The 288,358-nt window shown below is 33.8% G+C and overlaps 3 protein-coding genes across 3 annotated transcripts; all 3 read left to right on the forward strand.

Moving 5' to 3' along the window:
• Positions 1–90,128: 90,128 nt before the first annotated feature.
• On the forward strand, positions 90,129–90,650 carry LOC145278172 (uncharacterized). The gene has a single exon (XM_080130453.1). The coding sequence runs from the start codon at positions 90,129–90,131 to the stop codon at positions 90,648–90,650; it is 522 nt and encodes a 173-aa protein (XP_079986579.1).
• Positions 90,651–90,777: 127 nt separating this feature from the next.
• LOC145278173 (uncharacterized) lies at positions 90,778–91,239 on the forward strand. The gene has a single exon (XM_080130454.1). The coding sequence runs from the start codon at positions 90,778–90,780 to the stop codon at positions 91,237–91,239; it is 462 nt and encodes a 153-aa protein (XP_079986580.1).
• A 945-nt stretch (positions 91,240–92,184) lies between these two features.
• LOC145278174 (uncharacterized) lies at positions 92,185–92,652 on the forward strand. Its single transcript, XM_080130455.1, has one exon. The coding sequence runs from the start codon at positions 92,185–92,187 to the stop codon at positions 92,650–92,652; it is 468 nt and encodes a 155-aa protein (XP_079986581.1).
• Positions 92,653–288,358: the final 195,706 nt, after the last annotated feature.

Here is a 288,358-nt window from a genome sequence, read left to right on the forward strand (position 1 = left end):
ATTAACACAATAAATCTAACGATTAACCATTTACTTTATCATAAACATATCCTGCATTTTTAGATACTAGAATGCAGGAGAAATTACATTAAAATAAAGAAAATATCAAGATATAAAATACAAAGTAAGTGGATGATTGAAATAAAAACACACACAGTAGTCTCTATTATAATTGGGACGCTTGAAACACACACACACACACACTCACAAACCTCTCTCTCTCTCGCTCTCTCTCTCTCTGTATATATATATATATATATATATATATATATATACATATATATATATATATGTATACACATACACTAGCAAAAGTACCCGTCGTTGACTGGGTTCAAAAACAGCCAACAGAAAATGTACTCTGATATATGAAAGTATGATAGGTTATGAAAAAGAAAAGGTTGTAAAGAGATAGCTTCGAATTTGGGGGTATCAAAACGAAAGCAAAATATGATGAAAGTAAACATAAAATAGATAACCCCATAATTTTTTATACTATACCTGTTCACACTGAAACACTTATCAACATATTCTGTCGATCTATATTAAAAAAACCTTGTTAAACTTTGTGGCATATTTCCATTCTATGGAGGTCAGGCGCGAACGAACACCCCATAATTTTATTGTATCATATTTCTTCAAACTGAAACATAATTATCAAGTATACTTACGCAAATAGATATGAATAGTCTTTATTAAAGTGTGTGCCTATTTCCATGCTATTCAGGCCAGGCGCGAACGCAGCCGCCATAAATTTATCATACCATTTCTATTTAAGTTATAACACGCTTAGCAAAGTATTCTTATTTACACCTATATCAAAAACACGTGCAAACGTCTTTTTTTATTTTTACATTTTTTATTTCCATATTTTGTAGACCAGGCGCGAACGCAGACCCTACTATTTTACATAACCAACGTTCTTCAGGATCAAACATACCCATTCGTGTGTCTCGATACATCTTCTATCATTATAATATGCTCAGTTTTCTATAATACCCAACTATATAGGAGCCTATTCGTGGCCAGACACACACACACACAGACATTCAACTTTATATTATAGATACATATAAACATATATATACAAAAGTCAATTTCAAGAATCATGCATCATGTGACTATATCTACATGTTTAAATATATGGAATTATTGTACGCATACACTAAAACAACACCAATGGCTAAAGAAAGTTGGCAGACCTATATTTATTTTAAATTTTGCAAACACTTTCCTGTAACGGCTTATAGTTTAGATGTATAAAATTAAGAAATATATGGATGTTAAATTCCATATAAAAACATTATAAAGTCCAGAGACATCAATATGATACTACTACTACTACTACTACAACTACTACTACTACTACTACTACTACTACTAATAATAATAATAATAATAATAGTATCAATGATAATAATGTATACTATATGCTTCAGCTATTTCGAAGGTTTAATTTTTTTCAATATACGCACACATTCAATTGAATTCTGTATATATATATATATATATATATATATATATATATATATATATATATATATATATATACACATTCCCGACTCAATTATGACACCATCCATGGAGATGCTATATATTCATGCACGATGGCAAAGCTCCCGTAACTCTCCAATAATTAACATTAATATTATGCAATTAAGTTCTTCTTTTTCCCACCAAACACCGGTGGTATGACTGATTCAATAAATGAATTAAACAGCCCCTCTATTAACAACCCTACAACTAGCAATAATAATAATAATGATTATGATGATGATGATGATAATGATAATGATAATGATGATGATAATAATAATAATTATAGTAGTAATAATAATAATAATAATAAAAATAATAATAATAAAAATAAAAATAATAATAATAATGATAATGATAATGATGATAATAATAATAATAATAATAATAATAATAATAATAATAATACACAGAGCAAGCCAGAAAGTTAAAAAGGATTTGGATGATGGAGAAAATCAAAATAGTACCGATAATAGTAGGAGCTCTAGGAACAATTCCAAAAAGCTTCGAAAAAAGAATGTCAGAAATGTGAATCAGAGGAATAACTGCAACAGTACAACGACTGACGTTAATGAAAACGACTGAAATATTAAGGAAAACACTTGAATGCGGAGAATAATACAAGAAAATACAACGAATAAGCGTTACAGGGAATGAAGAACACCAAAGCTGCATATCTTCAAGTTCTACACCCCCATCATGCATCCCCCCATAGTTTCACAACAGTTCCTCCCAATAAAAAAGTGACACCAAAGAGCTGAGATGGTCAAGGAGGACTGAAAAACCGAGGAGAGAGCGCCGACCATACCTCGGTTGGACAAGCGCAAAGAGACCTGCGACTTATGGGAGGATTAGTGCCACTCAAATCCCAGTATAAACATATGACCACTGTTGGCGAGAAATGAATGGTAAGAGGTTGTTGCGACGATGCAAATTCATTTGCAAATGCTATCGAAGGAGGTGGAGAGAACTGGGCGTCTGTGGAGACTTGTTGTCACTCAGCCTCCAGAGAACACGACAGATCTCTTTTTGACTTGTGTAAAATGTCAATGTGACCCAATAATAATAATAATAATAATAATAATAATAATAATAATAATAATAATAATAATAATAATAATACAATACAATATAACGAATAAGCGTTACAGGGAATGGAGAACACCGAAACTGCATATTTACATGCATTCCCCCATTGTTTTATCACCGACCCCCCCCCAAAAAAAAAAGACTAAATGGCCGAGAAGGGTCAATAAGGACTGAAAGACCGAGGAGCGAGCGCCAATCAGACCTCGGCTGGACAAGCGCAAAGAGATCTGGGACCTTGGGGAGGATGAGTGCCACTCAAATTCCAATATAAACCAATGCCCACTACCAGCGAGAAATCAATGGTAAGCGGATGTTGCGATGATGCAAATTCATTTGCAAATGCTATCGAAGGAGGTGGAGAGGTATGGACGTCTGGGGAGACTTGTTGTCACTCAGCTTCCGGAGAACATCACATGTTTCCAATCAGTTGACTTGCGTGTAAGCTCCATGTAAGCCAATAATAATAATAATAATAATAATAATAATAATAATAATAATAATAATAATAATAATAATAATACAAGATCCGTAAAATAATAAGTTAAGTACAAAAACGTAATGTTTTCGTCATCGACGAGCGCTACACCAAATAGTCCTGAAGGATTTTGTAAGATGGAAAAAGGAAGGGAGAACGCGTTTGCCTGAACCTCACTGCTTAAAATAGTAGAGAACTGATACATTAGAGAGAGATTTTACCATCAGAATTCCAGTGAACTTCAATAGTCATTGAAAACGAGATCTCAATCGCAGACGGCTATTACTATAAAGCACATATATTTGCAAATTTATTTAAATCGATAGAAATCTAGTCAGAGTTATTGCTATCTAAAGTTTAGAAAATAAAAAATGGTTGGCTGCAAAGAGTAATCTCTTATGAATGATTGTGTGAACACTAGTGATGAGTTCAGGTAACGTGTGTCACATTCAAAAGAGACGTAAGGCTCAGCTGACATCATAAAAATACTAATGGAATTTCAAGAAGAATGAAAAGACCGAAAAAGAAAGGTCACAAAACAGATGTTCATTAGGTCAGTGGCTGGTGTACTAGTACATTGATTGTCTGTTGTCACCCAAATACTAGTTAAGAACAATGGTTACTGCCAGCGACTAATTAATGAAAATAGGTTATTAAAACAAAGAAAATTCTTTCGTTACGGTTATCGAAATACATACATATTACTGAAAGTCTGGTGAAAACTATGTTTATCCATATTCCAGGGAACACCGCAACTTATTATTAATAAGGACTTACTTATGAGGTCGTGTGTGAAAACCGTACAAAGAAAACAGCAACAATAATTTAAAACGGGTATCAGAAAATCCTATGGGACATGGACATACAAACGGATCAATCCATTCAAGTAAGACGACCTAATGTAATAATATGCAAGAAAGAAAAGTCCTGCCAAATAGTAGGCTTTGGTGTTCCAGTTGACAAGAAGATAAACATAAAAGAAAAGGAGAAACGAAGCAAATACACAGAGGAAGCCTGAGAACTGAAATTGATGTAAGTGATAAAAAAATCAAAATACTATCTATACCAGTAGCAGTACTAGGAACAATTCCGAAATACTTTGAAAAAAAAGTAGGAGAAATTCGAAACAGAGGAATGGCTAAAATGATACAACGAATAACAATAATGAAAACGGCTGAAATATATTAAGGAAAACTTTTGAATGCGGAGACTAATACACATAAACCACATGCATGGACCCGACGAGCTTCTGCAGAGACAAAACATGAAGAAGTGTTACATGAATATGGAAGATGTATACCTAATTGTTCTCTATCCTGTCCCCTATCCACTCCTATGTTGCAATCACCACCTCAACCAAAAAAAGGAGAATGATGCCAAATAGCAAAGAAGGGTTAAGAAGTATGAAAAGACCGAAGAGAGAGAACTGATCAGAACTCCGATGGACAAGTGTGAAGAGAACTGGTATCTTTGGGAAGCTTATTGCCACTCAAATTCCAGTGCTGAGTAATTGTTGCTGCTAGTTAGAAACCAATAGTAAGTGGTTGTTGCCATAATGAAATTCATTTGTAAAAATGCTATCAGAATTGGGGAAGAGAACTAGAAAACTGAGGATACTTGTTGTCACCCAGTTTCCGGGGAACACCATAGTTTTTTTTTTTATGAGAGGTCCCTTATGCCCTGTGTAAAAGCTCCTTCTGAGCTAATAATAATAATAATAATAATAATAATAATAATAATAATAATAATAATAATAATAATAATAATAATAATAATAATGAGAAGAAAAAGAAGAAGAAGGAGGAGAATAATAGGAAAAAAAGAATAGCATTACATACAACTAAAATAATACATTTGCAATATCAATTACGGTCTAAGAGTGCGATGAATATCTTCATGTTTACAAAATATGAGTGTCACTAAGAATTTTACTTTTAAGCTGGTGGTGTAAAAATCGATTTATAATGCTCATTATTATGTATTCCATGATCTGTTTTTAAGCGGAAAGTATCTGAACGTAGTTTGAACAGTATCTGGTGATATCTGTTATCGTTATTTCACCATAAACAAGGCGCAAATAACCTTTTACGTAAGAGGCTACTATTTATAACGAATGTGTTATGTAGGGGATTGAGATGTCTGTAAACACTACATTTAGACTTTTCATATCAGTAGAGACGGAGAAGCAAGGGGTCGAAACGGATTTTAAAAGTCTAGAAATTGGGATGAAGAAACTATTATAGTCGAAGAATTACCGGCATTTTGGAGTCTTGTAATGTAGTGGTGAAGGTTCTCTGCTTTTCAAATAAATTCGGCGGTATTTTCATCATGTGACACAGTTGCATTTAGGTCGTCAGAGCACACTCCAATAAAATACGCCTTTTCAAACAGACACGGGTATGCAATATTTCACGGATATGAAGATGGTGGAGTTTAAGTTATAATACGGGACCCTTTAGGTTTGAAACTTTTTTTTGCACTTTGTTCAACAGCGAGAAACTGGTGGCTGATGCGCGAACACATATTTGGCAGAAATATTCAACGTATGGCGAATCGTGACGTTTTAGGGGTATAAAATATTCACAAGTAGGGCAACGTTTTAGCACGTTATACAGAGTTCAATTTCTTTGCAGCAATAATAGCAATGTCTTCAATGTATTAGTACCAAATTATATTGCCTGTGAATCAAGCCGATAAGTTTGGACAAATAGTTTTATAGTAGCGTACAATTAGTCATGACAATTGGTGGCTGAGGAAGGTTTTTTTAATTGTCAAGTGGCAGCATTAAATGTGTCCATTCATTTATAACTCACTTTCTTCTGTAGATTGGAGGTTGGTTAACATAGTAGTCACCAATTATTAAGGTCAGGAGGCCACTTGGGGATAAGGGGTAGTGCGTGCACAGTAATCTAAAGATAATATCGCAGTAATCGTTAGTAATGGAGATTTGAAAAATGTCTTACTTAAGGGAGGGGTTTATCAGAAAGTTGTTTATGTTGGACTTGGGATAGCTTTATATTTGATCTTGTTTAAAAAGGATGTGTGCTCTATAGTATTAGACCTGACCGAATGGATAACTGTGGGTATAGACAGATTCATACCATCCAAAAAATTCCAACAACCTAACAGTCAGCCATGGTTCTACCCACAATGTAGTGCTGCCATTGCGAGCAGAAATCACTTGTTCCATAGCTACGAACGCACTAGATGTAGTGAGACTAAATCTGCTTTCATGACTGCCAACAACCACTGTAAAAGCGTAATAAAAAATGCAAGAGAGCTACATGCTCAGTGCGTTAAATCCAAAGTAGCTGAGCAGCAACTTGCTTCCCACCAGTTTTAGCAAATAGCAAACAGGACCCTGAAGAAAAACATGCGTTCTATCCCAATCATCATCAATGGACCTGATTTCATCTGGGCAGCATCAGACAAAGCCACACTATTTGCCAAGAACTTTGCAGCTAATTTTACCCTATGCGACGAAGGTCATCAACTCCCCGTATTTCCTCTTAGTATAGACCATACGCTATGCCACATACAAATATGTGCATGAGATCGCCAAACCAATCTAGAACCTTGCTTACAGTAAAGCAACTAGCCTTGGTGGCATTCCAATTATAGTGTCGAAAAAGCTTCAATCAGAACTTGCTCCCATACTTGTAAAACTGTTTAAGCGTGGCCTTAAAGAGAAGTGCTTTCCAACATCTTGCAAAACCTCATCAGTATGCACTGTATTTAGGAATTAATGTGATAGGTCCTCTCCTTCTCAGTACAGACCAATAAGTTTCCTGTCCGTCATGAGTAAGCTGCTGGAATCCATATTAAATAGAGATGTAGTCATCCATCTCAGCAGAAATAACCTTCTCAGTGACATGCAATATGGTTTCCCTTCTGCTAGATCTACGGCCGATGTGCTAACGGTAATATCTCATAACATTAGTGAATCTTTTAAAGGATTCCTTTCTAGAGCAATTGCTCTTGACGTATCAAAGGCTTTCGATAAGGTATTGTATAAGGGCCTGCTTAACAAGATTTCCAGCTACGGTAAAACTGGAAATATTTTCTCAATTATTAATCATTTCTCTATGATAGTATCATAGGAGCAATGGCTGATGGACAGAAATAAGAGGCCTACAGTATTAATGCTGGAGTTCCTCGGGGGACAATCCTGAGACCAAATCTCTTCCTGATTGACATCAATGATCTCCAAAAACATATACTTAAATCATTCTTTGACATCTATGCTGATGACACGACCATCTATGGCAGCACATCCAAGGCCGTAAATGACAAATATCTTTCTGATTCTCTCTCTTCTGATGTTAAGCGTGGAAGAAGTTGCTGACCACTTTTAATGCATCTAAAGCCAAGCGCCTATCTTTCATCATCAACGATCTAATTCCCATCTGGAATCAACTGAAATGGATGGCTCTCATCTAGGGGGACACTATATCTTGACAATCTTCTCGGGTTGACCTTTACTCCTGATCTGAAATGAAATACATAAATCAAGTATGTTGCCAAGGTCACTGGGAAAATGGTGAGGTGCTTTACCGCCCCAGAAGATATCTCACTACTTATGCAATTGACTATCTCTTTAAAAGCAAAGGAGTCTAAGGAGTGAGTACTGCTGCCACATCTGGGCAGGAGCAGCTAAAAACAGCCTACCCTGCCTTGACAGAGTACAAAATAGACTTTGTGGCTTAGTGACCTTTTCTCTTCCCTGCCATCTCTTCCATAGAAGAGAAGTTGCGAGTCTGTCTTGTTTAATCGTTATTTCCATGGCTACTATTCGTCTGAGATCCAAGCTCTGGTTACCCCTCACCAATCTTTCACGAGAAACACCCATCTCGCTGAAACCACGGTCATTAATTTTCCCCACTCTTTAACTTTGCCTAAATCAAAACGGAGATTCAACGAATAAAGCTTCTTTCTTAGAAGCACATACCTGTGGAACTCCATTTCCGTTTGCCTGTTTCCTACCTGACTAAAAGTTGGATGTCTTCAAATTTAACATAAACAAATTCCTGATTGACCACCCCTTTAAGTAGGGCACTTTATCAAATCTCCAATACTAACGGTTACTACGATACTATCCCATTGATTACTGTACACGCAATAACCCTTACCCCCGAATGCCTTAAGAATATATCCAAGTTGTAGTCAGGTCGGAAACTGGCGAACGAAAAGAGTTCCACATGCGTACATTTCTAAGAAAGAATCTTGGTTAATGGAATCTACGTTTGGATTTCGGCACCGATAAAGAGTGGGGGAAATTACTGACAGTGGTTTTAAGCTAGACGAGTGTATTTCGTGAAAGATTGGCACAAGGGGACCAGAGATATGAGCTCAGACATGCACTTGCCATGGAAATAATGATAAAACAAAAAAAAGACTCGCAACGTCACTTCTGTGGGAGAGAGGTTGCAGGGAAGAGAAAAGGGAGTCCCGCACAATGCTACGAAGTCTATGTTGTACTCTGTTAAGGCAGGATAGGCTGTTTTAGCAGCTCCTGGCAGATGTGGCAGCAGCACTCCCACCTTGGACCTATTTTGCTTGTAGATATATAGACAATTGCATCAGCAGTGAGATAACTACTGGAGCGGTAGAAAGATCCCATCATATTTCCAGCAACCTTGGAAACAGATTTAATGTACGTGCTTCATTTCGCCAACTAATCTTTCAGCATTTGCCTTATATATATATATATATATATATATATATATATATATATATATATATATATATATATATATATCTTACTCTCGTTTTCTTTCATGCCTGTTATAAACTGTTTTCAATAACAAATATATATATATGGGAGAAATGTTTATCAATATCATTTATGCATATCTAGAAAAAAACGATTTCCGAATAGACACTTCTAGAATGTCACTATATATATCGTTGTGTGTTGACGTGATATCGATTAAAACCTGGATTTTTCCTTTTTTTTAAATTTTATTATATACAGTATTTTCACAGAAATAACATATCATTTTATTTTCATGAGCACACCTTTGTGCTAGCACCTATCAAAGGCTTTAGATCCATGATCCGATAATTCCATAGTACATTATCTAGTATGTCGTATATACGCCTAGAGTTAGAGCTAAAATATCTGCAGAGAAACGAGCATTCCTAGTGGCATAGTGTGAGTAGAAAAAGTTTAGTGTCTGTGAGATAGTGAACTAGTGTTTGGTGAATTGAACATTCAAACATTTGATTGAAAGGAAAGAAGAGGAGAATGGGGCTATAGTGAAATTTGTCAGTGCTTTCGCCAAATATTTTACTGCCACAGAAGCAAATTGCCAGCAGTAAATAAAGCGATTGGAAAAAATAAGGGCATGTTAGAGGAACAAGTTTTTATAGTCGCTTTTATATTATAGTAGTTATAATATCAGCCCCACATGCTGTCGATATGTGTAGTTTTTTGTGAAGTTACGGACACCTGAAGATGTGCTTTTAAACACAGCAAGTGTGGTTTTACTGGCAAGTAAACATTTGTGATCGAGTGGTTTGTTAAGTCTAAAGTGAAGTTGGATGCAAACCACAGTCAAGCAAGTAAGCTTTCTCCTATTGACGTGAAAACTAGCTAAGGGGCGTTGTATATAGTCAGAATTTAAGATTGACACTTATTTAATAGACATAAAAATATTCCAGAAATCATGAGTTCTAATTTTCTGCAAGTCAATGCGTTTTCTGGTGACGTCGCTCGTATCCTTATATTTTTTAGATGTATATACTTTAGTCTATTGGTACTGAACCTATCCTGGGCAAGTTTACGGGACATATGATCCCTTTGTGCAATGATAACTACAATAGTAAAAGTAAAACGTTAGGAAAAGTTGGGTATGATATAAAATTTCCCTATTTAAACATGTGCGTACATTACTGTTTTGGATGATTCAATAACATCCTTTGCCAACTGTTTCCCATGAGAAGAAATGGTACTGCTTAATAGGACATCTCTGATGTGATCTCTGATGTCTTCCAGGTCAGTATTCCCATAGTAGATTATGGTTTTGAGGAACATAACTCCTTACCTAATGGAAGATAGTTTAGGCTTACGTGTCCCAATAAGACAGCGTGATAAGCATTCCCGGGTAAGCTATCAGCATTTGTTACATTGATTAATAATTTATCTATAAAAAAGCGCTTAATTAATCTGCACGTACAATTCTATGCATTTATTTAAGAACACGATTTATTGTAATTGATTGCTTATCCCCTCCGTACGATATCGGATCACGCTTTGTAAAACTTTAGTCTGTTTCAGCTGCCGTTTTTCCCATCAGAATATAGAGTTTCAGATTAGTAGAGTATTATTTTCGCACTTGACACGAGAGGTTTAACAAAGAAAAATAAGTAAAATTAAAAAAAAGAAATAAAGTTCTCGAGCTTCGTGTGAACTTTTCCTTAAAAGTATGGATATGGGTGTATGTGTGTTTGCCACCGCATGTGTATGTGTATTTGTGTATGCATGTATGTATGTATTTATGTGTAATCGTTATGCGTATGTTTGTCGTTGTAACTTCATCGACCAATCCGTCTTTAATATTTGCATGGAATCAAATTCGTTCAAGACGAAGAAGCTATTTCCGATAAGACGGTGATATTAATGATGTGTTTATTATTTGTCATCACGTAACCCATCAACATCGGTATTTTCCAAAAGATCCCAGACCGTATCCCCGGAACTGGCACTGGTGCATGGAGAGCGAACAATTCCCAGTTGCTATGTAGCTAGACAGCTCAGAGAATTAATGTATAACTTTATTTTGGTTTAATTTGTTGCATTTCTTCTTTTCTTCTCCAACCACTGGACTTAAATAACCTGGGACAAATAAAGAACAGTAAAAGAGACTTTCTTCACTCGGGTTGCTTCTACTTTTAGATGCGACTAAAACCGTAGATGCTGGCATGAAAAATGGACTTGGTAAGAAGTGTTCAAGTCTAGTCGAATCTATCAAAGACACATGAATTATTTAATGCAAAGCTTTAAATAGAAGATGAATTTATTCCAAGATTATTGGTGTCCGCGTTAATTGCGGGTATAATATATTAAATCCTCAAAATACAAAAGGAACACACACTCACACACACTTATATATATATATATATATATATATATATATATATATATATATATATATATATATACTAGCTGTACCCGGCCACGCGTTGATGTGGGTCAGTTTGTTAAAATGGAACACATTGCTCAAGAAAAGTTGCATTTAGTAATGTTTATTTACTTTTATTATTTTTGGCAAATGCCTTTTGTTTTTATTTTTTCAGCACTGTTCTAAAAGAAAGTTAGAAGTAAAGGTTTCTTTTAGAAAACGGAATTTTTATTATAAAAAGAACAGATGAATGCTTTATATGAACACTGTAATTAGTTATGTGAAATTAGAGAAAAGTTTGATTTTTATTGAAGAGCATGTACACATTATTTTTTTGTCCACAGATATTAAGAAAATACACAGAAAAATACTCCCGTCATTAATTAAGTAATTATGCAAAAAGAATAACAAATAAAATGTTGATTTAGTGTTTCAACATTTGAACAACGATCGGTAGAATCCGGTGATTGCCGATCGAACCCTAACCATAATTTTAATCCGGGGGGGGGGCAAATTCTGCATGAGTATCATTCTTTTTAATTTCGTCTTTTGTTCAATTTTTTGAGTGGGCTATCAGCGATTGCAGACTAACAAATATAATCAAAATGCAAATACAACAATCTAATAATTTTAAAAAGTGCTCAGCTTCTAATACAAATCCTAGTAAATTAATCCCTGTATTAGAAGCACTCAGGGGAATGATGAAACCAAATTATTGCCAGTATATTTGGGAGAGGTTCTAGTTTTACCTTTTTTTGTTTCAATATTTTAAGCAGATTTGACACGCAGCTGCCAGATTTTTATGCGTCGCTCGGTTTTTCATATAATGTAAGTAGATCCAGGTGTTTATAAATTACGATAAAACTTCCTGAGTATGAGCTGTTTTACGGTTGTTGTAAAAATGTAATGGAATATTAATTGCGCTCCGTTTTAATCATTTTTTATTGTTCCCCCCAAACGAATATAATCAAAAGAATAACATTCAGCAATTATATATATAAAACACTTCATATATATAAAACACAAAATATTTTTTTAAAAACAGTTATTAACGAAAGGGAAATAATTCCATTTTTAAACGAAAAAAGTCAGTTTGGTATATCCTTTTGTTAGTTTTTTTACATAAGTTCAACTTACCGTTCACATTGGAAATGTCGACATTTATTGGTTGTCGGGTATGTTATCAACGAATAAACATTTCAATCTACTCATGTTAAGAACGGCTCTCGTATTAGACGCCCCTAACTCTCACATGTAAAGAACGGCTTTTGGAATAGACACCCCTAACTTTGTCAGCATACCCGAACACATATAAAAGTTTACATGTCGAATGTGAACGATGAGTTGGACGTACTGTAAAAATGTACCGAATTTAAAAGGGAATGAAATTTAAATTTCCGTTCCATTTTTACAACAACCGTAAAGCAGAACACTCTATTCAAATTTTTCCTAACTTAGTGTATTCCCGTGTGGGAAATGTTTTTTTATGCAAAAATAATATTTAGGTTTCGATATAAATTGCTAAATTCATTTCACACTAAATAATATAGGTGACTGAAATAGGAATCAAATTACCTCTGTAATTTCCTGACTAGTAAAAAGATGGTCCACAATGGGCGATTTGCTGCTAATATCCATTTTTTATGTACGGACAAAAATAAACGAAGAATAGGGGAACCTAGTTTTGAAAGCCGATTTATCATAATTTTTTGTAGGTTTCCGACAAGTTTTTGATTGTATTTGAAAGATTAAGGAGTAAACTTAATTTTCCAAAGGAAAAAAATATTTGTAGACGTGAAAAAGGGAATATGAAAAATGTTTGAACAACAAGCTTACCAATCAGCTAAATTTGGAAGTTTTATAAATTCATTGTAAAAATCCTTTTTAGAAATAAATATTAGATTTGTGGGCTTGTTTCCAAGCCTATTAGTAATGCAAAGTCCTAAGATATTGAATTAAATAAAAATAGCTGACTTAGCCCGACAACCAAGTGTTTTTGCCGTTCGCATAAGCTCAACAAACCGTACTTTTGGAAATACGGAATATACGGAGGCCTAAAATCTGAGAGACTCGAAAGGCTGTCTTAAAATGTTGTCCTAAAAGGAAGGGGTATGCTGTATGTGTGTTTTTTTTGTTGTTTTTTTTTTACCTAGACGGGCGTCCCCATCCTTAAAATTATATTGTAATTTTTTGTATAAAAGTTACCATTTTAAATTTAATTATCTTTCTATGTTCCTGTTTATATATATATTTTTTAATTACTGGCCAACATTATATAAATATTATGTTACGCCGAAAGTTTCACATTCTTGCGAGCAAGGAAATTATTAAACTCTTGCATATAAGATATCTGCGAAATTTGTCCTTTAAAAAAAAGTAGAAAATGTTTTTTTTTTTTAGAAATATTAAATAAAAAATGCTATATTCAATGGTAATGTCGGTAGTTCAAGAAATTCATTTTAGCTCGAGTTATATCGAATTTATTAATACGTACTTTAGAGACTTTTTTCATAATGTTCCTGTAAAATATTTTTTATTGTTACGATGCTTTAGTTATGCAAAAAAAAGCAAAAATAAATTCTTGCGTTTTTTATTTACTACTGAAAACCGTAAATTTAGTAAAGTTCTTATTTGTTTAAAGAAAATAATATATTTTCACTACGATTTAAATAAAAAATAACATCGGGATCCTTATTTGATAAATACTTAAATTTTCATAAAAATTGGTTAATTTCCTGATGTATGGTGAAATTTAAGTATAGGGATAGGTCAAAATGTTCATAGATTTTGAGCGTCGGCATTTATTTTGCCCGTAGTAAAGCGATCACATGTGGTTAATTTAAATAATATTTCAATCACATGGTTACATTATAAATAATCACGTGATTAAATCCAATTAAAATTTACCGATTAGAATTTGATATTTAAAAAAATTATTTCATACAACATGGTACCAAAATTCCTTTAAGTGATGCCACGTGACGGCAGGCGGTGATAAATAAAGATGTCCTCAAATTAAAAAAATGGCAACACCGGAACAAAGAAAACCCCCTATTTATTTAAGAAAAAAATAGGTATAATATTATAATTAATAAGAGATATATAAAAGCACGCATGAGGGCAGTAAACATATTATATATATATATATATATATATATATATATATATACATATGTATATAAATATATATATATATATATATACATATGTATATAAATATATATATATATATATACATATGTATATAAATATATATGATGAGGATGTATATATATATATATATCAACATCGTCAGCATATATATATATATATATATATATATATATATATATATATATATATATATATATATATATGAGGGCGTGCGTGCCGTCGAGTATATATATATATATATATATATATATATATATGCATATATAAAGTTGGAAGTATCTCTTATTCTATCAACTGTCTCTCTGTATATCAAATAAGCATATTTAAATGAGCTTTGTATATGTCTTACTCGCTGTGTTTACATATTTGTATGAACACGCAAATAATCTGGAATAGTTCGAAGCAGTAAACGATCCTACAGAAGAAGTAAAAATACGTGCAAGCTTATACCAACTACTCCCAATAGGTGCGGAATACTATCACATCTGAAAGGGTGTGTTTTCGCGAATAAAAAATAATAGAGGGGTTTATTAAACATTTGGAGATAAGAATTTGTCAACATGTCCCCCTTCCAATACTTAGTCAAAAAATATAACACATCCGCGCGCGTATAAGCTCATAAGTTAAACATCGATGAACATTTATTGCAGTGCCGGATCTTTACTGGAGGATACACGGACAAAACTTTATGTTACACATAGCACGCTCGAAAATTCACTTAAACATTTTCGATGCAGTAACTATTAATTTACGTCAACCGTCTCTGTGTAAACAGAAATAAAATACCCATAATTTGGAACACGTAGATGTTCGATGAGATTGTTTCTATTACTCTTTTCCCCCTATAATTATTTTTCTTGCCTTCGCTAATAATTTAGGGTCTTTTAACGATGTTGGTAAACGATGTATCCTTCTTTTGCCAACGTTTATTTTGAAAAGTGTCGACGGAGAAATATGTTCATTGATTTTTTTGTTCTATCCTACACATTATTTACGCCGTTTTGTATAATTTATATTTTTAAAAATTAAATTAAAGCAAAGAAGAAAATAATAAGGTAATAAAACTATGTTAGAAGTGGGATGAGTTTGTTAATTTTTTGTGAGTACTGGAGAAGACGGGATCTGTCAATTTTATTTGGTTTTTATGGCTTGTTTAATATACTTAATTGGATATTGGTTATTGATTAATTTTTACGTAAGCTTTGTGATATGGTCTATGTAAACTAGAGGGTCAGATCAGATGCGTTTTATTCGTATGCATGAACTGTAAATGATAGATTTTTTTTATGTTTACTGGATTGTTGCTAAAGAAATTGAGGAATGTCTGATTGTCAGTGGGTTTTATATAGAGGGACGTAGATAGTCTATTGTTATGGGATATGATAGTGACGTCTAAGAATGGGATAGAATTGTATGAGTGTTCCATGGTAAATTTTATATTGTTATTTGAATTATTGATGTATTCGTGGAAATTCTTTAGGTTGGTTGGTCCATGTGACCATATGAAAAAAATAGCATCAATGTATCGGAAATAATGGGGCGGTTTGAGGGGGAAGTTTTCAAGGAGTTTGGTTGTTAGCATATGCATAAAAATGTTTGGCATAGCTACGTGCCATTTAAGTACCCATGGCGGTTCTTTTTATTTGAAGATAATTTTGATTGTTAAATTTAAAATTGTTATGTGTGAGGATGAAGTATATAAGCTTACAAAAATCTTTTGTCTTGTCGTTGGAGAAATTATTGTGAAGGAGGAATGTTCTACAGGTTTCTACTCCCTCGTCGTGAGGGTTGTTCGTGTATAGAGCTGATACGTCCAATGTGACTAAAATAATTACTTGTGAAAGATTGTCGATTTGTCCAATTGTATTGAGGAAATATGTTGTGTCCTTAATATTGCTAGGGATGCTGAGTAGTAAGGGGGTTATAATTTTATCTATATATCCAGAGATATAATCTGTTAGGGTGCCAACACCTGATATTATGGGCCTACCAGGGGGGGCGGGAGTTAAGGGATCTCGCTAGTTCATAAATGGTGCCAGAGTTGAGGACCAAAGTTTGAGGTGTACCGATGGTAGATCTGTTTTTCTTACGAATTTCTGAAGTTTATGTACTGTATGAGTAATGTAAAAGTTAGCTGCTTTAGGATTTGTGGGAATGAGGGAAGTAATTATCTTGGAGATACAAGGAGTACGATTTTTTATAAGATTCGTGACTTCTATTTTATAGATGAATGTTGGGTCTTCCGGGAGTGTTTTGAAAAATTCGTGTCTTTGGGTTGTGTTTACGCTTCATCAATATATTTAACAATGTCCTTTGTCTGCTGATTTGATTGTGATATCATAGTTATGTTTTAGGGTGTAAATAGGTCGTCGTTCTTGAAGAGACATTTTTTGGTTTTTGTTGAGATATTCTTTATTGTGAAGAAATTCATCTAGATATATTTTAGCTGGTTTAGCATATCGATCGATGTCCAGGTTTCGTCCACTGGGTGGAGTCTACATAATAAAGTCGTTAGGTTTTTCGAATTGCTTAGTATCTGGAAGCGGGTTGTTGGTGTATGTGTCGTTTGTGTGGTCTTTGAATTATTCTTTTAATCTGATCCTGCGTAGGTAATTTTCTATGTCGAAACATATGTTAGCTGTGTTAACGTGATGTGTGGGGCAGAAAGAGAGTCTTTTTGCCAGTAGGGATTTTCATCATTGAACATATATATAAATATAATATATATATATATATATATATATATATATATATATTATATATATATATATATATATATACCCGCATATGAGTGTTGTGGGTGTGACGCGTGCACACACACACACACTCACACGCACACGCACGCATATATATATATATATATATATATATATATATATATATATATATATATAATAAAAGGGTAAGCGATGCCTGCCAAGCAATACTTAATTATAATAAGAAATTATATTTAACAGTTTGAAACAAGTCATAAGATAAATTATGTAAATAATCTCAAGAGAGTTCAGTAGACTACTAAATAATAAGGAAATCCCACCATACGACCCCTTAGTGTTGTCCATCTAAGCTTTGAACCTCAAAGCTTTTAACATTCAACTACTATTAAAAACCAAAGAACTCGTCGCAAAACTCTGCAGAGAGCAGCAGGGTTATATTATCTTCATATAAAAACCCCAACTTGGATCTAAACCTCGTGGATATCACGGTTATGGAATAACTACTATCATAGTAAGTCCACAGAAAAACATGCGAGAATCATGCTATCAAAACATGTAACAATCGAAGAAGTAACATAAAAGATCGATGAACATAAACTTGAGGCCTAGCATCGAACTACGAGGAATCAACTTAATCCTATAAAAAATTGTACTGTCATATAATGTCAAAGGCAAAAGAATAAAAACAATACAATTCTGGTGTCGAGTTTGCCGATAACACCTCATTCGGGTTACAAAAAGCCCGGTGATAGAAGCACTAGTTTAAACGCTACTGTATATATTGTACTTATATCTGATCTACCCAAGCGTTCTATATTTAAATAGATTGCGTCCTTTTTAGTATCAGAGCTGACGGAATAGTTATTCGTATATGAAAACCGCTTCATACTTCTCAAAAAAAATCATCAAAAACGAACAACCAGCCGTGTTTCTCTCCAAAATTTGCGGTCGCCATTGTACACAGAAATCACATTATCCATTGCCTCCAACGGAAAAGAAGTACTAAAACTAAAGCCGCTTTCAGTAATGCCATCAACCACTGTAAAAGAATAATAAAGAACGCGATAGCGCTGTATGATCAGCCGGTTGTCGAAACGACAGGGGCAGCGTCATGGTTTTCTCCATTTTCGGAAAATCACAAACAGGGTTCTGAACAGAAGCGTGTGCTTTATCCCAACCTTTATTACGGGGTTATCTTATCACCATCAGATAAAATTGAAAAGCTAAACGCACTCTTATCTAAACACAGATTCCATGAAGAAAACTTCTTTATAACAAGAGCACGCTCGTGAAATCCTCTGCCGTTTTGCTGCTTTACTGTTGAATACAATTTAGTCGTCTTTTTGTCCAACGTAAATAAATAATTCGTGCTTAACCATCTCCTTAAGTAATCCAATCTTACAAATTTTCACTACTAACGATGACTAGGATTTTATCCTATTGACTAATGTGCACTCATATAACCGTTATCCTCGAGTGGGCTCTGGCATTTAAAAGTAATGACTCTTATGTAAAAAAACACTCTTCTATTTTAAAGTTTTATCTATTGCTGCCCTCTGGATCTTCACATTCTTAATCTGCCTTTTGTTTCTATTTCCTGCCTTAGTATACCGCATAAATATTTGTCTTCTTTCATTTTCTGAGTAAATTTATTATTTTTTAAGGATGCACATAAACCAATATTATTCAACACGCCCCATCTGCGTAATGCTAAAAAATACAAAACAACTAAAATATACAAAAATAGTGTTAAATATATACAGTCGTTCACGTAAAAATAATAAATGTTTTCAAAGAAACGTTCACTAAAGTCCAATTCCACAAAAATAACTGTTCAAAACAAAAACACATATTTGTTTAGCACAAAATTTTCACATCAGCAAAAAAACAATCAATAACCTCTTTTAGTAATAGTAGTAACTTTGCTGAGGCACCAGGCCATCTACTCTTCATTGACAGTAAAACCATTTGAAGCATCCCCCGCCCAAATCTCGAGGATCTTGCTCGTATACACACGTAAACGATTCGCTTGCCGCCAATGACTATTTTTTCTGTGTTTTTCATCCCACCCCTCTCTCTTTTCTCTCTATCTTTTGTCTTTTCTTTTCTTCCGATTTTTCAATCATGTTGTTTATAAAGTTATCATAAGCAATTTCCTTTTTTTCCATAAAAAAAGCATACAACAACTTCTCTCTCTTTATTTTAGGAAACCAAACACTATTTTGTCAAGGTTAAATGATGTTTTCTTTTGTCTCTTTTTATTGGCGAGACGAGTCCATTTTTCACCCATATTCTCTCTATCCTTACATTATATCATTGTGCACATGCGCACTTTTTCATTGGTATGCAGACCTCTATTTTTTCTTTTACGACATGTAAGTGTGTTTATTTTATTTGTTTTATTTTCGTCTAAAATACTGTTCTACGCGTGCGTGTCTTTCTTAAATTTTCGTTTTGCATGTGCGTGCGTCTTGTAACGTTATATGTTTTCTTTGCCTTTTCTTTTTTTACCTATCACATTCAAATATGTAACGCGTGCACAAATGGGTTCGAACTTTAATATGTATTGTTTTATTTCGCGCTAGTTTACATACATGTTTCTTTTTCTACGATTGTCTCTTTTATTCATCGCCAGATATCGCTCTTTTCTTAATTGTGTTTAAAATTATTTTCGTGTGCACTTGTTTTCTTTTATTTCTTCTTTGCACATCGTGTAAATTTGTATATATATATATATATATATATATATATATATATATATATATATATATATATATATATAGGTAGATATTATATATAGATATACATATATATATATATATTGCTATCCTTTTAGGGACCCTTCTAAAACGTTGTGTCTCTTTTTTTTTCTTCGTTTGTTCTCTATTTCTCTTGGTAACGCAGTTCATATTTAATCTGCGACTTAAGGTCACAGAAGCTCGAGGCAGCAAAATTATATGTGTTATGGTGTATTGATTGTATATACCACCGTGTATATAGTTTATCACTATAATGTATGTGTAATATATTGAATGCGTACGTAGCAGTAATAAATGCGACCGTGTTCTTATCATAAACGTACAATATGTATTCATGTGCATTGTATTTGTTTGAGAAACATACTATTGTGTGTCCTAATGGTCTATTTTACGGCCAATGATTCATCTTAAATAGAGATATTAGTGTGTGCGTGTAAGAACATAATACACGTACTAAATTCACGACTACATAGCTGTTTCTGCTGTTTTGTTTTTCTTCTGGGAATCCCTTTACAATCCATTGAAGAATTTCAATATTTTTAAAATAACTATACAAGACAGACGATGGTAGATTAAATGTATTCCCTTTACTCCCAGATATTTGTCTTAGCAAAAGTGCATGATCGAGGATCTTGGCTTTAGGGTGTTCTTTTGTGCCTTCATTGTTCTTTCTCCATCATGCAGAGGCATTTTTAGCGTTTCTGTCCCTCTTGATAACCCAGAGCTAACTCTAATTTTGCTTGCGCAAACCGAAACCCATGACATGTGACACAAGACTTTCAAACTTTGTTCATGTTTCGGTACTTGACCGTGTAAAAGAGTTTGGGATATTTAACAATCTGTAAAACCGTGACTTCAGACATCTGTTGCCCACTCATCACGAGATCGATAGATAATAAATGCAGATAGTTAGATAGATTAAAAGATAGATAGATAGTAAATAAGATCGATAGGTAAATTAGTAGTAAGGGTTACAAATAAATGAATATATACCTACATTAGATATACAGAAAATGGCAATGCTCTGCATTTGTAAAATATAGGTTATGTCTTCAATTTCTAGATGTCGATATTTGCTGATTGAACTGATTATATACATATACACACGTATATATATATATATATATATATATACATACATATATATATGTATGTGTGTTTGTGTGTGTGTGTATATATGTGTATATATGTGTGTGTGTAAATTCTTCTAATATAGAAAGAACAGAACGCAGAGAACAAAAAGAACAGAATCCGATAGAGAATTGGCTCTATAATAAAAAAAAATCGAAACTGCATGAATAAATACATTGTATTTCGCTTACTTTACGACTTTTGTTCTCCTCATCTGGTCACCACCACATGCTTAAAGCTATCAGAACCCAAAAAAATAAATTTCGTCTCATCCAAACATCATGTATGGCTCGAGTAATCCATGGGTTTTGTTAACATGTGTCCAGCAAACAGTTTGTGGGTTTTCTTGTGTATTGGCTTAAGAACAGGCTTCCTCCTATGGTTACAACTATGCAAACCCATTTGAGGAGTACAAAGATAAGTGTGTCATGCCTACAGTCAATCATGGTGACGGGAATGTCATGGTATAAAACTGCATGGGTGCTGCATGTATAGGAGAGTTACATTTCATTGAGGGAACAGGAATTCGAACATGTGCTCTCAAATACTGCAGCAGGGCATTGCCCCCTTCCTCCAGAAACTCGGTTGAGGAGAAGTTCCATCCATGACTATGAGCCAAAACACACATTCAAGACAGCCACTGCGTTACTAAAGAGGCTGGGGGTAAAGGTGATGACTGGCCAAGCATGTCTCCAGACTTGAACACAATAGAACATCTGAACACATATATATATATATATATATATATATATATATATATATATATGTGTGTGTGTGTGTGTGTCTGTGTCTGTGTCTGTGTCTATGGGTGTGTATGTGTGTGTGTATGTGTGTTGAATTTGTTAGATACTTAATTTCACCCAAACATTTGACTAACTGCCGTGACGTGCATACAATTTATTAAAACCAAAATCATGTAATATATTCAGGGAGTATGCCTTTTAAATGAGAAATAAGGTTCTTCTCCACTATAGCACTCTGATGTAAAAACAAAACTCTTACCTGTGACACACATAAAGGTTTTCACAACAGAAAATTATGTAAATTATTTGAAATCCGTTGTACATTACCCGCCCTAAGCAAGAGAATGTTTCCATATATATGCTGTAAATTTCCTGTTCTAGGGAACGTACAATTATCTCATGCATACAATACCCGTCCTAGGATAGGAAATATATTATTTTGTTCAAGATGGAAAATGATACGTAGACATAAAAATTCCTCTATCCCAAAATAACATGTATGTTCAAAATTTTTCTCATGCTTGTTGTTTATATTTTTAAAATGTTGGCCTCAGTTCAATTTGGAGAATTAACAAAATGTGGTCAACTTAAGAGAAAAACAACATATCCTTACTTCAGTGACTCAGACGTTTTACTATTTATGTCTACTAAAATGGTATGCTTATTTACTAAATTCTAATCTATTTTTATAATTTCATGGTTGGTTACCTGCAGGTTATTTTCTAACCTTCGTAATCAAGTTTAACATCGTGATTAACTCCGAATCTCTTCATTCAAAAAAATTTACACTTTCTACATGGCACACCAGTGTTCGCATATATATATATATATATATATATATATATATATATATATATATATATATATATATGCCCACTCCGGAGTAAAAAAAAAATATGCCAAACAAATTTTATACATTTTATTTCACTAAAGTTATATTGAACAAATAACAATTGAACAAGGAAATTTAAACGAGACTAATAACACATAACAAAACATTTACTGCTGCAGAAAACGTTTATCATACCATTATCCCTGTATTCCCATGTTTAACTGTCAGTCTTTATGCCACTTCTCGAAACTCTTTCTCCAGTTCTTCGATTGCACCGTTCAGGAGCATCAGGAGCATCACTAACAAGACAAAATCTTGATATATCTAACCAGAAATAATTCCTGAACCTGTCTGTATCTTTCTTGCCATAACAAATCTCTTTCTATCATTGATGTTCTTCTTAGATAAAAAAATGTTTTTTTGACACACCTTTTAGAAGAAAATCCTATTTATTTAATTCGTCTAGATATTGCATATCTAAAAAGAGAATTCTCAGCCCTCATTTTGAATTCCTTGCTACCCTCTCCATAATTTTCTTCTGTTCCTTCAAAACAGTTAATTTAAGTATGTGGTTGTCTTTTAAAGTGGATGCTCTAGGGTGATTTGATCCAGATTTCTTTTTTACCAAGCGTTCGACTTCGAACATTTAACCAATTCGCTTCACTGCAGAAAGAGATGTTTTGAAATTTCCTTTTCTTAAAATAGCAAAAATCTGTTGTACGTCATTTTGGACTGCAATTCGGTTTTTTATATCCTCGCCAAAATGCAGTCTTACCATTTTTCGGATTCATTTTTTCACTTATCAATATATGCTATAATAATAATGATCTGCAAAATAGAACTTTTCAGTTAAAATTAACAACGACGCATGGAAATATATTGAAAAATCGATTTCTTTCTACTTTCACTCTTAGCTCATTTATTTTTGCTCATGGGTCTCTCTCTCCCGCTCTCTGTCTCCGTCTCTGTCTCTCTCTTTCTCTCTCTCTCTCTATATATATGTATATATAATGCTAATGTGTATTTACAATTATATTATCGTGATATATATATATATATATATATGTGTGTGTGTGTGTGTGTGTATGTGAGTGTGTATGTATTAAAACGTTTATAGGTTATGACTTATTCTATCGTTTGATAATTTCAGACCAATATTATAGTACTAAACACTAAGAGACAACGTGCATATACACGTAGCCTATAAAATAATTTTCAGAACACTACTTGGAGAGGCTTAACATATGCAAAATAGTACTTGCTAATATATTGAGGTATATTTGTGTATCGATTTTACTGCGGTTTTACTACAATGCACACATAATTTTTTTCTCGCAGAAAAGCCGCAACTTTAAAAAAATATTTGTATATAAATATAATTCGAATTATATGAACGCATTATCATTGAGGTTCAGAAAGTGTGCAATAAAGCATAATCTTTGTGTATCGCTTGTTATATTAGAAAAAAATTATACGAATATTTCCATAGCTGTTCAAGTATTGTAAAAAAAAACATGTTGATTCTCAAGTGTTTTTCTTCAGAAATTAATTTCCTCTAAGTTACCTATGGACAATAGATTCCGAAGTCATAAGGCATAATGCAATGTTGCAGTCATACGTTTTTTCCATTGATTAGCATCCCGGTGGTTTCCTCGCCCACAGATATAAGTGATAAGAAACCCAACTGAGAATAGTAGTTTGAAGCATCTATATGTGTAAAACTGCTTGTTAAAATTAAGCTATAATAGAGTACTAATTATTTTACAATATAATATAATTTGATTTGTCTCTCGCTGTGTACCTTTGTTCCTGATTGAATAACTATAGCTTAAGTTATATTTTATGAGGTATGGATAGTTTATGTTAGTTTGAATGTGTCATATTTATTCATAGACATGTCAATATCAAGATGCAAATTTGTCTCGAAGGAAGTAATGTTCGCCCGAGTAGAATTATTTCACAGTAAATAAAGGACATATGGATATTTTTGGTCTGAAAATATTAATGAATTTCGACAATTTCAAGAACAGTTAAAATTGCGTTAACACCAATCATTACCATATTTCTCAATATAGATTATAGTGCATAAATTTATTTTCAACAACTATGTTCCACTTCAAAAATGTCATAATATATTTTACTTTCTTTCACATATCTAATATGTCCTCAGTCGAATGTGTATCATTTCCCCTCATTTATTTCCATCTCTCTATATATGTCATAATATAATATGTACATATCTCTCCTCTCTTACTACATAAAGGGCAAATTCATCTAATGAGATTATCGGTTTACTTGCAAATACATAATAGTTTTTTTTTAAATAAATTTGTGCGTTCTTTATGAGGACAGTATTTCGCAGAATTCGAGATTATTCGCATAGATTGCGTCGAGATGGACAAAAAGATTATGCAATTTAAAAATCATATTTGATATAGCGTGGTACATTACGGAGATTAGCTGTCGAGAGAGATGGTCTGCTTCTATACCAGACACACCACTATTAACTTTCTGAGCCATAATTTGTAAGGTATTAATATGTGTGTTTCAATATCAGATCGGGAATTTGCATTGGTTGGCGTATATATATATATATATATATATATATATATATATATATATATATATATATATATATATATATATTCCCTTCAATTTCTTCCTCTTCTAGTTGCTTTGGTGGTACTCACGAATTCAATATGTATACCTACAGAAAAGGGCATTTACGAAAGATTATAAATTACACACAATTATTGTTTTCTGTGTTTTGCGTTTAGGTTTTATAGAATAATGTACAAAAATATGCATCTAGAAGAGATTTATTTTCAAGACCAGCTCATTTTGTTACAAAAATAGTTGGCCACTTTTTTAAAGGGAGAATCTAGTTGTTCTTTGAATGACTTTCTGTCATGTATGATGCCGATTAAATAGTAATACATGTAACCATAACATAAAGGGGCCTTCATTTACTCAATCTTTATACTTTATACATCGGTAAATTTATAACCTCAGTTGTATTAGATTGTGAGGAATATATAAGAGATATTTTACATTTTGATTTAAAATGATCTATTTTAAAATAAGTTTTCCTTATATTACTTTTAATTTATATATCATTTTAAAAACGTTTTAATCTAATCGTTAAAACTAATCGTTGAAACTATAATTGCTTTAAACAGCCATATCTTTTTTTTTTAAAACGTGGAATAGAAGATGGGGAAAAATCCATATTTAAATTTAAACTAGGCCAAAAAGCTGATGTAGCAGTTCGAGGGAACAAAGAGGCGTTAGCCCCAGGAGCCCTTACTGAACGCACACACTAATAGTGGTTTAAAATATTTCGTGGTAGCTAGGAGAGACTTCAACCTGAGTAGAACAGTAGTCGGGCATCGGATACTGACAACGACCAATTAAGAGCTTTTATCGTAGCCAATAACTAAACAACTGTTCGAGAAGTTGCTTCTGAATTAGACGTAACGTACACACAGATGTTTTACCACTTGAGAAAGATTAGGAAGATAAAAAAAAAATTGATAAATATGGGCATCATGAATTGAACAATAATCCCAAAAAACGCCGTAATTAAGTGTTATCTTCCGTTTCATAACAAGAACAACGGTTTTCTCGACCGGGTGTTGACTTGTGATAAAAACAAAAAAAAAACTTTGTTCTTCACGACAATCGGCGATGACCACTTCAGTCTGTAGACACTGACGAAGCTCCACAATGCCTGATGCCAGACGAGCACCATAAAATATAATTCTGAGTGTTTGGTGGTCTGCGACCGGTCTTTTTATGACAGTTGTTTTAAACTATTACGGTTGTGAAGTACTGTTAAAAAATGGATGACATGCCTCAGAAACTTCGACAATAACACCCATGATTAGTCAACTAAAAATACCAAATTCTTGCCTACGACAATTCCCGACTGTGCATTGCTAAATCGAATAAGCAGATGTTGAACGAATAAGGCTACGAAATTCTGCTTCACTCACCATGGTCACTAAACGCCTAGCTCACCGACTGTTTCTTTTTCAAGCGTCTCGCACAACTTTCTGCGTTAAAAATCAAAAACACCTTAAACGACTCCATCGTCACTAGTACGCAAGATTTTCAAGGTACTTGTTGAATACACTTGTATTACAGTTGAAATAGTGTTGATTCGGATGGTACTTATTTTATTTAATATTTATTTTTGTTTTAAACTAAGATATGTTCATCTAAATTTTAAATTAAAAATGAATCGCAAGATCTTCCTTTTCAACCTGATATTACATTTGCGGTAAAGAAACATTTCTAAACTTGCTAGAAATGTATAGCTGAGGCTATGCCTTTCACACTTATATTTAAGTATAATGACGGACAGATGAACGACGATGATGTTGTATTAGGAATAAGCTCTAATTACAGAAGGTTCTTATCTCAAATTATACTTGATGAATAATGGACTATAAGTTTTGTCAACTTTTTTCTTTTCAATATAAGCATAGGAAGAATTATATTTACCATATTAACAGTTTATTAAAGAACACGAATTTTTAAATCTTTCCGATTTTACAATTTCCTAAATCAAAATGCCAACGCCCATCAATATATTGATCATGCATAAAGTTGCTTAACTTCGGTGATCTAATGGACATGAGATTTTTAATATGATACTACTGTGTATTATTTTGTTGGTTTTATCTATCATTTTTTCGTCTGATTCATCGATCAGTAAGTTTGTTTGTTTATATTTTATCTTGTCTCATGAGATTTGCCTGTTCTCCTCAACTCCTCAATATATCAACATCATTTGTTAAACCGATTTGCGTATTGTTTTTATTAATCTGTATATAGTTTCTGTAATGTTTTCCTTACAGATGTCGTGCTCGCTGTTGACCTTTAATGCTTAATCGATTTTGAATGAAGTAAGCCAAAAATACATACTTGAAAAGCATTACAAAAGAAAAAAAAATGATCATCTAGCCCGCAACATTATATGACTACAGGGTGTTCTCATAAAAGTTAAAGCAATGTATATATATATATATATATATATATATATATATATATATATATATATATACATATATATATATAGTCATCCACATACAGTTCTGTTTCGCTGTTTCACATCTCATCAGTGCGACGTATATATATATATATATATATATATATTTATGTATATATGTATATATAGATAGATAATTATATATATATACATATATATAGTTATATATATAGTTATATAGTTATATATATATATATATATATATATATATATATATATATATATATAGACATACGTGTGTGCATGTGTGTGTGTAGTATTATCACATAGAAGTGAACACCAAGAACGTAGTGCTAGTAGAGCACATGTCTCCACAATGTGTACCAAAGAATGCCAGAGTTTCGCAGGGCTTAAACGCCTCCTTCGTGCGGCCCATCACTGAAAGTTTTCGTGTTTCTGTAGATATTTGTCTTGTGTTCTGTATCAAGTAATGGCAATGTTTAAAAACGAATTTGCTGCCATCATTATCCCATCGTATCGTTATTATATCAGTAAAGTAATATCCTCATAATACCTATATATATATATATATATATATATATATATACATATAAATATATATATGTGTGCGTGTGTGTGTGTGTCTGTATGTATTGTGTCAGGTCATATCATATGCCACAGGTACCATGTAACCCAGTACTTCCTGCCTTATTGTCGGGCCACCCGCGACTAAACTGGTTCCCCCACCAGACTTGTTTGGTGAGGAGGGCGGCTAGTCTCCCTGAAGTATTAAAAAGGGCGAATGGACCCTTTCCCGGGTTTACAGCCAACCAGCTCCGTGTATATTGTGTGTATGTATATATGTGTTGGGGTGTAGAGGGCTCCCGTAAGCCGTGGTTAAGACAAACTTTCTAGGAGAAGCAAATCTCTGATTTAAAAAAAAAACATGAAGCGAGTGACCAGTACCTGTATTAAGCTTGTCTGGAGTGTAATTTGTTGCTGGCTATTTTGCTCTTGCTTGTTACTGGATCTAAACATTTGGAACCGACAGAGAGAGAGAGAGAGAGAGAGAGAGAGAGTTTAAGCTGTCGTCAAAGCTAAGACTCTGTATCATCCTCTTTGTATAGATACTCACTCAGGCATTTTTGGCTCATGGATTTTAAGTGACTGAAGAAGTTGCACTCGTCTGTCAAGACGTTTCAATCATATATATATATATATATATATATATATATATATATATATATATATATATATATATATATATATATATATATACTAGCCCATATACCTGCGCCTCGTGTATATTTGTACTGTACGCTGGGGGACCTTTGCCGGTTAATTTGCCCTGCTAGTATATATATATATATATATATATATATATATATATATATATATATATATATATACACGCACTTTTTTGGCTAGTTTATATGTTCGAAAACTCAGCGATTATTGATCACATTTTCACAAATAAAGGTTTCTTGGAAAGCTAATGCCCTGAATAATGTATGGGGAATGTGATATTCGCCCTTAGAATCGCAAATTCAGGGGCCATCCATCATTCAGTGCCTTTATTGGTACTTCTTTACTCTGATAAAAATGTTCTAAAACAGGTGCAGTATCTTTCCACTCTAAAAATAACCTTGTAAAATCACCACTATTATATGTTTCGAGGTTGCTGAAAACGAAAATTAAGTTTAAAATTCCAGAAAATGAGTAGTTTACAAGATAGGTTAAATTATTTTAATAAAAAATGGGATCACTTTCCTATAATAATTTCAATTAAAATTAGAACCCAATTCATGGCCTGCATTTTGGTGGGGTTAGTTGTATTTTGAGGGGGGGGGGGTTTATTGTGGTCTGCTAGACCAAATCAAAACCTTCCAAAAAATAATTGATTACTATAGATTTCGGGTGTACTGGAAATTTAATAGCTTATAATTTTTCCACAATTAAGTATTTTTCCTATGTATTAAACAAAAATAGTCGCGCACTTGCGCGTACAACAATGGACTCCACTCATAAGATAAAGATTTGCATTGTTAAATGCCAGGAAAGTACTTATTTGCGGAAAATTTTTATGCAATATTCGTTTTCAGTATGCATGAATATCTATAGACAACAAGTTGCGCCCCCACTATCATCATAAGTGAAGTATCACCTCCTTTCTTTATGTGTATAATAACTGTTTGCTGTAAAAGAGTTCTTACAAGATGATGATAAAAACAGATTTATCTTTGTGTTGTTAGGAATGGCGAGACACAAGACATTTACAAACATAGTTGGTTTCTTTGATCTTCAACCGGCCGATCGGTGACGTCAGTAATTCAAACTTTGATTTACATTGTCTATTTATTCTCGGTTCGCTTCTAAGATGCTCTCCTCTCCAACGTACTCTCTCTCTCATCAACTCTAACTCATCAGCCTTTCACACCAACTAACTAATAACTTCGAATCCTTAGATTCCTATATTGAGAAGTCTCCTTTGTTTATGAAGCCAAAAGTGTGGATACCAATGTGACTAATTTTCACGGGGCTCTACATATGTTTGCACAAACTCACTTTTGGCATACAAAATAATCCTTAATTCTTAATGTAACCCATTTTTAAATAATATATATTAACTCGCATTGTGCATTCATTTAACTGACATATTTAATATTTAGATTTCTAAAACAATTGACAATTGACACTTTTTCCGACATTTCTAACATTTCATTTTTACTATTATCTTTAACACTTGCTTACAGGGTTCGATTCTAGCCTTATCCTTATATCATTTCCACTTATCTAGTATGTCTTCTTACTAACATGAGAAAGAATAAGACTTCCAACACATACTATTCTGCAATTTATGTCGTACACTTTCTCAGAGAATCAATTGTGAGGCGCAAATACATGTTTGTAGTTTAAAAAAAAACAAGTGAAATATTTTTTCACAGGAACTGATGAGAAAAAAAAACATACGCAATAGGAAGCTAAAGTTGCTAAAGACTGACTGCTAACTGTACACTAATGCCTTGGAAAAATGGACTTATCTCTCTCAGATCAGTGAGGACATACAAGTGCTTTCGTTAAGAGTCACAATTGGTTGTTTACAAAACCATTCGGCGTAAATGATGTCGGGTAACTTTTAGCATAGAGTGACAAACATTGTATATGATTTAGCTGTTTTAAAAGCAAATATAAAAATATAAGTTTTGGTAACTTTTTACTTTATTTTCACCTTTATATTTACCTTTAAAATGTTCTCAGGTATGCCTAAAACGAATGTATAAAGTTTTCTCAAATAAGTAGTTTTTCAGATATTAAGCAATAGAATGCTTTATGTTAAAAACGATAATCATTGTTATACACACAAGCGCACATATTTTTGCCATAATTTATATACTCAGTACTCCATAGCTAGTCTTAACACTTACTGATCCAACGTGTCGCGAATATAAAGTTAGAAAAAACAACATCATCTATGAATGTAAATGTACCATTTGAGAGGGTAACTTATATAAAATTCCATTAAACAATAATCCCCTTGCATACACAACCACCAACCAATCCCGCCAATTTACTTAGCATAAGATTGACACTAGCGCACTCTCCCAGCAATTAACAAAACAAATATCACTTTTTTCCACTATGAAGTCATACTAATAGAGAAAATAATACATCACGAAACAAATTTTAGACAACTTGAAAATAATTAAAGCAGTATATATGAAATGCCTAAGTTTAGTTTTACTCAAGTAAAAACAACTTAAAATGTTTATTATAAAACCAACGTTCATACAACCTTAGTTAGTGACGCAGAACTGTCTTGTCAATGCATCTTAGCCGATTAGATATCGCCCACACCTATCTGCTACAATTAGAAACCTCTAACTTCCGACTTTCTTACTAGTGAAAATGTGTATAGTGATACATTAAGAAAGCATTTCTACAATTTCGTCTACAAAAAAAAAAAAAAAAATGAAGGATTTTTTTTTACAAAAAGTGTACAATCAAATAAAAGGTTAACGTTATTTTTAATTATGTTCTTATATATATATATATATATATATATATATATATATACACGAGGGGCGTGCAATAAGTAATTCCCCTGACCCACTTTCAATTGTAAGATCTAGCTGAAATTTTGCATGTGCAATGATTTATATCCCTAGGGATTATGTAGTAAATTACAGCTCTGAACTAATTGGGTTTTCTCTTTTATAGGTGTTTGAAATGAGCTTAATGTGAAATGGAGCCTGTTGAATGTCGAGCAGTGATCCGGTTTTTGTATTTGAAAGGACGCACACCACAGGAGACTTTTGATGAAATGAAAGAAATTTATGGTGATAATGCCCCAACAACTGAACTTGTAAAACGCTGGCATCGTGAATTCAAACATGGCCGGAAATCTGTGAAAACAGCTCCCAGATCTGGGGTCCCCCAATCTGCTATTGATGAGACATCTGTCTGTCAAGTTGAGGCTGCTCTTTTGGAAAATGGGCGCATTATTATTCGACAAATAGCCCAAGATGTCAAGATTAGTACAGGGTCTGTGTAAACTATCATTCATGACTATTTGCATATGCATAAGTTGTCTGCCAAATGGATTCCAAGGTCGCTCACTCCATTTCAAAAGCGATAACGCGTCGAGTGCTCGAGGATGAATTTGGAGATATGCCAAGAAGATGAGTCAAAGTTATTCAAAAGACTGAGTACATAGAATAAAACCTTGGTCCATCACTATGATGCAGAGACCAACGCTCAGGGAATTCACTGGAAGCACTTGGACTCATCACCTCCAAAGAAGGCAAGGGTGCAGCCCTCTGCTGGCAAGGTCATGCTCACAGACTTCTGGGACCAGGACGGAGTAGTGATGACAGACTTACTGGCAAAGGATACAACAATTAGAGGAGCCTATTATGCTTCACTTTTGAGGAAATTAAGGGAAGCTATCAGAATCAAGAGGTGAGGCAAGATCAGCAAAGTTACCCTTTTTCTGCAGGACAATACTTTAGTCAACAACTCGCATGTTTCCAGATAAGAAGCACCCTACTCTCATGACCTTGCACCCGTTGACTTTCACCTCTTCCCAGCCATGAAGTTGTTTTTAAAGGAAAGCGTTTCCCAGATGAGGCAATCTTGATTTCTGAAGTCACGTCGTTGTTGGAGGACCAATCTGCGGTGTTCAACAAAAACTGTCTCCAGAGCTTCATCAAGCGAGGGGAGAAATGCATAACTCTTGATGGTTCCTATATAGAGAAAATCTAATAACTGTGCCAAGTTTCGTTGCTCTATTTCTATAGAAAGTGGGTTAGTGCATTACTTATTGCACGCCCCTCGTGTGTATATATATATGTATATTTATATATATATATATATGTATATATATGTAGGTATATATATGTATATATAAGTATGTAATATATATATATATATAAGTATGTACATTATATATATATATATATATATATATATATATATATATATATATATATATATATATATATATACTAGCATGTGAGCACAGCGTTGCCCCGGGTTTTCGGACGTGTCTTGAGCAAAGATTAAAAAAAAAAGTTGTAGTAGAAGGCAGCCTCGAACCCATACCGCGAAGGAGTAAAAGAACTGGAAAACACGTGACATCTTTGTGGGTACAACTACCGCCAAACCGGAAGGGGCGTAGGTTTAAATTAAGGCTAGACAATCGAAATAATAATTGTGAAAAAAGCGACCCCCTACCTGTAGAAAAGTTCCCAGTTGAGGGTGAAGAAATTAAAGTGTTTAGCCTACTTTTCGGTATTTGCCGCCTGAAGGGCCGAGCTTCAAATCGATACTGATCTTGTGACAGTCCGTCTCATCCGTCGAAAGATTTAGGCAGACATGCAAGCATAAATACATCATTTATATTTTGGTAGCTCAAATGTTTGACTTGCTCTATCTATTAACACCCTTAATGTAAAATTTCAAAAATTAGGAGAGACCGCAAAGGTCATTTTTTTTTTACTTTGCCCCCTATTATGACCCCTTAACATTTATTGTGTTGAGCTCAAATCTATTTATTCATTTAGATCCCTGTCAAAGTAACCTATATCTAAAATTTCAATTATTTATACCGAAAATTGTCGGGGGAGCTGTGTAGAGTTCTCAAAGGTCAAATCGTTAAACTTTGATACTTCAACAGCAAAAGTTCTGTCCGAAAATGGATTACACAGATTTTCCTTAATCTCGCTAAACTGTATATCAAATTTCGAGTCTGTAGACTGAAAATTGACGATGTTATTGTTTTGGGAAATGTACACAGACAGACAAAAATTAGACATACACTTCCCCTTTATAGATATACTAGCGGGGTATCAGGCGTTGCCCGGGTGTGTGGAGGAGTGTATGTAGGAGAGGGTTACCCTGTTTTAATATTATGAAAAATACACGATGTTAAGAAAAATTGGAAAAACAAATACAAAGCAAAACAGCGAACAAACTAAAAAAGGGGGAAAAAGGTGTAAAAGAGGATAAAAAAAGTTTAGGTAGAAAGACAGGCTCGAACCCGAAACATGGAGGCTACGGCGAAAAAAAAAAGCCGTTAAGTTTCCCCTACGCAAAGAGACATACAGCTGAGAACGGAAAAAGTTAATGCATTAAAAACGCTTGCAGGTGGTTTTAAACTAACGTCAACGTTTTCTATGTCAAACATGACGTTATTGTCGTTAGAGCAGGAGCAGAGAAAATGAAGGAACAATGTTTTCGTCAGCCGTTCCTTTAAAAAACAGATGATTTTAGAGTGAATGAATTTAAGTGTTTGACCAATTTTTCCATGTTTGTCGGGCGAGGGTTGGAACGTCAAAAGAATACCTATCTACCGGCAATCCGTGACACGCGTCAAAAGTTTTTGCGAGACATACAAACACACACACATAAATGCATACATTTTCACTTTTATATATATAGAGAGAGATGTATATATCTATAAAAGTGAATGTGTCTGTCTGTTTTTGTGTCTGTCTGTGTGTGTGTCTGTGTGTGTACATTTCCATACGCAATAACTCTGTTAATTTTTTGTCTACAGACTAGCTGTTTGATATACAGGATACTGCGATATGGGAACATTTATGTGATCGGTGCTCTGACCAGGAATTTGTCTGTAAAGGGGTAAAAGTTGAATGATTGGCATTTTAATCTCTACCAATCTCTTCCAACAATTTTAGGTTTAAATACTTGAAGTCTTAGATATAGGTTCCCTGGACATAGATCTGCCTTAATAACTTGATTTTCCTTAAAAACAGTAAATGTTAACGGATTAATAAGGGGTCAAATTTTAAAAAAAAATTGTTTTTTTTTTTTTTTGCTCAGCATACACCTGTAATCACTCAGGACACGCTGCGCACCCATGCTGTATTATATATATATATATATATATATATATATATATATATATATATATATATATATATATATATGCATATATATATACATCTATATATATGCATATATATATATAGAGAGAGAGGGATATATATATACATAAATATATATATATATATATATATATATATATATATATATATAATTGTAAGACATTAAAAATAGTGGAATTTATAATCAATTTTTCCCTGAAGGATCCATAGCAAATCATGTTCATGTGTATGATGGTTTGTTATGTTTCCTTCTACGGGAGTAATAATTTTACAATTATAAATCCCTAACCTTTTTTCTATTCATATATGTCTTGTTAATTACACCTCTAAATGTTACTATAACTTTAATATTTAGAACACCGCAAATTACATTATATTTTCCTGAGTATTTGTTCATTTGGGCCCTACATTTTACATTATATATATATATATATATAAATATATATATATATATATATATATATATATATATATATATATAGTAAAACATAGGGTCCAAATGAACAAATACATATATCACGTATCTCTTGGTACTTAGCAAACGAAGGTTCTATGAAGAGGGATTCCACGTCGACTGCAGGGATGCTTGTGGCCGACGATATTACGCATATATATATATATATATATATATATATATATATATATATATATATATATATATATATAACTATATATATATACATATATATATATATATATATATATATGAGCTACTTTCGTTTTACCCTTTCCAAACTATAATCACTCCACCAGTAGATTTTTCCAGAAGTATACATCTATATTTTGTAAAATGTTTCAAATCTTCGCATATTGTCATTGTATTTGCGGGTTGCGGGTTATATATGTTTTAAGTATATATATATATATATATATATATATATATATATATATATATATATATATATATATATATATATATGTAATTATATATATATATATCTATATATATGTATATATATATATACATACATGTATATAAGAACAAATTGTTACTAAAACATGTTAAAATTCTTTGAAGAAAAGTTTAAAACATATTTTATTTGGAAAGGAAACACTAAATAAGTGGATAGTCCTTAATCCGCGGAGTTTTGAAGAAATACTTTTCCTCTCATCAGAAGGTTGGAATTAGCAAAATTCGTGATCGCATTATGCGTGCAAAAGTATTTGATGAAACTACAAGTAAACCAAAGATCTTACTTCACAACAAAATTGAAGCAGAGGGAATAGGGTGAAGATAAAGGTGATTTCACGTGAATGGATATCTGCTGAAAGGTAAAGTATCCAATGATAGTAACATCCAAAAATGTAAATCCAAGTAAGTTAGTTAAATTTCAATTCGCACACGTAAAATCCAAGGAAATCCCGTGATTTGTAGATGGTCCAAAAAATCCAACACACCGAAATCCGTGGAATAATTTACAAATATGTACAATGGATAGAATTTCAATGACATTATTTAAACAGAAATAAGATTTTCGTGAAACTCCGCGCCCGAGACAAAGTGTAATAAAGAAAAATGAGTGAAGAAGATGTAATAAAAGATTTAATTGTGATTGAATAAAATATAAAATAGAAAAGCAAATTTCAAAATGGCCCAGACAAGATGACGTAAAAAGGTGCCAAAAATATGGGGCAAAAAAGGGCGTCAACTGAAATGTACATATTATTACTTTAGAAAATATCAACAGGAGTTATTAAAATACAATAAAAAAAAGGAAAATTAAGGGGAGAGGATGGCCGGCATATGCAAATTCCGGATAAAGCAATTATATGTAAGTAAATGGATATAGTAAAATATAAGTAAATATTCATACAAAATATGAATGTATAGGTAAATTGATATATTTGATAGATTGGAATATTTTAACATTAAAGGAAAATTGCAGATAAAAAAAAACCCGGCCAAACTAAGAAGAAATAAAGAATTAAAATAAGGGATTATAAAGTTATAAAGTCCTAAGAAAGTATGTAGAAAAAAAGATAATGTTAATGTAAAATTATATATATATATATATATATATATATATATGAAAGGTTAAAGTAATATCTATGTAATTTCAAAATTACCATGATAAAATTTGGACTCATGTTTCCAAAAAGATATCAGTTCATTTTTAGAATGTATTATATTGTTACTTTGAGGGAAAGTAATTATAGTTATTGCTTCAGTTATACAGAGGCGACATGACTTAGAGCCTTTAGTATAAGACTTAATTTTTTTATAATAGTCCATTTGATTTAGAAGGGTGCATTTAAGGGTATACCGTTACATTTGGATGCTACAGATAGACATTTGTTTCAATTAATGAGACTTCCACAGGCGACCCTGAACCTCTCGACACTACAAACAAAAATGGAAAACCCTGATAGAAATTGAAAAACAAGGGAAACAAGATCCCTTAAAAAAAACAACAGATCGTGATGTTTTTTTAAGAGGTCTTCTTTACATATTTTTTTCTCAATTTCTTTTATTTTTTTCCATTCTTCTGTGTAGCGATGAGAGTTTCTGGGTCGCCTGAGGTAGTCTCATTGACTGATACAGATTGCTATTAGTAGCGACCACGAGTAACAGTTTAGCCTTAAATAAAATAAAAATACGCTGCTCATTATATTGAGCACTATTTAACAACGTCGTTCTTTTCATTAGTTCCGAAATTTGAACATCGCAAATCTTTATATATATATATATATATATATATATATATATATATATATATATATATATATATATATATATATATATATATATATATATATATATATATATATATATATATATATACTTTGAAGCTTTCAACTCTTGGGCTGATCATGAAACTCCTGGAAAAATAATTTTGCAAAACACTTATATATAAACTAGCTCATAGCTATATTATATAAAAAATTTCGCAAACTCTTTTTCTAGAGAAACTACGCATTTACTAATACCCAATGGAATTATAACATAATTGTCTTTATTTTTTATTTCTTAATCGAATAATACATATCGTTAAAACTAATTACGTTTTTTACAGCTGCCCTGTTTCGAATATGCCGCATTTTATCAGAAGAGGATAACCACATAAATATAACCAATAATATCTGTATATCCATTTTAACTTTTTATATTTTAAGCTTTGAACATTTGTTTGTATGCGGGGGTGTCTTAATGTATATCCATAAAAGCCTTGGTAAGAAACGTGATTCATTTTTATGAAATTGAAAATTAAAAAAGACCCGAAACCTATATGAATAAATGCTATAAAAAGAATTTATGTCTAGACAAAATATGTCAAACTATTTATCAACTTTTCTTATCATTCGATCGAAAATCTATCAACTCTTTCCGAACTTGAGATCGATACCAATATTCCTAAATAATAGCTCACTTTTTGTCTTGTCATGGTTGCTTACGTCACATAATATCATCAATAAATCTTCTGTTCTGTTTAAATATATATCTAGTTTACTGCTCTGGGAAAGTACGTATCAAAATCTTTTAACGAAAACGATGTCTTCATATTTCAGATATTTTAAGATAATAAAACATTGGTATTTATATACATTTGTCTTCAGGTTATTTCAAGATGGGGCCACTGTTTCATAAGCTGTCCTGCTATAACAAGAATATTTTAGAATCCAAATTTATTGCTTGCAAATTATCGAAAATTTGAATAAACGTAAATGTTTATAAAATATTGATACTACTTTCTCTTTTTTTCTTCTCAGTCAGCAAAAATGCAACTAGGTTAGACTTAGGCAATTTTGTGTCAAAGTCTCTATTCTAGAAACGCTATCCCTTACATAATGTTTAACGTGTCTCTCATTTGCCTAAGTACAAAAATACTTTATATTGACACATTTCTTTTCTATACTTAGTGTAACAGTGTTTTCAAATATTCTCGACTTCTACTTACCAATAGATGAAACAATTCAAGTTGAAAAATATGAGTTTATCTGTGTTCAAACACCTGCATCAATATACGATTCCAGCGCATAGAACCCCTTATAATGATAGTCAGTGTCTCTATAATATAATAAACGCCTTTTACTCACACTAATCCGTAATGGCATTTATATTTTTATCTTTACACAAATGTAGCAATGTGTTGGATATAATTGTAGCTAATTGTTAGTTTTTTTTTTATTCATCCTTTTCAAGCCACGATGTTCGTTATATTTATGACAACAATCGAGATGTATTATAGCTAAGAATAGGTTTAAGGTCACTTTAATCATGTCGTCAATATAATTGCCAATATTCTATCAGAACATGAAGCTGTTTCGCTTAATCAACGATTACTGACACTAATAAAACGTATTAGTGAAAAAGTGCCGAATCTACTGTATTTAGTAATTAGTTTGGAAATGTGTAATAGCATAGCTCCTTTTATAGTTCAACCACACTCTGTCTTCGTGTGTGCATTCATGAGTTCGTTCTCTATAAACTCCGAAACAAATGGTCTGATTTTTGTATAATTTCACACCAATGTTCCCCATGTACTTATATGTCTCCTTATATGGGTTCTGTTTCGAAATATCTAAAATAATTATCGAAAATCGATTATCCATAAAGCATATGCTAATTAAGAAGCAGTCCGATTTGGAACAAAATCTACCCCTTAATACAGCTTAAAATTACGAATGCATTAGACAAGTTTTATCACAAGCAAGGTAAATGTGAATACGTTAAAAAAGTTAGTTATCTGAAAAGAAAATAGGTCATGCTAAATAAGTGTTTCAAATTAGATCGACATTTCTCCATGATATTTTAACTTTGCATTTTAAACTTATATTTAAACAAGTGAATAAGATAATATTATAAAATCAACATTATCTCCTCTACAAGCCAATGTAGATTACAATGTTCTGTGAATTAATTAATTGCGGAGAGTCATCTAAAGTTTTCTAACAGTAGAACTCTGAGTTCTATTAATATGTCCCCAAAAGCTTAACATTATTTTTCTTGCATCAGATCTGGTTTCTGATCGTACTACGTCCTGTTGTGGTATTATTCATATCGTTTTCATATATTTTCGTGTAGGAACTGATCACCTTGTTGTTTTTTTTAATTTTTATTTTTATTGATGTTGCGCTAGTATAAGGCTTTTTAATATAAACTGCGCTAATGCTGCATCCGTTTCATTAAAATATCTGCAGCCACGACACGAAAGAGTTTGTATCTCTTAATATGGCGCACAGCATAGCCGATGGATTTTGAAAACGAGTCCGACACTGAATAAAGAAAGATCATGTTCTGTGTCGAGCACACAGGGATTGAGATATGGCCAGGAACGAATAATGTGTCTTCCTACTAAAATACTTACTATGTAGGATGTTTCTTTAGAAAAGACGAATATACTTTTTTTAATGTCATATATTCAGGTGACAAAACTAGATGACTACTGAAAGATAAATTCCTCTTTTCTGGAGATACAATCTTTCTGGAATAGCTAGTGTAAATTTGTCAGAGAAAATTGATTAGAAGGAGTACGTAAGACGAAACTGGGTTAAGGTGGATTAGAGTAAAAACAAAAGTTAGAGATTCTCCATCAAATATCGCCAGCGCCTCGATCTAGAGGAGAACAAGAAAAAGAGAAAAAACATTAGATACATTAACACGGGAGGTGACGGAAACGCATGCTATTAGAATAGAACTGGCGAGGGCGGACCTTCAACCTGAGGCAAGCGAGTCAAATGAGAGCAACGTTGTCAAGGATTAGCTAATGAAAGTTTTGAACGAAGCTGGCAACTAAAAGGTGGACAATCGTAACGAGGTCTCTAAGTGTAGCATGGATAAATACTTTGCCAGAGTTAAATACACATACTGACGTACCTTACAATTGTCCCGGGATATCTGTGTTGGATTTCTAATAATTTTCGAGGTTCGCTTCACCCAACTGTCTAATCTCCCGGTATGGAAGTTTGTATTTGTCCGACTCTCCCACCTTGAGGCGGCCTAATCGGCTGGTGGCAAAGAAAAGTTACAGAGCGTTAAGTCGGGCCTGAGCTAAAGAAGGTCGACTGCAAGAAATCCCCGAATTTTTGGGATAAACCTTAGGAACTCTATTTGAGATTGTCGCTCATTTTAATACCGATTCTGGGGAATAGGTTCAATCATTAGTTTGGTGTTTGATTTCTGGTCGAGTCACCAAGGCAATGATCATAGTATAGAAGATGCGTGTCAGAAATGAAAGAGATATTTACGATTAACGGGCACAGAGTTAAAGAGTTTGGCCGAGATCTTATCAAATCGGTTGTAAAGAGTTACCAGAGAGTTGATCGCACCAGAGCAAAATCACGCTGTGAATTGGGTGATCGATTTAGAATACCGTTCATCTTATTTCTGCGATCCGAGAGGGGGTGATATATGACAGCACAGAAGTGGCGCCAGTCCATTTTAGTCAGTCCAAAGCTTCCAAGTGGGTCGGCCATCGCTTCCTAGCATCCGTTTTAAAGACCATCAGTTTCAAACTAGACTTCAGCAAATAGATATCTGTTATTTACGGTGCATAAACGACATTAATGCAAACCATTTGCAATTCTTCGCTATCTCTCAATCTGTACTGCTCTTGATCGTTGCGTTGGTGCTGCTCATTTGTAAGCTAAGAAGTGGGGTGGCAAGTCCGGTTTTGCGAGAAATCGCATTGTTTGCTGTATCGTAATCCTGGGGTCTCCGCGTTCGCCGATGACATCACCGTATTAATGACGTGCTTCCGAGACATACAAGCGGTGAGAGAGGCACTTAGAAGTTACGAAACGATCACGAAGAGCTAAATAAATCGCAGCAGGTAAGGTGGTCTGTAGTTGAATACCGTTGAGTAGTGGTAAACCCCTTAGGGCTTTTTTTCTGCTGGACGTATTGCCCGGTTCCAATCCATTGCGTATTGTTCAGACCAAATCTCTAGCTTCACAAAACATAGGTTGGGGATACAGTCAAATAACGACGAAACGGTTCACCATTTGGCTTTGCAAGAAACTCACCTTAAATGGTAGAGCGGTGGCGTGAGCCAATTACATTTCTCTAACTCTCTACCGGTTGGCTGTAGTTCCCTTGCTTGCGAGAAACTTGTAGTTCCCTTGCTTGCGAGACGATTATGTAAAATAAAATAAAAACTTGCATCTACCCGCGGAGAAGAGAAATTCAAGAAAATATTAAGAAACAATTAAATTGTTAGAAGTTTATTCATAAATAATATTCAAACCAGTAATCGTTTATGTTTACTCGTCATATATTATGTTAATACATTGTATTATGTGTCTTAGTTTTGCTGCTCTGTATTCTATCATTGCACATCCGGAATCGTTTGTTCAATTTTTCAATAAAAACTTTGAAACATTTACGTCCATTGAAATAAGTGAATTTGATTTTTCATGCCTCACAACCTATTGAATACTATTTGAAACGATATCTGTCCGTGTTGCAATATTTTTATATATGCGCGTACGATTAAAGAAAATTGGAAGTGTCTACTTATAGATACTAGCGATACAAACTGACCAATCAAATAGATAGACGTTGTCCAAACCACCAATAAGAAATCGGAATTTCTTTATGCAGATATTAGACATATAAAAAATTCCTGCAAATAAACCTTCGTTCCTACACAAGAGAGATCCTTTTCGGTTAAAAGAATGTAATCTTTAAGGATGATACATATTAGCTACCCACTGAAAATTAATTTTGTTCTCTAGGACAATTGCAGATTAGCTAACCACAAAAAATTAAAAAAAAATTCTGCTAATCTGATCTGATGATACACTGTTTAAGTCTATGCGTGGTTTAAGAAAGTGTACTAAACTGTGTTTTTTTAATCTTAATTAAGTAAATTTCGTTTTCACTAATTAGAAACAACACATGATCTAATTTTATGTGAATATTTAAAACTATGTTTCAGTAAAAAATATGATATTAACCATACTTTACCCACGGAACATCCTACATACATGTTTATTGAAATTATAAGGCAAAACAGAGTTTATGTACAGAAAAGAAGTTCATATGAAAACGCTAATGGTATTACTTAAAAAGTAATGCCTAGGTGAGTGGCGACCGTGCTTTTTTCTAATATGGTTCTGAGCTAGCTAGTGTAAGAGATTTCTACTACGATGTTATCCTTGTTTTATTGTAATATAAATGACATTGATAAAAATGTAATTAGTTGTATAATATGCATGTATACTGTATTAGTTAAACTTTTTTTTATTAAATTAGATTCACACTAAGAAAACTGTAATACAATTACATTTTACTGTGTCCTGATCTGAGTATCCGCTGTATGTACCGCGCCGAGTCATCAAGGATTTCCGGGTTCGTGTCTGGAGGCGCATCGATTCACTGGAAGTCATAGTTTAGACATGCATCTAGAAAAAAAGTAACTCTGGGGATGTTGGAAACAAGATGTTGGATAGCACTAGAGGAGGATTAAACTCTAGCAGATCAACGGTTTTATGATATTAAGAGTTACGTTATTTAACTGCAAGTAGGGAGATGATCTCAGGGCAATGGATAGGTGCAAACAGGAGAGCCAGATTCCACTGCGCTGGGAAAGTTAATGTCAACTCATCCCATGTATTCTGCCAAGTTCAAATCATGTGATGTCTTCAGAGGAATCGGCCCATAGGATGTCTATGGAGAATACTAAATATGATTTCATCTACGGCATGGGATATTACACGGCACAATAATATGTTACAGATTGAGTTCAACGTATTTAACCATTATGTCAGCTTTGTTAGTTTTATTAAATACATTTTTAATTTTTTGTAAATTATCTGGTGTTTATAAAGGTCAAGTTTGGCGTAATAGATAGTGCATCGTAATCAATTAGCGAACTTTGATTGTTGTACAAACTAATCGTCTATAAATTGGCTGTCGACATATTTATAAGAAAAGAAATTTGTGATATGATCTTGATTGGTCCTATTCAATATATATTTCACGACATTTTCACAGCTTATATTAATTTATTAAAAATTCCCTTTTTTACATTACTAGAAGGAAACATCTAATACTATTGGTAGGCTATAGAAACAAAATTTTTCAAATAAATGCCAAAAGTGGCTTATTACATTCATTTATATGTAAATAGATGGGAACAAGTGATTTTGTTCAAAACAGGTCAACATTGGAGGGTCGCTGGCCCCAAACGTGATTTGACCGCGTCGACGCGTGAAAATGGCCCAAATTTCGCCCCCGAACACGCTTAATCACTTATTGAAAGCCACAGGGTGCATTTTTTGACTATAAATGCATTTGTATCATTAAATCTAACATTCCCATTGGCTATCCCACAAGTATAGGGTTTTTTAGGGTATCTCAGAGTCCCAAATGGGTCAAAATTACCCCAAAATTAGCCAAAAATGGTCGGAAATCACGGATTTTCAAAAATGCACCTCCCAAGCCACACAGGGTGCAATTTTTTACCATAAATGGCTCTATATCATTAAATCTAACATTCTCACTGGCTATCCCACCTATATAGGGCTTTTCAAGGTATCTTAAGGGTCCAAAATGGGTCAAATTTACCCAAAAATTAGCCAAAAATGAACAAAAATCACGGATAATCCCCAAAATGCAGGTATTATATCTCATCGGGCTCCTATAAACACTCCTGTATGGCTTTTTACAGTCGGAAGACTGAAATAACCACCCTGTTATCTTATCCATTTGTATTTAGGGTATTTAGAGATCTTTGGAGGATGTAAAAAGGGTCAAAACAATCCAAAAATGACAAAATTACGCTTTACGGTACATAAAATATGAATCATTAGTTCATTCATCAATGATACTTTTTAGAAACATCGTAACTTTACTACATAAACTTCTCAGAAACTAATTAATTGTAAATTGAACATTGAATGTCAATAAAATGCTGTCCAAGCAGAGTCTGAATTCATATTGTTCTCATAGTTACCCCAAAATTGATGAAAATGTCCCTCGATTCGCTATTTCTCGATTTGTAACCAATATATGGAATAACTTGATAAAAGGTATGAGTAGTTAGCAAATAAATTATTTTGTTATTTCAAGACACAGCTTCACTTCACATTACTTTAAAATCATTCAACAGTAAAATATCAATATAATGCATTAAAGAGCTCGTCAATCACATAATTATTCTCTAGCACAAATACTGGTTTTCGTCTTGTCAAGTTCCATGCACCAATGAGATTGCACGACAAAAATTGAATTTTCAATGTCTTCTGCTCTTCAATTCGGGAAGGATACTGCCATGTTTTCTTTCTATTGTCGTTGGGAAGTGGTTCCAAATATTCTACAATGTACCCGATCTGTTTAATGAGTAGTTCAAATTGTTTGAGGTATCATGCTCTGGCAATTGGTCACTTATATCCTCCACTTCAAATCGAGCATCGTCCAAATCCAAACGAGTGTGCAGTTCTTGCTCTGCCAGAAACCGTTCATATTTCATATCGACGTGGAAAGTGTCAATGAGCCATTTGCGAGAGAGAGACTTTTGATCGACAAAGAATCTTCGTTCATGTACATCAAATTCATCAGGATTCACATCTTTTGAAAGTATATTGACAAGGACATGGTGCTCCCGTTTCCATTTAATCATATTCACACGTCTGGAACCCTTTGCTTTGTAGACATCTTTGTCGTAAATTTTTAGCGATCGATCAAGTTTATGTTTTATCCCAGGTATTGTACAATAACGAACATCACTTCCAAAGGCTTTCTGCCACAATTGTAGTAATCGCAAGGAGAACTGGTGAATATGATTTTTCTGTGTCGTGGAACCATATTTGGCAGCATGATGTTGCACAGCTTGAACACATTCAGCCTCAGTTGGAAGAGAATCAAGCAGAAAATAAGTCCAATCGTCGTAATTATAATCTTCGTCAATCTGCCCTGCTATACCAGCCATGTTCATTGCATTTTACTAACTGAAAAAGAAAGCAAAGTTCAGTACAATTCACAATTAATGCAATGCAATGTTATCGTGTCTATTTAAAGATACCATTTCATTGTTACAGAAAGAAAACATTTCCTTATTTGGTAATTTTCCATCTATAACTCAAATTAAGCCCCTTTTTGGCAACCTATGTTGATTCTTAGGGACTTTTTGACTCTCTTTGGCTAAATCGGCCATATTTAACCCTTTTTAAAGGTCCGTATACCCCTCATTAACAGTGAAGAAGTTAGGAGAGTGCCTGCCTCAAGCATTTCCCAACAGTTTCTGCCATGTAGAGGTGTCTCTGAGCCCATGGGAGGTGCCTTTTGTGAAAATCCGTGATTTCCGACCATTTTTGGCTAATTTTGGGGGAATTTTGACCCATTTGGGACTCTGAGATACCCTAAAAAACCCTATACTTGTGGGATAGCCAATGGGAATGTTAGATTTAATGATACAAATGCATTTATAGTAAAAAATGCACCCTGTGGCTTTCAATAAGTGATTAAGTGTGTTCGGGGGCGAAATTTGGGCCATTTTCACGCGTCGACGCGGTCAAATCACGTTTGGGGCCAGCGACCCTCCAATGTTTACCCGTTTTGAACAAAATCACTTGTTCCCATCTATTTACATATAAATGAAGGTAATAAGCCAATTTTGGCATTTATTTGAAAAATTTTGTTTCTATAGCCTACCCCTACTTATACATAAGACGAAGTCACTCTCTTTGTCTGTTATTTTTCTAGATAGCTTTCTTCTATAAAATATTCAATTCTGTTCTTTCAATTATTTTGAGAATCAGCACAAGAAAACCTTTCAGGAAAATTAAATCGTATTCGATTCAATCTCTCACATAAAATATTTTAGTCGGATCGTATTTTATCATATGAACGCATGTAATATTTGTTATCAATGAACATTGAATAAAATTAATAAATGTTTGATATCCACGCGCAAATATGTTTGTACGGTGCTAATTTTCCTGTTACATCGATGCTGTGTTTCCTCATCGCCGTGTTTCTAGTAGTTTTCTTTTTCTTGTATTTATTACTGTTTTAAGACGAATAAGACATCGCATGCATGAAATACATAAGATGACGATCGCTGATCATCTGTGACGGATTAAATTAGAAGAAATCGATTTAAATTTAGAGACGGATTTAAAACAAAATAATTATCTCCTTACTACTTAGGTCTTACATTGAAAAATGAGTTAAGTAGACGAAGTAAAATGGAAAATACTCACTAAAATTATTTGTTTTCCACATCATTGGATCATGACTCGCAAACCAATGGTTATCTCGTTTGAGTCTCTCCTACAAAACATATGCAATTGTTTATGCTATTTACTTATTAAACACCGCCTACTCACACATGAAGCTGATACGAACGGTCTTTGGTATTTCATAAATTTGAGGATTCTAATTATTGAGCTACAGAAAGAAAAAATAGATTCAGAAAGATAATGCTCCTCAGTCATTCTAACATCTTGCATGTAAAAAAAACGAGCAGCTATCGAACTGATATTTTCATTCGACATATATACCTGATGAAAGCATATATGCGGATCGGAATACCCAGTTACAATCTAAAAAAAAGACAAGTCATTTTTCAAACTAATAGAGCCAGAATCGTTCAACCTTGTCACAGGGAAATACAGATATGTCATATACGAGTAGACGCAGTAAAAAGATTACCTGAGGAGTTTTACGGACAGAAATTATTTTGGATGATAGGGGACGAGGGCGTGTTAAAAAAAATAGACTTTTATATTGAGAATATGTAGCAAGATTAAATGTTGTAAGTTCAAGCATAAATCATCACACGAACAAACTTGCCTGCAGCAATAATTCATGCAGGTAACATGGTTGCCGGGTAAATGATAGCAGTAGCTGCAATATAGAATTGCAAAAGGAAGTACCCACAGAGTTAGCTTAACTGTGAGAAAGAGTATGTTTTATAGATGAGTGTTATTCTGACATGCACTAGTTAGGACCTATGATCAAATTAACATAAGCTGATTTAATCATTAAATGCTTGCGTAACACATCTCACAAAAATCAAGCAGTTTAACTCGGTTTCCACTAAGTTTTAAGCGGTTTTAAACACGTATAATGTGACGAAAGAAGTAATCGCAAAATAAAATTCTACCAGGCAACGCCAGATTCATTCAGCATTCAATTCATTTTTTTATATTTCTTCGTTAGTCTGGAAGCAACATTAATAGTTTCCTTGAGAATTTGGAATTATTTCGCTCCCGTCTCACTACTTGCTCACAACTCTAATACATAACTGTTAAATATATATATATATATATATATATATATATATATATATATATATATATATATATATATATATATATATATATATACATATATATAATGTGTATGTATAGGGGGTAAAACAAAAAGATAAGAATCAAATATTTGTATTGCAGCTTAAATAAAATCTATAAAATATGGATTGACAATAAAATATATATATATATATATATATATATATATATATATATATATATATAGTGGAGATTGTAATTAATAAAAACTGAAGAAAGTGTAGAGCAAATATGCGTTTTATTTTTTACTATCATATATTTCTGCTAAGTTACATTATTGTTTCGGCTACACGGCCGTTTTTTGGCCGTCTGTGGGCGTCCTCAGACTTTTACAGAAACTTAATAGAAAGATACGGTCATAAAAAATAAAACTCGTATATATATATATATATATATATATATATATATATATATATATATATATATGGAGAGAGAGAAAGAGAGAGATTTATTACTTTACGGCTCGCTGCCATCAACGCATACCCTATTTTCAAAACGGTGTAAGTTTATATTTATGGTAAGGGTTCGTTAATATTACAATTTGACTCTTCATTAAAATTGACGTTATTGATCCTCACGAAAATATTTCATCGAAAATTTTAGAATCCTCTATAATTCTTGATAAGAATACATCGAATAAGATTATTTGAACAAAGCCTGTAATAGCTTTTTTTCTAACGTGGACAAATCAAATATTTAAGAACTGGTTCGCTGTAATTTATCAAATTCCCCCCGAATAGTAAAATTGTCGCATGATAGAATGTTATTGTGTTTCGCTGGCTAACAATTCAGTACTGTTTTGCATCAAAACACATTTTTCATTATGTATCACGATTTATGTTGATGCTTCCTCCCGCAACAAGTTTTTAAAACGCAAAAACTTGCAAATAGTATCTTTTTTTTATTTGTATTGCTCAGTCTAATTTATTTTTGCAGGAGAAAGTTCATCGCCTTTAGAGTTGAGTCTTTCGGTGGATTTACTATATAGAAAAAAAATTAAGTGTTAGTTACTCTTATTTCTGTTTTCTGAATTGTTTTCGTTGAAATTTAAATAGAACATATACTTTTAGAACAACTACTTTATAAAGCATATGTTTAAATGTAGTTAAATAAATAATGCTGACATCAAAAGAAAACTCACTTTACATACGCATAGTGATGCTTTGGTAAGTAAGCTTATTTATTGATCCAAATATAAGGACGATAGTTCATGAAGCTTTTTTTAAATATTGCAAAACTATAATTATATTATAATCAATTTGATGTGCTTTCCTTACATCTATAATAACACTTAGTGTACATTAATATAATGATTTAACTTACATACGATTTTCCTTTACCAAACTTGTACATTTTAAAAGGCTTCGAAAATTCGTGCATTAAATCGGCATTGAATGCTTGTCCTCATAAAGACACGAGGCATCAATTCATTATTTTTAACAGTATATTAAACACCACATGGAATTAAACAATTTCTGAGAATATTTAAAAAGATTTTAAACATACACGCACCCATGTTTGCTCAGCTGGGCAAACTTGAGTCCTTGTACCGAAAAAATATCCAGTAAATAAAACGTTGTTTAGTAAATCGTTATGTTTTTTTTTAGGGGGGGATGGATATTTCCATACACCAAACATGGATATAATATCACTAAAACATCCTCTGAGTCATAAGCTTCATTTAGAACCACCTGCCCGCCTGCCTGCCTGTCTGTCTGTCTGTCTCTTCCTCTCTCTCTCTCTCTCACTCACTCACACACTCACTTACTCACACACAAATACACAGTAAATCGAACTTACTAAGGGAGATAATAACTTCCGGTGAATAACGGAAAAGTATCCTGTAAATAAAACGTTGTTTAGTAATTCGTTATTTTTTTCATTTCGATACACTAAACATGGATATAAATATCACTAAAACATCCGCTGTGTCGTAAACTTCATCACAATACCTAACTTGCCTGGGTGGATTGCTTGTAGGGTAAGAAAAACAGCGTCATACACACACACACACACACATACACCTACGCACGCACACACACACGCGTGTATGCGCATACACACCCAGTAGATCGAATTAACTAAGGGGGATAATAAATTCCGGTGAATACCGGAAAAGGGTCCAGTAAATGAAACGTTCTTTAGTAAATCGTTATTTTTTTTTTGCATTTTAAAAAATTTGTTTGCATTTATATACACTAAACATGGACATAAATATTACTGAAACATCCGCTGCGTCATAAGCTTCATTTCGGTACATAACTTGCCTGAGTAGATTGCCTGTAGGCTGAGACAATCCGCGTTACACACACAGACAAGCAGTACGAACATTTATAATACATGCTTTATACTACACTACATCTGGAAATATTACAAGATGTGTATTTTGTAAACGAGATTAGAACAACAATATGATGTATTATAATGGGTATGCCACTGATTATTATAGACGTCATGTTATTTAAACATGATTTGGTCAACGAGAAGATGATTTTGTGGTAACGTTAAATACAGTAATTATTTCTCAATAAATTTCAGGGAAGACAGTTTGCAAAACTAAATTAAGAGACGCTGCCACTTAGCTTTTGCCGATATATCAAATCCAACGGAGGACTAAAATCGATGAACTTACCTCTGAGAATATAAATTAGACTATAAAATTAAAAAAGATACAATTTAATTGGATATAAAAAAGACTGTGCCTATATGTTCTATAAAAATATTTATGTCATTAACTAGAGAACGTAGAAAAATATTACTTTAATTAAATATATAAAGGTTTTATATTTACTTGTGAAGTATTAGAGGCCTTCAGTATGACATCAGTTGTGCTGACAATCAGCATTCTTGTTTCGATATGTGTAGTATAATTATATGCTCACCCTCAGATTTAAAAGTTCGATAGATTGATTTTATTGACATCAGCTTGTCTAGAACAAATTAGATTAATCATCGTATTCGTTTATTTTCATATCGGCTAATCTTTCTGATGTAGCGAAAGTAATTTAATATGTTACACTTCAGCTTTTACGACAGTAATCGAATTAACGAATATAATCAAATAAGAGAAAAAGCACAATCAACAAGTCTTTTTTTGGTTTAGAAGATTGTTTATATTAACAAAAGAAAATAATTGTATAACACTTTGGCCGTATTACAAAAAATTAAACTAAGAGCTTCGTAAAGATTATAATATGACTAGCAGGGAGAACGGAGGTTGCCTGGGATCAAATGATGATCAACGAATATTTCACATTCCCACATTGTAAAAAAACGTGATATCACCAAGGAGGTAGATTCAAATGTCTTCATGCAGTAACTTAGTCCAACATATAGGTTATTCCACATGCACTCTTAAGAACCTACTGTTTCTTTTATATCTTTCTATATAATTTTTCCAGTTAACGAAAAAAAATTAAGAAATTTACGTGGGGGTTAGAACCTACAGACCACGTCATACAAAAACAAACGAACAAAAAAGCAAGTAAATTTTCAAGTCTTATGAACGATGTTGCAGTTAATGAAAAAATTAAGAAATTTACGTGCGGCGTTTGAACCTATAGATCACGTCATGCAAATAAAAAAAAATACACGCTATCAACGTATCCACAGTAGAACTTTACGGCCCGTTGTTCTGTCATTATTGCAAGGCGACGGCATGGGAAAATGGCTTTACCGATGATAGACGAATTAAAATAACGGTTTCGATTACCGATAATTATCGAGGATATTTTGTGACAAAATTAACTAGATCACCCCAGACTTATAGACGAAAGTTTTGCGAATTTGAAAGAAAATCTGTTCTGCCGTTTCGGAATCTATAAGGAACGAACTCAAACACACATGAAAAGTGCATCTATATAATTGTAGAGATTTTTTAAATTAAGATTGATGTTATTTATCCTCCGAACATGTTTCAGCGAAAAATTCATGAATCATCCAAAGTTCTTGATAGAATGACATGGCACAAATCATTAAAGCAAGACAATTACACTATAAACATTTTCCTGGCGCAAACAGATTAAATCTTTAAGTATTCGTGTTATGTTTGGATGGCTGGAACAATCCGATACATAACTGAAAAGTATAAAAACTTCTTTAAAAAAAAGATAAGTAAAGATATAACAGGTGGGCATCGAATAATCGATTGTCCACCAGTCGAAACAAAAAAGTGATTACGTCATAAACAGAGAAATCGGACGACGATTTTTTGTTTACAAAACAAGGACGCGTGACATGCCTTGTAACTTTGGAATGTATATAAAGTTAGCATGAGAGATTAATTCCCGTGTATCAATAAAGTCAATAGTTGGTCAGCTGAAGAGAAATCGGTCACGATGGCACTAGGTCAAGAGGCGGCGAATAATTGTCAAAACGTGACCAACAGACGCGTGTTATATTATCGAGCAGTGTGATCGATAGATCGCGTGGATAGGAAAAAAAACAAGCAAAAAACATATTCTAATATAAGAGGTGATTTTTGGAGTCCAGCAAGATAGAAGAGGCAGAGAAGAAGAAGAGAGAGAAGCAGAAGAGAGAGGAGAAGAGAGAGCCGCCGATAGGAAACGTGCGTTGTCGAGAGCATAACGTTTCCACACACCCCTCTCCATCACTGAAATGAACAGTAAGCCATACTGTTAAATTTTGAACTATCCAAAATATCTATGTAAAACGAGAAAATAATTTCAAAACAAAATATATTTTCATATAAAAAGCCGGCATGTCTTACGTCTTCATTTGGTATGCTGAGTTACGTCTGACCTTTGTGTGCATGTGAAATTTCTTTTAGTCGGAATCGTTATTATGACAAGCGGTTGACAGGTGAATAAAGCCGAGAGAGAAAAACTGCACAGTCAAGGGGGAAATAACTCTGCCGTCTTAGCCGTTACCATAACACCCAGAAAACTAAACAACATAGTCGATCAATAAAAGACGGCTACTTGCAGCGGAGAACTAACTAACTAACAACGACCGTTTCCCACCTTGGGGTCCTGGCGCTATATAACAAAACCTAGTTGGTGCCGTGAACCAGTTTTGTATCAGCGATACAAAAACTTAACCTGGGGTATATATAATAAAACTAATTGGTGCCCTACGACCGGTTCACTCATACTTTAAAAAAAACTCTTACACGAAAAAAAACTCTTACACGAAAAAACTCTTACACGAAGAAAAAAACTCTTACACGAAAAACCTATAACACGAAAGAACTCTCACACGAAAAAACTATTACACGAAAGAACTCTTACACAAAGACAACGGTTACCACACAAACAACAAAATACTAATCCGACCAAAACAAAGAGAAAAACGCACGCAAGGAAAAGGCAAGGTCAGTGATTTTTTCAATATTTTCGTAACCTCGGCACTAATAGTTGTGTTGAAAAAAAATTGTGTTTCTTTAATTCTTTCTCATAATAATTAGGGTATCGAGTAAATAATTTTTGAAGATGGAACAGCATATTTTTACAGATTTCGTGCAGATCCAAGGGGATGCACTACACAACGTAGGGAAGGGCATTTCGTACTCTCTGAGAGGGGAGGCATTATAAGCGAAAATAAAAACTTTAGACTCTCGACAATCGCACGATTATAGTAGGTGGCTTAGTGGTATAGATAAGTATAGCATAATAATTACACAAACGGAGGAAGAGAAATGTCAGTAAGAATTATTAACTACGGCTGGCCCAGTGGGATAGTTGTTTCAAGTCTGCTAACCAACAATGCGAGTTTGGCAGGGGTAGGCTTGAAACAAGCTTTAGATAATTGTTTTGGAGTTCAGGCAAATCCTACTAAATTTATGAGGGAGTTGGCAAATATTAGACAGGGTAGGAGCGAAACTCTGTAGGACTACATGCAGAGGTTACTGCGCTTGGCTGAAGGTTAGTATGGAAGCCTAGATACGAACAATGTAGTAGTGAAAAGCCAAGTGATAGGTTTCTTCATCGAGGGGCTATATGGCAGAGAAGTCAAAATCGCTGTCATGAGGGAGGGACCATCGGACCTCAAAGTAGCCTATGAAAAGGCCCTAATCTAGGAACGGTTGCAAACCCGTAGAAGAGGCAATGTCCGAGAAGAAGAACCTATGGAAATTAACTATAGTAGACGCCAGAAGAACGTAGAAGCGATAGGGAAAAAGAGATTCCCAGAACCAGATAGGGGACATGGGAATTATAGAGGATGTAATAGGGGACCCGGCTTCAAGGCAAGAGAAACGGAGAGCCCTTGGCCGGGATTAAGTGTTTCAATTGCGACAGAAAAGTCCATATAGCCAGGAACTGCACTTTCCCTAAATCGGGAAACGAGCCACCCCCACTCGCAAGAGGAAGGGGGGTGAACAGACGAAGATAGTAGGACATATGTGCGCCGCTAATTGCATCCCTATTAAAATAGAGAAAAATAAGTTTAGCGCATTAGTAGACACTGGTTCAGAAATGTCGGTAATAAAAATTACCGTATTAGAAGGGTTCAGACAGAAGCCTGAGATAAAGAACATAGAGATAAATTTAAGGACTGCAAACGGGTCACCACTCTTAGTGCAAGAAGTGGCGCGTTTGCAGATTAAAGTAGGAAGCCAGTACATTCGGCATGATTTCGTAGTGACGGAAAACCTAAATAGGAACGTCATATTTGGCCGAGACTGGCTCAAGCAAAATGGTGTTAGAATGTACTTTGATTTAGGAGCAATTCGATTAGGCGGCGAGTACATAGCGCTGCAAGAAGAGGCTCATATTTCTAGTATAGTTAAATTAAGACATGATGTCACCCTAAAACCGAAGCATTTACATGCGTGCACAGCTCGTGCCGGAATGAAAAACGGTCAGGGTTTAGACTACGAAGTGGTGCAGATAGATAAGGGTTTCCTAAGTGATTTAAGTGGTGTATCGGTAGCGAACACAGTAGTCACAATAAAAGGTAGGAAAAGCTTTCCCTTACTAATAATGAATAGTACAAATCAGACAGTAAAATTAAGGAAAGGTTACAAGATAGGTACATGTAGTAGAACAGAAATAGTAATGGCGATATCAAAGCCAAATAAACAAAGGAAGTCGGGAAACAAGAGTAACCTCGACATCATAATGGTGCCGGAGGAATTTAGAAAAGATATAGATAAAGTCCTGCGACGAAACACGGATTTATTCGTCACAGAGGATTAAAACTTAGGCCGGACTGACACAGTAGAGATGAGGATCGATACAGGAAAAAACGATCCCATAAAGAAAACCCCTTATAGAACACCTCTCAATCAGCGGGAGGAAGTTAATATAGCACAAGAGGGAATGCTACAGGCAGGGGTTATAGAGAGGTCAAACAGTCCGTGGAGTTTCCCGATAGTACTAGTAAAAAAGAAGGACGGAACGAAGAGGTTCTGTGTAGATTTTAGGGCCCTGAACAAGATAACAAAGAAGTATGCCTGAGCGCTACCAGTAATTGATGATATACTAGCTTCGCTTGGGTCAGCGAAATACTTCTCAAAGTTGGATTTGAAATCAGGGTATTGGCAGGTAAAGTTGAACGAAAAGGATAAAGAGAAAACCGCGTTCACCTGTCATAGAGGACTGTTCCAATATAATGTAATGCCATTCGGACTTGCTAACGCTCCAGGAGTGTTCCAGGAGCTAATGTCCGTAGTATTACAGGAACAGGAAGAATTCGCCGTGCCTTATTTGGATGATATTTTAATATTCTCCAAAACAAAGAAGGAACATGTTAAGCATATGGAAAAGATGCTACGTAGCTCACGTAAGCATAACTTAAGGTTAAAGGCGGCGAAGTGTGAGTTTTTCGGCAAGGAAGTGCGATATCTGGGATTCCAAGTGAGTGAGAAAAGTATCCAGCCGGATGGGGACAAAGTTAAAGCGATTCAAGCAATTTCGACCCCGACCACTGTGAAGCAGGTTCGATCTTTTATAGGCATGACATCCTATTACAGGCGGTTTATCAAGGATTTTTCCGTAATCGCCGAACCGATAATTCGGTTAACTAGGAAGCATGCACGTTTCTGTGGGGACGATGCATGTGAATCTTCTTTTAATCGATTGAAATCGAAGCTTGCAGAGATGGTGACGCTGGCATACCCGGACACTAACAAAGGATACAGACTATACACAGATGCCTCCGATTATTCGATCGGAGCATCCTTGTCTCAAATGGTCTACGACCCAGAGGAGGGTCGGGAGATAGAGAAACCAATTTATTTTCTATCTCATAAGTTGTCAGATACCCAGACTAGATGGTCAACGATAGAGAAGGAAACATAGGCGATTCACTATGCCTTAAATAAGTTGAATCACTACTTGCACAGTGCTAGGTTCACTATCTACACGGATCACAGACCATTGGAGTACTTGCTGAAATCTCCGATACAGAATAAAAAAATACAAACGTGAGCTTTGAGTATGACTGGCTATAATTACACCATACAGTACCTGAAAGGAAAGGATAACGTCTGTGCGGATCTCTTATCCCGTGCGGTAAATGCGAGTCGGGATGAAGACGATCCTCTAGTAGAAATAGATGATAGGAATTACACGGTGAGTGCGATAAACTCGAATCGTTTTGAACCAAGAGAGTGTGTATCGCATAAGGATGACGAAGACTCACCAGTAGAAAGCGAGCGTCCTACACTATCAGGTTTGGATATGTGTAAAGAACAAGACACCGATAGTCAGATCGTCGAATTAAAGAATCGGATGAGGAGTGGTAAAACGTCCAAGATGGAAGAAAAAAACGTATATCATAATGGACGATATCGTATATTATTTATCTCAACCCGACGACGATCCATTAGTTAGATTATATATCCCGTCACATTTGAGGATGAAGGTATTGAATCAATACTATGATGAGAATGGTCATATGGGTGTGGAGAAAACGTTCCACGCCATTAAACAGAAGTATTTCTGGCCGGGTTTGTTCAAGAAGGTGAACGAACACACAGGGAAATTCGTCCCATGCCAGACCAGAAATTTAAGGAAGCAACAACCTCAAATGCAGGATACCGACATGCCTTCTTTTCCTTTTGCTAAGATTGCATTGGATATTTCCGGACCCTATCCGTGGACTTTGTCAGGCAATCAATACATAGTCACGTTCATCGACATGTATAGTGGTTGGCTTGAGGCTTTCGCTGTGCCTAATAAAAAGGCAGAGACAGTGGTGCATCTCTTAATTGAGGAAATATTTCCCAGATTTGGTGCACCATTGCAGTTACTTACGGATAACGGATTGGAGAACGTCAATTCGATCATGAAAAAGGCGTTAGAAGAGCTGATGTTGATCACGTGACCACCTCATTTTACCACCCGCAAAGTAATGGGAAAATAGAAAGATTCCATAGGACGATGCATGACGTACTAGCAAAGAAAATAGGGGACAATGACCGTTCGTGGGACATGTACTTGAACCAGATGCCGGCTGCTGTAAGGTTTCATGTCAGCGAAACAACGAAGTACTCCCCCTATTACTTGCTCTATAATAGAGACGTTGTCTTGCCGTTAGACAACATACTGAGGCAACGTAGAATTTACTACGGCGAAGAGGATAATGAGATCGCTCTTCAGGACATGCATCGGACCTTTACATTAGTCAGAAACAATGTAAAGAGAGCTAGAAAGAAAATGATAGATAGGGCCAACGAGAAAACGAAAGTAGTCGATTTTCAAGTTGGTGATTTAGTTTATTATAAAAATAATAGGATAAAGGGAAAGCTAGACGTAAAATGGTCTCCATATTATGTAGTCATAGAGAAGACGGAACCAGTCTCGTATAGGATTAGGAGTCAACTGACAGGGGCAGTAACGAAAGCCCATGGGGAACACCTCCGAAAAGCAGAACTGGAGGAATGGGATAACCCCAACGAGCAAGAAGGCTTTAGAAGAACTAACCTGTCAGCACCGGTAGAGGATAGAAGTACCGACAGGGAATCTTCAAGTGGGGAGGAAAAAAATTATCCCCAACAGAGCTATCACCATCAACGGAAATCCGCAAGTCAGGAAAACAGGGTCCCGTTGATGGAACGGAAAATAATAACCCGCAGCATGACTGCTGAAAGTTCTAAGGAAATTAATGCGATATCTGAGGACGATATATTAGACTTAGTGCCCAGGTCGTGCGGTGTTGATTATGATAATAGGGACCAGCCAACCGTAGCTAGGGCTAGCACGAGGGTTGGGAACTCAAATTATAATCAAGCTGCGGATCGGGAGCGCGGAACTGGATGTTTGGACTGGGTAAGAAAATTACTATGTCGATGTTAGGCAAAATACTTATTAAGGGAGTTCGGAGTTGCCACCAACATTTAGGATCCTGGCGTTCTGGTCGCAATTTTGTACGATATGCTGCCCACATTTAAAAAAAGTAATTAAAATGTAAGTCTCACATTTCATTAATTAGTCAATTAATTAAAGGGCCGAGGTGGTGGAAAATATTGGACAAATCGACCAATTAGGTAAAACGATTAAAGTTGCAGCGTAAATTTCGCTGTTAAGTGCGGACGATGCACTTATACCGAAGGGAAACCTTGTGCTTTCTTGTGTTGCTATTTTATTTTTTTTATTATTTAAAAAAAAAAATTATTTTTTTTTGTGTTTGTATGGAATCCATCGAAAAAATTGTGACATTTAGAACATTGTATTGGGAATATCGATGGACCGATAGACGATTAAAGATTAAAAGAAAATGGTTAATGGAGGGGTGTTATGTAATGGATGGCTGGAACAATCCGATACATAACTGAAAAGGAAAAAAACCTTCTTTAAAACAAGATAATAAAATATTTAAAAGGTGGGAATCGAATAATCGATTGTCGACCAATCGAAACGAAAAAGTGATTACGTCATAAACAGAGAAATCGGACGACGATTTTTTTGTTTACAAAACAAGGAAACTTGACATGCCATTTTAACTTTTGAATGTATATAAAGTTAGCATGAGAGATTAATTCACGTGTATCAATAAAGTCAATAGTCGGTCAGCTGAAGAGAAATCAGTCACGATGGCACTAGGTCAAGAGGCGGCGAAAAATTGTCAAAACGTGACCAACAGACGCGTGTTCTATTATCGAGCAGTGTGATCGACAGAACGCGTGGATTGGAAAAAAAACAAGCAAAAAACATATGCTAATATAAGAGGTGATTTTTGAAAACCAGCGAGATAGAAGAGGCAGAGAAGAAGAAGAGAGAGAAGCAGAAGAGAGAGGAGAAGAGAGAGCTGCCGATATGAAGCGTGCGTTGTCGAGAGCATAACGTTTCCACACACCCCTCTCCATCACTGAAATGAACAGTAAGCCACACTGTTTAATTTTGAACTATCCAAAATCTCTATGTAAAACGAGAAAATAATTTCAAAACAAAATATATTTTCATATAAAAAGCCAGCATGTCTTACGTCTTCATTTGGTATGCTGAGTTACGTCTGACATTTGTATGCATGTTAAATTTCTTTTAGTCGGAATCGTTATTATGACAAGCGGTTGACAGGTGAATAAAGCCGAGAGAGAAAAACTACACAGTCAAGGGGGAAATAACTATGCCGTCTTAGCCGTTACCATAACAACCAGAAAACTAAACAACATAGTCGATCAATAAAAGACGGCTACTTGATTTTTGTTGCAGCGGAGAACTAACTAACAACGACCGTTCCCAACCTAGGGGTCCTGGCGCTATATTACATTGGTTCACAGTAATCGATCACATTTTTCAGAAAAATAAAAAACAATTCTTGATACCTAAAAAATACATATGTGACAATATTGACATGGAAATCCGTCATGTGTGCTAGAGTCTATTCGTCTTTATTGTTATGGCCAACAAATAATTCTCAAACATCCTATTCAGAATTGATCCAATTCTGATGATTCTTATTTTGATTTTCAATCCACCATATAAATTTTTATAATAATCATTTACATTTATAAATCACATTATGCTATATTTTCTAGAGGTTAGCAATTTCACTATACTTTTTTTTATATAATTAAGAGTAAAATCTATGAATCTCATATCCAATATGCTTTCGTCTAAATAGTGTATTTAATTAAATTTCAGTTTACAAGAGGCTTGGATGAGTAAAAAGTCCCCTTCATGCACTCATTCCTGCTTTTCTGATGAATGTCGGCCACTTGGTCTTAATTTATTCGGCTCCCAACCATTGTGAAGATCTCGAGTGCCGTCTCTCTTAATTACTTCCGATTCCGTGAATTACCCGACACTCCAGTGAGACGATTTACGCGTTTTCTTAAAGATTCAACAAGTGTAAACTTTATGCTCAATCCATATTCTTATTCCAGCGATAGCAGAATTTTTAATGCCTCATGATGCTCATCTCCCCAATGTACGTTCGTATTCCCACATGACTCTCCAGTCAAAATGTGGTATATCAACCAGTGTACACATACCATCTGTGACCAAATGTATCGCTTTCGACACACACTGAAAGATTGCATTGAATAGTTTAAGTTCCGCATCTAAGTAAGAAAAATACATGTCTAGCATCCTCAATGATACTTTTATTTGCTTCCAATTTCACTTATATTTCAAAACAATACTCGCCCACACAGACTCTTGTCCGCATAACGTCGTAGCATCAGTTTTCAGCAAAAAAGATTTCTCATCTTCTATTATATGTGTTTTTTTTTATTTCATGTGATTCAAAAAATTTTCATGCCATCTTCCACACCCAGTAGGCAAATAATTTGTTCAATATACCGCCGAAATAGTTAGAAGTAATTCGTATCACCACTCTGTGTACTCTGCTTCCAAAGAAACATCACGTTTTAATGTAACGTGTGTACAGCCTGCCTACCTAAGTAACGAACTGTGTTCTTTACCATGCGTACTTACATGCATCTCAATATTGTCTAATGTGCATATGATTGGCGAGAATTCGGCGAAATGTCGGCGTGATCTCGCAGTTCCTTCGATCGTTGCGGTCGTTCTTACGATCGTTCTTGCGATTGTTGAAAATCGCTGAACGTCACCATTTTTTTTGTCTGTCAGCAGCGGAACACTACAAGACGTGTTTCCGAAGCAAGTCATATTCGCACCCATTACAATATTCCCTACACTTTGATAGTTTTAACAGCTATTATTCTTTACACAATCAAGCGCCTCGTTAATGTTTTGAACGTATAATATCCGGGTCGATTAAATTGCGAAATAAAATGTGAGCTTAATGAACTCTGTCCGTATATTTGTCTTATATTGAATCAAAGATGTTAGTCCTGTGTGTTGCTCATTAAACTTCCGCATCAATTTACTGAACACATTTTGGTAGAACAAAACAAAAATGACATAGACGTTGTAGAATGAATATAGGTTTCGGATTGAAACTAACAGAAGTATTATTCTCTTCCGTCAGTGTTTATAGAAATTTCATCATTTTGCTTTTTAGATGGGTATAGAAAGCGAATGTTTCACCTTTTTATTGGAACTATATCTATAGACTAGTATTGTTTATTCTGTCAAGTTGAAATGATATGTCGCCTTTATTCTGCCTTAAACGATTCATTATTATCTTAAATTTTAGATAACATTACGATATTAGCAATATAAGTCCAACGTAAAAAAAGCTCTTGATGACCCCCCCCCCTAAGTAATCCGATTTACAAAATTTCTACTACTTATATTTACTACGCTATAATCACATTGACTAATGTACACCCATTAACCTTTATCCTCGAGTCGGATCTGTGCGTCGATAAGTGGTGATTTGTGTGTGAATTTTTTTTCATAAAACGGCCATATTAGAGTGAAACATACCATATACAGTCATGATTCATAAAAGTATTTAACAAATATATCCACGAGGTTTCATTTTCTTCGAAGGTGAAACATGTTTATTGATTCAAATATGCGAATTATACAGGCGGAAACAAAGTATGGCTTATATTGTTTGTAATTAAGAGTAATACACATACGAACACACACACACACACACACACACACACACACACACACATACACACACACACACACACATATATATATATATGTGTGTGTGTGTGTGTGTGTGTGTGTTTGTGTGTGTGTGTGTGTGAAAATCAAGACTTCAAGACAAGGCATTGATGGCAACGAAAATTCATTTCATTTTATGTTACAGTTTTTTCAATGTCCAGTTCGACAGTTTCAAGCATTATATCGTTTGAAAATTTTCAAAAACCAGCATTTCTTCAGACTTTATGAATAAACACACTTTTGGCAATGTAGTATTTTTGAATAGAAAGAAAAAAGATGGCGGGGATCCCTAACGGGAAAAACATGCGAGAAACATTTACCTTACGGAAAAGCCCATTTAAATATTAATGTATCGCCTAATTTTTTGAACTTGTTAAAGTTTGTGCCATACTTCCATGGAGTACAGGCGCGAACGCAGACCCCACAATTTTATTATATCATCCCTATTGAAGTTGAAAAATACTTATCAAAATATTCTTATGCACGTCTATATCAAAACCCCTTGAAAACGTCTTTTTTTTCATTTTTTTTATTTCCATAGTTTGGGGGGGGGCAAGCGATAACAAAGACCCCACAATTTTCATGTACCACCGTTCTTCCAGATCAAACATACCCGTTCCTTATCCTCGAAACATATTCTATCATTATATGTGATCAGTTTTGTTTTTTTTAATAGTAAACCATATAGGAGTCTATTCGTGACCAGACACACACATACGTTCAGCTTTATATTATAGATAAATATAAATTAGCGAGTCGTGAGCAAATAGCGAGCTGTGAGCGAAATAATTCTAAACTGCCAAGGAAACTAACAATATTTTCCGACATCTATAATCCCTATTCATAAAAGTTTATTAGTTATTAAAATATTTTAGAATTTTCTCTTGAAATAGGTGCTTTTGAAAAACGAAAATGTCGCTATACATTAGTTTATATATCATATCGAACAAAATACTTGTTTATACAGAATTTTTTAAAAAATGAGATGATATTAAATGTAACATTGATTTTAAATAAAGTATTACATCTTTATTTTTTTCATTGTACAACATCATTTAGTTTTTGATTGATTTACACTCTGAATAAAGTGCAATTTAGACGCAATTCGTATGTATGTAACAATGCATACTCTGCAATTATATTAACTTTGTCTCATTAAACAACTATGTTTAGAGGTATTTTAAGTATGCATTTTGATTTTAAAGTTACAGATAAACCTGACTTAATATCCGGCGTTACCAGTTCGTTAATACGCTTTAATATGGCAATTTGATTCATGCAAATTACGTATATAATATTATAGAATCAATTCTCTCTTGGTTATTACATATTATGAAGGGATAAATACACATTGAATTAATTCGCAAAAAATATAATTAAATAAATGAGAATAATGATAATGTTATACATCAGATTCCATCTGCTCAGCACCTAGAAGGAATGAACACACACATACGCAAGCACGGAGTGACTTTTATATAGTAGTAAAGATTCATCCAGGTTGATATTATGGAACAACAATGGCGTTTTATTTTGTTAATATCATTAACATTTATGCTATTTTCTCCAGAAAAAGTGCTGTTTTTGTTGATATCGTTTTCATTATCCATAACCTTTATCGAATATTTTCATATTAAACATTATAGAATAGCTTCATATTATCTACACACGCACACACACACACACACACTCTCTATCACACACACACTCACCCGCACAGATATATATATAAGTCCAGAAATAAAAATAGTACTTGACTTAATCTATATAAACAAAACAGTAAATGCAATGTAAATGTGTTATGTTTGTGGGTCTACGTGAAACTATTGAATATATGCACTCTTTAACTACTACTTACAAAACACCGCAATTTAAAAGAAATAGTAATCGTGCACTAAAGAGTGTTAACAGCTATAATATTTGCTTGGATAGATTAATAACGCATTTGAATTGAAATAATTACTATATATTAGGCCAAATACAATATTCAATACAGAAGTAGCTCTGCAATAATAAATACGAACTCCGTATGAATAAAAAAAAATGTATATTTAAATGTGTTTTATAGTTGGGTGAGACCAAGCGCTCCTGCTAGTCTGTAATAAATTACTGCTGCTAAGAGTATGCTACTTTTAACCTACTACTGGGACTGTATCATTTAGGAATTGTGATGAAAGAGTGTCACCATACATGAACATTTGCCATTCTGTGCAATTCCTTCCATATTTTAAAGGTACATACAATTTTGGAATCTACTGGAATCCTTATCAGCCGATGGGAAGGCACTTACAGAAAATATAGCCAGTTGTCCTTAGGTTAAACCCCTCCCTTGTGTGAGCTTTTATAGGGAGAAGCGTGGATATCTAATGATGCGACTTATTTCAAACTTGGATGTAGTGCAATGTGATTTTTGTTTTTAATATTATGTTTGTTTATCTTTATATATATATATATATATATATATATATATATATATATATATATATATATATATATATATATATATACATACTCGGGTTTTTTATTCAAAATAATGGAAGAATGAATTCAACGAGAGTGTTAGATAGTGCTCAATAAAAAGTGCTGATAATACTTGTTTATTGTTAGTTATATAAACATGGCCACATCCTGCTGCTACAAATAGCCACTTGTTTCAATCAAACAACAGATATCATCAGGCAGCGACTTGACTATTCAAAAGTTCAATGAATAACTTTTGAATAGTCAAGTCTCTGCCTGATCATATCTGTTGTATGATTGAATTTGTAGCAGCAGGATGTGACCATGTTTATATAACAATAAACAAGTATATATATATATATATATATATATATATATATATATATATATATATATATATATATTAGCTGTACCCTGCCACGCCTTGCTGTGGCTTAATTTCGTGTAATGGAAGATTCCATTAAAAAGAGAAAATGCATGTTTCTTATATACTTAGTACAGCAATCCACTCCAAAAAGTTTTTTTAAAAAAAGGGGAAAATGAAAAAAAAAAAAATGGTACTCTTGCAGAATTGGATCCGGACCTTCGGGAGTTACCATCAATCATGGCTTGGGTTCGATCAACATTCAGTGGATTAAGCCGAAAGTTTCTAAACGATTGAAACGCTAAATAGTTTTCTTTTTTATCGTATTCAAAAATGTGAGTTTTTAATTAATATTTGGGTAAGGGTGGGTGTTACTATACACATATTCGAAAAGGTTGTTCAAAAAAGAATAAATGAAAGCAAAGGTAAGGTAAATTACGTTTCTATCAAACTGGATAATTTTTTAGTGATTTATTCAATGTAAAATGTTTAATTGGCTCAAAAACGCAGTGTTTATCTATGTATTTGAAAAAGACGAATGGTCGCGGACTCTGTTTAATACGTTAAGTTTGGAAAATCAGTTAAAAACTATACAAAACAATGTAAGACACCTACTGATCATATGTTATTGTGACATAGGCTGACATATTCGGTGGGTTTCTGATAGTATTTTGTATAGTTTTTCGTTTTAAATCATTTTCTCAAACTTAACATCATCAACAGCGTCCATCACCGTTTGTATTTTTCAAATACACTGATAAACACTGTTCTTCGAGCCGACTAAACGTTATAGCGAAAAAAAACAGGGGTGTATTACTAAACACAGAAACGAAAAAGTTGTTGAAAAATAAATATAACAAATAAATCTTATCAAAGACAAGATAAGTTACTTTCTACCTAACTGGATAAGATTTTAGTGTTTTTATTTAGTAGTAAAATGTTTAATCGGTTTGAAAAAAAATGTAGTGTTTTTTCTGTATATTCGAAACATACAAAACATACAGACTGTTGAGCACATTAACTTTAGGAAAATGAGTTACAACTAAAAAAAAGTATACAAAATACTGTCAGGAACTCACTCAATATATGTTACTTTGGCATAGGAAGACATGTAATCATTGGTTTTACCAGTATTTCGTACATTTTTTTTTAGTTTTAACTCATTTCCCAAACCTAATGTGTTAACACAGTCTGCCGCCATTTGTAATTTTCAAATATAACAGTAAACGCTGTGTTTTTGAGCCGAATAAAAATTTGGCATTAAAAATACAAAAAAAAATATCTATTTCGGTTATAAAGTAACATATCTTGCCTTTGATAATATTTGTTATATATTTATTTTTGACAACTTTTTCGAATCTATATGTACAGTAGTACAAACCCAATAAAAACACAAAAATTATCCAATTAGGTAGAAAAGTAACTTATCTTGCCTTTGAAAATATTTACCTGTAATATATTTGTTTTTGTTGACAAATCTTTCAAGTCTTTGTGCAAGTAGAAACCCAAAGGTGTATTTTTCTGTCTAATTTTATTTTTGTTACCGCGCTTAAATTTAAATTTCTCGATATCTTTTTGGGAGGCGGGTATGTTTTTTACATTAGGTCCACCTCCACAATGTTCGACTATGCTGAATAAGAAAATTACATTTAAAATTTGCGGACCCCATTAGTTTTCGAGATATAAAGTCCTGTACTATGCACGTTAATTCACTAATGGCCATGAATAAACACTCCCAACCTCCCCATATTAAGAACGGCTTTCGGAATAAAAAACATGCCTAACCACATGTTTTAACCATTCACCTATCTTTCGTCTTTTAAAAACGGCTTTTGGAATAAATACCACCATTCTCTCCATGTTAACAAAGGCTTTCAGCATAAACACCCCCCAACCTACCCATGTTAAAAATTGTGGAGGTTGACCTAATGTGAAAATGTACCTTTTGTTTTTTAAATAAATTGTTAGTTGAAAGCACAGAATAGTGGCAAAGCATCATCCCCTCCCCTTTGGTAAGAATAGCAAAAAAAAAAAAAAATAATGGTTTTCTTGGGAGAAACTTTTCTGTATTTCACCTTACAATTTCTGGTGCTAATGACCTTACTAATCCGCGCTATTTTTCTTATCGAATTTCCATGTTTAATTAAAGTTTTATGATATGTTTTTTATTCAATTGTAAGGTTAACGTAGAGAATAGATACAAGACACCCTCCCCTCCCCTTGTTAAGAATGGCTTTTTAAATAATAACGTTATTATTTCAGCACGGAGCATTCTCTACATGAGTACCTGATATTTTTTCAGCCATTCTTACCTAAGAGAGGGGATGGTGTTTTGTAACTATTCTGTGATTTTTTAACTAACAATTTGTTATTAAAAATATATTGTGTAATTATAAAAAATAAAAAGATATTGTGAAAGTTGAATTTAACTTGAAAAAAAAACAATGTGTACGGCGCGTTCAACATTGTAGCCGGATCTTATTTGGCAAATAAGGTAACGTGAGTCGATTAATGGGTGCTAATGCACTTACTGATCTGCTCTATTTTTTTCAATCGTATTTCAAAGCTTAATTAAAGTTTTATGTCTTTTTTTGTATTTTTTGTTTAAATTAGGTCCACCTCCACAGTTTTCTTTTAAATGACGACTTTTAAAAGTTTTCGACTATGCTGAATACAGAAATCGTATTGACATTTTACAGAAATAAGTAGTTATCGAGATCTAGATAGTTGTTTTATGCATTGCATTCTTTGCCGGCCATCTTTGTTACGTGCGTAGATTTGTTTATGACGTGCGCAAGCGTGTAAAAAAGATGTCTGCCAGAGATTACAATGCATTATACAAATTTTCAATATCTCGATAACTACATATTTCTGCAAAGTTTCAATGCGATTTCCGTATTCAGAATAGTCGAAACCTACAAAAGTCTTCATTTAAAATAAAATTGTGGAGGTGGACCTAATCTAAAAATTTACCGTTTTTTCATTCAATTATAAGGTTAAAGTACAGAATAGGTACAAAACACAATCTTCTCCCAATGTTAAGAATGCCTTTTTAGATAATAATGTTGTTATTTCAGCACGGAAGTGTTCGAGTACACAATTTCTTTAAAAGCATTCATACGTTCTTATATAAAAACAACTTCTGTAAAAAAAAAGAAAAAACCTGCACTTTCAATCTTTGTTAAAAAAGGTTTTCTTGAAAAAAAAAATACGGTAAAAAAGCAAAGCAAAAAACGTTAATCGGTATTCATGCAGATAGTGATCCGTGCTGAAATAAGTTATTATTTACAAAGTCATTCTTAACATAGGGAGGGGAGGGCGTTGTACTTAATATGTACTTTAACCTTACAATTGAATAAAACATATAATAAAACTTTAATTAAACGTGGAAATACGATTTAAAAATAGCGCGGATAACTCTCTGTATTAGCACTGAAAGTACAGATTAGTTAGAAAACATCCTCATCCCTATGTTAAGAATGACTTTCTAACTAATGTTAATGCTTCAGTACTGTTCGTTGTCTGATTAAGTTTTACTTTGGTTTTTTAAATTATTAAGTGAAAGTCCAGAATAGTTACAAACCCCCTCTTCTCCCCATGTAAAGAATGTTTTTTTTAAATAATAACGTTATTATTTCAGAACGGATCAATAAGTGCACGAGTACCCCATTTCTTTAATAAAGATAAAGCATTCATATTTTCTAATGTAAAAACAACTTCTGTAAAAAAAGAAAAAACGTGTGCTTTCAATTTTTGTTAAAAAGGGGGTCTTGAAAAAAACTAAAAAAATACGGTAAAAAACCAAGAACAAAACATTAATCGGTATTCATGCAGAGATAATAATTATGCTGAAATAATAACGTTATTATTTAAAAAGCGATTCTTAACATGGGGAGTGGGTTTTTACCTATTCTGTACTTTAACCTTACAATTGAATAAAAACATATAATAAAACGTTCATTAAACGTGGAAATGCGATTTATAAACTGGCGCAGATCACTCTCTGTTCGCACCGAAAGTACAGACTAGTTAGAAAACATCCTCCCTCCCCATGTTAATGTTATATATTATTTATCATTGAAGGCACCATTTACGTTTTCTATATAACATAAGACGACTCCGTGTGTGTATGATTGTCCGTAATAGAAATGGTTGTGTGTTTGTTGTATCATAAAGGGAATCGTGTGTGTGACATGTATTTTCAGAACCTACCTCTGCTTCTTCAAAACGGACCATCTGGAAATTTCTCATCCTGGAGGGAGACTTGATACCTGTTTGACGAAGATTTATCACTCCAAGACGATGAAATGGTTTTATAGTTTTTTTTTTCACTTTCACCAGAGGTCCTGCAGGAGGTGGAAGTGAAATCGGCTTGTGTGGGTTCTTCTTAACACATGTCAGCGTTCGTCTCCCCCAACCCCAGTTAAGAGGAGGAGACAACGGAAAAACCGTCCGTCATCTTCAAAGCCCAAATTAAATCTCTCAGATCTAGCCAACCTGCCTGACCACGTCACATATACGTAATCTGGTCAGCTGACCTTCGGTTCTGGTAAACGTGTCTACCTCCACGTTTACTCACCTCTCTCTCTCTCTTTCTCTCTCTTTCTCTCTCTCTCTGTAACATTCCTTGACCACTTTTTTATCAAAATGTATGGCGAAGGCATACATTTTCTACTTCCCACATTTACTAAGAATGGGATATATATGCTCACCCCACTGGCAAAGAAAGCTGTCATAACTTTATTCAATTACTAAGTAAAATAATATCAACAAATAATATCATGTGACGCTAATCCTTGCGCCCTGGAAGGTCAACAACTCCCTGTGACCCCATGGTCTCTTCATAATTTAAATCAGAATTTCAGGAGCACCCTTTACTCCCGTCGACACTACGCGTGAGCGATAAATTCTCGGCAATCAACCGAATAATAAAATCGAGGTCCATCTGCCTCTTCAAAACGGACTATCATCGTCCTTGGCTTTACAGATCAGCTTTTCTTCCCATAGGTAGCATACAAAAAAATTGTCCATCCCAAGCCTTATCCTATTCATCATAAACCTACTCTTATTACTAGTATTTTGTGGGAAACAAAAAAAAACTCTTAACATTCCATATGGTGGGTAGCCTTCTATTTTCCTCAGTACTTGTATACATATTTCATTCATCTTCTCTTGAGCGATTCGTCACATAATGGCCACGTCAGCCATTGCACCCCCTCTGCCCCTTACACCATGTCAGAGGGCATTTCATTTGCTCCCTGAAGTTGATTACAACTAGATCCACTCACGCTGGACAGAATACATTCCGTTTACTGCTATGTTAGAAAAAACTTTTTTTTTCCAAAGTCGGTAAGCGCAACCTGCCTTGAAGACACATAGCTTCACGGACAACATCGGATTTCCACACATGAAGTACTCAAAGTTGCTCCATGTTGATTCTACTCGAACTCAATAGAAATCACGACAAAAAAAAATAAAATTCGAATCATTTCTCGAGAATAATGAAATTAATAACTACCTATGTAATTCAACACCTCTCCAAAATTCTAACATGCTTGCCACAGAAATTAAATTCCATTCACGCCCCACTTTTTTCTTTCATTTCTTCATATAGTTTATTTAACCCTATATGTATCCTTTTTTTCTACCTTACTTATGTGGTCAAAACGTCACGCATGTCGAATAGAAAATTTATTCTACATTTCGAAAATTATAATTAATACCGACTGAACCTTTGACTCTTCCGAAACTTTTTTTATTATTATTTATTACACTGTTTTAATCTTATTTCTTTCTCTTTTTCCCTATTTTATTATTACTATTATGATTATTAATTAATTAATTAACAACATGTTCTTTCTCTTATTAATCATTCTTTCAATAGACCCCACAAGCAAAGATTCCACCTCCCCATGCTGCGAAAAAAAATACATGTCAAAGAACAAGAAAATTCTGCCAATATCGTTTGACAACACATCAATTACATCAAAATAATAAATTAAAAAATACAAAAATATCCTATAAGCAATCACAAAGTCCCATCTTACTAATAACAAAATTCCAATTAACAAAACACAGATTCGTGGAAACCCATTTTACCACGTCATCAACTAGGTCCGCTGCATCATCTTTTACCATTCCACAGAATTAAAAATTAAAGAAAAATCACAGTCGTTTACAAAAAAATACCTAGACATTTACAATTAAAATACATAGTCGTTTCTAAGATCAGACAATCCTAACACTCGATGGAACTAAAATTGTCCATGTCAGAAAAAAAATTCCTAAGAAAAAAAATCATACAATTAGTGAAAAAGGAAAAAAATCACATTTCAGAACCTATCCATTGTTTTTCATCAAAAGTACATATTGTTTTTCATTAAAAGTTACACTTAGTTCACAGTTTAAAAATGCAACGAAATATTCATAACACATATTTGTGATTGACGTGTTTATCTGTTGGTAAGCTGAAAGGCTGACGCACACTTACTAAAGTCATATGTTCTATTTCTTCTTTTTCTTCTTTCTGGTTTACTCACTGGCTGTTGTTTTTCCCTTCTAATTTTTACATTAAGTGATATTTTTCTTCGTTCATAACGAGCTAATTCCCAATACGATAAACATTTTTTTTAAAACTATTTTCTATATATAAAGTTTTACATGTGGGTGTCTGTATGTCTTCCTTTTCTTTCTTCGTGAAAAGGTTGTACGGGTGTATTGCTTTTCTTTTTCTTTCTTTTTTTTCTTATTATTTTTCTAATTCGCCTAGTGTTTTAATGGACCCTACGTTGTGTGTGTGTTTATTTGTATTTTTTTCTACTATTCTTTCTTTTTCTTTTTTTTCCATACATTTTATTGTTTTTCTTGTCCTCTTTTTTTTTCTTTTTTCCCCGTGGCAACCGAAGTTCTTTTTTTTTATTTTTTCCTTTTAACCCACCCTTGCTAGGTGGTCTGGTCAATTACGGCACCAAATTACAGATATGTTATATATTATTTATCATTGAAGGCACCATTTACGTTTGGTGTATAACATAAAAAAGGGTTCCGTGTGCGTATGATTGTCTCTAATATAAATGGTTGTGTGTTTGATTATCATAGAGGGAATCGTGTGTGTGACATGTATTTTCAGAACCTACCTCTGCTTCTTCGATGTTGAACCATCTGGAAATTTCTCATCCTGAAGGGAGACTTGATACCTGTTTGACGAAGATTTATCACTCCAAGACGATGAAATGGTTTTATAGCTTTTATTTCACTTTCCCCAGAGGTCCTGCAGAAGTGGAAGTGAAATCTGCTTGTGTGGGGGTTCTTCTTCACACACGTCTCTCTCTCTTTCTCTCTCTTTCTCCTCTCTCTCTCTCTCTCTATAACATTAAGAATTGCTTTCTAAATAATGTTAGGTATTCAGTACTGTTCCTTGTCTGCTTAAGTTTAACTTTTGTTTATTAAATTGTTAGGTGAAAGTCCAGAATAGTTATAAAACACCCCTATCCCATGTTAAGAATGGATTTCTGAATAATAACCCTATTATTTCAGCGGGGTAGCTTATCTGCATATGTGCCATGTTTTGTTTTTAAATTGTTAGGTGAAAGGACAGAATTGTTACAAAATACCATCCCCGTGTTAATAATGTCTTTCTAAATAACATTATTTCAGCACGGTATTTTCTTTGCATACGTACTATTTATTTTTGGTTATTAGATTGTTAGGTGAAAGTATAGAACAGATGTAAACCCCCCTCCCCATGTTAAGAATAGCTTTCTAAATAAGTGTATTATTTCAGCACTGTACCTTCTCTGCATAAGTACTATCTTTTGTTTATTAAATTGTTAGGTAAAAATATAAAATAGTTACAGAACACTCTCCCTTTCCCACGTAAATAATGGCTTTCTTAATAGCGTTATTTCAGCACGGTGCCTTCTCTGCATAAGTACCATCTTTTGTTTATTAAATTGTTAGGTGAAAGTATGGAATAGTAACAAAACCTCCTCTCCATGTTAAGAATTGCTTTCTAAATAACGTTATTATTCTATTACTCTATTATTATGGTACTTTCTCTGCATAAGTACCATGTTTTTTTTTATTAAATTGTAAGGTGAAAGAACAGTACGCATGCAGAAGGTGATCCGTCTTGAAAAAATAACGTTATTATTTAATAAGCCATTTTTAACATGTAGAGGGGAGGGTGTTTTGTACCTAATCTGTATTTTAACCTTACAATTGAATATAAAAAAAAACATATAATGAAACTTTAATTAAACCTGGATATACGATTTAAAAAATAGCGCGGACCACTCTTTGCATACGTACCAAATATTATTTAAGCTAGTTACCAAGCTGTAAAAAAAGTGTACTTTTACCAACCAATCTTATATAGAAAAACAAAAAAAACAAAAAAAACTTCAAAGGCAAACGACAAACTTTGTTTTAAAAAATGTTTAAATTAAAAAAATTGGAAGATAAACAAATGAATTATGTTTTTTTTTAACTTATCGACTAAACAGAAAATTAAACCTACTTCGTTTCGTCAATTCGTGGCTCTGAAATGAATCGAAACAGAATGTCAGTTTTATCAATAAACCAGGTTCGCACTAACGTTACGAAAATATATTTATTTTATTGAATATTTTAATAATTCGTGAGGTAAATTTATATATATATATATATATATATATATATATATATTTATATATATATATATACATATATATATATATATATATATATATATATATATATATATATATATATATATATATATATATATATATATATATTGTGTCCTTGCAGGCCAGTTTTCGTTTTTCTTATTTGGGATGCATTTAGCTTACGATGTTTATTTTTGTCTTAGTTGTCTCCCGTTTTGCCTTAACAAGCCACTTTTCTGTGTGTGTGTGTGTTTGTGTCCCTCTGTGTGTGTTTAAATGTGGACATTCAACTACGATATATTTTGTCAGATCTGCTAGAATACATGAACCTAGTTTATTTAAATACTTTACTAAATACCTAAAGATAATCTATATAAAACCTCGGCAGTGGTGATGGCGCTTTGTAAAAAAAAGAAGAAAAAACTATTACGTGTATGTATTTTAGTTCTATCCGCATCACTAGAATAAATTCAAACTATTTTAAAGAAATCTTCAAAGAATGAGAGTGCATATAGAAACGTTGTTTTAATTTGAATGAAATAAAATACGCATCAAGCACGCTTGAAAGCCAACTCACAACGTAATGTTAGGAAAATAAACAAATATTTTACTTCTTTGAAATTTAACAAAAATATATTTGGGAGGTATCCATATCTTCTACGTGCTGTTTCTTTTTTTCTTTCCTTCTTCCTTGACATCTTGTAAATTTGGATAACGTATCTGTAAAGAGACGCGCCTTGTTTCTAACGGCTGTGTATTGAAATGTTTGAACTGTGCGTTGGCAACGCGAGAATAAGGTAAAATAATGAGAGTTCATATAGAGACGTTGATTTAATTTCAATAAAATAAAATACGCATCAAGTCCGCTTCAAAGCAAATACAACGTAATATCAGGATATTAAAGACATCTGTTTTTTTAACAAGATTTTATAATGTTGCTTTATCCTTTCAAAATTGTCGGCGAGACTAAGATAATTATGCACGAAATTAATTTATATAATTATAAAATTTACTGATCATCCGATTGATATGCTCTCCATCCTTTATCCAAAAACCCATTTTTGTCATGAACTGTAGCTTGTATTTAATAGTAGTTGCACTTCTTTACCCAGTCCAACCGTATAAAATATAAATAAACTTCCGTTTTTGGCTAACTTAAACATATATTTTCAACCTTGAAACTATGTTTTCTTATGTTTTTATTCTATCTGAATGCATTCGAATAATATTTTCCATATTTAAAATCATGACTATATATTGTTTTATATAATATGAAATTATTTATTTTTTCTAAAAACAGAGGATTAGTGTCAAATAAAATAACTACTCAGCGGATTTTATGGCCAGGTAACGTCTGGTTTTCCTGCAATAGTATTGTTGAGAATGTAATCCGTATAACATCAATCCTGGGTGTAGTTACAGATTGCTTTATCAAATTTATATCTGTCCCTGAAAATATGAAAAAACGCATTCATACAAACTTTTCTCAATATAATTCACTAATATTTTTAACCGTATGTTTTAATACATGACAAACAAAAATAAATTGCAAAAACTGAAAATTAGGAAAGTCGAGCTGAAATTTCTGAAAAATTCAACTTGTGGAAAACTTGTCACATGGATATCGCAATAACTCAGTAACAATGAACAAGAATTATGTCAGAGACATATATATTTTTAATTAAATGAACTTTAACAGAAAAAATTCTCAGCATTTAATTGATAATACCCTTTTCTTCTCGTCTAATACAAATATAAGAAATTTACCTTTAAGCATGGGACGTTTTTGACACAGTAAATACCGTATAGCTTAAAGAGTACATTATTCTGCTATTTTAGGTTAATTAAACCGCAGTGTAATTCAGAAAAAAAATCAAATGAGACACCGCTTTGGGGCTAAAGGTTGAACTTTTTCAGTGTTGCATATATATTCGAATTATGGCTGACAGTACTTATTTATATTCGAAATGCTGAATTTCTGAAGCACTAAGACATATTACTTTTCTTGTCATATACTTACAAGCCAAATACGTTTTTGTATACGTTTCATTTAGCTTTTTAGTCGAAGTGGAATTTTAGTGGCAGAATCCGTCTGGTTAAGAATCCAGTTTAATGTGGTTATTATAGGCAACATCACTTAGAAAAGCAACAATAACTCTCACATAGGCAACGTCTAAATTAACTGCACACATATCAGTTTATCTAAGCTGGGGATGTAATATTATTTTGTATATTTAGTGTATATGTGTACAGCAAAGTATTTATATGCAAGGTTGTCCTGACAAAAAGATAGAGACACAGAGGCAGTTTGTTTACTTTCTTATAAACTCAACGTATACACTTTCTGCTTGTCACAGCGTCTTTGAATATACTCAATTAAACTTACAGGGCCTCTAAATATGCTCTTCTGTCGGTTTGGCGGTCGGTATAGCATATAAATGTTTGAGTTAACTTTTGCATAGTAAAACGCGAATAAAATTACTGCATCGAAAGAATAGTCTTAGTTGTTTCATTTTGAGGCGCAACTGGATGGTGACATATAAAATGTCAAATCCGACACACTACTTTGGAAACTGGTCGTGGCATTCGCAAATTGATTTTGTTTGTAGTAAACTTGTCCGTTGCCATGCACAAATGTCATGTACATTCAAATCATTTTTCATTCAACAATGTAAGCTTATTGACCAACCAATCATGTTTATTCGATTTGAGACTTTAGAAATGTAAACATTTTTTCAGAATACAAGCATATACTAATTGTCGATGTATTTGCCTAAAGCTCAACGCTACAACTAAAGAACATATCGTCGAGTTAAACATATAGCATGTCTTTCAATGCAACATTTCTTTTTCTAAATAATGCATCATCTGTGTATAGTTACATTCATGGAATATCAGTAAGAAATTGTATTGCAATAATTTTAGTAAAACATTTATATCATTCAATAATTTTACAAACGAAAACTGATTTTCGAGTAAGAAATTGTGCTTGATTTTGAAGGACTAGTGTTATACCATGTATATTTTTTTTTACTAAATTTCAGATAAATTTGAGATGAAGTACCTTACACAAATAATAGATCATATTTTATGTATTTAAAGGTTTAATTTATAAACAAAGTATTTTGAAATTTTCAGACGACCCATCTTTAGAGTCGAGACTGTTTTTATGCTATTAAAATAAATTTACCTCGCGAATTATAAAAATATATTAAATAAAATAAAAATATTTTTCGTAAATGCAGAACTATGTTCCATTTTATTTCCGGTTGCAGGCAATTCACGACGATTTGACGATTTCAAATTTCGAATTAGAAATGTAATTCTGGGTTCGTTCGTTATCAATAATACCATATTTGTAAAATACCAATTTATTTGAAAGCTTCAGACAATCTATAAATTAACATCCCAAATTATAAAAATATATAAAATAAAAAAAAAACATATTTTTCTTAAATGCGAACGTGTGGTAAAATTTTATTTCCGGTAGAATGAACGTGGGAATGATTTCACTAGTATTTGACGATTTGGCATGACAACATTTTCAGTGTTACATCGCTAAGTATAATAGGCATCTCTTATTTTTACATTTTTTATTTCATTCGTTTATCAAAAATCTATAAATATAAAAATGTAATGTTTGGTTCGTTAAAAGCGAATAAAGCAATATTTCTACGTTACCAATTTAGTCAAGGAATGTTTGCATGTTATTAAAATAATTTAACATTGCGAATTATAAAAATATTAAATTAAATAAAAAATAATTTCGTAACTGCGGGATTATCGCCATTTTATTTCCGGTAGAAAAGAGCCTTTCACTTATTGGGATAAGTATTATTTGTATAATTTTTTATGATACTCATGCAGAGAGTGATCCGTGCTGAAATAATGTTATTATTTAAAAAGTCATTCTTGACATGGGGGGAGGATGTTTTGTACCTATTCTGTAAATTACAATTGAATAAAAAAAGCATATCGTAAAACTTTAATTAAACGTGGAAATATGATTTTAAAAATAGCGCGGATCGCTCTCTGCATTAGCAACATTTTTATTAATTGCGGACTATTATTCTACACTTTATTAGTTGTCGTTTCACGACTTTTACGCCAACTATTCCTCTGGCCTCCATGAAAAGAAGTCCTTTTATACATGGTCAGTAACTTTGCCATTTTATTATTCTTAAAGAGTAAAACTTTTCTTATTCATGAAAAGAGTTAAGCCTACGTAAATAAATAAATGTTTGTACACGTGACAAATTATCAATAAATGGTTTAGTTACATTTTAATAAAATTATTTATGAATAGATTTAACGTAAATAATGTTTGTAAAAGTGCGAAAGGCGACGTTGTACAGCCATCACTCCCATGCTTAATTTATATACTTACAGGTTTTTGGATTTTTTTTCACTGGATTATTATTGATTGGACACTAAATTAACACATTATTATAAAAAATAATTAAAACGAAATCATTATTTCGACATTGGAAAGTGGTGCTCACTTTTTAGTTACAACGTTCTGATAAATCAGTCACCAATTTTGTAACCAATAAAAACGCGGTATATCAAAACCATAGAAAGTAAAAATAATATGAGCCCCTTCCGCATTTCTAAGTCAGAAATATATTTGTTTCTCAAAGAAAAAAATAGATTGAAAATGACATTTTTATTGTTTTTATGAAAATAAAGTTTCGAGTTTAATATTTTTTTTTTACTGATTCAGTCAAAACTCAGTTTGGGGGTGTTTTTTCTTTAAATTGTTTTTATGAATGGTGAGTTTTTTTTTTACATTTTTTAAAAAGTATTATAAATTTCACTAACATGCTGGAGAAATGTTTAATAATTTGGTATTTTTTTAGATTAGGTCCACCTCCGCAATTTTCCTTTCATTGAGGACATTTATTGGTTTCCGAGTATGCGGAACACAAAAACCGCATTGAAATATTGCGGAAATAAATATTTGTATCATGCATTGTATTCTTCGGCGGCCATCTTTGTACGTGCACCCGCGCCATAAACAAATACAAGCACGGAAAAAAAGATGGCCGCCAAATATTTCCTCCTATAACACAGAACAAGGTAGATGAGATACAAATATCCGTGCATGAGGTCGCCAAGCTAATCAAGAACCTAGATTCCAGTAAAGCAACTGGCCCTGATGGCATCCCAATTATAGTGCTAAAAAAGCTTCAACCAGATCTTGCTCCCATACTTTCGAAACTATTTAAGCGCTGCCTTAAGGAGAAGTGCTTTCCGATTCCCTGGAAGACCTCATCAGTTTGCCCTGTATTTAAGAATTCAGGTGATAAGTCATCTCCCTCTCAATACAGACCTATAAGTCTCCTGTGTGTTATGAGTAAGTTGCTGGAATCCATATTAAATAGAGAAATAGTCAACAACCTCAGCAGGAATCACCTTCTTAGTGACACACAATATGGTTTCCGCTCTGCAAGATCTACCGCAGATGTGCTGACGGTTATATCCCACAGTGAATATCTTGACAAAGGCGTCCTTTCAAGGGGAATTGCTCTTGACATATCAAAGGCGTTCGACAAGGTATGGCATAAGGGTCTACTTCCAAGATTTCCAGCTACGGTATAACTGGAAATGTTTTCTCAATCATTAAATCATTTCTCTCCGATAGGCTCATAAGAGTAGTGGTAGATGGACAAAAATCGGAGGCCTGCAATATAAATGCTGGAGTCCCTCAGGGTTAAATCCTAGGCCCAACTCTCTTCCTGATCTACATAAATGACCTCCCTAAACACATATTAAAATCATTCGTTGACATCTATGCTGATGACACGACCATCTACGGCAACACATCAAAGCCTGTAAATGACAAAGTTCTCTCTGATTCTCTCTCCTCTGATCTTGAGCGCGTTGTTCAGTGGGGGAAGATGTGGGTGGTTACTTTAATGCCTCCAAAACCAAACTCCTATCCTTACATCATCAACGCTCTGATCCCCAGCTGGCATCAATTGTGATGGATGGCTCTCGTCTGAGTGAGGCCCAGTGTTTTGACAAGCTTCTGGGTTTGACCTTTACTCCTGATCTGAAATGGAACACGTACATCAAGTCTGGTAGCAAGGTCGCTGGAAAGATGGTGGGATCCTTCTACCGCTCCAGAAGATATCTCACTACTGATGCAATTCTCTATCTATATAACAGCCAAGTACGTCTTAGGATGGAATACTGTTGCCATATCTAGGCAGGAGCTACTAAAAACAGCCTATCCTGCCTTGACAGAGTACACAATATTCGTGGCTTAGTGGGGGATGCCCTTTTCTCTACCCTGCAACCTCTCTCCCACAGAAGAGACGTTGCGAGCCTTTCCTTGTTTTATCGTTATTTCCATGGCAGGTGCTCGTCTGAAATCAAATCTCTGGTCCCCCTAGCAAATCTTTCAGGAAAAACACCCGTCTAGCTGAATCGACTGTGAAAAAATTCCCCCACGCTATATCTGTGCCTAGATCGAAAAGCGGATTCCATGAACAGAGCTTCTTTCTTAGAACTGCACGCCTGTGGAACTCTGTTCCGTCTGCCTGCTTCCCACCTGACTACAACTTGGATGTGTTCAAGTCCAATGTTAACAGATTCCTAATTAACAGCCCCCTTAAGTAAACACTTCATCAAATCTCCACACTAACGTAATGTACTTGCAATAACCCTTATCCCTGAGTGACTTCCGGACCTTGATAAGTGGTGATCACTGTGTAAAATAAAAGATTACGATGCATAATACAACTTTTTATATCTTGATTACTACTTATTTCTGCAAAATTTCAATGCGATTTTCGTATTCAGCATAGTCGAAAACCGTTTCAAGTCGTCATTTAAAAAAAAATTGAGGAGGTGGACCTAATCTAAAAATTTACCAATAATTTTTCATCCGGTACGCCTCCCGATACATTGCTTCGTCAACATGCGACCATTTTATATCTCCCGAAGTCACTTCCGTATTTAGAAAAAAAAATGAGTGACCGATTTACCAGAACGTGGTAACTAAAAAGTGAGTACCACTTTCAAATGTTGAAATCATGTTTTCAATTTTTTTTCATTTTTTTTTCATAATCTTGTTAGTGTTCAATCAATAATAATCCAGTGAAAAAATTTCAAAAAAACCTATCAGTATAGAAACTCCACCACGTAAGTAAATAAAAAAGCTTACGTGCGCATGCGTTAGCCTTGAGTAGGGGGTTACTAAGGCAACGATCATTAAATAATTCTGCGGGTCGCTATGGAACTCAACGCCCAAGGAGTACCAAAATAGTTTTCATGATCTGAAGAAATTTTTTTTCGAAAAGTGGGTGATCACTTTTCCATGTAAATTTGACTTAAAATTAGCACCCACTTTCTGGCCACCTGAGGAATGCGTATTTATGTTCGTGTTTATTGGCTTAAGGGTTTTTTTGACAAGGCAGTTTGGTACGCGAATGCATATTTAACAGTTTTCGTTTATGCTCACGCATAGCATAAACAAAGCCTACGTCTGTGAAATGGAAAATAGTCCCAGAGTTCAGGGGTTAATACCATGCAAAAGAAATCAAACAAATAACTTATTATCCAAGAAACACACAGAAAAAAGAAAAATAGCATCCATTTTTTTCTATCGAATTCATTTGCTGGTTTTATTGAAAACTATTTTCCACCGGATGTTTGATATAATTTACCATTAAGGGTCGTGCGTCTCACGTTCGTAAATAACGAAATTTTTATTGTAGATTTTGGTATGCTAAAAACGAATCTGCAAACCGTTACCGTCACAAAAAAAAGTTTTATGATATGAAGAAATTACTTCTTCGAAAAAGCGGCGATCACTTTTCCATGTAAATTTAACTTAAAATGAGCACCCACTTTCTAGCCACCTGAGAGAGGGGGGATTTTTCCCATGTTTATTGGCTAACCAGCTTTCGTTTATGCTCACGCATAGCGTAAACGAAGGCTACGGCTGTGAAATGGAAAATAGTCCCAGAGTTCAGGGGTTATTACCAGGCAAAAGAAATCAAACAAAAAACTTTTTAGTCAAGAAACACAGAAAAATGCCCCTATCTCAGGTGGCCAGAAAGAGGGTGCTCATTCTAAGTTACATTTACATTGAAAAGTGATCACCCACTTTTCGAAAAAGTAATTTCATGAATATCATGAAAACTTTCTTTTTGCTACGGAAACGGTTTGCAGATTCGTTTTTAGCACACCGAAATCTACAATAAAATATTTCGTTATATATGAACGTGTAACGGGCCTTAAAGTAAAATAATACCGGATTTTTTGAGCAGATTTGCCGTTTAGTTGTACAAATATCTTCAAACCAGGTAATCACTGAAAGGGACTTTTAAAAGTCGTCACCTGTATCGAGCAAAAGTTTAAAACACCCGATTATATGCCAGCCTACGTCATGGTTACATATATTAAGTGAGTCCCGTACAGTATATGGTATAGTGTTTTAGTTTAAACTCATTTTCCCAAAATTTCCCCAAACGTAACGTGTTCGATACAGGCTGCCGCCATTTGTATTTTTCAGATATACCGATACACATCGAACGTTTTTGAACCGATTATACATTACATAAAAACACTAAAATCTTATGCAGTTAGATAGAACATTTAATTTTCCTGCCTTTGATAACATTTATTTATATATATTTATTTTTTGACAACTTCTTTTAATCTGTCTTTAGTAATACAACCCCTTTTCATTTTATGTAACGTTTAGTCTGCTCGAAAAACAGTGTTTATCGGGGTATTTGAAAGCTACAAATGGTGGTGGACACTGTTGATTACTTTACATTAGAGAAAGTGAGTTAAAACTAAAAAAAAAACTACACAAAATACGATCAGACACCCACCGATTATGCCAGCATATCCCATGGTAACATATATTCGGTGAGTTTCAGACACTGTTTGGAATAGTTTTTAGTTTTCAACTTATTTTCCCAAACTTAACGTATTCAACAGAGTCCGCGACCATTGCTGTTTTTTGAGCCGATTAAACATTTTACATTACATAAAAACACTAAACAATTATCCAATTAGGTAGAAACGTAACTTACCTTACCTTTGCCTTCATTTATTTGTTTTTGGAAAAGTTTTTCGAATCTGTGTATAGTAGCCCCCCTCCCGCCACCATCAACCGAATATTAATTACTAACTCATATTTTCGTAAAACAACCACAAAAAAAAATATTTAGCGTTTCAACATTTTTGCTACGGCTGGCTTCATCCACTGATTGTTGGTCAAGTCCAAACCATGAATGATTGACAGAAACTCCTGAGGATCCAGTTCTGCAAGAGTACAATTTTTTTTTCATTTTCGCCTTCTTTTTCACATTTTGCAGCGGATTTTTGTACTAATTATAAGAAACATGCATTTTCTCTTTTTATTAAATGTTTCCATTGCACCAAATTGAGCCACTGCAACGCGTGGCAGGGTACAGCAGGTTAAATAATATACTTGTTCCGAGCGAATAAGTCTAAAAACTAATAACAAAGTGGGCCTCGACTTTCATCTGAGTAAAATGTACATGGAGTTAAATAATATATAAATTAGAATACTTGTTAATAGGATATCTACTATTATTAGATACATATTTAGGAACTTAATTCCTGAATGGATATTATTGAATCAAAGCTATATTTAACCTCAGAAAATTATGGATGGATGGCAAACGTAGGTTACATCGTTTGGTAATAAAATCATTATCACGATTAAGCTATGCATTATAAACTTATATTTTGAATAGGTTAGCATAGATTTAATTGGTCTGTGTGTAATTAGTAAATAAATCATAAATGCATATAAGGAATTTGCTAAACTTAGTACTCTACCAAAACATTAAAATATCGAACGTATTGCGCTACCTCCTTTTCAACGTTATGAATACATATTAGGATTTTAGTAACTTATATTTCAACAAAATCTTTACAATTTCGAACGTACAGAGATACCTCCGTTCAACGTCTAAAGTATCCTCTAATCGTAAATCTTAAGAGGTAGAAACAGAAGAAAATTAAAAAAAAACTTCGATCTCTGCAAAAACATTAAAATATCGAACGTATTGAGTTACCTCCCTTTTAAAGTTATAAATACCTATTAAGATATTGGTTACTTATAATTAACCAAAACTTTTAAAATTTCAAACGTCCAAAGTTAACTCCCTTTCAACGACTAAAATATTGTCTAATCGTAAATCTTAAGAGGTAGGAACGAAAGAAAAAAAATGTAAATCCTTAATTTTAAATGAAGAATGACACTGCACTGATTATAGAGTAATGTTAATTTATTTCCGTATGGAATACGTTTTATACCGACAAATATATTTGAAATTACACAAATAGGTTAGCCGATATTTTTGTAAATAAAAAAAACAGATTCCAGATGCGAAACATATAATCGAAACAATATAGCTGAAGACTTTGTTAATTAAAATAATTTAAAATAATTGAAATAAGATAAAGAAATAAAGACATTTAATTTAAGAACGTAATGAATAGTTTTAGTAAAACATTTTTAGTGAACATAACTAATAAGTGGCAAGGTTGTATGATAATTCTATTGAATTTTTTATAAATATACAAAAATAGGTTAATATATACATCTTCAAAAAAGTATTTTAAAAACATGTGAAAGATGAGATGCGTGTAAAATATGTTTCCATGTTGTTTTCTCATAAGGAAAATGGACTCCATACTCTTCATAATTTAAGTGTTTTTTTTATTCTATACATCTGATGAAAGGCTGTTCTTGGGAAAATGTTCAAACGATATAAAGTTTTTGTTTGTCCGAATAGTCTTGAAACAAGTGTAAAAAACGATGACATCCACTAGTTGTTGCTATCAATCTATTCATTGATATCTTGATTTTGTTGAAACAATATACATATATATATATATATATATATATATATATATATATATATATATATATATATATATATATATATATATATATACTAGCATCCAAAACTAAGGGGTAAAATTTTAAACCCATTTTATAGAAACAATCTGTGAAAAGCTGAGAAAAAAACTGGTAGTCGATATCGTTCATAATAACATACTAAAATTTGAATCATTTGCAAAGTATAGAAAAAAAATTACAAGTATTTATTTATTTTCAAATAGAAACGCCCAAAAGTAAGAGACAGACTTGAGAAAAACAATGTAAACAACAACAAAAAAAATCCAAGAACACACACACTCAATATTTAGTAAATGAGCCCTTGCTCTCAATGACAGCTGCCCATCTTTGACTACAAGAAAGAATCAGTTCTTGCCAATTCACGGTACTAATTTTATATATCCACCATTCTAGATTTTTATATTCGATTACAGACGGAAAGACATTTTACTCTGGGAAATTATTACGATTGATTGGCACTGTCAGTGATAATCTTCGCTTGTAGTTTACATACAATCTTATGGACGTGTACGGAGCTTACCTTTTTATTGCATTTTCACCCTAAACAAGAGACAGTAAAACTTTGATGTAGGGGGCTAATATCTGAAGCATAATTGCAGGGCTACTACTTCAGAGTATTAGGCAATTTAAAAATAAACAGGCATTTGCAGTTCTCGGCGTTAAAGCTGGAAAAATGTAATCCTTTAAGTAAATGAATAAGCAATGGTAGGCCACACTTTTCCTGATCTTATTGTCGGACACATACTAAACCTACAAAATTGCCAAGAGCGAGATTTAACCATTGCATAAAAGAGCGCAATAATAAGTAAACATATCACCATTTGTGTAAAAGTGAGAGCCGACATGATAACACTGTACTACTTCTAAAAATATATATCCATAGTCGACCTGTCCTTTAACAAAACTGTGATTGATCTAGAAATTCAGAAATCTAAATCGAGTAATACTGGTCGCACCAAATTGGGTAAAATTTCAAAGCAATCTATATTAATTTGCTTCCGATAGTTAACCGGAAGAATCGCATCACAGTCCGATATTTGCAATTCAAGTTATACACTAGTTTCTTGATTATTTCCGTTCTAAAATATTTTTTACAAAACAGCTGATCGCTACAGATTAGAAATCAATCAACTGTACTTGCAGCTGCAAAGGTTAACAACGCGTGTGATATTATCGAATCTATTATATAAAACGTATGCATGGGAACAGAATGACAAATACCGCCAACTGTTAATGCAAGAGGGAATCGTTATCCACTGAGATAATTTGACGCTATTGCGTCAGTACATAAATACATAAAGTGTAGTTTAACGATACATACTACACTCTACTTCTAGTAGGCAGGTCAGTATTATTCATAAAATATATTTTTAAATATATTTTTATGTTATGCCTAAACTACAAAAATCGACACATACTAAACAAACTTACACTTACTTTCGTACGATTCTAAACAAATATAATCTGCAGTACTAATTTTCTATCATCATTAATTAAATTCGTTCATAGAAAGCCGGAAAATCTATTTTTTAAAACTTAATGTTTGTTTTTCGTTTAGCTACATTAATCTTATCTTAAGCTATATGAAAGCAAACCTTTTCTTTATTATTATGCTGAACAAGTTCTAACGCAAGCAGATTAAGCTAATATAGAACAAGAAACGTTTCAAAAAGAATCGACAGACACGTAATAATTTTCTCGTTCTCACAAGTTATCCAGATCAACCCTGTGGCTCATTACACTTAGAAACAATAAGCAGTGTATAAGAATATCTAATAATGAAGACATGGTAACACATGATAAAATTCGGTAACATTATGACCCGTCATAATAAGGTATAAAACAATACTTTATCACTGACATTTATAACATCCGTATCAGATTAAAACAAAAGCCTGCGATTTACATTAAAATAGTTCAATTGTTAGCGAGATTTGTATAAAGTATTATCTATCATATAGTCACCTATATAACTGTAATGTTCGATATTTACTCACTCTGACATTAATAATAAAGGGCAGCCTTCTTTTATGAAAAAATACTACAATAAACTTCTTAATATACTCAGTTATAATATGCAAGCGCCTATGTGAAAATGAACTACTTTTTATATTAGCAAAGGAACGTTAATAAATAACATTCACTTTTATGCATATTGTGCATTATTTCTTTTCACCATTATGCTAACTTCAATTTGTGTGTAATTTCTACATTCTGATATATATATATATGTATACATATAAATATAATTGTGTATGTGTGTGCATGTGTGGGTATTTCTATGCCCATGTTTATAAACCTGATCCTGTCGAAGTGTATGCAGTAATAACCTACCAAACTCCCGTTTTAATGTTTGATCTTAAGAGCTGACATTTTATATTGTTGAGAAAACTTGAAGCACTTACCTGCGACTCTCAGGAAGAGCGGCAGCAAAAACCTTTTGTGTGGGTGATGACTCTTTTTATATTGGTAGTTGTTACGTTTAACTTATTTGATTGGCTAACTGGATTATAAGAGGGATGGAGTGAACTGAATTTTGGTGGTGATTTCAGTTTGGGATTGGAGTTGAAGGAAATTGAATCGTTACCCTTATTACCAGACCGACAAGGTTCTACAATTTTTACCTAGTCACAGGTCGCAACAAACCATTGTTGCAAAAATCCTTGTTAACCTCTACCTTTCAGTGGAGAAAGTTTCCACACGTTGCAACATTGATCTGCAGACCTTGTGCATTTTTCTCCCCTTTTCTTTTTCTGTATTTTTTTATTATGGCCGCGGAACAAATGTCTTCCCTGTAGGATTCCTTAGGAATGCAAGAAAAACCGGATCACCTTCTTGAGGCCCTTTTGGATACGGAGGAAAGATATAAACACATTATCGGATACACATTAGACACATTAAAGAAAAGAGTCGCAGTGGATGCATGTGCCTTGAAGACAATCCACAGACAACATAAACGAGTGGCTTTCTAAAGTGGACCAAGTTCAGGAAAACTTGGTTAAATTCCTTCCTAGAGATAGGGTGGCACCGCATGCTTATGACCTTATCAAATTTTAAGAGGAGGTCAAAAGAGATTTACAAAACTTAACCGCAGAGGTTCACAAGAATTATTCTCCTCCCTTCATGCTCCCAAATGTAATGCAGCCATCTGAAGTTGACACCTCTATGTTTAGGTCAAATGCCCTAGTTTTGATGGTCTGGACTTAGAGAACAAATTTACATTGAGAGATTTTCTCACTAGGTTTGACTATTGCACTTCGGGATTAAAATCAAGGAGAGAAAAAATTAACCTACCTCAAGACTTGTGTTACGGGACGTCCGTTTCGGCTAATAAATCATCTTGAGGAGACATCCAATAATTATGATGCCGCGATAAAAATTCTTAAGGATAATTATTGGGATGAAGAGGGCATTAGAGAGGAGATATTCTCTAGCATATTCAAACTGTCCACCCGAGGCAGGTATGATATTGAATACCTTAAGAACTATTTGTCTCAGGTTAAATACGAGCTGTCGGAGTTGGACTCTATGTTGGGATATGGATTTATGGAAAGAAATTCAGGCGGAGGGGCATTAGCGGCTCATATACTGTTCCAAAGACTGCCCAACCGTCTTAAGGGAGAATTAGTGAGGTCTGTAGGGGCACAGCATCCATCTTTAACTTCTATTTTAGATACAGGCATCAGGATCTTAAAATCCTGGAAGGCTACACTCCCTGAAGCAAACCAGAGAGATTTGGATTATGGTAGCTCTCGTAGATATATTCATCCAGACAGAAAACCGGAGACAACAACACCAACATTGGAGAACTTCCATATCCAGGAGAGGCATACCACCTGCAACCTTTGTTTGAGGGATGGTTATTCCACTGAAGTTTGTGAAGAATACCAGACATTTCCTCAAAGATGGCGTCGTTGTCGAGAACTCGGACTGTGTTATAGGTGCACAAGTAACAGTCATTTCAGTGATTCGTGTCCCTGTAAAATAAGCCCTAAGGGCAATTGTGAGCGATGTTCAGCCCAGGACCATACCACAATCATGTGCGCTATGAATGTATCAATACCGGTTTGGGTGAGCAGCAGTGTATTTTGCCGATTACTACCATCGTACTACAAAGAGGGAACAAAGCTGTGAAGCTGCGATGTTTGATAGACACGGGCAGTCAAAATCCGTACTTTAGTGGAAGAATGTTGCAGGATCTGGCTTGTGACCCAAGATCTGTCTCAGAGGTAATCCTTGAGATTGTGACGATTCTAGGAAGGAAAACCTGCAATTTTCAGCGACTTACCACAACAGTGGAGTTGACGCCAGGGGTAAAGCGACAGCTACTTATCCTTATTGATAAGGAATAAGACATCATTCATACAGTGGAGCATTTGCCGATTGTGGTCGAGAACCTTACGAAATTGGATTGCACCCTGGATACAGATTTAGGAAGAAATGCCAATATAACTTTGGAAGGGTTAATAGGGGGAGACCTGTTACAATTTATGGAACCCCTACAAATGATAAAATGTATGAATGGGAAAGCTTGGCTTTCCCAGCGAGGAGTGATACCTTTTAGGGATCCCAGGAATTTCATGTTTCCTCATCAAATTAAAACGATCCAACACAAGGTTCCAGTTTATGAAGAAGTAATGAGAACTGTTAAGTGTCCGACCTCCATTGTTAATAGTGTTCTTGACGTGTGTTCTTCTTATTCAGACCCCTATAAAGAAACTTTTGAGGACAGTACTGTAGAAAGAGTTCTGGAGTGGATTTACAGTGTGGAGTCTTTGGGGCTATCAGAAAATGACACCTTGTTCGACTATGATGCCCAGAAGGTAGAGGAGTTTATGAGAAATATAGAGTTTAAGGAGGGACGGAACTGGGTGGCACACTGATAAATTAGCTCAGGTGCGCTCTAATCACCAAGTAGCCCTCAAGGTGTTGGATAAGGTGGTACACACTCTGGAAATGAAGGACCTCTATGAGGAATATCTAGAGGTTTTTGCCGAACAAGAGGCAGAGGGCATAATAGAACCCTTTCATTGTTCACCTAAACAGTTCCATAAACATGTTTGGATCCCTCATCGACCAGTCTTTAAATCCGAGAGCATAGCAACTACTAAATTCATTGAAGGTCAAGGGAGGAGTATCCTTAAACGAGGCTGCATACCCAGGGGTAAATTTAACCGGAAACATGTTAAATCTAACTCTACTCTTTCGGACTAATAGATATACATTATTGGGCGACATCAGGAAGGCATTTCTGGTGATTAGATTATCAAAGCAATCTGACAGAAATAAGTTTTGCTTCTTTCTAAAACGGGATGATCGTCTGGTATGTTACCGTTATACGACCATCATCTTCGGCTTTAACGCAAGCCCTTTTATATTGAACTGCATATTGAAGTAGCATGCGTCTAGATTTCCAGTTGATGATTGCACCAAACTGTTGAATTATAATTTTTATGTTGACAATCTGGTCAGTACGAATAATTCGGAAGGTGTGTTGAGAAAACTATATCATGAAATAAAGGAAAGATTGAGGAAAGGAGGATTTGATCTTCGATCATGTAACACCAATTGCCCAAAGCTACAGGAATTGATGAGGAAAGATGAGACTTTGACAACTCACAGTTGTCCATGGGAAAAGGTTCTGGGTTACATATATGATCCAGAGTCGGACTCCATCAGCCTAGTCCAGCGAACTTGTGACCCCAACTTAGCAACAAAACGTCAAATACTATCAGCCGCATCCAGTGTATTTGACCCATTGTCTTTATGTCTTCCAGTCACCATTCAAAGTCGCATATTGGTGGGGGAAATGTGGAAGGCTAATATTGATTGGGATGATCCCATTCCAAAGGAAATGCAGGAAAGGTGGAGATTACTAGCTAGTGATTTGTCGGCGCTTCATTCGTTATCGTTTAGAAGACAGTTACTTGATAGCGATACTGTTGCGGATTTGTACATATTCACAGATGCCTCAAAAAGGGCATATGGGTTTTCTGTATATGCAGTTCAGGGAGGTATATCTTCTCTGATTTTTGCTAGAGCAAAGGTGGCACCATTAAAAGCTAAAACCTTGCCAACGCTGGAACTATTAGCAGTTTTTTTTGGCAATTAAATGTCTTATTAATATCTTGAGAGCCTACCAAGGAACGAAATTTGGAAGTTTGTATTTGGCTGTAGATGCCCAAAATGTACTCACTTGGCTGATGTCCAAGCAGACGAGCCATTAAAACATTTTCAAGATGAATCGCCTCAGGGATGTAACACAGATGAAAGAAGTGATACTTGCAAATTACAACCTTACTATCAGGTATAAATATGTGCCTTCCAATCAGAACCCATCGGACCTAATGACTAGAAGACTGACAGCAGCTAAATTTAAGGAACATTTCTCTTTTTGGAGTGCTGGACCAAACTGGTTGTCTGGTGGAACTGTCTGTTGGCCTGATAGTACTTTAGTTTTTTTTAGTGCAGACAACCAGCAAATAGTTCGTACGAACCTGTTGTACACCTGTAATGAGAACTGGTGTCAGCCTATCGTCGCCTTTGACAGATTCTCGTGTTTTAACAAACTTCTACGTGTGGTCTCCAGAGTATTCGAATTTATATCCAAAGCAAGAGGCAAGGAACTGGACTATAAACAGGCTGCTGCTGACTACTTGTTCAAGACAATACAACAACAGGCATTTCCCCTTGAATTGTAGTTCTTACATACACCTCATGATAAACCCATTCCGAATATTGTGAGTCAGTTACACCTATTACTGGACAAGTCTGGTGTCGTCCGCTCCAGAGGCAGGATCCAAAAAAAATTTACTCTACAATATGAGGTTTTAAACCCTGTATTGCTCGGGAAGAATCATCCCGTGACTAATCTAATTGTGAAGGATCAGCATGAGAGGGCTAAATACTTGGGTGTGCCGGCTACACTTAGTAGAATCAGGATGTCAGGATTTTGGATACCTCAAGGCAGACAGGCTGTGAAGGAAATATCGAAGGACTGCTTTATTTGTCAGAAAATCAACTCGATACATTTTCCGTATCCTAAGATGACAGACCTGCCTAAACATAGAGTAAATCTGGTAAGACCATTCTTACATACAGGGATAGATTATACGGGACACCTGTGGGTTCAAAACCAAAATCTTCAATCTAAGGTTTACATTCTCATATTTACGTGCTTGGAAATCAGAGCGGTGCATTTAGAACTGGTTGAGGACATGACAGTGCACACATTTATACTGGCCTTCATCAGGTTTTCAAACATGTGGGGCTTGCCTTCTCACATATATAGTGACAATGCAAAGTCATTTCTTGCTGGAGTTAGTTTACTAAATCAGGCCCTAACTTCTTCCGAATTTGATGATACATTTGGGCAGTAAAATATAAAGCATGTTAAGATCCCTCTTCATTCGGCTTAGTATGGGGGAGTTTGGGAACGCATGGTTTAAACATTAAGGGAATGTCTCTATAAAACTGTTGGAAGGTCTATTTACAGTCAATCTGAGCTGTGGACAGCCATTTCAGATGTCCAACGGGTAGTGAACAATAGACCGCTAACCTATGTGAGTTCGAACGACTCTGGACTGGAGGTGATTACGCCCAATCACTTCCTGCGCCCAGATCAAAACCCTGGACTTCTTCTTAGAATGGAGATTCAACCAATTAATGAAGGGGGATTGCCGTCCAGACAGATATTGTTGGAATCTTTGAAGAACCGGAATGAGCTGCTCAAGGAGTTTAAACGGATATGGAACGAGGATTACTTACTCTCTCTTCGAGAACGTAAACAAAATCGTTATCCAACTATATCTAATCAGGTACGACCTGGAGATATTGTGACGATAAAACTCCCAAACAAGTCGCGACCCTTCTGGGCATTGGGGAGAGTAGAAGAATTGTTTCCGGGAGACGATGGTATGGTACGATCGGCACAGACACGACGGGGTGATGGGAGTGTGAAAACATATTCTCTTAAACATCTATATCCGCTAGAACTACATGCGGAATATGAACCACAAGAGGATGGTCCGGAACCTTGTTATGATGACTGGGAGTCCATAGAAGGAATTTCTTGGTCAGAAACCAGTTTTGAGGAGCCCACTTTAGTACAGTAGAGTGAGCAGGTTTGGATTTGTCCCGGATGTAATAAACCTGATGACGGATCGGCCATGATCTGCTGTGATCAATGTGATAACTGGTTTCATTTTATATGCGTTGGGATCTGTGCAGCTCCGCCAGATGAAAGGGATTGGGTTTGTCACCACTGCTCTGGGGATCAAGAATGAGGAATATGTATATTGAGAAGGCTTTACAAAATCAATAACAATTGATTTTGTTTTCTGTTGAGTGGGAGGGTGTTGAGAAAACTTGAAGCACGTACCTGCGACTCTCAGGAAGAGCGGCAGCAAAAACCTTTTGTGTGGGTGATGACTCTTTTTATATTGGTAGTTGTTACGTTTAACTTATTTGATTGGCTAACTGGATTATAAGAGGGATGGAGTGAACTGAATTTTGGTGGTGATTTCAGTTTGGGAGTTGAAGGAAATTGAATCGTTACCCTAATTACCAGACCGACAAGGTTCTACAATTTTTACCTAGTCACAGGTCGCAAAAAAACATTGTTGCAAAATCCTTGTTAACCTCTACCTTTCAGTGGAGAAGATACTGTATTTGGACGTGTAGCACACATTCGATTAGTTTTTAACCGGAATAATTGCTGATAAGGGGTAAAAATTGAAAACAAAACAGTTAAACTTCGCAGTGTAAGTCAAATAAACCATTAATCTTGCTTTTACTTCAAAAGTAAACATTTCTAGCTCAATATCGCATTAATTTATACCTTTCGTATCACCCCGACGTTGGCGCAGACGAAAAATACGCTGATATTATAAATAACAACCGAGAATAGACCTCTAAATGTTCAGGTCATAATTATTGTGGATAGTAATCAAGTCATAGTTTATATTTTTTGCAAGAATTACTCAATATTTAGTAATTAAACTGGGCAACAATGTTTACTGTCCTTTAGATTTCTGCATAACCAAAGTACGTTATTTACACACTGATGAATAAGGAAATCGCATATATGCCTCTCAATCAGGCCATAAGTTGATTTCAAAAAACACAGATTTTGTGATAAAAACGATTACATTCGTATAGAATTATCAGATCCTTTTTTGTCAACCCATATCCTAAATATGATTTTTAGACAAAAATGTATTGCAAAATATATATTGATTAACAGATACACATTGATTACTGAAAATTTCATAGTGGTCATTGATAAAGGTATGAGCTCCTAGATGGCATGTTGCTTCACAATTGCTCAAAATTCAGGTCTTTAAATGTTGTTTTTTAGGAACATATGTCGTCAGGTTTCAACAGCAATCCACCATGACTGTGTCACAGTGATCGGAGTACTTGGTCTCCATATTTTTCAAATAGAGAGTTCCTTCTTTTCTAGTGGGATCCTCTTCCTTGTTCATCACCCATTGAACCAACGATCTCAGAAAAGTAAAAGTCGGTCTACATATAAAAATAGGTAGTGCATCTTTCCGGTGATGCTATGGCCCCGCTTCCTTGCAGCTGTCAGCATGTTGATGGCAATACTGCTTGAGACCAAGCCTGATTGTTTTTTTAGAAAGCCCTTCACTATAAGAACAGATTCGAGCCCCGGTTTCTTGTTCAACTATGTTCATTAAGTTTTCGAATCCTTGGTCTCTGATGAGCTGCAAGATCTGAAGACCGTATGAATGCCAAAGGTGAATTTCTCCATTGTGAATTCTGGCAAAGCCTGGGAGAAGCAAATAACACATAAACAATCTTTGTCAGGAGCATTGGTGAACTGCTGGATTAAGCCCAGAGTATTCTGTCCATATCTATCGGAGCATCGTTGATGATATCGTTTTATTTGCAAGGATCAATTCCTCCTGCACAGGTCAATGCATCTTTCTGTATGTTGAGAACGAATTATTGAAACAGTTTGAGGTTGTAACAATACACACTGTTCCATTTTCGATGTAATCACGCAAAATTATCTGATGTGAATATTTTTGTTAAAAATTATATATGTAATAAAAGCATTGCGGTTTATCCCATTCAGCTTCTGTAAAATGTTTCACGCATGCATATATTTTTGCAAAATCTTTAAAAATTAACATGTGTATATTGCTCATTAACTGAACCCGATTGAGCAAACTAATTCACGTCTGTGGTTCAGCGCATCAGATCTGTCCAAAATAGCTGAAAACACGCGGACAACCGTAAGCAATATATAGAACTATCACTATAATATTATATAAGAAATATGTGTAAATTAACATAAACTGTTTATGAATATTGTATGACCAGACCGGCATGTTAGTTGGTATATACAAGACTAAATGTTCTTCGTTTAATCAGTATATGTTATATCTATATATGGAATAGTAAGTATACAGAAGTAATGTATAATCTTGATACGCCTGACATACAGAATATATTTTTAAGAATTACATAAGTATGTCAAAAATATATTTTGTAACATACTACAATCTTTCGTGTTAATGTATTTAAAAAAAAAGAGAGATAAATAGGTTTCTCTGCGTCGTTTCTCCATTGAACTTAAGATATGCGTGTGATTAGTTTACTCGATTTCATATATGTACAGAAAAATTTCACATTGACAAATATGTTATTGTTTTTATGCTGAGCACCGAACAAAGTGTTATGGTATATGTTCGATGCACAGTTAGAAATTAATACAGATTAATCACCAGAATAATACAATACTCTATAAGTATTGTATTATTCGCTAAGAGTCGGACTTCTTTATTTACGAAGACATTCAGCGGAAGTGACGTCTGATGTCCAACTTTGTAGGTTTTAAAGCAAACACCAAAATGAACTTTTATAACAAAATAATAATTTTTATAATAAAAATATCATGTACTGTTTTTTAAATCAAACATTGGTTATACGTTCCACATCAAACATAAATATAAAACGGTTATAAAATTATTTACAAACTGTTTTTAATATATTTCTGAACCGTTTTTTCAATCTGTTTATGATTTTTTTATAATAAAAACACAATTAATAAATATTATTTTTTAAAAAATCTCGTTAGATAAAAAACAGTCATATATATTTTTATAACAGTTATATTTTTATGTTTAGTGTGAGAAAAAAGCAACCTACTCTGATTCATTATTAAAAAAAAAAACAATTAATAAATATATGGTTTACAAAGGTTATAATTTTGGTAAAAAAATTTCAAATAAAGATTGTTTGTACAAAGTTTCAGTAAATCCAGTTTTAACTTTATCGTATACATGAGCGGCCTATAAAACTATAGGGCCACTTCAATCAGTACAGTATCAACATTTCGAATTTATTCATGACGAAACTTCGTTGACCTGATTGTACCATCATGACAACCATAAGACTTATGCTTTAATCGCAACTAACAAAAAGAAAAGTTGGAAACACAATGAACTTTTCGAACGCATATGATGGAAATCATCTGGCGAAGAAAGAAAAGCATTTTTGAACAAGATTTCTTACAAAAGCTCTGTAGAAAAGGAAATAAAAAAAATCATATTGTTTAAAAGTATAAAATGTTATATTTATTATATTGTTATGAATTTAAAAAACAAGTGCTGTACATATATATTGTTTAGATTAAACTAAATGTGTAATTTATTTAAGCAAACATTTGTTTGTATTGTATAATTTTCAAAAAATAAAGTACTACTTATTTGAAACTTAACTTAAAATTATTGTTTACATATTGTTTGCATAGTAACATATTGTGACTAGTGGACTTTTATTTTTTATATGATATAAGGATCGAGACTATATGGTATTCAATTTTCAATCTCGAATCATGACTGATTGTTTACTTAGCTACGCACACCAATTTTAAAAGTCAATTTTATTTATTAATTTATTTATAATGTTAGATGTGTATAAAAATATATGTATAACAATATTTACAAACCTAAAAGAGTTGAAGAGCAATTATCGATTACAAAACATTGTTATTGCTTGAATTGTATTTATTGACGCATGCGCAGAATTTTAGGTACCTGAACTTATAAATTTGTAAATCTAGACAGTTTAAACGGTAGAAGCAATATTACTAAAGTTTTTTTCTTATAATAATGGATCTATGATGTAAGAATAGTTTTATTTTTCGCTATTTCTTATTTTTTTCTAATTCTACTAATATTTATAATTTAATTGTTTTGTTCTGTTTTCTTCTCATACGGTCACATTTATAAAACATTAGTTGTGTCAGAAACTCGAAAATGTTGAACTCTATATGTATACATTTGCAATTTTTTGTTGAATTTAGAAAACAACAATGAATTTAATATTTTAAATAAAAATTAATGTCTAAATAACGTAGAGTTAATTTACCAGCAGGTAAGAAAAAAATTATAATATAATAATAATAAAAATAATAATAATAATTATTATTATTATTATTATTATTATTATCAAAATTATAACCATAATAACAATAAAATAATAATATTTACTAACAGATATGTTTATTTAATAACTGAGATTTTATTCGATACATTCGAGTTACGCACCTTTAAATATAAAACGTTCTTTTTAATTTATCTTCATGATTGTTTCAGCTAGGAGTAAACTCACTTCTATATCGAACTTCCACAGGAAAGTTCTAAAGCAAAAATGTGTATATTACGTGTCTGTTTATTTAGTAATACAACCCAGGGTGATGGAAACAACAAATATGAACACAAAAATACGGTCCTATGTCAGTTAATAAAAGAGTAATATAACATGTAAGAAATATCGTCAACTTTTTTCTGTTTTCATTTCATCGATATGTAAATGTTCAGAGGTTTGTTGTTCTCTATAATAAAAATAAGAATAAAGTTAGAAAAAAACGAACACTAATAGCTTTTTGATTGTTATGCATGCCTCATGTCCATATGTTTCATGTTAAACGCATATGGATAATTCATCAAATATCACTTTCAAGTATCTTCCTACGGATAATATGTCCCGTGTTCTTTACCGATAGCGAGGCATGCTATCGATTTGGCTGATGTCCAAGGATAAACATTTGCTTCCTCGTTTTTCATATTTCTACATTTCAAACTTTATATTTCATATGCTAATGTTTAAATAAATAGCTTTCCGCTCTCTTGAAAACCGAACAGCCATTTATTTGTTTTGGCTCCAGTTTCAATTTCTTTAGACTTGTTTCACAATCAATACTTCTTTAATGCTTTCAGCCAGTAAATTACACTGTTAGTAAACGTTTGTTTAAAGAAATATAAAGTTTTGCGCGTGTGCTTTTTCTTTTGTTATTACGGCATCTCAGAAATAGAATTTTTCCATTGTTCAATATGTTGCATGCTGTCTTCAATAATCTTTCATTTTTTTGTATATGCATTTAAAGTTGACGGAGACTCTTGGAAATTAAGTATGTTATTTATATACATCTTTTGAGATGACTGAAATACTTTTATGATTTTAGGTTTAATTGTACAGTTACATCATGAAGTGGATTACACGTTAATTAAGCCTTATTGCCACAGCTTGTGGATTTCAAAAATTTAATCTGCGCGTGAGGAAATGTTAGAAGAATGATAGACAATAGAAATCAGTTTTAAACTTATGAAAACGGCCACAGAAATGTATGTAATGCTTAGGACTCTTGTATACTATCTTGTATCAATCGAGCATATGTTTTTGGATTGGCATAACATATCCAAGAAAGGTAGGAAGCTCGGGAGGAATGGATTAAAGATGCTGGAATAGTATAAAAGTCAGAACATGTCCGTTTCTTGAACAAATAAGGAATTTTAGTAACAGGAACCGTCGTATGTATGTTATAGAAATAATAGTGAATATTTTGATGTCAGTGTGTAAGCTGTACGCACAATTATTGAAGATGACGAAGATTTACCAGAATGCAGCACGAAACAACACCATTCTTGTCGCAGACTATATGACTAAGATGTGCATCTAGACATATCCTCATCCTTACCATGTCCAGACATTATTTCGTGTTACTTTGGCTCATTCCATAAGCTGAAAGACAACGTTAGAGTCTGTTACTATAAGAGAATTAAGAGCTGGCAGAGGCTGTGATGAGGGGCATTGGCACGGCCACATAAGATAATTCCTACAAGTTGTTAAAACGATACAAGAACATTGCAGTTGGAGGAGATTAATACAAAGGGGGCAAGATTTTCATTTGTGTACTGCCAATAAAAGAGCCCATACGAAAAATATGTGGATATTTATTGAAATCACCTCGTGGTTACTATTCGTTTAAAACAGCATTCTCATAGCTTAAGTAGATTACTAATTGGATGCACATATCTGCATTTTTCGTAGAAGTGTTAGTATACACGCCTTCATGAATGAAACTATATGTAAGCGTATTTTTTTACCTAGCAACCCCTCTCCGATTTTGATGAATATTGTAAACTCCGATTTTAACATTGATTTCTTCCTAAAATTCTCGGATCATTTAATGGTAAATTACTTCACATCACGATGGCAAATATCCATATTTAATAGGCTAAGATTCAGCCGGAAATATTCGACTACAGAATTCCGAGTAGTATAAATGCTAAATAGACTCCACGATTACATTTACAACATCATACTTCTTATGTCTGCAGGATCATGGAATAACACGACATTATTTTGGATCTCGTGAGAGATATATAAATATAAAAGTTTAATATGCTAATTTAATAGACACATTTATTCATATCCGTTCATATATATCTATATCTATCTATCTCTCTCGCTCTCTCTCTCTTTCTCTCTCTCTCTCTCTCTCTCTACATACATATATGTGTGTGTGTGTGTTTGTGTGTTAATAAACTTCTATATGAAAATAGAAACCTAATTTACATTCAAGTCAATATATTACAATTATATGTGAAATAGAGTTACTCTGAATCTGACAAATGTCAGGACTTCTTAATGGTAATGTTATTATTCATTTAAGAATAACACCTATTTTTGAAACAAGAAAACGTCCTGATCAACTTTGTTAGAAAATATGAATCTAACTTCATGAGTTTATATAGCAGTTTAAAATACGTTACGGCTGATATTTAAATTTAAAAATGTCATTGATTTGGGATTATAGAAATATCCTTAATATAAAAGATTATATTCTATATTAAGGAACACACTAAGAACCTGTATATGTGGTGCAGGGAATAAGATACCCTACATTCTTGTGTTCAACCTGGACCTGGTCTTCGTGAATAACTCGCCAATGTAAGTTATAATTCAAACTCTGAGAGATCTCGAATCCATTACCTGTAATAAACGGTTTCGAGAGATATTTTTACATATAAAAATACTAAGCTCTTCAGCATATTTCGAGGGATGAACGTACTTATTTCAAATTACACATAGGTATTCGGCAATAGCTAAACAGAAATTCATATGCAATATATATATATATATATATATACATATACATATATATATAGAGAGAGAGAGGCAGAGAGAGGCAGAGAGAGGTTGTTTGTTAAGATAAGTGCATTTACCCTTATTATTGAACATATATAATTTTTTTTATATTTCAAATATGAAAATACGTCACGCGAACATATGTTGAATGCATTACACATTATATTAAAGATATCTCATGGGTAATTAATATCCTATAAGCATGGGAACTGCTACCTGCCATAATATTGTAGTTTAAAATCTCACATCTATTCCTACATTTAGTAATATGCAATTGATCCTTTGTACTCATCAATTATACTTCAATCTAAGTTTGTTTAAAAAAATATTATCTAAAAAACTGGACATATGCGCAATTATTTTTCCCAGATTAATAGTGTCTTATAATTTGCCTGCTCTCTCCCTCTCGCCCTCAACTGTGTGTCCCCCACTCTCCCTATATATATATATATATATATATATATATATATATATATATATATATATATATATATATATATAACTACTTCCTTTACTTGCAGAAAATTTATATACGAAAGTATAAATTTATGCGTTCAGTGTAGCTGAATCGCCATATATATATTATAGCTTACTATATATATATATATATATATATATATATATATATATATATATATATCACCAATATCCTCCTCCCTCTTAAACCAAACTCTAGTATTTGATCTTACATTTGTTAAACTTCTGTCCGACCAACAATATGGAGTTAGACAACCAATTCCACTGCAGATATCATAACTGCAATCACTGAACATATATACCATTTACTGGAGCTAACAGAGTAGAATATGGCAGTAGCCCTTGATATATCTAAGGCTTATGACAGAGTATAGCACGATCGCCTTCTCAAGAAGATCAGATCATATGGTGTTACTTGACGAATACTTAATATAATTCAATCTTTCTTTAATAAGAGAAAAATCCAGGTAATCGTCATTGGGCGCCTATCTAAACAATATGATATAAATGCGGATGCACCTCAGGCGTCGAACTTGGACCTTTATTATTTCTAAAGTTATTCATGACCTCCCGGATAAGATTGTCTCTGAGATGGGTATATTTGCTGATCACACAACGAACTATAACAGGCATAAAGAGAAAGAACACCCCAAACATAGTGTGCAGTGAGGACCAAAATGTACGATAATATTTACTGCTGCAAAGACTAAGCTTGTTTCCTTAAAGAAAAATAAGAAAGCTTTCCAACCACAAATAGCTATTGCTATTAGAGCATTCCGTAAAAGTCCTTCGGCTTTACATTCACTCTTGATTAAAACATATGTTTTGTTATTACAAACCAAGTACGAATCGATAAATAACAACAGAGTATGAACGATATGCAATGATTTTCTTTGATTTTTTAGATACTTTTACTGTGTTTATAATCGTTGTAAGTCAATTCTCACGTGCACTTGTTAATAAATGAAAACTTTTATCAAAGGCTAGGGGTCAAATTTAGTTGACGCACACCAACCGCGAGTAAATGTCGTTTGAATATTTAGCTCAGATACAGCAACCTCGGAAGATTATAGAAACTTTGATGTCATTGTAAGGTCGAGAACAATTCTCAAGTGTCATTTCTTTTACGATTTAAATGCTTTAGAACGTTGCTCTTTTTATTCTGCAGGTGACACATCAAGATTTAAAGTGACCCAAGAAATGTAGGAATCTGAACTACAAAACAAGACACACGCAGCTGTCGGAATTATGATGTTCTAACACGATATTTGAGTTAATATCGCATTGCATTTCATGAAAATCGAAATAGATACTTTAATCGTGTCATTTGAAGTCATAGGATTACTCTTCTTATCTTGAGTGTCATTTTCACAAGGTTTCTGCCGATGTAACCTCCGACCTTCCTCCGGTGTATCATGTCGAACCCAGAAATGTTTCTATCGGACTCGAAAATTTGGACAGAAATATATACTGTGAGACAATCAATTTACTCTATATACAATAGTATAGAAGTAAACACCGTATGAAAATGATTAAATATGAATAATCTCTCTCTCTCTCTCTCTATATATATATATATATATATATATATATATATATATATATATATATGTATGCATATATATATATATATACACATATATATATATATATATATAAGTGAACGTGCCTGTGTGTCTGTGTACTTTTCCCTACGCAATAACTCTCTTAATTTTTAATCTACAGACTTGAAATCTGATATACCGAGTACTGAGATTTGGGAACATCGATGTGATCAGTTTTCTGCCAGACATTTGACTGTTAAAGAGTCAACGTTCAACGATTTGACCTTTGAGAACACTACAAAACTACTCTTTTGGATCTAAACACTTGAATTTTTAGATATAAGTTCCTTGGGCATGAATCTAAATTAATAACTTGATTTCAGCCTAAAACAATAAATCTTAAGGGGTTATAATAGGGGTCAAAATAAAAAAAAAATGTTTTTTACTTTTTCTTTTTTTTTATTTTGCTCAGCATACATCTCCAAACACTCGGGCAGCGCCGGGCCGAAATGATAGTATATGTATAAAAGTGACCGTGTCTGTTCTGTGTGTGTGCACATTTCCCTACGCAATAATTCTGTCTACAAACTCGAAATTTGATATACAGGGTACCGAGATTTGGGAACGTTTTTGTAATCCGTTTTCGGCCAGAAATTTGGCTATTAAGGGGTCAAAAATAGACGATTTGACCATTAAGAACTTTACCGAACTCCACCGACAATTTTGGGTCTAAACACTTGAAATTTTAGATATAAATAACTTGGATATGTGGTTAACTAAATAGCTTGATTTGTAGCGCCAAACATTAAATCTTAAGGGGTCATAATAGGGGTCAAAGTTTTAAAAAATGACCTCGGCGGTGTCTACAAAATTACTCTGGCAATTTCTTGACAAAACATTTGAAATTTTACATAAAGGGTATTCAGAGACAAGGCAAGATTTTAAATCAGGTTGGGTCGAAAATTTTTAGTTACTAATATATAAATGTATGTATGTATGTTTGCATGTCTTCCTTAAATGTTTGACAGACGCGACGGATTTTTAAAAGATCACTATCGTTTTGAAGTTCGAATTTTTAGACGCAAATATCGAAACGTTTGTTAAAATCATTAATGCCTTCACCTTTAACTGGACACTTTTCTACAGGGTGGGGTCGCTTTTTTCGCAGATATTTTCGAAAGTCATCCTCTCCTTTCGATTGTCTAGCCTTAATTTAAACCTGGGCCACTTCCCGTTTTGCGATGGTCGTAACAGCAAAATCGTCAGTTTTTTTTCCTTTTCTTTTCCTCCTTTGCGGTACGGGTTCGAGCCTGCCTTCTTATTAGCACTTTTTCTTTTGCTAAACATACACGTCCAAACACCATGTAAACGCCGGGCTGAAATACTAGTAGATAATATATGCAGTAATAAGTAAACAATAACATACACTATGGCACACACACACATAAACACACCCACACACACACACACACACACATATATATATATATATATATATATATATATATATATATATATATATATATATATATATATATACAGTCATGGTCAAAATTATAAGACCACTTAAGAAAGTAAACGTTTACGCATATTATCGATTTTTAATCAAACAAATGGTTGAAACCATTGCCAAAATGGAAAATATGATGGAAAAAAATGAAATCTGCTTCATTCGAAACCTTAACCCTGATATAATAATTATTTTTTAAAAAACAAACATTTTCACCTGGTCAAAATGATAAGACCACTGATAATTTATCTAACAAAAGACAATTACAAATTACTAAAAAGGGCCTCAGTATTTAGTATAGCCTCCATTATTACGAATTACTTCAAAGATTATCTTCAGCATGCTTGCGACATAGTTTTTGTATCAGTTGCGAAGGAATTTTATCTCATGTACTGAAAACTGAATCAGAAAGTTCCTTTATCGAATCATAATGGGTTCTCTTTTGCCATCCATCCCCAAAGATTTTTTAATGGGATTGAGGTCCGGAGAACACGTTGGATGATCTAACAATTCTATATTTGAAAGAAAGTATTCTCGTGCTTGTCGAGAAGTGTGTATCGCAGAGTTATCTTGCTGGAAAATCAATTTTTTTCCACACAGACGTGGACCTTCAGTTCTGATAGAAGCATTTTAAAGCATTGAAATATACTTCAATGATGTTTGCCGGCCTTTCACTACTTGCAACTTTAGGGTCCCAACTGACGAGAAAGAACTCCAGGTCATTAAAGACCCACCTCCAATATGCCGAGTTGAAAAAAGTCTCTTTGGGCAAATCTTTATCATACCAATAGTGTTGAAATCCATCTGGACCATCTAGATAAAACCTTTTCTCATCGAAAAACATTGCATTTTCCAACTTCTCTTCATCCCAAGTCTGGTATTTTGCGGCATATTAAAGTCGGTTAGTTTTGTGCTGTTCAAGAAGACGTGGTTTCTGCAGTCGCTTTAAATGATTGAAACCCTTCATTTTCACATGCCTTCTGATGGTTTTAGGACTACATTCTGCTGCTATTTGGCTTTTCAATCGACTTGAGATTATACTGTTTTTTTTAAAACTTCTTATGAACGGCGATCCAGTGATGGGGTCAGTTTTTTCTTTTTTTTTTTTTTTTTTTGGTCGACCTGGACTCTTTTTGTGCTCATATTGATCTGGATTTTTTTTAAAAATGTGATGGCCGTTTTGATACGATTCACTTCGTTTGGCAATGAATCTATGGGAGAGTTCACCCCTATCAAGTTCAAATATCCTTCTTCTCTCAAACTCTGATAATGGTTTCCCGTTTGCCATTCATAATTTAGTAAGATGTTTTTTTATCCACGAACAAGTTGCTTTTCCTAACATAGAAAGCTTTTCGTAGTCGTTTTTTTGAAAACAAGCCGATTTTATTAAAGTGGTCTTATCATTTTGACCAAGTGAAAATGTTTGTTTTTGATAAAAATAAGAATTAGATCAGGGTTAAGGTTTCGAATGAAGCCGGTTTCACCATTTCCCTTCATAGTTTCCCTTTTGGCAATGGTTTCAACCATTTATTTGATTAAAAATTCGATAATATGCGTAAACGCTTACTTTCTTATGTGGTCTCATGATTTTGACCAGGACTGTATATATATATATATATATATATATATATATATATATATATATATATATATACATATACATATATATATACACATACATATATATATATATGTATAGTTTTATCGATCGGATACAAAATATTTCATAGTAAATATTAATTAAAGCGGAATTATTTTTAACAATACAAAAATTACTATTTCGAAAAGAAAAATAAATGTACGTCAGTTAGTATTGCTTTCGTTCGCTTTTTATTTACCATACAAAATTAATCAGGACGATTTTTGTTTCCCTCGTGAATATAATTTGGCCCGACTCTCACGTAGACAAGAAATTATTATCGGCATGAAAAAAAAATATGTATGCATGTTTCTTTTCCTGTGAATGTAGAAGGAATCCCGTACTCAATCTTCTATGCGTGTAATTCTTCATGTAAGAATTACTTCATTAATAATCGTTCTATCCATCATCATCAGTTTACTTTAATGAGGATGTTTATAGGCATTTATGAAGATGAGATTTTTTTTTTACATTTTGTACGCTGACATTTCAAATTCCGTTTCTTCCACTCATGTTTAGAAGTAGTTTATGATAAAAAAAACTTTTATCTCAAACACTTATCCCTGCTAGCGAGCCCTGTGGGCATTGCACAGGAACTAATTCATATGTAATATATTGCTGCTGGCCTTCTGAAGATGGTCGGCGTAAATGCAGACGATTTGATATTGTTATAGCGCTTTTGTTTAAACTGCAACGATGTTTTTCTAAGTAAGCCCCGTCGTAATAGGCTTAACATAATATTTTAATTCTTACAGTGGCTATATATATATTATTATAAAGTAAATCTGTTATCGATTTTATACATTATATGGGTGTAAATAATAATACCGGCTTGGGAATAGACTAGAAATAATATATCGAAATTACAAAGGTTGATTCATAGGGTAAGATTAAAGGAGATTGTAAGGGTAATCGAGGCGTGTTGGTCAAGAAATGTGTAGGGCAATAGGATAAATAAGACAACGGTGATTAAAAAGTTAAAAAGAATAATCATATAAAAGTAAACAAAAACAAAAAAAAACAATTATGTAAGAAAAAATGTAGAAAAGTGTACAACAAGTAAAGATACGCCAACCAAAGTCTTTAGAAACCGAATATCTTTGCGACAAATATTCAAATAGAATTTAATTCAATTTTTATCTCGAAAGCAAATGATTTCTTATAAGGCAATCCTAATAGGAAATATAATAAAACGACACTCGCCTAATAGGAATCGGTTCGGAAAAATACTCTAATGGAAAAAAATCATATAAAATTTAATGCACAAATAAACTTAAAATGTTACTAAATGATCAGTTAGCGCTTTTTTACCTGGGACTTTTACATTGCAATCTATACTCACAGCGATTTCATGAAGATATCTGTAGTATATGTTCCTGATTCTTAATATATATATATATATATATATATATATATATGTATATATACATATATATGTATATATATATATATATATATAAGTTATAAAATATAATATAATGCATACATATATATGGTAGTTATAATATATATATAGGCGATTAATTCAGTGCAGCTTAATCGTCATATATATTTTAAAACTTACTAACTAGATCTACCTACGTATTGAGTACTGTTGAAGTAAATACTTAAAGTTTACGCATAAATTTATATTTCGTATATTAATTTATGTTAGTAAATGAAGTACTTCAATATATATATATATATATATATATATATATATATATATATATATATATATATATATATATATCACCAAATCTTCCAATTTTCGGATATTTTGATCATGACAAAATTCATTTTATTTCCTTTCGGTGAATTGATAGTTGTTTTTTCTTTTGATGCGTTCAGGGCAAATTAGATTCATTAATTGATATAATAATTATGTGAATGATTGTGTCAAGAATTGTAACTGCCAACTGAATAAAGGGAATACATTTTAAAGCGGCCAACATCATGTAATTTGCAATATAGACTTTTTCATTTATTCATTTGCAGCTATGAGAGTACATTGAGATTCTTAAATAAGGATTAATATATATATATATATATATATATATATATATATATATAAAATACAAGTGAATACAGCGTGTTTGTACAAATATATACATACATGCACAAACATATATATATACATATACAGTGATGATCATATTTATTGGCACGGTAAAATACAAGTTAAATTTTGTCTAATAAATTCTAAAAAAGGGATTAAATTAAAGAAAATAACAAAGTATATTATGTATTTTTAATGGGCCTTTCCGATGCAGCAATCGGATTTTAGAAAAAATAAATAACAAAGGAACAACAAACATAATTGCAAAAAACCCTTGTTCAAAATTATTGGCACGATATATTTAATAATCATTTGTATAGCCTTTGGCCTTGATTACCTTCCTCAGTCGCTTTTCTACCCTCTAAACTCATAACGTGGCCTTGCGATTTGAACTTGTTTATTATGGCTCTAACAGTGGATTTGGGAAGGTTTAGCTTCTTTGAAATCTTATCATAGCCCTCCCCATTGGTATGGCATGCGACAACAAGCTTCCTGACGTCTTCGCTGTGTTCCTTAGTTTTAACCATGCCGACTGAAAATTATAATTTAGTCACTTATAATAGTTTAAATAAATCGCAATCTAAAAATTATCTGAAAAAAATTATTCACTGAATTAGCGTTAAACAAGCATAATATGGCTATAAAAAGGTCAGAAAGCACGTAAACCGGAAATTGATTGATATTATACTGATACTAAAAGAAAAACAAAGCCGTGCCAATAATTTTGAACAAGGGTTTTTTGCAATTATGTTTGTTGTTCCTTTGTTATTTATTTTTTCTAAAATCCGATTGCTGCATCGGAAAGGCCAGTTAAAAATACATAATGTACTTTGTTATTTTCTTTAATTTAATCCCTTTTTTAGAATTTATTAGACAAAATTTAACTTTTATTTTACCGTGCCAATACATATGCTCATCACTGTATATATATATATATATATATATATATATATATATATATATATATATATATATATATATATATATATATATTCACATATATATACATATATATATACATATATATATATATATATATATATATATATATATATATATAAATGTAGATTTAATGATTAAAGTTAACTTCTGTAGATTAAAATATATACAAACATATTTAAGTTAAGAATTTATTGTTTGGAACAAGAAATATACTGGAGAACAATTATATTTATTTCTTTAATCCATGGATTTTCAATAATGGCTCATATCATTGAAGGAAGGATCATGAAATTGACAACATATTTATCTGTGAAAAAGCCAATTAGCAAAATCTTCAGCTATGAATAAACAAATATTTTTCTTCTCAGCAGCGTATATTCCTTGTTTCAAACAATACACTTTTTAACTTAAATATGTTTGTATATATTTGAATCTACATAATTAACCTTTAATAATTAAACCTGTATATTGGTCTATGTTTATAAATTGAGCCATTTAAGGAAGTCTGTTTTGAAATTGGATTTTATCATAGGATTTTTATTACATTTCAGGTAAACATCAACATGATTATTGATTTATATGTGCTTTTTGATAATTTCTTACTTTTTTCTTTCAGAAAACGTTTTATGAGCAAATGAGCCCATAATTTGGAATATGAGAAAAGAAAACTTACGATTACTTTTCCTGCATGAGTTTAAGCTTGGTACCAATGCTTCTCAAAAAACTGCAAATATCAATAGGCCATGGGGAGAAGGCATCACAAGGGATAGAACAGTACGCAGGTGGGTTCAAAAATTTCGTAGTGGTGATTAGAGCCTTAAAGATGAAGAAGGTAGAGGACGGCCATCTAATCTTGACAATGAAAATGTGAGAGTCATTGTTGAGCAAAACCCACGGCAAACTGTTAGGGAAATGTTTCGGGAACTTGGTGTCAGCAGTTCAACAGTGTCGGACCATCTGAAGCAAATTGGCAAGATGAAAAAGCTCGACAAATGGGTCCCACATGAGCTCAATGAAAATTAACAAGCTCGACGTTTTGAAGTGTGTTCGATACTCTTTTTGCGAATCATTAATGACCCATTTCTTGACCGAATAGTCACCTGTGACGAAAAGTGGGTCCTTTATGATAATCGAAAACGATCAGGTCAATGGCTCAACTGTGATGAACAGCCAAACATTTTCCAAACCAAAGTTTCACCAACAGAAGATTATGCTGACTGTTTGGTGGTGTGCAATTGGTGTTATTCATTACAGCTTTCTGGATGCTAACTAGAGCATCACAGCAGAGGTTTACTGCAATCAACTCAAAGAAATACATCATCATCTACAAAAATTGAGAGCTGCATTAGTGAATAGGCGTGGTCCAATCCTGCTCCACGATAATGCGTGGCCTCATGTTGCGAGAATGACACTGCAGAAACTCACAGACTTGGGATGCGAAACTTTACAACATCCTCATTATTCCCCAGATCTTTCACTCACGGACTACTATTTTTTCAAGCATTTAGCCGCTTTTTTAAGCAACAAAACTTTCAGATCTAATGCAGAGGTTGAATCTTTTTCAAAGATTTCTTAGCATCTACGCCAAAGAGTTTTTATCAACGAGGCATAAATGATTTAGTTGATAGATGGCAAAAATGCATGTCTGTTCAAGGATCATACTTTGACTAATTTCAATGTCTAGTGTCACCTATTTGATTAATACATCTTTTTTCTCTAAAATTGGCCATTATTTTCCGGACAACCTAATATATATATATATATATATATATATATATATATATATATATATATATATATATATATATATATATATATATATATATATACGCTCAATACTGTTGTAGAGCAAATATGCGTTTTATTTTCTGTTACCCTATCTTTCTGTTAAGTTACATTATTATTTCGGCGGCTACACGTTTGTAAGGGAGCTGTTATATACTGAGGATTCTGACCGGTTATACACTGCTCGGTAGATATGCATTTACTGGCAGATTTCTTCACGAATGCTTTTACCTGCATTGAACTTAAAATGTATGCTCCCACTCTTGGCGATCTCTATGTGGAACCTGATATCTCTGTCTATGTATAGCCGGTAGATATTGTAAATAATTTTGTCTATCTTGGTAGTACTGCATCAAATGACGATACTCTAAATACGGAAAAAAGAAAATCAGCAAGATATCTAAGATATTGGAGAGATACAGTCTGGTCTGATGGTAATTTTACTTTGAAAACTAAAATGTCAGTGTATCAGGCCTGTGTATTCAAATAAAAAAACATGATGACAATACAATAAAAAATAAGCTTAAACCAGGTCTAGGGACGAACAAATCCAATTTGCCCCCTCCCTTGAGGCTTGCATTCACTAACATCCGTGGGCTTAGAACTAATTTAGCTGATGTTGAAGCATTTCTCCTAACAAATACCCCGGATATCTTAGCACTAAGCGAGACTAACCTACACTCATCCATCCCCTGTAACTACTTTAACATGCCTGGCCATCTCCCACTCTGGCGTCAGGACTCTGACAGACATATGCACGGACTTGGAGTCTACATTCGTAACGCTCTCCCCCTGAATAGAGAAACACACCTAGAAACGGACGATCAAGCCTTTATGTGTTTAGACTAAACATGCAACATAACATAAGCTACTTTTATTTTCTTTACCGCTCTCCGTCGACCCAGGACTGCACCACAATACACAAAGTCTCTGACAGCAGAAACAAAACACTCTCCCTCGCCACTAGCGCACAAGTGCATGTATTGGTGACTTTAATGTTCACCATAAAAACTGGCTTGGATTCTCTACTCACACAGATGCAGCGGGCAGCACAACACATACTTTCGCTATATCTCACTCCCTATCACAAATAGTTACGTTTCCAACCCGTTTCACTGAACAGCAAGAACAACACGCATCACTTCTAGATCTGTTTCTGACACCAGTTCCCGAGAAGTGTATAACAAATGCTGAAGGCCCACTCTGGAACGCTGATCATGCAGTGATAATGGTCGAAATTGCTCTAAACTCTAGACCATCACTGAATAGCCAGTGCTCAAAACAACGAGATATTATAAAAAGGCTGACGTGGAAGCTATCAGAGATCTTATCAGAGATGCCCCATGTGACCATATGATTCTCTTTCTGCTGAACAGGGCGCAAATGAGACCACTGAATGGTTCAAAACACCAATTGAAGCACATGTTGTCATGCGGAAATTTTATAGCAAGCCCCACCCTCCCCAATGGTTTACTTCTTCTTGCGCAACTGCCATTGCTCAAAGGCAGCATGCATATCGCAGATTTAACAGACATAAGTCCAGTTCAAACAGACAGAAGTATATAGAAGTTACAAGTAACTTTAATAAAGAAATAGCGACAGCTAGGAGAGGTTTTACTGAAACCACTAAAAAACGCATCGAAACACAAAAACTAGGAACTCGTGAGTTCGTGAAAATCTACAACACTGTAGTAAATAATGGGCAATCAACAATTCCCCCACTAACCAACAATCACGAGGTTGTTTGCTCAGCAACTGACAAGGCTAATATGCTTGCCAGCCGGTTTGCCTCAAACTCCACAGTGGACCCTTCCAACTACCCCCTGGTTGACTTTCCTTTGCGGAGACGAACGCTAGACGATCTAAACATCATTCCTGCTCAGGTGCATGCTACCATAAAAAACCTTGTCACTTCAAAAGAATGTGGACATGATCTGATCCCTGCTGTGCTATTCAAAAGTGCTCAGCCGGACAGGATCTAATTCTTTCCAAACTCTATAACAAATACCTTGATGACCATGCTTTCCCGACTGTTGGAAAACTGCTTCTGTGGTACCAGTATTCAAGAATTCTGGCGAAAGAACTGCCCCATCAAATTATTTGTCTCCTACCAATTTTCGCCAAAATATTTGAGACCATAATTAACCATGCTCTAGCCCGTCACCTTACAGATGCTAACCTTCTGACTGACAAACACTATGGATTTAGACAAGCCTGTTCCATGGCAGACATCCTCAATGTAATCTCTGAACGTATATACCATTCACTGGACAAAGCGGGGAAGGGCAGAGCGGTAGCTCTAGATACATCTAAGGCTTTTGACAGGGTAGGGCATGAGGGCCTCCTCATGAAAATAAGATCATACGTTATCACTGGTAGAATACTTAACATAATTAAATCCTTCTTAGATAAGAGAAAAATCGAGGTTGTCCTCGGCGGTTGTACATCTAAACAATATGATATAAATGCAGGGTTCGATCCTTCGACCTCTGTTGTTCCAAATATTTATTAATGATCTCGGCGACAAAACTGCCTCTGAGATGGGTATATATGCTGATTACACTACACTCTATAACAGGCATGACAGGAAAACAAATGAACACATAACTAAAGAAATGGCAAGAAAACTATAGGATGACCTCCAATCTGTAGTGGAATGGGGACAAAAATGGAGCCTCACATTCAATGCTGCCAAGACTAAACTGGTTTCCTTCAATAATTACAAGAAACCTGCTCTGCCACCAATAGCAATGGCCAGTGACTTCCTATCTGAGAGTACATCTTTCAAACTGCTTGACTTAACATTCGCAGGAAACATGAGTTGGAACAATTACATTTAAAACATTGCCGGGGCTGCTGCGAAGAAGGTAGGCTCTCTCTACCGTGCAAGAAAACTACTGACACCTGAAAGTATCCTGTACCTCTACAAGACCAGCACTTGCATATGTATGGAGTATTGATGTCACATTTGGGCTGGTGCATCTGCTGCTAGTCTCTCGCTCCTAGAAAATGTTCAAAAGAGAGTCGGCACTCTGATAGACCCTGAACGGGCATCTAAGATTCAGCCTCTGTCCCAACGACGAAACGTTGAATCCCTCTGCCTGTTCTACAAGGATTTTAATGGTGAATGCTCTGACAAACTGCAGACACTTGTGCCCTCACGATGTAGACACCCTTGACAAACCCGACAGGCAATTAAATCTCACCCTTACGCAGTAGAGACCCCTAGATGTAAAAGATCTTTCTACTCCAGTAGTTTCTTCCCCAGAACCGCTAGACTATGGAATTCCATTCCAAGTCTCTGCTTCCCCAACTGTACTGGCATGCAGAATTCAAGTGTAACGTGAACCAACATGTTGCTGTTCAAATCCCAACATAGTGCTGCAGTAGTTGCTGCCCCTGATAGTAGCCCCTTACACCAAAGTGGCAATGTGCCTGCTCGGGGTGAAAGTGTAAACAAAGAAAACATCCTTACTCTTCTGAAAAATGTGAAAGAGCTGGAAACGTTTCATTAACCCTACCATAGACACGATTTTGGGTTACAATAAAAAAGAAGTTTCATCCCTGATACATGTATATTGAATAGGGTGAAACTACCAGCATTGCTACCACTGTTATAAAAAACGTGATACGTTGGGCGGGTTGTCCCGTCCGGGCTGATGAATACCAACTCTCGGAATGGTTGTGCTTTTTGTGAGTCCCTTTCTTGGGAAAATACCCCGACACAAGCCTGGAACACCTATCCGGGATGATATCAAGGAGAGTTTGTTCCTGGTGACAGTAGGGAGTACCTTGCGTGTGATCGTAAACAGTAGAGCGCATTGAGATACAGGGGCGCAGAACAATTTGAAACAGCCAAAACAGACAGAGCGAAGCTGCAGAGAGCATGTAGAAAGCATCAGACCTTGTCACTCAATCATGGAGACCTTATGTGTCTGACTGGGCTCAGTTGTTCAGGGCAAGTCGTGTTACTTACGTGAAAGTGTACGACGATAAAAGTCCCGTTGCTGTTTGTTTCATCCAAACCAATGACCGCCGTCGATGGTATGATTTAGGGTGTTCAAATCGCTGGTAGAAATGATAAGTCATTTTCGGGCACATCGACGTACATGGACTGGGAAGTGGCACTCGGCTGACAAATCGCACTAATTATATATAGATATATACATTTATTTATTTTATAATTATATTTTTTTCGTGAATTCATGCAAGATTAAATTTTAAGGAATTTATCACAGGACATCGAAGCTCATATTGAAGACGTGCCCATGAAAACTGTTCAAAGTGAACACTGTTCAAGGTGTCTTGCGTATGTATCGTGCTTCCGTGTTAAGACTGTGCTTAAAATATGGAGATCGTTGGCGTCTCTGACATAATTAAGGAAATGGGTGCACTTTAATTATAATTTTTAAATTAGGGTCTCCTTTCGTAAAACAAAACAAATAAATGCACGGGTTGCTTTCAAAAACTTTCCAGACATTTTGCAAGTGCATTTAATGGCGTCATAGAGTCCAGATAATCCAGTAAGTTATTACTCTATATCTTATAATATAACTTACCAACTTTTATGATTTCAGGAAAAATGAACAGCTACAGTTTGAATTGGAAAAAAAACTACTAAAACCTGATTGCAACAAACCACCAATTTCTAAAATCTAATCTGGATGTAAGAATATTTAGAAAAACGATATAATAATGGTGTGTTTTAAACTTGACAAAAATGCCCAGAAATGTATTAAACAATCTTGCATGTACCGAACATGCAGTTGTGAATGGCATAAACAAATTACAAGAAAGGCAAGGAATATGTGACGGAAGAAACGATGTTTGAGAAGAGTGTGGAAGTCAGAAAATCAACGTTGCTTGCCAATATGAATAATTTCCTGAATAAGGATTGCCATGCGTCTAAATAGACATTAAGGACAATATCGGTGTTGAAATTTTACACACAATTATTCGCGAGGAACTGAAAATTCAGAAGATTTACGCGAAGTTTGGTTCAAGATGCTCACAGAAGACCAGGACATAAGAGAATGTCATTATCTAGATGACCACGAAGACCGTTCCTCACTCTTTCTATAGTCTAGACTTTGCTCAATCTTACGTTTAGTTATTTCGTAAGCTCAACATTAAATCAGGACTGTCGTTATGGGAAAATTGATGGGGATGAAAAGTTTGTGGCGAAAGTCATTGACAGGCTCACCCATAAAGAATTTCCAGGTAGCATTTCATAAAATGTTACAACAATAAAATGTGTGCATTGCAATCGAATTATATTGGTTCGCATGGGGACTAAAGTTTCAAGAGTATACTATGAATAACAGTGTTCATACGAAAAATCAGGAAACGTATTGAAGTCACTTCGTATGTACAACAAAAAATCATGTCTAATCGCTTCATCTGAAGACTATTTTTCTTTGTTCCTATTTTCAGTTCTCTTCTTGGTTATTATTTTTGATTTGCTTTTATCCTGCCTTCATGCTATAATTTATTATTCGGTTTCATTTTAATGAAATGACCGGCCTCTAATGTAACCAGGAGACACTTGTCACATGACGATGTCTATTAGGACGGAGAGAGTAAATTTATTGTATTTTTTAAATTAAATTGAATAACATATGTTGCTATTGTATTTAATTTAGCACGATCCACGACGCCTCGAAAATTCAATAATTTCTATTTTAAGACTTAAGGAAAAATGTACATATACATATATATCGATAGGAGAATGTTCTGGATATATATATATATATATATATATATATATATATATATATATAATATATATATATAAATATATATATATATATATATATTAAATTGTAATTCAATGAATTTCAAAAAACTCTCATTGAAATGAAATGAAGTGGTTGAGTTTCATATCAAATAATTTTTATTATTCTAAGCAAGACAAAGCATGCTTTAGAAAATTAATCTCCTTAACCTATAGGGTTTCGATGTCTACCATCTCATCAGAGGAGAGAAAATATTAGAAAATAGTCATAAAGGTATGCACCCTATTTGCTAAAGTCAATGATACATGGAAATATATATATATATATATATATATATATATATATAATAATTATATACATATATATAATGATTATATATATATGTATGTATATATATATAGTTATTTTACGTATATATATATATGCATAAAATAATTATATGTGTATACATATATATATATATATATATATATATATATAGAATAATTATATTATATATATATAGAGAGAGAGAGAGGGAGAGAGAGATAGAGAGAGAGAGAGCGGGAGATAACGAAGGAAAGAGTGTGAGAAAAGGAAGATATTATAATCTTTCTCGTTCCCTCTCTCTATGTGTATATACATATACACACATACACATATATATATATGCGGTAAAAACAGTAAACAGTCGGAAGTGTTCAAACGAGGAAAAATCGTGAATGTCATGCAGACACGCAAACACATACATATATATATATATGTATACGCATATATATACAGTAATGCATATATATGTATGTTTCTCTTTCCCTCTTTCTCACTCTTTATGTATATATATATATATAGACAGAGGGAGTGTGTGTGTGTGTGTGTGTGTGTGTGTGCAAATTTCGCGATTTTTGCCCGAGTGCACTATGTTCGGTGTTCACCGTTTGCACGGCAGGTATTTCTTAGTGTTATGTCTTTCACTTCTCGTGGCAATTAAGCCGGATGAAACGTCTTATAACCATATGAAAACCTGTACCTCTATTCGAGTCTGTTGACCAGTAAGGATCTTAACTTTCTGCGTGTATTGTTGCAAAATCATGACGTGCCTTCAATAGGAAATTATATATATATATATATATATATATATATATATATATATATATATATATATATATATATACATTAAAAGGGTGTCAGATTTCAAGGGTTACTCTAATCATCTGCTGTTTTCCTTACACTTTATTGATTTTGTCATTAGTCAACCAGACCACCAATTGCTTTATTGAAGCCTCTGGACTTATAGATACCACCAACTCTTTCACAATCTCTTTTGCGCATACTGTTATCTCCGCGTGAATTTTGCTTCTTTTTTATTTGCTTTTCCTCGACATGATCTTTTATTTTACTTTCATGAGATTATGCACTCAGTGACATTTTCGAATACGAGATAACCTCATGTGTTTTCTAATGAAACTGTATCTAACTGATCACGTTTAAATAGTAGTAGAAATTAAGTAAAACTCTAACAACATCGAACATTTTTAAGACTAAAATCAATCTACTCCAAGTCACCAAATCAAAATAAGCATAAATAAAATAAATTATTATGGCAATCAGTATGTACAGAATTTTATCCAAAGCTAAAAAATTTTTTATAATACTTATATTAAAGTCAAAAGAACGTATTAAAACACCAGTAAACGCAAATATTCTTATAGAAAATCTAGTGCCAAAAATTTAAAGAGAATAAATCAGTATCAATTTTATATTTAGAGGACACTAAAATTAATGAAATGCAGAATATATATTTTTTATTCAAATGAAAAGACAATGCCGCTTTTGAACGATATAAAGATGTAATATTCGAACTATACTTAGTTAAGTAATACTTTTTTTTGACGTATTACAATTTGTTTCTCTTATAATGCTATCCTAAACACATACAATAGTCTTGCATATCGACTGGCTTTAAGCATTTGTTTTTTTAGCCACGCTCTGTATGACGTTTTTTTTTACACAGTGATCACCACTTATCAAGGCCCGGAAGCCACTAAGGGATAAGGGTTATTGCAAGTGCATTACGTTAGTGTGGAGATTTGATGAAATGCTTACTTAAGGGGGCGGTTCATTAGGAATTTGTTATCATTGGACGTGAACACATCCAAGTTGTAGTCCGGTGGGAAGCAGGCAGACAGAACAGAGTTCCACAGGCGTGCAGTTCTAAGAAAGAAGCTTTGTTCATGGAATCCGCGTTTTGATTTAGGCACAGATATAGAGTGGGGGAATTTTTTCACAGTGGATTCAGCTAGACGGGTGTTTTTCGTGAAATATTGGCGAGGGGGTACCAGAGATTGGAGTTCAGACGAGCACTTGCCATGGAAATAACGATAAAACAAGGATAGGCTCGCAACGTCTCTTCTGTGGGAGAGAGGTTGCAGGGTAGAGAAAAGGACATCTCCCACTAAGCCACGAAGTCTATTTTGTACTCTGTCAAGGCAGGATAGGCTGTTGTTAGCAGCTCCTTCCCAGATATGGCAGCAGTATTCCATCCTTGGACGTACTTGGCTTTTATATAGATAGAGAATTGCATCAGTATTGAGATATCTTGTGGAGCGGTAGAAGGATCCCACCATCTTTCCGGCGACCTTGGCAACAGACTTGATGTACGTGTTCCATTTCAGATCAGGAGTAAAGGTCAACCCCAGAAGCTTGTAAAAAATCCAAACAAAAACATACAATTATTCAGCCTCATTACTTATCCTTTGGGCTATGCCCTAACACATATATATTTAAAAAGGGTAACACTGTCTTTCCTTAGAGATACGATTCAATCACTCGAGCAGACACACACACACACATACACATATAACCATGATTGAAGCAGCATATTACTATTGGGATACGTTCGGAAATTATTCACTTTGTTGTCAGAATTTCATTTTAAACTATTTTGTATTGAATAATCATTTACTAACTTGAAGGTTACTAAATTAAAACTAAAGTTAGTAAATATCTATTACCCGATGTACGTTGAATATATGAGAAAATAACATCTAAAATAATATAGCTTAGGTAACATATTTTATTAGCTAACAAACGATGCGTAAATTTTACTTAAATAACGTATTTAACAAGCTCGAATATATTTACAATACAAATGTTTGCTCACTTCAAAAATATTTTGAAAGTTGGTGCCATATCGACTGGGAAATATTTATATGATGATGTTATCATTAAAAGAGTGCGTAAACGTACTATGTTTATTGAATTCATACTTTAAAATGCTTCAGTTTTGTAACCTAGCTTAAATTAGGACTATATCTTATTAACATATTATGAGATAGTTGTACCCTTATAATTTAAATCAGTGACAAAATTATAACCATGTGCTCTCAACGTCGTAAAAGTATAACGCTCACCAACTATGTTTATTTACTCTTCGAATGTTGTTTTGATTTTTTACAAATGATTATTTTTTTTTTTTTACTGCTGGATCAAGAAATGGGATTTGCTTCTTAACATCAGATTAGGTGTTTATGCTAAGTTGATATTTATGTTAAGTTTATTTGAAAAAGCAGGATTTGTAACAGAATCAATTAAATTTTTTTGTACATTATCACCTCCTATTTGTAAAACATATTTACTTTAGTATGTTTTGCCAACTACATATATTGGTTACGTGAGGGAAACCTCGATTACCGTAAAGTAAATAGCGAGCATTGAAAAAGGCAAATAAACGTAAAGTGAATGGTGTATCCCCACTGCTCAAACTTTAGTACTTGAACTTCCATCTGTATGTTCACAGGCCATCTCAAGATTCCAACTGGAGTCAGTCATCACGACTGCGTCCTAGCAAATCTGATATTTGTATTCTATCACTTTCAGACCCTGATGGAAACTCCCCCCTGCTTGTCTCTCATTAAGTCCATGTTCTTGGAAACCATGTTCATATGTGACAATAGGACGTGCATCTTAACACTTTTTTCAACTCAGGTTTCTGAAAGCAGCCAGCATGTAATTTGACAAGTTCTGCGTTATTTATATGATTATTGTTGCCAATAAAGTTCTTCACTTGGGGAAAGAAAATCCTTACGCTTTTATTGCATTGATAATCGAAATCTCGATCTCTGATGAGCTTCCGGGTGAGAGGACCTCGTAAGATAGCATTTTTCAACATATCCATGATAAATCCCGGATAAGACAGGCACAAAAATGTGTAATAGTCCCCATGCTTTTCCATAGCTTTGATGAACTTGTTGATGGGCAAGGATGGGAAGAGCATCCTGTCAGTGTCAGTTAGGCGGACATTTAAGTATGTTTCTTTGCAAAGCACCATTCCCGCATAAGTCAGTCTTTTTCCGTGTACGCTGAACACCAATTATTGAAGATTTCCGAAGTTTTATGACTCCAACCGAATCTCTTTTCGACAAAATCACCCAGAAAAAGTAGACGCTAACACTTCTCATTAAAATAATCATTTCTCATCAAGGCATATCATTCTACCCTTTACGAACCCCTCTTTACATGCTCGATACATGTGCACTTTTAATAACAGTAAAAAAATGGCATGTGGTTCTATCTCCAAAACTTGATTTAATTTAGTAAGACCAAGGTTTTTTTTTTAAATTCAGTTCATCAGGAAAGAATACAGGCACTTTAATCGGTTAGAAGCTAAGCCAATATAATTCAAGTGTTACATAAAATGGTTAAAAAAATAGATTTATCAAAGCTATATATATATATATATATATATATATATATATATATATATATATATATAAAGATGAAGCGTCCGGAGTTTCATATAGTCAATACTATGTATAGAAACGAAAATCAACATTATCTTAATCCGGGTAAAACTTGCTAAACTTTGTTAGTTTTTCTAATCAACTCTAAGAGTTCATATCAAGCTTAGGTTGAAATATAATAACTGAGTGGAAAATTTCTTTAAATATTGCATCTATTTATTCCGCCCTCTGTTTGTGTGTAGTGTGATGAATTATCTAACACAATTTGCCTATCTAGAATTGGGTTAATCAAAATTCATGTAAATTTAGAATCAGATTTAATTTTACAGAAACAAGATCTGGTCTTTTTACTGTATAATATTTAGTAAAGAATTTTCTCGGCATTCCTTGTACAGCAATATGATTGGAGATGGGTATGTTTTATTTAAAGGAATATAATGTCAAATACCTACATGTTTTATATCTACACATTTTTTAATAGGAGGTAAAAAAAAAGAATATTACAATGTATAAATGTGTTTTAATTATTGCAATAATCTACAACGTGGGAATCTAAAAAGTAACACCGAAACAAAATCATACTATCTTTAATCCTCAGTTTACATGCATTTTTAATGAGATATTCTCTGTTTCAATTTACTTGTATGATACAAAACATATCTATTTATATAAAATTAATTATATTATAATACAGGGGAGTAATGTATGTAAACGATATACGAGCATAATGGATCCACTAAGATTCAGACGCGTATTTCAACAGTGTATATTTTTTGAAGGAATTAATATTGATTGCAATGTATCTTAAAATCTGTTGAATATAAACATTTCGTATTGCATAGTACACGTATATAACTGGTGGCATCATAAACTGTAATATAGTAAAGTGTTTATTTGATATCTTAATATATTTCTTACTGTAATATATTTATTTTCAATTGCACCAGTGATTTTGTTTTAACTACCATAAAACATATTTAGATATGTATGTAATAAATATGTTCAAGTAAATTTATTTAGGCAAAAACCAAACTAGAATGTTTCACTAACCTTGTGTGGTTAAAATGTTCGCGATTTGAACAGAAAAAATACCGTATAATTGGAATAATTTAATTCACCCTGGATTGCTGTGCTCTTAGGATATTCATTACAAAAGTCTATTCTAAAATATAGTTATTTGATGTAGATTATACCCTCGCCCATTTTAAGAAAAAACGTTGGTTAGATTGTTTTTTGTAGTCTATAATTAGACGTCTGCTTGCTAAAGGATGTATAATCTGCACAAGAGTTTCACGAAATTGCAACATTAGTGTCTGTTAACATTACACAAACGCGTATACGTTGACCATAGAAAAAGGTACATGTTAAAGTTATTGAAACGACTTTCATAAGAAATATTACATAAACATTGCAGAATTCGAGTAGCCACTCTTTTCATGTTCTGAATATCACACCATATGTATGGAGAATAGGCATGAACACTATGACACAACAATGGTCTGATGAAAACGACATAGAGTGGGAGAAATATTTGAGTAGTGAGTTCTTATAAAGAGCATTGCATAAAAATCCAGTGGCTTTTGTCTTGTAATGCAATGTTTTAGTAGCATAAAAATGGAGTTGAACAAATAATAAAAATATCTTGCTTTATTCATGGTATAGTAATCCTGGCGCAATGTACACAGGTTAACTATAGTGTAAGATAAACTCCTATTTCCACATCTGGAGTGGATATAAAAAAAACACTATTTTTCTACTTGACATGCTACACAGCCGTCTTTGAGAGTTAGTTGGTGATAACCATTTTCGCCTCCTTACATAATCTTTCTAACTAGGCAGACGTTACGAGTTGCCTTTGCTGCATCAATACATATATAGTAGTTCTTCGGCTAAGCTTCTCTTTGTTTTCACTCTCCGTAAAACTTTCGCCACAAATACTCGCTTAGGTAAAAAATCAGCCAAGCATTTCCCTTAATTCCTATCTGTGACAGAAGTAAGCGAAAATTCACTGAGCAAATTTCCTACCGATAGCAGTCACTCTGAGGGACGTAATTATGTGTGTCTGCTTCCCAGCTTATTATGACAAATACGTCTCCAAGTTTAATGTGAATTAAATCCTATTCAGTCATCTCTTTAGATTATCTATCCCTGCTCACTTTTTCCGTTTCTGATCTTGTCTCACCATCTACCTAACACATAACTCTTTTTCTTGACTGGCTTCCGGGCCTTGATAAGTGTTTTAAGAGTGAAAACTGTACTGAAATCGTTGAATTGCATAAGCATTGATGTTTCTTAGTAGAAAGACTATGTATGGTTCATAGACTTAACAATTAATCTATACGCATACGTTCCTACATCGTTGAATACACAACTGTATACTCATTTTATAAATGCTTATAAAATAAATATAATAGACAAACTCTTTTAAAGTAGCTCATGTATTATAACATATGACAAGTATTATATATATATATATATATGCTTATATGTATATCTGCGTTTTCATCGCCAATCCTATATTCCTTAACTTCTCATCACTCTCTCTCCCCTTTCAATTCGTTCGTTTATCGTATAGTTTAACGATACTCCTTATTTCTTAGTGATTCCTATTTTCTTCACGCTATTACTTATATATGATGTTGTCATATATATAATATATATATATATATATGTATATATGTATATATATATATCAATATTTTAATATTCTATATTAATATTTTTCAGAAGTAAAGATACTATTAGGGTTTTGACGATGGTAAACGCAAGAGTGATCAATATTAAAGTAATGCAAAATATACTTTTCTGTTTCACACAGGGATTAATATGAGAATATTTCATTCAGCTACTTACAAGTAACTTTACACCTCTTAAGACGATATTGCTTATACAAATGTTCAGTCGGTAATGAAATTCTCTCTGGAATTTATCAGTGTGTCCTATCAGATGGCCTTCAGAATAAAAAAAATATATAACAGTATTTAATACATGTTAAGGAGGCGGAAAACGGGAAAAGAAACGTGTGTATCGAAATAGAGAAAAGACACATAGAAATAATCATAGAAGAAAAACAGAAAGGAAAATTGTTAAGAAAAAGAAAAGAAATAGTACAAAAAATAATATCAGTTAATAATAATAATAATAATAATAATAATAATAATAATAATGATAATAATAATAATAATAATTATATATATATATATATATATATATATATATATATATATATATATATATATATATATATATATATATATATATATAACGGTAGCAGGACCCGCTAGTAATTGTTATCCGGTGAAAGCATGCCTTCCCTCGTAAAAAATTAAACTACGGTCGTTGGTGGTTGACATCCCTTTGTTAAAAACTGCGTCCAGGATAAATACCAACCTCCACATGTTAAGGAGGTAAACACCCTAAACTCGCCATAGTGAGAACTCTTCGGAATTGACACCCCATTTTATGAGGGGGATTTTCCAAGTATTTACCTTAAATTTAACCTTTATATTCGTTTTCAGCATGCCCACTAGCAAATACTCTATACCCTCCAAGACATTTGGGCTGCTAGTGTCGAATGGAAAGTAGTATATTTGTTTAGGTCACTTGAATACTTAACTGGCGGGCACTGAATGACAGCGCATAATGTGTGTCCTTATACCTTGAAAACTACTTTTCTTCACAAGAGTTAAAAGAGTTTGTCTTATTCAGCGTGGTTGAAAACTTCTAAAAGTCGTAATTTTAAAGGAAAGATTGAAGATTCCAGAAAAGAGAAGTCAATGAAAGCAAATAAATAACGAATAAGTGTTCCGTAACTAATTCAATTTAATGTAAATTTGTAGTGTAGCGGCGTAAATTATTTGACAGACACAAAAATAAACAAATGAAATTTTATTTTTATATAAAAAATATGATTAGATTCAAAAGCAGCAATAAAATCAGAAAAAAAAATGTCACTGTTATTGTGTTTTCATCATTTTTATGGGTCTAAATAAACGACATTCGAGGCCGACATATTGCTTTTAAAAATTTGGATTTTCTAACGTTTTATAGCTTGGCCTCTGGAAGGACAAATTTAACAGTTTACGTTTTCTCATGGAACCATGTTTTAATTGATATCGGGAAAAGGTTAAATTTGGTCATAAAAAGGCCAAACTTTAGAAAAGCTAACTTTTAAAAGCAGTATGGCGTCCTAGAATGTCGTGAATAATAGATTTGGCTGCTCTCAGAAGGGGTTTTTAGAAGGAACAAATTATTAGTGTTGGAATTGGGTAATAGAAATGTTGCTATGTGTATGTAACTATAACCGGTTACGATGAGTGCAATGTAAGTATCGTAAATAATATAGAATATATCCGGTGCCAACTGATAGCAGTTGGAGGACCAAATATTTATAGAGAAAATAGGAATTATTTCCTCTATATGTCGTGATAGAGACGGAGTTGCTTCTAGGATGCTGTTGCGAAAATTCTGAGAAACGCAGGCTTACCTCTTAAACGGCCTTGATATGCGCATTGCCACGCAGCGTCATGATGCTAAAAAGGGTACAAGATGACGCATGCGGCCTTATATACAATTCAGTCTCGCAGAATGCAAATTTGGAGGACTCTGTCTTTTATGAAAACAGGCCAATTGAACAGATGGGACAGATGTGAAAAAGAGTCCCTCGAAAGTACTAATGGACGACGCTGCTCCAGTGAGTTTTTGTGTACTTTTTTTTTCTTTGCAACAACAGATAACGACGTAATGTGTCTACAATCGTGTTCGAAAACTACATAGGATAGTGAATAATACCCAGATGTAATGAATGTGTATGTGACACCTGCGATATGTTGGTCCATAGGGGAAATTTTCACTGATAATAAGACAAACTAAAGCTAGAAAACTCCCGAAAACTGTAAGATTTAAAAATAAGCTCGATACGAACTTTTACATTTGTATCCCAATAAAGCATAAGAAATAAAGAATAAAAACTAAAAAAAATATAAGAAATAAGATTAAAAAATAAAAAATAATAAAAATCATAATACAAAGCCAAAAGAAAAAAACTTAAGCCTCTCAACAAAATATGTGCTGGTGCAAGTACCCGACGGGGCGAAAACAAACTTAACATTTACAAATACAAGCTTCAAAGGCTTAAAAGTAAAGTTAGACGATGAAATATACAACTCTCCTCGTAGGTATTCATTTGGGTTGGATTTTCAGATTTTATTTTAATTCCCTCGTCATAAAAACGAATAAAAGAATTAATGGTATTTACGATAGCCATTAAAAATCTACTACTACTACTACTACTACTACTACTACTACTACTACTACTATTGCTATTAAAAATAATAATATTAATAATAATCATGAAGGTAATTAAAACCCACATTTCAGTTCAGAGCAATAATCGCAGCCGACTAGAAATCAATGTAGTGAGCATGCACAGTCATCTGCACAGTGTATCGACGGAATTGGAGAGTATTGTAAATCTGTTATCTTGAGAACACCACAATTTATTATAAAAGCTAAATCTTCGAAAATGGTCTGTGTCGATGCTCCTATTGTGTAAATAGCAATGGTGATAAAAATGATAAAATAGTTATTAGAAGTACCACAGTGTTATTAATAATAAGCAATTAAAAATAAAAACTGTGATAAAAAATATAATGATAATTATGATAATAGAATATATAATAATAATAATTATGATAAATAACAAAACAAAACATATTATAGTAATGAGATGCATCATAATGAATGTTTACAATACTGGTGCATGCAATTTACGATTGAAAATTAAAACATTGTTTAGTATTACAAGTTTCATTTAAAAGTAGCTTAAGATTAAGGTTGAGAAATTAGCGATCATGATTACAAGATTCTGTAATTATCAATAATAATGGAATCATGTGAAATAAAGTGAAGGAAAGAGCATATTCGAAAAAATACTAGTTATTATCATTTTTATTGTTATTAATGTAATTATTATTATTAGTAGTAGTAGTAGTAGTAATAGTAGTAGTAATAGTAGTAGTAGTAGTAGTAGTAGTATTACAATTATTTGTTGCTTTTCTTATATTTACTGTTGCTCTGATTATTTATGCCGTTATTATCATTATTGTCATTTACTCACTAGGAGTATCGACGCAGGCCATAATCAAATATATTTATTTGAGAACAGCTTGCAATGTTCTCTACTATCTGAGGTATACCAAGTCTCCCCACATTTCCAGTACTCTCAATATTCTTCGATAAATTTTGCAGATGAATTTGCGTTTTCGCTACAGGCGTTTACCATTGATTTTTGTCGGCGGCGAGTATTGGTTTTCCCTTGAACTTGAGAGACAGTAAGCCTCATTTTTATCATTCTTAATAGTATTGCTTATATTATTGTTATTATTATTATTATTATTAGTAGTAGTAGTTGTTGTGGTATTTGCAGTATTAGTACAGATATAGTAGCGGTGGTAGCAGTAGTTTATCATGGCTATAATAAATTATATTAATTGTTTTATACGTTTTTCACTTGGGAATAAAACTTAAATTTAAATTTGCTAACCAAATATATAGCCACGCTCTAAGGTTTAAACTTAATCGTTCATCTATAAAGAGGTATGGTTGAAGCTTATATCTGTGAATATCTGTGTGTCGTTCGGTCCATCAGTACTTGCACTCAGACATATTTTACTCATTTATGTTTTTCTGTCTTTTTGTTTTTATTCTTTATTTTTTAAAGTTTTAATTTAAATTCTCTTTTTTTATTTAGTACTTTCAATTCTTTGTATTGGGATACAGATCTACTCCAGAATGGCATAGTCTAAAGAGGTGTTCCTATAATTTTTTCCTCATATATGTATATATGTTTACAAAAATAAAGAATAATAACCAAAAAGACAGAAAAACATAAATGAGTAAAATATGTCTGAGTGCAAGTACCTGATGGACCGAACGACAGCCAGATATTCACAGATATAAGCTTAAACAGATGCTGTGGGGTTATTCATTCTATATATCCTCACAAGCATATTCAATACTACGGATATCGGCCTATATAGAGACGACGGACTAGCTATAATAAAAAAAAACTCCAACAAATTCAAGGGAGAAAACTTTAAGAAAATCATACACAAGGAAATGAAAAAATTAGGCCTAAAAGCAGACGTATAAGCTTACATAAAAATAACAAACTTTCTAGACGTCACGTTAAACCTAGATAAAAACACATATGAACCATACTTAAAAGATAACGCTACTCCATTTACGTAAACTCGAAGTCCAACCGCCGACCATCAATTATAAAACACATTCCCTACTCGATCGTAAGTAGACTCAGTAATAACTCAAGCGATGAAAATGCATTTAACAGGTCAACAAATATCTACGAAAGAGCCCTAAAAAATAGTGGATACAAAAATATCGATATCAAATATAAGCAACAAAACACCAACAACTATAATAAAATCAAAAATAGAAGAAAAAAGAACTATAATTTGGTATACGGCCCCATACAATCAAATGTTAAAAACAAAACTATGTAAGTAATTTCTAGACCTTATTGAAAAACACTTTCCCGCAACCAAACCCTTACACAAAATCTTCAATAAAAATACCTTGTTATTTTGTTATCTTACAGTTGTTGCGAACATTTAGAGATGATAATTAAATCACATAATAACAAAATACTAAATAAAAACAATGTGAACAACAACAAAATAAACAATAAAAAAGTAGACACCATGCCAAAAATAAAACAAACACTAGCAGAAATAATAATAATAATAATAATAATAATAATAATAATAATAATAATAATAATAATAATAATAATAACAAACCAACCCCGGACAAGAACAACCATACCATAAATAAAAATAATAATATCGAACAAGATAAATGCAACTGTAGACACCGCACACTTTGCCCAGTTCAGAATACATGTCTAACAAAAAGCGTAGTTTATCAAGCAACAATATTTGCAAAAGAAAACCCGAATAACAAGAAATATTACGTAGGCATGACTTCCTTAGAGTTCAAAACCCGATACTATGACCACAAAACTACATTAAAAAAAAAACACCGTATAAAAACAACACTAGCGAATAAATACTGGGGACTCAAAGAAAGCGGACATTCACCGGTAGTCGAATGGAAAATAATAAGACAAGCTACCACGTGCAGACATTTAGATGACCTATGTAAATTATGCCTCCATAAAAAAAAAACTTGCTATCCTCTATTTTAAAGAACCCCAAAATCTATTAAACTGTAGACGAGAAATAGCAAACAATTGTGTTCACAAAATAAAACTTACTCTAGGATAGCGATACAAAATAGCTTTTAAAACTAACAAAAACAATAGAAAACAAACAAAAAAATAAATTAAATAAACATGAATATACATAAACGACCACACACACACACACATATATATATGTATGTATGTGTGTATGTATGTGTGTACACATATGTATATTTATATATATAAAAAAATTAGCAGAAATGAGGAAAATCATCTGCCTTAAACCACTAACCTAGATCCTTTGTTCGATAAAATGCATGCACATTGGTTGATAGGAAGGGGCGCGGTGGATACTAAAAAGCTGATTAGCTAACTAAAATCCTCAACATATATAAAAACAAGAAATAACCACAGAATTCGCGCATGAGCTTGACGAATCCTATAGTGGATGAAACGCCGAATATTCAGTGTAGCTTAATCGCCATATATATTTTATAAATTACTAACTAGCTCTACCTACGTATTGAGCACTTTTGAAGTAAATACTTAAAGTTTACGTATAAATCTATACTTTAGTATAGTAATTTTATGTGAGTAAATGAAGTAGTTAAATATATACATATATATATATATATATATATATATATATATATATAGCGAGAGAGAGAGTGTGAGAGAGAGAGCGGGAGAAGAAAACGATCCGTCAAATAGAAAAAGATAGAGAAGTACTCTACATCACACAGTATTATAATAACCTGCAGTTATATGGTGGTCCATCACCCGTTTCTACAGCTTCTGCGACAATAGATAATTAGATATCACGTAATAGCGGCAGTTGCAATGGGATCTCTTGGGGAAATATATTTGCTGAATTAGACGAGCAAAGTTTTAAAAAATACTATCTATCGTCTTCTGTGAAGCTCATTGAAATATTCCTGTTTTCCCGACTTTTATAGCTGCGTAAAAAGGCACAAATAGTGTGCCTGAGTATTGAATGGCATGCTGTTCATAATAATAATATCCCTTATCGAATAGTGCTGTCTTAGTTATGTATATTCTTTTCATTCTTGAAAAAGACATATGATGATTTTACATATTATATTGCAGAAATCATTAAACTGGTGTTGCGTGTATATATTATTTGAATAGATAGACAATGTTAGAATCTGAATAAATCATCAATAATTTATACTAGGTAAAACGCTTGTGACTAGCTTATATGGACCTTCAAATAATCCGATTGTTATTTCGTACTTTGTAAATAAAAGGTTCGTTGATCCTGACATATAAACGCAGAGCAGGGGAATTTTATTGGCACTATTTAATTTGCAATAACAGTTACAATCTTTTAAGATTTCATCAATAACACACACCATTAATTTGTGCATGGTACCATTGAGGTTGACCGTTAAATCTTCAATTTATTTTATAACATATCACTTCTAAAATATTTATGTACAAAACGATGGTTTAGTTTAATGGTTGGTGTTAAGAAATGTTCTTTTAATTCGATGTTTACTTATATGTCTACGGTAAATAAAAGCCACTTCTCTATAATTATATTTCTATTTAGTTTTAAGCAAGTCTAGGTTTCTTGAAATGCTCATTTGCTGCTTTTTATTTCTCTGTGTAAATATTGCCAATATTTATTAGATTAATTGCGCATGTCATTCAATGAAGAAAATGGTTTGCTTATTAAGTTATTTCTTAATGCATTTGCATTCTGTCAACCTTCAGTAGTTTTCATGCTATGAGGACAGTGTAATTCTCACGTAAAAAGACCGCTTTTAAAATAATGCTTTGCTAACTGCAAAATTTAATTTACCGTGCATGGCCGACAAAGGCTAATAGTTGCTTCAAGTATTATTCTGCTATTGGTGCGGGTTTCGTTCTGCAAATGTCCGCTTTAAGTCATGTGCGTAATCATTCTTGCGTTTTATACACCGGACAAACGATGTATCTTCGTTAAATAAACGTTAACCTGTCGACCTTGTAAACATATGACATGTCGCAATTTCAAGCTTATATCGTTTGCATTACTCACAAAATGTTTCACACTTAATCAAGCGAGTAAATGATTATCGGCTGAACTATATAACACAGTTTGTCTAAATAAATAGTGTCCATGCCTGCATTCAATCTATAGATGCTGCCGTATTGAAAGTATACGTAAAGACAATTTTCATGTGCGCCAAAGAATTCCTTCAGATATCCCGTGTATTGCCTGCTGATTTTCTATATTTCAAAGAGTCAGTCTTATGATATGAGTTTTTCCCAAAATAACACCTCCTATTTTTTACTTAAAATATTAAAGACCTACAAAAACGGGAGTAGCATAATGAAACAAGTGGCTATTAGTGCTCCAGTGGTTATTTTTCTACGTAGTCGCCAATATTTGCAATGCAATGACGTAACTCTGCTTCTAATGTACGTCCATGACCGGATGTCGATCCTAGTATACCACCGATATATCTACAGCAGATTTATTAAGTTCTATGATCAAAATAATTTAACAATGATATTTTTCATCTTTTATCATCTCTAAGGCTAAAAATTAAGAAGCATTACGTTTGAACCACACCTCATACGAAGCTCAACTATTTAGAGACACATACCTATAGAATATTTGAGATAGGCGATATAAAACCATGCTTCTTGGCGTAATATTAAACTATGTGTTTATATTGGTACCAGGTAATTAAAAATCTCCAAGTCATGAAAGTGTTTTAAATTCACTAGATTTCATTTCCCGAAGAGTTAAATTTAATAATTGCTGTTGGGTTTAGTTCACTAATTGTTTTAAATAAAATACACATTATAGGCAAAATATATATTATATAAACAAATCAAATATAAATCAAAATTCGTATAGAGTTTAAAATGTTAGATCTAACATCGAAATTAAACTAGTTTTAAGTGTGTTTTTATCATTTAATTAGAACAAACGCAATTCACTTTTATAAATGAATTTTATTTTAATATATGCATATTACTACTTGAAATGTTTTGTCTTTATTTTGTTCTCAATATATTTATTCTAATTATTCGTGCAGTAAAACTAGTGGCTACGCATGTCCAAAATAACTTATTTTGTTTTAATCTATCAACTTAGGGGTGGCCACAATAATATATTAGTAAACCCCTCCAATTCTTTAAATAAACCTGATTTAAAAATAGTATTCCCAAATATGTATTTATAAAAACAAGCATATATTATATATGCGCCCTAATGGTGTATCACATTATTTTAAATTATAATGCGCGAGTAACCCAATCGCAATAGTCTTTAAGCGGAGTAAATTCATAAATATAAAACTAATGAGATTTAAAAATATGCTAACTTTTTAAATCTCATCCTTCAAAATGGCATGTATATATTCTAACCACAATGTTTTTACATAGCTAAAGACTCATTTTATATAAGGTCATATCTTGTAACACGATTATGTATGAACTTATGACTTATATAATTCAATCATTATATTTGTTGTTTTTCTCATAAGTAAATTGTGACTAAACTGACCATCGGTTGTTTAGGTCTAATTGATGTGTGTTTTTTGTATTGCATTGTCTTCTGATCAACGAAAGCTTTAATTGGTGCATTGCAGAAGAACTTATATGCATTATATGGAAAATATGCGTTTATTAGTTATAAGTCTGTATACAGCTATGTTATTCTCTTTATGAAGATACTATAGGGATAATAAATATGTTCGCTTTTAGTGACGTCAATGTCCGGGGTCGGTGTGGAGATTTGAGGAAAACAACCGATCGAATCTCAACCATCTTTAACAATGTAACGTATTAATATAGAGCCATCTCATATGCATGAAAGAAACCGTTCTAGACTTCGACATCACTGAATGGATCAATATTTTAAAATATATAAGCAGAATATTGGTTTCTTTCCTTCTCCTTAAAAAAGAGGAAGCCTCTACTAGACGACCCCAAATGTAAAGTGAGCCCCCCTCCCACTCCAATGGCCTGGGATAGAAAGGGTAGAGCGCCTTAGCGTCATTGACACGGTGGCCGAAGAACCCACACCTCGAAGATGTAATTTTAGCTAAGTACATTTTTTCTTTGCACACTTTATTTTATTTTATTTTATTTATTTTTTAAGCCAAACAAATCCAACCCTCTTTTTTTTCGTTCGTGCTCATATAATTCTATGTAATTTTATCTCATTTTTATTTCTCACACATCTTGACCATTCTTGATTCACGTATTTTAAAATAATTTCCTGACAAATGTTTCTTTCTTTTTACCATGCCACATCGACGTAGTAGTGGGGAGGGGGAATCCCTATTTAGTTTATTTAGATGACAGAAGAATTTTATTTAAGTACGATACTTAATATTAACAGCCATGGTTAGGTGCAAAAAAAAAAGTGCCGCATAATTTAACTTTCACTATTCGTAACTGAAATATGCAGTATCTTAGCTGTGATACTAGGGCTATTTTTCCTGAGTGGATGCTATGCTCTGTGCGTGACCTAATTATCTGCCTACAAATAAAGAATACGAATTCCGAATCGCCATGAACTAGTTCTTGTAAGTGGAAAAACAGCTTACTGCTAGCTACGAAATCCCAATATACATTTTACCTCCAAGAGGATTACCTCTGTCTAACCTGCATGCGCAAAAAACCCCTTACCTGCCACTCTAAATCCTAATGTAGATCTATCTCTTGTAAATTAATAATCCCTGTCTCTTGGAGGCTAACAATCTGCTCTTACCCACCAAACCGCCACTTAACTCCTACATTTCACAGCGTTTGTAGTGGAATCCTTAACTTCCAGCCCCTAACCCTCACATGCTAACTGCTTAGTCATCACTAAACAGCTATACAATTCTACCTATTATACATGCATTGGAGTTCATTCCTATTCCAGTTGGGTATTTAACAGTCAAAGTATGTACTCGGAAGCAAAGCACACCGCACTGCATTACACAACTATGTCTCCTCTTAGATAGCTTTGCAACGCTAATACGAAACTGAACCAATGCGCCTTGCTATGCTAAATTTCCATAACTCTTACTTGAAAGCTGAAATTATATTCTCTCAATAATAGAAACACACTTTGTACCTTCAATTTTATTCGCACCTACTAAAACCTGCCCATATATCTATTTACCAGATTACACATGATTCAAAACTTACTGTCTTATCCGTACTATATTGCACTCGCATCTCAAGCCCTGCTGACATCTAAAATATAGATTGGGCACAACTCGGAGTTCAATTCTTAACACCTACTCACACTTTAATGTTATCCTAGACCCAAGCTAACATGAATAAATAAGAAAAAGATATATATATATATATATATATATATATATATATATATATATATATATATATATATATATACTAGCAATTGGTGCCCGGCGTTGCCCAGGTGTTTTGAAGTGTATGCTGAGGAAAAAAAAGGTCAATTTTTTTAAACTTTGACCCCTATTATGACCTCTTAACATTTATTGTTTAGGGATCAAGTAAAGTTAGTAAGTTAGATCCATGTCCAAGGAATCTATATATAAAATATCACGTGTTCAGACCTTAAATTGTAGGAGAAGTTTGGTAGAGTTCTCAAAGGTCTTATTGTTGAATATTGACCACTTAATCGCCAAATTTCTGTCGAAAACCTATCACATCGATTTTCCCAAATCTCAGTACCCTGTATATCAAATTTCGAATCCGTAGGCTTAAAATTGACAGAGTTTTTGCGTAGGGAAATACACACAGACGCACAGACACACACAGACACTATCACTTATACATATATATAAACATAAACATCATATATATAAGGATAATAGTACGCCATATATATAACAAAAGACCATTATTTACTGAAGTGAAAGGAAAACCCGGGGGAACTTTACCCAAAAATAAATCTATATTTTTTTTTTATGTGTACTGATAGTCTGGTACTTATACAGTTTAGTGACGACATTAAAAAATGGAAATATTGAAAAAAAAATTATTGTACGTAACTGTTATAGACTGAAGTTCTCCGAAAAAAATTTCACTTCATTTGATCAAGTAGTTTTTTTTTTACAGCGAAAAACAATGATTTATCACGGCTACGTCAACATGGCCATTTTGGAAATGTTATTGCAGGCCCAGGAATTCCCCAAGGGCAGGTAACTGCCGTACATAGCAGAATACCTCAATTTTAGGCCAATCTAACCTTTCCCCCCACCAGAATGAGATTTTTTTTTTTTTTTGCGAAGACAGATGCCATTTTTGGGGTGTTTTTTTTTTTTTTAATTTGTAACAGAAGTAAATAAACAAAGTTTCGAAGTTATCCATGCGTGTCCAACTGAGCATGTTTCGAAAATAATCTCGTATAAAAATTCTTCAATTCTTTGCATTCTTCAATTTCTTTGCATATTCAATAGTATTCTTATTTAAAAAAAAAATACGCAAAAAAATTGCAGATTTAAAAAAAACAAAAAAACGTAAAAAAATTGCAGATGTGTTGTGCGTATCTCAATATGGAGAGAAAAAAGGCTAGATTGCGAAATTTGGCCTAAAATGGAGGTATTCTGTTAGGTACATTTCCAAAATGGCCACGTTGTCGTCGTTGTGATTAATAATTGTTTTTCGCTGTAAGAACAAAAGTACTTGATCAAATGAAGTGAATTTTTTTTTCGGAGAACTTCAGTCTATAACAGTTACGTACAATAAATTTTTTTTTCAATATTTCCATTTTTTAATGTCGTCACTAAACTGTATAAGTATCGATAGTCTTATCAACACCCCTTTTTTCTATTTATTTAAAAAGAAAATACAACTTTATACAAATTCCCTATTAGTTTTTTTTTTCGGTTCTCTTATACGATGATCATCTTTATTTAACTATTACGTGTAATTATATTCATACAGATATTCTATATGATTTATATTTGCGTAATATTTGCGTAGAAATGAAGAAAATCAAATTTACTGCGTATTTATCGTGTTGCCATAACAACGTGACGTAGCCAAGGACGGTAGTGGACGTGAGTGTGTGTGCGTGTGTGCGCGTGTTTTCGTGCTGTATTGTTTGTAGTAGTAGTAGTACTAATAATCTGTCCAGCGTTTGCTTTCTGAATGGCGGACGTTGAGTCGGAGGTTGGATTCTGATGTCTGTAAGTTTCGTATTTTTCTAATTTGTAAATGGCAAGTTAGAAAAAAATTAAACCCTTCCAAGATGGACAATAAATAAGACCAAAATCTTTTATTGTAAAGTTAAGAGCGTAAGAACTATACTTTTTTAGGAGATGTGATTATTGGATTAACCAATCAGAAATCGTCTGTGGCACACACATCTCTGTTTATATATATATATATATATATATATATATATAAAGGGAAAGCCTCAAACCACATTATCTCCTTCTAACAAGCCTTCTTACAATCATAGTTGCTTACACTGAATTAGCTCTACTCAACCTCTTTATCCAGTAACAATGAAATAACAATGTCCCTAATTCACTTTGAGGAGTGTAACTATTTAGCAGATATATTACCTCTACAAACTAACTATTCAGCAGATATATACCCTCTACAAACTAACCCAGTAACATTAAAAAACCACGCGGTGTCGCAGAAATACCTGGATTAGAACCCAGGCGCGGAGCAAACACTCTCGGTGGTGACGGACCCAGTAGATCTTTCCAGATCATCCGTCTAGGAGAAGGAAAACGCTGAAACTAAAGTAAAAGGGGGGGAGGCCTCTTCAGTCTTGGATGACAACCTTCCTAGAGCTTGTGACTCAAACAAATTACCGGTTTGCAAACTTAAATTGCTTAAGGAGTAGATAGGTTCTGTCTATCGCCCGGCTTCCATACTCCTTCTTTGCCTATTAGTCAGGCGCAGAGATACTATCACAGTGATTCGACAGAAACACCCAGTGGTAGATCTTGTTTCTTGTCTAGGGCAATGAACGCCGTCTCCCCAATCCCGACACACCCCACCCCTAAGGCTGGGCACTTGAGAGTGCTTGAGTACCATATATGCCTGAGTAATTAGATTGGGTTTACCTTCCTCTGATAGGTTGAGGGTACCGGATTGACAGGTATTTGCTGCTGTTTCCGACTGGTAGTACAGGAGCCCTAATTCTTTGGTAGCGCTTAGAGCGGCTGCTCCATCAACAGTTGTATAATATTGGGATGTTTGCAGTGCCATGTCGCGCATATAAAGGGATCCTGTACTCATCTCCGGTGGGCTTTCCTGAGGCCACATTCCTAGTTGATGGAAGGTCATCTGATGGTCTACTTGTGATGCATGTGTGATATTCTGCATAACCTCCTGTTCGGCTCCCCCTAACCTAACTGAAACTCGTTAAAAAATATGATGGCAGTACAATCTAAAAATAAGCTTAAACCAGGTTTAGGGGCAAACAAATCCAACTTGCCTCCTCCCTTGAGGTTTGCATTCACAAATATCCGTAGGCTTAGAACTAATTAAGCTGATGTTGAAGCATTTCTCCTAACAAATACCCCGGATATCTTAGCACTAAGTGAGACTAACCTACACTCCACCATCCCTTCTAACTACTTTAACATGCCTGGATATCTCCCACTCTGCCGTAAGTATCTGACAGACATATGCACGGACTTGGAGTTTACATTCGTGATATCCTTCCCTTGACTAGAGAAACAAACCTAGAAACGGATGATCAAGCCTTTATGTGATTTAGACTAATTATGCAACATAACATTAGCTACTTTTACTTTCTCTACCGCTCTCCCTTGACCCAAGACTGCACCATAATAAACAAAGTATCTGACAGCATGGACACAGGACTCTCCTTCGACACTAGCGCCCGAGTACATGTATTTGGAGACTTTAATGTCCATCACAAAAACTGGTTTGAATTCTCTACTTAGACAGATGAAGCGGGCAGCGCAACTCATAGCTTCTCTATATCTCACTCCCTATCATTAATTGTTACTTTTCCAACCCGTTTCCCTGATCAGGAAGAACAACACTCATCACTTTTAGATCTGTTTTTGATCACAGTTCCAAATGATTGTATAACGAAAGCCGACAGCGCACTTGGGAACGCTGATCATGCAGTGATAATGGTTGAAATCGCCATAAACTCTAGACCCAAAACTGAAGAGCCAGTGCTCAAAACAACGAGATATTATAAAAAGGTTGGCTGGGAAGTCATCAGAGATCTTATCAAAGACGCCCCATGGGGGAATATTTTTCTCTTCCTGCTGAACAGTGTGCAAACGAGACCACTGAATGGTTCAAAACTGCAATCGAAGCTCATGTTCCCATACGGAAATTCTATAGCAAGCCCCACTATCCCCAATGGTTTACTTCGACTTGCGCAACTGACATTGCTTTTAGACAGCATGCATTCCGCAGGTTTAGACCACATAAGTCCAATTCAAACAGACAGAAGTGCATAGAAGATAGAAGTAACTTTAAGAAAGAAATACCGACAGCTAAGAGGGGATTTACGGAAACCACTGAAAAACGCATCGAAGCACAAAAACTAGGAACTCATGACTTCTGGAAAATATACAACAGTGTAGTAAATAATGTGCAATCAACAATTCCCCCACTAACCAACAATCACGAGGTTCTTTGCTCAGCAACCGAGAAGGCTAACATGTTTGCTAGTCGGTTTGCCTCAAACTCCACACTGAACCCTTCCAACCACCCCCTACCTCAATTTTCTATGCGGACAGACGCCACGCTAGACGATCTGAAAATCACTTCTGCTCAGGTGCATGCTATCATAAAAAATCTTTACATTCAAAAGCATGTGGACCCGATCTCATCCCAGATGTGCTATTAAAAAGTGCTCAGCCGAAGTAGCTCCAGTCCTCTCCAAACTCTACAACAAATGCCTTAATGAATCTTGCTTTCTGTGCTGTTGGAAAACTGCTTCTGTGGTACTAATATTCAAGAATTATGGCGAAAGAACTGACCCATTAAATTATCGCCCTATTAGCCTCCTCCCACTTTATGCCAAAATATTTGAGACCATAATTAACCATGCTCTAGTCCAGCACCTTACAGATGCTAAACTTCTGACCGATTAACAATATGGATGTAGACAAGCCTGTTCCAAAGCAGACATCCTCACAGTAATCTCTGAACGCATACACAATTCACTGTACAAAGCGGGAGAGGGCAGAGCGGTAGCTCTAGACATATCTAAGGCTTTTGACAGGGTATGGCATAAGGGTCTCCTCAGGAAGATCAGATCATACGGTATCACTGGTAGAATACATGACATAATTAACTCTTTCTTAGATAAGTGAAAAATCCAGGTTGTCCCCGACGGTCGTACATCTAATCAATATGATATAAATGCGAGAGTGCCACAGGGATCTATCCTTGGACCTCTACTGTTCCCGATATTCATAAATGACCTCCCCGACAAAATTGCCTCACAGATTGGTATATATGCTCATGACACCACACTCTATAGCAGGTATGACAGGAAAGCAAATGAACATATATCTAAAGTAATGGCAGAAACACGAGAGGATGACCTCCAATCAGTAGTGAAATGGGGACAAAATGGATGGTCACGTTCAATGCCGCCAAGACTAAACTAGTTTCCTTCAATAATTACAAGAAACCTTCTCTACCACCTATAGCAATGACCAACGACTCTTTATCTGAGAGTACGTCTTTCAAGCTCATTGGCCTAACGTTCACAGGAAACATGAGCTGGAACAATTACATCGAGGACATTTCCAGGGCCGCTATAAGGAAGGTGGGCTCTCTCTATCGTGCTAGAAAACTACTAACACCCGAAAGTATCCTGTACCTCTATAAGGCAACCATTCGCCTATGTATGGAGCATTGCTGTCATATTTGGGCTGGCGCATCGGCTACTAGTCTCTCGCTCCTTGACAGGGTTCAAAAGAGAGTCGCAAATCTGATAGGCCCTAAACTGGCATCTAAGCTTCAGCCTCTGTCCCATCGACGAAACGTTACATCCCTCTGCCTGTTCTACAAGTATTTTAATGGTGAATTCTCTGATGAACTGCAAGCACTTGTGCCCCCATGACGTGAACACCCTTGACAGACCCGACAAGCTGCAAAATCCCCCCACTGTACAGATCCCTAGATGTAAAAGATATTTCTACTCCGGTAGTTTCTTCCCCAGAACCGCTAGAATTCGGAATTCCATTCCAGGTAACTGCTTCCCCAACTGTACTGACATGCAGAAGTTCAAGTGAAACGTGAACCAACATCTTGCTGCCCAAGTACCTACATAGTACGCCAGTAGTTGTTTCCCCTGATAGTAGCCCACTACACCAAAGTGGCAATGTGCCTTGTTTGGGGTGAAAATGTAATAAAAAAAAGAAAGAAAAAAAGTCGTTTATAGATTTAAGATTTAAGCAAGGACCATAAACATATCCGAGATGAGATTGTATAGTAAAAATTATAATGCAGTGATTTTATTGAAAATAGTCACACCTATTAAAGAGTTTCGTATACTCAGAGGTCAAACGATTTTTACTTTCAAGTCCATTAAATTTTATAAAGATATATATTTCATACAACTCAGTATTTGAAAATAGTAGTATGAGCCGTTTTAATGACAATGAATTGTCTATGATAAAGTGCCTTCTAAACGTTGTGTCGAATATTTCATTCTAAATTATATAAGATAAAAATATGTTTCGTAGTATTTCGTAAGATAAATATGGGTTAATATTAAAATGTGATACTTAAGTATAGGCTCTATTTTAAAGGGATAATTATTACATAATACGTGTTAATGCAGAGTTAACACCCCTTTCAAACACACAATTAAAAATAATAAGCTTAATACTAAATATATTAATTAAACTGTATTAGAATGCACAACGAGGGGATCTATACCAATTGTAAAAACTAATATTATAAATAATGATCATAATTAACTATATGCCTATCATATTAATAGAAATGGAAAATATCGTATTTACGATACGCCGGATGATAGAAGAAAACATGGTAATGCAATACGACGTTATCTGAATAGAATTGGCAGTTACTATTTTTAACGTGAATTCTTTAATAAAATATCTTAAAACCGTCTGACATCTGCACATCAATTTTTTAAATAATCAAACCTAGAATATTATTAGATGACTGACATTATTAAATATATTCAGAAAATTTGACAAACATAAAGGGCAAATACGGCTGCAGCAACTAAAAATAACTATAAAACGGGCGTTATATTTAATAATAACCTATTAGAAAAATACAAATTATACACATACAAAAAATTATAAATTATATATATATGTATATGTATATATATGTATATATATATATATATATATATATATATATATATATATATATATATATATATATATTCACCTGAAAGTCTTAATAACAACATTATTGATGATAGAAACGACAAGACTGTAAAAACATATTTATAATAATAATAATAATAATAATAATAATAATAATAATAATAATAATAATAATTCAATAAATTAAACTGATATGAATATCCCCCCCTATTATCTAAGGATTATTATGACCGATGTTCAAGTGAGAAACTATAAATAAAAAACGATAAATAATTACAAAAATATATCCAAGTAGGTTGCAAGTTAAACAAGAATAAAATTTGATCCATGATGGGAATAAATAGCGGGAAAGGCGACTGGCAAAACACTTCTCATACTTCCTCGTTAGAACGATAATGTTTGTTTCACTCAGTAAGTATAAGAAAACGTGTCAAAAGCCTTTTGAACTAGATTATGAATACTCTGAGGCTGGGGAATAAAAACATTATGAAAGAATAATAAAACAACTTATTAAGAAGTTTAAGTAATAATTAGTTTACAAGCAATAATATATTATTATTTTATACATTAGTTGGATTTTTCTACGAATAAACACAGACGTATCCGTATCGTTAAGCACTATAACTATATTTTCTATAATACTATTTACTTATAATGCATATTTTGAAACTTGTAACACTCAGTACTTGCTCACTCTTCCTCTCTTGCTCTCGTTTTCTCTTTATATATATATATATATATATATATATATACATAATTTTTTCGACATATATATATATATACATAATTTTTTCGACACACACACACACACACACACATATATATATATATATATATATATATATATATATATATATATATATATATATATATATATATATATAAGTTTCGTGGTTAGATTTTAAATTCTGAAAAAAAAATAGCGACATATATTCGATTTAAGAATTTATTGTTTGACAAAATGAATGTATAGACGGGGTTATTTTAATTTCCTTAATCCATGGATTTTTTAACAATGGCAAATATCATCTTGTGATTGTAATGGCGTGGCGCTTAGGGTGCAATGTGGCATTTCAATATAACTGCTGAAGGTGTATAATATGGTGTTCGAAAGCTACAAGAAATAGAGGATTGGATTTTGTTATGTGGCGTCTGTTGTTGCAGACCTAGGATATTCGGTCCATTCCTCTGATGATTTGAGTCATTGCTGAAAATCCATGGATTAAGGAAATTTAAATAACCCCTTCTATATATTCCCTTTGTCAAACAACAAATTCTTAAAACGAATATACATATCTATATGTTGTTTTTTCAGAATTTAAAATCTAACCACGAAACTTATATATTGCTCTGTGTTTAAATATTGAGCTTGTCGTGTTTGGCTAGGATCACCTTGAAAGTATTACTTCAAGTAATATCTATCAGGATTTTCTATCTGAATTCTGTCAGTGTCATATCTCGCTTATATATATATATATATATATATATATATATATATATATATATATATACAATTATAATAAATATGAAATCTGCAAACCCGCACAAACACAAGCACACCCCCAAACACCCTCCACACACGCATATATATATATATATATATATATATATATATATATATATATATATATATATATATATATATATATATATATAGTAGCACGGCGTCAAGCATCCTCCGCTAGTAAAATACGCTTTAATATGATTAATGCAGATGCCATATTCATTATTATACTAGCAGGACCCGTGTACCGGTGTGCCCGGTAAGAGTGTGTATCATAACCCACATGTTAAGGGAAGAAAAATAAGTAAGCTTCTTTGTTGGATTAACTTCGTGTCCATTATAATAGCAGGTACTGTCACACGTGGCCAAAATCAATGTACTGTGGTTATATACAGACGCATTTCATATATATTAATATATTGAAGTGTATATCTTCAAAATAATAGCATATTTGTTAATATGATTTTTGACCCCCCTACAAAACGGAATTTAAAAAATAAATCTGTTGAGGAGGTCGAAATGTAATTACACGTAATAATTAATTAAAGATGAGCATTCCAAACAAAAACACAATGTAGAGAAAATTCATTAAAATTAATGTTTAAAAGAATATACAAATTAGCTGGAACTTTTTCAGATTGATACAATTCTACGTCATATCTTACAAAGTAGTATTTTATAAAAATAAATAGAAGTAAGGCGTTTTGGTCCCCCGCCAAAGGGAGGGTTACCCTGTAAACTAACACTTACTGTTCGTCCGATCGTCTGTCCGCACTTTTCTTATTAACTACGCTTGAGACTTTTTTGACATTTTGCTGAAACATTGAAAATGATATAAGTAAATACGTAACAGAGCGAATTTTCGGGATAAAACCCTGGTCGCCCGTCTTGGGGTGCTTTTGGAGTTAAGATGACTTAAAATATACACTTTTGGGCGTATTAAAAAAAAATTGATGCGTTGGATTTTTATAAAACTTACTGAAAAGTTATAACTGGCTGATTGCTATATAATTTTGTGTGTCTATACTTCGCGATAACTCTTGGGTATTTTCCAGAGGCTCTTTAAAGGCTAATAAAAGCATCCGATTTTGGGGATCATTTTACCATATTTGTCCAAAATGTTCTCTGGGTGTCTATTTGGCAGTTTTGCATGGTGCTAAACTTTAATTTAAATGTGTTAAGGCCTTGGTGACTTTTGGAGCTAAATGGGATGCGGGCAAATGATATATTTAATCATTTCTTTTTTTCATTTTTTGCATGGCACAGAACTCAAATTTACATATGCTAAGGCAAAACACTGCATCGTTTGGTAATTTTCACGAGGATTTGATGTTCCCTGGAGAATATACGGGCTAATGGCGGGAAGTGAAATGATGAATTTAGTAATTGTTTATGCGTCATTCATTGTGCACTCACGGAGAACCATGCGTGTTTCACCTTTTAATATACATAATAAATTTAAAAAATCCAAATTTATTAGAGGATATATGTATATGTAAATATATATACACACACACACACACATATATATATACATATATATATATATATATATATATATTCATTCGCATACAGCTATGTTTCCCTGTATCACATCTCATCAGTTTGGTTAGAATAGCAACTATCTTAAATCATTACGCTAAGATAGCTATGTAAATCAGTAATCTTCAAATATTGGTCAAACGCCTTAACTCCATTTGTTTACACAAAGAGCATCGCTTAATAGGCTAGCAGCAGTTTGTTTATTACTTCCCAATATTCTTAACGCAGAAAAAGGAGCATTTCTTTAGATCGACACACATTGCTTTTTCATCAGTATAGTAGCTTATCAGTACGGCTTGAATAGCAATTGACTCAAGCCTACTCTGCACTTCTTAACGTTAGGTTGTTTCGTTACTGCTTAAGTTGGAATATGAATTAACAATGTTATAGAATTGTACACACGCCTAAGCTCTATTTCTTACTGAAAGAGCATCGATCTAATGATAGAAACCTTTTTCATAATATTCGAAGATGCTGAACCCAAGATATAAAAAGAACATTGTCTGTGCATATGAGTGAAGAAGAGAGACTTCTCTTTATAAAATAAGGAACGGCTTCGCCGACTTTCCTAAAATTTCTGGAAGTGCTATTGCGTAAATTGTATATCAGAATGCCTATAATAGTTATCCAAAATCGTTAATCGAATAAATCCGATTAAAGGAAGAAATCTCATATATACCAATGTTCAAACTTTTATACTCTCTAACATCATGAATGTGTTTTTTTCCTTGGGAGTCCAGATTTATCAAAGTCTCTAAATCACTCGAGGATAAGCGTTATTGAATGTAAGGTCAAAGTGTAGCAATCGGTAATAGTGTAAATTTGGAAGAATTAAATTATGTATTGGAATAGTTAAACACGAACTTGTTTACATCGAATTTGAAGGCTACTATGTTGCATTTAACAGGGAAGTAAGCCAGCGGAAAAGTATCACTCAGGTGGGCAGTTCTAGGAAATAAGAAATTTTCATAGAATCTAAGTTCAGATTTAAACAGAGATAGAAAGTAGGGGAGATCGTATGTACTGGTTGTAGCTAGTATAGTGTGTATTGTGAAAGTTTTGTATAGGGGAATCATATATTAGAGTTCAATCCAATGATAATAACGATTAAGCAGAGATAGCTTTGTAACGTCTCTTCTGTGGGAAAGAATTTTCAGGGAAGAGAAAATTACATCAAAGTAGTGTTCGAGTACGGTTTTTATCAAAATATCAAGGTTGTATAGTGGGTTTCGGAAGTTTATGATATTTATGATATTTCTTATATCTATTTAATTATTATAATTGTATACAGGGTTTGGGGAGAACTTTATGTCAAGGTTATATCGGGGGTTGGGTTATTACCACGCACATAGACATGCCCAGCTTTTAAATATTGTACACATTTATAAGCGTGGGCGCGTTCGAAATTAATGATGTAGAGCACGATTTAACACTTCAATCTGCCTTTTCCACGTTTAAATTTGATTCAAGTTATTATGTACAAATAATATACAATCTATAGTTTATTCTTGATGACATAGGGACGCGTTCGAAATAATTTTATGCTCAGAACAGAATTGAATCACGATACTTCAGTTTTGCATTTGAAACTTGAAGTGAACCCATTATGTTCAGATAATTATATATAATCAACAGATTATCTACAGTGCAATGTAGACGACAATGTATTTTTGACTAAGTCAGTTCACGGCGGAATGTGAAGCTTCTTCCAGGCAAAGTGTCATAGATCTCTTACAAAAGCTGGCAATAAATCGATTTCATTAAATATGGGTAATTTGTAGATAATCATTCAATCATTGACAACATTGTGTCTCCCTGTTTGTGTAATGTTGTGACCCTTTGCGCTGTGATCATAGCATAGTATATGTGTTAACAGTGGCAAACAGGGGCAATGGTCAAATTTCTTCTATTATTATTATTATTATTATTATTATTATTATTATTATTATTATTATTATTATTATTATTATTATTATTATTATTATTAGTTCGCTGGATCAATATTTTGATTAGACAAATAAACAATTAAATTGGAAAAATGATTGAAGTTTAATATAATATTACCGGAAAATAAATGGGAAACTAGATGTAAATATTATTTCTGGGTTTGCATAAACAAATAACTAGATTGGGGTTGCAACAGCTGTTAGTATGAGACACATGATTAGATGTATGTAGATTTGGGGAGATTCTAACAGACGTGAGCTTTACATCAGAGAGAACAGACATTTCAAAACGGTATCTCCATGGCGCAGGGGCGGCGTCATTTAAGGCAGCCAAGATGTAAAAACATGTAATTTCTGATAATGCCGCCGAATCCTGAAAATAAATGTTCGTAAATAATTCAGGTATGTGCTGTGTAATTTGCAGGTGTTAAAAAGTACTGCTTGTCTATAACTGTTTCTATACGTCCATGGCAATTGTTTCCTGTTAAAACTGTTGCATAAATGTGAAAATATAAACACTAGACAATCAAGTAAATGATACGACGTATATACATACACGCATTTACACGTACATGAGTATACAGAAAAATATAAATGCAACGATTCAACATACACGTCGTTTTATTCGTATGCATACACACAACGTAAAATATATATACATATACACACACATATATATATGTATATATATATATATGCACTTACTCTGTGTGTGTGAGATAGGTAGATGGATATATAAATGGGTAGATAGATAAATAAAAAGATAGATAGAGAGAGAGATGGGGGGGAGAAAGTTCCATAGGATTGATTCAATTTCATAAAAATTTCATAAAAATGCTCTTGTGTTTTGGAATAGTGTCGATTAATATCGAACCCCATAACCGAAAAATTCCAATGAGAAAATGGCATCCGATTTTGACGAAAGTTTACAATCCATATAGCCTAACGTGTAATTTTTTTTTCGAACACTTTCATAACAGAACAAGCAAACGTGTCCAGAGTATAAAAACAGCATCATGCTCTTCGATTACAGAAGCGGGCATTCGAAATATGTGTTTCTGTTTTGAGTACAATTAAACCATGCTATTCGACTTCAATTCAAGTCATTATATTTACATAATTTTATAAAATCAACAGTAAGTTATGTACAGTGTAATGTAGATAAAAATATATTGTGAAGAAATTAACTGCGAGGAGGCATATGAAGCTTCATCCCGGTACAGGGCGATGGCTGCCCGACTTGAGAATGTATTCGGTAAATTTGATTAAAGAATTGTCGATTTCATTGATTTCCCTAATAATGGGATGATAAAGATTTGCTTTATTTAATCTATCTTGTCACACTGGTGAATCTTTCTGTCACATGTTCTAGTGTTTATTTGTGTTGCTTCCACTGACAGTTGGACCTTCAATCCGAAGAAGGGTGTACGTTTTACAAATAAATTTTACAAAGGGACGTGTCTACTGCGACACGGTGTCTGGCGGACACAAATGTTTCTGTTCCCAATTCTAGAGAAATCCCCATATTCGACAACAAATATTTCCCTTATCGGCAGAAAGGTTTTCAGATTCCTCAGGATTCATTAAAGGAAATAAGATCATCGGCAGAAATGTTGTGTCAATTTCACTCAAGAGAAGAATGGTAGTCTTGAAATACCAAATAAACAAATAAATCATCATCGAAAAATGCTAGAATAGTACATCGAAAACGAACACTAATATTACAAATTAAACATTTTTCACTGCATATTATTTTACACATAAACACGTTACCTGTAAAAAAGGGATGTGGTTGATGTGATTTCATACCTGGTTCTATTATTTTAGACTCTTGCAATAAACACTTCAGCTTTCATTATGCGTGCCGCAGCATTTTACTTCGTTTTATTCCCAACAATCTTATATACAGAGTGGAACAATAAACTTGTCACCTTTAACAAAACAACAGTACAATTTAATTTTAAAATTTTTATTGAAAGATAATACAATTCAAGTAACTTTATAATATAGTAAAGCTGACATTTCTTCCATGAAACCGCCTTCAACTTAAATCATTGCCCCCATACGCCAGCGGGAGCTCGAAAGATGGCGGCGGTCATTCTGGCTTTGGTGTTGTTACAAGGTTTTGATGTTCTTGTCCAGCGGGGGAGGAGAAAGGCAGTGAGAGCAGCGTACAAAGTCGTAAAAGATCACCACATTCGTCAGCACATCGCGGTACACTTTGTCGTTCTCTTTCAAGTGAGGTGGCTTGATGTGTCCCTTACTTGAAACAAATCCAAAGACAATAACCGTGACCGGAAACTTCGTTGAGATGTGCATTAAGCCATTAAACCTTCGGGAGTTGCATTTTAAGGGTACTGGCCATGGTCTTGTTGTCATGACATGGATCGATAAGGAACATGAGTTGTACAGCAGAGCATCTCCGATCGTTAATCATTGTGTCACTTTCGGACATAATAGAAGGCGCTGATCGCTCTTTTTATTTTAACATACACTGACCAACTAGTAGATCGTCTGCAACAAAATAAAAAGAAAGAAAGAAACGGAAAGCGGTTTTCACCAAACGTAAATTGAAGCATTTTCAAGGGGGACAATTTAATCGTTCTACCCTATACATCATGGATCTAATCGTCAAATACGCATCATAATAAACTTATAATATGTTTCGCTGACAATGCACCACACGTATCCTATTGACATATATCAGACGTCTATTATGTAAGATCACTCCAAAGATAAAATGTATATATTTTCATACATATGTAAATATACACTTATTGAATTATCCATAGCGTAGTTGCAGTGAATGTTTTCCATGTAATTTAAGTAGTAATGATCTTAACTTCTCTATTTTATTTTTTACATTGCCGTAGTAGGCTTTTTGAATCGTCAACGTGTTACTTTTTCAATCTTTTAATCAATTAGAGACAAAAGTACGTTGCGTAGGGTGTCAGGTGAGAGATGCATTCGTATCTATTTAATCTACTTGAATGTCACACCTTTTTTCTTTGACTTCATACAAAACAACATTACATTTTCTTTTCTTTTTTTTTGCAGTTAACTATTCCTTTTATTGTAAGAATTATTTCAGTAATTTTGTTGTTGTATTATTTCAGAAAAGCGTACTCTGATCAATAGATTAACTACGGTGTATAAAGATTAGGATCGTGTTTTCTAGGCATAGAAACATTAAGCAGTGGGAAATGATACATGTTTTTTCATGCATATCGTAATCTAACTGAAGTTCTTTCAACACAGTTTGCAATTTGGAGACGGAATTGTTTTTGTTGAGATAAGTGATTTCAATCATGCTTTTTATTTTAGATTTAAAATATTAACAACTCCATTTTATTTCAGTATTTAATTTGTGTATTTCTGTTTTATTAAATGCTAGCTTTTTTTCTAGTCCAATACCGGCTTCCATCTTATCTCGAAATTACTTATAACGGCACCAACTTACTTTCGGAAGAACCCCCCCCCCCATCAGCCTTTTCTTTTATATCGTAAGCTTCTTAAAACGTTACTAGCTTAAGTTCAGAATAAAATCACGATTTTCTATTAACGGCTAATTTAAAAAAAAAAAATGTTTTGAACGCTACTAACTGAAGTTCTTTCAACACAGTTTGCAATTTGGAGACGGAATTGTTTTTGTTGAGATAAGTGATTTCAATCATGCTTTTTATTTTAGATTTAAAATATTAACAACTCCATTTTATTTCAGTATTTAATTTGTGTATTTCTGTTTTATTAAATGCTAGCCTTTTTTTTTTTTTTTTTTTTTTTTTCCTCGTACATATGTTTATTTATCCACCGAGTTGATAGCAGAAATTACGAATTATACTCATTTTTAGTTCGTGTGAGGGGAATCTATCACCATACTTTCCCTTAAACACGTCTGTTGCACTTTTATTAAGTACAATACTTAATAGTTTTTTTTTTTTTGTTTTTTTTTAATGGAGAGTAGAAAACGCATTGTGGATGCGTTATCGGCAGCTCCTGTTACTCTCGCTTCTTCTTATTTGTCCCTCAGTCCTCATTTTTTTAAATGAGTGATTTTTCGGACAAAGGGAGAAGAAAAAGCTGTTTTCTAGGTTGGCAGTATTTTTGCGAACAGTTGGCTGAGATGGCGGAAATTTTCTGTTTCTATGTCTATCCTTGTAGCCATGTCACTAGTAAGGGTGCTGGAGGTAAACGTTTTGTCTGGGCTGACGTTATCCGCCTGATAGTCAGGGACCCGAACCTTGGATTAACCACTAAGGAGGCTGTCCTATCAGCAGGTGCAAAGTACTGGGGCTGCTGTATTGCCATTTGGTGAATGGATTCTGGACCATGCAGTAGCTTCTGGTGGGGCCTCTCGATGCCATACTAGTGGGTAATTGTTACGGCTTTACCTTATCATTAACTACAAATAAAAAAAAATAAAAAATTCTTCGTTTCTTTTTCTCTCTTAATTTCCCCTCTCTGTCCTGCTCTAAGTAAATCTGTCGACCTAGTCCACAAATTCCAAAATTTCATCATGACAAGTTTCAAGAAAAAATACACGATTAAACCCGGTTCCCCAACTTCCAACGTAGACCCCTACTACCATGTCTCCTTCTCCAACATCAGGGGTCTTCGTTCTAACCTTCCAGAGGTTGAAACCCAATTACAGGAGACTAAACCAGACCTTTTATTTTTAAGTGAAACTGGCATTGGACAGGCTATTTCCCTAGATGAGTTTGCAATTTCAGGATACTCTAACTTAACTTCTAAATCTGACCCCCAATATCGCCATGGACATGGAATATGTGCCTATATTAAAGATAGCTTTCCATGTGGGAGGGACATCTCCAGGGAAGATCCTAACTTACCCTATATGTGCTTCCGGGTTGCTTTAGCTCACACTACTGCATTTATATTTACTCTCTATCGCCCCCACAACAGTGGAGTTACTATCTTTCAAAGCATATCTGAGAAAATTGACCAAGTCCTTTCTACTTATCCTTCAGCTAACATTCACGTATGTGGAGACTTCAATGTTCACAACGTTGAATGGTTGACCCACTCAAACAAGACCGATGATGAGGGGAGGTTCTGTCATGATTTCTCCATTGCCTATGACCTCACTCAGATTGTTCAGGAACCTACCCGTGTGCCCGATAATGATGGCCAGTATGCGAGCCTACTAGACCTTTTTCTCACAACTTGCCCTGAACTATGTTCAGTTTCTGTTCTGTCGCCTCTTGGATCTTCCGACCACTCTGTTGTATCAATTAAGATAAAAATGAAATGTAATAAGTCCCCAGATGTACCTCTTCATCGTACAGTATATCGATACACTAAGGCTGACTGGGATAGCTTCCGTACATTTATATCTGATCTACCTCTGCATTCCATGTTTAAAAAGGATGTGTCCTCTATAGTATTAGACCTAACTGAATGGTTAATTGTAGGTATTGACCATTTCATACCCTCTAAAAAGTTTCAGCAAAAACCTAACAGCCAGCCATGGTTCTCTCCAGAATGTGCTGCTGCCATTGCGCACAGAAATCATTTTTTCCACTGCTTCAAACGTAATAGATGTATGGAAACTAAAGCCGTTTTCAGGACTGCCAGCAACCATTGTAAGAAAGTAATAAGGAACGCAAGAGAGTTGTATGCTCAATCTGTTAAGTCCAAAGTAGCTGAGCAGCGGCTTGGTTCCCACCAGTTTTGGCAAATAGCAAACAGAATCCTGAACAGAAGCGTGTGCTCCATCCCAACTATTATCAATGGACCTGAGGTAATCTCGTCAGCATCAGACAAAGCCAAACTCTTTGTCAAGAACTTTGCAGCAAATTCTACCCTTTGCGACCAAGACCGCCAACCCCCAATATTTCCTCCTGTATCAGAAAACACGCTATGTGATATACGTATATCTGTACGTGATGTTGCCAAGCTAATCAAAAACCTTGATTCGAGTAAAGCAACTGGCCCTGATGGTATTCCAATTATAGTACTCAAAAAACTTCAACCTGAATTAGCGCCCATACTTACAAAACTGTTTAAACGTTTTCTTAAGGAGAATAGTTTCCCATCTCCCTGGAAAACCTCATCAGTATGCCCTGTATTTAAGAATTCAGGTGATCGCTCATCCCCCTCTCAGTACAGGCCAATAAGTCTCCTGTGCGTCATGAGTAAGTTGCTAGAATCTGTGTTAAATACAGAAGTAATCAAACATCTCAACAAAAATAACCTTCTTAGTGACACTCAATATGGTTTCCGTTCTGCTAGATCTACAGCAGATGTCATTACAGTTATATCGCATAGGATTAGCTAATCTCTCGACGGTGGCAATCTTTCTAGAGCAATTGCTCTTGACATATCTAAAGCCTTTGATAGGGTATGGCATAAAGGTTTACTTCATAAGATCGCTAGCTATGGTATAGCTGGAAAAGTCTTCTCAATTATTAAATCATTTCTTTCTGATAGGTTCATAAGAGTAGTAGTTGAGGGGCAAAAATCAGAAGCTCACAGTATCAATGCCGGTGTCCCTCAGGGATCCATCCTGGGCCCAACTCTTTTCCTGATCTACATTAATGATCTTCCAAATCATATCCTTACATCATTTGTAGACATTTATGCTGACGACACTACCATTTATGGTACCACATCTAAGACAGTAAACGAGCAAGTTCTCTCCAATTCTCTCTCCTCTGATCTTGAGCACGTAGTACAATGGGGAAAGGAGTGGCTGGTTACTTTTAATGCATCTAAAACCAAGCTTCTCTCTTTACATCATCAACATTCTAATCCACATTTGTCATCAATTGAAATGAATGGCTCTCGTCTTCAGGAGGCCTCAAGTTTTGACAAGCTTCTGGGCTTGACCATTACTCCTGATCTTAAATGGAACACGTATATCAAATCTGTTGCCAAGGCCGCTGGAAAAATGGTGGGATCTTTCTATCGATCCAGTAGATATCTCACTGCTGATGCTATTCTCTACCTATATAAGAGCCAGGTACGTCCAAGGATGGAATACTGTTGCCACATCTGGGCAGGAGCTGCTAGAAAGGACTTGTCCTGCCTTGATAGAGTTCAAAATAGACTTCGTAGCCTCGTAGGAGATGTCCTTTTCTCCTCCTTGCAACCTCTATCTCACAGAAGAGATGTTGCGAGTTTGTCTCTGATGTATCGTTATTTTCATGGAAAGTGTTCAACTGAGCTTCAATCTTTGGTCCCCCCTCGCCAAACTTTCACAAGAAACACTCGTCTAGCTGTAAACACTATCAATAATTTCCCCCACTCTTTATCTGTGGCTAAACCTAAACGTAGATTCCATGAACAAAGCTTCTTTCTTAGAACTGCACACCTGTGGAATTGTCTTTAAATAATAATAATACTTATACTAATACTACTACTAATAATAATAATAATAAAAATAATAATAATAATAATAATAATAATAATAATAATAATAGCAATAATAATAATAATAATAATAATAATAATAATAATAATGAATGCTTATTATTTTATTTATATATATATATATATATATATATATATATATATATATATATATATATATATATATATATATATATATATATATATATATATAGGAAGGGGCGCGGTGGATACTAGAAAGCTGATTGGCTAACTAAAAATCCTCAACATATATAAAAACAAGAAACAACCACAGAATTCGCGCATAAGCCTGACGAATCCTATAGTGGATGAAACGCAGAATATTAAGTGTGGCTTAATCGCCATATATATTTTATAAATTACTAACAAGCTCTACCTACGTATTGAGCACTTTTGAAGTAAATACTTAAAGTTTACGCATAAATCTATACTTTCGTATATTAAATTTATGTGAGTAAATGAAGTATTTACATATATATATGCATATATATATATATATATATATATATATATATAATATCCTCCTTATTAATAAATAAGATCTCACGATCACCCAAGTCGCAATGTAAAATAAAAACAAAATAAATAATGACATTTTTGGGCCTTACGTGAAACTTAAATACTTATTCATAGTTATTTGGATAGGATCCAAGGAAATAATCATTTTTTCTAAAGATAGTATTACGATATCGTTGGGTTTCCTTTCGCGCCGCGCGTCTACAAAATTGAAATATGGCATACACTAGATATTTGAGATAAACTGCAATTACCAGATATATTCTGATATTATTGTTGTTATTATTATTATTATTATTATTATTATTAGTAGTAGTAGTATGACATATATATATATATACATATATATATATATATATATATATATATATATATATATATTTATAATTTGTCTAATGATAACGCTTCCATGGATTACTTTTGGAAGTATAATAATAATAATAATAATAATAATAATAATAATAATAATAATAATAATACTTATAATAATAATAATTACATCATGAGAATATGTATACAGGAAACAAACAGATTGGATCACAAAAGGAATAACCGCACATATATATCTGGACACAGGGAAAAGAATTACCTTCAGCAACTATAGGCCTATCACGTGCTTATTATCCACAACGTGGAAAATAATAACAGCACAACTGACGGAACAAATCCAACACTCTCTGAATAATCGTGGACCCCTCGCCAAGGAACAGAAAAGATGCCAAAAGGGAAAAAGAGGAACACATGATCTGCTATACATAGATTAAAATATACTAAATGAAGCAAATAGAAGAAGTAAGAATTTAGCCATGGTATGGATCGACTACAAAAAGACGTACGAAGGAATCCCCCCCCAGCATGGATAATAGAATGCCTAAAAACGTATAAAATACGAAGCACGATTATCAGCATTATTGAAAAGGCAACGAGAACATGGTGACTGGAACTGACAGCTGCTCGACTACATATAACAGAAATAAACATACAAAGATACATCTTCCAAGGAGACTCACTATCGTCATTACTGTTAATCATAGCCATGATGCTACTTAGAAAGAGTCAAGCCTGATACCAATTCTCTAACAGGGAAGAAAAAATTGCAATTATTTCATTATGGTAAGGAAATGGAATGAATCAGTAAAGAGTGCGATTGATGGGAATTGGTATAAAGAAACACGTAAAGGTGTTGAATTCTGGCAGATGATATCACAACACTTGCAAATATATATGATTCATATGATACATATTCTTAATTCATTATAGAATTTAGTGTCTTAATTTTAAGATGGTTGCTGGGGGTGTGTGTGTGCGTGTGTGTGTGTGTGTGAGTGTGTGTGTTCAATAAAGTAATATTTAGATGGCAATATGTTTAAACCATTACCGGAGGTTACATGCTACACTCCACACTTAAATTACTTATGAACTTAAAGATTTTCAGATAGTAAACAGCTTCAACCAATTCCGCGACTAACTCTCTATACTCTTTTCATTCCCTCCACCACACATTAATATGAGGAGAAATAAGGAAACATTAAATATAGTAGTTCAGAAGAACAAAACATTTTTCTCCCAATCAATCAGAAGTGAGTTTATAAGGGAATATTTGTAATTAGTCAGAGGCTGACATTTCCTGTGCACTTCCGTAATTATTAAAAGTGTTTTTAAGGGTATTGTTATAATTAATCAGAAGTAATTTTTTTCTGCGTATTATCGTAATTACTCAGAAGTGATTTTTCCAGAGGATTTTTGTAATGTTAAAACTTGTAACAATTAATATAATATTTGAAAAGAAAATATTTTTCTGATAATTAATCAGAAATTACCTTCCATGACATTTTTACAATTTTACAACTTATAACATTAAATGTAGTAGTTACAAAAGCAAATTAAGTTTTCTTACAGCTAATTAGAAGTGCATTTCAGGGCATTTTTATAATTATCAGACGTGAATTTTCGTGGCCATTAAAAATAGTAAGAAAAAGAGTTTCCCAACGGACAGCACAAATCTTTCTGTTTTCTATTCTACTTCCATTTTAAAGGATGATATCGGTCAAAGCGACACTTACGGAAGTATTAATGTTTTCACCTGAAATGCGGAGATTTAAAACAACAAGGTAAGTCATGAGTTTACTTATTTCGACGTATAAATACATAATTAGAGTGTGGCTAAAGTAGTCCTAACAAGCGATATCAATTTCTTTAGTATTAGTCATTTGGAATAGTACACTTTCGTTTTACGAGATGTCAGGATTATAACGATCGAAGCGGTTTTGTGTATTAATATATAGATAATAATCAATGTAAATAATAAATAACATATCCAAGATTCCTGTTAATTTAAATAATTGACGAATATTTGTATTTTTCTATGCGCTATTTTTTCCAGAGAAGGAAACATTTTATAAACATGAAACTATTTTTACATGATCATTAAGATCACGAAATCATCATCGCTTATAAACATAGAAATCATGTATATAAAAAAGTGCAAGAAGAGAATTTATTTGAAATGACACTAAATAAACAAACCCATTAAAAAATCCGGCATTTTTCCCTAGGTAACGTAATTACACACAAAAAGATTGATATATAAACTTTTTAAGATGATCCGTACACATAAAATGCGGTAAATTTGAATCCAATGCGATAAATTGAAATATTATAAAGTATAACACCCCCATACTAAGATAATAGTCTCTAAAGTGTCTCTATTATAAATAATCTACGATATTCATAAATACAATTAGATGGGCAGATAAACATAGATTAAAATGCGTTTCTAGATAACAGAAGAAAAAAGTTTATATTATAAATATTTTTTGTTAATGATATTTATTCATCATCTATTTTAGTAAAAATGCAGGCGATTTTGTCCGGGGATCTTAACAACTTTAGAGATATACATTTTTCTTATTAGATAACAACTATAGTGTAATGAACGAGTTAGAGATATGGTTGTGACATTATTATCAGTTGCACTTGTCGAATTATCTGGGTCATATTCTTTTTTATTAAAACTTCAAACACACAATGAATATCGCATTTTTATTTCCTTATATTGTCTGAACGAGGAAAATCGTGATTGAATAAGTTAAAGGCGATTACTTACGCCTGTGTATCTTGAAAGATAAAGATAGTGATAAGAAAGACAGGGAGTGAGAGAGAGAACACTCACAATGAATACCACAAATAGACTGGCGGTTATAGTATTTCGTAATTAAATAGACGCCGAATTTAATCGTGAGGATCTGAGGAAGCTGGTGGAAGACGGGGAAATCAGATCTTCATTATTTTCATAATTCTAATTGTAAAGAATTGGTCAACTAATGAAAGAGTACGTGTGTAATGTAATTATTGAATCTTCATTTGTTCTTTGCAATGCATTAACCTTTCATATTCCCTTATTTATTTGAAATCAGAATTATGTCTTGAAATAAGACTTATTAGTTATTCATTACTGAAATATATAAATATCAATATTTATATATTTCAAAACATATTGCAAATGCTTTATTTAAATAATAAACACCTTTATATTATCAATATTTCCTGTCTTTAAGTGCACCGCACACCCAGACCCCCCATATATATGTATATATATATATATATATATATATATATATATATATATACACATATATATACATACATATATATATATATATATATATATATATATATATATATATACATATATATATATATATATATATATATATATATATATATACATTACATTAATTTAGAAATGATTGCGGGCTTGTGCTGGGAGATATTTCATTGTCTATTTCTATTTTTTACATGACATTTAGTTTAAGCTCGGATATTTCTATACGCGTCAAATTTAGTTGATGGAATGTCAATACTAGATCAATATTAGACTTACTCTGTTAATCGCTGAAAAAGTATATCCGCTTGTTTTCGACAGTATTTGGTTTAGAGTAAAAAATGTCATATTTTTCTGTCGAAACTAGCTCAAAATATTGATTTAAAAACTGCCCTTTTCCTTCAACTGATGTAAACGGACTTCTTGACACCGTTAAATCGATATCATAGAAATATTATAGAAATCAAATGTGTACGCAATATTACAATCTTAATGTTTTGAAATTTGAACATTTTTCGAAAACTCTTATTATTGGTTCCTTCGATTAGAATTACCAGTGGCACAATGATAACTTCTATGAATCGTTTTGCCATAACTTTTTTTTATTAAAACCATTGATGTAAAAGACTTTAAAATGTTCTTGTGCAAACGGTATTTGTATTACCGGTAAATCTAGAACATATGTGTGCTAGTTCTTTGTAGCACTGCAACCAATATACATGAAAAAGTGCTAACTAGGGATTTCATGAATACAATTATTTAGACGTTGGACACAGTTTAGGCATATACACACGCGGTACGACTCAAATATATAAAATACCTATCAATCTTCGTAGAATATTTATAATATCTATATATTAATGTATAAGATAAAGCATAACCCATATTTTTATGAAATATTTTCTCTATAAGGATGAAATATTAAAGCTTGCACACGTAATATTTATAATATCCTTCCGAAAAATGTCATGATCAATCGGGGAAAACATCTTTTATAGCAGTATATTTTACAAATAAATTATATTCTGTAGGATATGCTAAAATTAGGGAATATGAGGAAAACACAGAATCATTTGTAAATAATGATAAGACATAAAAAAGATAAATGCTGCACGGAAATACTTGCGTATACTTCAATAGAAATATTTTATTTTCGTTTTTTTTTTGTATTATTTAGACTATTACTCTCATCTCGTTTTATTTTTAGATGGAAATATTTTTGGTTGTTTTTTTTAAATCGTTTTTGGCAACGTAATTAAAGCTAGAATCAATTTCCTATCAACTTTCATTTGCATTTTTACAAGATTCAAATTTACCAAATCTAAAGCAGAATATCATGGAAAAAAGTATAATAGCCATAGATAAATAGCTTTATGACATGATCGACACTCATTCATATATCATTGATCACGTTTAGTCCATAGTGTTTATATGGATTCTGATTGTATTTTACCTTATTTTATCATATATATATATATATATATATATATATATATATAGTTCATCCTAATAATAAGACATCTAAATTCTTGGACATTTCCTTAAATCTAAATTCGGAAACCTGCTCCCCTTACCATAAGCCTAATTTTAAACTTTTCGATATGCATAAGCAATCGAATCATCCCAGATCTCTTATCAATTATAATGTACCATCTGTCTGAAAAAGAATAACAAGTCTATCAGTAGACAAGAAAACATTTAGCCAAGCAACAATCTTTTACCATAAAATCTTACGCAATTCAGAATATGCAGATAAGATAGTATACATAGGAAACAAACTGGAAAACAACAAAAATAAATTCATAATCACGCATAACATGACTCAAAAGAAAAGCAATAACCCCATCCGTAATTCATTCGAACAAGCATAATTCTAATCAACAGTACAGAAAGTCTAAGAGTATATCCAGCAGCAAACAACATAAAAAGAATAGCAATAAATAAGGGCGAAAAAATCCATATGGTTCTACCCACCATACAGCTCCAACGTAAAAATTAATATACCAAATGAATTTTTAAAAATAATTGAACAATTTTCCACTACCCCATAGATACAGCACTATATTAAATAAAGATTCAATAAAAATCTATTACTCCACTATGCCTAACATAACACAAAGTATAATAACATCAAAGAGCTCCAAAATAGGAAAAGCCCAGGCCCATCCACCGCAGATTCCACCCACACAAAATTGTAATTGCCGAAACAAACAAGCGCGCCCCTTAAGAAATTGCATGCACAAGGACGTCATCTATTCATGCACAACTACTGAACTCATAACCACAACAAGTGCAACTGATAGAATACCCAAAAATCCTACTCAAAATATATTAACTACTGAACCAACAGCACTAGAGAGCTCCGCTGACTCCCGCTATGCCAACCCCACAAATAAAACACATGATAACACGCAAGTTACTCTGGAACCCCATCCTGAAAACGATTCGAACCTAATCGTCCCTACCCCTGCAAGTTTATCCGACACCCATAGTAGAAACTCCGACAGCTTAAACAGTATTAATGCAAATGTAAAATCCCACACGTATATCGGCGCAACGGCACATCTTATTAAACTGAAAATCTCCAACCATATAAGCTCCTTTAATAATGAAAATCGAAATAGCAATAGAGGCACCTCTCTAACAAATCTGATCAAATACCTCCAACATAGAAATATTCCGTACTCACTAAAATGGGATTTATTGAAAAAAAATGCATACACCCCTAAATCCAAATGTTGCAACCTTTGGACCACATAAGCAGTTGCAATAATACAATATCCTAAAGCCACGATAAACACAAAAAATGAGCTTATTTCGTTATGTAGGGGCAGGCAAAAATTCAAGTATAGCCAGCTCAAAACCACTTAAGGCACCGTACCTGAACTAGTTTGGGCATGTGACCCATATATGTATACGCATAGATTTACGCTTGTATGAGTGTATATGTATGAATGCATGAGTTGGGTGGATGTTGCATGCGTTGTATATGTGTTAATATATACGTATGCCTATATGTGTACTTATACATGTGCGTGTTTTAGTAAGTATATGTTTGTACATATCTATATATGTATGTCTGTACATGTTTATATGCATGTGTATATATGTGTATATGTGTTTATATGTGTATACACGTGTGTGTGTATATATGCATCATTTTGTCTCTATTAATGTCATTTCCTTATATATGTAGACGTATATATATATATATATATATATATATATATATATATATATATATATATATATATATATATATGTGAGATTCTAGGCGTGCGTTTTGTGTTGAGTGTGTATTAATATGATTATATGCTGGAGTGTATATATGTGGGTATGCACGTTTGTGTGTGTGCATGTATACGCGTATGTATGTGTATTTATATATGTATATATATGCGTCTGTATGTTAGTGCACTCTATCTGTCTGTATCTCCCTGGACCATCTATATGCGCAGGCAATTGGGGAGTACCCCCTCTCTTAAATAGAATACTTAGATATACCCGAGCATTTGTTGATGTATGTATATTTTTAACAGTTGGCGCATGCTATCTGTATTTGTATGTTAGATATATCAGCGTGCGCACCTTCATCTCTTTTTAGATATAACACTTATGTAGATGTTTAGTTGGTGTATGTATACGATGGTATGCATATGGAGGTGCGACTTGCATGCTTGCATTGATTATAGCGATGTTAGGATGTGCATATGGGCGCAGTTGTACACTCGAGTACACGCGAATGCACGCACGCCCGGCTGTATAAGTAGTTCCCTTTTCTAATATGTGTGATTGCGTGTATGCATTATGATGTGTATATATGTAATTGAGTACACATGTGCATTAGTATAAGGATGCGTGTATATAAAAGTCTCTATTAATGTATGCATTGTATGGATCAGTGTTTGTGCGTATGTGTATACTATGTATATGTGTATGTATATATGCATATGTTCGTGTGTACGTGTGTCTGTGGGTAAATGTGTGTTTATGTCTGCACATATGTTTAGGTTTGACCGATGGATATACAAGTAATTATTATATACATTGTACAATTCACCAAGGTTCGGCAACCCCACACCCAGCCCCGCATTTAAATCAAATCTCCCCTTCATAAAAAATAGCTAATTAACCACAGTATATAAAGCACTCACTCAAACATCAATTCCAGCCCAACGAACAGCAAAACAAACTCATCCATAGATCGCATCCAAGCAGAAATATGTACATTTTAAATAAAATTAAAATAAACTTAATAAAAACAGATCACACTACAGCCACAAGCGTAATGAACTAACTGTATATCAATTAAGCAAGTTACCTTTAAATATGCACTCAAAATTAAAAGAACCCAACCTTAAACTCACCTAAATCAGTAACCTCAAAGCATTCCAAAATTTCAGACCATGACTCGTCTCTATCTCCACCTCGCCCAATCACTCATCCGCACAGCAAAAACAGCACACCCACCTCATATCAAGCACACTCCCATTGAAAATCACAAGAATATCCATTTCCAATTTGAACTTAAAATCGAGAGGTGCCCCCTTTTAAAGAATACTAAAATACAAATCCCCCGAAAAAATTCCATTGTCGCCCAATTTTAACCATGCCCCTCTCCTTTTACCCTCTCTACTTCACCCCACAATCATCTTTCCCTCATCTAAAAAGCTTCTCTCACGCATTACCAACAGGAAAGCCAACTATCTTTTTACCAGGACTCACATCAGAAACAAATCGCCCAAACGAACCGTTCTGGATATCATCTCCCGTATTAGTGTGCTATTTTGCTATCCATACTGTTGATTTCGAGATCCATTGCATACATAACTCAATGATCAAACTCTATTACTCACGGGTATAATTACAATAGAATGGTATATCCACTGAACATCGGATACACTTTGTCAACACCGAGAAAGTTTTGGACTACATCAACCAACACACACTCAACGCACCAACGAATAGGACTGCCCCGTATACTTTTCGAAAAAATCATTAAGAAGCAGACGGTATATGGCATATAACCTTTTCCCATTGGCCTATTTTCTGCCCACCTGGATTTATAAACCCGACGGACATTGTACTCCTTCCGATAATGGATTACCCAGGTTGTATCAACTTCTCTTTTCGTATAATTTTTTCCATATAATTATCTACAGTCAATCAAAAAACTATTTTCAATAATTGTACAGAAAAGCACAATAAGCGTCCTGCTGAACATTTTGCTAACCGCATTTAATTTCCTCTAGTGATATGAGCCATTATTGAAAATCCATTAAGTAAATAAAGATAACCCCTTCTATATATTCCTTTTGTCAAGCAATAAAATCTTAAATCGAATATATGTGTCTAATGTTTTTTCCAGAATTTAAAATTTAACCACCAAACGTATATATTGCTCTAGTCTTAAATATTGAGTTTTTTCTTTTTCGCTAGGATCACCTTGAAAGTATTACTTCAAGTAATATATGTCAGGATTTTTCATCTGGATTTCATCAGTGTCTTATCCCGCTTATATATATATATATATATATATATATATATATATATATATATATATATATATATATATATATATAAACAGGCATAGGGCTGCCTGTCTGTCTGTCTGTGGGTCTACATGTTTTCAAACTCTATCTCAACCGTAACTAAACAATATATATATATATATATATATATATATATAATACATGGTCTATATTTTACAGAAATAGCCAATGAAGTTTAACGATGTTGATACAAGAGTGCTCAATACCGACTAAGGCAATATATCCTTTCTATTTGTGTGAACACAAGCAATATTATGTCGCTGCACACTCACACACATGTTTCGATCAGCTAGTTACTAGCAACTAGCGAAATCTTAAGGCGATACAGCTCATATGAAAGCAAAATTTGCAATGACAACATTATATTTTCAACGTCGTCGGGAATTAATATCAGGAGGTTTTGGTGCATGTTATAATAATAGGAATAGGTAATAAATGTTTGGTAGTAGTATAAGTTTTATGTATTTGTGCATACATGTGTGTATTGCCATCGTATAAGCTGTATTGCACGAAGAGCTCTCTAGTTTCCAGTAACTAGCTAACCAAGACATGCTCATGAATGTGTTGCGACATATTATTCCTTATATAAAACAAATAATATATATATATATATATATATATATATATATAAATATACGCGATATGAGTTTAAGAGTAATGCTTCAATTCTTTAATTCTCTTGACAAGATCAGAACGGAATTTCTAATAGCAATGTTATGATGGTATAATCATGCAAAATAGTCTGAAAGTATTTTTGTTTTCTATATATTGTAGATATTGGCTGCGTGTTACTCTAAGTAACAATTCGCTATTATTTGCGTTAGTCATCAGAAGTAGCATCATTGAAGTTACTACATGCAAATGGATAAAAAATACACTGATGATCATGAACCGACACCTGTTAAACGTGTGTTAAGCCGATGCAGTTGATGTCAACACAGTTCGAGAATGAGTTCCTCGATTTCATATTTCGTATGTATATATATATATATATATATATATATATATATATATATATGTATATATATATATTATATACACTTTTGTATAAATATATTTAAATATGTATATATATATGTATGTATGCATGTGTGTGTTTATGCTTGTATGTATCTATGTATGTATGTATGAGTATATATGTGTATATAGGAGTATGAATGGGTGTGAGAGAAGAAAGAAAAAGAACAATCCGAATACTTTAATAAATCTTAATATGTTTGAACAGGAATAGAAAAAGTTAAGTAAATGATCAAAAGAATATCCTCGGTTTATTTAGTTATTTTACTTCATTTTATTTATTTCTTCCAACATTATATGTTTGTATATCTCAATTTACGAAATATACAGTAGCATTTCAAAATATTAATAAACGTGTGTGTGTGTTTGTGTGTGTATGTGCGTAGGTGGGTGTGTACATGCAGACAATCCAGACAACCTAGACCCACAATAAATACATAAGTCCAAGCTCTTGGAAAATACATTCTAATTCGCACCCACTTTGCTTATCATCTACATCTACTCATCAATCTCTCGATGTATATGTCAACACGTCCATAAACGTGAGTGCGTGTATCCTGTGTATGTATGTGTTCGTGAAGAAGCATTTGTGGTAATGCACGAGTGTATATACATGTATGTTCACATTTACTAGTGTGTTCCTAGGGTGGCGTGGAAGGACTTGCTTACCATTCCAAGTCAAAAATGCTGGAAGGGTCATATTCAGATAGATCTTTACCTTAATGGCTATACCCGTGCCCTTCCCCCCGCTGCTACCTCTGCACGCTCACTTATGTTTTCTATCATTACCACTGAGAAAGATCGAAGGATAAGTCGAACATTATGTGCTTTTGGAGGAAACATTCTTGTTTTATTCAAAATACTTTTTTGTATTCCTACACGTCAACACACAGGAAATAAATAGAAAAAAGTTATAAACATTCACATATTTTTCGCATTGAGTTTTATTCATATATATATATATATATATATATATATATATATATATATATATATACATTAAAAAATTACAATTACATTTACCAAAATGATCCAAGATGGTAAAATTAAAGTATATTTTAAATATTAAAGAATTGATATTTATAAAAATATCTCAGCCAGATGTAAAAGCACGATAAAACCAAACAGGAAATAGAGCTTATAATATGAGCAGTTAATAAAATATGTTTAAACACACATTGAAATGAGTTAAAAACATACTTAATCTGAAAAGGAAACACTAGATAAATGGATAGTCCTTAATCCGCGGAGTTTCGAAGAAATACTTTCCTTCTCATTAGAGGGTAGGACTTAGCAAAATGCGGAATCGGATTTTGTATGCAGAAGTATTTGATGAAACAACAAGTAAGTCAAAGATCTTACTTAAAAATCAAAAAAATGAAACAGAGAGAATATAGTGAAGAAAAAGGTGATTACACATGAATGTATATATTCCCTCTGCTTCACTTTTTGGTTTTTAAGTAATATCCCTGACTTACTTGTTGTTTCATCAAATACTTCTACATGCAAAATCCGATCCCGCATTTTGCTAATACCTACCCTCTGATGAGAAGGAAAGTATTTCTTCGAAACTCCGTGGATAAAGGACTATCCATTTATCTAGTGTTTCCATTTCAGATTAAGTACGTTTTTAACACATTCCAAAATGTTTTTTAACATACTTTATTAGCTGATTGTTCATATATATATGTATACATATATACATATATATATAAATGTATATATACAAAAATGTATGCACATACGAACTATGAAAGATATATATATATATATATATATATATATATATATATATGTGGGTGTATGTGTGTGTGTGTGTGGAGGTGGAGATATATGCGAGTTTTAGTGCAGACATCTGTGTAAATCGAGTTCGTGCATATTTGAACAATTAGAATAACAGTGGAGTTACATGTTATTTACGTATAATGCCTTAAACATGTATACAGTTCCCCCATTCATCTTAAACATTTTACTTTTCTATTCTGTATGATCCATCTCTGATATGCGCTTTCATTACCATGTGTTCAATTTTTACGTGGGGGAAGTGGTGTAATTTTATACTGCGTCAAATTCACTTTACGGCATATTAACCCTTTTGGGCGGTTTATAAAAACGAAGCAGAATATAACTTTTATATCTTCTTATCTCCTGGTCGTGTCCTCGGGTTGTTTATGTCACAACGATTGATCACCTAAAAAAAAAACACCTCTTATTCATAACAACAGACACAGGTCTCATTTATGCGGACACTTTGGAATTTTATTCAGTGTCACGGTTTAAATCATTTCCCCGTCTCTGTGGTCAGCTTTTGAAGAAGAGTGGGATTTTGGGTATTGATTTATCGGGTTTAATCCCCATCTATCGTCGCCCGCACGCGAAGTCTATTATAATCCTGCAATTAGGAAAGACTCAAGGCTGAAACTACGAACTTTAGAAAACGCACGTGCGTCCGTAAGTATTTTAACGTGTATGTGCACACACTGACCCGCCTCGTTACCTTTGTTAGCATGCACATGCACATACACGTTGTAAATGTAAGTCAATGGGTTTGAAACTTGTCAGTCTCAACCCTTCGAACACTGCTTTATAAGCACACACTACATTTAGCAATATATATCTTTGAAAATTGCATGTTTCTTAATTTTCTTTGCCTTTCAAGAAATTTATTATTTATGTGGAACTTTTTCATTTAGAATCGGATTACTTTCAAAAACACATGTTTTTCTCAATAATTCTCTTTCTTTTTTCTCAATAATTCTCTTTCTTTTTTAGCCATTACTTGAGAATAATGGTAAAATGTGTGCGTTTTATTTATGTTATTGATTCAATCATTATACATTTATGTTATTGATACAATCATTCTTTTTTCATAACGCATATTACTAAAGTAATTTCAACTTAAATTGATAATCATTTATAATAGATTCACAGAATGAGGGCTTTAAGGGTAAACTTCTATCACATTCAAATTAATTGAACCTCGACTCTATTAAATTGAATATTCTCTTCGGCTTTATATATTTGCAATTAAACCAGGTTTATTGAAATTGCTGAATCCGATAATTACCAATAAAAGTCCAGTTTTAACACGTAAAATGGATTATGAAATGCATTGGCTGATAAAATTATGAAATATAATGCATTCACCTGAACTTGCATTTATATAATGATTGCCTCCATTGACCTACTGATTCTGAATAGCAGGAAAACCGCTAAATTGTAACACTGATCACGTGACAGGAAGCGATAATAAATAATTGCCCCTAAATAAAAAATGGCCTATCGGTACAAAGAAAAACACCTATTTATCATAGAAAAATTAAGTATAATGTTATAATTAAAAAGAAATATATAAAACCACACATGGATATAGTAAACATATTATACCAAAACGGGGAAGCCATCCGCCCATTGGTGTTTAGACTGTTAATTGCGAAACAAACCAAGAGTTACATTTATATATATATATATATACACTTGTGCCCGATATTATTCATACCCCTCGGATCTTTGAGATTTCTATAAGAATATTGCTCAAACCAGAAGGTAGACAATATTAAAGGGATTTCAAACAATAAATCAAGCATAAGCATTCAATTTAAACTCAACAAATAAATAAATTATGCAAGTTTGAAACATTATACAAAGAAAAACAATAATGGCACTAGTTCAAAATTATTCATACCTCTCTTACTAATAGTCCATAGCATGCCCTTTATTCTTAATAACTGCCTGTAACCGTTTTAGATATTTATCAACAAGGTTTTTACAAGCATCAACACTGATTTTTGACCATTCTTCAATGCAGTAGTTCTCCAAATCCCTCAAATTTCTAGGTTTCCGCTTTTTAACCTCAGTTTTCAATATGTGCCAGAGGTTTTCGATAGGGTTCAGGTCGGGACTCTGGCTAGGCCATTCCAAAACATTAATTTGATTATCCTCAAACCATTTATTGACTATTTTGGCAGTATGTTTTGGATCATTATCCTGTTGAAGGACCCAGTTTGGTCCTAAATCGAGCTTCTCCGCATCCTGTCTAATGTTTTTCTGGAGTATCTCCAAATATTGCTCCTTCTTCATGGTTCCATCTATCTTGACCAAACTACCTGGGCCACTAGCCGAAAAGGAGCCCCAAAACATTAGGCTACCACCACCATGTTTCACCGTGGGTATGGTGTTCTTTGAGTTGTAAGCTTCTCCTTTCTTCCTCCAAACGTAAGAAGCATCCATATGGCCAAACAATTCAATTTTTGTTTCGTCAGTCCACAAAATACTTGAGAAAACGGACTCTGGAGAGTTCACATGGGTCCTAGCAAACTTTAGACGTGCTGCAAGGTGTTTTCCGGTGTGCAATGGAGTCCTTCTTGGTCTTCTTCCTTTCAGACCATTTTCATGCAGAGTCCTTTGCAATGTTTGCCTTGATATTTTTATGCCAGAAGACTCCAGATTTTCTAAAATGTCCTTAGTAGTGGTGGTTGAATTTGCATTAACACTTCTTACAATATTCCTGGTGGCTCTAGCAAACAGTTTCCTTTTCCTTCCTCTACCAATCAAGTTGCTTGTTGTGTGGTGGCTCTGGAATTTTTTGATGATGCTCTGTACTGTTGCTGTAGGGACCTCACATTTCTTGGAAATTGACTTGTAACCTAAACTATCTTATGTGAATTCACAATTTTAGTCCTAAGATCATTACTAAGCTATTTTTTCTTCCCCATTCTAATAATTTTTATTCTTTTATTGGTTTTCAGTTGATATCATTTTAATTTCTGAAAAATGCAAAAAACGAAATGAAATTAATCAAAGGTTGTATAAAAGCATTCAAAATAAGAATCAAACAGGAAACAAACAGTCAGAAACTCGATTAATACTGAAAAAATAAGGGGGTATGATTATTTTTGAACATTGCAGATTTTATAAATAGCTGTATATTTCTTTTATTACAAGTATCCCGAGATTTTAAAATGACGAAAATGATCAGAAGAGGTTTATTAAGAATATGTATCAATATGGACGTAAACAATAAATTCTTACAAAGTTACACCTAATAAACTCAATTTTCAAGGGGGGTATGAATAATATCGGGCACAAGTGTATATATAAATATATATATATATATATATATACTTCATTTACTCACATAAAATTAGTATACGAAACTATACATTTATGCGTAAACTTTAAGTATTTACTTAAAAAATGCTAAATACGAAGTTAGAGCTAGTTAGTAAGTTGTAAAATATATATGCCGATTAAGCTACACTGAGTATTCCGCCTTTCATCCAATCTAGGACTTAGATGCGATTTAAATACGAAAGGTCACCAACAATTGCTATGTATTTTTATATTATTTAATTATTCCATGTTTGATTTTTCATATTAAAATGTATCAAATTAAGATCTTTATAATAATGTTTTCAAATCATCGAAATAGTTTTTAACGCATTTCAGATGTCCTGTGTAGCGTCCTATTCCGAAATTGTTCAAAGTGTAAAATATTTAATCTATATTTAAAATGTGTTCACAATGCATAAAAGCATTTTCGCAGTTCAGTTTGGTTACATGTGTCCGGACTGGCGGAAATGTCTGTAAATAATTCGAAATGTCTTCACACCTACGCTTCTTATCGGGGTCAGACCATAGTCATTCCTGTCTTTTGCTGTTCCCTCTGTTTTCTCGTTTTTCTATTTTGTATTTATTTTTTTTTATTACTTGGGTTGATGTGAGGGCCGCGTAGGTACTTTGCCAAGTGTGTGCGTAGAGGAGGGTGTGTCTGCATTTGTGTGTTTTTGTGTGTGTGTGTTTGTGTGTGTGTGTGGGGGGTATTCCTTGTATTGGTCTGTAGAATGTATATGCCAAATAGTTTTATAACATTATAAATTCATTTGCATTCATAAGAAAGTAAATGTGATACGAGTTCGTTTGTGATGTGTGTGAAGCGGGGGTGGCGGCTTTTCTGAAACAGGGGAAATCGGTGGAGATGTTTTCATTTAATTGTGATTTTGATTTTCCGATTTTTAGATGTTAGCTTATTTCTATTGTGATTTCGTTTTAATCTTAGTAAGAGGGGGCATTGATAATATTATGTTTTTTTTTGAATAAAAAAGCTTGTCTATAAATAGACATAGGGGATTTCTGTTTGTCTCTCCATATATATATATATATATATATATATATATATATATATATATATATATATATATGCCCGTGTGTGTGTGCATGTGCGTGAAATTGTGAATTCCTATTTTCAGCAAACGTGGATGTCGCGATAACTCAATGTCGTTGTCATTTGGAATCTGTATTATAGGAGTTTCCTTTTAAACAGTTTTTTTTTATTTTATAAATCCTGTCATGTTCTCTATTCTTTTATCATTGGGATCCTTGTTGTTTTCTGTTTTCTTTCCTTGCCTTTTTGTACCAAACATGAAATTAAAATGAATATAACTTCAAATATTATGAGGTCGTCTTCTTAAAATCATTGATAAAATTGTTTATATTTCATGACTGATTTCTCACATATTTACGAAAATGTAAAGTTAATTAAGAAGAACCATAAGATGTTTGTTAACATACTCCGAAATAATCGATATGTTACCAAATATTGAGCCATAGGATTCCTTGGAATTCTAATTAATTTTCTCATGACTTTTCAAGATTCTTCAAATGTCGTTATCCTCTTATGAATTAAAAATCAACAGAGCCTCATTGATTTTAAATTCATACATTTTAATTAATTTTGTCTAAAATTATTAAAGAAATAGTAAATTAGAAAATTCTTCATTACATTTGAAATATCCAACTAAATGATAATTTGAGTTTATACTAGTTGTCACTATACGTGTACCCTTTCTAAGCAATATCAAAAGATAATATTCAATTAATTCATGTTCTTGAAATTGTTTACAGCCATCTATGTTGTGATATTTTACGACGCGCCTGGATTTTTGGAGATGAGATTACTAATTAACATTATTTTCGTTGTTCGGATAATTTTCATCGTTATTTGTACCACAATCTAACTGTTGACATTTCGAAATAGAAAAATTTCCTATTAAATAAATAATGCCAATAGTTTCATAAGCCGTTTCTTTCGGTATCACATAAGGCGATTCATGGATGACATACATTGTACAGATTTTCTTGTGATTGTTCTGTAATCGCTGTCGCTGGTTGTTCAAACTGCGTTTGCCCAGACCATATACCTATTAACCCCTACTTTTGTAGCCAGTATAAGAAAGATACAGACTGACAGCGAGTAAAATAGCACTGCAGTTGATTCATAAAATATATATATTGGTTTTATTTCAAATCAACAAATCAGCTTTTGACTATAAGTAATTACTGGAACGTTGACCTTTTTGAAGGCGTGTCAGGTGGGAGCGTGGTTTAATCGGATGTTTGGCAGTGGGCGCATTCGACAGCCTCGCTTTTCTCTGGCGGATCGTCTACTTTCTCTTTTTGAAGATTTATATAATTACACTTTCCCTATTGTAATGTTTAATTATTTCAACCGTCTATCATTTAAATCTTTTGACCGATATCCTCTCACATTTTCTGCGTCAAATTATGCATTCAATTACACAGTGGGTGAAAGCCCACCTACTTTAAATAGAATCTTTTTGCGCGTATACAACCCATCGAATGTGTTCTTCTCTGTGTTGCATACAATAGCATACATGATGACGAGTCATGTTTTCTTCATTCATGTTAAAATAGAGCAAAAAATGATACAAGGAAAACTTTTTAATAAACTATTTTCCACGTTATTAGAATATTTATATAAACCTCATTATTTTCGAAATAAATTAGGTAATTTATTTACTTAGGTAATTTATTCAATTAGGTAATTTATTTTATTAGGTATTTTATTCAATTAGGTAATTTATTCACTGAGGTAATTTATTCAATGAGGTAATTTACTTTCGAAATAAATTAGGTAATTTATTTATTTTTATTTTATAATGTTCTGTTTATTTAATTTTAAATATACAAAAAGAACAAACAATTTGTAACCTAAGTATCCGAACAAATATAAACATTAAATACATTATTTTGTCTACTTTCACTAATTAGATTTAAAAATTACGGAGTAACAGTGCAGGTAGATAAATGGTTAAAAATACGAATTAAAAACATGAGTTTGCTATGTTCAAATCCAATTCATTCCAAATAATAACTTCCATCATATATACCTTTGGCTTTGTATAAACCGTTCGTTTGTTGGTGTGGTGTACATATTCAAGGGGATGTTACTAGCTCCATCGATATCAACACCCTGTATTAAACCGTTAAGCATCAATTTTAACGGACGTTTCCGGGAAGAGTTACTTGATTCGTCATGTGAATGGCAAGCAGCCACACCAGCGTGGTCAAACTCTATTAAAAAACGATAAGACATAACTCAATTGCGTGGACCTCTTCTAATCTGTGGGTGTACAGTTCAGCTTATTGTTTCTTGGATTGTTCGGGTTGTGATGTCTGCTTGGTTTTGATTTCTTGCAATTGATTCCTTACTTGTGATATCTACTTAGACTGTGACGAATGACATGAAGTAGATTTGTACAAAAAATGAACTATTTATTGTGCAATATTAAGCACTGGTAAAACGAAAGGTATGAAATTACAAATGATTTCTTTGATTCTAGATAGGCTAAGATAGAAATTCTTTGTCACCCACTTCATTTTCCAACGAATACTTAAAAATATGCGTTCAAACATACTGATCAGTCGTGAAAAGAAACAGAGAGAGAGAGAGAGAGAGAGAGAGAGAGTTCTGTAAACAGTGATCATAGGAAACGTATAGCGTAACTCATACGGGACGGATTTCATCGCTCATCAAATCTGCCGTACTACGCTGAGATTATCACATAAAAATAGTATTACACTTCTGCCCGAAAAAGAGAAGTTTATATATATATATATATATATATATATATATATATATATATATATATATATATGTATATATATACATATATATACATATACATATATATATATACATATATATATATACATATATATATATACATATATATATATATATATATATATATCGACGGACGCACATCCAAACAATATGACATAAATGCGGGAGTGCCCCAGGGGTCTATCCTTGGACCTCTATTGTTCCTGATATTCATAAACGACCTCCCTGATAATATTGTTTCGGAGATGGGTATATTTGCCGATGACACCACTCTCTATAACAGATATGAGGGGAAAACAAATGAACACATATCCAAGAAAATGGCAGACACACTAGATGATGACCTCCAATCCGTAGTGGAATGGGGACAAAAATGGTTGGTCTCATTCAATGCTGCTAAGACTAAGCTTGTTTCCTTCAATAACTACAAGAAACCTTCTCTACCACCAATAGCAATGGCCAAGAACACATTGCCTGAAAGTACTTCTTTTAAACTCCTCGGCCTAACGTTTACAGGGAATATGAACTGGAATAGATACATTGAGAGCATTGCCAAGGCTGCTGCAAGGAAGGTTGGCTCCCTCTACCGTGCTAGAAAACTACTTACGCCTGCCAGTATCCTATACCTCTATAAGGCAACCATTCGCCCATGTATGGAGTACTGTTGTCACATCTGGGCTGGTGCATCTGCTGCTTGTCTCTCGCTCCTGGACAGGGTTCAAAAAAGAGTCGCAAACCTGATAGGTCCTGAACTGTCATCTGGGCTTCAACCTCTTTCCCATCGACGAGATGTTGCATCCCTCTGCCTGTTCTACAAATACTTTAATGGTGAATGCTCTGACGAACTGCAAACACTTGTACCTCCCCGACGTAACTACCCCCGACAAACCCGACAAGCTACTAAGTCTCATCCCTTTACAGTGGAGATCCCTAGGTGCAAGAAAGCCTTTTACTCCAATAGTTTCTTCCCCAGAACTGCGGGTCTTTGGAACTCCCTTCCGGGATTCTGCTTTCCCAACTGCAATGATATGCAGAAGTTCAAGTGTAATGTTAACAAACATCTTTCTACTCTTCTCCCTTCATAATGACCCCGCTAATTAATTCCCTAATAGTAGCCCCCTGCTTCAAAGTGGCACTGTGCCTTGTTTGGGGTGAAAATTGAATAAAAAAAAATATATATATGTACATTAGCATGAGGGGCCGGCGTCGAGCGGGTGTTTGGAGGTGTGTGCTGAGCAAAAAACAAACAAAAAAACAGTCATTTTTTTTTAATTTGAGCTCAATTATGATCCCTTAGCATTTATTATTTTCGAATCAAATAAAGTTATTAAGTTAGATCCATGTCCAAAGTACCTATATCTACTATTTCAGGTGTCGGAGGAGTTTGGTAGAGTTCTCAAAGCTCAAATTGTTGAATTTGACTCCTTAACAGACAAATTACTGGCCGAAAACCGATCACATAGATGTTCCCAAATCTCAGTATCTTGTATATCAAATTTCGAGCCTGTAGACATAAAATTGACAGAGTTATTGCGTAGGGAAATGTACACATACACACAGGCAACGACAAATCCACGTTCACTTTTATAGATATAATAGCATTTCAACCCTGTGTTGCCCGGATATTTGGATGTGTCTGTTGAACAAAAAAACAAAAAAAAAGAAAACGAAAAAAAAAACGGTAATAGAAAGGCAGGCTTGAACCCGTACCGCGAAAGATGGAAAGAACGGTGTAAAAACCTTACATCTTTGCTGTTACGCCAGCGACATTTTTCATCATTAAGGCTAGACAATTAACAGGATAACCTAACTTTAAAAAATATCGCAAAAAAATTGAGCCACCCTGTAGAAAAGTGACTAGTTGTAAGTGAAATATTAATGTTTTAGCTTATTTTTCGATATTTGTCGAATGAAAGGTCGAATTTAAAACAGTACCAAACTTGGTAAAATCAGTCGCCTCTGCCGAAAGTTGTAGGCAGACATGCAAACATATATACATACATAAATTTATATATTGGTAACTAACATTTTTCGACGCAAACCGATAAAAAAGCTTGCCCTATCTCTGAATACCCTTTATGTAAAATTTCAAATGTTTAGAACAGACATTGTCTGGGTAATTTCAGAGAGACCGCAGAGATGAATTTTTTAATACTTTGACCCCTTTTTTGGCCCATTGACATTTATTGTTTTGGGATCAAATCAAGTTATTAAGTTCGATCCATGTCGAAGAAACCTATATCTAAAATTTCAAGTGTTATCGGAGGAGTTTGGTAGAGTTCTCAAAGGTCCCATCGTTGAACTTTGACCCCTTAACAGCCAAATTTCTGGCCGAAAACCGATCATATAAATTTTCCCAAATCTCAGGGTCTTAAATCCGAGCGCACATATAACGATAATCTATAAACATTACCTGCCACTAATACGAAACTAAAATTAACCGTAACATTTTTGCAAGGCTGTTACAGCCATAACATCGAAACAAAAAATATAAAATTAAGTATTGAGTAACAAAGAAATAACAAGATCTCATTTAGGAACACAACGAATGGGATATATATTTTTAAAAAAATTAAATGGCTTATGGCTCTCTGTAGCACCTTGTCATGACTCTGCTCTTAAATAAGTATACGAAAATTAGGCGATATATTAATATTTAAATAGGATTTTCCGTAACCACAACAACGGTATATGTCTCTCGCATGGCTTTCTAGCTAGGGATTTCCTCTTTCTTTCTTTCTCTTCAAAAAATCCTCCATTGTCAAAAGTGTGCTTATTCATAAAGTCTGAAAAAATGCTGGTTTTGCAAATTTTCAAACGAGATAATGCTTAAAATTGTCGAACTGGACATGGAAACAATTGTAACGTAAATTGAAATACACTGTTTGTTGCCACCAACACCTTGTTTTGAAGTCTTGTATTTGCTTACACAGTATATTACTACTCAATTATAAAATTTGATAATTTTGTAGCGTGCTTTTTAAGTCAACCATTTTTGCCCTAAAACTCATTGGTATATGAAAATGTACTGACTTTCACGAACTCAGTATAATTACATATATATATATATATATATATATATATATATATATATATATATGCAATTTTTTGTGTGTGTTAGAGTTTGTTTCTCATGGTCTCCAAATCGGCTGAACAGAGTTTTTTTTTAATTAACAGAACTTCAGTGTATAAGTGTGGGAGTGATCTTAGTTAAGTTTTGTCACAAAACACTCCGATAATTACCCATACTCAACAATCGAACTGTTATTTTAATTTACCTATAATCCGTAACGCGATATTTTCCACGTCGGCGTTTAGCAACAATGATAGAACAATGCGCCGTGAAAGTTCTTCTGAGGGTAAGTTGGTAGCGTATTTTTTTTTGTTTTTCTTTTTGCATAATGTTATCTGTAAGTTCAAACTCCGCACGTAAATTTCTTATTTTTTTATAATCTGCAAAAAAAATTATAAGCCTTGAAAATGTACTTGTTTTTTTTGTGTTTGGTATTTGCATGTCATTGTCTGTAGGTTCAACAAAGCTCGTAAATTTCTTACTGTTTTTTTTTTCTCGTTAACTGGAGGACAGTTGTTTTTTTAATTGGGAAATTTACGTATAGGTGTATGTTATTAAATATCTATTATTTTTCAATATAAAACTGGAATATTACGGTACTTTAAGACGACTTTATAATTGACAAGCAACTGATCCTGAAGACATTGCCAAACATTCTACACACAAAGGAGGGGTGTGCAATAAGTAATGCCCCTGACCCACTTCCAGTTGTCTGATACATCTGGCATTTTGTATGTGCAATGAGTAATATCTTTACGGGTTATGTGGTAAATTACAACTCTGGACTAATTATGGTTTCTGTGTTACAGGTGTTTGAACTGAGTCAGGTGTGAAATGGAGCCTGTTGAATGTCGAGCAGTGATCCGGTTTTTGTATTTGAAAGGACGTACACTACAGGAGCCTTTTGATGATTATGCCCCATCATGTGACCTTGTAAAACGCTGGCATCGTGAATTTAAACATGGCCGGAAGTCTTTGGAAACAGCTCGCAGGCATGGTCGACCCCCTTTTGCCATTGATGAATCATCTGTCCGTCAAGTTGAGGCTGCCATTTTGGAAGATCGGCGTATTACTATTAGCTCAAGATGTCAAGATTAGTACAGTGTCAGTGAAAACTATCAGTCATGTCCATTTGCATATGAATAAGGTGTCTACCAGATTGATTCCCAGGTTGCTCATACCAATGCAGAAACGAGAACGTGTCGAGTGCTCGAGAATGAATTTGAAGATGTGCCAAGATGATGCATCAAATTTTTTCAAAAGGCTGATTGCACAGGATGAACACTGGGTCCAGCAATATGCTCCAGAGACCAAAACTCAGTGAATGCAGTCGAAGCACTTGGACTCACCACCTCAAAAGAAAGCAAGGGTGAAGCCATCCACTTGCAAAGTCATACCACAGTCTTCTGAAACCAGAACGGAGTAGTGATGATAGATTTCATGACCAAGGGTATCACAATAATAGGATCCTATTATGCTTCACTTTTGAGGAAATTAAGGGAAGCTATCAAAATAAAGAAGTGAGGCATAATCACAAGGTACCCTGCTTCTGCAGGACAACGCTTTGGTCCACAACTCGCATGTCGCCAGATCAGAAGCACGGGTGTGAGCTTATGAAATCCTACCCTATCCTCCCAACTCTCCTAACCTTGCACCATCTGAGTTTTACCTCTTCCCAGCCATGAAGTTGTTTTTGAAAGGAAAGCGTTTCCCAGATGATGCAGCCTTGATTTCTGAAGTAACGTCGTGGTTGGAGGACCAGCCTCGGGTGTTCTACAAAAACGGTCTCCAGAGGCGCATCAAACGATTGGAGAAATGCATAAGTCTTAGTAATTCCTATGTAGAGAAAGACTAGTAACTCTGCCGAGTTTTGTTGCTCTACTACTATGGGAAGATTTTGAGGGTCATTACTTCTTGAACACCCCTCGTATTTAGTGAAAATGTGATCCAGAGGTTTCTTTTATGACAGGTTCCAACAATCAAGCACAATAGTATGCCCTTCAATACAATATAACGAATTTTTCGACACGGTTGACTAATTGTAGAATTATACAGCGAACACCACATAAATTCTTACAACGAATAGATAGTCGATGCTGATCCAGTGGTTTCTTTCGCATACGGTCCAAGCAATCTTAGGCCTCAAAACCTCGCGAAAGTATTTGACTTTGAGCTGGAAGAATAGCTGCTAAGGGGGGCAGTTGCTGGCACGTTGCATCCACGTATATCTGCGTCTACCTTGGGTGGGGACATTAAGCGAAAAATTTGCAAAGCAAATCAGTTTAACAGTTCAAAATGGTAATTTTGCTTCAAATGTTGCGTTGTTAGATGAGTAATTTATATATATATAAATCTGACAATTGTTTTATCTATATTGTCAAAATAAACAGAAAGAGGAATTTATCAACGTATACATTTGATTTACAATTAAGCTTCTTTTAAATTGACAAATAGAGACCGACGTAACTCATACGAGGTTAATTGATTGTGTCTTAAAGAGAGAAAAGTGCAACGATATCGATAACGCTCGCTTCTGTGTTGATCTCAATTGTTTTCAGCTGCTTATTTTTTATATAGCCACACATCGACATTCCTAAAATTGTGAACATCTGGATAATGCAATTTTCGTTTCTATTTTGCTTTGCGCAATTCATAATTTCCGAAATTCTTTGTTTCGAGATATGCACAATTCTCTCATTTTTATAGGGATGAGAAACATACCCATTTCTGTGTCTCGATACATCTTCTATCATTATATGTAATCAGTTTTTTTAAAATAGTCAACCATATCGGGGCCTATTCGTGACCAGACACAGACACGCAAACACCCACACACTCAGCTTTATATTATATATATATATATATATATATATATATATATATATATATGTGTGTGTGTATGTGTGTGTGTGTGTAGATGATTGACTTGCTATCTGCTAGTTAGCAGCTCCTTAACAATATGTTCAGAAATGAACCCATATTCAGGTTTATTAAGTACGTCATAGTGTAAAATGTTTTCATTATAAGGATGACTTGTGTATCTTTTGTTGTTGTTTTCCTTATAGATTCGTGACTTGAAAATCGTTATCTTATAGTTTTAAGGTGAGAAGCCATTAAATAGGATGTTACTAGTATAGATGATAGAATGTGGTTTGCGTCAGATATAAATAAAGATAAACAGTTGACATTTGGTGTTAAAAAAGACTAAAGTAAGGTGGGCATCGTGTAGGTGAAATGTTCATTGGATTAATACATCATTTATTTTGAAAATCAAGGTTAACAAGTGATAATATATTAAAGTTAATATTTATAGCAAATCAAGGTATCTGGAACATGCTTATATTTAGAATACTGAATATTCCCGGCCTATAATGTGCCGTAAGTAAACAATCCATGCAAACTTGCTGAAAAACATTATTGACAAGACGACGCTTCAGGCCAGCCATAACGCCTACAACCAAACGCCCAAAAGATTTCACGTTATACTTTCTCATGCTAGGGGGATTATTAAGATAGACAAAACATCTACTCTTACTACTACTACTACTACTACTACTATTAATAATAATAATTATTATTCTACTACTACTAATAATAATAAAAATGAACATCAATGGTTGTTTCACAGGAGAGATCTTTGATGACCTGTGTGAAAGCCCTTTCTGAGCCAATAATAATAATAATAAAAATAATAATAATAATAATAATAATAATAATAATAATAATAATAATTCTACTATGTTTACTACAAGTGATGATGCTACTACTACAATTTAAAAATATATATTTAATATTTGCATTAATCGGACTAATGCTTTATTCTTGGCTATTAATCTCTCCAATTGATTCAACCTACGACTTTTCGCAGAAGTAGGTTATAAAACTCGAATATCTCATGTCTTGCTTGGATTTTTTTCATTTATGCATGAAACCTTTTATGTAATCAACAGAGTTTTCTTACAAAGGCATGCAGTGTAAGTACTAAAATGTTCTAAGTTATAAAAATCGGCAGATTAAATTTTATACTAAGTTTGTACTAAGATTATATTTATTATATATTATCATTGGGAAAACTTTAGATATCTACCCCTCATGACTGAGTGCACGAGATCAAGTTAGTACCGTGATTTAAACAAATGGTTCCGTTAGAATTTCCTCATTCTCCGCCAAGTTGTCCCTGTAGATAACAAGCTTTTTTCACGCGCAGAAATCATGAAAACCGTATCTTATTAATCAAAATAATACAAAGAACGTTTTAATATAAATTCTAATTGTGATAAAACATGTGTCACACACATTTAGATTTACTTAATTGTATTTTTTATCGGTTTCAACGTAAATGGACGACGTTTTAAACAGATATATTCATTCTCCAGAGGACAATAGAGAGGTATTTTAGTAAAGTGTGAGAATATAAAATACGTTCATACAAAGTTGTATGTTGGCAGTTTTGTAATATTCCAGCAATGTGTTGTTCAATTAAATATTTCTGTCTCGGAACGTAAATTCAATTGAATTTGCAGAAAGTTCAAAATTGCTACGTTACTTTGTATGTGATTTTTTTTAAATTTTAATACTTGTTTCTGTAATATATGGAGAGGTGCAATTCATTCAATTATTTTTCATGAATGCTGAATTATATTTTTCACTGCCAAATGACACCAAAATTGCAGTGTTCCACAATTACAATTGTGTTTAACCTAGCGACTCAATATAATTTTCAAAGAGAATAACTACACTCTCAGTCATTCTAAAGGCAGTGACAACGCAAATAGAAAAATGTACAGAATGGTTTAATCTTCAGAGTAATTTTGTAGTAAATAAACAGTAAGATCATACGATTGTAAACATCAGTTTGTAATATGTGGAGATTTGTAGCAGCGTTCACATATCTAAATATATATTCATTCAAACTTATTTATTCGATACAGGTGTAAAATATTTGAAACTATATTTTATCATAATTTTAGAACCACGTAGACATAACTCCAAATAATGTTTTTTTTTGTTGTTTTGAATATAAATGGGGAAGAATTGATAAGTTACTATTTCGCATGCACATTTGCCAATAAGAAAGATGTACTCAAAATGGGGTCCACATTTGATCAGCGAAACACTATTTCTTTTAATAATTATCCAACTTAGCAGGAATAGGACTAATATGCGAAGTGGTGGAATTAGCGACGAGGTGAAAGAAAATATCATCTTTGATTGATGGAGATTATAAATTTTATTTATTTGTAGGAGGAAAAGTTTTACACAAAAGATGAAAATTGATGGTTAAGCTAAATATATATGATGAAAACAAAGGCATAGGTTTAATGCAGAAGACTAAGTAGTTCTGAATCGCGACACGGATTGAACCCCATATATGTAACACGATATAACTGTTATTTTATTTTATAATTTTTATCTTAACTTTTGTACCCTTTAAAAAAAGCTTCAAATAAACTGCTAATTTTTTAAAAAGTTTTCCACAACATAGGAACATAATGTATATGGGAGACTAAACTCATGTTTACATTAGCGATACCTTAAGACAACATTCCTCTGTAGTTTTTTTTTTTTTTTTTTTTTTTTTTTTTTTTACAAAGGCATCACCACATTATCAAGGCCCAGAGGCCACTCAAGGATAAGGGTTAAAGAGTGTACAGTAGAAGTTGGTCAATATAGTAATCATTAGTAATGAAAATTTGGTAAATTTAATAACTTATATGGAACGGCTCATCAAGAACTTATTTACCTTAGACTTGAACACAACCATATTGTAGTCAGCTGGAAAGCAGGAAAACGGAAGACAATTCCACAGGCGTGCAGTTCTAAGAAAGAAGCTTTGTTCATGGAATCTATGTTTAGGTTTAGGCACAGATAAAGAGTGGGGGAAATTATTGATAGTGTTTACAGCTAGACGAGTGTTTCTTGTGAAAGTTTGGCGAGGGGGGACCATAGATTGAAGCTCAGTTGAACACTTTCCATGAAAATAACGATACATCAGAGACAAACTCGCAACATCTCTTCTGTGAGATAGAGGTTGTAAGGAGGAGAAAAGGACATCTCCTACGAGGCTACGAAGTCTATTTTGAACTCTATCAAGGCAGGACAAGTCCTTTCTAGCAGCTCCTGCCCAGATGTGGCAACAGTATTCCATCCTTGGACGTACCTGGCTCTTATATAGATAGAGAATAGCATCAGCAGTGAGATATCTACTGGATCGATAGAAAGATCCCACCATTTTTCCAGCGGCCTTGGCAACAGATTTGATATACGTGTTCCATTTAAGATCAGGAGTAATGGTCAAGCCCAGAAGCTTGTCAAAACTTGAGGCCTCCTGAAGACGAGAGCCATTCATTTCAATTGATGACAAATGTGGATTAAAATGTTGATGATGTAAAGAGAGAAGCTTGGTTTTAGATGCATTAAAAGTAACCAGCCACTCCTTTCCCCATTGTACTACATGCTCAAGATCAGAGGAGAGAGAATTGGAGAGTACTTGCTCGTTTACTGTCTTAGATGTGGTACCATAAATGGTAGTGTCGTCAGCATAAATGTCTACAAATGATGTAAGGATATGAGTTGGAAGATCATTAATGTAGATCAGGAAAAGAGTTGGGCCCAGGATGGATCCCTGAGGGACACCGGCATTAATACTGAGAGCTTCTGATTTTTGCCCCTCAACTACTACTCTTATGAACCTATCAGAAAGAAATGATTTAATAATTGAGAAGACTTTTCCAGCTATACCATAGCTAGCGATCTTATGAAGTAAACCTTTATGCCATACCCTATCAAAGGCTTTAGATATGTCAAGAGCAATTGCCCTAGAAAGATTGCCACCGTCGAGAGATTTGCTAATCCTATGCGATATAACTGTAAGGACATCTGCTGTAGATCTAGCAGAACGGAAACCATATTGAGTGTCACTAAGAAGGTTATTTTTGTTGAGATGTTTGATTACTTCTGTATTTAACACAGATTCTAGCAACTTACTCATGACGCACAGGAGACTTATTGGCCTGTACTGAGAGGGGGATGAGCGATCACCTGAATTCTTAAATACAGGGCATACTGATGAGATTTTCCAGGGAGATGGGAAACTATTCTCCTTAAGACAACGTTTAAACAGTTTTGTAAGTATGGGCGCTAGTTCAGGTTGAAGTTTTTTGAGTACTATAATTGGAATACCATCAGGGCCAGTTGCTTTACTGGAATCAAGGTTTTTGATTAGCTTGGCAACATCACGTACAGATATACGTATATCACATAGCGTGTTTTCTGATACAGGAGGAAATATTGGGGGTTGGCGGTCTTGGTCGCAAAGGGTAGAATTAGCTGCAAAGTTCTTGACAAAGAGTTTGGCTTTGTCTGATGCTGACGAAATTACCTCAGGTCCATTGATAATAGTTGGGATGGAGCACACGCTTCTGTTCAGGATTCTGTTTGCTATTTGCCAAAACTGGTGGGAACCAAGCCGCTGCTCAGCTACTTTGGACTTAACAGATTGAGCATACAACTCTCTTGCGTTCCTTATTACTTTCTTACAATGGTTGCTGGCAGTCCTGAAAACGGCTTTAGTTTCCATACATCTATTACGTTTGAAGCAGTGGAAAAAGTGATTTCTGTGCGCAATGGCAGCAGCACATTCTGGAGAGAACCATGGCTGGCTGTTAGGTTTTTGCTGAAACTTTTTAGAGGGTATGAAATGGTCAATACCTACAATTAACCATTCAGTTAGGTCTAATACTATAGAGGACACATCCTTTTTAAACATGGAATGCAGAGGTAGATCAGATATAAATGTACGGAAGCTATCCCAGTCAGCCTTAGTGTATCGATATACTGTACGATGAAGTGGTACGTCTGGGGACTTATTACATTTCATTTTTATCTTAATTGATACAACAGAGTGGTCGGAAGATCCAAGAGGCGACAGAACAGAAACTGAACATAGTTCAGGGCAAGTTGTGAGAAAAAGGTCTAGTAGGCTCGCATACTGGCCGTCATTATCGGGCACACGGGTAGGTTCCTGAACAATCTGAGTGAGGTCATAGGCAATGGAGAAATCATGACAGAACCTCCCCTCATCATCGGTCTTGTTTGAGTGGGTCAACCATTCGACGTTGTGAACATTGAAGTCTCCACATACGTGAATGTTAGCTGAAGGATAAGTAGAAAGGACTTGGTCAATTTTCTCAGATATGCTTTGAAAGATAGTAACTCCGCTGTTGTGGGGGCGATAGAGAGTAAATATAAATGCAGTAGTGTGAGCTAAAGCAACCCGGAAGCACATATAGGGTAAGTTAGGATCTTCCCTGGAGATGTCCCTCCCACATGGAAAGCTATCTTTAATATAGGCACATATTCCATGCCCATGGCGATCTTGGGGGTCAGATTTAGAAGTTAAGTTAGAGTATCCTGTAATTGCAAACTCATCTAGGGAAATAGCCTGTCCAATGCCAGTTTCACTTAAAAATAAAAGGTCTGGTTTAGTCTCCTGTAATTGGGTTTCAACCTCTGGAAGGTTAGAACGTAGACCCCTGATGTTGGAGAAGGAGACATGGTAGTAGGGGTCTACGTTGGAAGTTGGAGAACCGGGTTTAATCGTGTATTTTTTCTTGAAACTTGTCATGATGAAATTTTGGAATTTGTGGACTAGGTCGACAGATTTACTTAGAGCAGGACAGAGAGGGGAAACTAAGAGAGAAAAAGAAACGAAGAATTTTTTTTTTTTTTGTACCACATGATAAGGTAAAGCCGTAACAATTACCCACTAGTATGGCATCGAGAGGCCCCACCAGAAGCTACTGCATGGTCCAGATTCCATTCACCAAATGGCAATACAGCAGCCCCAGTACTTTGCACCTGCTGATAGGACAGCCTCCTTAGTGGTTAATCCAAGGTTCGGGTCCCTGACTATCAGGCGGATAACGTCAGCCCAGACAAAACGTTTACCTCCAGCACCCTTACTAGTGACATGGCTACAAGGATAGACATAGAAACAGAAAATTTCCACCAACTCTGCCAACTGTTCGCGCAAAAATACTGCCAACCTAGAAAACAGCTTATTCTTCTCCCTTTGTCAGAAAAATCACTCATTTAAAAAATGAGGACTGAGGGACAAATAAGAAGAAGCGAGAGTAACAGGAGCTGCCGATAACACATCCACAATGCGTTTTCTACTCTCCATTAAAAAAAAAAAAAAAAAAAAAAAAAAAATAAATAAATAAATAAATAAATAAATAACTAATAAGTATTGTACTTAATAAAAGTCCAACAGACCTGTTTAAGGGAAAGTATGGTGATAGATTCCCCTCCCACGAACTAAAAATGAGTACAATTAGGTAATCTATTTTTGCAATCAACTCGGTAGATAAATAAACATTTATGGACGAGAGAGAGAAAAAAAAAAAAAAAAAAAAAAAAAAAAAAAAAAAAAGAAGCTAGCATTTAATACAACAGAAATACATAAATTAAATACTGAAATAAAATGTAGTTATTAATATTTGAATCTTAAAATAAAAAGTGCGAATTAGTAGAGGAAAAAAAAAAATCACTTATCACAACAACGCATTCCGTCTCCAAACTAGTGAAGAATTTAACTTTTAATAGCGTTCAGAAGATTTTTTTTTTTTTTTTTAAATTAACCGTTAAGAGAAAGCGTGATTTTATTCTGAACTTTAACTAATCACGTTTTAAGCAACTTATGATATAAAACAAAATCGGATGGGGGGGGGTTCTTCCGAAGCTAGTTGGTGACGTTATAAGTAATTGCGAGATAAGATGGGAGCCAGAAATTAGGGGTGGGGGACTGAAAATGATAATATAATGGATTGATTATACAATATTTAAGATCAACTTGGTAGATAAACATTTATGGACGAGAAAAAAAAAAAAAAAAAAAAAGAAGCTAGCATTTAATACAACAGAAATATTGTGAAAGCGTAAAAACACCAATGTTAAACAAAATTGCAACCATCAACTAATAGTCAGATTTTCATTTTTTTTAACTTGATATTAAAATACAGTTTCGTTAAATATATAAGGGGAAATAGTTTTACTATTCTACCTTCGTCTATTTCATGTAAAGAAAATAAAGCCCTATAATTTGGTTCCATACAAATTGAAACATTTTATAAAGCTGAAGTGTTAAAATAATCACACACACACACACACATATATATACACAGGCACATATATATACATATACTAGTTGTACCCTGCCACGCGTTGCTGTTGCTCAAATTGGCGCAATAGAAATGTTCCAAAATGAGAAAAAGCATGTTTCTTATGGGTTTAATTTTCAATTTTGCATGAGTACACATTTTTGTTGTTCCATTTTCTTAGTTGATATAGATATTTTCTGGTTTGATGACTCTTGAATACGTAACATAAATTGTCCATGTGAAAAAAACAGTCAGTGTGTAACTGTAAGACCCACAATTGTAAAGATTGTTCCCTATGCTTTGTTGATGGTTATTGCAAATGACAATAAAATAGGAAAGTGCAATTTCCTAAAGTGTAATGATGTATCCAGTGGAATCATAGGAATGCATGGAATGAAGATATATTCATCTGTGAAAGGTCCTGTTAAGATTGTTGTTTCTATGATAGTGTTTGTTAATTTTTTTACTGCAAGCTATGAGCCATTGCAAAGCTTGGGTTGGTTTATAATTCACAACATGATAACAAGTACACCAAATTTCAGTTGCAATACATGCGGTGGCATCCCTGGCAAATGTAGCTGTTGGATAATTAACCACTTTATCTGCTTTCACAACAGTGTCGATGGATTTGTATTTGACTACCTCACTTGGAATTTTACATTGAATAATAACGTTAAGTTCATGGGCATCTTTGTATTGAACTGCAAGAATAGCTCATTCACTCAGTCAAATGGAATTCTTATAATTTGAATGTATGCAAAAATCTTTAAACGAACTATTCTTTTGATGAAATAAAATTACAGAAGTTAAAAGTCAAAGAATTTTGCCCTTAACTCTGATCAGCTGGCACTTTTTCGTACCCAATTTCCCACAAGTGATGCAAAGGTTTTTGTGCGGATGGAACAGTTTGCAACTGGATATGCATATTTTGAGTTAAGTTTAATGTCTTCACATGAAACAAAAAAGTAGAGTATTTGAGGCAAGCATTTATTTCATCTGCTGGTGTTGATTGAAGAATAACAGGTAACATTTGTCTGAAATCTCCTGCAAGCAATATTACTGCATTCCCAAATGGTCTGACATTGCCACGCAAATCTTGCAAGGATTGACCAAGAGCCTCAAGTGATTTTTACGTACCATTGTGCATTCATCCTAAACAATAAGTTTGCATTTCTGCAATATTTTCCCCAATATTGGATGTTTTTGAGATGTCGAAGATGAGATTTTTGAAAAATTGAATGTTTTAAAGTAGAATAAATAATTCTTCTACTTGGCAGCAAGGTCGCAGGTATTCCTCATGCAGCAATGGCTAAGGCTATGTCATTTTGTTACCAACTGGCTGACAAAATCAATTTAATTAGAAAGGTTTTACCAGTTACTTCTTGTGCTGTTCAAGGTAGCAGTAATTTCCAAATAACTTCTATTCTCACAGTCAGTAAATTAGGTAACTAAAATATGATTTATCCATGTTTTGACAATGCCTTAATCACTGTAATTAATTTAGGAGACTAAAATAGGATGAAGGATTAGAGATGGACACACAGAGAGGAAGATATATAGATGGAAAAGAGAAAATGAGAGGAAAATAGAGAAAGAGGAGATAGAGAGATAAAGGGATTAATATATAAACAGAGAGAGGGGGAAAGTTAGAAACAGAGGGATAAGACAGAGGAAAGGAGAGAGATAAAGGAAGTTAGAGAGAGAAAGGGGGTCAAAGAGAGATGGAGAGGGTGATATAGAGAGAAAGATAGATTGAGAGAGGGAAAGGGAGAGATGGATAGAGAGATATATAAAGAGAGGAAGAGAGAGGGGAGAGAAACAGAAGGTGAACTACACTTCACCGTTTGTTTCCTTGTTCAGTAGAGAAGAAATCTTTCGAGACTGAGGCAATTTTAATGTTTAGTTATTATCCAGAGTACCCCGTTTTGGGTGGGGGGCTAGATTTTCCTCACATTAGAAAGCGACCGGGTTATCTGTACTTTCACTTAACAAATTAATAAAAGAAAAAGATATTGTAAAATTTGAATTAAACATGAAAATACTATTTTAAAAAATAGTACGATAACATAAGTGCATAAGTGCTACTTTAGGTACTCCTTGGACGTTGAGTTCCATGGCGACCAGTATAATTATTTAATGGTCGCTCCCTTAGCCCCCTAGTCAAGGCTAATGCATACGCACGTAACATTTTTTTTATTTACTGACGTTGGCTTAGTAACTAAACGATTTATTGATAATTTCGTAACCCTTAAACGCATTCCGGAAAATTTAAATTGGTTCATTATTGTTGTAATGAAAAAAAAAAGTTTCATTCAACACAAAACCAAAAACACATATTAATGATAAATGATGTATTATTCTATTCATTGAAATTTACTAATTTTTAATAATAAAAAAGTAAAAACATAACTTAATAAAAAATAGTTGCTTATGTGCGCATACAGAACTTGTATTTTTTTTTTTTAGATTAGGTCCACCTTATAATCACCCCCAACCTCCTCATCTTAAGAACAGCTTTCGGAATAAACACAACTTTTAGAGGGGGGGGACTATTTGCAAAATTTAACTGATATTTGTTGTCAGCATACCCACCCGAAAATACTATTAAAAAAGGAGGGGTCAGTGCCCGTGACAGATAAGTAGATTTATTTATCAATAAAAGTTGCGGAGAAGTAAATTTATTTATCAATAAAAGTCGTCATTTAAAAAAGAAAATTGTGGAGGTTGAAAAAATTATCCCGAAGTTTATTACAAAAACGTTTTGTTTTCGCACTATTCAACAATTTGTTCATCCGCGCATGTAAATTAAAAAATATTTGTAAAAGTAAGAAGTTATCAGTAAATGATTTAGCCTTTTTTTTGTAATTTATTTATTTAGTCGAGAGTAGTTGAAACGGAAGTTACCAAAAAATAAAACCGGGCAAGTCTCGCAGCAACAACTTCGAAAATTATTTATCTTTTAATTAATATTTTTATAATTGGCAATGTAAAATTATTTTAATAACATGCAAACATTCATTGACTTTACAGATAGATTTTCTGAAAATTTCAATTAAATTGGTAATGTAGAAATATAGTTATAAAACTTTGAACGAACCAAAAATGACATATATATATATATATATACACTTGTGCCCGATATTATTCATACCCCCCTTGAAAATTGAGTTTATTAGGTGTAACTTTTGTAAGAATTTATTGTTTACGTCCATATTGATACATATTCTTAATAAACCTCTTCTGATCATTTTCGTCATTTTAAAATCTCGGGATACTTGTAATAAAAGAAATATACAGCTATTTATAAAATCTGCAATGTTCAAAAATAATCATACCCCCTTATTTTTTCAGTATTAATCGAGTTTCTGACTGTTTGTTTCCTGTTTGATTCTTATTTTGAATGCTTTTATACAACCTTTGATTAATTTCATTTCGTTTTTTGCATTTTTCAGAAATTAAAATGATATCAACTGAAAACCAATAAAAGAATAAAAATTATTAGAATGGGGAAGAAAAAAGAGCTTAGTAATGATCTTAGGACTAAAATTGTGAATTCACATAAGGATGGTTTAGGTTACAAGTCAATTTCCAAGAAATTTGAGGTCCCTACAGCAACAGTACAGAGCATCATCAAAAAATTCCAGAGCCACCACACAACAAACAACTTGATTGGTAGAGGAAGGAAAAGGAAACTGTCTGCTAGAGCCACCAGGAATATTGTAAGAAGTGTTAATGCAAATCCAACCACCACTAATAAGGACATTTTAGAAAATCTGGAGTCTTCTGGCATAAAAATATCAAGGCAAACATTGCAAAGGACTCTGCATGAAAATGGTCTGAAAGGAAGAAGACCAAGAAGGACTCCATTGCACACCGGAAAACACCTTGCAGCACGTCTAAAGTTTGCTAGGACCCATGTGAATTCTCCAGAGTCCGTTTTCTCAAGTATTTTGTGGACTGACGAAACAAAAATTGAATTGTTTGGCCATATGGATGCTTCTTACGTTTGAAGTAAGAAAGGAGAAGCTTACAACCCAAAGAACACCATACCCACGGTGAAACATGGTGGTTGTAGCCTAATGTTTTGGGGCTCCTTTTCGGCTAGTGGTCCAGGTAGTTTGGTCAAGATAGATGGAACCATGAAGAAGGAGCAATATTTGGAGATACTCCAGAAAAACATTAGACAGGATGCGGAGAAGCTCCATTTAGGACCAAACTGGGTCCTTCAACAGGATAATGATCCAAAACATACTGCCAAAATAGTCAAGAAATGGTTTGAGGATAATCAAATTAATGTTTTGGAATGGCCTAGCCAGAGTCCCGACCTGAACCCTATCGAAAACCTCTGGCACATATTGAAAACTGAGGTTAAAAAGCGGAAACCTAGAAATTTGAGGGATTTGGAGAACTACTGCATTGAAGAATGGTCAAAAATCAGTGTTGATGCTTGTAAAAACCTTGTTGATAAATATCCCAAACGGTTACAGGCAGTTATTAAGAATAAATGGCATGCTATTGACTATTAGTAAGAGAGGTATGAATAATTTTGAACTAGTGCCATTATTGTTTTTCTTTGTATAATGTTTCAAACTTGCATAATTTATTTATTTGTTGAGTTTAAATTAAATGCTTATGCTTGATTTATTGTTTGAAATCCCTTTAATATTGTCTACCTTCTGGTTTGAGCAACATTCTTATAGAAATCTCAAAGATCCGAGGGGTATGAATAATATCGGGCACAAGTGTATATATATATATGGGTATGTGCAATTTATATATATATATATGTATATATATTTATATATATATATATATATATAAATCAATACAGAAGTTACTTACTTTGAACTTGTAAATTAAAATTAATATGAATATCAATGTAATCATGCTTAAATATCAACTCATTTTCTCGGTAATATTTTTCTCGCTTGTATAATTATTTGAATTCCAACAAGAAACAGCATTCTAAGAAATAATTAATTTTAAAAAATATGAATCATATTAAATTCAAATACTTCGCGATATGAAGTTATTAATACATATTTTTATTATAGGTTTAAATTATTAAACATATGTATTAAATAAAGGAAGATATTCCCATTAGCAACATATAATTAGACAATCAAGCATCAACCTCAAAATAACATTTTTGATTTCTTCTTAATTGAAGTAGTGGCTAATTGATTTTTGCACATTTTCTAAAAATGTTTGGAGGCCTACAATCAAAAGCCCTATCATTTACATAATTTTCGTAAACAGAAAATTATTTACGACCAGAAACGACGGGCGGCCTGCAAATTTATATATAGCTTTCAATATTTATATTATTTAGCTAACTATTAAATCATTATTAAAGTATCACAAACTATTAAAACATTAGTTCCATATTATTTGCTTAATAAAATACACACTCTACCAAAAAAAAAAATATTCGTTAACCTCAACCACTGATACAGACACATTTCTGTCATATAATAGAAAAAAAAAACTTACAAATTTAATCGATTAAAAAACACGTAAAAAGATTTTTAAAAAGACTATATATTTTATACGTTTTCTTTTTAAGATGATAGAGATAATTGTGTTTTCCTGGGGATTTTGTTCTTGAAGTTTTAGTAGATTTAAATTCATTTTAAGCAGTCAGGAAAAAAGTTATCCTAATAAATCCTGCCTCAGTCCAGATATTTTTTTTTAAATTTATGTTTTGCATAAGTTATATTTATGTATTTACTATTAGTTAAACATTTAAATAGATGCTACCCTGAGATACTGCAAGTACTATCAAAACTGAAGGATAAAATTCTATAGAAGTACAATTAATCTCTTGTTTACGTTTTTCTTTAATAATGTTTTGATTAAAACAGGAGCTAAAAATGTAATTAATTCTTCGTAGTTGAAAAGAATATTTTATCACTGTGTCTGTCAAATGAGTTTTTCTTTAGTTTTTGAATATATATATATATATATATATATATATATATATATATATCGAATAAAACAAAAAGCAAAATATCAAGGCTGACATATTGATTCTTTTCAATGCGTGCAAACAACGTAGGAAGGAACCGAAAATACGAAGATTTGATATTTGATTATAAGTGGGCGATAAGGACTGGGTCTAAACTCTCCCGCCAAGTAAACGCACGCACACACACACACAAACACACACACACAAACACACACACACAAGCACGCACACATACCACACGCACACACACACACACATATATATATATATATGTATATATATATATATATATATTCACTCTTTATCTAATTATTACTATTTTGTATACCTTTCTGTCGGTTTATAAGCTATTTTTGGAAAATTTGAATAAATTTTCAATATGAAGTTACGGCATATATATATATATATATATATATATATATATATATATATATATACATACATATATATATATATATATATATATATATATATATATAAATCTGTCTAGTTTTTTGTTGATATCCGTTAGAAACGCTGACTGAAATTTGAAGAATAAACCATGTATAAATACATTTAAAGCCAAACCTTCAACGCGAATTTTTTTAATAAATAAACGGGTGTTTATTTTTAAAGGAATATATTTCGGAGCAAGACTTCTTTGTCAACTTTTTTTCTCCTATTCTTACTCGACATAATGTAGTTGAAGGTAGTTTGATGAATCGGGGGTTTTATTAAGCCGGATAGATGACGCGTGGTCGCGCATTTTGAAAATCTGGTTAGTTTTTTGGATACACACACACACACACACGCACATACACACACACATATTTATATAATATATCTATATAGGAATATATATATATATATATTACTTTCAGAGATGGCGTATATATACATATATATGTATATATATATATATGTATATATATATATATATATATATATATAAATACGCCCTCACTAAAAGACGTAAAGTAACTGTCCTCTAATATAACTTTGTTTGAAGCGAGATGATCTCTGATATAAATTAAAATTAAATGATAATGATAGTAGATCCCATAATAGTATATTTATTAATATTATTTTTAATTTGAAATTTCGAACGTTTACTTCAAGGGTGTAGAATGCTCTCATTTGGCCAGCTATAATTTAGAGCATCTGACGAAATGAGTAAATGGTACCCACATGAAGTAAATAACAGGTCCTTTACGGAATTCTATCAGCATTTCCGAATTGAGGCTTGGAGAAGGTTTAATATTACATCGACCGAAACGTTTGGAAAATGACATTTTAAATGAGGACAGTAGATCAAAATATTACGAAAAAACAGACTTTTATAAAATGAGTAAATACTCGTGTCTACTTCTATTTACCTGTTCACTCTCTCTCTCTCTCTCTCTCTCTCTCTCTCTATATATATATATATATATATATATATATATATATATATATATATATATATACAAGGCAGAAATAGACAGATGTAAACAAAGAAGGACACCGAGAGAAAATTATAGGGGGAAGCTTGTAGGTTTGAGCGATGAGACAAGAGTTATTATATAATATGCGGTGTCCTGCGTAACCCTGATTTATCGTGAATTTTAGGGTGTCTTTTTTCGACCACCGTATTATTGTTTTTTTATTTTAATTGGCATTTTATAATAATCTTTAGTAGCTTTCGCTAATATATTCTTCATTGATTTTATGAAAGATTTTAACTACAATATTACTTGAAAATGTGTCTCCTTTACAAAGCATATTTGGCTTTGGAGAAGACATTTTTTTTTCAAAAAATAATTAAGCACTTCTCGTGCGTGCATGCACAATTTTTAATACTTATATTCTGTTGTGTAATTTTAATACATTTCAAAGGACAAAACTTAATACATAATTTATTCTTGATATATGGCGCTGACGGTAATATTTTTTTTTATCTGAATGGAAGAAACTTATCAGAGTAATATTGTATTTGGTTTTGATCCTTATTATTTGAAACCCTATAAAACATATTGCAAATCAATATAATAATATATATGTAATTCGATATATACATACTATTTTACAAATACTCTATATTATTCCGTTTTATATTTCCATATGAATCTGAATACCTCTAAGTTTTCTGTTGTGTCTGTATCAATAACAACACGAACGTAGAAAGTAAAGGTAACACAAATACATTAATACGAAAAGATAATACATATTTACAAAGGTGCAGTTGTACTGCAGTTGGAAGATTGTCCGGCAGAGGGCGTGTTAAAATCTTTCATGGAGCAACCGGCACAGGCGTCTTGCCTATCCTGCGTTCGAACAAAGTCCCCGGTCTTGCTGACTTGATACCTTTCTCTATATCTTGTTCACCCACGTATCCTAATTAGTGGTCGTCTCCACAACATTTTCTATATTTGCATTTGTGTCCATTATTGCTTCATAAGGAGCTTCCACACAGGTCATCAAAGATGACTCCTTGAAAACAACCTGTTGTGTTCCTCGGAAGCTGAGTGAGAGCAAGTTTCCCAAAATTTCGCGTACTGTTCATATCTTTTGATAACATTTGCAAATAAAGTTGCGTTCTTGTAACAACCGCTTAGCATCATTTTTTTGCTGGCTGCAGTCATTAGTCTCAGCTAGAATTTGAGTGGCAATAAGCCTCCGCAAGTCCCAGTTCTTTTTTGCACTTGTCCAGCAAAGATCTGGTTAGCGCTCTCTCTTCGGTCTTTAAATTATACGCCTCCACCTGCCCATTCTTCTTCGTTTTGCTCTTGTTGGTATTATTATTTGCTCACATGGAGTTTCACAAAAGTCAACAAACGATCTGATTGAAAACCTGTGGTGTTCTTTGGAGGCTGAGTAACAACAAGTCTCCCCACACGTCCAGTTCTCTCCACCTCCTTCGATAGCATTTGCAAATGAATTTGTATCATCGGAACAGCCTCTTACAATTTATTTATACTGGAATTTGAGTGGCACTAAGCTTCCCCAAAGTCCCAGTTCTCGTTGCACTTGTCCAACCGAGGTCTGGCTGGCGCTGTCTACACGGTCTTCCAGTCCTTCTTGACCAATCTCAGCTCTTTGGTGTCATTTTTTATTGGGAGGAGCGGTGATGAAACTATGGGGGGCATGCATGATGGGGGGGTAGAACTTGTAGATATCCAGCCTCAGTGTTCTTCATTCCCTGTAACGCTTATTCGTTATAAAGTATTATTCTCCGCATTCAACGGGTGTCCTTAATATTTCAGCCGTTTCATTATCGTTAGTCATTGTACTTTTGCAATTATTCTTCTGATTCCAATTTCTGACATTCTTTTTTCGAAGTTTTTCGGAATTGTTCCTAGTGCTCCTACTATAATCGGCACTACTTTGATTGCATTCATCATCCAAATTCCTTTTAACTCTCTGGCTAGCTCTGTGTATTTGCTTCGTTTCTCCTTTTCTTTCATACTCACCCTGACATGATTTTCTTTCTTGTTAATTATTACGACATCTGGTCGTCTTGCTTGGATGGGTTTTGTCCGTCTGTATGCCCATGTCACATAAGATTTCGTGGTTCTCGTTTTTGAGTGCTGTTGCGGGTTTATGCTTGTACCATTTGTCTGTACCCTCAAAATTCAGTCGTTTGCACAAGTCGAAGTGCACCGCTCTCCCTACTTGTTTTTGTATTCCTTTTGGGCCAGTTTGTTGCATTCACTTACTATATGGTTTATCGTTTCGTCTCTTTGTCTACAGAGTCTGCATTTGCTATTTCCTTGTGTTTTATCGATTCCTGCTTTGATATGGTTGGTTCTTATCGAGTTATCTTGTGCTGCAGTTATTAGAGATTCAGTTTCTCGGTTTATATGTCGTTTTCGCATCAATGTCCAGGTGTTTTCGTTATTCTCATCTTTTGTCATTCTGATGAACTTTCCGTGGAGTTGTTTCCCTTCCCCCTTCTCTTGTCTTGTTTTGTAATTTGTCTCTCTGAGTTCTTTTTCGTTGTTGTTTTTCAGTGCCTCTCGCTGCCATAATTATCCTTTCAGTGTTTTGCATTATGTATTTTTTTAGTTCTTTTTTTCGTGGCCTTCACACAGTCTTCTATACAGGTCAGTCCTCTCCCGCCGTCTTTCCATTTCACGTAGAGCGTGCCAATATCGTCCATTGGGTGTAGTGCATTATGCATAGTCATAAGTTTCCTTGTTTTCTGGTCGAGTTGTCTCAGTTCTTCTTTTGTCCACCCTATAAACGGTCCAGAGTATCTTACTAGTGATACTGCCTATGTATGTATACCTTTTCTTAGGGTTCTGCTATATAATTTCGTTTCCAGGAGTTTTCTTGTTCTCCTGAGGTATTCCTTTCCAAGTTTCTCTTTCATTTCTGTTGCTCTGATGGTGTCCGCTTCCAGAATTCCCAAGTATTTATAATCGTCTTGTTCCCCTAGTACCCTATTTTTTTTTGGTTGGGTAGTTCCATGTATTCTGCAATTTGCAGTTTTACCTTTCTTATAACTAGTTGTGCGCACTTTTCCATTCCAAATTCCATTTGGATATATTGGATGAAGATCCTGGTAGTGTTAATTCGTGTCTCTAGCTCCTTTTCGGTCCTTGCAAAAAGTTTCAAATCGTCCATGTACATTAGGTGTTTTATTTTTGCCTCTGTATTGGAGAACTTGTATCTGGCTTGGCACTTTCTCTGAATGCTGCTCAAAGGCATCATGGCTATGATGAAAAATAGTTGTATAATGAGTTTCCTTGGAAGATGCTTCTTTGTATGTTACTTTCTGGTATGTGCTGTCCATCAGCTGTCCATTTCAGTCTCCATGTTTTCATTGCATTTTCATTTGTGATCCCGCTTGGTATTTTATACATTTTTAGGCATTCTGTTATCCATGCTTGGGGGATCTTATCGTACACATTTTTTGTAGTCGGTCCATGGCATGCATAAATTCTTTCTCCTCCTTTTTACCTCTTTTAGGATCTTTTGATCTATATACAGCAGGACATGTGTTCCTCTTTTTTCCTTTTTGGCATCCTTTCTGCTCCTCGGGGATGAGTTTACTGTTATTCAGGGAGTGGTAGATTTGTTCCCTCAGTTGTGCTGTCAGTATCTTCCACATGGTGGATAGGCACGTGATTGGCCTATAGTTGCTAGGGACGGTTCCTTTCTCCGTGTCCTTCTGTTGCAGTGTAGTTCTACCATTTTTCATCCAGTCTGGTACGCTTCCTTCCTGTATACATCTTCTCAGGTGTTGGGCTAGTTTTTCGTGTAAGGTTGTGAATTTTTTGAACCAGTATGCATGTATCCCGTCGTGTCCTGGTGATCTCCAATTTGCCATTTTTCCTATGGTTTTCTTTAGGGTTTCCTTGCTGATTTCATTCACTGTTCCTTCTCCTTTCTGTTGTAATTCTTCTTTCATGTCTTTCAGTCATTCGGCATTTTTATTGTGATCTCGTCGCTCTTTCCATATATTACTCCAGTAGAGTTTTTTTTCTGTCGGATTTGGTTGCTCTGTTTTTATTTTTCCTTCGTTCACATTTTGGTAGAATTGGCTTTCATTAGTTTCAAATGTTCTGTTTTTTTTTGTTTTTTTTTGCCATTGTTCAGATTTATATCTATGTCGTCTCAATGTCGCATATTTTGCTTTTATTTTTTGGTCTAGTACTTCATGCTTCTTGTTTAGCCTCTTACTGCCAGTTACATTTCCAGTATTCCGTTTTCTCCACTTTGCTTTCTTCCTGGTGATCATTTTGATTTCTTTTTTATGTTTGTGTATTTGAGTTTCTAGTCTTATTTCCCATCCAGGGTTTGCCGCTTGTCCCCGGTTGTTTTTCTGGTTTGAGATTCACACTTACCATTTTGGCGCCTGCGTAAATGAGGTTGTTTAAGTCTGTGATTGTATTTGTTGGCATGTGTGGGAGGAGCGTGTTAACCTTCTCTGTTTCTGTTTTTAATTTCTTCTACTCTTGGATCCTTTACGATGGGGGCTTTGTTTTTTCATCGTTCATCAGCTGGATTATTTTATTTATTTTATTTGCTTCATTCTCTGTTAGTTTTGTTTCATTGTTCTCGGTTTCCACGCTTGTAGACTTCGTTCTTTGTTGGCCCTCTGTCTTTGGTGTTTTTACTTGTGAGGCTTCAACTTGTGGTGTTGCTCTACGTGCGGTTCCGTTGGGGCTGCTTCTTGTACAGTTTCATCATTTATTTTCCGCTAAATTTCTGTTAGTTCTAGTTTAGAGAGCCAACATTTCTTGAGTATCAGTCTTGCTTGGTCCTCAGTTCTTTGTTCTGGCATATGGTAATCAGTGGATAGGTCCCATAGTTCTTTCATTCGTTTCCGATAACCTTCATATCTATATTTAGTATGACTTCTATAATAGCATTTCATTACAAGTCTATTCTCTTTTGTTGCCCATTTTTTTTTCGTTTTTTTTTTTCATTTTGATGGTTATCATGGTTATGCTGTGTTTGTTAGGTATCATTTTGTTCCCTGGAATTAGAGGTAATACTTACCTGTTCAGCGTCCATGTTATTTGAGTTTCTGAAACTAGAAAGTTGGCTAACATTCGCAGGATGACGCCGGGCCCTCCATGCTAGCTACCGAAGGAGCACCTACCGATTATGACACCCAGATCTTTCTTCTGGGTCCCATGGTTTAGATAATTTGTAATTGACATATTTCATATTTTGGTCTTTGTGGCAGCACCGAGCCCAGAATTATTTTACCTGTTGTTCTGACGTAGGGATAGTGTTTGACTCCCATGTATACAGGTGGTACCGTGCACTATCACACATACATGACATGAACAAAAGAAAAAATAAATAAATAAAATAAAAATTAAATTTAAAAAATTAAATTTCCAATAAAGTATTCTACTTAGTAGAAGTCAGAAGTAATGCTCTGAAAGAGGGCGTTTGAATGTCTACCGTACACCATACTGCTTAGTCGCTGGAAATGTTGGATGTGAAAAGATGAAGACAATTTTTTCCCTGTCGCTGTGGTAATTTTTAATTCCCTCTTTCAGAGACGAGGCAAATTTCTACATCTATACCGGTAAAAGGACTGGTTTCTGTTATAAATTCGAACTAACATTTAACTAGGTTAGTCGCCAGTCGCCCGTCTGTTTATTTTGCATTCATTTTTAGGGAAGTGTCATTAAATATGCATTGACAAACAGAATTGTGCGTTTATATCGAAACAAGGACTGTTTTCTGAAATAAATTAGAAGTAACATTTAACTTTATTTTCTTTTTTTAACAAAAAAGGACATAAACTCACATTTCGTTGGGTTCTTTAATAGAGATTTCTGCCACGGACGTGCTAAACGTCCCTATTTGGTCACCTGTTTTGAGTTAAATGGCAGGTCGTTGGGCAGTAGAGGGTAAGCGTCAGGAGGGGGGTTGGGGATGGCAGTTCTTTTCTAGTACACACATGCCCGCATACGCAAACATCCGCCCCGTCTTTGCCAAAAAGAATAAAACTGAAGTCCTCCTTATCCCTCAAGTAATAAATATCGCTAGTTGTCTGTTTTGTGATTTTTGCATTCATTTTAGAGGATTTTCATTAAATTTGCGTTGACAAACAGAATTATGCGTTTATATCGAAACAAGGTTTATTATTATTATTATTATTATTATTATTATTATTATTATTATTATTATTATTATTATTATGTGATATTTGTCTGGGACTCTTTTCCTATTATTCACACAACTGTTACTATTTTGAGTGTTATTCGAATAATGTTTCGCTCCATGCAGCATCCCTATTTCTTCAGGTGTATCTGTCTGGATTCTGATAGATTTTTTACGAACTCATAGTATTAGAATTTTCCAGAATTCCTACACCGGAACGGCAGAAGAACTTACTCAATAATGTTTAACGTTACAATGGATACAATTGCAAATTACATACCATTCCCATTCGGTAATAATCGATAATCCAAGGGCATATCACCTTCGTTGATTAAGTAACCTGCCCCGTTAATAATACTGTCTAAACTCCCAAATTCGACAGAACGATATTCGAATTCGATAAGATACAAGTTGAGAGAGTTGGAAGATTACGATCGTTGTGATATGATCACTCGAGACGTGAGATGAAATGCGAAAAATTCAAATGATACGAATTATTTTAATATTCCTCTTAAAAATGTATAATATAAAATTATTTTTATATTTTAAAATTCATTAATCTAAATATTTCCTTTTTCTTACAGATATTGTAATTTTCTTTACATTAGTTGTGAGATTAATTACACTGATAAATCTAATTTCATAATAATTATATCCAATAATATATAAGTTGTTTTCTATTTTATCTTGATGTCATAGATATTATTATCATCATCATCATCATCATCATCATCATCATCATCATCATTATTATTATTATTATTATTATTATTATTATTATTATTTATCAAATTCCGATTCGAATGACACCGGCAATAAATTGTCTGGCTCCAAGACACTTGAATGAAGGGAAAATGTTAGATGGATCTCATGGAATGTTTTTCATTCGCCTGTTCCAACCGAGTTTATGACAAATAATTGATGAATACACAAGACTAGTCGAATCACAGAGGCGCCAATGGCTTGCTTCAAAAAGACTCTTTTCGCTGAATGTTTACCAATTCCTCTGAGACTAAGCTGAAGCAGCCAACATGGCGACCTTGCTAACTCCGTTCGACCTGCATCAAACGAGACCCTAAATAATCTAAACCTTAATTGAACGGTGAAAGTCTTCACGAAATAAGGGTTGTCTGGGGAGGTTGCAATTACAGATTTTGTTTGGCAAAATTGTAAGTGATTATTATTGTGCAATTAGTTGAACTCATTCTGTTGATTTCTATTTGCTTTTCATGAATAAAAACTTCGTGATATATAATTGATGTTGTTATATGACGCAAAGGAAAAAGTTCGCTGAACTCAATAGACAGTTTTATAAACTACGTATTGGGTGTGAAATTATTGCCATGATACTCATAAAATTGTTAACATGGATTACATTTATATAAGTAATCGAATTATTTTTTTATCGTCTCTTACCTATATTACTCTAGTGTATTGTTTATCATGCTAGGTTAAAAAAATGAAAACACAGCGATCAACCAACAGACAGATTGATGTGGGTACATATAAAAAGGAAATAACAGAACATTAATCCAGGCGAGGCAATGCAGTCTGGAGACGCAAAAATAATTAAAAAGAAGATTTTTATATATGGGGGTTCAAATTATAATATTTCAATTAAGAGAAATACCCATATAATGCATTACTTAGTATGAATAGAAACCAACGTAATTTATTAGCATACTCTTTATTATTTTTACTTATGACCTGATTACAACGCTTTTCTTAATTAAGCCATGCATTTTTTGAAAGATTAGTCTTTGTCCTAAAGACACACCAGCATTTAATGTATCGCTTTTTGATTAGAGCTAATTATCTTACGCTGGCACCTTTCTTCAAGACGCAAATAGGCCTTAGTCGCGTGAAATAAGGTCTAGTGTTAGTAGTTTATGTGTGGAAGAAATTCTTATAGCGATTCATGTAGCTTTGTTATTGTTGCGAAAAAGTTTGTAAACAGGGCATTTGCTTGGTAAGATCCTTTTTCCTAGATGCTTCTTTCTGTCAATGACACGTATAATGTTAGATATTGATGCTTCAATTAATCCAATTGATGAACATAAGGAGTGTGTATACTGATGTCTGTACAACAGTGGAATTGGACAGATTTTAGCTACTGGAGTACCGATTAAACTTCGAAGCTGTTATATTACATAATATGTTTTGTCCACTAGAATACTTTGCAAACAAAAAAATCGTTTTGTTGTGTTACATCAACTGTATAATTAAATACGTTTTAAAGCAATAAATTTTGTGACTAACTAACAATTTTTATTTTGTATTAACTATGAGCTACTTTGACGCATAATTTGCATTTTAATTTTCATGTAAAATATTGAATACACTTTCCTCCGATAATTTAAACGTTGATCCATTCGTGATCTTTAATGACAAGTTTATGAAAACATTCAAGTCTTCCTAGACAAGTGCTGACATTTTATTACCTTGGATTTCAACCTTATATTTGCTTTCATACAGATACATTTTACTCCTTTTCTTCTCCTTACTTTGCTTACTGAATTTTTTTCCTGTGCCTATCAATCTTTCAAATTGTTAAAAATTCCATCAACAAAAATTAGTTCCGTATTAAAACTTATTATAGATTCAACAATTTTGCTAAAATATTAGGAAATAAATATTAAGTATTTCTAAATATTAAAATTAAAAAAGTATCATATAACATATATTACTGTTGTTAATTAACAAAAATATAGACACATAATCTTAATACGTTTTAAAACCGTGATAGTTCTGCCAGAAAAAGTAAGATGGTGTAAATGTTATAAACCGAAACGACGCGCTTACTCTCCGGAATTTTTTTTTAGATTTAAGAAATTTAAGAAGACCAAAATTCCTTCTTTCTTTAAATTATTTTTATAAAGAAGTCACAATTTATCAAGACCCGGAGGCCCCTCGACGATAAAGGTTATTGCGTGTGCAATAATCAATTAGATAATATCGTAGTAATCGCTAGTAATGGAGATCTGATAAAGTGTCTTACTAAAGGGGGTGGTTCAACAGGAACTGTAAATGAATCTTTATTTACGTGATGATTCAGGGTGACAAATATTTAAAAATTGCAATAATAATTACAGGGTTGTCTCTGCAGAACGAAACAGAGGGTGTCAAGAAGGTGAAATTTTCGCATGCTGAGATAAATAAACGGTGATATGAGCAGCATCTTTTAATGCAGAATATAGACTTTTTGTCATATATGTGTATATATGCATGTAAGTGTATATATATATATGTGTGTGTGTGTACATGTATGATTTATTTTATTATAAATATATCTAAAATGTGTATGTAAAAATGATTTTTCCAAAGATAAAACATTTTTTTAATTCAAATATTTAAAGAACCACGTAGATCGTAGAAGTACTATTGAAACGAAGGAAGTTTACACTGTCAGAATTCATTTTTTGACGTATTGAGGTTTTCTCTAAAGCCTTTACCAGAAATTACCCAGCAATTTAATATATGAGAAGTACAGCCTCTTGTTTGTGTTATTTTTTCTAATGCAATGAGTCGGTGTTAATTTTCTAATGCATATGTTGGTATTATTTTTCTAATTCAAAAAGTTAGTGTTATTTTTCTAATGCAAAAAGTTTGTGTTATTTTTCTAATGCAATGAGTTGGTGTTATTTTCTAATAAAAATAGTTGGTATTATTTTTTCTAATGCAATAAGTTGGTGTTATTTTTCTAATAAAAATAAGTTGGTGTCATTTTTCTAATGCAATAAGTTGGTGCTATTCTTCTAATGCAATAAGTTGGTGTTATTTTTCTAATGCAATAAGTTGGTATTATTTTCCTAATGCAAAGAGTTGGTGTTATGTTTCCAATGCAATAAGTGGTGTTATTTTTCTAATAAAAATAAGTTGGTGTTATTCTTCTAATGCAATGAGTTAGTGTTATTTTTCTAATGAAATATGTTTGTGTTATTTTTCTAATGCAATAAGTTGGTATTATTTTCCTAATGCAATGAGTTGGGGTTATTTTTCTAATAAAAATATTTGGTGTTATTTTACTAATGCCATAAGTGTTGTTATTTTTCTAATAAAAATAATTGGTGTTATTTTACTAATGCAATAAGTTGGTGTTATTTTTCTAATGCAACGAGTTGGTGTTTTATTTTATGCAATAAGTTGGTGTGATTTTACTAATGCAATCAGTTGGTGTTATTTTTCTAATGCAACAAGTTGGTGCTACAAAAAACATAAATCCACTTGTGCTCCAGAATTAAATCTTAATGCACGTTTTTGGTACTTACATGCCGCAGCTCTGCTACACACACACTTACACGAGAGAGGTCATATATTACATATCCAGACTCTAACTGTCAAGATCTTCAACAGAGAGATGTAACGCTCATATCACAATGGAAAACTGAAACCATTGCTTTCTTGCCATTTACGACCCTCTCTAACTTACTCCAGTGTAAATAAATAAGATGAATTACTTTTAGACAACCCCTCACAAATATTGTGATTATATTTTATTTATGTAAAAATTGTTTTTAATTATATAAAAAATTATGAAAACAAGGACGTAAGATACGATGTGTATGATTTCTTCTAAATCGAAGCGTGAAAATGCGATAAAAGTCAGGAGCTTTTTGCTTCTGCCACAAATCAATGCAAGTATTTCTCTCGCAATTTATGTAAAATGAAATGAATAAAAAATAAAAGCAATATATAAAAGTAAATAAACAAATGTTGTGGTCCGCAAAGCAAGTGATATTATGAACATAATGTACTATTCATCTGATTTTTGAATGCTTATGTAAATACACCACCGACAAAATCTTTAAAAAATCTTTAACAATAGATGGTAAACAAATAATCCTTAACAAGTAAAGTAACATATATTTACTCAGTGAATAATAATATAGCAATAAAGACTACTCATTATAACATACACATATGTACACACAGACATGTAATATACATATGCACACACACACGCATATATATATATATATATATATATATATATATATATATATATATATATTCATCGTGTCCAAATAAAATGTGTACACTCTTTAAACTGTCTTAGCTTGCTACATAAATACGCTGTTACGTTTCCAGGAGATATTTAAAAATAAATAATGGAACTTTAAGCAGTATAATGCACTTCTCCACTATCATAATTGACCTGATTAGGACCATGTTCCATTCAATCACATAGCGTTGTCAGCTGGTCATGGATCACAATGGTAAATAATTTGAAAACTTTTGATAATTAGCTGGTTTCTATAATTGTTCACAGTATGTTTATCAATGATACTTTACTTTCTTATAATAAATATTGGTTTTATGTGTTTTCTTAAAATGTGTATCTAATTTATTGAGACAGTCTATATATATATATATATATATATATATATATATATATATATATATATATATATACAGACACACACACACACGCACACACACACACATATATATATATATATATATATATATATATATATAGAGAGAGAGAGAGAGAGAGAGAGAGAGAGAGAGAGGCGGGGGTGATGAAATGTTGGGAGAGATAATGTGTAAATATAAATGTAATAGATAAGTGTGTAATCATAAAATAATAATAACTATAATTTGAAACAAAGTAAAAAATCAAAATATAAAGCCTAATGCTCAAATCCTGGATTCATCGGCAGATCAATATAGCTTTAATGAACCCAAATGAAAAGAGAACAGAATCTATGAAGAAAAACTAGAGAGCTGAAGAACCTATGATACAGAAAAGAGGGAAAACCGGTCAGCCTTCCGTTAAAAGCTGTGAAAAGCAGACATATAATCACGTAGCGATGCTCTACACATGTTGCATATTAATAATTTTTCGAATGTAGACATCACCTCATTTAAAAAGATAACATTTATAGACTAAAACTATATTGAAATATAAACAACCATATAATATAGGAATTAGGAAATCTTAAACTACTTGTAAAATAGATTCCAAATAAAATAGATAATGATAAAAAAGGCAGTGCCAAAAATCATTAGTATCGCAAAAATAGCACATTGTACAGGAAAATGGATATACATATGCATGATCGAACTGACGGAATCTGGTGTCACTAATATATTTGACAGGATGTTTTCACGCCAAATTTACATAATTCTTACATACTTAAACGGAATCATATCATAGACCTTTAGCAGAGTTGTGGACATCTGAACAGGCTTGAATTCATTAAAATTTTCAAACCTATAAAATGTTTATTAGGAAAGGTAATCGCTGTCAATAAGTCATACTAGACAACTAGTAAGAAATAACAACCATATTATCTATTATAATAATATAAAAAAAATGGGTTTCGCGTTCTACTGATGATCTTATATACTTCTTTAGGTGTTTACTTAATAGGAAAGTATTGCATGTAATGATAATAATGCAGCTATTCTACATGATTTATATTTGCGTAAAAACTTATACTAAACACAACACTCTTTCTATATTTATTTATGTATGCGTATATTTAAAAATTTGCTTACAAAACTCCTCTTCAGTTTTCTGTCTAGAGACATAACACTTAATAGATAGAGTATACGAAACTTTATATTTGGTGTTTATCCGACGACATCGGTCAAAGTAAAGAAATTGAATGTTTCACATATATATATACTAGCATACCGACCGGCATTGCCCGGTCGAAAAATACGCTTTAATATGATATTTTGATTAATGCATATTTTGAATTTATTATTATATTTTATTGGATCCAATATATAGTGATGATTCAAAAAAGTGTTTTTTTTTATAAATGACTCGAGGACTACCGCCGAGGATAGAAACCAAAATGCTTAGCTTACGATTTACTTTTTCCTTTACTCTTAATGTCTTTGCTATGAAGACATGTTTTCCGCAAGGCTTACAATTAAAACATGCACCAATAGCTATTACATTTCGCATGCATATTCGTAATACCTCGCTCGACCTTCACTTAGGAAATACATCATTTCAATTTTCACATTCTGCATCAATTCTCCCCGGCTACACCTTCAAATATAAAGTTTTGTATAGGTTCTAATAAATTTTATATTAAGTTCTATGTCTGTAGAACATAAAACTAACAGAGGAGTTTTGTGGCTAATTTTTTAAACAAATATATATACGCACACATAAAATATATAGAAAGAGTTTTGTGTACTATAACATTTTTATCAATATATATTACTAACTACTACGATATAGTAAGGTCTACCACTCTTTCTTCTATCTATCTATCTATCTATCTATGTGTCTGCCTATTTATCTCTTACTCTCTCTCTCTCTCTCTCTATATATATATATATATATTAATGATTTTTATTATTGTTAGGTATATTGTATCTGTTGTTTATAATTAATTGGAGTTCGACAAGATACACCTGAAAATATCGAAGGTTACATCGACCGAAACATTGAGAAAATCACATTTAAGATGAAAACAGGATATCAATGCATTGAAATAATACTTATATCTAACCCCATATTAAACAATTCAGAAACTTCAAATTTATAGGAGTATATATATATATATATATATATTTATATATATATATATATATATATTTATATATATATATATATATAACTACTTCATTTACTAACACAAAATTAATATACGAAAGTATAGATTTATACGCAAACTTTAATTATTTACTTCAAAAGTGATCAATACGTAGGTATAGCTAGTTAGTAATTTATAAAATATATATGGCGATTAAGCTACACTGAATATTCTGCGTTTTATCCACTATAGGATTCATCAGGGTTATGCGTGAATTCTGTGGTTGTTTCTTGTTTTTATATATGTTGAGGATTTTTTTCAACTTCTGCATGATTAGTTCAGCAACCTGATATAACACATATTGATTCTATTTTAGACCCATTTAGTATGGGATAGTCGCAAATCACAACAAGTACATAGTAGAATAAATTAATTTAAGATAGTGTAGAGAACAAACACTTCAATACTATATGCAGAGAATAGTGCGACTAGGAGAACGGGCATATAATGCGATAGATGCATGTAATGAATTAGTATAAAAAAGTTCTAGGACTTTTTATAGAAGGCTCCAGAGATGAATTTTTTTTTTGTTTGACGGCATATCAACCCTTTTCAGGTTATTTAATGCTGAATCCAAAGCTTTTGGAAACTTTTATTAATAGAATATATTTGTTTTGTTTTTCAAGTGGGTTTCTATTTAACGCATAGTTGGGACCTTAACAGGTACTACCACTCCGGGGCAGAGTGGGTCTTGGAGAAATAGCAATTTAAAGGGTGGCTCTGGGGCATCACCATCGGATATAGTTAAAGTTCATATCCAAGACCAGGTAAAGATGTGAAAATGATAGTAATGAGGGATGAACGTTCGGATGTCAATGCAGCTTATGAGAAAGCCTTAGGCAAGCTATGAATACGAAGATGAACCTATGGAGTTTTATCATGCGAGACGGCAGGTTAGAGTCGAAGCCATAGGTCCAGCAGTTGAGGCTCCCATTTTGGAAGATCGGCGCATTCCTATTCGCCAAATTGCCCAAGATGTCAAGATTAGTACAGGGTATGACGATTTGCGTATGCATAAGGTGTATGCCAGATGGATTCCCAGGTTGCTCACACCATTCCAGAAAGGAGAACACGTCGAGTGCTCGATGATGAATTTGGAGATGTGCCAAGCCGAGGAGTCAAGGTTTTTCAAAAAGCTGATTACACAGGATGAAACCTGGGTTCATCACTAAGATCCAGGGACCATAGCCCAGTCAATGCAGTGGACGCACTTGGACTCACCACCTCCAAAGAACGCAAGGGTGCATCCCTCCGCTGGTAAGGTGATGCTCACAGTCTTCTAGGACCAGGAATGAGTAGTGATGACAGATTTCCTAGCAAGGGGTTCTACAATTACAGGAGCCTATTATGCTTCATTGTTGAAGAAATTAAGGGAAACTATCAAAATCAAGAGGCGAGGCAAGATCAGAAAATTTATTCTCCTCCTGCAGGACAACACTCCGCCCCACAACTCGCATGTCGCCAGATCTGATGCAAGGGCGTGTTGTTATGAAATCCTTCCCCCATCCTCCCTATTTTCCTGACCTTGCCCCCTTTGACTTTCACTTCTTTACAGCCATTAAGTGTTTCCCAGTTGACGCAGCCTTGATTTCTGAAGTCACTTCGTGGTTGGAGGACAAACCTGGGGTGTTCTATAAAAACGGTCTCCAGAGCTGCATCAAACGATTGGAGAATTGCATAACACAGGTGTGTTCTATGTAGAGAAAGACTAATAACTGTGCCAAGATCCGTTGCTTTACTATTATCGCAAGTGAGTCAGGGCATTACTTATTTCACACCCCTATTGCTTAGTAATGGATGATGTAGTATATTACTTGTCGCAACCCGATGACGAACCAATAATTAGGCTATATATTCTGTCGCATCTAAGAAAAAGGGTGTTTATTCAATACTACGATTATAATGATTACATGGGCGTAGAAAAACCGTCTCATGCTATTAAGCAAACATATTTCTGGCCTGATTTATTTAAACAAGTACACGAATACATAGGTAAATGTATTCTGTGCCAAACCAGAAATTTAAGGAAACAACAACCTCAAATGCAGGAGATATGTATCCTTTTCCTTCACTAAACTAGCGTTAGAATTTTCCGGGCCTTACCCCAAATCTCTATCAGGCAACCAATACATAATGAATTTTATAGATATGTACAGTGGTTGGCCAGAGGCTTTTGCGGTTCCTAATAAGAAGGCAGAAACAGTGGTGCATCTGTTGATTGATGGATTTTTTCCAGATTCGGGCCCCCACAGCAGCTTTTAACGGTAATGGGTCTGATAACATAAACAAAATAAAGAAAAAGGCACTAAAGGATCTCAGTGTTCATATGACCACGTCGTGTTACATGATAAAGTATGCCCCCATTTCATGTAGTAATTATCATGTAAAAATCGTTCTATCACCCCCAGAGTAATGGCAAAGTCGAAAGGTTCCACAGAACGATGCATGTCGTCCTAGCGAAGAAAATAGGGAGCAATGAACAGTCGTGGGACATATACATGACTCGAATGTTAGCGGCTGTCAGGTCCCATGTAAGCGAAACGACAAAATTTTAATCCTATTATTTACTCTACAATAGAGATGTTGTCCTGCATTTGAACAATATTCTAATACCTCATAGAGTATACTATGGGGATGAGAATCCAATAATCGCTCTACAGGAAAGACATCGAGCCTTCACTTTAGTAAGGAATAATATAAAGAATGCTAGGGAAAAATGATAGATAGATCTAAGAAGAAAACAAAAGCCGTCGAATTTAAGGTTAGTGATTTGACGTATTATAAAAACCACCAAAATCGAGGAAAGCTAGATGCAGGATGGAAATCGTCCTACGTAGTGATAAAAAAAAGGACCCGGTCTCATATAGAATTAGGGATCAATTAATTGGCTCTGTAACGAAGACGCATGCAGAACATTTCAGGGCAGCGTCTATCGAGGAGTGGAAGATTCCGACTACAGAGATGCGGTTAAGAAAAGCTGCCTTGTCTGTTCCAAAGGAATCTGGTGATTCAGACAGCGAATCAGCCACAGACGAAGCTGATTATCCAATGCAGAAGAGTCGTCATCAACGGGAGGGGTCGGATGAGGAATCTGGTGTCCTGTTGATGGAAGGAAAAATCGTGACACGCAGCATGACGCCGGGACGTGCAACCAATATCGACGAAATCAGCCGTCCATATACGTCGTATGCTGTGCACGAGAGTAAGAATAGTGGCCAACCTATCGTTAATAGATTTAGTACGAGGTTTTGTAGCTGGGAGGAAGAACAAGAGAGAGAGAGAGAGAATTGTTTAGGGTGGGTGGGAAAATACTCTGTATTTTAGTAAATTATGTGAACTGCGAACACCGTTCTATTCAATAAAAGAAAATAAAAGATCCCTTATCTCAGTGGTTCAAGCAACTGGTGTCTTAGGAAAGGATATAGCTGCTTTCCTGCCTAACAACGTAATTTGAACGATAAAGTTAAAGAGTAAGTGACTTGAGCAGAAGCAAGCATAGTCTATCGAACGTCGGCTGCCTCAATATCAATTTTTCAAATTGAGGGGAAAATACCACCGATGTTACTTGAAAAAGTAACAAACGAATGCATTGAGATTCCCCCGAGAAAAAGAAATTAAAAAAAAAACCTGTGTGTGTGTTATATTAAATTTGTGTGATGTTTAATTATGTCCATGGAAAAAAAAGAAAAAAAAGAATAGAAACATAAAAACTAAAATGAATTAACAGTAGTGGACAAGAAATACGTTAAAATGATTTATTGTTGAACCGAAAAGACGTCTTTGAATAAAAACTTAATAAATACATATGAAAGAAAACAGAAACATATATGAATTCTAGAATTATAGAAAAAATTATAATATGTATATAAATTATTTTGCTGGCAATAGGAAGAATGGTAAGGAAAGGTGCGATCTAAATAATGCCAATGCAAGCAGGAAGAACTATGAACTTCCAGGAAAGGTAACCGGGGTTGCATCCAGGCGCACAGGAAAAGAACAATGTGTCGGTCCAAGAAAAAGGTGACCTAAGCTACATCTATGCAAACGAAAAGAAACAATGGAATCCCCGGACTTGTAGCGACCTGGATCCATGACGTCAATCGGCTATGTGTCAGACCGAAAACCAGCAAAAGTGGAATAACAAGCTGGCGAGGACATAATAGGTTAAGAGTCCAAGAGATCTCAATAAACACCGGAGAGGAATAAAGCAACAGGAGACAGTAAGAGAGACGGACAGATACGAGACACAACTTGACAGTTTGCGACTACCCGCACTACGACCCCTCACCGCCTTAATTGTGTTATATTAAATATATCGTAAAATAAGTTTTTTTATAAACAAAGTGTCTCGTATTCAGTAATGAATGAAATAACTACCCATTTTAATCGCTAGGTGATCACTATCCAGATATAAATGTAACACTACGCGTATAAACAACAGCTAAGTATAAAATGCTAGGTCAACACATTTGATTAGTTTTAAAGAATAGCAATTCATATTTGACGGACACATACGTATTCCACACTCAACATCACGATTCCGCCATCTCGGGGGAACACTTTGCCATTTCTGCTTTTATTCCACGACTGATTTATTGAAGTAATGAGTCCCCTTTTTTTATTATTTTCTAATTTCTCGCTACTGGTATCAGCAGTCCTGAAATACTTTCAAACACCATACACTTTTCATTCCCCATAAATATCAAAAGCTAATTTTGACCGCACCCAGACGATTAATCGTGGAGCTCTGCATGCACACTCCGCACAAGACCATTACTCCATTTCTTGCATATATCCTAATTCTGAATCCTCCTTTTTTAACCACATTTATATATTATGTTTTCTCTGCTGTTTCCTTAAGATTAATTACTACTTTTCTCAGTCAAGATGTGTCAAACTAAAGTAACTGCGTAATAGGTTTACAAACATTCGGTCAACTTTTCATATTACACCAACGTTCAAGTGAGGGAATTCTATGTCACGCCTATTATCTGGGACCTCTTCTATAAGCGTCTTATATCTGAGCTATCACCTATCATTTGCAACAGTATATTCTTTTCCATTGCACAATTAATTCTAGTATTACTCTTCTTACGTTTCGTTACAGAACACGACAATAAATGATCGGGAACACCGACTTTTTGTTTTAAATATACATTTACATTGTGGTTTTCAGTCGATCTATTATCTTTTTCTGTATTTATTGGATGGTTACATAGATTACAATTTTACTGTATTTTTTTGTATTCGATGATCTTTTATTGTATAAGACTGACTAATTCGCGATTAGAGAAATTGCCTTATCTGTTGTTTTATTGTACTTCAATTATTGAGAACCACTGTTTGTTACGCCATTTATATCCTTCTGTTATGAAGTCACATTTTTAACATTATGATGTAGTCTTTTCTAGTTCCGAATCAACATCTATTACTATCTCAAATGTAATCAAGGAGCGGATTGGAATGTGATACATAACATTTATATATAAAAATCGTTAATGCGTGAATAAAATTTCGTTTGGCTTTTGATTATTAAGAAAAAATGGTAGATTACATAATACTTTCCCATCATTTATTTTAAAAACAAATACTGTTTTACTGAAAAATTAAAAATAAAATTTCAAGCAATGACTGTAAAATGCGTAGGTAACTGATGTTCTCATTGATTGTATCTTCTATTCTCTCTGGTTGGTTTCTTCCTGTCTGTGCAAACCATTTGCGCAATACCATCAATACGCCAGAACATACTAGGAAAGTTTTGTATATCTCTCCCTTTATTTCTGCCGTTACACACATCGTTCAGATAACAGCCTCTTTTATAATCCATGAAAATAAATTTCCAGAGGGTTGTAATTCTTTATACGATAATGAAAAGCACATAAATATTTATCACTGAATTCTGTACGAATATTTGGAAACGTACTCTGCCGTCGTAATTATTCGCTCGTTTAAACAATAACTGATTTCGCTCGCATATACATGTACCGCATAAATAATTGATTTTAAGTATAAATATACGATTTTAATGTAAGTAGTTGTTTCAAACCGAATTCACTTGAAATAGACATAAGAACCCAAGTTTTATTGTTCATATGGTTATGTTTGAATCACTATATTCACACGCCTTAATATATTCGACGACGAATTGACCATATAAGATTTAAAATTAGGAAATACATTATTATTACTAAGCTCACATATTGGTGAAAAAAATATTTTATACATAATGCGTGTTCTGAAAAATTATATAATATGTATTTATAACATCAATTTCGTGTATGTATATATATATATATATATATATATGTATATATATATGCATATGTATATATAACATGTTTATATATACATATATATACATACATATATATATACACATACATACACACACATATATGTGCATAATGCATATAAACAGATGGATGTGGAGAAAGCACGTGAGAAAAATATGGCTTAACAAATAACTTTTGGCGCCGTTTTATACAACATGCCAGCTGGAATTAAAAAAAAACACTCAGAAAATGTAAAAGATATCAAGAAAAATCGGAAAAAAGGATAACTCGTTTGTGTTCAAGTACATGTACTTGAATAATGACTTGCTGGCAAAAGATACAAATATATGCAAAAGCATATGAATGTATGTATAAATTTTCATATGCACATACGTAAAACACTATATATATATATATATATATATATATATATATATATATATATAGGATTGATATGTAGTTTGCTTGAAGCATTGTGTGGGATAGGTATGTAAAAGAGATTTAGAAGGCTGTCACAATGCGAGGAATGAATTATAGTCGCTGTTGGTAAGAGGAGACGAGAGCAAGTGGCGATTTACAAATCAATAAGTACATATATATATATTTATTTTTTATATATATAATTATTCAGTTGTATGGTAAAATGTCTTACTTGAAATTCGTGCGACGTCGCACGAATTTCAAGTAAGACATTTTACCATACAACTGAATAAATATATATATATATATATAAATAATATATATATATGTACTTATTGATTTGTAAATCGCTACTTGTTCTCGTCTCCTCTTACCAACAGCGATTATAATTCATTCCTTGTATTGTGACAGCCTTCTAAATCTATTTTACATACACACACACATATACATATGTATATATATATATATATATATGCAAAGATATATAGCTAGAAAAATAGGTGTATAGATGTATTAGTCTGAAACACCCTACTAGTCATACATTTCGATGAGCTGTGGACGAAATGAAGCTGCGTATATATATGAGTCATGTATATATATATATATATATGTGTGTGTGTGTGTGTGTGTTTGTGGGTGTGTGTAAAAGAATAAATATATATGCAATAAATTTGTCTGCTTTGACAACCTATAAATATGTTAAAGTGAACACGAATAACTGTTAAATGTGGTCTACTTTTAGTAGCGATGTTTTCTAACACAAGAGGAAGATGTTTGAACGGCTTGATTTCATTCGGATGTAGACGCCTTGTCGTAGGGATTTAAAGGTTAATTAAATGTATCGCTTTCGTAAAATAATGAATACAACGACATAAATAGTGATATAGCCATTCTCTGAATTTATTTTTTTAATACATTTCTTCGATTTTATTTTCCATAGAGATTTCCAGCTTATTGTATAAATAAAAGAATATTAACTCTGTCTACCCGTTTAACAACGCTTTTAAACTTAGTAGTACTATATTCTTCTGAACTTCTTTGTAGCAACTTTATTATGTTGAACTTGCATTATTGAAGCTTTTTCATACAAAACTAGATCAGAATTAAGCTTGGTTCACGCTGGAGATTAAATATATTTGCATACATTTCCAACGTAAAAAAACGTAATAAAATTACTAATTTTTTTAATGTTATTTAGCAGTACTATGATATAACATTGATGACTTCTTTAATTAAATATAATTAACACACTAATTTACACTGACCTCATACGGAAGAGATTCTACAATGTCTTTTATTATTCCAGCTAAATAAATCATACGAAACAGAAAATTGCATTGTAAAAATTACATAATTTTCGGATTCAGAAATGTTCATCTTAGTGGTGCAGATATTGACCATATACCACTCATAAAAAGCAACACTTGTTCTGGGGGTGCATCAGAATCGGTGAAGCACTTTTTAATTAGCGCATATAAAAATTACTGCATCGATACACCCACCGGCTCCTATTTAACGTTTATAAGGCGGATGCAATCTATCTAGACAGAGTTTTAAGATAGGTTCGACGATTTATGAGTGGCGACAGAGATATTAATGACAGTGCTCGGCTCTCATTATTATGACCGTTACATTTTTCACTGCTGCTAGACTGAATTAGGAAAAGTGGTCACTACTTAGAAATATACATTCTAGAGGAAAGAGGTGGAGCACCTTTGTGAAACCACAACCGTATTCCTTACTCTGAGCTGTTTTAGTTATTAAGTTTCGTCGGTTTGGCACGTCGCTAAGCAACGACCTGAAAAATAGCCGGACATTTTTATTTGTATACGCACAAAGATGCAGAGCTATTATCAGTTGCCGATACTTGTAAAAAACATTTCGATGCAAAACATCTATTCAACACTGCCAGACAAACCAAGCACCTTTGTGTGAGATTTCATAAAAATCGGTTCAGCCGTTTTCGAGTTTATAACGAACGAACTCACACACACAGAAAAAGTTGCATATATATATATATATATATATATATATATATATATATATATATATATGTGTGTGTGTGTGTGTATATTACCTAAATGCGAGCTGGGAATTATTGTTCTCTTTGACAAATTTGGTACCCTCAAATGAGGTACGGCAGATGTACTATTCTTTTTTTAAATATAATTATCCACTGATACGTGTTTCGTCATCTACAACACATAAGACTGGCTGAATCTAGCGCTAGATTCAGCCACTTATTAGTCGTAGACGACGAAACACGTATCAGTGGGTAATTATATTACAAAAAAAATGATACATGTGCCGCTCTCCATTAAAGGTTACCAAACTGTTGAAAAGGGAATCTTATTCCCAACTTGCATTTGGGTAAAAATACGCTTCCATATCAATAATTGAATGCATTCAATAAGTATCGCTAAAAAAACAAACAAAAAACAACATTGACGTAAAATTGCGGTAAATTAGTAGTCCTGCGGGGTACTTCAGTGGAAGATGCTTAGGCTTCTTATCACGGAGTCCCGATTTCGAATCTCGCTTCATTTGGCCAGTCTGATGAATCATAGACGACGAAACACGTGTCAGTGGATAATTGCATTAAAAAGGTATGTATATATATATATATATATATATATATTTATATATACATGTATACATATATATATATATATATATATTAGTTATATTCCTTTTAAAAAGAAAGTTTGAGCGGAGTGCTCTATTAGAAAAGAAATATAGAGGAGCATATTATTATATTTTAATTTACAGACGGTTTAGATTAGATCAGTTACCAGTACCGTCGGTTTTAAATCTAATCATAGGAACTCGTTTTATATCACCATATCAGTTCTCTTCAGCCGATACGCACAAACACACACACATACGCACACACATATACACCCCCTCGGCTATAAGAGGTTTGTATGCTCGAAACCTCTCTTATATTCGGGTTAACAATACATTTATCCATGCATATATATATATGTATATACATATATACATATATCATATATGTATATATGTATATACATATATACATATGTAAAATATATATATATATATACATGTGTTGATAGAGGGTGGAACGATTAAATCGTTTCCATAAAAATTAAATCAGGTCACTTGATTATGTAGTAGTACTTGTATCTATTCAATATAGCCGCATTCGTCTTCAATCACTTTCTCGATACGGGATCGGAACTGGGAGCATGCATTTTAAACAAGTGCCGACGGGAGCTCAGCGAATACTCTGCGGATGGTGGCGATACGTCTTGCTTTCGTATTGCGGGCTTCATGTTGTTTATGTTCTTAACGTATGACTAAACGAAGTAGTTCAGCGGGTTTAAATCGCCAGAGGAAGAGGGCTAGTGGGAGAAGGGAACAAAGTTATAGTATGCCTTCTGACGCAAAGCCTTGGACTCTTTGGACGTTTTGCTCGGTACTGAGTCCGAATGCCACAAACAGGGTCTACAATCTATCTTATTGCCCGAGGGGATAAGCACACTCTTTAGCCAATCTTTGCTGTTGACTTTCCAGATAGCTTGAAAGTGTGGCGTTTACTGTGAATCACTCCAAAGATAATAACCGTAGCCGGAAACGTTGTTTTCATCACTTGGAGTACGTCCTTGCCATTCGTTGCCTTATGGATATGGTTCTAGTTGTTGCTAACAGGATCCTGCCAGAGTATTTTTGGCTGCTTGAGATGCATCAGTTTCCTGAGCAACCATGACGGACGTGATCAAAATGAAGTTCTTTGTCGTCTCACACAAGATTGATCGTGTGTGACACGCCCAAATCTTTTGCAATCTGCCGAATATACTGTTAGGGAGTTTCATCCATGATTGTCATGGCGTTTTGGATTCTTTGGTCCGCTTCTTCCTAGCAGTGTCCTCGTCTTGGCCGTCCGCTCCACCGCCTCCAAAGATTCGTCTGATGCCTTGAGTTGTGCCTTGAATCGTCTGGATTTGCATTTTGAGCGCGCTAGCAATTGTAATTTTTTAATTACTTTGCTCGCTATAGAGCGTAAGTTGTACAGCGGCGGATCTACGATCACGCTCGGTTAACATTATACCCCTTTCATAAATTGAAAGCTTATGTTGCTATTGGGATCCGTACACAATATATATATATATATATATATATGTATATATACATATATATATATATATATATATATATATCGGCTAAATACAGACAAAAATGCATAATGAATTTAAAAAATAAAAAAAAGGAAAATAAAGGTTAGCTAACCAGGTTTCGTTCCTCACTTATCAAAGCTAAATCGAGGAAACCAAAAAAAAGTCATGAATATGGCGGGGTAGGAAAAACAGAAATAAACGGGGAAAATCCTAGAATATTTTCTTTTTGCTTGCAAAGAGAAGGTCTCAAAGACTTAACAAAAAGTGTATCTAAACTTTTCAAATGATAGGGATAGTGCAACTTACTAAGGATCGTAAACATGTCAGCACTGAAGCTCATGGCAAGCAAAAAGAAACTATTCTTGGACTTAATTTAGTCTCTATGTAATTTTTTTTACCCCGTTTATTTCTGTTCTCTTTCCTACCCCGTCATATTCAATACTTTTTGTTTGTTTTAAATTGTATTTTCCTCGATGTAGCTTTGATAAGAAAGGAACGAAACCTGGTTAACTAACCTTTATTTTCATTTTTTATTTTTTAAATTCATTATGCTTTTTGGTCTGTATTTGGCTGTTATAAAATTCTGCTCCCTATGTAAAACTTTCAAATATATATATATATATATATATATATATATATATATATATATATATATATATATATATATATATATATATTCAGAGATACACACATTAAGCATGTACGTAAACATTAAAACATGTGCATGTTAGGAGGAAACTGTGTATAACCCTATACTATATTATTGATTAACGTTTTTAAATAAAAAGGTTTCACACAGAAACAAACAATAAATTGTTTTCTTAAGAGCAAACCATTACCTAGATGTTTTAAAACAGTGATTTCATTAAAAGCAAATAAGACAAAAGGGACCAGAGTGATCTCTGAAAGAATAGATAATATGCCGAATATGAATACAAAAAATAAGTCCTATGACGGAAACAAATAAACATGTGACCCGCTTTACGTTAGCAGAGTCTCTATTCTACCATCTAATTAAAATCAATACACAACTTTTTCAATGCAGTAATGCAGAAATAGAAGCAACCGCTTACAATATTTACAGGTCACCCATGCTATTTTTCTCATTATTTCCTATTCGTTCTTTCGATTATTCATATATGAAATGCACCAACATATACACCTTTGAATGCATCTCTCTTCGTTGCATTAACTCTCGTTTATTCTATGCTGTTTCATAACCTTTCGTTTGTACTTCCTACCTCTGTCATTTTCTGTTATTAACATATCAATTTCAGTGTTTAGAAAAAGGGCAAACATAAAACAATCGACCATATTATTTACACCATAAATACAATATTTAAATACAGTTCAGCACAAGTAATGTAACTTATTTTATTTTAAAGTCGAGGATAATCCGAAAATATGCTAAAAAAGGTGTGTAATATACTGAAAAAAATAGATTAATTTGCGATTTCATATTCACGATTCCCAAAAAATTAACTAATACGCCAACTCAATTGTTTTGATTTAACAACATAAGTAAAAATCAATAAATGGTCGAATCTGTCAATTAATCTAGTTGCATGTATACCCCCATATATATATATATATATATATATATATATATATATATATATATGTTAAGTAGTAGATAGGCACTGGCTATCGCCCGGCTCCCATAATCCTTCTTTGCATATTAGCTAGGCGTAGAAGTCGAATAACAGGGAGTCGATAGACCTTCAATGGTCGATCTTGTTCATTGGCTAGGGCAATGAACGCCGTTTTTCCCACTTCCGACACATCCATTCCCTTGAACTGGGCACTTGGGAGTGCTTGAATTACATAATGCCAGTACAAGTAGATTGGGTTGACCATCGTCTGATTTGTTGTGGGTGCCGGATAGATAATTCCTGGCTGCTGTTCCCGAGTGGTAGTACAGGAGCCCTAACTCCGTTGTAGCGCTTAGAGCGGCTGCTACATCAACATTTGTATAATAACGGGTTGTTTGCAATGCAATATCGCGCAGGGAAAGGGACCCTGCTCTCACCCACGGTGGAGTGTCCCGAGGCCACAATCCTAGTAGATGGCAGGACAACTGATGGTCTGCTTGTTGTGCATGTCTGGTATTCTGCATAACCACTTGTGCAGCATCTGTTACCTAAACTGAAACTCTGTAAAAAATTAGAGTACAATAAAAGGTTCCGCTAAAACCAGGCCCCAACTCAATCAAAACCAACCTGCCTTCTTGCTTGAGGCTTGCATTTACTTACATCCGTGGGCTTAGAACTAATATAAATGATGTCGAATAATTTCTCCTAACAAACAACCCGGATATCTTAGCACTAAGCGAGACAAACCTACACTCCTACATCCCCTCTAACTTCTTTAACATGCCGGGGTGTCTCCCACTCTGCTGTAAGGACTCTGACAGACATATGCCCGACTTGGAGTATATATTCAGAACACCCTCCCCTTGACAAGAGAAAATAACTAGAATCGGACGATGAAGCCTTTACGTGCTTTAGACCTAACATGCAACAAAACATTAGCTATTTTTATTTTCTCTACCGTTCTCCCTCGACCCAGGACTTTACCCTAATAAACAAAGTCTCTAACAGCATAGATACAGCACTTTCCCTCGACACTAGCGTATCAGTGCATGTGTTTGGTGAATTCAATGCCCACCACAGCAACCGGCTTGGATTTTCTACTCACACAGACGCAGCTGTTATGACTACATATACATTCTCTATATCTTATTCCCTATCACAGATGTTTACGTTTGCAACCCGTTTCCCAGACCAGCAAAAACAACACGCATCACTTTTAGATCTGGTTCTGACAGCAGTTCCCGATGACTGTGTAACTAATTCCCACAGCCCACTTGGGAACGCATAGGTTGCAGTGGTAATAGTTTAAATATCCCTAAACTTTATAGTCAAAACTGAAGAGCTACTGCTCAAAACAACGAGATATTATAAAAAGGCTGACTGGGAAGCCATCAGGGATCTCATCAGGGACGCCCCATGTCAAATATATATTTTTACTTCCTGCTGAACAGTGCGCAAATGAGGCCACTGAATTGTTCAAAAGAGCAATTGAAGCACATGTTCCCACACGAAAGTTTTATAGCAAGCCCCACTCTCCATAATGGTTTACTTCTACTTGTGCAGCCACCATCCCGCCAAGGCAGCATGCGTAACGCAGATGTAACCGACATAAATCCAGTTCAAACAGACAGAAGTATATAGAAGCCAGAAGTAAATGTAAGAAAGAAATAGCGACAGCTACGAGAGAATTTACTGAAACCACCAAATTACGAAATTACGAACCCGCGACTTCTGAAAAAATTACAACAGTGTAGTAAATAATGGGCAATCAACAATCCCTCCACTATCCAACAATCATGAGGTTGTTTGCTCTGCAACTAGGAAGGCTAACATGCTTGCCAGTCGGTTTGCATCCAACTCCACACTGGACCCTACCAACCACCCCCTACCTGACTTTCCTTTGCGGACAGACGCCACACTAGACGATCTGAAAATCACCTCTTCGCAGGTGCATGCTATCATAAGAAATCTCTGCAAAAGCATGTTGACCTGGTCTCATCCCGAATGGGCTATTAAAAAAGTGCTCAGCCGAAGTAGCTCCAGTTCTCTCCAACATTTACCACAAATGCCTTAATGAATCTTGCTTTTCTGCCTGCTAAAAAACTGTTTATGTAGTACCAGTTTTTCAAGAATTCTGGCGAAAGAACTGACCCAGTAAATTATCGCCCCATTAGCCTCCTCCCACTTTTCGCCAAAATATTTGGCACAATGATTAACCAATTCTAGCGCATTATTTTACAGATGCTAAACTTCTGACTTACCAACAATATGGATTTAGACAGGCCCGTTCAACAGCAGTCATTCTAACTGTTATCTCAGAACCTATTTACCAGTCACTGGACAAAGCGGGGAAGGGTAGAGTGGTAGATGTAGATATATCTAAGGCTTTTGACAGGGTATGACATAAAGGTCTTCGCAGGAAAACCAGGTGATATGGTACCACTGGAAGAATACATGACATAATTAAATCCTTCTTAGATAAGAGAAAAATCCAGGTTTTCCTCGACGGTCGTGCATCTAAACAATACGATATAAATGCGGGAGTGACTCAGGAGTCTGCCCTGGGACCTATGTTATTCCTAATATTAATAAATGGCCTCCCTGACAAAATTGCCTGTGAGATGGCTATATACTGCTGACAACACCAGACTCTATAACAGACACGACAGAAAACAAATGAACACATATCTAAAGAAATGGGAGAAGCACTACAGGATGACCTCCAATCTGTAGTGGAATGGGGACATAAATAGATGGTCACATTCAATGCTGGCAAGACTAAACTCGTTTCCGTCAATAATTACAAGAAACCTTCTCTACCACCAACAGCAATGGGTAATGCCTTTTTATCTGAAAGTGACTCCTTTAAACTCCTCGGCCTAATGCTCTCAGGAGACATGAGTTGGAACAATTACATCGAGAGTATCGCCAGGACCGCTGCGAAGAAGGTAGGTTCTCTCTACCGTGCTAGAAAGATACTAACGCCCGAAAGTATCCTATACTTCTAGAAGGCCACCACTCGACCATGCATGGTGCATTGTTGTCATATTTGGGCTGGTGCATCTGCGATTAGTCTCTCCCTCCTAGACAAGGTTCAAAAGTGAGTCGCCAATCTGATAGGCCCTGAACTGTCATCTAAACTTAATCCTCTGTCCCATCGACGAAATGTTGCATCACTCTGCCTTTTCTGCAAGTACTTTAACGGCGAATGCTCGGACGAACTGCAAGCCCTTGTGCCCCTTCCCCCGAAACCCGAAAAGCAGCTAAATTCCACCCCTTCACAGTAGAGATCCCTAGATGTAAGAGAGCGTCCAGTAGTTTCTTCCCCGGGACAGCTAGACTTTTGAATACCCTGCTTCCCCAACTCTACTGACATGCAGAAATTCAAGTGCAACGTGAACCGACATCTTGCTGCCCAACTCCCTACACAGTACCCCTGATGCCTCTGTCCCTGATAGTAGCCCCCTACAACAAAGTGGCAATATGCCTTGTATCGGGTGAAAATGTATATATATATATATATATATATATATATATATATATATATATATATATATGTGTGTGTGTGTGTGTGTGTGTGTGTGTGTGTGTGTGTATTAGTATACCCGAACTTCATTTACTTCGTGAAACAGTATTTAAATTTTGGCAACAATCTACGCGCATGCGCGTACAACACTGTCTACCACTTTTATCATATACAATTATATTGTTTAATATCCTAAAAAACAACTTATTTGAGGAAATTGTAAATTCGATATTCGTTTCAGTACATACGAAAACCAGGAAAAGTGGGCTTTTAACAGAAAAATGTTACGGTGGAAACCAAGTAAAAATTAACCCAAACTATGTTTACATTGCCTTTTAAAATGCTACATTATATAACACGTTATCAACCCTATCTTACGATTTGTTTAATGTCTCTTTCTCCAAATGTCTTTGTAAACAAATATATGTTTCTTTTAATGAAAGCAATTATCACAAATAAACGGTTTCAAGTTTTGTCTGTTTTTAAAGGCTTAAAAGTCTATTGTTTGTATAACATACAGAGTATGAATAAACATTTGCTAGTAATGTTAACGTCGTTAAATAACGGAATGTTGATTACTATGTAGTTCCTTTTTCGGTTTCAACGACTAAGGAAGCTGATCTGTGTACGTTTTACGTCTTCAAACTGTGAATTACAGATTATATAAAATATATGAAAATGGATGAACTCGTAAATATATTGCTTTTTTATTTGAAAACGATTCTTACCAACAATATCAAATTAAAAATATTAAATTACAAATTAAATTCATAAAATACCGATGAAAAAACAGAGAGTGTATTTTGTGTCTATTTGCATATTTTAAACATTTATAGGTTGTCAAGGCAGACAAATTTATTGCGTATATATTTATTCTTTTACACACACACATTATATATTGACGCACACATTCTTTTTTGTTTTTTGTTTTTCAATTTGGCTTTTTGTTTGTGACAATAGGCTATAGTAATCAATTTGGTATTTTTGGCCTTTTTTTCTGAAGGATTTGGCTAAATAATTAAGTAGATGCGTAGCAACCCAATTAGGGTCAACTTCTGGCCATGTTCATTCTCTAAGACGCTTTAAAACACACACTTCTTTTAGATTGCAAAATAATAATACAAAAATGGTAGACCTTAACAACGCTGCCTCTGCCATTTACATTTATTTTATGTTTTCATTTATTCCTATATTTTTCAGGCGATTTTAAATGTTTGAAGGCTTAAATTTAGAATCATAACGCTATCATAGAATGCACACCCACTATGTGTACGCCTCATTTGCTAATGACACCATTGCAAATTTCTACTGCGCTTATAATAGTTTCAGATGATAAATATTGGAAGAATTGTATACATATTACCAATAGAAACAACTATTTAACAGCCAAGGGAAGCATAAACAACTGACTTGGCAAAAGTGTTTGTTCCATTTTTTAGAACTTTATAATGAGATTTTATGCCCAACTACTACGTCAGGAAATAATGACCGAGTACAAACTTCCACTTCAGATTAAAAACATACATTAAATTCCAACCTTTAACTTTTTAAAAATCTGAAATGAAATCTTGTACTCAATCAACATTTCCTGAAAAAAATTTGACAATGCTAGAGGAATAATTGTCCAGATCCGCCGTTGTGTGTTTTTTTTTGTTGATTCTTCTCATCCTGACACAATGTTCCTTCCAGAATAAATGCAAAGTGTGGTGATATTTTTTTATTTAATTTATTGATTTATATTTTATACATTAAAAGCGCACGGTAAGAATTGCTATCAAATACGTCACACTACTCTAATAATATTTGACACGTTAGTTGAAAGCAAAGAATAATAACAGCACATTATTAAATCCCCATGTTAAGAATGGATTTATAGATATTAATGTTACTATTTCGACACGGTATCTTCATTTTGCACCACTGGCGATATTTTCCTGGGGTGGCAATGGCTCCAACTAACAAGTGAAGTTTAAATGTGTTTTTTTATTACATGTGTGGCGAGAGCATACTTCAACCGGGCAACGCATGTGCAAGGGTTCTGCTAGTATATATATATATATATATATATATATATATATATATATATATATATATATATATATATATATATATATATATACAGAGTTACTAATACGTAAGCACTTCAAATGTGCGAACTTTAGGTGCAACTACCTATATTTCTCTCTTTCTTTCTTTTTCTCCCGATCACCCTCACTTTCCCTGACTCTCTCCGTATATATATATATATATATATATATATATATATATATATATATATATATATATATATATAGCAGCAACATGGAATTGAAGATATTAAATTTAAGAAAATATGTATTTATTTATATGCGTGTTATGTTATACTACAAAACGTGTTAACCAACCACAAGGCTTTTAGAACAAGTTGATTTGGTGTACGCTAGCGTAACTTGGGCTATATTGTGTGAATATATTTTGATTCAAAGGAAACAACAATCTAAAACTCTTGTCATCCAAATATTTGTAAAATACCGAGATAAATTTCTAAGGATCAACCATTAAATATCTCTTCAATTTCTCTTACTTTTGATTAAATTGCTTTTGCTCTGAGTACAGAAAATCCACATAAGAAAATATAGACACTTTAAATAAGAAGTAAATCATATCCTTATAAGTTAGGCATGAATTCTAGAAAAATTATGTGATTCCCAATGCTTAGAATCTCTGTAAAATATTCAATTAATTAATTAATAATCTAATATGCAAATACAGTAAATTGATTGCATTCTTAAACTTCGTCAGTGTGTCTGTTTGTTTGTTTATGTCTATTTTTCTACTCTATCCTATCCCAGATGAAAAGTACGACACATATCAAATAATTTCATATCTAATAAGCCGGTTTTATGAGTCCTTAGCTTATAAGGGTACATGGTAAGTGGTCTCCGAAAAAAATCACAATAAGCAAGCACCTTAGTTTAGTATTACAAATTATTATACCACTTCTATTCCATTGTGTTTTATTCGAGAAAAAAGGTTTCCCCACCCAGACCCTTAGTGTAGCATATCTAAGTTGTTTGAATACCTCTCTGTATAATCGATGGAAGAGATTTTTTCATGATTTATCTCAAATTCAGTTTGCACTCTATCATGTTTTAAACTTAATTAGTTCAATGTTCCAAACAGTGCACAAACCAATTGATTATACATATCTAGACTGATTGTGTACAAGTCGATACGATGTTGTCATAAGTGTGGTTCATTTGATGTTCTGGTATGCGTGTCTACATCGAGTACTGTTTTTACTCAACACAGAAGACATATGCGTGTCATTCACATAATCGATATCATCCTTTGGTGTCATTTGTGAACTACCTGAAACAATTACGGATATTTTATATGAATTCTTTTCTTAAACAGCTTGTTTTATATTAGCACGTATCAAAACCAATCATTTCTTCTATATGCTTTAAAACTCGTTGAAACCTTTCAATCTGATTATTTTATCGGTTTCCAGTATTCGCGTGTGAAGGGATTTGGCTAAACCTTATATACTTTAGCAGGCTGTTCAGTTTTGTTTCGTTTCATTAAATACTATGAGTTATTGTACTATTCATTGATTGCTACGCAACATTTCTTTTGACATTTGTAAAAGATGTGCTCGATTTTACAAGCTTTTTGTTTGTTTGATCACGCTATTCTGCACATTATGTGTTCTTAATTTTTAGCCAGATCTAGCTTTCTTCATACGTGTATCAAGCTAAGAAAGATAGCCCATGAAATTAGAAGGCAGGTCGACTCTTTTGTAGCTATTGATTCATTAGTTTTAAAATGTATGTACTGTTGATATTTTGAGACTGTGTAAAATAGACATATTCAAGATATCCGTGTGCATTTGAGGTCCATATCTTCTTTAGAGAAAATAATCAACTTTAAAATAATACCAAAACTTATTTTATAAATCTGGAACGTTTCATTAAAAGTTAAGTAATTATTTTTACATCATTTCAAAACATCTACAGCTAAATTTATGTGGAATAAAATGAAATTGATTCTTCTTAGTTTACATTTTACAATAAAATCACCCAGTGAATGGTTAATTATAAGACGAATAATTTTTTTATATAATTATACATGGGATTAGTAGAAATCTTGTGTAATCCAGATATTTCCCAGATGCGTCAGTACTTATCAAATCTAAATGCTGATCCAGATAAGTGTAATGATATGAATAAATTCTCAGCTTTAATATACCGTTTATAGATTAAAATTAATTAATAAAATGAAGAACATTTGGTTATTCATAACAACATGTCGGTTGGTATTTAATTTGGAAAAGTAACGAATTTCTGTTGTCACATCTTTCACAGATGGTATATTCTTGGAGAGAATCTTAGCTTGTAAAATCTTGATGTAAAATGGAAATATTTCTGTAGTTAGTAAATATGTTCTTATAGATGTTCGACAGAGAGAAATCAAAAAATAAAGATCGGTCTAGCACCTTTCATGTAAATAATGATGGAGTAGTGAATAACTACATGGTTGCTTCTGTGATAAGGGAACAGAGACAGGAGAATAGATCATCTTCCCCACTAAAATTGAATTTGACTTTGAAATGCTGTAAAAGCATGCAAAAGTACTCTTGGCTACGCCTCACCAGATAAAGAAATGACACTCAAAGTTATGATGTATATAAGTTTGTATCAGGAGTTTATACCTTTGGAGCAGGAAAATATTACACCACTTTTTCAGCAAGGGAAGAAATGTATTGTTCTTTAATTTTATATCCATACACTAATTTAACTGGCACTGTAAAAGGATACAGGTACCGCTGGTGAAATCTTGGTTTTAGAATTACTTAAATTAACAGTAAAGCTTCCCCTCTTAAATTACATAGTTCAGATAAGAAGGAAGAGAATCAGCAAGATTTTGACCACAAATGCTCTTCAAATTATTGCCGTATTTTAAAAATGAACACATAAATCAATTTAGGATATTACTGTGGATTATTAGTGTATGTTCCATTCCCCAAAATGTTTGAGCTTCTGTTCTTAGGCGATTACGTGTAAATATACAGAATACCTGACAAAAAGAAAAAAATAGCAACGAAAAGACAATTTGTAATTTTTAATAAGAGATCAGTTTATTATATAAATTTATCATACAATTAACTCTCCGTTTCGGATAGTTTTTGCATCTTGAAGCTAATAACCGTTTATTTTTGCTATCTCAGATTAATTATATGTGCTCTTGGAGGTTCCACTGATTTAGGTTCTTAAATATGTTATGTCCTTGCCACTAGGACTCTAAATTATTGGTAATAAGATTACTTAATTTTCTTACAACATAGAATAGTCCAGAAATCAGATAAATTTTTACGTAACATTGCCCACGAAGCTAATCTTATACTAAAATACTAACACATTTGTCTTTCCAACAAATTTCTCAATTTATAGTCAAGTACTCATCTAACATAATTACTCAGAAAATAATAGAGGTAGGGAGGAAGAGAGAGAAAGAGAGAGAGAGAGAGATGGAGAGAAATAACAGTATCTCTATTTACAAATTTACCCAAATTAGATTACTTAAAAGCATTGAAATTTCGAAAATCGCCGATCAATAATTTACATTTATTTTTTGCTATTAAAATTCCGATTGAAGTAGGCGGCCGATTTCCATATGTTTTGAATATTACGCTATATTCTAGCAACTTGCATTCTCTCAGAACTCTCAGTAATTTCCTAAGTGCAAAAAATAAAATTAATATAAAACATAAGATGTTGTTTTGTGATTATAAAATCAAAAATAGTTTCGTCTTGTTTACATAGTCTTTCTTTCGCTGAGCGCCGTCATGTTTATTTAACGCATACCACAATTATTGTAATTTGTTAATTATAAACAAATAAATTAATGAAGGATTCTGATTCGCTACTTTTTTGTACCTACACAACTTAAACTTTAGGACCTTGTTCGGCGATGTAAATTCCAATTATTAATTAATGCACAAAAATATTGCGTGTGAAAATATTTCATGCTTTGTTTATGAGTTTATACACATATATTATAAAAATATTTCCAATCCCTTTTACGTATCATTGGAAGTGAGAATTTTCACATTAAACAGACGGTCTTAAATATGCGTCTCTCAATTAAATTGATGTAACTTTAAACTACTGTTACGCACGTCGCTTCTGATCGACGATAAAGATCAATTACTAACTAGACCAAATAGTGAAGCAAACAGATGATGTAACAAATGGAACGTGTGTTTCGTTGGTATTTGATTGCATATGACTGTTCAATGGGTGTATCAGGTGATTAAGTATGACATTATGATTGTTCGATGGATGTATCAAGTCATTATGTATGATTTTTTTTTAGTCTGCATACTATCGCAAATATGGTATTTTGTTGTCTAGACAGATAGTGTAAACATATTAGAGCGACATCGAAATTTTTAGACTCGACACTATTCATATGTTGATCATTCAGCATGTCGCAAAACTATATTTTTCAATAAAACAAGAATGGATTTAAATTTTAATAATGACGTCTCTATACGTAGAAGATTCATACACATTGTGCTCATTTAGTTAAATAGAATATCCTAGTGAAGTGGCTTATATAATTCACTACACATATATTAACTACCGTCCTAGAGCATAACAATCTGAATAAACAGTGAAACAATAACCACGGCTTAAAATGTTATCACTATAATACACTTATGAGGCACTTTGTGTCCGTGTGTGAGTTTTCTCTCTATATATTCGGAAACGACTTGACAAATTTTTATGAAAATTCGCACAAATATACATCATGGATCTGGTAGTGTTTTAAATAGGGTTTGTGTCGGAATTCTTCCAATAAGTCTCAAAATTCGATAATCGAAAAAAAAATGAAAAAAGAAGCAACAGATTTTTACCAGAGTTTAAACTTTGAAAACCACTAAAGTCACAAATGTATTGTAGAAGTTATATCACCGGTGAAGTAGATAGGATCGGCGTATGAAACCAATAGTAAGGTTGTTTATGAGACAGGAGCTCGTTTAAATTGAATGTATCTCTTTAGAGCACAATCATAGTATTAATTAGTGCAAAAATTATTTCGGTTTTTGACGTTCAACTTTATATCGAAAAACGACATTATTTTTGTCCCAACGTGATATTATATTTAACTTTTGCATTTTAAACGTTAATGATATGCATTATATAAACATAATTTTATAAAATAAACCGTAGGTTCTATACAGTTCACTGTAGATAACAATGTATTGTGGACTAAGTAACTGGGTTACGCTTTGAAAACTCTTTCTGTTGCATCCTGGTGAATCAAGGTCCTAGTTCAAGCAATGCATCGATTTAATTGCAAAAAGAGTAATTCAACAGATGTCAATAAATCTACTGGAATATGGATAATGGGTTGATTTTCATTCCGCTCACGTAATGTCAGGTCTCTTAGATAATCATAAATAAATAAATTAACGTGCATTTCGGGCAAGAGAGAAAATCTAATAAATGAATAGTGACTACTCCGAAAAGTTGAGATACATTGAGCATAGAACAGTGATCAATGTAATCAAGAAATCCATGTAGTTTAATCACCTATAATGTGAACTATTTATCATCAATATTCCTCGCATCTACCTGTAACTTATGGATAGTTCCATAGAAAAATATTTGTGCGGAATGATAAATGGAAAAAACATGTGTTTAAACTAGCAACTCATTCACCAACAAAAGTGAACGGCGAATGCCCACTAAAAGGAAATTTTACCTATTTAGTGTGTCGTTAACAAAGCTAACGTTCATAGTGGGAGTACGGCAACAAATCTAAAATAAACATCGACATATTCACAGACATTTCTTCTCACAGAGTCAGGAATTTTTAAATCTATAACTGAAGTTTACACTCGAGTTGGCCAAATGTTGGTGTTTGTAAGAAAATGAGTACTCTACACCTATCGTTTCCGGCTGATGTAATAAAATTCTAACACCCCCCACATTTATGTAAGTTATTCATTAATATGAAATATATGCTTTAAAAGACGTGATTAGAATTATTTAATATAATTATACATTCAATAAGACGGCACGATAAATGGCTAGGTATGAACAGATATATACATTCCTAATAATCAACGTATAAATTATTTTTCCCATCATTTCCTTATTAAATATAACTCCTTGTATATATATTAAGTTTTAATAATCTTGGCTTCTACGTATTACTCTTTTAAGAATAGCTTTAGAACTCTGTAAATACAGTTGTGACTTTTCCTAATCCTAAAATGCTTCAGTATAACTTTTCTAATTTACCTTATAGCCATTTGGTGCAGTTATTAAACAATGTTTTGATTTTATACTTGCAGTCCTTTCATTATCATCCTCATATGTAAATGATACTATGTAACAATATTTAGCTATTTCTTATTACATATTGTGGGCGAATACTGTGAATTTTTTTTTGGATGAAATTTCGAAATTTATTGCAGAGCTTCGTTCTTTATAATCTGTTTAGAATGCAGTGTATTATAACATATGTCTGCTACTCCTTCTATTATTTGTCTTATTATAAGTATTGCAGTTCTCTTGTTCACATTTGATTTTATTATTTTGATGCCTGAATTGTAAGAGCTGTCCTATAAATGTTGCATACCGTCTTTATTACATTTTCCTCGCAAGTATTTTATATTAGTCTATATTTTATAGTGTTAGAAAAGTGATTTATTATTGAAGCGAAATTATGTACTGAAGGTTATGCATATTGTTTTTACGTTGTATTTTAGTTTGGCTCGTAAGTATAGATTTATTTAAGCTCAGAGTGAGTTCTATGCTATTTATTACATTTATATAAGTTAGCTCGTCTTCGTATTGGTCTTTCATGTTATGTTATTTCTGCAATATATCATTTAAATTTTAATTCATCACTTGGTTAACATCTCTAATTATAGCTGATCCACTATTCCTATATATGCATTTTAACATATATTTATGAGCGTATATCACATGAGTGATCTTCTGTGTACATTTATATTATTGATTAACAGTTATATTTTATATCTTTAATGATTTATCTTTCATCATTCGATATGTGTATATATCTCGGTAAAGATTAAGGTAGCGTTAAAGAATACGTTGGATATAGACGGATAGAAATTCAGGAAGTTAATATGTATGTAATGACAAATATTTTTGTTTCTGATATTTTTACACATAGACATTATATTTACATCATGCTTTCACTGATCAAATTCAAGCTATTATTTTATATGTTTATTCTAAATATGTAAATTAATCACCAAAAAAAGAAACCGTTATGAAAATATCTGTTTCAAACTTTAGAATAAAAATCTACGTCCGAATACTTTGTAAGAAAAGGTCATATAAAGAACTTATAGCATGTAATTTGGCCCAATTTTAGCAATATCCAGGTAGACGGTTCATTATACAACGGAATCACGCTAGAGAAAACATTACCGTGCTATAACACATGAATGTAGTTTTTGACCTTGTGAAAATAGAAATTACAACGTCGTGCTATACCATAAATATCCCAGAAAATTAGCGGCATATTTGTCGGTTAAAGACAATACGCCATTGAAGAAAAAACTACGTTATACAAAGTTAAACGAATACCAACACTATATATTACAATATATTTAGAGAACTCAGTTTTATGAAAAATATATATCTACAGTAATTCGGCCCAATTTAACTACATATATCCAGTCATTTTTTACAAAACGAAAATATGTACATGAATTTAATCGGGTTAAAATGATTTTATACTTATATTCAGTTTCTATGGAATTATAATCGGATTATCATAATAATATTTACTTTGGAATTGATTTCCGGTTATAGTTGTCCGATTAATCCGATTTAGACGACGATTGCCGACGATGAGGTAATCGGTATGAGGAATTGTGGATATAAATAAAAGCTTATTCCTAGTCTATAAAAAGCGATTGCGAAGAAGTAAAAAGAATCAACTATATATCACAATTTTCAAAAGCTGGCTAAACTAAGAGATGCCATTTACACAATTCTTTAAAATTAATGAACCTGTAAAATGTTTACTTTATATATCTTGCATCCAAAGATCAGTTGTAATTAAAAACTGTCGGTCCAGATTTACTATTCATAATAACACACATTTGAAATGAATAACTAGTTGAAGCATAACTGGGAAATTTTAATTTTACTAAATCCGCTTCTTTTACGGATAATATTTTCAAGTTAAATAACAACATATTTCTCAAAGTTCATCCTTACATATTTGTCACTATGACGAATATCTTGTGGTTGTGTGGGGTTAGAAAACAAGCAGGATCCGCTAACCAGCGTTTTCCGTGGTAGCATGACTCCCCCCTTGTAAAAAAAATAAATTACGGTTGTTGTTCGTCGCCACTGCTTTTCCTGACCATATGCGGACAATGGCCGAAATATAAAAAAACACAAGTAAGGAATGCATACATGTATTGCAAAATCTTAAAATCAGAAAACATTAAATACTTTATGCAGGGCAGAATAAACTCAATAGAATAATCCATGCCATGAGATCGGGAAGAATCCGGTCTGAATAAAATGAGGAGAATCAGTTAATAAATAGCTGGAAAAAGGGGGATTTTATTATTTTTATTGATGGAGCTTGAACTTTCTATTAGCCGGAGAGGTAAAAATCTAGAGATTGCAATAATGAAAAAAAAAAAAAAAAAAAAACAGGATAGAAGGTATAGGAAAAATGTATGCCGTACATTTTAAAAAATGCGGGTGAAAGAAGTGTAATGTGACCCTTTGGGGTGTGATCATAGTGTAGTAGCTGTGTTAACTGGAGCAAACAAGGCCATGTGTAAAAACATTATTATTATTATTATTATTATTATCATTATTATTATTATTAGTAGTAGTAGTAGTAGTAGTAGTAGTATAACTTGATTCGAGCGACGGCGGGTCGCTGTATCAATTATTAATATTAGAAATATAAACAATTAACCTGGGGAAAAATGATTGGCATATTACATCGCAAAAGGAATGTGAAAATAGAAAATAGATGTAAAGATGATTTTGGTTTGTATAAACAAATAACTAGATTGGGGGCATCAGTTGTTGATCTGACACACGTAATGAGACGTGACGAAATGTAGATTTGGGGAGATTCTAGGCATTCGTCAGCTGGACATCAGAGATAACATACACCTCAAAAAGGGAGTTGGTCTCCATGATGACGGGAGCGGCGTCATTTTAGGCAGCCAAGATGTAAAAACGTGTAATCTCCGAAAATGCCGCCCAGATCATGAAAATAAATGTTCGTAAATAATTCAGGTATGTGCTGTGTTATTTACGCATGCCAAAAAAGAAATGTTTGTCTACAACTGTTTCGATACGTCCACGCCAATCGTGTCCTTGTTAGGACTGTTTCATAAATGTCAAAATATACACACTAGACGAACAACTAAATGATAAGATGTATACACATCCAGCATTTAAACGTACATGAATATACAGGTAAAATATAAAACCCAACTATTCAACATGTACGTCGTTATGGAATATATTCACATACACCTTACACAACAGGGCCCTTTTATATCCACATACATAACATCAGGAAGTAAAAAAGTTATTATAAATCACACTTGATAAACAGAGAAGATATCCTTAAACATTATTACAGTTCGTCTTTAAAGGTTATTAAAAGTACACATACACTCACGGTTATTATTTAGTAGGGTGGATTGAGGTTTAGCCGTCATACACCACCGATAGCTCATCCAATTATGTGATCTCCATCGTTCCATTGCCCAACTAAATAACTTTTTTAATTATCTTAATTTATTTATAATATTATAAGATATGATTGCTATTTTAGCTTATAACATATAGTTATCTTAATTTAATATTTACTATCTCGGACTTCCGTTTGGATTTTGTTCTTATTCATAATAAATACACCCTAAATATCTATATTCTTTAGATGTGTACAGCCAAAATATTAAACCATAGGAGAAACGCACTTCTGACTCTCACACAGCACATATATATATGCATACATATGTTTGTATAAGTTTATACATTTATCAAAAATATGTACTTATTTTTAGTATTTAGTTTGACAGGGCTCTATATATAAATAGGCATAGATAGTAGTTTTGTAAATCTGCATGGAAATATAACTGTACAGAATTAATCCATATCTATCATTTGAAGAGTAGCCAGACTCCAGCATTAGAAATCCTAGAGAGGGTAAAACGCGAAAATTTCTGTGTTGGTGTATTGTCATGTATACTTGCAGCACTCACCGGTAAGAGTTTAGTCTCCTTACCATGGTATACCAATTTCGAATCTCGCTATATTGGGATGGACGAGCGATATGAGTAAAGGTTCCATCCCGTCTCAGAGAAGAATTATGTTTTTAACAAATATGCCGCTCTTCATATAGGGGTACCAAACTGGTTAATGGGAAAATTATTCCCAACTCGCATTCAGGTACACTTTCGTAAATAATTGAATTCAGTAAAAATGTGTCACAAACGCAAAAAATTATCTATCTATCTATCTATATTCTCTCTCTCTCTCTCTCTCTCTCTATATATATATATATATATATATATATGTATATATATATATATATGGAGGGTATATACAAATATATATATATATATAAATACTTAATTTACTCATATAAAATTAACATACGAAAGTATAGATTTATGCGTAAACTTTAAGTATTTACTTAAAAAGTGCTCAATACGTAAGTAGAGCTAGTTAGTAATTTATACAATATATATGGCGATTAAGCTACACTGAATATTCGGCGTGTCATCCATTCTAGGACTCCTCAGGCTCATGCGCGATTTCTGTGGTTGTTTATCGTTTTTATATGCTCCTCTCCTATTGAGATTTTAGGTAGCCAATATCGCAATAGGAGAGGAGCATATATAAATTACTATATATATATATATATATATATATATATATATATATATATATATATATATATATATATATATATCGGGAGAAAAAGAGGGAGCCCGAAAGAGAGAGAGAAAGAGAGAGAAAGGGAGAGAGATATGGAGAAACAGATGTTATTTGTTTTTGTTTTGCGATACCATTTTGAATAAATTATACGAAAGTGCATTTGTACCTAAATACGAGTTGGGAATAAGTTTCCAAATTTGACCAATTCGGCACTCACCAATGGACAGCGCTATACGAATTGTTTGAAAATATAATAACCCATTGGCATATATATATATATATATATATATATATATATATATATATATATAACTACTTCATTTACTCATATAAGATTAATATACAAAAGTATAAATTTATGCGTAAACTTTAAGCATACTATTCAACAGTGCTCAATACGTAGGTAGAGCTAGTTAGTAAGTTATAAATATACATGGCATAAGCCTGAAGAATCATAGAGTGGATTAAACGCGGAATATTCAGTGTAGCTTAAAGGTCACATATTTATTACTTACTTACTATATGTATATATATATGAGGATTGCAGCGTCTTGTCAGACGAGTGCCACTCCCTCAGACATTTAAAATCCATGAGCCCAAATGTCTGAGGGAGTATCTATACAAATATGATGTTAAAGAGTATTAGCTTTGTACGACAGCTAAGTCTGTCTCTCGGTTCAAAATGTTGAGATCCAGCAACAAGCAAGAGCAAGATAGCCAGCAACAAATTAAACTGCAGACCAGCTTAATGCGGGTACTTGTCTTCCGCTTTATGTTTTTTTTTAAATCAGAGATTTGCTTCTCCTAGAAAGGTTGCCTTCACCACGGCTTACGGGAGCCCTCTCTACCCCAATATACATATACACACACACACACACAAATATACACGGTGCTAGTTGGCCGTTGACCCAGAAAAAGAGTCCATTGCCCTTTGGAATGTCTTGTTTTTAATCCTTCAGGGAGACTAGCCGCCCTCCTCACCAAACAAGTCTGGTGGGGGAACCAGTTTAGTCGCCGGTGACCTGACCATGAGGCAGGTAGTACTGGGTTTCATGGTACCAGTAGCATATGAAATGACCTGACATAATATATATATATATATATATATATATATATATATATATATATATAGATATATATAGCATATGAAATGACCTGACATATATATATATATATATATATATATATATATATATATATATATCTTTATATAATATATATATACAATATTTTCTCCCGCTATATATATATATATATATATATATATATATATATATATATATATATATATATATATATATATATATATATATAGCGGGAGAAAAATATTATATATATATATATATATATATATATATATATATATAGCGGGAGAAAATATTGTATATATATATATATATTATATAAAGATATACAATAGGATTTTAAGTAAAAATAGTTTCATTACAACAACATATATTGTTTGACAAAGGAGTACACATACTTATTAAAGTATTTTTGTCTTTAACCCATGGAGTTTGAAATAATAGCCCACTCCAGTCGAGGAAATGTTGTTAGTAAAACAGACATTCGTAATAATGAATGCTGCTTATTAGCGCATAAGTATACATTTAACGTGAACATTAAAATGGAAAATTCAGGGGTTAAACAAAATACTTATATACTTGTCTTTACTCCTTTGTCAAACAACAAAATTTGCTGTAAGTATACATTCATATTATTGCTCTATCTCGCATATTGAGTTATCTTTATCTGCTTGGAATCGTCTTGTTCTCATCAAGTTTATGCGCAGTTTATGTTTACAGTATTATACAACCTGTAATATTACGTCATTTCCGTATTTTATATGTCTCTCGGTATGCTCGATGAAAGAACAGAAGTTGTTTTTAGTATATTTATTTATGAAAACATTATCGTTATACATGCGCTCATTCATGTCATCGTGGTACCTCTATTTAGAGGGCACTACTTCGTCAAACCGTATAAAGTTTATTCTTTATCTATAAGCAAGACCTATTGAGATAAAGAATTTAACAGGATCAAAATGCCCACCGATCTTTCTGAAAGAAAACCGATAGAATGACACCTCTCATCGTATTAAACAAGGAAGTTCACGATATCTTCAAGCAAAATGATATGCCTCGTCTTCTTGGATAGCAATAACGTCATCGTCCTGGATGTCTTCGAACCAGTCTAAACTGATCATATATGTTAATATGTTATTGTTTCCTAGATAAGAATATGATCGCATCTCATTAAGGAATCATATTAAAAACAACTACTGACATTTTAAACGACTGACTCGTTTGTTCCAAAAAATATTTTCGACATCATTACCATTTTTAATGTACTTTTACCAGGAATCCAAATACAAATCTCTGAATTAAACGCAATTTCTTTGTATGTGTTGTTTTCTTTTAGTCTGACGCCGTAAATATCTTCCACAGAGAAGTTAAATTTTCAATTCACCAAATATAAGTTCACTCATAATACTAATTACACCTGATCGGTTCGGGTGGAAGGCTAAAATAAGACAGATTAATTTTAGAAAGCTATAAAGTACATAAAAGTTGTATTTCGAAAAGTAATATATTTTTTACTGTCTATTTGTCAATAGTGTGAGTAGTTGTAAATTTTATATTATTGTTTATGCATTTAGGTGTAGAGTACGTAGACTCCTCGGCTTTATGAGTATAGTTCTTTAATTTCCTTTCAGTTTTAATTTATTCTTTATACATTGATTGTTATTCTTTTCTTTTGCTTAGAGATTATTTTATATATTTTTATTTTTTCTTGCTCTTTACTACTTAACTTTTTCTATATAAATATAAACGAACCCCCCCATTCCCACCCAGTCCGCCATAAGGACAAACTACAATAGCAATTTAATGAACGAAAAGCCTTCAACCGCGCTAGAGGTGTCTTTTGGATGAAACATATTTAATGAATATGCCAACACGTAAAAACTCCGCAGCGGTATTTTAAAATATATTTTGGTTCTAAAATGCTATAATTTCTCTATGTTGACTTGATTTTGTCTAATATGTTTTATTTCAGTCAGCCGTTAAATGCAGAACTATTCTAGAATACCCCCCCGGAGAAGGAAAGAGAAATTAAAGGATTTACTACTTAATTTTTTCTGTATGAATATTAACGAAATTACCCCCCACCGCGACCCGTTCCGACACAGTTTGCCATAGGGACAAACTCGGAAGCAAGTCAACCGCGCTAGAGGTGTCTTTTGGATAAGAAGTGTTTAATTATTATGTCAACACGTACAAACTCCGCAGCGTTATTTTAAAAATTTATTTTGGCTCTTAATTGCTATAATTTCTCTATTTTTACTTAATTTTGTCTAATATATTATTTCAGTAAGCTGTTAAATGCCAAAATATTCTAGAATAGTCCCCGCCCTCCGATAAGAACAAAGAAGAAAAATTGTTTTAGGATTTACTACTTAAATTTTTCTGTATAAATATAAACGAAATCATCCCTCACTGCGACCCGTTCCCACCCAGTCTGTCATACAGACACACTCGAAAGCAAGCCAATGATCGAAAAAGCCTTCAACATGACGAGAGTTGTCCTGTGAATAAGAAATGTTTAATGAATATGTCGACACGTAAAAACCCGGCAGCGGCATTTAAAAAATTTGTTTGGTGATAAATATCCTTGTTATAATCATTTAAATGTGTCTTCTAGATACGAACAAAATTAATAGCTTAAACGGAAATTAGAGTAATCTATTTTATTTTCATTTCATTCGTAAACATGGGAGAGGAATTTATCTTCAGATATCTTTAATTTTGAATTATTACCACTTATACTAAGTAAATATTAATACGTACTTTACCCCCCCCTTTGTATAATGGAGAGTAGACAACGCATTGTTGATGGGTTATCGGCAATTCTCGGTACTCTCGCTTCTCCTTTTTTGTCACTAAGTCCTCATTTCGAATTAGTGACTTTTCTGACAAAGGGTGAAGAAAATGTGTCTTTCAAGGACGGCAGTATTTCGTAAACAGTAGCCCGAGATGTTGGAAATATTTTTTTTTTATGTTTATCCTTGTGGGCATGTCACTAGTAAGGGTGCTGGAGGTAAACGTTTTGTCTGGGCTGACGTTATCCGCCTGATAGTCAGGGACCCGATTGGATTAACCACTAATGAGGCTCTCCTATCAGCAGGTGCAAAGTACTGGGACTGCTGTATTGCCATGTGTTGAATGGATTCTGGACCATGCAGTAGTTTCTAATTTGGCCTCTCGCTGCTAAACTAGTGTGGAATTGTTATGGCTTTACCTGATCATGTGCTACAAAAAAAAACTTCCAATCTTTTTCTTTTCTGCTTTCCCTCTCTATCCGTCTCTAATCAAGTCTGTCGACCTACTCCACAAATAACATATCCTCAATATAAAATATCCCCAGAAATAAATCACGAATACACCTAGAACCCCATCCTCCAACGTAGACCCCTACTACGATGTATCCTTCTCCAACATCAGGGAGTATACTTTCCAACTTTCCAGAAGTTGAGACCCAATTAGAGGAAACGAAACCGGACACATTTTTTCTAAATGAAACTGAAATAGTGCGACCACTTCTCTTGACGAATTCATAATTAAAGGATACTCTAACTTAACATCTAAATCTGACTCAAAGATCGCCATGTGCATGGAATATGTGGCTACATTAAAGATGGCTTCCCATGTTGTAGGGATATCTCCAGAGCAACCCCTAATTTACCTTACATGTGCTTACGGGTTGCACGTACTTATGCCACTGCATTTATATTTGCCCTCTATCGGCCCCACAACAGCGGAGTTACTATCTTTAAGAGCATATCTGAGAAAAGTGACCACATCCTGTCTGCTCATCCTTCGGCTAACATCCACATTTGTGGTGAATTCTATATCTAGAATGTGGAATGGCTCACGTACTCGAACAACACAGATGATGAGGGGAGGTTCTGTCATGATTTCGCCATTGCCTATTACCTCACCCAGATTGTTCACGAACCCACCAGTGTGCCCGATACTATCAGTCAGCATGCTAGCCTTCTATACATTTTTCTCACAACTTCCCATGAGCTATGTGCATGTTCCGTTCTATCCCATCTGGGATCTTCCGACCACTCGGTTGTATCAGTTAAGATAAAAACGAAATTAAATATGTCTTCAGACGTACCTCTCCACCGTACTGTATATCGATACTCTACGAGTGATTGGGAAAGCTTCCGTACATTTATATCTGATCACTACCTACATTCCATGTTTAAAATGGGTGTGCCCTCCATAGTATCAGGCCTGACAAAATGGTTAATTGTAGGCATAGACCGATTCATACCATCCAACAAATTTCAGCAAAAACATAACAGCCAGCTATGGTTCTCCCCATAATATGCTACTGCCATCGCGCACAGAAATCAGCTACCAATGGAAAGCATGCTCTGTGACTAGAGCTGCTTTCAGGACAACCAGAAACCACCGTAAAAGAGTAATAAAAATGCAAAGGAGCAATATTCTAAGTCCGTTAAATACAAAGTTGCTGAGCAGCGGCTTGATTCCCACCAGTTTTGGAAAATAGAAAACAGGATCCTGAACTGAAGCGTTCGCTTTATCCTATTATAATCAATGGACCTGAGGTCATCCCGTCACCATCAAACAAGGCCAAACAATTGGCCAAGAACTTTGTAGCTAATGTTACCCTACACGACGAAGTCCATCACAACCCGTATTTATTCCTATAACAGACAACACGCTATGCAACATAAAAATATCTGTGTGCGGTCGCTAAGCTAACCAAGAACCTTGATTCCAGTAAAGACACTGGCCCTGACGACATTCCAATTATAGTGCTGAAAAAAGCTTCAACCAGAACTTGACTCTATACTTACAAAACTGTTTAAGCGTTGCCTTAAAGAGAAGTGCTTCCCAACACGATGGAATACCTAATCAGTATGCCCTGTATATAAGAATTCAGGTGATATGTCGCCCCCTCTCAGTACAGAAAAATACGTCTTCTGTGAGTCATGAGTAAGTTGCTGGAATCTATATAAAATACGATAGGGTGTGCAAAAAGTAATGCCCCTGACCCACTTCCCAATAGCAGTGGAGCAACGAAACTTGGCACACTTTCTATGCATAGGAACCACGCAGAGATATGCATTTCTCCCATCGTTTAATGCCGCTATGAATACCGTTTTGGTAGAACACCTCTAATTGGTCCTCCAACCAGGACGTGACTTCAGAAATCAAGGCTGCCTCATCTGGGAAACGCTTTCCTTTACAAAATAAATCATGGCTAGTTAGAGGTGACAGGCAGAGACTGCAAGGTAAGGAGAGTAGGGAGGATGGGGGAGGATTTCATAACCACACGGTTCTGATCTGGTGATATGCGAGTTGTGGACCGGAACGTTGTCCTGCAGGAGGAGGGCACCTTTGCTGATCTTGTCCCGCCTCTTGATTTTGATAGTTTCCTTTTATTTCCTCAAAAGTGAACCATAATAGGCTCCTGTAATTGTGGTACACTTTTCAAGGAAATCTGTCATCACTACTCCGTCCTGGTCCTAGAAGACTGTGAGCATCACCTTGCCAGCGGTAAGCTGCACCCTTGCTTTTTTTTTGGAGGTGGTGATTCCAAGTGCTTCCACTGCATTGACTGTGCGTTGGCCTCTGGATGATAGTGACGGACCCAGGTTTAATCCTGTGAAATTAGTCTTTTGAAAAACTTTGACTTATCTTCTTGGCACATCTCCAAATTCATCCTCGAGCACTCGACGCATTCTCGCTTCTGGAATGGAGTGAGCAACCTGGGACTCCATTTGGCAGATACCTTATGGATATGCAAATGGTCATACATAATAGTTTCCACAGACCCTGTACTAATCCTGACACCTTGGGCTATTTGGCGCATAGTAATGCGCCGATTTTCCAAAATGGCAGCCTCAACTGTACGGACAGATGCCTCATCTATTGTAGGAGGGGCGACCAGGTCTGGGAGCCTTTTTAACAGACTTCCGGCCATGTTTGAATTCACGATGCCAGCGTTTTACAAGGTCATATAATGGGGCATTATCACCATCAGTTTTTTTTTTCATTTCATCAAAACTCTCTTGTGGTGTGCGTCCTTTCAACTACAAAAACCGGATCACTGCTCGATATTCAACAGTCTCCAATTCATAGCTGACTCTGTTCAAACACTTGCAAAACAGAAACCACAATTAGTTCAGAGCTGTAATTTGCCACATAACCCGTAGAGATAAAAATCATTGCACATAAAAAATTCAGCTAGATCAACCCCCTTAAAGTGGGTTAGGTGCATTACTCATTTCACACACCTCGTAGAAATAACCTTCTTAGTGACATACAATATGGTTTTCTTTCTGCTTGATATACAGCAGATGTGCTAACGGTTATATTTAATCGGATTAGCGAATCGCTTGACAAAACTTCCTCTCACGCCCAATTATTCTTGATATATCAAACGCCGTCGATAAAGTATCGCATAGGGCCTACTTTACAAGACTTGCACCTACGGTATAACTGGAAATGTTTTCTCGATCATTAAATCATTTCTCATAATATTCCTCATAAGAGTAGTGGTTGATGGGCAGAAAGAGACCCTCAGTATTAATGCTGGAGTCCCTCAGGGGACGATCCTAGGTCCAACTCTCTTCCTGATCTACATCAATGATCTCCCGAAACACATATTATTCGTTCACATCTATGCTGATGACACAATCATCTATGGCAACACATCAAAGGGCATAAATGACAAAGTTCCCTCTGATTCTCTCTCCTCTGATCTTGAGCGCGTGGTACAGTGGGCGAAGAGTTGGCTGGTTACTTTTAATGCTCTAAAGCAAGCATCTATCTTTAGATTATCAACGCTCTGATCCCCATCTGGCATCAATTGAAATAGATGGATCTCGACTAGGGGAAGCTCCATGCTTTGATAAACTTCTGGTATTGACTTTTCCTCCTGACCTGAAATGGAACACGTACATAAAGTCTATTGCCAATGACGCAGGAAAAAAATTTAGGATCCTTCTACCGCTCCAGAAGATACGTCACTACTGATGCAATTATCTACTTATATAAAAGCCAAATACGTCTAAGGATGAAGTAATGTTGCCACGTCTGGAAAGAGCTGCTAAAAACATTCGTTCCTGCCTTGACAGTACGAAATAGGTTTCGTCGCTTAGTGGGGGACGCCCTTTTTTCTTCCCTGCTACCTCTCTCCAACAGGAGAGACGTTGCCAGACTTTTTATAGTTACTTTCGTGGGGAGTGCTCGTCTGAGCTCCAATCCCTGGTCCTGCCTCGCCGATATTTGACGAAAAATATCGTCTAGCTGAAACCACTGTCCAAAATTTTCCCCGCTCTTTATCTGTGCCAAAACCAAAACGTAGATTCTATGAAGAACGTTTCTTCTCTTAGAAGTGCACGCCTGGGGAACTGTTTCCTCTGCCAGTTTCCTACCTGACTACAACTTGGATGTCTTCAAGTCACACATAAACTAATTCCTAGTGAACCGTCCCCTTAAGTATACACTTTATCAAATCTCAACATTAACGTACTGTACACGCAATAACCCTTACCCACGAGTGGCTTCCAGGCCTTGATAGGTGGTTACCACCTTGTAAAAAAATCTGTTGAATAGAGGTATTGGTTCGCAATTATTTGAAATTTCGGCAGCATTTTGCCGACTACCATTGACAATCTACTTATGGACGTAGACTTTTGTCTAATCGAAAACGTCAATCATTCAATCAAATAAATGTTTTGACCTTCTTGTTCGTGTGGCGCCTTACGAACACGCCTGATTATGTTTATGCTTATTTAATAGATTCGAGGTTTTACTATCATTGTTTTCCGATCAAGTACTGTCGTCTACAGCGTTTAAAATAGTATAATGTGACTTGTGCCATGAAATTTCCGATTTCCGTATGGTGTGTAGTATGTTTCGTTATAACGTATTTTTGGCCATTTTGGAATTTGATGTACGCTTACCTTTTTATTTTTAATACTTTTAATAATCATAATAAATCATATAATAATATACGATAATATAATCACATATAAATTATCTATACACCCGGGAAATGTTATGGGCACATCATATTAAATCCATTCTTACTATACATATCCACAACTCTAAATAAAACAGGTAGTACTATTCAACAGATCGTACACATCTATTGCAATGCTTTTTGTCCTCTTTCTAACTATATACACGAAACAATGAACACGGACAAGTGCAAGCAATGTTTCTATAGAGAGAGTTGAGAATACGTTTACGATCATGCTTCACATATCTTGGTGGTACAATCTGTCGACAATAAAATATAAAATGAAAAGACACTGCCTATATGGTGTTATTCGATAAATTAGTCTCTAACTTGATGACTATAAATATATACGCAGATTTGAATTATAAAATAAAGACTAGTAAATCAGAAAAAGAAACTTCTGTTCGGCACAATTTATTCCTCCTCCAATATATCGACAACCAAGTATTAAACGCACATGGCAATCGCTGGTATTGACTTCATACAATAAAATCAGTTCCATCAACGGTTCGCGATCTAAATTTAATTGTATACGAAATAACTATTATTAAATGACAACACCGGTAAGAACGGTCTTTAAAATCAAAAATAACATCGCGTAAGGCTATAAATGTCAAACAAGACATAAGGAAACAGTTATGTTTGTTAGGCTAAATTCCGTGTAGTTTTCTTTAATTATATTTTTTTTACTTTATATTTTCTTAGGAAGAGAATTATACTGGCACATGACAATTTAATACAATAACCTATAATTACAGCAAATTATGCACTTGAACATGTAAGAGAATACTGTGAGCATGAGAACAAAATATATATTTTGAGCCAAAAATAGAAACATATAATTTCTAAAGATACCACTTTTTACGATTATCTTTTATAACAGAAATATAAATTGTAATTTTACAATTGGTCATTACATTTCTAACATACCCACACACACGCGCATATATACACATATATATGAATACATACATATGCATATATATATATATATATATTTATATATATGTATGTGTATATGCACATGCATATATACATATCAGAAATGTGTATATATCTATTCATGTGTTTATGCATACCTCATTTCTCAGCATTATTCCCAGTCAAGCCTCGGCTCTTCGATTCAAGAGACGAGCGGGTAGGCATTTCGAAACTCTCACCTCGAAATTACACACACAGCTACGCTTCCAGATGTATAGATTTTCTCTTGATATATTCAAATCATTTTATATCTGTATATAAAAATCATTTTCTAGGTTATTTCATAATGTTAAATACTTTTTAAATTAAGTGTCATTCAGAGTATTGTTTTCACATCAAGTAGATGAATGACAATCAATTCAATAATATATATATATAATGCCATTGTATACATATATATATATATATATTTACAATTGGTCATTACATTTCTAACATACCCACACACACGCACATATATACACATATATATGAATACATACATATGCATATATATATATATTTATATATATATATGTCTGTGTATATGCACATGCATATATACATATCAGAAATGTGTATATATCTATTCATTCAGAGTATTGTTTTCCCATCAAGTAGATGAATGACAATCAATTCAATAATATATATATATATATATATATATATATATATATAATGGCATTCTATATATATATATATATATATATATATATATATATATATCTCCATATAAACAATTAATAAAAAAAAACATTTTTCACGGAATCTATTACACTGTACAGAATTATCTACGGCCGTAGCATTATATAAATTAAATAAGCTCCTAGATCACGTTTAAATTTACAGAGAACTTCTTCAATCGGAAAAATCTATAGACTCATTACAAAACATATTTAAAAAAAAAAACAAGAAAATCGCACATTTGTAAGCATTTCTACGAACATATTGTAAGCAAGATAAATCAGCATAGAACGACTACGTATGCAAACAAGAACTATTTTTCATAAACAAATTAGAACAATATATTTACTTGGGAATGAACATATAGCAGCATGCAAAAATATGCAATATATTAAGATTTGCAAATATGTGAACGTAAAACCTACATTAAATGAAAAGTAGACACACTCAAATGTCTCGGAGCTTCTTAAAATAGATGTTCAATAACTTTTTACGAAGAATTAGAATAATATTTATTTGAATGCATATTCGATGTATTAAAAATGTATGTAAGGTGATCAATACAAATCTAATGTCTTACAGTAGCTTATATCATAATCTGCTTAATAAACGCTTCAAATATTAGATGAAATATATGTAATAAAACTAACAAAATATATACTTACATATAACCTTGAATTTAAACAGGCATCAATGTTCATATAAACCATTAACACAATGAATATGTATCAGAAGTCTCTGTCAAACGCAAAGCAGTGCCACCTTTTGGTTAAAACGTCAAGCAGAGTGTCGCTAGTCACAAGTTGAGTAAAGTAGAGTTCACAACACGAGATACACGTTTGCTTCTCTATTCGCATGTCTTAAACGTTTCTTCCACTCCTCCCAGCGACTTGTCAATTATAATGTTTAGGGCACACCCAATTTGCATATACCAGACGAGACTACTCAAGATCTACGATTAACCGAAGGCTTTAAAATACAACAACCACCACATTGCCCTCTTTTTTGATTTGTTTCTGTCTTTTAGCCTGCTGCTGAAACAGATCCTAATCCGTTTCTTATGTAGGTCCTGTCGATGTCTATCACAGAATATAATACTGAAAGTTCGCAAGAATGATCATAATAATAATAATAAGAAGAAGAAGGAGAAGAAGAAGAAGAAGAAGAAGAAGAAAAAGAAGAAAAACAAGAGAAAGAAGAAAAAAAGAGAATTCACCATTGTAAAAAGTAAGTACATCCAATTTTCGCTAATAATTGAAAATACTTTATCTATTTAATTAGAAATGTTTATTACCAAAATTATTGTATAGCAATCCCACTGAGACTCGAAAAACATATTCATTAATATTATGCACATCTTCACTCAACGTAAGTTGATCTAGGGGTTACTTTCAGCAGACATGTAACGCTCGTTTACATTATTTGGCCTTTAATCTTCATTTTCTAGGAACATTCGAAATTTTAATCAAAAGACTAATACTAAACAAACAAACTCAACTCCACTAATATATTCCACCGTAACAGATTACATGATAACTTTAAATCGCACTAAAATGTGCCTAAAAATATCATTCATACGTATGTACTCCTCGCTCCTAAAACAAAACTAAGTTTCATTATTTACTGCTACCAGAACCCGTTAACAGTCGCTGCCCGGTTAAAGCCTCCCCCCTAGAAAAACAATTACACAAAAGTAGTTGTCTGTGCCCCCCTGCTGTCTCTGAATAAATGCGGACACTCGCGGCCGTGGCTAAAATGAAATAATCGAGCTTACACGGGTGAGTAATGAGTATTTTTGTCGATAACATACAGGTATTGTTTGAAACATAAAAAAAAAAAACAAATACGGAAACGCGTAAATCAGTATATATTAATAAAAGTACGAAAATGACCCATTAGAATAATAATGGAAAGTATAATCAGATGCTTTATTAGTTAGGGAGTGTTATTGTATATGGACTGTTTTGTGGGATCGAAATCAGTGATCGCACTCCTAGCTGTTTACGTATGTTGTGTAAGTATTCCTCTTCTATCCTACTGGTCCAGCAATAATATTAAATTACATTTCCGTTTTATGTCGTCTATTTTAATGTATAAAACAAAACAATTGGGACGTTCTCCCTTCAGATCATTGAGTAGTGGCATGTAAATAATGGTGTGTGGAATAGACATCCCAAACTCCCCATGTTAACAACGGCTTTCGGAATAGACACCACTGACCTCCCACATCCTAAAAACAACGTTCAGAATAAACACACTTAGCATCCGTATTTAAAAACACGGTATTCGGTGAAGATAAAGTAATTCTTCAAAATGTTACCGTGGTAATCGTAGAAAGACTACCTACCTGCAAAAGCTAAGAAAAGAAAACGAAAATTGAGAGATTCAGTGTCGGAAGGAGAAGAGTAGATTTGAATATAGCGGTGCCTACAAACATGGAAGCCAGTGAATTACAGTGCATGATACAGGTCCTTATTGATTGAGATTGTCGGACTGACTTCCTCATCTTGGTTGTTATTGTCACAACGTTTCGGCCGTTTTGCCCTCCGGCCTTCGTCAGGTGAACGGTTTGTTAGGAGTCTCGAACCCAACCCTTTATTATTATTACGGGGGTACCGTGTTCGGACTCCAGCGAGGCTTTGGGACATAGTTGCTGATTCTCTGTTTTTCAATGTTACTTTTTTTAACTGCCTTCGTTCAGGATTGAACTCAGCACCTTTGGGTAACTGTAAACTTTGATACAACGTCTAGGACCACTCGGCCATATGTCACTAGGACAATTCTTAGTTGGTTTTTGTTAATGTTAAACCTATGTTGTTATTCAAGGTTTTCTCTCTCTATCAGAGGTGTCCAAATTGCATTCAGCTCTATGCTTGGTTTGCTCAGTAGGTTGTTATGTCCGAGCATATGAGCTGTTTCTTTAAGTTTTCTCACTTTCCAGTGGGTCTCTCTGTTTATTATTTTTACTTCATCCCATAGGGGGCGATGATCCCCCCTCTCCATCCAGACATGGTTGGCTATACCCGATTTTTCCGTCTCCCCTTTAGTTACCGCTTTTCGGTGTTCTTCCACCTTTACTTTAAGGGGGCGGCATGTTTCACCCTTGTAAACCTTTCTGCAACTGCATGGGATGGAGTATATGCAGTTTTTGGTCATGTTCTCCTCCATGTGGGGCTTCACTCGTACCAGGTGTCGTCTGAGTGTTGACTCGCTTTTGAATACCGTCCTGATGTTGTAGGGGGCACATATTCTCTGAATCTTTTCGGAGATGCCTCGTATGTATGGTAGGCAGACCGTTGGAGGTTTTTGGGTTTCATTCTCCTCTCTTATACTATTAACACGTCTGGTGGATAGTATGCTATCGGGGTAGTTGTTACGACGGAGGGTATTCTTCAACCTGACCATTTCTTGGTGGTATGTAATGGTGTCACTACTTATTGTCTCTGCTCGATGTTGTAAGCAGCGTGCGATTCCATGTTTGATACTGTATGGGTGATGGGAGTTGAAGTTTAGGTATTGTCCGGTGAAGGTAGGCTTGCGATATACGGATGTCTTAAACCCATGCTCTGTGCGTGATATGAGTATATCAAGGAAGGCCAGTTGGTTATCTTGTTCTTTCTCCATTGTGAACTGTATCGATGGTCTTATTGAGTTCACATGATCTAGGAGAGCCTGGATGTCTTCCTGATGGGGCCAGAGTATGAAGGTGGCATCAACGTATCTTAGCCACATGGTGGGCTTTAAGGGAGCTGAACCTAAGGCCATGTCTTCGAAGTATTCCATGTATATGTTCGCCATCACTGGTGATAATGGCGAGCCCATAGCTAGTCCCTCCTCTTGTCGATATAGGTCAGTACCCATTCTGAAGTAGGTTGTTTCTATGCTGAATGTCAGCATTTCCATTAAGTTTGGCAATGGTACACATGTGCGCTCTTCTATGGAGAGGTCCGCAGCTAGTTTGTCTTGAATTACTGCTAGTGCCTCACTAGTTGGGACTTTAGTGAACAGGCTAACCACATCTAGGCTTACCATTTGATTTGTACTGATGTGTGCTCCCTTGATCAGTTCCGTGAAGTGGGCAGCATTCTTTACATGTGTTGCTGACTTGCCTGCTAATGGGTTTATTATATCCACAAGGTACCTGCTCAGTGGGTGGCATGATGAGCCTCGGCAGCTCACTATGGGTCTGAGTGGAATACCGTCTTTGTGTATCTTAGGGAGACCGTACATATGTGGTAGCTTACTGTAATGCTGGACCAGCTGTCTATATCTCATCGGAGCGATGTGTTCCTTGTTTTTCGTAAGGATTTGTAACAGCATTCTTTCGGTTTTCAAAGTTGGGTCCTTCTTTATTTTACCGTAGCTACCCCATCACCCATACAGTATCAAACATGGAATCGCACGCTGCTTACAACATCGAGCAGAGACAATAAGTAGTGACACCATTACATACCACCAAGAAATGGTCAGGTTGAAGAATACCCTCCGTCGTAACAACTACCCCGATAGCATACTATCCACCAGACGTGTTAATAGTATAAGAGAGGAGAATGAAACCCAAAAACCTCCAACGGTCTGCCTACCATACATACGAGGCATCTCCGAAAAGATTCAGAGAATATGTGCCCCCTACAACATCAGGACGGCATTCAAAAGCGAGTCAACACTCAGACGACACCTGGTACGAGTGAAGCCCCACGTGGAGGAGAACATGACCAAAAACTGCATATACTCCATCCCATGCAGTTGCAGAAAGGTTTACAAGGGTGAAAAATGCCGCCACCTTAAAGTAAGGGTGGAAGAACACCGAAAAGCGGTAACTAAAGGGGAGACGGAAAAATCGGGTATAGCCAACCATGTCTGGATGGAGAGGGGGGATCATCGCCCCCTATAGGATGAAGTAAAAATAATAAACAGAGAGACCCACTGGAAAGTGAGAAAACTTAAAGAAACAGCTCACATGCTCGGACATAACAACCTACTGAGCAAACCAAGCATAGAGCTGAATGCAATTTGGACACCTCTGATAGAGAGAGAAAACCTTGAATAACAACATAGGTTTAACATTAACAAAAAACAACTAAGAATTGTCCTAGTGACATATGGCCGAGTGGTCCTAGACGTTGTATCAAAGTTTACAGTTACTGCTGAGTTCAATCCTGAACGAAGGCAGTGAAAAAAAGTAACATTGAAAAACAGAGAATCAGCAACTATGTCCCAAAGCCTAGCTGGAGTCCGAACACGGTACCCCCGTAATAATAATAAAGGGTTGGGTTCGAGACTCCTAACAAACCGTTCACCTGACGAAGGCCGGAGGGCAAAACGGCCGAAACGTTGTGACAATAATAACCAAGATGAGGAAGTCAGTCCGACAATCTCAATCAATGAAAACAACTCATCTCAAAAATACAGACAATTACTATCGAATCGGTACGGACCCGACATTAGGATTGAATGGCGACACCTAGAAAAGCGTCATATGAAACTGGCAAGACTCGCTAACCTTCCTGTACAGATGTAGAGACTTAAAACTCATACCAGCAGGGTTGACATTAAAAACAGCAGTGGATTCCAGGAAGGCACGTAGAGTCACGGAAAGGGCAGGGCATGCCCTCGTTCGAGAAAGGATCCAACACACCCGCTGGAATAAACAAAAACTAAGGAACGAAATCTCCAACACCTTAACATCGTTCCTTGTCAAAGTGACCCAAGAGGAAGACAGGGTGAGAATCCAATCAGATCTGGATGAATCGTACAGACAAGAATATGAGAAGGTCAAAGGACGCCAAATCAAGAAGCTCACAAAGCTCAAAGACCAGAGGATTGTAACATCAAAACACCACTCACCTGTGAAAGCGGTCATCAACCTCAGCAGCCGCCAACTGAGTCACTCAGAGGAAGCAGTACTAAATAAAGGTCTCAACTTCGCAACAACAACCAAACGCGTTCCATTCTTAGATATCATAACACACATGGAAGATATAGCCCTGAGAATCCCATCAACCCAAGGTGATGAAATAAGATGGAAAGTGAGACAAGTACTCGAGAAAGCCAAGCCTCCTAAATAAAACATCTCTCGGGAAGATAGGCTGGCTATAAGAAACCTACAGGGTGACAGCAGTATAATAATTCTGCCAGCAGACAAAGGCAATGCTACTGTGGTGATGGACATGTCGGAGTACTCTGAAAAAATGGCAGGCCTTATCGCAGATGGTAGCTACGGTAAAATAAAGAAGGACCCAACTTTGAAAACCGAAAGAAAGCTGTTACAAATCCTTATGAAAAACAAGGAACACATCGCTCCGATGAGATATAGACAGCTGGTCCAGCATTACAGTAAGCTACCACATATGTACGGTCTCCCCAAGATACACAAAGACGGTATTCCACTCAGACCCATAGTGAGCTGCCGAGGCTCAGCATGCCACCCACTGAGCAGGTACCTTGTGGATATAATAAACCCATTAGCAGGCAAGTCAGCAACACATGTAAAGAATTCTGCCCACTTCACGGAACTGATCAAGGGAGCACCCATCAAATGGTAAGCCTAGATGTGGTTAGCCTGTTCACTAAAGTCCCAACTAGTGAGGCACTAGCAGTAATTCAAGACAAACTAGCTGCGGACCTCTCCATAGAAGAGCGCACATGTGTACCATTGCCAAACTTAATGGAAATGCTGACATTCAGCATAGAAACAACCTACTTCAGAATGGGTACTGACCTATATCGACAAGAGGAGGGATTAGCTATGGGCTCGCCATTATCACCAGTGATGGCGAACATATACATGGAATACTTCGAAGACATGGCCTTAGTTTCAGCTCCCTTAAAGCCCACCATGTGGCTAAGATACGTTGATGCCACCTTCATACTCTGGCCCCATCAGGAAGACATCCAGGCTCTCCTAGATCATGTGAACTCAATAAGACCATCGATACAGTTCACAATGGAGAAAGAAAAAAGATAACCAACTGGCCTTCCTTGATATACTCATATCACGCACAGAGCATAGGTTTAAGACATCCGTATATCGCAAGCCTACCTTCACCGGACAATACCTAAACTTCAACTCCCATCACCCATACAGTATCAAACATGGAATCGCACGCTGCTTACAACATCGAGCAGAGACAATAAGTAGTGACACCATTACATACCACCAAGAAATGGTCAGGTTGAAGAATACCCTCCGTCGTAACAACTACCCCGATAGCATACTATCCACCAGACGTGTTAATAGTATAAGAGAGGAGAATGAAACCCAAAAACCTCCAACGGTCTGTCTACCATACATACGAGGCATCTCCGAAAAGATTCAGAGAATATGTGCCCCCTACAACATCAGGACGGTATTCAAAAGCGAGTCAACACTCAGACGACACCTGGTACGAGTGAAGCCCCACATGGAGGAGAACATGACCAAAAACTGCATATACTCCATCCCATGCAGTTGCAGAAAGGTTTACAAGGGTGAAACATGCCGCCCCCTTTAAGTAAGGGTGGAAGAACACCGAAAAGCGGTAACTAAAGGGGAGACGGAAAAATCGGGTATAGCCAACCATGTCTGGATGGAGAGGGGGGATCATCGCCCCCTATGGGATGAAGTAAAAATAATAAACAGAGAGACCCACTGGAAAGTGAGAAAACTTAAAGAAACAGCTCACATGCTCGGACATAACAACCTACTGAGCAAACCAAGCATAGAGCTGAATGCAATTTGGACACCTCTGATAGAGAGAGAAAACCTTGAATAACAACATAGGTTTAACATTAACAAAAACCAACTAAGAATTGTCCTAGCCGAGTGGTCCTAGACGTTGTATCAAAGTTGGCCGAGTGGTCCTAGACGTTGTATCAAAGTTTACAGTTACCCAAAGGTGCTGAGTTCAATCCTGAACGAAGGCAGTGAAAAAAAGTAACATTGAAAAACAGAGAATCAGCAACTATGCCCCAAAGCCTAGCTGGAGTCCGAACACGGTACCCCCGTAATAATAATAAAGGGTTGGGTTCGAGACTCCTAACAAACCGTTCACCTGACGAAGGCCGGAGGGCAAAACGGCCGAAACGTTGTGACAATAACAACCAAGATGAGGAAGTCAGTCCGACAATCTCAATCAATGAAAACAACTCATCTAAAAAATACAGACAATTACTACAGGTCCTTATATCTCTAGAAATACGTTTTTACGCAATATTTGAATAGGAATTCCTTAATCGACATAGTGGATTCTGAGGGAAGTTGTGAAGGTGAACCAATGTGCAAATATACCCCCTCCAAAAGTTAACGTGTGAGCAATTTCGAAAGTCAGTTCACAAAAGAAATTTAAATATAATACTACACCGAATTCAGTCTCTTAATTAATGAAATTTACGTTAAAAGTGTAGGAGATGTAATCCGTCGAAAATGTTGGAAAAGCCCTAACTTCTAAACAAACTGGGAGGTTTGTTAAATGAGGTATGTCAGCACAAATTATAAATAATCTAAACAGTTTGACAAATCATAGATTATAATAACTTTAATAAACATAGTTTATTTTTCAAATGTATGCAAAAAGAAACATGAAATCAATGGATGTAAAAAATTTTAAGTACTTTTATATTTTTATGATAAGTGTGGTGAGAAAAAGTAAGCCGAAAATATAGGTAAATATAAGAGAGAGAGAGATAGATAGAGAGAGGAGAGAGAGCCAGGGAGAGTGAGAGATTAAGTTAGGGGGTATATATATATACAGCAAGAGAATCCAGTAGCTGAGTTGCCGAAACGATTATTTTTCACTCGATAACGATCGTAATTTAAAGGGCAAAGTTTTGCAATATTTGGTAACAAACGATGACAGGAACATACGCACACAGGAAGACATGTATAAATAAACAAAGGAATGCGCCAGAAAATATTAAAATGTAAATATATTGTAAGTTTACCGATTTCTTACAGATATACATTAAATATTATTTTCTTTATTGCAATAGTTAAATAAAAAAAGTTTTTATTTTGTGTGTCGGGCCAATCGCCAGAATGAATAATGTTAATGAGTGACGCAACTCTTTTAATGTGATTACTGTTCGTTTATATAGAGAAAAGTAGAATTCAATAATAAGAGAATATTCAGAGCTCAGCCAATTTGAATTGCCTAAATATCAGAAGGGAGAATTTATTTCTTTTGGGCATGGAAATTAAAGGAGTATGATATTCTATAAGTACATGATCCAGTTACGAAGAGAGCCAGGACAAAATAATTATACCTATTTCTTCCCGGCTATGATGAGTGCAGTATGAGGACTTCATAGAGTGAAAATAAGAACTAGATCCTCTAAAGATGGTGCGATTGTGATAAATTTGTTCTTATGATAAAATGTATGAGTTTATTATAACAAAGAAATGTGTCTATAATGCCGTTCTAAAGTTACATAAGGTAGTCACTAATAGTCTACACATGATATATTTTTATGTGTCATCTGTTGTTGCAAACTTACGGTACTTTGGTCCAGAAGGGAATTTCAGCTATCAAAATAGTTTATAGGCGGTAACATAATCAACACGTTGTAACTTGTTTATTAACACGAACATCTCTCGAACAAAAATAACGTAATAAAAAAACGTAATCTGTTAGTTAAATTGCCCACTCTGAGAATATCTTTCATACAATCCATACACTAATTGTTATATCGGTCATACTACCAACACATTATCCCGAATACTTCCCCCATCACATTTTTTGTTAACATCTGAAAATAATATCGCTATTACATACACAAGTACGAAAAATCATTGTAAGAAAACATTACAATTTTACATAGTGATACTTACGTTGTAATAACATATAAAAATCTAAAAACACTGTACATAAATATGAAGCAACTAAAATATTAAAAAAAACTAGCTGTACCCGGCCACGCGTTGTTGCGGCTCAGTTTGTTAAAATGGAATACATGTGAAAGTAGAGAAAAGTTTGATTCTTTTTTTCAAGAGAATGTACAAATTATTTATTTTTTTTAACAGATGTTAAGAAAATGAACAGAAAAATACTTCCATCATTTATGTATATAAAACACAAAATGGGTGTTTGTATTACTGTACACATAGATTCGAAAAAGTTGTCAAAAAAAAACAAATATATAACAAATAAATGTTATCAATGGCAAGATAAGTTACTTTTCTGCCAAACTGGATATATATATTTTTCGTGTTTTTTAACATATTTATTCAGCTCGAAAACCATACAGTGTTTACCGAATGGCGTCTCACACCCTCTTTAACACCGTAAGTATGGAAAAAGGTGTTATAAATAAAAAACTATACAAAATCCTATTAAAAACACGCCGAATATATGTCAACCTATGTCACATTAACATGTATTGAGCGAGTTATTAACAGTGTTTTATCCGGTTTTTTATTCATAACATCTTTTCCCACAGTTACCGTGTTATAGAGAGAATCAGACGCCATCTTGAATGTTCCAATACATCGGTAAACACTGTATGGTTATCGAGCTGAATAAACATGTTACATTGAATAAAAACACGAAAATATATCAAGTTAGGTAGAAGAGTAACTTATCTTGGCTTTGATAACATTTATTTGTTATATATTTGTTTTTGGACAACTTTTTCTAATCTATGTGTAGAGTAATACAAACCCCACCAAATATTTATTAAAGAAAGAAATTAAAAAAAAATTATATCGAAAGGGAAATAATCGCTAGATTTGTAACTAATCGTCTGAAATTTTCCAAAATCGCTAATTCTCCCCCCCAAAAGACTCCATAATGTTCCGTGTTTTCTCACTATGGGTTTGTATTACTGTACACATAGATTCGAAAAAGTTGTAAAAAAACAAATATATAACAAATAAATGTTATCAAAGGCAAGATAAGTTATTCTTCTACCTAACTTGATATATTTTTCGTGTTTTTATTAAATGTAACATGTTTATTCAGCTCGAAAACCATACAGTGTTTACCGATGTATTGGAACATTCAAGATGGCGTCTGATTCTCTGTTTAACACGGTAAGTGTGGGAAAAGATGTTATAAATAGAAAAACGGATAAAACACTGTTAAGAAATCGCTCAATACATGTTAATGTGACATAGGTTGACATATATTTGGCGTGTTTTTAATAGTATTTTGTATAGTTTTTTTTTTAATTTATAACACCTTTGTCTATACTTACGGTGTTAAAAAGGGTGTGAGACGCCATCTTGAATTTTCGAATACATCGGTAAACACTGTATGGTTATTGAGCTGACTAAATATGTTACATTGAATAAAAACACGAAAAATATAGCCTGTTTAGCAGAAAAGTAACTTATCTTGGCTTTGATAGCATTTATTTGTTATATATTTGTTTTATCTTTACAACTTTTTCGAATCTATGTGTACAGTACTACAAACCCCCCTCGGAGGTTGGAATGCCCCCCACCTCAAATGTACTTGGGAAAATCGATTTTAGAGTGAGATTTAAGAATGGTTAGCGGAAAAAAAGTTGAAAAACAAAACAAATAAGCAATAAATAATTATTACCGAAGGCAATAAATGCTATTTTTTTTTACTTACATGAATCAGTTTACTTTATGTTTGAAAGTATATACAATCGTTTTTTTTATTTTTTAATAAAAGTATAAAATAAAAGAAAAAGAAGTATTATCGTGTGAAAAAGTAAAGGAACGTGGCACAAATAGAGTTGGATACACAAGTAAGAGTAGTAGAGTGATAGAGTGTAAGTAAAACCTGGAATATCAGGTTGTTTCGTTTCGTTTTAACAATGGAAAGAGCAGAAAATGGAGAGAAATGAAAGAAAGAAGGAAAGGCGGAAAGGAACGATTATGAAGGAAGTTTGGTAAGAAATAGCTTTACAAAAGTGAAATATCGTGTAGACTGAAAACATAGTAGAGTAGTCCTCCCACCACCATCAGCACAAAAAAAAAAATGAAAATGTGACGATGTTAAATATACCGTAGCGTAAATCGCAGCATAGCGTTTAAGTTGTGGTTATGTTTATGGAAAGAAAGAGAAACGTAGGGAAGTACCCCCACCACCATCACCCATAAAGCAAAAAGACAACGAAAGGTAAGAAAGAAAGAAAGAAAGAAAGAAAGCACGTAAGGAAAAAGCAAAACGGAAGTTGTGTTTGTGTAAGTTTGGTGCGTTTCACGTAAATGTCAATTCAGGTTTTCATTAAACTCTAACCACGCGGGTTATAACGAAATCGAAGTAATGTAATTGTGAATTCAATTCCAGGTAACGGATTGTGTTGTGGTTGAATCTAATTATATTATAATAAATGCTTTATAAATTGTGTTTATGTTTTATGCTAACCAATGGCAAAGTAAGCGTGGTTCGTTTCAGCGTAAGTCCAGTCCAGTTTTTAGATAAATTCTAACCGGTGGTCGGTTTTAAATGTCTCCTGAATTCAATTCCAGGTAACGGATTGTGTTCTGTTTGAATCTAATTTTATTATAATAAATGCTTTATAAATTGTGTTTATGTTTTATCCTAACCAATGGCAAAGTAAGCGTGGTTCGTTTCAGCGTAAGTCCAGTCCAGTTTTTAGAAAAATTCTAACCGGCGGTCGGTTTTAAATGTCTCCTGTGAACGGTATGGAACGGTGTAAGTGAGTGGCGGTGGTAGGATGAATTTGTTAGAGAGAGTTTACTTTACTACTTCCATTAAATGTAACCGATTTTTACAGTGGACTCTCACCAGACAGAATATAGGAAAATCTGATCAGCGAGATACTTGATATCTAATAACCCTATAACATACGGCAGATGTCCTGATTCAGTTTGTGAATGATACGGCTGCACCAAATGTATACAGGTGCATTCCTATAAAGGTCAAAGACGGAGGGGAAAAATGAGTTCATTTTATTTATATAGAGATAATATATTATTAATGAAGCTGTAATATTCTAATTCCCAAGGTTTATAAAGGGTATTATTAATAGTATTATTATTATTATCATTAGTATTATTGTTGTTGTTATTATTATTAATATTATTATTATTATTATTATTATTATTATTATTATTATTATTATTATTATTATTATTATTATTATTACTCAGCCACGTCCATAACACGTGGCTACATTTTCATCAGCATTCCATACTTATACATATTTGTAAAGATTATACATCGACACATTTTTTTTTTAATTTTAGCAGACATAATCGCCTGATAACGGATGGAAAATTCCTGTAAAATGCTCAGAAAATAATAGAATGGCAAGAAGAACACGGATCCTATATGTCACGGTTCGACAGAAAGGTATAGATGACAATAGAAAAATTAGAAAACAAAAACATCGCAAGGTTAATCTAATAGAGACAAGTTTTTATCTTATATGTGTTAAAAAAATATGCTGCCTATATATATATATATATATATATATATATATATATATATATATGTGTATATATATATATACATAACTACTTAATTTACTCAAATAACATTATTATAGAAAAGTATACATTTATGCGTAAACTTTAAGTATTTACTTGAAAAGTGCTTACTACGTAGGTAGAACTAGTTAGTAAGTTATTAAATATATATGGCGATTAAGCTACACTGAATATTCTACGTTTCATCCACTAAAGGACTACTCAAACTTATGCGTATAAGCCTGAAGAGTCATAGAGTGGATGAAACGCGTAATATTCAGTGTAGCTTAATCGCCATATATATTTTATAACTTACTATATATATATATATATATTTATGCAAATCGATAAATATATATGCATGTATATATATATATATACATACATACATACATATTATGATAGAAAAATGCGAGCATGAAAAGTAATATGGTTAAGCTTAAAGATTGAAAAGTAAACGACTAGATGTTAAAACTGAAAAAGAAAACAACGAGCTATTATATTAAAAAATATAATAAATGTATAACTTGATATACTGCAGTATAAAGAATTGATTAAACAATGTTAATAATTAAATTTTAAAAACACCTGAATGTTGCAATATTTTAAGTTATAAATTTATTATATTGTTTACCATATTATTTTTTTCTTTTCTGTTCTAGTTTAACAACTAGTATTTTATTTTCCATGTTTTAGCTTATCCATATTTCTTTCCATGCACGAATTCTTCTATTGTAAAGCATGATTTTTTCAGGCTCCCACTAAATTCACTTGTTCTTTGTTTAATGTCAGTCTGATTTTTCCCCCGTAAATCTTATGCAATAACAATGTACGCCACTCGTCTGCTTTCAATATAACCACCCAATTATCACTCTTTCGTGCTCTTTTTTCTCTCTGGTGTGCTTATTACTTCTGTTTTCGCAAAAATAGCAGCAGTAGTCGCTGTAGCGTCGTGGTTGATATGGAAACCCGCCATTGTTTAAAATGTAATCGATAAATTAGTGAGCTGCGTAGCTTTAACGCAGTTCCAAATGACTAAAATTGCCACTATATATATATATATATATATATATATATATATATATATATATATATATATAATTATTATTTTTTTTTTACTATAATAATTAAATAATTAAATACCTATGCGTGTGTGTGTTGGTTGTTCTAAAATAAAAGCCTTTATATATTGTTTTACTAAACTAGTCGAGGAAGTACGTTGATGTTTGTTATACCATTAAAACAATCAAATCTAATGGTCCTAGATTTATACTTTTATGTAGTCTCCGCAATTTCCAAAGAATGTCGGACAGGAACTCAATGACTCGTCTCTTTCTGACGCAGATCTATGACACGTGATAATTTCTTATAGTGTCACACCGCTTATAATCACTACCGGAAGACGAAACTTTCAGATAATTAATTCGAAAATAAATTATCACAAGGCAATTTGCAATCTGTTCTGACCCATTCGAGCAGAATTACATATGGGGTTGTTACTTTGGGAAATACTGTCATATATACGTATAAAATGGTGAAGTACTCAAACTCGATAAGCTTTATATATATATATATATATATATATATATATATATATATATATATACAAATATATATATATATATATGTATATACAAATGGCATTTTGCGCATGTGTTTGTGTTTATGTGTGCATGAAATCAACTGTTTTATATGGACTCCTAAACGAATAGGCAGATTTATTTTGTCAATATCACAAATTTCCATAGAAAATAATAGAAGACACTGTTCGAAAATCACTCTCCCCCCCCCAAAAAAAAAGATTAAAAAACGATCTTTTACTTTTTAAAAATTAACACGTATATACAGCATTATATAACAATGGTGTAGTCACCGTGAATCAGAAATCCCTGATTTATGAATACCACAGTAAATTTATATTTAAAGTCATTGTCACGTCCGACATGAATGTTCTGTCAGCTTTAAATTAAACCTTGATATTAAAATTTGAATTTTATACATTAATGCAAGCTATTATATAAAAACTCGTTTTAAAATTAACAATAAGTTACCTAAATGTTATTGTATCTAACAACGTAATGTGCTCTACGGCACTACGGAGACCTATGTGAGGATTCCTTCCCGCTGCACTGTGCTGGGTGTCTGACTTGGTAGCTTAAAATCAACTTAATTTATTTACAAATGTTCAATTACATCTATTTCTATGATAAATGCATTGGAAGTGTGGGGCAATCACTTTTCTTTGGCGACGTCTGCTCTTTTTACAATTATATATACATATATATATATATATATATACATCTCTCTCTCTATATATATATATTCTATATATATATATATATATATATATATATATATATATATATATATATACTTTATTGATTTACACAAGCGTACACTAGGAATTACTTTGCCCAATTAATATATTTACATTTTTTTATATATTTACATATATACTAGCATGAATTCCCGGCGTTGCCCGGGTGTTGGGAGGTGTATGTTGAGCAAAAAAAAAGCGGCCAATTTTTTAAACTTTGACCCCTATTATGATTCCTTAAAATTTAGTGTTTTGGGCATAAATAAGTTATTAAGTAAGACTAATCTCCATAGAACTGATATCTGAAAGTTCAAGTGTTTAGACTCAAAATTATCGGAGGCGTTTTGTAGAGGTCTCAAAGGTTAAATCATTGAACTTTGACCACTAAATCGCCAAATTTTTTGCCGAAAACAGATCGCATTGATCTTACTAAATCTAAGTACCCTGTATGTCAAATTTCGAGTCTGTAGACTAAAAATTGAGAGAGTTATTGCGTAGGGAAATGTACACACACAGACACGCAGACAGACAGATACATACACACGTTCACTTATATGTATATATATAAATATACATATATATATGTATATATATATATATATATATATATATATATATATATATATATATATAAGTGAGCGTGCGTATGTATCTGTCTGCCTGTGTGTCTGAGTGTGTACATTTCCCTTCGCAATAACTCTCTCAATTTTTAGTCTACAGACTCGAAATTTGACATACAGGGTACTTAGATTTGGAAGATCAATATATATATATATATATATATATATATATATATATATATATATATATATACATATATATATATATATATATATATATATACGCATGAGTGTCCGGCGTCGCCCGTGTGTTTGGAGATGTACGTTGAGCAAAAAAAAAAACTGTCCATTCTTAACTTTGACCCCTATTATGACGCTTAAAACTGATTGTTTTAGGCCTAAATAAAGTTATTAAGTTGGATCCATGTCAATGGAAGCCATATCTATAATTTCATCTGTTTCGACCCAAAATTGCTGGAGGAGTTTGGTAGAATTCTCAAAGGTCAAATCTGAAGTTTGACCTCTTAACAGCCAAATTTCTGATCGAAAACCGAACACATCGAATTTTCCCGATACTCAGTACACTATATTTACAAATTTCGAGTCTGTAGACTAAAATTGAGAGAGGTATTTCGTAGAGAAATGTACACAGACACACAGACAGACAAAAAGACACAAATACACATTCACTTTTATAGATATATAGATTTCCCACATAAACTTAAAAGATTATCAATAGTTTATACATCTTACTATGTATACAGTGTGTACGTAACATGGTCTTCGCTTGAGAAAATTGCATTTAATATTTTGTACCCGCTTTTGCTCCTATGTTCAATTTCTGTCATAAAAATATTTCTGGTCTTGCCTGTATTCATACCGTCCGACCCAAAAATATCATTAAAAAAATCATCGAACTGACAGGCAATTAGATTAAAGCTCTTGAAAAATGAATACAAATAATTAGAGACGGAAATCGAATTTATTTCAGCAATTTCGTTTAACTTGCTGATATAAAAGATTTTCGATTAAGTTCTTAAAAGCTTCTATAACCGTGCATCCACAAATATTTTTATATTTCAAGGAAGTAGACTTTTACTTAGTAACGATTTCTATATAACGTAAAGTTCTTAGTATTTATGTAGTTAATTTTAGACTGGTATATGGTGAAATAGAGGATGAATAGTGATATTGATGCAAATATATTATACGCGAAATTAACAAATCAAACAATATTGCACATTTTCACTATTTGTTGCTCAAATGTCAACAGTGGACTTTAATATTTTCTTAAATATCGAAATTTCATTGGCACATTTAAATGCTATCTTCAGAATTACTTGTATAATTGGAAATGTTCCGTCATGCGACCAACTTATTCTTAAGCGAACTGACAACTGACAATGAATGAGTCAATGAACACTATTATGCTCATTGAAATGACTGAGATTCATTCACTTCTTTTTTCGATACATTGACGAAATGGTTTTGTTTATAGAACAAGAAATATGCGAATATTAAGCTGTACCCATATATCAAAAATATTCCCGGATTCACAAAAAAATAGCCTCGAAATAAAATTCGGTTAGCGCAGTAAATAAAAGTTTTAAAACATAAAACATATAATAATCTAATTTTTAATGGCTTCTCTTTATAGCAGTCTGTATGTGGATGGCGATATTTTACTTTTTTTCGAATTCTTCTTTTGTATCAACTATGGGTTTATTAAGCAAAACAATATTAAATTTTACATATTTTTCAAGGTATCCCACTCACCAGGGCCAAGAGGCCACTGGAGCTCAAGGGTTAAAGAGTGTAGACTGGTCAAAAAGAAAATATAGTAATCGTTGGAAGTGTAAATCTTGTAAATTGGATTACTTAAGGGGGCGGTTCATCAAGAACTTGTTTACGTTGGACTTGAAGACGGGTATATTGTAGTCAGCTGGAAAGCAGGTAAATGGAATACAGTTCAACGGGTGTGCAGTTCTAAGAAAGAACATTTGTTTATAGAATGTATATTTAGGTTTATGCACAAATTAATGTGGAGGGTATTATTGATAGTGTGTATAGTCAGACGAGTATTTCTCATGATATTAGGGGGCATTAATTCTAAAACAAAACATACATTTGTGGCATCATTTATTGAAATTACAACATGTGCCCAATAATTCAAGCTAACATATGAGAATTGATTTTACACATTCCTCATTTATTATTACTACCTTTCAGTATATGCTGTCCTTTTAGCTACAGCGTCGTACACGACAGAATGAAACTATATACTTAATTTCGCATTCAACATTACAAAACTAGCCAAATTATAACAAATTCAATCTAGATTAATTGCAGATTGATGCTAATAAGAACATTATTTTCAATATCACTATGAGATCTCCTGACTGCTGGTAGGGATTTACATATTGAAATATTAAGGGGCATGCCGAGATTGAAGAGGGTCTATAGCGATGTCCATTCAACAAAAATACTATGTACTGAAATTTAAGTGAATTTTCTAATAATAAAACAGATAATAGAGCACAGCTGTCTTCAAAAAAATATATATGTTCTATCTTGTATGTAGCCTAAAAAACATTTTTGAAATTAGGTGAAATTTATTAAGGTATGTAAGGATTATATGCAAAATCAAAACTTCTATTAAAATGTTTAATCGATATATCTATTTAGTGCCGTCTCAACATTTAAATAAATGAATTACCCTGCTTGCATATGAGGCGTATGGTATTATTTAAACTCTCGTTAAATATATAATACTTGGAGTGAAAACATACTAAAACTTACTAAAATTACTTCGCATAATCTTAAATTAGAATGATAAAATAAGTTTAATGTGAGATTAATAGTAATTAAAACTCGATGAGAGATCGAAATATCCTACATCCCTTAATATGCAACGTAATAAGTTATTATACAAAATTAGATTGTATAGTGTAACTACTTATATAGTATATGATTACTTTTGTGTATGGGTAGCTGGTTAATTTAAAAGTGCATTAATTTACTTATTTATCTGGAGCGGTGACGTGTTAATTTAAAGTGGTCGCTGGCAAAATGTATAGTTGTATTTCTGCAGTTAAAGTTTTTTTTTTCTTGTGGACTAGGTTTCTAAACATACTCTACATTGTACAGAGTACATAGATAATACGGTTAGATTATATCTAAAAACTGTATAGTCTGCTAATAACTACAGAAAACTTTAAATTAGTTTTATGAACTTCGTAAACACTTTTATATCAAGTAAAATAAAAATAAGTAATGGGAATCAGATATAGTAAACGTTGAAGATAATATGAATAAAGTAATAGAAAACTAATAGACAATAATTATTTCTTTATAGAGTATTCTAATAGAACTCATGCATGACACGTAGTAAGTATTTAGAAAAGAAAAAAATTGTAAGTAATAATCTTCTTTTTCAATTAAGTAAACATTTCTATACTTTCATTTGAATAATTATGTACACATGTTATTAATTTACCAAAAGTATTAACATTTTGTGTTATATGAAGTATGTTCTACATTGTAGGTGAAAACATAAAATAAGAGTGTAAATATATAGGTAGCTTACATTAAAGCAGTATAGAAAAGCCGAAACAGTGTCTACTGATTAACTGTTTTAGCTTAGTAAATAATATTACTCCCACACAGTTAGAAATAAAACCTTCCTAGACGGAACTATTAATTTGTCAATTAATTTTTTAAAATCTGAGTGTTCCAATATTTTAAGTCATAAATTTATTATATTTTTTACTATATTATTTTTTCCTGAACTACAATAACGTATGTATTAAATTAAAATAGACCAATGGCGAATGTATTAAATTAGAATAGACAAATGTTCAAATAAATATTTGTATCAAAAATGTATAGATTTATACGTTAATTGTTGTTATTACTTAGCAAAATAACGTTTCTTAATAATAAATTTTGGGAATTGGATATGAAGTATAAGATATATAACAGCTAGATGATCATTAACTCATATACAATTTAAATCTCAGGAAATAAATATATTTATCATTTTTAGATTATATTAACAAAAATAAATCTATGCCTAGGAAAATTAATTATATGTTTTGATTTTGAAAAAAAAGAAGCTATTTTCGTATTTTGCAAAAAAAAAAAATACAAGATTTAACGATAAATTTGTCGCACTTAAAAAAACAACTCAACAAATGTATTTTCAGAATTTTATTGAGACATCTATTCTGGTAATGTAGTTATGTGTATCTATTGATTGTAAATACGGTCAGCCTCAATCACGTCATAGATATAACCCGAGACTAGGACCATCCATTTTCAACAAGCGTTGGCTGGCGTTTTGTGAATACTCGGCCGATGGCGGCGATTAGGATGGTTTTGGTGATATATGAAGTCATAGTTGTGATGTTCTCAATGTATGCGCGAAAGAAGTAGTTCAGCAGGTGACGGTCGGAGGAGGAGGGTAGCACTGAAGAAGTGTAATAAGTCGTATCACTCCTTCTTAAACCAACCTTGGATCTCTTTGGACTGAGGTCTGCTGGCAGCGATCTAATGGCACCAGGAAATCAACACACCCTTTAGCACATCCAGATATACGTTGTTGACTTATGAGCCGACTACGACCACGATAGGTTGCATGATGTGGTACTCACTTGAAACCACAGCTATGAGCCAAACCATCATCGGACACTTCTTTGTGATCTGCTCTCAAGAGGTTGGCAATCCAGATTTGCATTTTGACGATGCTGGCAATGCCCCTTTTCCCATGGCAGCTCGTTTGAGAAAATGAGTTCTAAACCCCGCGCATCCCCGATCTCGCTCGTTGAATATTGTGTAACTTAAAGGCATGATAAAACTCCTATCGCTCTTGAGGTTTGTACAAAACTAGCCAAGTAGTAGACAATCTACAAAAAAAAATTACAAAACCGGTTTCCATCAAACGGAAATGGAAACATGTCGTCTTTTCTGGGGAGAATATTTTATCATCTACTTTTATCGAACATTTTTCATTAATTAATGCAACACTATAGTCGAACATGTCATATAAACTATCATTTTATATATATGAAAGATCTCTAATGGTTCAAGTATTGACTCGAACCATAATGATTCCAAATTCTTCCTGGTTACAAATTGTCTGTTTAAACTCACTTGCTATTATTTAGGGTAGTTGTGAAAATTATTCTCTTATTTCATATTTCATATCAGTTTTTCGTTTTATTCTTGCCGGGATTCGATAAAGTTATGAAAATTGCCAAAGGATGTTCACTTTTAAAACTGACACTATGACTTAAATAGACGATCTTATCACATTCCATCAACGCAGATATCTTTACGATCATGATGCATTATTAAGCACTCGCCTTTTAAACACAGAATGCAGATTCTAATATAGAAACGAAAGTAGGTCAAGAAGATCGTTTTTTCATTTATATTTTCCTATTTTCATTTCAATCTGCCATTCCAAGTAAACATTTGGAATATTAAATAGACAGATTAGTTTTTAATTAAAGGATGCGAGGAATTAGAAATGCACGTGTTCTCACAATTTTTGAAAGCATATTGCAAAAAATGGCGCGTAAATGTCGCCTCACAGATCGAATATTGGATCTGAAATAAATGAAGACGAAAAAAATAGATGAGAAAATAAAATGTTGATGTCAATATCAATATGAAATGTTTAATTAATCTAGCGAATATAACTCAACGCATTTGTAGAGGAGAAAGTTCTCAAGTGGAAGCAGCAAATACGTGGTAATCATGACATCAGTAAGGGGTAGGGGTAGCTTAGGAAGTATTATGTGTAATAACAGTGTAAATACTTGCAATATATATATATATATTTATATATATATATATTTATATATATATATATTTATATATATATATATATATATATATATGTATGTACATCTATAAATATCTTTGGATATAAATAAATAAAAATAAATATAAATATATATAAATATATATATATGTATATATATATATATATATATATATATATATATATATATATATATATATATATATGGACATATATATATAAATAGAAGCATATGTATTTATATTATCTCTTTCTACAATCCAGCAAGTACAGTGATTTAAGATTGCCGCCAAAGCACTTGTTAGAGATGATAATATTTTCTTACAAAGCTTTTTTTATGATGTAGTACGCTTATATATATATATATATATATATATATATATATATATTCGTATATATATATTCGTATATATTATATATATTATATATATATATTATACATATTATATATATTATATATATTATATAAATTATATATATATTATATATATTTAATATATATTATATGTATGTATATATATTATATGTATGTATATATATAGTATACATATATGTGTATATATAGATGTATATATACATATGTATATATGTATATATACACAACTATATATATACATATGTATATATACAAATATATATATATATACAAATATATATATATATACAAATATATATATATATTTATATATATATATATATATATATATATATATATATATATATATATATATATATATATATATATATCACAATTTGTAGTGGATTACCCAAAATGCAGTTTTGATCATTTTATCACACTGCTTTCAAGGACATTAATTTCGAATTTTACCATGCAATTTGGAGGTTAACTTTTACCTCCTTTTCTTTAACTTCCCTTACTCTATGATTGAATTACTCAATCGATTTTTAATTGTAATTTTCCGTGTCTCCCTTACTTACGCAAATAAAGTGTAAACCATTCTATTTGCTTATATTGTCTCCTCTGAAGATATGGTTAACATCGAACTCCTATAGGATAAGGTATTAAAATCTATTTTTTGTCTCACGTAGAATAATATTTTTTTTTTATCTGAAACTCAAATATTTTACGTCATGAATTGATAAATTAATTGAGAGACTAACATTTTCTTTATATGTTGTATCTTATATATCCAGCAATTCTTATTTAGGTAGGATAATATTTATAGAATATTACTGACAATAATATCTTGTAAATCTTATAACTACAGGTTTCCATACCAACGGACCGTTTGATAATTTTATTCCGAAATATATATATATATATATATATATATATATATATATATATATATATATGTATATATATATATATATATATATATATATATATATATATATATATATATATATATAAAGCGTGACCCTCAAAAATCAGAGGACATTCAATTGTGGTCGTGAGCATTTTACAGTCAACGGAGAAAAAATCGCATAGACCCTAGTGTTTTGATGTAATGTTTTGAATATAATAACCAAGTCATGACCAAAGTTTCATTTAATTCGGACATAACACTAAGTAACAGGGTCTAATTAGAGTTAGGGCCCGTTTGTTTGGTCACCATGTATATATATATATATATATATATATATATATACATATATATATGTGTGTGTGTGTGTTTATATTTATGTGTGTGCGTTATATGTGTATGTGCATAAGCATGCTCTTAGATATCTCAATATATGCATAGCTTTTTCTCTATATTCACATACTTATATTCACAGGCGGCAAAAAGAAGGTCCGCACTTGTAATATTTTCAAAAACAGCAAATTAAAGCTAAATTTTATGTAACTGTTTAAAAAAAACTCATTTGATTGGCCTTTTTTTCTATATTTTTACCTGTTCATTGACTTTTAATTGAAATATTCTCGTGTTCAATCTATTTAAAAATAGCTTTAGCTTGAGAAGGAAAAAGAAATTCCGCACAAAGGAAAATGTTATTTAAATGTAACATTAGTGCATCAATGCAACAGAAATATACCAGGAACACAATGAACTAGTAAATACATAGTAACATAGCCCTTCTGCAATTTGACAGTCCGCAGTCTTTTGAGACTTCCTTGAATTAGACTGCAGCAATACTACGGAGAAAGGGCATCAACCTTTTCTTTAATTTTTGTCCAAAGTTCTTCCCAATTTGAAATTTTATCATTGCGTAGCTGTTGTTTGATACATGTTCGATCGAGTTGAGGTCTGGAGATTGTGCAGGCCAATGCAAACACGGAATAACATACTCTTCCAGGAATCTCTTGATATTACAAGCTGTGTGAATGAGAGCAGTATCCTGCATGGAGATGGGATTATATTCCAAATTCCGACGGACGTTAGGTAGAAAGTGCTCAATGAACGAACTATAGCCCTGGGCCATTAGTACTAATAATTCCCCACACGAAACTGAACTTCCACCACCTTGCAGCGTTGAAACCGAGCACGTAGGATTAAATTATTCGTGTTTCTTCCGACGGGCGTACTGCCTACCATCACTGCCTACCCTACTGAACTTGCTCTTGTCGCTAAATAAAACACTTTTGACCAATATGAAGAGTCATGATCTTCATGGCATCTGACGAAGTCTGGGGGCTCTTTCTGTTCTTTACACAAATCATTGGCTTGCATCTTGCAACATATTCTCGCAAATTAATTTCCATCAATCTGTTCTTGACAGTACACTTATTTAACAATATTGAACTGGTGTTGGATTTGGGGAAACGTTTTAAATCTGTTTCTTAGGCTGCAGATATTGATAGCATTATCTTTTCTGTTAGAATTAACTATATTTAGACTAAATGAAGGGGCACAACGGACACTGTGTTTTGCTGCTTCTGCACAGTCTTTCGTACTGTTTCCTCATCGCATTTCAATCTGCGGCCGATTTCTCGTTTGAATAAACCAGAAAGCTGGAGATTAATGAGCTTCTGGCCATCCTTAAGAGAAAGTCGTGTCATATACACCAAATGTTACGTTGTTTAACCGGGAACAACAACAATTACGAATAGAGATGCTGTGGTTTCTTTTTGTAGATATTTTAAACCCATTTAAGCGGATTTTAAGCGAATTTGTTGCTGCAGACTTTCTTTTTTGCCTCCTCAATTTGAAGTTATTTTTTGAAACTGACATAGACAATGGAATATTTCAATTAAAAGTCAAATATGAACATGTAAAATTATAGAGGAAACAAAGCCGAGTCAAATAAGGTATAGGTTGTCCAAACAGTTAGATTAACTTTAGCTTAAATTTGCAGTTTGTCATCACTATATATATATATATATATATATATATATATATATATATATATATACATATATATATATATATATATATATATACTAGCATGAGTGTCCGGCGTTGCCTGCGTGTATGGAATGTACGCTGACCCCCCCCCAAAAAAATAACTGTCATTTTTTTAACTTTGACCCCTATTATTACCCTTAAAATGTATTGTTTTGGGCTCAAATCAAGTTATTTAGTTAGATCCACGTCCAAGGAACCTATATAAAAAACTTCAACAGTTTTACCGTTTGTTAATGGATAAGTGGAGCCATTAGAATGTGGGGGAATATCGATGCAGGGAGAAAAAATAGACAGTAAAAATAAGCAAAAGACTATTCGACTAAAATCAAAAATAACCTCGAGGTACCTTTCGTCCGACCCTTGTCTAGAGATCACGTCGGAAGCGATTAAAATAAAACAATTACACAATTGAAAAATTGACTCGCTCTTGAATACCGTTCTGATGTTTAGGGGACACATATACGCTGACTCTTTTCGGAGATGTCTCGTATGTATTGTAGGCAGGCCGTTGGTGGTTTTTGGGTTTCATTCTCCTCTCTTATACTATTAACACGCCTGGTGGATAGTATGCTATCGGGGTAGTTGTTACGACGGAGGGTATCCTTCAACCTGACCATTTCTTCGTGGTATGTAATGGTGTCGCTACTTATTGTCTCTGCTCGATGTTGTAGGCAGCATGCGATTCCATGTTTGATACTCTATGAGTGATGGGAGTTGAAGTTAATGTATTGTCCGGTGAAGGTAATCTTGCGATATACGAATGTTTAAACCCATACTCTTTGTGTGATATGAGTATTCAAGAAAGGCCAGTTGGTTATCTTTTCCTTTCTCTATTGTGAACTGTATTGATGGTCTTATTAGTTCGTATGGTCTAGGAGAGCCTAGCAGAGTATGAAGGTGTCATCAACGAATCTTAGCCACATGGTTGGTTTTAAGGGAGCTGAACCTAAGGCCATGTCTTCGAAGTAGTCCATTTATATGTTCGCCATCACTGGTGATAATGGCGACGCCATAGCTAGCCACTCCTCTTGTCGATATAGGTCAGTACCCATTCTGAAGCAGGTTGTTTCTATGCAGAATGTCATCATTTCTATTAAATTTGGGAATGTGCGCTCTTCTATGGAGACGTCCGCAGCTAGTCTGTCTTGAATTACTGCTACTGCCTCACTAGTTGGGACTTTAGCGAACAGGCTAACCACATCTAGGCTTACCATTTGGTTTGTATTGATGGGTGCCTTTGTCTGCTGAGAAGATAGACTGGTTATAAGAACCATAAAGAGTGACAGCAGTATAATAATTTAGCCAGCAGACAAAGGCAATGCTACTGTGGTGATTGACATGCCGGAGTACTCTGAAAAAATAGCAGGCCTAATCGCAGATGGGAGCTACGGTAAAATAGAGAAGGACCCAACTTTGAAAACCGAAAGAAAGCTGTTACAAATCCTTACCAAAAACAAGGAACACATCGCTCCGATGAGATATAGACAGTTGGTCAAGCATTACAGTAAGCTACCACATATGTACGGTCTCCCCAAGATACACAAAGACGGTATTCCACTCAGATTCATAGTGAGCTGCCGAGGCTCAGCATGCCACCCACTCAGCAGTCACCTTGTGAATATAATAAACGCATTAGCAGGCAAGTCAGCAACACATGTAAAGAATTCTGCCCACTTCACGGAACTGATCGATTTTAAAAGGACTGCGATCATTAGTCACTGCAAATAATTGCCACGAGATTTAGTAGACTTCGGCTCAATGTTTCACACGTGGTGTCCTTCTTCGGGGCGGATTTCTTAATAAAGAAGACGGTGCCAAATTTAGTGGTTTTCCTGCGCCTCGGACCCTTACCTTCAAATCCATATATATATATAATATATAAAACTTAGTTTATTTCTTAAATATCACCCACATAATTCTGAAAAGGTGCTCATTCGTTATCATCACAAGATATATATATATATATATATATATATATTTATATATATATATATATATATATATATATATATCGTGTATCCTTAGGCAACATTTTCTCGTTGAAACAACTATAATTAAAAAAAACTATACAGGCTTGTTTTGTTGTACCTTTTTTCCTTTTTCAATTGTTTTGATGATATTTTTGTGTATACGCCAGTGGTAATCATAAAAGTGTTATTATTAATTTTTCTCTTTAAAGCATGTCGCGATTTTATTTCTGCTTTTCGTTTTTCGTTAAGGCATTCCCAGTAGAATGTGTAAGATTTGGTTGTGCTGACAGACGAATAGCAGTTAGCAGCACATAGATAAGGTAATGACTGCGAAGCCGTTTGTGGCAATTGTGGAGGGACTGCGTGTTTTATTTTTGAGATGTAGGCAGGATCAGAAGGATGAAGTAGTTATGATAAGCTTTTTTAAAAATATTTTGGTTATATTGGCATGTAACCCTATTAAGGCTAAATTACTCTAACATGGCAGATGCAGTTATGTGTTTTCTGTACATATTATATTACACTAGATTCTACATTATGCATGGTAAGGCGAGGGTAAGCGTAGTCGTAATGTATCCGACAAAACAATATGATTGTTTTTTGTTTTTGTTTTATTATTATAGAGGTTGCAGTCTCCTATCGGGCATTTTGATTTATACATAACGTGGGTTCATTCTAGTGGTTTTGGGATAGGAGATGTATTATTTTTTACAATTAGGTTTTGGATTTTAAATATTTTATAATATATAAGGTGAACGTTATTGTGATCAGTGGGGAAATGTTCCCATGAAGAATATTTTCATTGCCTAAATTCTGGTGGTATCCACTTGCAGTAAAAAATGTTAATTGTATTGGGGTTTTGATGTTGATAGGTATACCTCTTTATAGTAGTGTTATATATGTTCCTGAGCATTGATTTTACTGCTGGTCAATAATTAAATTTGAAAATAAATTATTTCTGAGGATTTACTTATTTTTTAAGTTTGAGAATAGTGTATGTTGTTCGAGTAGATTTGGTTTGAAGGGTTAAGAAAAAATCATTATGGCTATCTAAATATCCGTTGGGGCATTCGCTCTTTACCTTTAGGTGGCAGGAGTTAAGGCTTGTAAGTATTTGTAGTTGAAAGTTCTAAGGTGTCGATAGAAGTCTCAGTGAGCACTTCAAGGAAATAGATTTTTAATATTAACATTCATATCTATGGTAAAGTAAGGTTGTCTTGAAAGAGACCGTTTAGTTTAGTAATTTTTCATTGTTATAGGCTAGGATGAGAATATCGTGAACATACTGTACATATATCGAGCGTTCGCTAGTGTTATGTAATATCTCGCCAAATAGCGGACCGAGGACGGAACCTATTGAGATTTTCTCCATTTAGGTGTAAACATTTCCTTTATAGTCGTAAAAGCCTACCACAATAGTAAATTCTAATACACATTTTTAAGTTTTCTTTTTTTAAGTTTGAGGGAAAAGATTGACAGATGGCTGTATACGTTTGAAGGGTTATCAATTTTTTTATAGAGACATTTGTGAATAGATATTATGCGTCGAGGGACGAACATATCTATACGAGGTGGTTTCAGTTTATTACAAGATGTTATTGTCCAACCAATTAAAATTAGTGAAAACTCATGAAAATTCATAACGTTACTGCAATACATTTTATGTGATGGCTGGCAAATTTTTATGATTTCCGGTTTTAATACACAGTGTGAAAGAAAGTGCACACCCTATATAAGCTTGCGTGTCACAGCTGGTTAATTTCAAAAATGCAACCTGGATGTGAAGACACATTAGAAGAAGGATATGGAAAGAAATGATGTTTTAAACAAGGACACATGCCAAGGAAACGTCTGTTCGGCTAATCCATTAGCATTGCTTATTATTCTAGCTCGATATAAACTAGACTATGGCTGCTATATACATGGAACAGCCAGAAAATTGTGCATTACAGTATTAAGGACAGTTCACAGTGCAGTCTAAGAATTATTTTAGGAACTTTTCATAATCACCCGGCGGAATCTTTTTTGCAGAACCACATTAACTACCACTAACACTCAACTCCCAAAGATTTAGTGAGCAAATTTACAATAAAATCAAATCGCAACCAACAACTTCAGCCAATAACTGCATTTTCAGTCACAAAAACCAAAACCTATTTACCAAAAGGTAAAAGCTAGAAAACCTTTTCGCCTCCGTATGAAACCACTAGTAAGACGCAAGGATAACCCTCCCCAAACCCCACAGTGCCAACTAACTAAGCCTTTAACTCTGGCTACTAAAACAGCTTGTAATTATCCTTGAAGTAAACCGGCTCCCCCAAAACCAAATGCATCCACTAACCTATCAGGAAATAAACATCAACTTTCAGGAAAAACACGTAAACCATATGCATATCTACACATATTGTTCCAAAGACAGCAACAACGACAGTGTAGTATCCAATGATATCCTTAACAGAAGCTACTAATAGACTATGTTAACATTTTTAAAACCGATACCACAGCTATAGACTTGGCTCTACACCTCATTAATGACCAAATACATCGCAAGAAAGAGTCCGTGCCTTCAGAGATAAGTTAAAAACTTTATCCATAACTGTTAAAATGTATCCTGTCTTAATTTTGCCAATTTTTGTGTATTATATATATTTTATTTGTTTATCTTTGTTCTTTTATTGCAGTCTTACTAAAAATTGAAACTCTTTAACATTACTTATCATATCTTATTACTCGTGTTTTAAACTTTTTTTGTTAAATACGTCTGGTATTATCCTAAAGTAGCCTTTAAATAAGATGCCCCCTATCTAAATCCATGAGCTGACTTCACAATTTGCATTATTGAAACGTAATGATAAGTTTAATCTCGAAGGTTCTATCGCGAGGAACCAAAAGCAAGAAAAAAACTTCCACGGATTAATATGGGACGGGGAGACTATCGTCAAATTCTATTCTAAACTGGGAATGGGCAAAGGACTTATACCAATAGATATAAGTAAGTCCCTCTTACCGTTTTTTCTTTTTCTTTTCAATGGAGAGTAGATTATGCAGTGGATGTGTTATCGGCAGTTCCAGTAACTCTCGCTTCTCCTTTTTTGCCCCTCAGTCCTCATTTCTAATGAGTGATGTTTCTGACAAAGGGTGAAGAAAAAGCTGCTTCCCAGGTCGGTAGTACTTCGTGAACAGTAGTCTGAGATGTCGAAAATTTTCTATCTCTATGTCTATCCTTGCGGTCATGTCACTAGTAAGGGTGCTGGAGGTAAACGTTTTCATCTGGGCTGACGTTAGCCGCCTGATAGTCAGGGACCCGAACCTTGGAATAACCACTAGGGAGGCTGTCCTATAAGCATGTTCAAAGTACTGGGGCTGCTGTATTGCCATTTGGTGAATGGATTCTGGGCCATGCATTAGTCTCTGGTGGGGGCTCTCGATGTCATACTAGTGGGTAATTGTTACGGTTTTACCTTATCCTGTGCTACAAAAAAAATTCTGTCTTTCCTCTCTTATTTCCCCCTCTGTTTTGCTCTAACCAAGTATGCTGACCTGTTCCACAAACCCCAAAATCCTCAACATGAAATATCTCAAAAAAGAAAACACGAATAAACCTAGAACGCCATCCTCCTACCTAGACCCCTTACTACCATATCTCCTTCTCAAACATCAGGGGTCTACGTTCTAACCTTCTAGAGGTTGAACCCCAATTACAGGGGAGGAAAACTGATATATTCTTTCTAAGCGAGACTGGAATAGGGTCGACTACCTCTCTAGATGAGTTCATAATTAAAGGATATCCTAACATCTAAATCTGATCCCCAAGATCGCCACGGGCATGGAATATGTGCCTACATTAACGATGGCTTCCCATGGGGCAGGGATATCTCCAGAAATACCCTAATCTACCTTATATGTGCTTCCGGGTTGCACTTGCTTACACCACCGCGTTTATATTTGCCCTCTATCGCCCCCACAACAGTGTCTTTAAGTGTATATCAGAAAAAAATTTGACCACATCCTTGTTATATATAGCGATTTTCATTGAGAGCCTCTTATTATAAGTAATGCTTAGAAAGAGTCTTATTACACGCGCAGTCTTAGAAGAGGCTTATTAGAGTGTTTGCCGTTGAGAGAGTCTTATTACAAGTTATGCTGTTGAAAGAGTTCTAGAGAGGGATGTTATGAGATAGAGTGTTCATGGTCTGAAGTGTTATGACGATTCATATATATTAAAAATATGTTCATTCTTAGGTTAATAGATGTGTTGCTATGTGAAGCTCTTAGTGTGAGGAAATAGTGTTCAGACATTGTGTAGACATGTCTTCAGACAGTCTTAGTGTAGATATGAGATGTAGATTCACATTGTGGATATGAAATGTGTATGTCACGACATTTTATAACACAGACATATAATAAGAATTCACCTCACCTTTTTGTAAGAATCACAAACACAAAGACGAGCTTTACAAAACACATGGTGGGTTTATTTCTTCACGACCGGCCGTGGTTTTCTCATCAAAAATCAAAGCTAGTAAGTTTTCAAGTGATCGTCTCGCTTCTAGACGTTCGAATTTCAAACTGCAGACTCTCTCCGAGTTTCTCACTGACTAACTAACTAACTAACTAACTCTCACTTCCTATATTTAGACATACATGCATGTCTGGCCACGTGAGCAAAATTCACGTGTTTCAACATGTGCGACTTTGCACGTTTCCGACATTATGATTTCCCAATAACCTATTTATTCTTCGATGTTTTTACAAAGGAATTCAACCTACATATCTAATTTATTTAACCCATATTTTATTATCCACATTCTTTCTAACAATTGAATAGGTTATTTATTATTTATTTCATCAGAATTAACAATTTACTGGACATTCCATTTAAACCTATTGTTCTTTAAAACTTATATCCAAGGTTCGATTTCTGCTTTCTCTCATTTTATTTTCATTTTAAGTAATCTCTCTATTTTTATCCTTACATGAAAAGGGGACAGCCCTTATCATGTAACAATTCTGTCTGCTCATCCCTCGGCTAACATTCACATTTGCGGTGGCTCCAATGCCCATAATGTGGAATGGCTGACCCACTGAAATAAGACTGATGAGGAGGGGAGGTTCTGTCATGATTTTGCCATTGCGTATGATCTCACTCAGATTGTCCGCGAGTCCAATCATGTGCCGATACACCCGGTCAGTTTGCAAGCCTCCTAGACCTTTTTCTATCCATTTCCCCTGAACTATGCTCGTGTTCCGTTCTATCTCCTCTGGAATCCTCCGACCACTGCGTCGTATCAGTCAAGATAAAAATGAAATATAATAAATCTAAAGAGGTACCTCTCAACCGTACTGTATACCGATACTCTATGGCGGACTGGGATAGCTTCCGTACATTCATATATCTTCTCCCTCTCCATTCCATGTTTAAAAAGGATGTGCCCTCTATAGTATCAGATCTGACCGAATGGTAACTTGTAGGCATAGGTCAATTCATACCATCGAAAAAATTCCAACAAAAACCTTACAGCCAACCATGGTTCTCCCCAGAATGTGCTGCTGTCATCGCACACAGAAATCACTTTTTTCTATAGCTACCAACGTAATAGATGCACTGAAAATAAAGCTGCTTTCAGAACCGCCAGTAACCACTGTAAAAGAGTAATAAAAAATGCAAGAGAACTATATGCGCAATCCGTTAAGTCCAAAGTAGCTGAGCAGCGGCTTGGTTCCCACCAGTTCTGGCAAATAGAAAATAGGATCTTGAACAGAACCGGTCGCTCTATCCCAAAAATTATAAATGGACCAGAGGTCATCTTTACAGCATCCGACAAGGCCAAACTATTTGCCAAAAACTTTGCGGCAAATTCTACCCTGTGTGACGAAGGTCATCAACTCCTCATATTCCCTCCTATAACAGGTAACACGCTATGCAACATACAAAAATCTGTGAGTGAGCTCGCCAAGCTAATCCATAACCTTGACTCCAGTAAAGCAACTGGTCCCGACGGAATTCAAATTATAGTGTTAAAAAAGTTACAACCAGATCTTGTCCCCACACTTTCTTAACTGTTTAAGCGTTGCCTTAAGGAGAAGTGATTTCCAACACCCTGGAAAACCTCATTAGTTATCCCTGTATTTAAGAATTCAGGTGATAAGTAATCCCCCTATCAGTACAGGCCAATAAGTCCCCTGTGTGTCATGAGTAAGTTGCTGGAATCCACAATAAATAGTGAAGTAGTCAACCACCTCAGCAGAAATAACCTTCTTAGCGACACGCAATATGGTTTCCGCTCTGCTAGATCTACAGCAGATGTGCTAACGATTATATCTCATAGGATAAGCGAATCTCTCCACAAAGGCTTCATTTCCAGGGCAATTGCTCTCGGCATATCAAAGGCCTTCGATAAGGTTTGGCATAAAGGCCTATTACACAAGATTTCCAGCTACGATATAACTGGAAATGTTTTCTCTATCATTAAGTCATTTCTCTCTGATACGCTCATAAGTGTAGTTGTTGATGGGCAGAAATCAGAGGCCCACAGTGTTAATGCTGGAGTCCCTCAGGGGTCCATACTGGGCCCAACTCTTTTCCTGATCTATATCAATGATCTCCAGAAACACATAATAAAATCATTCGTTGACATCTATGCTAATGACACGACCATCTATGGCAACACATCAAAGGCCGTAAATGATGATGTCCTCCCTGATTCTCTCTCCTCTGATCTCGAGAGCGTGGTACAGTGGGGAAAGAGGTGGCTGGTTACCTTTAATGCATCTAAGACCAAGCTCCTATCTCTACATCATAAACGTTGGAACATATACATCAAGTCTGTGGACAAGGTCGTTGGGAAAGTGGTGGGATTATTCTACCGCTCCAGAAGATATCTCACTAATGATGCAATTCTCTATCTATATAAGAGCCAAGTACGTCCAAATATGGAGTACTGCTGCCACATCTGGGCGAGGGCTGAAAAAAAACAGCCTATCCTGCCTTGACGGAGTACAAAATAGATTCTGTGGCTTGGTGGGGGATGCCCTTTTCTCTACCCTGCAACCTCTTTCCCACAGAAGAGACGTAGCGAGCCTGTCATTAATATATTTTTTTCCATGACAGGTGCTCATCTGAGCTCCATTCCCTGGTCCCCCCTCGCCAATCTTTCTCAAAAAACACCCGTCTAGCTGAAACCACCGTCAATAATTTTCCCCACTCCCTATCTGTGCCTAAATAAAAACGTAGATACCATGAACAAAGTTTTTTCTTAGAACTCACGTCCGTGGAACTCTGTTCCGCTTGCCTGTTTCCCTCCCGACTTCAACCTGGATGTCTTCAAGTCCAACACAAACAAATTCCTGATGAACAGCCCCCCCCTAATAATGACACCTTACCAATTCTCCAATATTATTGCCACACTATCCCTTTGATTACTGTACACACAATAACCTTTATCCATGAGTGGCCATTGGTGAACTCCATGTAAAAAAAATACACAATTTTATAATTCATTCAGGCTTCCTATCAGTATTCAAATCCTTAAAGAACCTTAACTTAAATAACACGCTACTCATAAACCTACTAAGAATAATAAATAGTCTTTCTCAAAACAAACACATAAAATTCTGCTTGATCCCCAGTAATTTGGGAATTCAACGCAATGAAAATCTGACACAACTGCTAAACACCCATTAAAACTTAATATAATTAATATGAAAATTCCACAAATAATCATTAATTTCATTATTAAATAAATGGACAAATAAATGTTACTTAGCTCAAAATTACAAAATCAAAAACCAAACGCATATTTAATAAACAGTTACCATAATTCAGATAATCACAAAAGGCGGATGTAGTTTCCTCCCGAATTTCCATGTATGATACAAACCTCTTCTAAACAGACGCTGCAGATTGGTTGGGAGGCACAGAATCCTTTACGGTAAATCATGTGTTTCTAGATTTTAGTGATCTCACAAATACACATCCAAATTATTACTATTGTAATAATATAAAAGATTTATTTGAAAAAAATAAATCCTATATAAAATACTTACATTTCTTGAAAAAAGTAAACGTATACAAAGGAATATAATTAAAATTACATCAAACTTGACCATAGAAAATTATTCCACATCAACGTATTATCCAAAAAGACTGACTTGATTTAATGAATGATTAAAATATCTAACACACGAAAAATAAATAAATTGCGGCACTCAACATTAAATAACTAAAAAATGTTATATGACGTAAAACTAAACTAAACCAAACAAAATTGTTTATTAAATAACTTGTATGTATCAATCCTTGAGTCGCATAAGACATTCAAGGGAGGTGAGGAGTCTGTGACTGAAGATTAGAGATGGGGTAGGTGTCAGTATACAAGAGTTAGTTAGCCAAACAGAGAATTTCATAAATAAAAATCGTCGTGCCCCTCTAGAAACATTACGTGCATGATTTGATAACAGAGTGATAACTATACATACAATTATTCACGAGCAACTGAAGATGCGGAAAATTAGCGCAAAGTTTGACCCAAGTGTGCTCAGAGTAGACCAAAAAGAAACACGTTGCTTGGACTAATATGTGCATACGATATTTTATCATCTTCCCTAGTGTACAGACCTTGCTCTCCATTACTTTTGTTTATTCTCTCCGCTTTAGGAAACCCTTCGAGATAGTCATTATGAGACACTTTTAGAGATGAAAAAGACTGCGACGATAGACAGGCTTACAAAAGAAAAATTCTATGCAAACTTCCAGAATATGTTGGAACGGTACAAATGCATTGTAACCAAAGGAGATTCAAAGGATGCTAGAGTTTGATGAGTTTATATATCATCAATTAATTGTATACGTACAGACACGAGTGTCCCATCCTTACGAATCATAAATGTAGAAGGTGAAAATTGCTGCTGATCCGTATAATCAGCAATAGTCAAAAAGTTACTTTTGTCTACGTTGACAACCTTTAATGCACCGACAATCATTAAAAATACTTGAAGGAGTTAAATTGTCTGGAAATCACAACTTAATAGGAGGACACCGCAAAAAAAAAAAAACCCAACGAATAATCAGCGACCGGACATTAGAACGTTTAATTTGTACTTTATTTATATCGTTATTTTTTCTGAATTCTCTAATAAGAAAGTCCAATTCTTTAAAAAGAAGTATGATGAAAAAAATATACATACATTTTAACAATTAGTTTAATTCAATCACAATGAGGTATTTAACGTTTATGCAATTATAATTGTAAAATGTGATTTTTACTGCTGGTCGAAAGAGTTGATCCACTCAGATGTCATCCTTGATTTAGTAAATTGGAAACGGGCAACTATACTAATAATTTAAGGATATAAAATGCTACACATGACAAAAAATTGACATACACAATAAACAATAGAGTATTCAGCGCACTGAACTCGCAATGTTATATATATATATATATATATATATATATATATATATATATAGGATTCTCTCGGCCTCTTCGCCATAGGAAGGTGATAAATCCACCCCGTTATACTCTGATTCAGTGTATGTACCGTTTTACACGCAAGTGACGGGTTTAGCCAGCAGATTGCCTTGATATCATATTTTCGTTGAAACATTGGTTTTCCTACTTTTTTTGGAAGGAGATTAAGAAAATTAATGGATTACACTCAAAAGTATGTGTGTGCTATTCATGGTTTCCAATGTGCTCTGCGACTTACCTTCAAAATTGCAGCACGCAAAAATGTGCCACACCGTCCTCACAACGTAAATGATCATAAACCACATTACATATGGCGAGCAGCGTAATATTACAAATGTCTTCATACAGCCGTAGACTGCACGAATAAGTATAAAGTCAAAATACCAACTAAAATAATAAACGTATAAATGCAAATAATATTGTAAACTAGAAATCAAATCAAAATCAACGAACATGCTTACTCTTTTTAAATAAGCAAGATTAAACAAGAAAACCATGTATGTTTGAAACACCTGCAACTCAATTAAAGATTAAAAATACTCCATCTTAAAATTCCTCTACAATGATTAGAAATTTAATCATTCATTCCACCCAGAATCTTAAAAAAAAACAACAAAAAAAAACAAAAAAGTCATTCACGAAACTAATTGCAACATTGGCGATTTTACGCTGAAAATGTTTCAGAGATAGACGATATCTAATGCCATGAAGAAACAAGGTACAATACAAGTTGTTTTAAGCTAAAATATGTTGAACCAAATTTGATTACGACCGAATTTATCTTCAATGCGTATCGTTTTCAAGACAAAAGTGTAGTATTATTCTGCCCGCGTAATGTCTATTTCGTACGGTTGTTACAAACGCTAATAACCTTTACCGTTATATGTGTTTCAAATGGAATTTTCGACATCATTTTTACTCCGCTTTTCGTGTTTCTGAAATTATCGCTAAATGCACTTTATGACACTAATTTGATTAATCAATCTACTGTGTTTATAAAAAGGGTCATTTGTACAAAGTTCCGATCAATGTAATTTCCAGCATTTATTAGACGGAAAAGGGTCGTAAAATACGCGTCAATATGTTTCTTTTATTCATACATAAACTGAGACACTTGCATGTTGGTATTGTTTTTTCTAAGCAGTTCACTTCTTTATACGAAAACATACTTGAGGATAGATCGAAACTAAAACCTTAAGATAGTGAATAAAGTATGATAACTATAAGGCTGGTTAAGGATGTTCTTTAAAAAGTTGTTTCTAAACATACTTATTCTGAAGGTTGTTATATATTGGTTAACATTGAGAAACCATTTACATTTTGGTGTATAACTCAAAAGGATTCCGTGTGCGTATGATTGTCTCTAATATAAATGGTTGTGTGTTTGATTATCATAAAGGGAATCGTGTGTGTGACATGCATTTTCAGAACCTACCTCTGCTTCTTCGATGTTGGACCATCTGGAAATTTCTCATCCTGGAGGGAGACTTGATACCTGTTTGACGAAGATTTATCACTCCAAGACGATGAATGCGTTTTATAGTTTTTATTTCACTTTCCCCAGAGGTCCTGCAGAAGTGGAAGTGAAATCGGCCTGTGTGGGTGTTCTTCTTCTACACACGTCAGCGTTCGTCTCCCCCCTCCCCAGTTAAGAGGGGGAGACAACGGAAAGCCGTCTGTCTTCTTCAAAGCCCAAATCAAATCTCACAGATCTCCAACCTGACCACGTCACCCATACGTAATCTGGTCAGCTGACCTTCGGTTCTGGTAAACGTGTCTACACTTCACGTTTACTAACCTCTCTCTCTCTCTCTCTTTCTCTCTCTCTCTCTGTAACAAGGTAAGTAATCTGGCATTCCTAACATTTACGCATGCACGTTCGTAAAACAGTTGAAAAACAGATTTTAAAAAATCGATGACTACCTGTAATATCTTTACAATGTTGACGCACGATTTTCCGGATTAATTCCCATATCAACTTGTTTCACAAACTTGAATACCATGCAAACAAAATTTAAAATCTATAAATAATAAACTTAATTTTATAGATATAGAGAAGATTGCCGTACTGCGAAACCATAAAGATGTGTGAACTGTGAGACAACAAAGAAATCATTGTTACATGAAGACTGTCGAATAGAAATTTCAAGAATTTGCTAAGAAGATAACATTTTTATTTATTAAGAAAAATAATGTACAGAGTGTTACATGAAAGGGATGCCCCCTTCTCATGTTAGTAAGTAGGCATACTAGATAAGTGAAAATGATATTAAGAAAATGCTAGAATCGAACCCTGTATGTAAGTGTTAAAGATAATAGATTATGAAATGGTAGAAATTCAGTTCATTGCTAATTCTATTAGAAATAGTTGAATATTGTTTATGCCGGCAAGAGTTGATTGCCCATTTTTTTTTAGAAATATGGATATTAAATATGTCAGTTAAATGAATGCACAATGCGAATAAAATATATTGTTTAAAAATTATATATATAAATAAAAGAAAAAAATGTGCACAGTGTTACATGAAAGTACTGCCTCCTTCTCATGTAATTAAGAAGACATACTAGAAAAGTAATAATGATATTAGGATAAGGTTAGAATCGAACCCTGTAAGCAAGTGTTAAAGATAATGGAAAATGGAATATAAGAAATTCAGTCCATTATTAATTCTATTAGAATAGTTTATATTGGAAAGGGTCGATCGTCCATTCTTTTAGAAATCCGGATATTAAATATGCCAGTTAAATGAATGCATAATGTGAGTTAACATATATTGTTTAAAATAGTTAAAAAAATAGAATTGATGATGCTTTGTTTGCCAAAATCTGTTGGGCGGACATGTGTAGAAAACATGATATAGTCACGTTAAGATTGACACTTCTGACGGCATAAACAAAGGAGGTTTCTCAATATAGGAACCCCAGGGTTATGAGTGAGGGAATTTATAAGAGAGATTCACAATTATTATGCCCCCCCTCTTCTGTGTTAAAAAGAATCATCCCACTCAGATATTAATGTCGCCTTCATTATTATCATCATCTGTTCTGAGTTCCCGTTATACATGTTCCATTATGTACACAATATGATCACCACGCTATCCAACACGCAGTAAGAGATTTGCATGTTTGTAAAGAAGGTAGAAAATGTTAGAAATCCATGACCCAAAATGAAATAAGAGAATGTGTGTGGAAGTAAATATATCAGTGTTCATTATTGTAATTTATTTTCAAAATAATTAAAGTGTTGAATAGAGAAATATGTAGTATTTTGTTTGGCGTGACAATTAAACTGACACCACTTTGATGTTGTTGGAATACATAACTTGAATGGGTATCGTATAATTTCAATTATAAATATTTGTTTCAAAAACGATTCAGAGGAAAAAAGAAACAGGGAAAAGAAACACAATCACCAATGAATACACTGTTTTATGGAGGAATCCTCGTGGTGATTATTGACGGATTTAGAAAATATAGGTATCTGTATTAACCAGGATAAGAGAGTTAAATGTATTTTCCCTCCGTGCCGATTGTACATAATAATACAATATGCCAATTTAATACAATGAGTCGAACCTACCAAAAATATTTAAACAGTATTTGATATTTCACTCATAGGCTAATTTTGAGGCTGATAATTTTTGATTGAGAATTTCATCCATTTATTCCAGATTCGATAACTATCAAATACGTTGAGTTTTCTTAGTTTGGCAATTCATCATGATAAAATTACCAAACGAGTATTGTTTGTAAATAGCGAATAATACGACCACATTACTAAGAGGAATATTATATGAGAGTATAATTTTACGGAATGGATCTACCAACTAGTGTCATTGTTAGTGCGATTTTATCTCATTTTATTATTTTCCTTAGGCATATATAAACTCCTGTGAACGACACCCGTAGGTTACGCCATATACGCGGCAGTCGGGAAAGTAGCCATAGGCCTGAAATTGTCCTTTATTAATGAAAGTCCTAAGGTTTCTAAAAACATAAATCATATATTTGTATCATGGCATTTTCCCGCTATTAATTTGGCTTTATTACACTGTGCCAAAAAACACATTCTAAATCCAAGTAATAAGAAATAACTACTTTTATAATATACCATATCATCGTGATCATATAAATCGTGTAATATGATTGTTTAACATATATAATTGTTTATAATAAAACTGATATAAAGTACGTTACTCTATTGTGTTTAATAACGTTAACGGTTGAAGCTATTAAGAATGTAAGTGTAAAATAGAGCCGCTTTATTAAAGTTCTAACCACGAAGCCATTATATAAACGAACTAAAACGGAATATATAATTAATTGAAAACGTATATAATATATGTTTGTGTAATCAATAAGAAACATAATTAATTAAACCCTCATGTATTTTAAGCTTAGGGGCTTGTACAACATTTCTTGCTTGATTGTGTCACTTTATGTTGTGGCTTATTTCTTCGGATAGAAAAAAAGGTTCATGTTTTGGTTATTTTAGACAACCCATATGTCCAGCCGTACTATAACAACCCAATCGCCTTTTCTACGGACTCCACCCGTTTTCTTATTTGCTTGTCAATACCCAATTTAGTCGACATACGTATGGAAGAGTTGTCTGCGAAATCTCTGCACCTAATTTCGACTGAAAAGCTATAGGTT

The sequence above is a fragment of the Euprymna scolopes genome, chromosome 6 (genome assembly GCF_053919585.1).
Source record: "Euprymna scolopes isolate OS-2025 chromosome 6, ASM5391958v1, whole genome shotgun sequence".
Lineage (NCBI taxonomy): Eukaryota > Metazoa > Mollusca > Cephalopoda > Sepiida > Sepiolidae > Euprymna > Euprymna scolopes.

Coding starts and splice junctions, on each gene's coding strand:
- LOC145278174 (XM_080130455.1), top strand. CDS start 92,185: ATGGAGATTCAACCAATTAATGAAGGGGGATTGCCGTCCAGACAGATA.
- LOC145278173 (XM_080130454.1), top strand. CDS start 90,778: ATGAATCGCCTCAGGGATGTAACACAGATGAAAGAAGTGATACTTGCA.
- LOC145278172 (XM_080130453.1), top strand. CDS start 90,129: ATGAGGAAAGATGAGACTTTGACAACTCACAGTTGTCCATGGGAAAAG.